The sequence below is a fragment of the Macaca fascicularis genome, chromosome 14 (assembly GCF_037993035.2).
Source record: "Macaca fascicularis isolate 582-1 chromosome 14, T2T-MFA8v1.1".
NCBI lineage: Eukaryota > Metazoa > Chordata > Mammalia > Primates > Cercopithecidae > Macaca > Macaca fascicularis.
Window position 1 is genome coordinate 117406579 of NC_088388.1, and position 205922 is coordinate 117612500.

At 48.3% G+C, this 205922-nt stretch overlaps 6 protein-coding genes, 1 long non-coding RNA gene, 1 other non-coding gene and 1 pseudogene across 64 annotated transcripts in view; 5 read left to right on the forward strand and 4 right to left on the reverse strand.

The window, feature by feature from the left end:
* Positions 1 to 9630: 9630 nt before the first annotated feature.
* On the reverse strand, positions 9631 to 29498 carry IFT46 (intraflagellar transport 46). Of its 4 annotated transcripts, none has more exons than XM_065529054.1 (13): positions 29290 to 29498; positions 28487 to 28583; positions 21820 to 21899; positions 18620 to 18683; positions 18061 to 18200; positions 16395 to 16469; positions 16138 to 16231; positions 15609 to 15737; positions 13364 to 13485; positions 12938 to 13004; positions 11037 to 11097; positions 10652 to 10737; positions 9631 to 10254 (listed from the first exon to the last, which is right to left on the reverse strand). In XM_065529054.1, exons 4-13 carry the CDS (start codon positions 18626 to 18628, stop codon positions 10159 to 10161), a joined length of 879 nt encoding a protein of 292 aa, XP_065385126.1. In that variant the 5' UTR covers positions 18629 to 18683; positions 21820 to 21899; positions 28487 to 28583; positions 29290 to 29498; the 3' UTR covers positions 9631 to 10158. The 4 variants fall into 4 exon arrangements, with proteins under 4 accessions (XP_065385126.1, XP_005579877.1, XP_073871459.1 ...); XM_005579820.4 differs by lacking the exon at positions 18620 to 18683 and adding an exon at positions 18897 to 19049; XM_074015358.1 differs by lacking the exon at positions 18620 to 18683 and adding an exon at positions 18897 to 19754.
* On the forward strand, positions 23390 to 24371 carry LOC102140940 (large ribosomal subunit protein uL18-like; annotated as a pseudogene).
* A 4695-nt stretch (positions 29499 to 34193) lies between the features above and the next one.
* ARCN1 (archain 1) lies at positions 34194 to 70682 on the forward strand. 2 transcript variants are annotated; one of them, XM_065529076.1, is made up of 11 exons: positions 34194 to 34354; positions 37501 to 37596; positions 47346 to 47609; positions 50167 to 50346; positions 50796 to 51001; positions 51467 to 51631; positions 57614 to 57779; positions 60591 to 60738; positions 61465 to 61573; positions 65554 to 65758; positions 68373 to 70682. In XM_065529076.1, the coding sequence occupies exons 3-11, from the start codon at positions 47412 to 47414 to the stop codon at positions 68460 to 68462; spliced, it is 1467 nt and encodes a 488-aa protein (XP_065385148.1). In that variant the 5' UTR covers positions 34194 to 34354; positions 37501 to 37596; positions 47346 to 47411; the 3' UTR covers positions 68463 to 70682. The 2 variants fall into 2 exon arrangements, with proteins under 2 accessions (XP_065385148.1, XP_005579881.2); XM_005579824.4 differs by lacking the exon at positions 37501 to 37596.
* Positions 61867 to 61969, forward strand: LOC123568880 (U6 spliceosomal RNA). Its single transcript, XR_006692440.1, has one exon. It is a non-coding gene; the product is annotated as a U6 spliceosomal RNA (small nuclear RNA).
* A 4424-nt stretch (positions 70683 to 75106) lies between the features above and the next one.
* Positions 75107 to 127541, forward strand: PHLDB1 (pleckstrin homology like domain family B member 1). Of its 50 annotated transcripts, none has more exons than XM_074015373.1 (25): positions 75107 to 75219; positions 80979 to 81134; positions 81511 to 81591; positions 82254 to 82377; positions 83708 to 83878; positions 91894 to 92019; positions 94583 to 95928; positions 98779 to 99051; positions 99486 to 99626; positions 99732 to 99869; positions 102971 to 103126; positions 107096 to 107206; positions 107369 to 107458; positions 109791 to 109961; positions 110430 to 110570; positions 111964 to 112104; positions 112249 to 112351; positions 113535 to 113829; positions 113914 to 114004; positions 116172 to 116318; positions 118285 to 118401; positions 118653 to 118755; positions 125106 to 125191; positions 125361 to 125393; positions 126200 to 127541. In XM_074015373.1, the coding sequence occupies exons 3-25, from the start codon at positions 81532 to 81534 to the stop codon at positions 126338 to 126340; spliced, it is 4305 nt and encodes a 1434-aa protein (XP_073871474.1). In that variant the 5' UTR covers positions 75107 to 75219; positions 80979 to 81134; positions 81511 to 81531; the 3' UTR covers positions 126341 to 127541. The 50 variants fall into 50 exon arrangements, 47 of the variants coding, with proteins under 47 accessions (XP_073871474.1, XP_073871479.1, XP_073871476.1 ...); XM_074015365.1 differs by lacking the exons at positions 75107 to 75219; positions 80979 to 81134; positions 109791 to 109961 and adding exons at positions 78077 to 78195; positions 102500 to 102628; positions 108059 to 108202; XM_074015364.1 differs by lacking the exons at positions 75107 to 75219; positions 80979 to 81134 and adding exons at positions 78077 to 78195; positions 102500 to 102628.
* Positions 127542 to 127815: 274 nt separating this feature from the next.
* On the reverse strand, positions 127816 to 150086 carry TREH (trehalase). Of its 2 annotated transcripts, none has more exons than XM_005579825.5 (15): positions 149932 to 150086; positions 132997 to 133097; positions 132710 to 132854; positions 132539 to 132626; positions 131561 to 131661; positions 131308 to 131400; positions 131063 to 131179; positions 130829 to 130951; positions 130534 to 130583; positions 130207 to 130401; positions 129401 to 129618; positions 129026 to 129137; positions 128560 to 128672; positions 128268 to 128321; positions 127816 to 128024 (listed from the first exon to the last, which is right to left on the reverse strand). In XM_005579825.5, the coding sequence occupies exons 1-15, from the start codon at positions 150018 to 150020 to the stop codon at positions 127872 to 127874; spliced, it is 1752 nt and encodes a 583-aa protein (XP_005579882.2). In that variant the 5' UTR covers positions 150021 to 150086; the 3' UTR covers positions 127816 to 127871. The 2 variants fall into 2 exon arrangements, with proteins under 2 accessions (XP_005579882.2, XP_065385147.1); XM_065529075.2 differs by having other exon boundaries at positions 129401 to 129660.
* On the forward strand, positions 129258 to 153942 carry LOC107127450 (uncharacterized). Its single transcript, XR_012423761.1, has 6 exons — positions 129258 to 129406; positions 130253 to 130484; positions 130575 to 130792; positions 133885 to 133947; positions 147198 to 147326; positions 152614 to 153942. It is a non-coding gene; the product is annotated as an uncharacterized lncRNA (long non-coding RNA).
* A 5538-nt stretch (positions 153943 to 159480) lies between these two features.
* LOC102115032 (uncharacterized) lies at positions 159481 to 161611 on the reverse strand. The gene is made up of 4 exons (XM_045372501.3): positions 161483 to 161611; positions 160262 to 160986; positions 159949 to 160002; positions 159481 to 159705 (listed from the first exon to the last, which is right to left on the reverse strand). The coding sequence occupies exons 1-4, from the start codon at positions 161609 to 161611 to the stop codon at positions 159672 to 159674; spliced, it is 942 nt and encodes a 313-aa protein (XP_045228436.2). The 3' UTR covers positions 159481 to 159671.
* Positions 161612 to 203590: 41979 nt separating this feature from the next.
* DDX6 (DEAD-box helicase 6) overlaps positions 203591 to 205922 on the reverse strand; it is a 47191-nt gene continuing 44859 nt past the window's right edge. For all 3 annotated transcript variants that reach the window (XM_045370951.2, XM_005579852.4, XM_074015406.1), the window contains exon 14: positions 203591 to 205922. This exon is cut by the window's right edge and continues 2042 nt beyond it. The gene's annotated coding sequence lies outside the window, so the exon portion shown is untranslated.

Genomic DNA, 205922 nt, shown 5'->3' on the forward strand with positions numbered 1-205922 from the left:
GTTATAATATTCTGGTTTTTTCTGTGTACTTACTATTACCAGTAAATTTTGTACCTTCAGATGATTTCTTTTTTTTTTTTTTTTTTTGAGACGGAGTCTCGCTCTGTCACCCAGGCTGGAGTGCAGTGGCCGGATCTCAGCTCACTGCAAGCCCCGCCTCCCAGGTTCACGCCATTCTCCTGCCTCAGCCTCCCGAGTAGCTGGGACTACAGGCGCCCGCCACCTCGCCCGGCTAGTTTTTTGTATTTCTTAATAGAGACGAGGTTTCACCGTGTTAGCCAGGATGGTCTCGATCTCCTGACCTTGTGATCCGCCCGTCTCGGCCTCCCAAAGTGCTGGGATTACAGGCTTGAGCCACCGCGCCCGGCCTCAGATGATTTCTTATTGCTCATTAATGTCCTTTTCTTGTGTCCAGTAAATTTTGTGCCTTCAGATGATTTCTTTTTTTTTTTTTTTTTTTTTTGAGACAGAGTCTCTCTCTGTCGCCCAGGCTGGAGTGCACTGGCCGGATCTCAGCTCACTGCAAGCTCCGCCTCCCGGGTTTACGCCATTCTCCTGCCTCAGCCTCCCAAGTAGCTGGGACTACAGGCGCCCGTCACCTCGCCCGGCTAGTTTTTTGTATTTTTAGTAGAGACGGGGTTTCACCATGTTAGCCAGGATGGTCTCGATCTCCTGACCTTGTGATCCGCCCGTCTCGGCCTCCCAAAGTGCTGGGATTACAGGCTTGAGCCACCGCGCCCGGCCCAGATGATTTCTTATTGCTCATTAATGTCCTTTAGCATTTCTTGTAGGACAGGTCTGGTGTTGGTGAAATCCTTCACCTTTTGTCTGGAAAAGTCTTTATTTCTCCTTCATGTCTGAAGGATATTTTCACCAGATATGCTACTCTAGGGTAAAAGTTTTTTTCCTTCAGCACTTTAAATATGTCAAGCCATTCTCTCCTGGCTTGTAAGGCTTCCACTGAGAGGTCTGCTGCCAGATGTATTGGACTTCTTTGTATGTTTCATTTCTCTTGCTGCTTTTAGGATCCTTTCCTTATCCTTGACCTTTAGGTGTTTGATTATTAAATGCCTTGAGGTAGTCTTTGGGTTAAATCTGCTTGGTATTCTTTAACCTTCTTGTACTTGGATATTGATACCTTTCTCTAGGCTTGGGAAATTCTGTTATCCCTTTGAATAAACTTACTACCCCATTTTTTTCTCTACCATCTCTTTAAGGCCAGTAACTCTTAGATTTGCCCTTTTGAATGGCCGGGCACGGTGGCTCAAGCCTGTAATCCCAGCACTTTGGGAGGCCGAGATGGGCGGATCACGAGGTCAGGAGATCGAGACCATCCTAGCTAACACCGTGAAACCCCGTCTCTACTAAAAATACAAAAAAAAATAAGCCGGGCGAGGTGGCGGGCGCCTGTAGTCCCAGCTGCTCGGGAGGCTGAGGCAGGAGAATGGCGCGAACCCGGGAGGTGGAGCTTGCAGTGAGCGGAGATCTGGCCACTGCACTCCAGCCTGGGCGACAGAGCCAGACTCCGTCTCAAAAAAAAAAAAAAAAAAAGATTTGCCCTTTTGAGGCAATTTTCTAGATCTTGTAGGCATGCCTCATTCTTTTTTATTCTATTTTCTTTCATCTCCTCTATTTTGTTTTGTTTTGTTTTGTTTTGTTTTTTGAGACAGAGTCTCACTCTGTCACCCAGGCTGGTGTGCAATGGTGTGATCTCAGCTCACTGCAACCTCCACTTCCTGGGATCTAACAATTCTCCTGCATCAACCGCCCAAGTAGCTGGGACTACAGGTGTCCGCCACCATGCTCAGCTAATTTTTGTATTTTTAGTAGAGATGGGGTTTCACCATGTTGGCCAGGCTGGTCTCAAACTCCTGAACTCAAGTGATACACCTGTCTTGGCCTCCTAAAGTGCTGGGATTACAGGCGTGAGCCACCATGCCCAGCCCAGACTGTGTATTTTCAAATAGCCTGTCTTCAGTTCACTAATTCTTCTGCTTGATCAATTCTGCTATTAAAAGACTCTTATGCATGGGCCACATATGGTAGCTCATGCCTGTAATTCCGACACTTTAGGAGGCCAAGGCAGGTAGATCACTTGAGGCCAGGAGTTCCAGACCAGCTTGGCAAACATGGCAAAACGGTCTCTACTAAAAACACAGAAAATTAGCCAAGTGTGGTGGCACATGCCTGTAATCCCAGCTCCCTGGGACGCTGAGGCACGAGAATTGCTTGAACACAGGAGGTGGAGGTTGCAGTGAGTCGTGGGATCACACCATTGCACTCCAACCTGGGCAACAGAGTGAGACTCTGTCTCAAAAAAAAACTCCGATGTGTTCTTCAATATGTCAATTGCATTTTTCAACTCTAGAATTTCTGCTTGATTCTTTTAAATTATTTCAATCTCTTGGTTCAATTTATCTGATAGAATTCTGGATTCCTTCTTTGTGTTATCTTGATTTGAGTTTCCTCAAAACAGCTATTTTGACTTCTCTGTCTGAAAGGTCACATACCTCTCTCTCTCCAAGATTGGTCTCTGGTGCCTTATTTAGTTTGTTTGGTGACGTCATGTCTTCCTGAATGGTGTTGATGCTTGTAGATATTCGTCAGTGTCTGGGCATTCAAGAGGCAGGTATTTATCATAGTCTTCACAGTCTAGGCTTATTTGTACCCATCCTTCTTGGAAAGACTTTCCAGGTATTCAAAAGGACTTTGATGTTGTGATCTAAGCAGTCTCTGCGTTAGGGATCACCCCAAGCTCAGTAACACTCTGGTTATTGCAGACTCATAGAGGTACTGCCTTGGTGGTGTTGGATAAAATCCAGAATTATCTGTATTACCAAAGACTCTTGTTCTCTTCTCTTACTTTCTCCCAAACAAATGGAGTCTCTCTCTCTGTGTGGTGGGCCACCTGGAGCCGGGGGTGGGGTGACATAAGAACCCCTCTGGCCACCGCCACTGGTACTTCACTGGGTGAGACCTGAAGCCAGCACAGCACTGAGTCTCGCCTAAGGCCCTTGTATCTACTATGTGACTACCGCTTATGTTCACTCAAGGGCCTGGGGGCTATACAGTCAGCAGATGGCGAAGGCAGACAGGCCTGTGACCTTCCCTGTAGGGTGGCAAGTTCCCCATGGCCCCAGTGGGTCCAGAAATGCCATCCAAATGCCAGGGACTGGCGTCAAAAACCTCTACCTGTTCTATTGTTCTGCTGCTGAGCCGGCTTTCAAACCATGAGACTCTGCTTTAATCTTTATTTCCTTTCTTCTGTTAGCTTTGGGTTTTTGTGGTTTTTTTGTTTGTTTGTTTGTTTTCAGTTTTACTCTTCTTTTCCTAGTTCCTTAAGTTGTAGATTATTTGAAATCTTCTTTTTTTTTTTTGAGACAGAGTCTCACTCTGTTACCAGGCTAGAGTACAGTGCTCTAATCTCAGCTCACTACAACCTCCACTTCCTGGGTTCAAGCAATTCTCCTGTCTCAGCCTCCCAAGTAGCTGGGACTACCGGCATGTGCTACCACACCCAGCTAATTTTTGTATTTTTAGTAGAGACAGGGTTTCACCATGTTGGCCAGGATAATCTCGATCTCCTGACCTTGTGATCCACCCGCCTTGGCCTCCCAAAGTGCAGGGATTACAGGCGTGAACCACCATGCCCGGCGAGATCTTTCTTAATATAAACATTTACACATAAATTTCCCTCTTGGCACTGCTTTAGCTGTATCCCGTTAGTTTTGGTATGTTGTGCTTTCATTTTTTGTTTCTTTTTTTTTTTTTTTTTTAGATGGAGTCTTATTCTGTCACTCAGGCTAGAGTGCAGTGGCATGATCTTAGCTCACTGCAACCTCTGCCTCTCTGGTTCAAGTGATTCTCCTGCCTCAGCCTCCTGAGTAGCTGGGATTACAGGTGCCCATTACCACACCCGGCTAATTTTTATATTTTTAGTAGAGACAGGGTTTCACCATGTTGGCCAGGCTGGTCTCCACCTCCTTATCTCAAGTAATCTGCCCACCTCGGCCTCCCAAAGAGCTGGGATTACAGACGTGAGCCACCACGCCCAGCTTGTTTGTTTCTAATTTTCTAATTTCTCTTGTGACTTCTTCTTTGACCTATTGGTTAAGAGTATATTGCTTAATTTCCACAAATTTGTGAATTTTCCTGTTTTCCTTCTGTTACTGATTTCTAACTTCATCCTGGTATAGTCAGAGAAACTACTTTGTATGTCTGTCTCTTAAATCTATTGGCACTTGTAGCCCAACATATGGTCTATCCTAAACAATGTCCCATGTGCACTTGAGAAGCATCTGTATGCTGTTGTTAGATAGAGTGTTTTGTATTTCTTTTTTTTTTTTTTTTTTTGAGACGGAGTCTTGCTCTGTCACCCAGGCTGGAGTGCAGTGGCGCGATCTCGGCTCACTGTAAGCTCCGTCTCCCAGGCCCACACCATTCTCCTGCCTCAGCTTCCTGAGTAGCTGGGACCACAGGAGCCCGCCACCGCGCCCGGCTAACTTTTTGTATTTTTAGTAGAGGCGGGGTTTCATCATGTTAGCCAGGATGGTCTTGATCTCCTGACCTTGTGATCCGCTCGCCTCAGCCTCCCAAAGTGCTGGGATTACAGGCGTGAGCCACCGCACCCGGCCAAGTGTTTTGTATTTCTATTAGCTCTGATTGATTTATTAAGTTTCCTATTTCTGGCTGGGCATAGTGGCTCACACCTGTAATCCTAGCACTTTGGGAAGCCAAGGTGGGTGGATCACTTGAAACCAGGAGTTCAAGACCAGCCTGACCAACATGGTGAAACCCTGTCTCTACTAAAAATACAAAAAAAATTAAAAAGTAAAAAAAATAATAAACAAAAAACCAGAAAAACCAGGCATGGTGGTGCATGCCTATAATCCCAGCTACTCAGGAGGCTGAGGTGGGAGGATCACCTGAGCCCAGGAAGGGAAGTTTGTAGTGAGCCGAGATCTCGTCACTGTACTCCAGCCTGGGCAACAGAATGAGACTCTCTTTTTTTTTTTTTTTTTTTTTTTTTGAGACGGAGTCTTGCTCTGTAGCCCGGGCTGGAGTGCAGTGGCCGGATCTCAGCTCACTGCAAGCTCTGCCTCCCGGGTTTACGCCATTCTCCTGCCTCAGCCTCCGGAGTAGCTGGGACTACAGGCGCCCGCCACCTCGCCCGGCTAGTTTTTTGTATTTTTAGTAGAGACGGGGTTTCACTGTGTTAGCCAGGATGGTCTCGATCTCCTGACCTCGTGATCCACCCGTCTCGGCCTCCCAAAGTGCTGGGATTACAGGCTTGAGCCACCGCGCCCGGCCTGAGACTCTCTTAAAAAATAAATAAAAAAATAAAAAAAAGAAGTCCTCTATTTCCTTCTTATCTTCTGTATGGTAGTTTGTGGTTTGTGTGTGCACACACGATTAAGACAAAAAATCTGGAAGTTGAGGTATAGGTAGGATCTGGACATTTGCTTAAAGAATCCTAATTGTCAGTATCTGTAGGTCTTTCGTCTTTGCCTGATCAATTTCCTGGAAGTAGACTCTTTCAGTATCCTGCCTTGGAGGTATAAGCTTGACACAGGGCTGGATGCAAACTCATTCCTTTATTTAATCCTTTTATTTAAACATTGCCCCTTACTTCTGTCCTCATAGTTGCTGGGTATTCTCATGTCCGAGCCTACCTGGTTCAAAGGTGCCCATTTTCTATTAAGATAAGGAGGTGGGTGCACAGTGGGGGAAGGTTGTGGGGATCTGCTTCCCGTATAAACCTTCAACCAACCTCCTGTTTTCAGCCCCACCCTATACACTTGCTATCAGAATTATCTGGCACTTTCTGTTCCCGATCCTTTCCAGGGTTCCACAGTGTGAAGTGGCTTACTTCTCACTGACTCTCAGACCCTGTCCTCCACATGGAGTTAGATTTCAGGTTTTTTATCTTTCTCCTACTAAATCAGTTAACCCTTCATCTTCTACAATTGTTGCCCTCTAGTCTCCCATCATTTTCTTTCCTATTATCTATCCTTGCTGGTTTACATCTATTTAGTTTCCTATACTGACATTTTAGTAGGATTAAAGGAGGGAGTGAAGATGTAAATACTTGAGTTTGATTTTTGTTTACTTGGAAGTGCCAAGAGCCTAGGATCAGCAGAGAAGGCGAGGGACACTTTCAGCAAGGAAAATCGCCTACCTAAAAGTTTAGTTGGAACAGAGAACTCATGAGTCACCTGCAGAGCATGACAAGCAAATTGGTTTTGCAGTTTACATCAGACAATTGTAGAAAGTGAGGATCTTGGGGTAGGGAGAGAGTAGCCAAATGGAAAGTCTAAAAGGCCAGAGTTGAAAATTTATACTTAGTAACAAAATTATTATATTTTACATTTTATGGCACTGGCACTTATTTTTTGGAGACGGGGTCTCACTCTGTCACCTAGGCTTCAGTGCAGTGGTGCAATTGTAGCTCACTGTAACCTTCACCTCCTGGGCTCAAACGATCCTCCTGCTTCAACGTCCCAAGCAGCTGGGACTGTAGGAATGCGCAACCATACCCAGCTATTTTATTTTTTATAGAGACATGGTCTTGCTTTGTTCCCCGGGTTGGTCTCTTAACTCCTGGGCTTAATTGATCCTCCTTACTCAGCCTCCCAAAGTGCTGGAATTACAGGTGTGAACCACTGTGCCCAGCCCACTTAATCTTTTCACATTATTTTTATCCACAGGACAAAGTTAGCGTTTATTGTAACTGTTTCATGGCTGGGTTAAGCAAGCATAGACGTTAATTGACTTTTCCTAGGGTTACAGAGCAAGTAGCCAAAAGGGAGTAACTTGAGACTGTTGGAGAGAGAAGCCTGGTGAAAGCCATCTGAAGATGATCCCTGAAGAGGTGTGGTGGATGTGCTGGAGGAGACAGAGAAGCTGAAAGGCCCACGCACCAACCAGGAACTTAGGCAGGGAGTCAAGCTGATTCTCAGTAGTTGCAGATTCTGTATTTGTGAATTCACCTACTTGCTAAAATCTATTTGCAACCCCAAATTACTACTTGTTTCCATGGTCATTTTTGGACATGCTCAGAACACTGAAAAATTCTGGTTTCCTGATGCCCACATTCCCAGCTGAGGTTGAAGGCGGCACTCTGCCTCATTTCAACTCATATTAGAAACAAGTGTCCTTTTTGCAGTCTATGTAGTGCTACATTTTGATGGTAATTTTTGATGGTAATTTCGCTGTTTAAAATGGTTTCCAAGAGTAGTGCTGAAGCGCTATCTTGTGTTCTTAGGTGCAAGAAGGCTATGATGTGCCCCATGGAGAAAATATGTGTTAGCAGTATAGCTCATTCAGGCATGAGTTATAGTGCTGTTGGCTACGAGTTCAATGAATTAGTGGTCAGCTGATAAGATGTTATGATCAGAGCTACACAGGAACGTAACCCTGTATTTCCTCTAGCAACAATGGTTCTATAGTTCAATATTTGCTAAATAAGTGTTCACAGTGACTTTACAGAATAACCACCATGAATGAGAATCAACTGTATTTATTAGTGTTATCTTTCAGCTCAGAAGGCCATCTGATTGCTTCCTGAAAACCTAATGGAGCAAACCTAATGGAATCCTATCCAATTTTGTCTCCCATCATTCCCTATGAGTTGAATGTGAGCATTAATGGTACCCATCTGAGAGCAAAGCATGTGGGCCTGATATAATGTCAAACTTAGGCCAGCCATGGTGGTGCACCTGCAGTTCCAGCTAGTTGGTAGGCTGAGGCAGGAGGATGGCTTGAGCCCAAGAGTAGGGGCCTATGAAATGCCACTGCACTCCAGCCTAGACAATACAGCAAGACCCTGTCTCTTAAAAAACAACAAAACAGAACTGAGGCTTCAAGCATGATGATCATAGTTAAAGGGTTTATAAGAAACAGTTCCTCTCCTATGTGTTTATTGTGTATCTGTTAGGCTGATGGTATCGATTTTTTGTTTTGTTTAGACAGCAGTGTCTTGCTATGTTGCATGATCATGGCTCACTGCAGCCTTGACCTCCTGGGCTCAAGGGATCCTCCCACCTCGGCCTCCCATGCCCAATTAATTATTTTTTGTAGAGACAGGGTCTCCCTATGCTGCCCAGGCTGGTCTCAAATTCTTGCGCTCAAATGATCCTCCCATCTTGGCCTCCCAAAGTGCTGGGATCACAGGCGTGAGCCAAAGCAACTGGCCTGGTATAGCATTTTAATGTAATCTTTCCCTTCAAACAATTTCTGTCCTGTATCAGTATTTGGCTTCATTATCCATTCAGCTGCTCAAGCCAAAAAAAAAGCTGGGAGTCATCCTTGATTTCTTTCCTTCCATCCCCCACGCTGACTCAATCAGCAAGTTCTCTTGGTTCTATGTCTACTGGATATTTCTTTGTCGTCTCTCAGTCCTATCCTTCCCTTCTACACTCTGCTTTCTACTGCCAGATTCCCTGGCAAACTATTAACCTCTGCCAGTGGCAGGCACCAGCAGGGGACGAGACAGTGGGAGAAGGAAGCAGCAGCCACTGCTCTAGTCACTGTAGTGGTGGGAGTACACACCTGTGGTGGTCAGCAGTGCCCGAGTGTGGCACCTCCTCGGCTACTGAAGACCTGGCCCCAGCCGAGCACCTCTGCTACCAGCGCCGGCAATGGCTACCACCCCCTTAACTTTTATGTTCCTCAGTACCCTCCATTCTCCCTTTTGCTCCTTCAGCCTCTACAACACTTTTGTAACCAATTTATCATATTATTACATATATTTTTTTGAGAAAGAGTTTTGCTCTGTTGCCCAGGCTGAAGTGCCGTGGCACGATCTTGGCTCACTGTAACTGCCACCTCCTGGGTTCAAGTGATTCTCCTGTCTGAGCCTCCTGGTAAGCTGAGGTTACAGGTGCCCACCACCACATCCAGCTAATTTTTTGTATTTTTAGTAGAGACAGGGTTTCACCATGTTGGCCAGGCCAGTCTTGAACTCCTGTCCTCAAGTGATCCACCCACCTCAGCCTCCCAAAGTGCTAGGATTACAGGCATGAGCCACTGCACCTGGCCAATTCCCCATATTAAACACCCTTTTTTTTTTTTTTTTGAGACGGAGTCTTGCTTTGTTTCCCAGGCTGGAGTGCAGTGCCACGATTTTGGCTCACTGCAACCTCCACCTCCCAGGTTCAAGTGATTCTTCTGCCTCAGTCTCCTGAGTAGTTGGGACTATACGCATGTACCACCATGCCCAGCTAATTTTTGTATTATTACTAGAGATGGGGTTTCACCATATTATTGGCCAGGCTGGTCTCGAACTCCTGACCACATGGTCTGCCCACCTCAGCCTCCCAAAGTTCTGGGATTACAGGCATGAGCCACCGTGCCTGGCTAAACACCCTTTGTTAGAAATAACTAGCATGGTTTCAGACTTCCTGACTGGAGCTTGGCTGACAGAACTCCAAAATATTTCCTGAATCTGTCCATCTCTACTACTGCCACCCCAATCACCTCTCACCCAGATTACTGCCATAGCTACGCTCCCCGAGACCACAACCAGACAGGTCTGGAGCCAGACAGCCTCAGGAAGGCAGCATTAACTGAAGAGAGACCCTTAGAAAAATTAAATTCCAGCAGAAAAATGATTCCCCTCGACTGCCAATCTTGGAGGATTGGGGTTTCATTTTATTTCACAAAATGTGTTTGCTTTAACTACTCTTCATTTAATGCCCGTTACTAAGCAAAGTTCCTGTGTCTCTGCCGCCAGCCTTTTCTCTGTCACATTAAATAGCAGAATAATCTGACAATATAATAGAGCATTTGATTTATAAAATTTTTACCCACTAACTTTACGAAGGAAAGAAAACAATTCCATCCCTCCCACAAAAAGGAAATCTTTTAAGCTTTCCTCCCAATCCAAACTCCATGGGATCTCAGAAATTCCAATTCTTCTAACTCAAATCCCCACAGTGGTACAGATGCATTAACTCGCCAGGGACAGCAATCTGAGGCAGGCAGGTTCATTAAACAAACATGTTCTGTGCCCTCTGGCAGAGAGGGCAGCAGGGCATGCACTGGCCCTGACCCAAGCTGTGGCATAGGCAAGGACATCAAGTAGCTGACAACGATCTGTCCATCTCAGCTGGGGCAGAGGGGCCAGCTCGGCCTTGAAACAGCAGCTTGGGAGCTGTCTCAGCTGAAGGTTAATGTCTCCATGTCTCCTGCTTGGGAGGTGGAGTTGGATGAAGGAGTGAACGCTTTCTTGCCTTCCGCGAGGGCTTTAAAATGCTGCAAGGAAAGAGGAGAGGGAACATTGAGTATTAGGGATATGCTAGTTGCTATATTTTAGCAAGAATTAATTTCTTTAAAATGACCCCCCTTTATTTCCTTCCTGCTTCCATTCATGAGGCCATTGGTTCTCCTGAAAGAATGAGTATCCTCTGCAGATCCTCGGCTAATTTCACCTAAGGCCCACATCTCTTACTTCCCCCCACCCTTTTTTTCCTCCACTTTCCCCTTGAAAACCCCATCCCTGCCTCCTTTGTTCTCCTAATTATGGGAAAGGGCAAAGGTAACTGGGCAGAGACAACCTACATCGCTATAGGATGCAATCACAGCAGGTTCAGAACAGTAGAAACTAGTGATCCTCTCTGCAGCTTAAGTCAACCCCTGATGCTTGGCTCACCTGGGAGTTCTTGAATTCTGAGTAGAGGGAAAACAGCAGATGGAGGGACTGAATCCGACTCTTGTAGACAGGGATGTCTAGAATGGCTGAAATGAAGAAGAACTTCCAGGAACAGAACCAAACAAACTCTGGGAATCAGGGGCACTTCTGTTTAGGATAGCCAAACCCCTGGCAGATGGGGTGTCACTATGACTTTGGGGGTTAAATACCCAGCAGGTAGTCACATAAGCCCAAACACCACCTTCGAGTGCTGCCAAAGAGCACAACGGGCTTAACGTGAAAGCTGAAACTCAAGATGCTATCTTCCCAGAGTAAACAAGCCTGTCCAAAAGCCTAGAGCGCCTCTGACCAGAGATGGGGACGAGGAAAGGAAGGAGGAACTCACCGCAGATCACGTCAATGTACTCTGCCAGGCTGCAGTCAATCTCTGCTGTGGGCAGGCTCACCTGGAAGAGGCATGGGAAGGACCAAAGTCAAAAGGCTGGTGTCAGTGGTCCCAGAACCACTCTCTCTCTGAAGGAAAAGAGCTTCTAGCATAAGACACATGTTATGGGCTGAAATGTGTTCCCCTAAAATTCAGATATTAAGTTCCTAACTCCCTGGACTTCAGAATGTGACTATATTTGGAGATAACATCTTTAAAGAGATAATTAGCCGGGCGTGGTGGCGGGCGCCTGTAGTCCCAGCTACTCGGGAGACTGAGGCAGGAGAATGGCGTGAACCCGGGAGGCGGAGCTTGCAGTGAGCCAAGATCGCGCCACTGCACTCCAGCCTGGGTGACAGAGCGAGACTCCGTCTCAAAAAAAAAAAATAAATAAAAAAAAAAAATAAATAAAGAGATAATTACGTTAAAACAAGGTCATTAGGGTGGGCCTTAATCCAACATGACTGGTGTCCTTATAGGAAGAGGAAATCAGGACAGAGACACATAACAAAGGGAAGACCATGTGAAGACATAGACAGAAGATGGCCAAGGAGAGACCCCTCAGAAGAAATCACCCTTGGTGGGGCATGGCAGCTTCACACCTGTAATACCAGCACTGTAGGAGGCTGAGGTGGGCAGATCACCCGAGCCCAGGAGTTTGAGACCAGCTTGGGCAACATGGCGAAATTCCATCTCTACAAAAAAATTAGCCAGGTGTGGTGCTGAGTATCTGTAGCTCCAGCTATTTGGGAGGCTGGGGTGGGAGGATCGCTTGAGTCCAGCAGATTGAGGCTGCAGTGAGCTGAGATTGAGCTACTGCACTCCAGCCTGGGCACAGAGTAACACCCCCCCCCAAAAAAAAAAGGAAGGAAGGAAGGGATGAAGGAAGAAAGGAAGGAAAGAAGGAGGGAGGGCGGGAGGGAGGAAAGGAAGTAAGGAAGGAAAATCAACCATGCCAACAAATTGATCTTAGACAGTATACTACTGGACTACTAGCCTCCAGAACTATGAAATAATACATTTCTGATGTCTAAGCCACTCAGTCTGTGGTACTTTGTTATGGCAGCCTAGCAAAATAATACAAAATGCTACTTTTTCCCCCCGATCAGTATGGAATTGGTCATACATTTTATAGGTAAAATACACTGCCATACTCTTTTCCTGTGGGAATCTGTGAAAAAGAAACCGATACCAAGTTATGGGCAAGTATTAACAGTGATATATGCATTACTTGGTGTTATAATGCCTAATGATCCCAGGACACCATATGAACAGAGAAAATGGGCATGACTTCTAATTCAGGTAACAGGCTCTGAATCTAAGCAGAGAAACTAAAAAGTCACAGTGTGAACTTTTTAAACTACTGGTTTCTTAAAACTTCTTTTCTCTTTTTACAAAAAATGGAGTACATATAGTTCTGCAACTTGCTATGATTTGCTTTTTTCATTTAACAACATATCACTTGGCCGGGCGCGGTGGCTCAAGCCTGTAATCCCAGCACTTTGGGAGGCCGAGACGGGCGGATCACGAGGTCAGGAGATCGAGACCATCCTGGCTAACACGGTGAAACCCCGTCTCTACTAAAAAATACAAAAAACTAGCCGGGTGAGGTGGCGGCGCCTGTAGTCCCAGCTACTCGGGAGGCTGAGGCAGGAGAATGGTGTGAACCCGGGAGGCGGAGCTTGCAGTGAGCTGAGATCCGGCCACTGCACTCCAGCCTGGGCGACAGAGCGAGACTCCGTCTCAAAAAAAAAAAAAAAAGAAAAAGTTGCCAATAATAATAATGAGGGAAGAGAAAAAACACTGGGACCTAGAGCGAATACCATATTTTCTTATCTTACCTCCGGCTACCTTCCACTCACCTTGCCCAAAAGCTCTTCAAACTCTGGGGACCATTCCTGCATCAGTGTGTCAATGTCGGGCATGGGCCTAAAAGTATAAAGGTAAATATGAACAAGAAACATGAAATGATAACATCAGCAACCTCTGGATCAGCATATTCTAGGATGAAGGAGAAGTCTTCAATCTGCACATCAGGAAGCCTTCAGAAGAACCTAGACTGGGCATACCAAAGTTACTCAGGCCTGGGGTTTGAAGGAGCTAGCTAAGTAATACTAGAGAAATTACAATCTTTATGTCTACAATCTCAGCTAGCAGTTGCCAGGATCCACAGGACCTCAGGTTGATCAAATATGTTCCCAGCCTCTGGGCCTCTTCTCAGGAGCAATAGTTCACAGGTGGTGAAGGTTACTATGTGTTACTGTTGTAAAGAATGTGGTATTTCTTACCTGGTGTAGTGCACAGTCGCAGGGGGCTTAGAACGGTGTAATTCAGAGATGCTCTCAATCCACGTGTCAATGGCTTTGGGATTCTTTTCTGCATCTTCCAGGCTTTTTACTTTCATATGTTGCTAGGAAAATAAGGAGAAAGCCTAGCTGATGGCACTGAAGTAGCTCTCTTGTTTTTACAGTGTCCTCATTATATCCACTGTTGTTTCATATTCAGGCTTGCTGATGGCAGCCGCTGCCACATGAAACAGCAGTCAAATGAAGGGGATAGGAAACCCTGATAAAATCTGCTGAAGCCAGGCCAGGCATGGCGGCTCACACTTGTAATCCTAGCACTTTGGCTGTCTGAGGTGGGAGGATCACTTGAGACTAGGAGTTCAAGACCAGCCTGGACAACACAGTGAGACCTTGTCTGTACTAAAAATTAAAAAATTAGCTAGACGTGGTGGTGTATGCCTGTGGTCTCCGTTACTTTAGAGGCTGAGATGGGAGGATTGCTTGAGCCCAGGCGTTTGAGGTTGCAGTGAGCTATGATTGTGCCACTACACTCCAGCCTGGGCAAGAGCGAGATCCTGTCTCAAAAAAAAAAAAAGAAAAAAAGCCGGGCGCGGTGGCTCAGGCCTGTAATCCCAGCACTTTGGGAGGCCAAGGCGGGCGGATCACAAGGTCAGGAAATCGAGACCATAATGGCTAACACGGTGAAACCCCGTCTCTACTAAAAATACAAAAAATTAGCCGGGTATGGTGGTGCGCGCCTGTAGTCCCAGCTACTTGGAGGCTGAGGCAGGAGAATGGCATGAACCCTGGAGGCGGAGCCTGCAGTGAGCCGAGATCGTGCCACTGCACTTAAGCCTAGGCGACAAAGCGAGACTCCGTCTCAAAAAAAAAAAAAAGTCAAGTGCAGTGGCTCACATCTGCAGTCCTAGCACTTTGGGAGGCTGAGGCAGGAGGATCACTTGAGATCAGCCTAGGCAACATAGGGAGAACTTTGCCTCTACAAAATAAAAATTGAAAAAAAAAACAACAAAAAAAACCTAGCCAGGCATGGTGGCACACACCTGTGGTCTGTCCCAGCTACTTGGGAGGCTGAAGTAGCAGGATTGCTTGGGCACAGGAGATTGAGGCTACAGTGAGCCACAATCACACCACTGCACTCCAGCCTGGGTGACAGAGCGAGACCCTGTCTCAAAAAAAATAATAATTTGCTGGAGCCATGGAAAGGGGACAGGTCAAAATGGCAGGACTGACCATAATGAAATACTATTTAGGCGGGGCTTGGTGGCTCATGCCTATAATCCCAGCACTTTGGGAGGCTGAGGTGGGTGGATCACCTGAGGTCGGGAGTTCGAGACCAGCCTGACCAACATGGAGAAACCCTGTCCCTACTAAAAATACAAAATTAGCTGGGCATGGTGGTGCATGTCTGTAATCCCAGCTACTCAAGGCAGGAGAATTGCTTGAACCCGGGAGGTGGAGGTTATGGTGAGCCAAGATTGCACCACTGCACTCCAGCCTGGGCAACAAGAATGAAACTGTCTCAAAAAAATAAATAAATAAAATAAATACCATTTCACACCTACTAGGATGGTTAGAATAAAAAATACAAAAAGTATTGGTGAGGATGTAGAGAAACTGGAACTCTCATTCACTGCTGGTGGGAATGTAAAATGGTACAACCACTTTGGAAAACAGTTTGGTAGTTCTTCAAATGGCTAAACATAGAGTTTCCATATGGCCCAGCAATTCTACTCCTATGTATATACCCAACAGAATAACAATATATACCCACACAAAAACTTGTATACAAATATTCAAAGCACTATTATTAATAAGAGTGGAAAGAACTAGAGAATGAATAAAGAAAATCTGGTAAATCCACACAATGTATATTATTCAGCCGTAATAAAGGAATGAAGTCATTACCAGGGTCTAGGAGGAAGTGGGAGAATGAGGAGTGAATATTAATGAGTATGAAGTTTCTTTTTGAGGTGATGAAATATTCTAAATTAGGTAGTGGTGATGGCTATACAACTGTGATTATATTAAAATAAGTTGTACAATTTAATGGCTAAACTTGCTGGTATATAAATTATATATAAATAAAGCTGTCATTTAAAAAATAGGGCTGGCCAAAAGCGATTGCCATCTCTTTTGATAGGCAGTAAGTCAACTGTATGAGTGCCAGCAAGGCCTCCTCCGCTCTTGGCCCTCTCCAGCTGGGGCCTATACTAAGCTAGTATCTTACCGTGATGTTGTGCTGCTTAGAATTCTCTGTTAACCAGAGTGAGAGCACTGTAGGGTCTGACTGCTTTGTAGAAGGTTCATCCAATACCAACAGGCCAAGGTTGTCAGGCTTTCCATCAGGACGTGGGACCTGGTTAAGGAAAAGGTAAGAAAGCAGAAAGGAACATGTTTCCAGTAAGTTAAAGAGGAAGAACTCTTCTGGTTCATCATTATTACTAGTATTAAAAGCATGCTTATCCTGCTGTACTCAATACTATCCAGAAAAAAATATATGATCCATAGCAGCTTAAATATAAACCTGTTGTCCTAGATAATTAGGAAGCAAATACATGACAAACAATGTATAATGAGATATTAAGTATTACTTAAGAGCAATGAGTATAAACTGGAGTTGAGAGCAAGGTTAAGAACTCCAATGAAATGAACATGACTAGCCAACGCTAGTCAAAGAAATTAGGGAAACTGTTAAGAGTAACAGGGGCATCAGAAGAAACACTTAAGGAGTCATTTTCAGTATGTACTGACTGTACCTTTAAGAATGCATCAATATCCCCGACAGCTGGGATAAAATCAGGAATGAAAGGCTTCAGTTTGTGGTCCAGGTCAATCAACTGAGGTGTGTACCTAGGAGATATTGCCAAGGGAAGGTGGAGACAGTCAGAGAAAATTACTTTACTATTCAGGCTAAAAAAAATCTACCGAGAATGGCCCTGTTTCAGACTAGAGGTAGGAAAGGTTTGGGGCAAGGTAGGGATAGTGGGGTATGGTGGGAGGTCCTAGTACTCACCTACTGATGTACTGGAAGAGTTCCTTAATCTCAGCAGAAACTGGCAAATGCTCATAATCTGCAGGGTCATAGGCCCTGGAAAAAGGAAAATAGTTTGTTCGAGGTGGCCAGAGAAGAGCAGAGGTGGCAGGGTCCTAGGTACTGCTGTGTTACTGACTATAGGGACATGATCCTAAACCTAGCTTCTGCCTCTCCAATATCTGCCTTTCCTGGTGGCTTGCAAGGCAACTTTAAAGTTGATCATACTTAACTCTCAATTATCTCTGACTCTGAAGGACAGAGGTGCAGAAAATCCAAAATATAATATTTTTTGATGTTAAAATGTAGCATAAATGGTTCACCCTTTTTTAATGAAAGGATGACAAGAAAAGGTACAACAAGAGATTTTAGGGCTGGGCATGGTGGCTCACACCTGTAATCCCAGCACTTTGGGAGGCCAAGGCGGGCGGGATCACCTGAGGTCAGGAGTTCAAGACCAGCCTGGCCAACATGGTTGAAATCCTATCTACTGAAAATACAAAAATTAGCCAGGTGTGGTTGCACACACCTGCAGTCCCAGCTACTCAGGAGACTGAGGCAGGAGAATCGCTTGAACCTGGGAGACAGAGGTTGCAGTGAGTCAAGATAGTACCACTGCACTCCAGCCTGGATAACAGAGCAAGACTCTGTCTCAAAAAAAAAAAAAAGAGAGAGAGAGATTTAAATATCTGACATGAAAATAGTTTGCACCAAAAAAAAGAGAAATTTTTATACAAGTGTTTTTAGCAGTGTTATTTTTTTAAAATTTATTTTTGAGATAGGGTCTCACTCTGTTGACCAGGTTGGAGTGCAGAAGCCCAATCATAGCTTATTGCAGTCTCAAACTCCTGGGCTCAGGTGATTCTCCTGCCTCAGCCTCCTGAGCAGCTGGGACTATAGGCACACACCAGCACGCTAGGCTAATTTTTAAAAAATTTTTGGGCAGCCAGGCACGGTGGCTCATGCTTGTAATCCCAGCACTTTGGGAGGCTTAAGTGGGCAGATCACGAGGTCAGGAGATCGAGACCATCCTGGCTATCATGGTGAAACCCCGTCTCTACTAAAAATACAAAAAAATTAGCTAGACATGGTGGTGGTTGCCTGTAGTTCCAGCACTTGGGAGGCTGAGGCAGGAGAATGGCAGGAACCCGGGAGGTGGAGCTTGCAGTGAGCCAAGATCACACCACTGCACTCCAGCCTGCGCGACAGAGCAAGACTCCATCTCAAAAAAAAAAAAAAAAAAGAAAAAATTTGTAGAGACGAGGTCTTGCTATGTTGCCCAGGTTGGTCTTGAACTCCTGGCCTTAACCAAACCTCCCACCTCAGCCTCCCAAAGTACTGGGATTACAGGCTTGAGCCACCATGCCTGGCCACCACCTTTTAGATTTACTCAGCAAAATCTCATGTAATCCCCAAGCCCACAAATGTTTCAGATAGTACAAGTGATACTATAGGACTGGATGAGGTAGTGGAGTCAGAAAGGGAGGAAAACTCATTATTATGTTGGGTTTCTGAGACACCTGAAAATCCTAAATACAGGAGATCAAAAGAGATGCTGGAATTTCACTTCTAACTGACGTCCTCCTACTCCAGTGTTTTGAAGGAGGTATTCTGAAGAACACCCTTGGCTTGGGTGTTCTTTCCTCACCCTTCCAGAGGGGCTCCATGCTCTTCATCATCATCATCAGAATCAGAATCAGTTTCAGATGAATCATCATCATCATCATCGTCATCATCATTTTCACTAAAGCCCCGTTGAGGTGTCAACTGTGAGGTCTTCTTCTTCTCCTGAGATAGGGCAGGGCAGGCATAGAAAGCTTCAAGTAAAAAAATCAAACGTACCTATGCCCAGTTCTCTATTGCTCTAACCAATACCCCAACCACCTGGCACCTAATCACCAGAAAGAGAAGGGAGCACTTCCCAGAAGGGGCTTGAGAGCCTTCTTCTGCCCCTGCTCAGCTACAAATGGGGACTCCACTTGCTAGAACCATATTCCATTTCTCTACTTGAGGCTGGGGTATAAATTCCATCTAAGTTTATCTACTGTACATATTACTTAGATCTTCAGCGCTCTGCATACACTTTAGACAGCTTCGGCCCAAAAAGCTATGGACTTTCAAAGAAGAAGATGGCAACTCTAGTTATTTTGGAAGAAAATCGGGGAAGATGAAGTGGAAATAGAAACTTTAGGGGTCTTAATACTCACAAAGACCATAGAGAGGAAATCTAGTACTTAATTTGCAAGACTGCCCAGCGTAAGCTGCTTGAAACTATCAAAAGAAGAAAGTTCAAAATTAACCTTGTGCCCATCTAACCAGCAGTTCCAGAGACTATGGACTTTCCATTTTTGTTCAGTGATATTTATCTTCATGGAGTATCTGACCTATCCGTATTTCCCTTCCCTTACCCCATAAATTACATGCAATGACTACACATTCTCTCTCAAGATAAGCAGCTCTTCTGTCCTTGGCATTATAACCTACCTTTCTCTGCTTCTGGCTCTCTCTGTACCATCCCACCCTCTCAAGTCCATGAGAAGGGGTCTGGTGACACTTGAGACTTTCAGGGGCAGGTGGAACAGGGTCCATGTCTTTGCCTCTGTGGCCTGGAGCCTGTGGCATGCCCTCCCTTAGTACCTGAAGGATGACCAATTGGCCCCCTTTAAAAGTAGGTTTTCAAAACTTGGTTTCTATATACCACATATCTTATACTGAGGTTAACACGTTTGATTCCAGTTGTTTAAAATTAATTTGTTTTTATGGTAAAGCAGCTATTGGCATACAAAATTGTGACACGTTACAGGACACCAAAAACTGCTTTTGGTCACATTTTGCTCTAAGAATAACAAATTTATTATACATAGATAAAAGTATATTCTAACTAAGCTGTAATATGCATGGCAGATAATGAAACACAGTTGCAGAATTTATTCAGTGACTATGCCTTATTAGTATATCATTGATAAGAACTTTCTAGAGCATTCTTTCTCAATTCAAGATTAGCCAAAATTATTCTTAGTCACATAGGAAGCAGTTTTGGCACAGGGAACTTTTAAGAATATTGTCAGCCTGGGGCGGTGGCTCACGCCTATAATCCCAGCACTTTGGGAGGCCAAAGCGGGTGGATCACGTGGTCAGGAGTTCGAGACCAACATGGCCAACATGGTGAAACCCCGTCTCTACTAAAAATAAAAAAATTAGCCAGGCGAGTTGGTGCAGGCCTGTGGTCCCAGCTATTCAGGAGGCTGAGGCATGAGAATCGCTTGAACTGGGGAGGTGGAGGTTGCAGTGAGCTGAGATCGTGCCACTACACTCCAGCTTGGGCAACAGAGCGAGATGACTCTGTATCAAAACAAAACAAAAAAAACCATTAAAATGCAGCCATCAGGCCAGGTGCAGTGGCTCACACCTGTAGTCCCAGCACTTTGGGAGGCCGAGGAGGTTGCAGTGAGCCAAGATCATTGCACTCCAGCCTGGGTGAAAGAGCAAGACTCCATCTCAAAAAACAAAAAACAAACAAACAAACAAAAAAAACAGGCCGGGCACAGTGGCTCATGCCTGTAATCACAGCACTTTGGGAGGCGGAGGCGGGTGAATTGCCTGGGGTCAGGAGTTCAAGACCAGCCTAACCAACATGGTGAAATCCTGTCTCTACTAAAAATACAAAAATGAGTCAGGCGTGGTGAACCTGTAATCCCAGCCACTCAGGAGGTTGAGGCAGGAGAAACACTTGAACCTGGGAAGCAGAGATTGCAGTGAACCGAGCAACAAGAGTGAAACTCCGTCTCAAAACAAAACAAAACAAAAAAACATAACCTTTGGATAATGTGCTAAGGCTAAACATAAATGGTTGTTTTTTGTTTTTTTTTTTTCGAGACGGAGTTTCGCTCTTATCGTCCAGCCTGGAGTGCAGTGGCACGATCTTGGCTCACAGAAACCTCTGCCTCCCGAGTTCAAGTGATTCTCCCGCCTCAGCCTCCCGAGTAGCTAGGATTACAGGCACCCATCACCACGCCCAGCTAATTTTTTGTATTTTTAGCAGAGACGGGGTTTCGCCATGTTGGGCAGGCTGGTCTCAAACTCCTGACCTCAGGTGATCCGCCCGCCTCGGCCTCCCAAAGTGCTGGGATTACAGGAGTGAGCCACCGCGCCCGGCCAACACAAATGGTTTTTAAGAAATCACATGTGGCCGGGCGCGGTGGCTCACGCCTGTAATCCCAGCACTTTGGGAGGCCGAGGCGGGCGGATCACAAGGTCAGGAGATCGAGACCACAGTGAAACCCCGTCTCTACTAAAAATACAAAAAATTAGCCGGGCGCGGTGGCGGGCGCCTGTAGTCCCAGCTACTCAGGAGGCTGAGGCAGGAGAATGGCGTAAACCCAGGAGGCGGAGCTTGCAGTGAGCCGAGATCGCGCCACTGCACTCCAGCCTGGGCGACAGAGCGAGACTCCGTCTCAAAAAAAAAAAAAAAAAAAAAAAGAAATCACATGTACAACTCTAAGGTCCTACATGTTTCTAGAGAGATGGGCATCTTGCCATCTTTCTTACAGAAGTAGGGTGGTTCTCTAGGTTCACAGAATAACAGCAGCCAGTATCTGGGTCTTAAGACCTCAAAATTAAAATCTCTTTCACAAAATACTGACAGTATCACAAATATTGATAATGAAAAAATGCCTAGACTAATAATTTCAAACTCGCTTTAGCATAAAATTACCTGAACTGCTTCCTAAAAAATATAAATTCCCAGGCTTTTACTTTTGAGATTCTGGGGTGGGACCGGGAATCTGTATATTTTATTTATTTATTTTATTTATTTATTTTTTTTGAGACAGAGTTTCGCTCTTGTTGCGCAGGCTGGAGTGCAATAGCACGATCTCGGCTCACCACAACCTCCACCTCCTGGGTTCAGGTGATTCTACTGCCTCAGCCTCTGAAGCAGCTGGGATTACAGGCATGCGCCACCACATCTGGCTAATTTTGTATTTTTAGTAGAGACAGGGTTTCTCCACGTTGGTCAGGCTGGTCTCGAACTCCCGACCTCAGGTGATCCACCCACCTCCGCCTCCCAAAGTGCTGGGATTATATGTGTGAGCCACTGCACCCAGCCAGGAATCTGTATATTTAAAAATAAGTATCTCAGTTGAGCCTTATGATCAAGAAAGTTTGTGAAACACTGGCCTACATTACATGAAATTCCTCACCAAAGTCAATTGTAATAGTAGGCTTTATTCCTGAAGAAGGGTCAAAATCTCAAGGTTCTTTGTAACTGATTTTCCTCCATGAGCTCAAAAGTCCCTAACCACTGAAGGTGAGTGTTCAAGAAATGTTTAGCATTAAACTGGTGTAATCTCTAACTACTAAAAACCCAAAGCAGACATTCTACAAGAAGCTGTGAGTATTACTGTACCTTGTTATTTTCCTCTTCATACTCATCACTGCTGTTATCAGCCATAGCCTTGTTAGGAAAATGGGCAGAATGAGGAAGTCCTTAGAAAAAAAAAAGGTTTTCCTTTAGATTATTGTTAAAATGATTTTTAAAGACAAATATTTTTTAGTTTGTAACATTTTATGCTCTAACCATTTTATAAAACAAGGTTTATTGGAACATCTAGCTAAAAAGACAGGAGACTGAATTCTAGTCATGGCTCTGCCAATTCAATTCAAGATATATTTACTAAATATTACTATGCTTAAGGCATTGGGTTAGACATTATACTAATCAAATTATCGGCCATTACATAAATAATATAAACTGGCCAGAGGCAGTGGCTCATGCCTATAATCCCAACACTTTGGGAAGGGGAGGCAGGAGGATCACTTGAGCCCAAGAGTTTGAGCCTAGCCTGAAAAATATGGCAAGATCCCATCTACAAAAAAAGAAGAAGAGGCCGGGCGTGGTGGCTCAAGCCTGTAATCCCAGCACTTTGGGAGGCCGAGACGGGTGAATCACGAGGTCAGGAGATCGAGACCATCCTGGCAAACATGGTGAAACCCTGTCTCTACTAAAAAATACAAAAAACTAGCCGGGCGAGGTGGCGGGCGCCTGTAGTCCCAGCTACTCGGGAGGCTGAGGCAGAAGAATGGCGTGAACCCGGGAGGCAGAGCTTGCAGTGAGCTGAGATCCGGCCACTGCACTCCAGCCGGGGAGACAGAGCGAGACTCCGTCTCAAAAAAAAAAAAAAGAAGAAAAAATTAGCTGGGTGTGATGGTGTGTGCCTGTGGTCCCAGTTACTCGGGAGGCTAAAGCAGGAGGTCTGCTTTAACCCAGGAGTTTCAGAAGTTTGAGGCTGCGGTAAGCAGCATTCAGTGTTCATGCCACTGCACTCCAGCCCGGGCAACAGAGTGAGAGCCTGTCTCAAAAAAAAAAAAGGAAAGACAAAGAAAAAAATATACACTCTGCCCTTAGTTTACACTAGTAAAGCACAGAGTGCTGAATTTATACCAAGAGTGGGTTTGAAGACAAATTACTTAAAAAGATTTTGCCTTTCCACCCCCTAGCGCTGCTGTGCCTGCAGGTCTCTGTGGAGCCGCGGACACGGGTCTCTGTTCCGCAGGATGGGGTTTGCTAAAGTTGTTAAGAATAAGGCCTACTTTAAGAGCTATCAAGTGAAATTTAGAAGACGAGTGGGGCGGCCGGGCGCGGTGGCTCAAGCCTGTAATCCCAGCACTTTGGGAGGCCGAGTCGGGCGGATCACGAGGTCAGGAGATGGAGAACATCCTGGCTAACACGGTGAAACCCCGTCTCTACTAAAAATACAAAAAACTAGCTGGGCGAGGTGGCGGGCGCCTGTAGTCCCAGCTACTCGGGAGGCTGAGGCAGGAGAATGGCGTAAACCCGGGGGGCGGAGCTTGCAGTGAGCTGAGATCCGGCCACTGCACTCCAGCCTGGGCGACAGAGCGAGACTCCGTCTCAAAAAAAAAAAAAAAAAAAAAGAAGACGAGTGGGTAAAACTGATTACTATCCTCAGAAACACTTGGTGATACAGGATAAAAATAAATACAACACACCCAAATACAGGATGATAGTTCGTGGAACAAACAGAGATATCATTTGTCAGACTGCTTATGCCCATATAGAGGGGGATACAGTCTGTGCAGCATATGCACAAAAACTGCCAAAATATGGTGTGAAGGTTGGCCTGACAAATTATGCTGCAGCGTATTGTACTGGCCTGCTGCTGGCCCACAGGCTTCTCAATAGGTTTGGCATGAACAAGATCTATGAAGGCCAAGTGGAGGAGACTGCCAATAAATACAGTGTGGAAAGCATTGGTGGTCAGCCAGGTGCCTTTACCTGCTATTTGGATGCAGGCCTTGCCAGAACTATCACTGGGAATAAAGTTTTTGGCGCCCTGAAGGGAGCTGTGGATAGAGGCTTGTCTATCCCTCACAGTACCAAATGATTCCCTGGTTATGATTCTGAAAGCAAGGAATTTAATGCAGAAGTACACCAGAAGCCCATCATGGGACAGAATGTTGCAGATTATATGCGCTACTTAATGGAAGAAGATGATGATGCTTACAAGAACCAGTTCTCTCCATACAAAAAGAACAGCGTAACACCAGACATGATGGAGGAGATGTATAAGAAAGCTCATGGTGCTATACAAGAGAATCCAGTCTATGAAAATAAGCCCAAGGAAGAAGTTAAAAAGCAGAGGTGGAACTGTCCCAAAATGTCCATTGCTCAGAAAAAACATCAGGTAGCTCAAAAGAAGGCCAGCTTCCTCAGAGCTCAGGAGCGGGCTGCTGAGAGTGAAATCAAACAATTTTCTATAAAGATTTTTCAGATAAAGACAATAAACTTATGGACAGAAAAAAAAAAAAAGATTTAACCTCTTTCAGTCTCAGTATTCCCACCTCTAAATGGGTCACTAATATTTCTCACCCCGGTCTCTTATAAGGATCAAATGAAAAAATTTATGTGCAAGGAACTGACCCAGGGCCTGGCAAATAATAGTCACAAGTTTGAACCTGAATCAGTAAGCAAAGATAAGAGCAACTTTTAAATACTCTGAACAATTAAAAGTATAATTAATGCCAGGCGCGGTGACTCACACCTGTAATCCTGGCACTCTAAGAGGTGGAGGCAGGCAGATTGTTTGAGCCTAGGAGTTCAAGACCAGCCTGGGCAACATGGCGAAACCCTGTCTCTACAAAAAATACAAAAATTAGGCCAGGCACGGTGGCTCATGCCTGTAATCCCAGCACTTTGGGAGGCTGAGGCGAGTGGATCACCTGAGGTCAGGAGTTCCGAGACCAGCCTGGCCAACAGGGTGAAATCCCGTCTCTACTAAAATTACAAAAAAAATTAGCCGGGCATGGTGGCACACTCCTATAATCTCAGCTACTCAGGATGCTGAGGCAGAATTGCTTGACCCTGGGAGGTGGAGGTTGCAGTGAGCCGAGATCACGCCACTGCACTCCAGCCTAGGTGACAGAGCAAGACTCCATCTCAAAAAAAAAAAATTAGCTGGACATGGGGGCATGGGCTGGTAGTCCCAACTACTGGGGGGTCTGAGGCAGAAGGGCTGCATGAGCCCAGGAGGTCAAGGCTGCAGTGAGCCGTGATCGTGCTACTGCACTCCAGCCTGGGTGACAGAGCAAAACTCTGTCTCTATAAATAAAAAATTAAATTAAAATAAAAGTATAGGCCAGGCACGGTGGCTCACACCTGTAATCCCAGCACTTTGGGAGGCCGAGGCGGGTGGATCACGAGGTCAGGAGATCGAGACCATCCTGGCTAACACGGTGAAACCCCGTCTCTACTAAAAATACAAAAAATTAGCTGAGTGTGGTGGTAGGTGCCTGTAGTCCCAGCTACTCGGGAGGTTGAGGCAGGAGAATGGCGTGAACCTGGGAGGCGGAGCTTGCAGTGAGCCGAGATGGTGCCACTGCACTCCAGCCTGGGCGACAGAGCGAGACTCTGACTCAAAAAATAAATAAATAAATAAATAAAAGTGTAATTAGATGTAAGGCATTAACTGGAATGAAAACATGATAAATAATTTCTATATCAAAGAAATGCAAATTAAGCACTATTTTTTTTGTTTACTAAATTAGCCCAAACTAAAAACAAATTATAATATCTGCAGGTGTCAAGAGCACAAACATGCTCAAGTCAAAAACCTAGGTGGCTAGGTCCCAAAGAATTGAAAACAGGGACTCAAATGGACACTTGTACACCTCTGTTCATAGTAGTGCTATTCACAATAGCCAAAACATGAAAACAACCTGAGTGTCCATTAACAGATGAATGAATTTTAAAAATGTGGGCCGGGCGTGGTGGCTCACGCCTGTAATCCCAGCACTTTGGGAGGCCGAGGTGGGCGGATCACAAGGTCATGAGATCGAGACCATGGTGAAACCCCGTCTCTACTAAAAATAGAAAAAATTAGCCGGGTGCAGGGGCGGGCGCCTGTAGTCCCAGCTACTCGGGAGGCTGAGGCAGGAGAATGGCGTGAACCCGGGAGGCGGAGCTTGCAGTGAGCCGAGATTGCGCCACTGCACTCCAGCCTGGGCGACAGAGCGAGACTCCGTCTCAAAAAATAAAAATTAAAATTAAAAAAATAAATAAATAAAAAATGTGGCATAGGCCAGGCGCGGTGGCTCATGCCTGTAATCTCAGCACTTTGGGAGGCCAAGGCAGGTGGATCACAAGGTCAGGAGATCAAGACCATCCTGGCCAATCTGGTAAAACCCCATCTCTACTAAAAATACAAAAAAATTAGCTGGGTGTGGTGGTGTGCACCTGTAGTGCCAGCTACTCAGGAGGCCAAGGCAGGAGAATCGCTTGAACCCGGGAGGCGCAGGTTGCAGTGAGCCGAGATCATGCCACTGCACTCCAGCCTGGGTGACAGAGCGAGACTCAGTCTCAAAAAAAGAAAAAAAAAAAAAAACTTGCATATACATGCAATGGAATATTAGCTTTAAAAAAGAAAGTCTACATTCTATACAGGTGAACCTTAAAAACATCACAGTAAGTGAAGTAAGTCAGCCACAAAAGGATAAATACAGCATGACTTCACTTATGTGGTTCCCAGAACAAGCAAACTCATAGAGACAGTAGAATAATGGTTACCAGGGAAGAGTGGAAGCAAGCAATCAGGAGCTATTGTTTAAAGGGTATGGAGTTTAGGGCCGGGCGCGGTGGCTCAAGCCTATAATCCCAGCACTTTGGGAGGCCGAGACGGGCGGATCACAAGGTCAGAAGATCAAGACCATCCTGGCTAACACGGTGAAACCCCGTCTCTACTAAAAAATACAAAAAACTAGCCGGGCGAGGTGGCGGGCGCCTGTAGTCCCAGCTACTCCGGAGGCTGAGGCAGGAGAATGGCGTGAACCCGGGAGGCGGAGCTTGCAGTGAGCTGAGATCCGGCCACTGCACTCCAGCCTGGGCGACAGAGCGAGACTCCGTCTCAAAAAAAAAAAAAAAGGGTATGGAGTTTCTGTTCGGGATGATCTGGAAATAGTGGTGATGGTCATACAACATTGTGAATGTACTTAATGTTATTTAATTGCACACTTAAAAATTGTTAAAATGGCAAATTTTATGTTATGTATATTTTACCACAATAAACAAACAGAAACCCTGGATGTCATCCTTGATTCCTAACTCGAGTCAAATCGAATCCATCAGCAAGTATTAGTGATTCTACGACAATCTGTCTTGTACCATATTTGCCTCTTTTCTTTATTGTCAACTTCCTCACCAGAGGTCAAGCCACTATCATCTCAACTCAGCCATCGCAACAGTCCATTCCACACACGACAGCAACACAGCCTCCAAAGCTCTGCTTATTATGCTTCCTGCCCTACCTCTCTGATCTGACCATATCATACGGTAGAGTCCCCTCTACCGTAAACTGGTCTCTTTCAGGTCCTCAAACTAAGCCAAGTTCTTTCAGGCTTCAAGGTTTTTCACATCTCACATACTGTTTCCTCTTCCTGGTCTACTTTTCCTCAGTGTCTGGATCCCTGCCATCTACCAGTCTTACATGTCACCCCTTTAGATCTTCCCTGACCACCCTATCAAAAGTGGGTCTCTGGCCGGAAGTTGTGGCTCACGCCTGTAATCCCAGCACTTTGGGATGCTGAGGCAGGCAGATCGGTTGGGGTCAGGAGTTCAAGACCAGCCTGGCCAACATGGTGAAATCCTGTCTCTACTAAAAATACAAAAGTTAGCTGGGTGTGGTAATCTCAGCTACTCGGGAAGCTGAGGAAAGAGAATCGCTTGAACCCAGGAGGCGGAGGTTGCAGTGAGCCAAGATTGCACCACTGCACTCCAGCCTGGGTGACAGAGTGAGACTCCGTCTCAAAAAAATAAAAATAAAAATAAGTAGGTCTCCTTCCTCACTGTTACTCTCCTTAACAGAAACAATCTGCCTCCATCGGTGTGCACTTACCACATTTGGAATGTGTGTACTCATTTGTCATCTGCCTCCCATGATTACAAGCATCGGGATGGCAAGGACATTGTGTCATTTAACACTATTTACCCAAGTGCCGGGCATAAGGCTGGCACACAGTAGGCATTTTTAAATGCTTGTTGGCCAGGCACGATGGCTCACACCTGTAATCCCAGCACTTTGGGAGGCCAAAGTGGAAGGACTGCTTGAAGCTAGGAGTTCAAGATCAGCCTTGGTAACATAGTGAGACCTCGTCTCTATAAAATTAAGCAAAAAATAGTTTCTTGAATAAATAAATAGTGTTCAGCCCGTTAAAAACATTCCACTGTGATTTTGGTTGGGGTTGCAGTCTAAGGGGAGGTTATGAAGCATCTTCAAAGCCAGGAAAAACATGTTAAAAAAAAAAAAACAGTACAGTGAATTCCTGGCAGATAGTGAGCAAAGCAGTAATATGAAGTAAATGGTGACAGGGCTGAACTGGGGGAAGATCCTGTAATTTGGAAGGCTATGATTTCTCCACCTTAACTAGTTAGAAAACAAACAATGGCAAGTGAAGTAAATTGACTCTGAAAGTCAACATTTGCTATTATAAAATAGGAACTTCTTGAAGACAACTGTGAATCCATCCTGCTCTTTGAGTACCATTTCTCTTCTTTCCTCTCTTACCTTGGTGTCTTGGGGTTGGAGTATAAATACTTGCAACCTCTTCAGAGTCGTTAATCTCTAGACGTTCATCATATGTCTGGTTTTCAATAACCTTGGTCTAAGCAAAAGGAGACATGATTACATAGTTCCTATCATGGGACATCAAGCACTCTGCCAGGAGGTATATTCCAAACCAGCATTGGCTCCTCTTCCTTACTCAAGAAACTAGTTTTTCATAAAACCGTCACCCCATCCAAACTTTCCTTAAGGTTTCCTGGCCCTCGGTCAAGCAGTTAAGTCATTCTGTTGCAGCCCTTATTTAGGAACTGCTGGCAGGCTGGCTGAGGAACGAGGGAATCGTGGAGGGAAAGAAAGCCAACTTCTGCAGCTTCCCAAAGCTGTACCATCACGCGCGAGGGCAGAACACTATTCGTCGTATGTGGATGGCCAAGGCTGTTGAGGTTTCTCAGGGGAGGCTGTAGAGGTTCTAGAAAGAGTTCTGTCTCTGGAGCCACCTCTGGGGTGGGGTGGGATGGGGTGAGACGGGGTGGGGTGGGAGGGTCCCGGAAGAGAAGGGAAACTCCAGTCTCTCGGTCCCATCCAATAATCAGAAAAGCATCACCTCCAGTTTCACCCTTATCTTGCAGATAGGATCCCACCTAAGTTTCTTGGTGAATAAAGGAAGCAGGACGGTTGGTGGTGAGGTGACGAAGGAACAGTTACCACGGAGATGGGAAGAGGTAACCGGGAATGGGGTAAAGGGGAGTCCTCTTAAGCCTCTCTAGAAAAACAGTTCCCTTTTTGCTGGGGTGAGTACTAATTACCTGTAGCCCTTCTGAATCCGTCTCCTCTATAATGGAAAGAACCCCAGCCTAGGGCTGGGGTCTCACTCCAGTCTCAAAGCCAGGCCACTTTACCATTCCACGCCAAGCAACCAGCCTGTTGTCAGTCGCTAGGCAAAAAGATAAATTTTAAAATTCGCGAGACTTGCTTCCACTCTCGTGAGACCTCCTGCACGTTACGCCTCACCCGCAAAGGCTCTCTGCGCAGGAAGAAAATCAAGGGGCCACGGAAAGCCTCTCTGGGCGGCCAAGTCGCCTGTTTGTCTATGGTTTTAGTAAATGCGTCTGTTACGGCATCTAGCGGCTGCGGGTGGCAACGCCGGTTGATAAATTTCGGGCTGGTATAGAGTTAGCCCTCCAATCTGGAAACAGGGTGTGCGTTTGTTCCCCTAGGACAACAATCTCTGGGGTTGCAGTTCCTCCCAGATCAGTCTTACAGGAATGTAGACACACTCTCCAGGGGAAATTCCGCAGCACTCTGTACGTCCTTTTCTAGCACTATATTACATTGTAGTCTTTCCCCTCCACAGGGTGCCATGGCATGGGACATACTTACAGTAATAAATTATTCCTTGTGTATCTGAGGTTCAAAGTTTACTCTGTGTCCTGTCTTTCTTATTTGCTAAAGAAGACTGTGAACTTATTTAAAGCAGGATCTGTGTCTAAGTAATTTTTAAACTTTGTAACACCAGTACATTGCAGAAATTAGACACTAACAATGCTCATCGGGTGGATGAATCGAGGAATGAGTGAATGGAGACGTAAGGAACACATATTTTCAAACTGTGGACATAATTAATTTGGGAAGTCAGGGAGAGAGAAACATAAAATATTGGAGGCCGGGTGTGGTGGCTCATGCCTGTAATCCCAGCGCTTCAGGAGGCGGAGGCGGGAGGATTGCTTGAGTTCAGGAGTTTGAGACCAGCTAGAGCAACATAGCGAGAAACGCCCCTCTCCACTCTATTAAAAATAAAAATTAAAAATTAAAAAAAAATTAGCCAGGTGTGGTGGCAGACGCCTGTAGTGCTAGCCACTCGGGAGGCTGAAGCAGGAGGATTGCTTGAGCCAGGGAGGCAGAGGTTGCAGTGAACCGAGATTGGACCATTGCATTCACTCCAGCCTGGGCAACAGATCGAGACCCCATCTCAAATATAAATAATGAATCATAATAATAATTTTTTGGCTGGGCACGGTGGCTCACACCTGTAATCCCAGCACTTTGGGAGGCCAAGGTGGGTGGATCACAAGGTTAGGAGTTTGAGACCAGCCTGACCAACATGGTGAAACCCCCATCTCTACTAAAAACACAAAAATTAGCTGGGCATGGTGGTGCGCACCTGTCATCCCAGCTACTCGGGAGGCTGAGGCAGGAAAATTGCTTGAACCTGGGAGGCAAAGGTTGTGGTGAGCCAAGATCGCGCCACTGCACTCCAGCCTGGGTGACAGAGCGAGACTCCATCTCAAAATAATAATAATAAATTTTAAAAAGAAAATAATATTGGAAATTTGATCCTGAAAACCTGCCAGAGGAAAACAAGGAAAGTGGCTTTTAAAAATGAGAGACACCTTTTCTGGGATACTGATAGTTAAAAATGGAACTGCATTAAAAAAATTTTTGTGATGTATTTTGCTCGTAATAGTGGATATGTAATGTGGAATACTTACTATGTAGGAGCACTTAGATTTTTTGCAGGGGAGCACTTAGATTATATCATCTAATTTACTTCACAACCTTATGAGATAGATGTTACCGCCAATTTACAGATTAGGTAATTGAGGCTTAGACAGTTAAAGTAACTTGCCTGAAGTCACTCAGCTAATAAGTCCTGAAAACAGCAGCCAAACATAGGTCAGTCTGATTCCTAAGTCTCTGCTTTTAACCATTATAATATACTGCCACTATGGGACTCCTCGAGAAGAATGCTTACAAGGTTGATTTTTCTTCTGTGGTTTAATTCAGTTACAGTTATATTTCCGAAGAATCAGCATCAATTGGTCTTGCACAGCTTCTGAGATCCAAGTCAGAAGACCTGGAAGGTGCCGCAATAAGGCAATAGTTTCTAACAGGATTTTTACTTTTCTAAAAAAATAAGAATTTGTTTCCATCTTTCTTAAAACATGTCTGCTTAAGTAACAAAAATTAAAATTGCTCCAGGCGAGATGGCTCATGCCTGTAATACTAGCACTTTGGGAGGCCGAGGCGGGTGGATCACCTGAGGTCAGGAGTTCAAGACCAGTTGACCAACATGGGGAAACCCTCGTCTCTACTAAAAATACAAAAATTAGTCAGGTGTGGTGGTGCATGCCTGTAATCCTAGCTACTCGGGAGGCTGAGACAGGAGACTCGCTTGAACCCGGGAGGCACAGGTTACAGTGAGTTGAGATGGCACCACTGCACTCTAGCCTGGGCAACAGAACGAGATTCCATCTCAAAATAAATAAATAAATAATAAATAATAAATAAAAATTTACCCCATAAATGTGTACAGTTGTTATCTTTTTTAGGACATTTCATCATCCCCTAAAGAAAGCTTGTACCCATTGTCACTTTTTTTTTTTTTTGAGACAGGGTCTCACTCTGTTGCCCAGGCTGGAATACAGGGGTGAGACCTCAGCTCACTGTAATCTCTGCCTGCCGGGTTCAAGCGATTCTCCCGCCGAGTAGCTGGGACTATAGCCACACACCACCACGCCCAGCTAATTTTTTTTTTTTTTTGTACTCTTAGGAGAGATGAAGTTTCACCATGTTGGCCAGGATGGTCTTGATCTCTTGCACCCACCTCAGCCTCCCAAAGTGCTGGGATTACAGGCATAAGCCACCCTGCCCAGCCAGGAAAAAACTGACTTTGAACTTGGCTCTACCACTTACTAGTTGTGTGAGTTTGGACAAATGCTTAACTTTTTTGATCCTCAGTATCTTTATTTGGATTGTTGTAAAGGATTGGAAATAACATGTGTAAAGTACCTGACACAAATTAAACACTCAATTAAAAGTTGCTATTATACTTAATTGTGGACATACAGGTTTAATATGGGTGAGTGCTGTTGGGTTGAGCTAAGGATGTGGGATAAAATGATTTAAGGATGAACTACTGAATCAGCTATACTCTGAAAAATCTGAAATTTGGCATACAAGAAATAACATGAGAATCACAAGAACAGAGTTTGAGTCCTGGTTCCATCATATACTGGTTTAGAAACTTTGGGTAAGTCCCTTAAACTTTTCATCATTTTCTTCATATACAAAATGGACATAAGCACAACTGCCCTGCTTCCTGTGCATGTTTTTTTTTTAAAGATATAATTTACAAATCATAAAAATTCACCTTTTAAAAGTATACAATTTAGTGGTTTTTAGTATATTTGCCTCTATCTAGTTCCAGAACTACTATTTTTTGTTTGTTTGTTTTTGTTTTAAGAGTCTAAGTCTCACTATTTTGCACAGGCTGACCTTTAACCCCTGGTCTCAAGCCATCCTCCCAACTCAGCCCCCCAAGCAGCTGGGACTCTAGGATCATGCCACCATGCCTGGCTTAATTCCAGAATGTTTTAATTATTTCAGAAATAAATCTCACACTAATTAGCTCTCAGTCCCTATTCCTACCATTCCTGAGCCCCTGGAAACCACTAAGCTAGTTTCTGTCTCTGTGGGTTTTCTTCTGTTCTGGATCTTCCATATTAATTGAATCATATATGAGTGCCCCATTGTATCTGTCTTTTTTCACATAATATTTTCAAGGTTCATCCATATTGTAGCATGTCAGTACCTTATTCTATTTTGTGATTAAATAATATTCCATTCCATATATATGCCACATCTATTGATGAATGGATTTGTTTGGATTGTCTCCACTTTCTGGCTGCTATGAATAAAGTTGCTATGAACATTAGGGTACACATTTTTGTGTTGACATATATTCAGTTCTCCTGGGTATGTACCTATGAGTAGAATTGCTCAGTCATATGGCAATTTTGTTTAACTTTTTGAGGAACTGCCAAACTCTTTTCCAACGTGGCTGCACTATTTCACATTCATCCTCACCAACAATTATTATGATAGCCATCCTAGTGGGTGTGAAGTGGTATCTCACCATGGGTCTGATTTCCATTTCCCTAAGGATATTCAACATTTCTTAATGTGCATATTAGCCATTTACATATCTTCTTTGGACACATATCTATTCAGATCTTTTGCTCATTTTAATTTTTTGTTTTCTACTCTCTCCATTTTGCAGATGAAGCCCATTTTTAGACAGGAATACTGTATTTGTCTTCTTATTGCTGAGTTATAAGAGTTCTTAGGCTGGGCGCGGGGGCTCACGCCTGTAATCCCAGCACTTTGGGAGGCTGAGGCGGGTGGATCACTTGGGGTCAGGAGCTCGAGACCAGCCTGGCCGACATGGCAAAACCCCTTCTCCACTAAAACTACAAAAAACAGCCGAACGTAGTGGCCCGTGCCTGTAATTCCAGCTACTCGGGAGGCTGAGGCAGAAGAACCCCTTGAACGTGGGAAGCGGAGGTTGCAGTGAGCCGACATCGCCCTATTGCGACAGAGTGGGCGACAGAGTGAGACTCCATCTCAAAAAAAAAAAAAAATTTTTTATTTATATATATTCCGGATACTAGTCCTTTATGCACACGGGTTATCTTGTATATTTATTAAATAATAGTGGCTGTGCCAGCGGCTTAATAAACTGTAAGATGTGACGCAAAATAAATGAAGGCGATGACAGTGAAAGGGCAGAGATATAAGGTTCCACAGTCGGGGGGTGAACGCTCCCTACACCTCCTGGGCACAGTCTTAACCCGAGCAGGGTACCCTCAATTTCCCCAGCCCGCAGGCCCCGCCCCGCCCCGCCCTTTGACCTCCGCCGCTTCCGGTTGAAGACGTGGCTCGGGGCCGCCATCTTGGCAAGAGGCGAAGCGGCAGCGGCTCCTGTCAAGCGGGCAGCAGATCCAGAGCGGCCCGTGCTCCCCTTCCCCAGACCCTCCCCCTATCCCCAGTGGAGCCGGAGAGCGGGCGCGCCCCACCACCGCCCTCACCATGGTAAGATCCGAGCCAGGACCCGAACTCCTGGGGTCCGAACCTCACAGTCTCTCCCTGTCGGCGGGCCTGGGGCCGGGGCCGGAGGAGCCCCGCCCTGAGGGTCTAGGGCCGGGTGCTTTGCTCGGGGCTCTGGGAGCAATGTGGCCTCCTGTGCCCGGTCTCCTGGAGATCCGACGGAGCTGACTTCAGTCCATCTGTCGTCGTGCCCGCTTCCCCACCACCCCCCAACCAGCTGGACTCCCTCGTCTGCTGGGACCTGCCCCTGAGACGGCCCTGCGTTTTTGCCTGCGAAAACTTCGTGGTGGTGGTGCGGGTCCCAGGCTGCGGACCTCGGAACTGATGCTGTCCTGCCGGTTCCCTGGCGCTTAGGCTCAGCAAGCTGGGCCTGTCTCCGGAGGTTCTGGTCCTTCTTGTTAACCAGCTTGTCTCCCACCCCCGGTATTTGCTAGGCCGTTGATAACTCGAAATGCAAATCCACTGGTGTCCAGAAATTTTTCTTTTGTTTGTTCAGAAGGGAGAAATGGAGACACAGAGCGGAAAGGAGTAACTTCTAACATTAATTTATAGGACCCAAGTGTCCCTGAAACCTTCCACTACTTCCGTAGAACTCACTTGTGTCCATTTGTTAGTGTGACTCAGGGTACATACACTGTGTAGACCACTGGGAAAATGTGAGCAAGTTCCAGAGAACACAGGGTTTGCCTTCAAGCAACTTATTGTTCAGATGAAGTAAAATGTGTATGTGGCATGTCGTAGTCAGATGTCTCACAGGAGGAGGAGTAAGAGGGGTGAGTTATCCTCTGAGACCAGTTACTTGCCTTCACATGCGTTATGTTTGTATACTCATCTGTTACAAGGATGAGAAAGGTTAATGTGGTTGAGGATGGAGGAAATTAGAACTGCTGACATCACTCAATCTTCCTTTATCGCTGTGATTTGTAGATATTCATAAAGTAGTAGACATTCTTTGGTTTCAAAAAAGCTAGTAGTTTATTTTTCAGTGCACCTTATGTCCTTTAATCTTTTGAAGGATATTCTATTCTGTTCTTTTTTATTTTTTTGTCAATAGATAACTTGATTTAAAACATCGTCCAGTGTACCTGAGAGATGACAGAATGTAATTTGGTGCCAATCCTAATCAGTTCTATTGACAACCCTGTAGATAAGAACTTGGATAATGGGGGGAACTCATGCTTGAGCTTTAAGCCACTGAACAGCTTTTCTCAGCCTCAGGTATATAAATTGCATCAAACAGGTTTGCCTCCTAAAATTTTTGTGTTGGACGTAAAATTTACAGAAACTTGTATTTTCAGTTTCTCCAGGAGGTCCTGTATTTGGTTAGTGATTTTGAAACTCAGTTCCTGTTTACACCCTGGAATTAATAGTGCATTTTAGAGCATATTTTTATTTTTATTTTTTTTTTATTTTTTATTTATTTATTTTTTTTTTGAGGCGGAGTCTCGCTCTGTCGCCCGGGCTGGAGTGCAGTGGCCGGATCTCAGCTCACTGCAAGCTCCGCCTCCCGGGTTTACGCCATTCTCCTGCCTCAGCCTACCAAGTAACTGGGACTACAGGCGCCCGCCATCTCGCCCGGCTAGTTTTTTGTATTTTTTAGTAGAGACGGGGTTTCACCGTGTTCGCCAGGATGGTCTCGATCTCCTGACCTCGTGATCCACCCGTCTCGGCCTCCCAAAGTGCTGGGATTACAGGCTTGAGCCACCGCGCCCGGCCGCATATTTTTATTTTAATGGTAAAGTTAAGGTCTTGTATTATGTAAACCAGATATAGATAATCTTTATAAAAATCTTATTTGTTAAAAGGTTATTGGAATTTAGTATTTTTAATTCATTGATAACTGAGGGATGGTAAAGCCCTACATGATATATATAAAATATAACTTTTGCATGCTATTTTGACATGTGTACGTATACATAGAGTTGTGTCACATATTTCTGAATTATTTGGGACTTAGCATGATCCAGATACCCACAGATTTGTGTACTCTGGAGAATAATTTATCTCAGTACATTCTGCTCTGTAGAGTCTTAAGACATTGGTGTTATTTCTGTGTAATGTTTTTGGGTCCTGCTCCTTTACAAACATATCCCTGGACAGTAGAAATGTCCAGATAGGGTGAAATATTGATCTGAAAGTTGTATCAAAACTTCTAGCAATTTATTTTAGCTCAACATTTCATTATGAAATTTTCAAACATCTGGAAAAGTTGAAAGGACTTTGTAGTGAATACCCATGTAACCACCAGCTAGATTCTGTAACTAACATTTCACTATATTTCATCATGCATCTAACCATCCATCCATCCCTCTCTCCATTAAAAAAATATACATTTCAAAGTAAGTTGCAGATATCAGTACATAAACATTGATTTTTTAAAAATAAATTCCTTTTGGCTTTAGTTATTGAAGTGCACAATGTCCTAGACTGCAAAGTTCCAATAGATAAATAAGTGAACAAATGCAAAAACAAATGCCTTCTCATGACTTCATCATAAAGTAAAGTACAAAGAAAGGCATCTTTTGATTTACTTATATTTTTAAGAGACAGGGTCTCACTATGTTGCCCAGGCTGGAGGGCAGTGGCTATTCACAGGCACTATCACAGTGCACTGTGGCCTGAAACTCCTAGCCTCAAGCGATCCTCCCACCTCCATCTCCCGAGTAGCTGGGACTGTAGACATGCGGGCCTTGATTTGATCTTTTTCTTGTATTCTGCAAATTAATGAGAACATGTTCTGACCTTTTTTCTTGTTTGTTTGGTTTTCGAGACTGAGTCTCACTCTGTCTCCAGGCTGGAGTGCAGCGGCACAATCTCAGCTCACTGCAACCTCCACCTCCCGCATTCAAGCTATCCTCCTGCCTCAGCCTCCTGAGTAGCTGCGACTACAGTCGCATGCCGCCATGCCCAGCTAATTTTTTGTATTTTTAGTAGAGACAGGGTTTCACCATGTTGGCCAGGATGGTCTCTATCTCTTGATCTTGTAATCTGCCCTCGGCCTCCCAAGGTGTTGGGATTACAGGCGTAAACCACCGCGCCCAGCCCCTTTTTTTCATATATGATACAGCAGCAGCACAGCTATTGTATTCTTTTTTTTTTTTTTTTGAGACGGAATCTTACTCTGTCACCAGGGCTGGAGTGCAGTGGCGCGATCTTGGCTCCCTTCAATCTCTGCCCCCCAGGTTCAAGCTATTCTGCCTCAGCCTCCCAAGTAGCTGAGATTGCAGGTATGTGCCACCATCTCCAGCTAATTTTTCTATTTTTAGTAGAAATGTGGTTTCACCATGTTGGCCAGGCTGGTCTTGAACTTCTGACCTCAAGTGATCCTCCCACCTCAGCCTCCCAAAGTGTTGGAATTACAGATTGAGCCACCATGCCCAGCACTGTATTCTTTATGTATCTTTTTAATTGTGTTTTGAGAGGACAGCAGAGAATGAAAATGATTCTCTTGAGTTTCCATTGATTTGCCATCTATTTATGTCTTCATATAGAAGTTCACTGCAGAAACTGATAATGGGGGTGTGTGTGTGTGTGTGTTTTAATTCTCTACAAGCTTTTGTTTTAGAATAGAAATGTGATGGATTTAAAACCCTCACTGAGTGAATTACTTTTCAAGTTTTAGGTTTTGTATGTGGTCTACATTTTATTGTAATCTTCTTTCTGATTTTATCTATAATAGCTTCACGTAAATAGGAAAGACAGAACAGTCCTCCCTGACAATTATAGAAACTAGCCTTAGTATGGCCATGAATCGTGTGTGTGTGTGTGTGTGTGTGTGTGTGTGTGTGTGTGTGTGTGTGTGTATAAAATATTGCAGTGAATTACAAAGGAGAAGGTGACTATAATTCTGAAAGTAAGGAATCCTGAAGCATTTAGAGGTTCAAGAAAGAACTTGACTTTTTTTGAGAGAGAGTTGTGCATATTTATGCTGAATTATTATACCACCTGTTATTCTTGTACCTCTCTTGCACACACAATTTGTTATGGTTAGACAGTTTGCCGTCTTGCAGCCTAATACTAACATAAAATATTGTTCCAAAGTGGTTAGAACTGGAGCAGTGGGTATAAAATGGAAGTTTGTACGTTTTCTGTCACTGTGTTTTTTTTTTTTTTCTGTTACTGTAGTTTTCAAATGCTTAGACTTATAGAACTTTAAAGACACAGCACTTTGGATTTCATATAAACTAACGTCCTACTTTAGGGATATTTCAATAATCAATTAAGTGACTTATCCAAGGTCACATGATTAGTGGCAAAGGCAGAACAGAAACCTAATTCTCCAGGTTTCTTTTTTTTTTTTTTTTTTTTTGAGACGGAGTCTCGCTCTGTCGCCCAGGCTGGAGTGCAGTGGCCGGATCTCAGCTCACTGCAAGCTCCGCCTCCCGGGTTCACGCCATTCTCCTGCCTCAGCCTCCCGAGTAGCTGGGACTACAGGCGCCCGCCACCTCGCCCGGCTAGTTTTTTGTATTTTTTAGTAGAGACGGGGTTTCACCGTATCAGCCAGGATGGTCTCGATCTCCTGACCTCGTGATCCGCCCGTCTCGGCCTCCCAAAGTGCTGGGATTACAGGCTTGAGCCACCGCGCCCGGCCTTCTCCAGGTTTCTTAACTTGAGGCACTTAACAATTCATGTAGTTAAGTCTGTGTAGCAGAGAGTTGTTATTTAGTCCAAAGATAGTGTACTCAAACCATGTAAGAGTTATTAAAAGTTGTTTGGCAAAGCTTAATTTAATGGGGGAATATTTTTTTTTTAAGCAGTCCTGGAGAGATCATCTAACTTATGGGCCCTCAGTTTTCACATCTATAAGACAATCAAGCGCTCTTGCAAGTTCCTTTTAGATCTGGAATGTTTTTTTCCAAAAATGTTAAAAAAACAAAAACTTTGTAATCATGTTTATTAATTCTTCCTCAGAGAAAATCAGATCAAATTTCAATAGGGAAAATTGTTAACTTACCTTTTAGTATATGCTATATTTTAATAATTGTTAAACCAGTAAACATTGATATGAAGAGGTTTATTATTTCAAGAACTTTAAGAAGACAAATGTTAATTTAGGATAGGATAAATTTATCATGTTTAGAGGTGACCATACGTTCTAGCCGTGTTAGTAGCTGTAACAGAGAGACCTATGTCAACTGCCTAGAACCTGTGATTTGTGGTGTCCTGGATGTTTTGATATTTATGCTATACTTAGTATGGGGAACTTTGGTCCTACTTTGGAAGCCTTGTTTTGCTTGTATCTGGATAATGGAATGACTCAAAGAGAGACATATGATTTTACCCTACTGCTTTCTTCATCTTGACATACGAAATTCTGGAATTCTGACCAGGTGTGGTGGTTCATGCCTGTAATCCCAGCACTTTGAGAGGCTGAGGCAGGTGGATCACTTGAGGTTGGGAGTTTGAGACCAGCCTGGGCAACATGGCAAAACCCTGTCTCTACAGAAAAATATAAAAAGTAGCCAGGTGTGGTGGCATGTGCCTGTAGTCCCAGATACCTGGGAGGCTGAAGTGGGAGAATCACCTGAGCCCAGAATGTTGAGGCTGCACTGAGCTGAGATCACACCACTGCACTACAGCTTGGGCAGTAGAGCAAGACTCTGTCTCAAAACAATCCTGGAGGCCGGGCGCGGTGGCTCACGCCTGTAATCCCAGCACTTTGGGAGGCCAAGACGGGCGGATCATGAGGTCAGGAGATCAAGACCATCCTGGCTAACACGGCGAAACCCCATCTCTACTAAAAAAATACAAAAAACTAGCCGGGCGAGGTGGCGGGCACCTGTAGTCCCAGCTACTCGGGAGGCTGAGACAGGAGAATGGCATGAACCCGGGAGGCGGAGCTTGCAGTGAGCTGAGATCAAACCCACTGCACTCCAGCCTGGGTGACAGAGTGAGACTCCGTCTCAAAAAAAAAAAACAAAAAAAACAAAAAACAATCCTGGAATTCATTAAAGCATGATTTAAATGCTGTTTCCTTTTTTTTTTTGGAGGCAGAGTCTCACTTTGTAGCCCAGGCTGGAGTAAAGTGGTGTGATCTCGGCTTACTGCAACTTCCGCCTCCCAGGTTCAAGCAATCCTCCCACCTCACTCTCCCCAATAGCTGGGACTACAGGCGTGCACCACCACACTCGGCTAATTTTTTATATTTTTTGGTAGAGACAGGGTTTTACCTTTTTGACCAGGCTGGTCTCGAACTCCTGACCTCGGGTAATCCGCCCACCCTGGCTCCCAAAGTGCAGAGATTAAGGCATGAGCCACCGCTCCCTGTCTAAATGCTGTTTCTTCTATCAAGTCATCCCTGACCTTACCAGCTGGAAGTAATCTCTTCCTCTAAATTTCTACGCACTTTTATCAGTGACTCTCTTATGTTACTTAACACATTCTGCCATACATTACAGGGACTTGCATTTGTGTCTTATCCCTATTAAGCTTCTTGTAGGCAGAATGCTAGTCTGTGTCATCTTAATTCTCAGAAAGCATGTTGTATGCATAGTAGGTGTTCAATAAATAATTACTTAGTTATTCTTATAACATCACAAAAATGGAGATTACCAGTACCTATAATTAGTTTTTGAACGTGCTCAACAGTAAAGTGGATGGGCCGGGTGCAGTGGCTCACTCCTGTAATCCCAACACTTTGGAGGCCAAGGCGCACAGATGACTTGAGGCCAGGAGTTGGAGACCAGCCTGGCCAACATGACAAAACCCTGTCTCTATTAAAAATAGAAGGCCGGGCGCGGTGGCTCAAGCCTGTAATCCCAGCACTTTGGGAGGCCGAGACGGGCGGATCACGAGGTCAGGAGATCGAGACCATCCTGGCTAACACAGTGAAACCCCGTCTCTACTAAAAAATACAAAAAACTAGCCGGGCGAGGTGGCGGGCGCCTGTAGTCCCAGCTACTCGGGAGGCTGAGGCAGGAGAATGGCGTGAACCCGGGAGACGGAGCTTGCAGTGAGCCGAGATCCGGCCACTGCACTCCAGCCTGGGTGACAGAGCGAGACTCTGTCTCCAGAAAAAAAAATAAATAAATAAATAAAAATAGAAAAATTAGCCAGGCTTGGTGGTGCTGGCCTGCACCTGTAGTCCCAGCTGCTCGGGAGGCTGAGGCATGAGAATTTCTTGAACCCAGGAGGCAGAGCTTGCAGTGAGCTGAGATGGTACCACTACACTCCAGCCTGGACTACAGAGTGAGACACTCTCTCAAAAAATAAAGAAAGTGGATAGTAACATACACCTTTTTGTTCCTTTTTCCCTTTCAAGTTGCCTTTGATGTTTTTACCTAAATTTTACCTGTATGGTATAGAGGTGTTTTTAACTCTAGTTGGAAACCTAAGAACTACCCTTGAGCCTGTAAACATTGTTTCTAACAGTTTTATTATTAGATATGGGATTTCTATTAAATGCAGCATGTTTATATAGGTCTGAAGTTTTGGTCTGAGCTGTCCTTTCTTTAGATGTGCATTTGATTTGTCTTATTCCTTAAGAACCTCATAAAATTCTAACATAGAGGACCATAACTTCCTAGAGCTGTGATTCTCAAACTTTTAAGGATAGGAGGCCCTACAGGGATTACATTTACAATATGCTCCCGTTTATTAATAATATCTCTCATTGCATGAGGGGATTTTCTGTGGGCCATTGAGAATAACTTCTCTGGAGGATCAATGCATTCCCTGAAACTATATGTAAAATTTTGGGGGGAGAATCAATATTCATTATTTGAATATCAAAATATTGACAAAGACAAAAATCCATTGCCTTGGCCAGATGCTATGGCTCACACTTGTAATCCCAGCACTTTGGAAGGCTGAGGTGTGCAGATCACTTTAGCCCAGGAGTTTGAGAGCAGCCTGGACAACATGGCGAAACCCCGTCTCTACTTTTTTTTTTTTAAATAAAAAAAGAAAATCCATCACCTTGAAGTGACATAATTTTTTTTCATGAGATGCATGTTTGTTATTACTAATGGTGCTGTTTTACATCATGAATATATGTGCTACAAGTTGTATAGCACTTTTGAAGTACAGTTTCATTATAGTCATTTGGCCCTCATAATAGCTTATAAGGTCATTAGATAATGCTGCATTTTATAGGAAAAGAAACGAGGTTAAGAGAGGTTGAGTAACTGAAGGTCAGACAGATGGTAAATAGAAGAACAAAACTAGAATATAGATTTTCTCACTCCCAGTCATTTAGTTTTTCTGATATATCAGCTTGGTTCTTTGCAAATTTGGGACACTAATTCTAACTCAGTCTTTGGGAAGAGGAGAAACCAATGTGATATGATCCCAAATATAAGGGAATTCCCCACTTTTCTGATGAGACTATTAAGAAGAAAAGCTTTTTGCCAATTATATAAACTTTGAAGAATGTAACAAAAATAGTCCGGGCGCGGTGGCTCACACCTGTAATCTCAGCACTTTCGGAGGCTGAGCTGGTTGGATCCCCTGAGGTCGGGCATTCGAGACCAGCTTGGCCAACCAATATGGTGAAACCCCATCTCTACTAGAAATACAAAAAAAATTAGCTGGGCGTGGTGGTGGTGCCTGTAATGCCAGCTACTCGGGAGGCTGAGGCAGGAGAATCGCTTGAACCTAGGAGGCGGAAGTTGCAGTGAGCCAAGATCTTGCCATTGTACTCCAGCCTGGGCAATAAGAGCAAAACTCTGTCTTTTAAAAAAGAAAAAAAACGAAAAATAAAACCAAAAAACTCCTCTCTTCGGTCCGTGCCTCCAAGATGACAAAGAAAAGAAGGAACAACGGTCATGCCAAAACGGGCCGCGGCCACATGCGGCCTATTCGCTGCACTAACTGTGCTCGATGTGTGCCCAAGGACAAGGCCATTAAGAAATTCGTCATTCAGGCCGGGCGCGGTGGCTCAAGCCTGTAATCCCAGCACTTTGGGAGGCCGAGACGGGCGGATCACGAGGTCAGGAGTTCGAGACCATCCTGGCTAACACGGTGAAACCCCGTCTCTACTAAAAAATACAAAAAACTAGCCGGGCGAGGTGGTGGGTGCCTGTAGTCCCGGCTACTCGGGAGGCTGAGGCAGGAGAATGGCGTAAAAACCCTGGAGGCGGAGCTTGCAGTGAGCTGAGATCCGGCCACTGCACTCCACCCTGGGCGACATAGCGAGACTCTGTCTCAAAAAAAAAAAAAAAAAAAAAAAGAAAGAAATTCGTCATTCAAAACATAGTCCCACAGCAGCAGTCAGGGACATTTCTGAAGCAAGCATCTTCGATGCCTATGTGCTTCCCAAGCTGTATGTGAAGCTACATTACTGTGTGAGTTGTGCAGTTCACAGCAAAGTAGTCAGGAATCAATCTCGTGAAGCCCGCAAGAACCAAACACCCCCTCCCCAATTTAGACCTACAGATTGCTGCCCCACGTCCCCCACCAAAGCCCATGTAGGGAGCTGAGTCCTTAAAGACTGAAGACAGACTATTCTCTGGAGAAAAATAAAATGGAAATTGTTCTTTAAAAAAATATCAAAAATAGTCCAATATGTTCTTAAAATAGTTAATAATTTACATATATGTTTTAAATTACATAAATCTTAATTTAGAAATAATTTTTTCCATTTTTATATTCATAAAGCAATTTTGTCTAGATTCTTTATGAACATCATATCACTTGGGCCACTTTTTGAATCATCAGTTTGCTATTTAGCAGTTTTGAATCCATGTGTGATATATTGGCAGTTTGGGAAATTTTATCCCAAGTCATAAAAACCCATTTATATAATATTAGGACAGTTACTTTTAAAAGGAATATTTATAACTGATATTCAACACATGAAATTGTGAGTTCTGGCTAGGCGTGGTGACTCATACTTGTAATTCCAGCACTTCGGGAGGCCAGGGTGGGCTGATCACTTGAGTCCAGGAGTTCAAGACCAGCCTGGGCAACATGGTGAAACCCCACCTCTACTGAAAATACAAAAATTTGCCAAGCGTAGTGGCACCTGCCCATGGTCCCAGCTCCTTTCAAGGGGCTGAGGCAGGAGGATTGTTCAAGCCCAGAAGTTGAGGCTACGTGAGCCACGATCGCACCATTGCAGTCCAGCCTGTGTGACAAAGTGAGACCCTGTCTCCAAAAAAAAAAAAGAAATTGTGAATTCTGATCCTCAGGATAATTACTAAATCCAGTGACCTTTCGTTGCTACCACATGCAAAACTAGCATAGTTTGAAGATAAGGTGTATCCCAGACAACTCTTTTAGTTCAATATAGTCATTGAGGGAGCACCTTTAATATGACAGACTGTGGAAGGATTCAAAACTACATAACTCTTTTTAAAAAATATATAAGTATTCCTTCCATAAAAATATATTACTATGATAGCATATTTTCACACCTAAAAATTAGCATTAATTTTTTAGTATTATCAATTATTCAATCACTGTTCAAATTTGATTTGTACATTGTGATGGACTGACATGTCTAAGTCTCTTTTAATGTGTGTTTGTATTTTTAGTAGGGATGGGGTTTCTCCATGTTGGTCAGGCTGGTCTCGAACTCCCGGCCACCGGTGATCCACCCGCCTCTGCCTCCCAAAGTGCTGGGATTATAGGTGTGAGCCACTGTGCGTGGCCCAAGACTACTTTTTCAAAACTGTTTAGGGCCTATGCCCTAAAAAGGGCATAAGCACGTTGGCTTATGCCTGTAATCCCAGCACTTTGGGAGGCCGAGGCGGGTGGATCACTTTGACCTTAGGTGATCGAACTTAGGAGTACTAAGTTCTAAAAATACAAAATTAACTGGGTATGGTGGCATGCACCTGTAATCCCAGCTACTTGGGAGGCTGAGGCAGGAGAATTCCTTGAATCTGGGAGGTGGAGGTTGCCGTGAGCTACGATCACGCCATTGCACTCCAGCCTGGGCAAAAAGAGTGAAACTCCATCTTAAAAGGAAGTTAAAATAAGAAAAAAAAATTAACTGGGCGTAGTGGCAGGCGCCTGTAGTTCCAGCTATTCGGGACCACTTGCTGTTGAGAAATAAGCATGATGGTGATTGTCTCCCACATACCCTAATTACCTATTTTTAGTGGATAAGGATGTTATGTTCTCCTATAATATAAAACTATTGATGTATTGAAACTATAAGAATATTAGGCCGGGCACAGTGGCTCAAGCCCGTAATCCCAGCACTTTGGGAGGCTGAGACAAGCAGATCATGAGGTCAGGAGATTGAGACCATCCTGGCTAACACGGTGAAACCCCGTCTCTACTAAAAAATACAAAAAAAACAACTAGCTGGGCGAGGTAGCGGGTGCCTGTAGTCCCAGCTACTCGGGAGGCAGAGTCAGGAGAATGGCGTAAACCCGGGAGGCGGAGCTTGCAGTGAGCTGAGATCTGGCCACTGCATTCCGGCCTGGGCGACAGAGCGAGACTCCGTCTCAAAAAAAAAAAAAAGAAAGAAACTATAAGAATATTTATTTAAATTGGCTAACTTGTTGTTCTTCAAGCTACTCACCTGTAGAGCTTTCTATAAAGCTGAGAAGCCTGACCAGTAGGATTTTGATATTTCAGAGGTTATATCCTAGCATTGAGGCTTCCTAAATGTTTTAATAGTGTTTGTTACTTGTGCTTGTGAATGAGCTCTTGGGTTCCTGCACTGAGGGGACTGGACTTAATTTTCTTACTCCCCTGCTCATGGCATTTGAGGTCTCCGCTGCTTCCTTTGGTACTTTATTTGTTTTGTTTAGTGAAATGCCAGATGCTAAAATAGGGGCTATTAGGTCTTGATCATTGCCTAATATCAAAACCTATGTGAAACATTGAGCCATTTAGATTTTTATTTTGCAGATTGTTTGGATATCTGGGAGTAAGACAGTGTGAATGGGAAAGTTAGTCAAGGAGCAGAAGATAAATTTAGACTCAGTAGCTTGGGTTCATATTCTAGGTAAAAATAATAAATGTAAGGGGCTTCTTATGTCTTTAATATTTTTAATCTGCCTGATCACACTTCAGCATGGGCTTGGAAATATCTTGCTCTTTTTAGAAAAAGTTTTAAGCTGTTCTTTGTGGGTTTGCCAAAGCAGAGAGCAACCCAGTTCTGAGTCACAGGAGACTCATTAATATATGTATGGTCTTGGAAAAAGGTCATTTCATTACACAGTTTTTCTATAGGTATGTTATTGAAAAACAGGAATAATAGCGTTAGTTTCCTCTACCTTAGCTTTGTCTTATAAATTACGTATTACAATGAAAAGAACAATGGAGTAAAAGTTTGAAACTCAGCATTCTTTTTTTTTTTTTTTTTTTTAAAGACAGAGTATTGCTCTGTTGCCCAGGCTGGAGGGCAGTGGCTCGATCTCTGCCTCCCGGGTTCAAGTAATTCTCGTGCCTCAGCCTCCTGAGTAGCTAGGATTACAGGTGCATGCTACCATGCCTGGCTCATTTTTGTATTTTTAGTAGAGATGGGGTTTTGCCATGTTGGCCAGGCTGGTCTCGAACTCCTGACCTCAAGTAATCCATCCACCTTGGCCTCCCAAAGTGCTGGGTTTACAGGTGTGAGCCACTGTGCCCGTGAAAGTCAGTATTCTATTGCTCGTCATGTCAGCTGGTCGTGGTAGCTCACGCCTATAATCTCAGCACTTTGGGAGGCCAAGGCAGGAGGATTGCTTGAATCTAGGAGTTCAAGACCACCCTGGGAAACATAGTGGTCTCTACTAAACTTTTTTAGTAGACACTGTCTCTACTAAAAGCTTTTTAAAAATTAACGAGGCTTGGTGGCACGCACTTGTAGTCCTAGCTACTCAGGAGTTCTTGAGCCCAGTAGTTTGAGATTGCAGTGAGCTGTGATCTTGCCATTGCACTCCGGCATGGGTGACAGAGTGAGACTCTGTCTTAAAAATAATACTACTACTAGTTCTGTCACTAAATAAATATGTCATTTTATGGAACATTTCCTGGGATGTTGAGAAAACAGATGTGAAGAAATAATAGTACTTATTTATGCATATGTTCCTGGCAGGTGCTCTTGGCAGCAGCGGTCTGCACAAAAGCAGGAAAGGCTATTGTCTCTCGACAGTTTGTGGAAATGACCCGAACTCGGATTGAGGGCTTATTAGCAGCTTTTCCAAAGCTCATGAACACTGGAAAACAACATACGTTTGTTGAAACAGAGAGTGTAAGATATGTCTACCAGCCTATGGAGAAACTCTATATGGTACTGATCACTACCAAAAACAGCAACATTTTAGAAGATTTGGAGACCCTAAGGCTCTTCTCAAGAGTGGTAAGAGTACTGCTATAATACTGGGTTCCACTTTTTTTTTTACATTTTGTGCGAAACTAGTTTTTCCTCCAAAGCAGCTGATGCTCACCAGTTTGCAGGCTCCTGCTCCCCACCCCAGCGACTTACTGCTGCAGCTCCTTGTTTATTCAGCAGACATTTATTGGGTGTCCTCTTAGAATATAGGTGTCCCAAAAGAATACGGGAACTACTCTTTCATTTCCCAGTTCTTAAGCAGTTGTTCTAATCTGCCGTTCTAGTTCTGATACTTGTTTGGTTGTGCTTTTTAGATAATGTTTTTTAGGTAAGACTTACTGATCCAAACACACACACACACACACACACACACACACACACACTTCTCTTTAAGACTTTATGCCAAAGTCTTGCTTAAAATGAAGACTAAGGCCGGGCACGGTGGCTCACGCCTGTAATCCCAGCACTTTGGGAGGCCAAGGCAGGCGGATCACAAGGTCAGGAGATCGAGACCCTCCTGTCTAATACGGTGAAACCCCGTCTCTACTAAAAAATACAAAAAAAATTAGCCAGGCATGGTGGCAGGCACGTGTAGTCCCAGCTACTCGGGAGGCTGAGGCAAGAGAATGGTATGAACCCAGGGAACGGAGGTTGCAGTGAGCCAAGATCATACCACTGCACTCCAGCCTGGGCAACAGAGCAAAACTCTGTCTCAAAAAAAAAAAAGACTAAGGCCAGGTGCGGTAGCATGTGCCTGTAGTCCAAGCTACTCAAGAGGCTGAGGCAGAAGGATTGCTTGAGGCCAGGAGTTCAAGTGAATAGGCATTATACTTCAGTGTGGGCAACACAGCAAGACCCCAATTCCTTTTTTTTTTTTTTTTTTTTTTTTTTTTTTTTTTTTTTGAGACAGAGTCTTGCTCTGTCGCCCAGGCTGGGGTGCAGTGGCCGGATCTCAGCTCACTGCAAGCTCCGCCTCCCGGGTTTAGACCATTCTCCTGCCTCAGCCTCCCGAGTAGCTGGGACTACAGGCGCCCGCCACCTCGCCCGGCTAGTTTTTTGTATTTTTTTTTTTAGTAGAGACGGGGTTTCACCGTGTTAGCCAGGATGGTCTCAATCTCCTGACCTCGTGATCCGCCCGTCTCGGCCTCCCAAAGTGCTGGGATTACAGGCTTGAGCTACCGCGCCCGGCCTCCTTTTTTTTTTTTTGAGACAGAATCTCGCTTTTGCCCAGGCTGGAGTGCAGTGGCACAATCTCGGCTCACTGCAACCTCCGCCTCCCAGGTTCAAGCAATTCTCTGGCCTCAGCCTCCTGAGTAGGTGAAATTACGGATGTGCACCACCATGCCTGTCTAATTTTTGTATTTTTAGTAGAGACAGGGTTTCACCATGTTGGCCAGGCTAGTGTTGAACTCCTGACCTTGGGTGATCTGCCTTTCTTGGCCTCCCAAAGTGCTGGGATTACAGGCATGAGCCACTGCACCCGGCTGTAAGAATCAGGGTCTTGGGCGCAGTGGCTCACGCCTATAATTCCAGCACTTTGGGAGGCCGAGATGGGTGGATCACCTGAGGTCAGAAGTTTGAGACCAGCCTGACCAACATGGTGAAACCTCGTCTCTACTAAAAATACAAAAAAATTAGCTGGGTGTGGTGGTGGGCACCTGAAATCCTACTACTCAGCAAAAAATACAAAAAAATTAGCTGGGTGTGGTGGTGGGCACCTGAAATCCTATTACTCAGCAGACTGAGGCACAAGAATTGCTTGAACCTGGGAGGCGGGGGTTGCAGTGAGCCAAGATCGTGCCACTGCACTCCAGCCTGGGCAACAGAGTGAGACTTTGTCTTAAAAAAAAAAAAAATCAAGGTCTTAGGCTGGGTCCAGTGGCTCACACCTGTAATCCCAGCACTTTGGGAGGCCAAGGCAAGCAGATCACCTGAGGTCAGGAGTTCAACACTAGCCGAGCCAACATGGTGAAACCCTGTCTCTACTAAAAATACAAAGATTAGCTGGGCGTAGTGGCGTACACTTGTAGTCCCAGCTACTCCGGAGGCTGAGGCAGGAGAATGGCTTGAACCTGGGAGATGGAGGTTGCAGTGAGCCGAGATGGTGCCACTGCACTCCAGCCTGGGCAGCAGAGTGAGGCTCCATCTCAAAAAATAAAATAAAGACTAGAAGTAAGGCTGGGCGCGGTGGCTCAAGCCTGTAATCCCAGCACTTTGGGAGGCCGAGGCGGGCGGATCACAAGGTCAGGAGATCGAGACCACAGTGAAACCCTGTCTCTACTAAAAATACAAAAAATTAGCCGGGCGCGGTGGCGGGCGCCTGTAGTCCCAGCTACTCAGGAGGCTGAGGCAGGAGAATGGCGGGAACCCGGGAGGCGGAGCTTGCAGTGAGCCGAGATCGCGCCACTGCACTCCAGCCTGGGCAACAGCGTGAGACTCCGTCTCAAAAAAAAAAAAAAAAAAAAGACTAGAAGTAGCTAAGGGATTTGGGTTATTGAAATTTATGTAATTTAAAGGATAAGACTTGGAAATATAGCTGCTGATAAATTCTAAATCTTTCTTTTTTATTGGTGTCCACGATTAGATCCCTGAATATTGCCGAGCCTTAGAAGAGAATGAAATATCTGAGCACTGTTTTGATTTGATTTTTGCTTTTGATGAAATTGTTGCCCTGGGATACCGGGAGAATGTTAACTTGGCACAGATCAGAACCTTCACAGAAATGGATTCTCATGAGGAGAAGGTGTTTAGAGCCGTCAGAGAGGTAAATAGGATCTTCTGTGGGACTATCTGTTTGTGTATCTTCCTCTTAGGCTTCACTAATCTGATTTTCCAATTTTTACTTGCTCATGTATAGACTGTATTCAAAGCTACATCCAGGCTGGGCACAGTGGCTCATGCCTATAATCCCAGCACTTTGGGAGGCAGAGGTGGAAGGATCACTTGAGTCCAGGAGTTCAAGACCAGCCTGGACAGCATAGTGAGACCCTGTCTCTAGAAAAAAAAAAAAAATTAGTCAGGCATAGTAGCACTTGCCTGTGGGTCCCAGCTACTTGGGAGACTGACATGGGAGCATCACTTGAGGCCAGGAAGTTGAGGCTGCAGTGAGCCGTGATCGTGCCACTTGCACTCCAGCCTCGGTCACAGAGTGAGACCCGGTCTCAAAAAAAAAAAAAAAAAACCAGTTACATTCATGTATGTCTTTTTCTGTAGACTCAAGAACGTGAAGCTAAGGCTGAGATGCGTCGTAAAGCAAAGGAATTACAACAGGCCCGAAGAGATGCAGAGAGACAGGGCAAAAAAGCACCAGGATTTGGCGGATTTGGCAGCTCTGCAGTATCTGGAGGCAGCACAGCTGCCATGATCACAGAAACCATCATTGAAAGTGATAAACCAAAAGTGGCACCTGCACCAGCCAGGTATAATCCATTGTACTTTAGAATGCCAGATGACGGGTGTATATGTGTCTATCTTTGAAGTGATAATCTGATTTCTTGGAAAGCTGTAAATAATGAAGGACTTGATGAAGTAAGATATGATGTTAAATTTGGCCACATAAAATGTGAGGATAAAGAAGAAATCTGAATGTGATGTTTTTCCTTTTGTATAAAAGAGAGTTATAAATTATGTCATGACCTCAATTTCCTATGAGAGTTGCCTTATTGTGGGAGAGAAAGGGATATTTAATGCTTTATGGAATGTAGATTTTTAATCTTGATGTTCACAGATTGATTTTAGGGGTAATCTGTGAATTACGTGAAATTATATGCAAAATTTTGTGCACAGGTATGTTTCTCTGGATGGAAGATACAAAGTTTTCATCAGATCATGTGTGCTTGTAAAAATATACCTTTGGGTAATGAATTTCAAATTTTTCCACTTAGGCCTTCAGGCCCCAGCAAGGCTTTGAAACTTGGAGCCAAAGGAAAGGAAGTAGATAACTTTGTGGACAAATTGAAATCTGAAGGTGAAACCATCATGTCCTCCAGTATGGGCAAGCGTACTTCTGAAGCTACCAAAGTGCATGCTCCACCTATTAATATGGAAAGGTAAGTAGGAACTTTGAGTAAGAATTCAAGCTTTGAATACAGTCCACATAATTTTTAAAAAATCTTATTTCAGTGTGCTATGAATTCTTTTTCTGTCTTGTAATCTTTCCTGATTTAAAAGATTTATTCAGAGCATATTCTGTGTATTAACATAAGGTCGTTTTTGGTTTTGTTTTGTTTTATTTTTTTGAGACAGAATCTTACTATGTTGTCTAGGCTGGCCTCCAACTCCTGAGCTCAGTTAATCTTCCTGCCTCAGCTTCCCAAGTAACTGGGATACAGGCATGCGTTGCTGCACCTGATCTTTTTTTTTCCTTAAACCCTGATTGGTGGACCCTCAGCCACCTATTTTCTATGAAGTTTAGAACTTTCCTTTTACAGCTAAATTAAAGTTACTCATAGTCACACCTAGTGTGTAGCTTATCTCTTAGAATGGACCTGAATTAGGGGACTAGAGCTATAGTGACCCCAGACTGTATTTTGGCATGACTTTTTGTAATTAAAAACTCTTAAGTAGAGCTAATCTTTAATCCAAAACTTGTAGATATCTTTAATAGCAAATTAATATATTTTGCATTTTTATTTTATTTATTTATTTTTTTGAGATGGAGTTTCACTCTGTCACCCAGGCTGGAGTGCAGTGGTGCAATCTCGGCTTGCTGCAAGCTCTGCCTCCCAGGCTCAAGTGATTCTCCCACCTCAGCCTCCCAAGTAGCTGGGACTGCAGGCATGCACCACCATGCTGGGCTAATTTTTGTATTTTGGTAGAGATGGGGTTTCGCCTTGTTGCCCAGGCTGGTCTTGAACTCCTGGACTCAAGCAATCTGCCTGCCTCGGCCTCACAAAGTGCTGGGATTACAGGCCTGAGCCACCATGCCCAGCCATCTTTTGCAGTTCAAATATTTGAAGCTGGTATGGAATATTTTGATTCATCTCTATCTCAGGACTGTGGTACTGGCTGGTGACATTTTTAAGTGGTAGTTATCAAGTTCACATATTCATGACTCAGATTTCTCGTCTTGAAGTCAGACCTTCTACTGTTGCTGATGGTTTTGAGGTCAAGTGAAAGATAATACCAGGAGGATACCTCTATCAGGTGTGCATAAAAGAGGAGTATTTACTCTTTTTCTTTCTTGCCTTTTTTTTTTTTTGGAGACAGAGTCTTTCTCTGTCTCTCAGACTGAAGTGCAATGGCACGATCTTGACTTACTGCAACCTCTACCTCCTGGGGTCAAGCAATTCTCCTGCCTCAGCCTCCCAAGTGGCTGGGATTACAGGGGCACACCATCACGCCTGGCTGATTTTCTTATTTTTAGTAGAGATGGGGTTTTGCCGTGTTGGCTAGGCTGGTCTCGAACTCCTGACCTCAAGTGATCCGCCTGCCTCCACCTCCCAAAAGTGCTCGGATTATAGGCATGAGCCACCACGCTCAGCCAAGTATTTACTCTTTATATGCCCTGTTCTGTATGAAATGAACAGGGTTACACTGGGATAAATTTCTTGATTCACTAAAGCCGCTGTGCTCTTCCTAGTGGTTGCTTTGAGTGAGACAGGCTTCACACTTTTAAAAAGATGTTCCTGAGTGCAGTGGCCCACACCTGTAATCCTAGCACTTTGGGAGGCTGAGGTGGGCAGATTGCCTGAGCCCAGGAGTTCATGAGACTGCCCTGGGCATCATGGTGAAAACCCGTCTCCACTAAAATACAAAAAATTAACCCCTTCTCCATGAAAATACCAAAAATTAGGTGGGTGTGGTGGCGCATGCCTGTAGTCCCAGCTACTCAGGAGGCTGAGGCAAGAGAATTGCTTGAACCTGGGAAGCAGAGGTTGCAGTGAGCCAAGTGACTGCACTCCAGCCTGGGTGACAGAGTGAGACTCTGTCTCCAAAAAAAAAAAAAAAAGATGTTGGAGATCATCACATATTACAGAGAATTTGAGACACTCTTTTTTCTAAATGATAAAATGCCTCTTGAGCACAGAGCAAACTTTTTTGAAGGTAAAATGGTGCCATGCATTGTCTTAAGATACACTCCTTTATGATCGTGACTCTGATGCCTTTGTTTCTAGGAAGACCTAAGAGGTTGGAACAGGGAACAGGGTAGGATAACAAAATATTCTTTGTAGCCTCTGTAGTTCATCCAACCAAACATATTTCTATTACTGAATATGAATAGATTGTACTTAGTAATTGCCTGTAACAGCAGCACTTTTTAATCTTTTTAAAATTGGATTGTACTTTAATATAGTATAAAATTCAAAAGTTGTTAACGGTCAGAAGTCTTTCTCTCACACAGCCATGCCAGTTTCTCATTTTGGAGACAACTAGTGTTAACAGAGTTTTTTTTGTATCCTTCTGAGGGGGATGGTCTATGATATATAGATTAATAAAAAACGTGTATACAGTGTGTCTATTTTTCCCCCTTTTATGCAAAGCAGTAAAACTAGACACATCTTCCAATTGCATTTTTCACTTAATTATTTTGGAGATAAGAATTTCTTTATTTGAAACTAGGGTAAATGCAATACCTTACCTAGACTGGATCCTCTACTACTGTAGTGTAGAAAAAACAACTCAAACTGTTTCTTTTTTTCTATTTTCTCATTCAACAGCAACAATCAACACAGAAGACTTCTGTTATCCAGTGTGTTTAGGTTTTTCTGCACACATCAAGCAGTCACACCCAGCTGGTGTCCTCCCATTCAGTTCAATTCTGATGCTATCTACCTGGGAATAGCCTCAGATTCTACAGGTTGAGAGTTCAGTCCCCCAAGACTGATTCTTCCTTCCCACCAGTCATAAGTCCAGGCTTTCAGAACTTCTTACTGACCTCAAGTTTGGCCTCCCACGACCCCGTCTTTGGGTTCAATTAATTTGCTAGAGCACCCCACAGAACTCAGGGAAACTTACTTGACATTTATCAATTTGTTACAGAGGATATTTTAAAGGACACAAATAAGCAGCCAGATGAAGAGATATACATAGGGCAAGGTCTGGGAGGGTCTTGGGTACAGGAGCTTCTGTCCCCAGGGAGCAGGGGTACGCCACTCTCTTGGAAAATGGATGAGACCTTGTTCATCTTCCTGTAAGCCTCCATGTGTTCAGCCGTCCAGAAGCTTCCCAGACCCTGTCCTCTTGAGCCTTTTATGGAGACTTCATTGGATAGGCATGATTGACAGGTGTGCAGAAATGTGATTGGACAAAGGGTATGACCTAATACTGATAGGCTGAGTGGGGAAACCCAGCAAGGCCTGTCCAGATTCTTAGCCTCTCTGTGCAACATTAATCTTCCTCCAGGATATGGTGCAGGACCCTTTTTGGAGATTAGAGTCCTGCCTTGGGCGGGTGAAAGGAGGGCAGGAGAAGGTCAAAGAGAGATTCTGTTTTCTGAGGGCTGCTCCTGAGGCCTAAAGTGCCCCAACATTATGTATAATAAGGGTTATGGGAGTTATGAGCCACGAACCATGGATGAAAACCAGTACATATGGCCGGGCGCGGTGGCTCACGCCTGTAATCCCAGCACTTTGGGAGGCCGAGGCGGGCGGATCACAAGGTCAGGAGATCGAGACCACGGTGAAACCCCGTCTCTACTAAAAATACAGAAAATTAGCCGGGCGCGGTTGTGGGCGCCTGTAGTCCCAGCTACTCGGGAGGCTGAGGCAGGAGAATGGCGTGAACCCGGGAGGCGGAGCTTGCAGTGAGCCGAGATCGCGCCACTGCACTCCAGCCTGGGCGACAGAGCGAGACTCCGTCTCAAAAAAAAAAAAAAAAAAAAAAAAAAAAAGAAAACCAGTACATATGTATATCATAATATCACAACTACTATTAAAAATATTATTAGGTCGGCCGGGCGCGGTGGCTCAAGCCTGTAATCCCAGCACTTTGGGAGGCCGAGACGGGCGGATCACAAGGTCAGGAGATCGAGACCATCCTGGCTAACATGGTGAAACCCCGTCTCTACTAAAAATACAAAAAAACTAGCCGGGCGAGGTGGCGGGCGCCTGTAGTCCCAGCTACTCGGGAGGCTGAGGCAGGAGAATGGCGTAAACCCGGGAGGCGGAGCTTGCAGTGAGCTGAGATCCGGCCACTGCACTCCAGCCTGGGCGACAGAGCGAGACTCCGTCTCAAAAAAAAAAAAAAAAAAAAAAAAAAATATTATTAGGTCAACTGATGAAATTGACATATGATTGATAGATTGGATACAATTATTATATCAGTGTTAGCCGGGCATGATGGCATATGGCTATAGTCCTTGCTACTCAGGAGGCTGAGATAGGAGGATTGCTTGAGACCAGGAGTTCAAGGTTATAGTGAACTGTGATTGTGCCTCTGAATAGCCACTGCACTCCAGCCTGGGCAACATAGCAAGATCTATCTCTTAAACAACAACAGGCTGGGGGCGGTGGCTCACATCTGTAATCCCAGCACTTTGGGAGGCCCAGGCGGGCAGATCACCTGAGGTCAGGAGTTCAAGACCAGCCTGGCCAATATGGTAAAACCCTGACTCTACTAAAAATACAAAATTGAACCGGGTGTGGTGGCAGGCGCCTGAAATCCCAGCTATGCAGGAGACTGAGACAGGAGAATCACTTGAACCCGGGAGGCAGAGGTTGCAGTGAGCCGAGATTGCACCATTGCACTCCAGCCGTGCAACAAGAGTGAAACTCCATCTCAAAACAACAACAAAAAGCTAAAAAAAAAGTATCAGTGTAAATTTGTGTAGTTAATAATGGTACTGTGATTGATTATGTAACAGAATATCCCTAATCTTATAAAAATAAGCACTGAAGTATTTAGGGGCAAAGTGCTGTGATGTATATAATCTGCTTCTTAATGGTTCAGGGGAAAAAAATCAAATGTATAACATACATATATAATGTTTAGAGAGAGAGACACACATATGCAAATTATAAAACAAATGGGGTAAATGTTAACAATAGGTGAATCAGGAAAAGGGTATATATGTCTTCCTTGTATAATTTTAATTTTTTTAAGCTTGAAAATATTTTCAAATAGAACATTTTTTCAGTTGTTTTCTCACCATTGCCTACTATTCATTTGGGTGAATATTCCTTTATTTTTTATTTTCTATTTTTTTTGAGGTGGAGTCTTGCTCTGTTGCCCAGGTTGGAGTGCAGTGTCGTGATCTCAGCTCACTGCAAGCTCCACCTCCTGAGTTCACGTCATTCTCCTGCCTCAGCTTCCTGAGTTGCTGGGACTACAGGTGCCCGTCACCACACCCGGCTAATTTTGTTTTTGTATTTTTAGTAGAGATGGGGTTTCACCGTGTTAGCCAGGATGGTCTCGATCTCCTGACCTCATGATCCGCCCACCTTGGCCTCCCAAAGTGCTGGGATTACAGGTGTGTGCCACTGCGCCCGTGGATATGCCTTTATTTAAGCAGCCCCCAGTGGCAGACATTCGTTTCTAAACTTTTGCCATTAAAAACAATCCTTCAGTGAATAACTTAGCAGATTGTTTTGCACAGATGAGAATTTGTCTGTTGAATTGCTGTATCAAAGGGTATTGTCTTTTAAATGTTTATAGCTATAGCAGTAGCACCTTTAAAAAAACGTTGTTGATGGCTAATCATTAGACCTTGGAGAAAGGGATTTCTGGTTTCTACCTTTCTTTTTTCTTTTGTTTTGTTTTGTTTTTGAGATGGAGTTTCACTCTTGTTGCCCAGGCTGGAGTGCAATGGGACAATCTCGGCTCACTGCAACCCCTGCCTCCTGGTTCAAGGATTCTCCTGCCTCAGCCTCCCAAGTAGCTGGGGCTACAGGCATGCACCACCACGCCTGGCTAATTTTGTATTTTTAGTAGAGATGGGGTTTCTCCATGTTGGTCAGGCTAATCTCGAACTCCCGACCTCAGGTGATCTGCCCACCTCGGCCTCCCAAAGTGCTGGGATTATAGGCATGAGCCACCGTGCCCGGCCATGGGTTTCTACCTTTCTGAACAAATGTATTACTTTCTCTTTGTAGTGTACATATGAAGATTGAAGAAAAGATCACATTAACCTGTGGACGAGACGGAGGATTACAGAATATGGAGTTGCATGGCATGATCATGCTTAGGATCTCAGATGACAAATATGGCCGAATTCGTCTTCATGTGGAAAATGAAGATAAGAAAGGGGTGCAGCTACAGGTGTGTAGAAGCTTTTGATAGGGAGTGTTAACACTTTGTCTACCTATTATAGTCTTTGTCAACTAGAGTTCCCAATATGAACCACAGAAAATTATTTAAGTTATATAACTAGCATCACTCTAAATGCATAGGAAAGAAGTTGATTTATTGCATACAGTAGCTACCTGAGAGTGAGTAAAGCAGCTGTGTTAGGATGGCTTTTAAATATTGGAACTGAATAAAAGGTCATTTTGAAATCTAATAAATGACTTCATACTCACTAGCAAAAGGTACAAAGAGATGTTTATTTTTTGCTGTTATGAAAACAGTAAATTAATCACTTAGGATCTTGCTTGAAATATAGTTTTTAAAAAAACAAGGCTGGCCGGGCGCGGTGGCTCAAGCCTGTAATCCCAGCACTTTGGGAGGCCGAGATGGTCGAATCACGAGGTCAGGAGATCGAGACCATCCTGGCTAACACAGTGAAACCCCATCTCTACTAAAAAAAATACAAAAAACTAGCCGGGCGTGGTGGTGGGCGCCTGTAGTCCCAGCTACTCAGGAGGCTGAGGCAGGAGAATGGCGTAAACCCGGGAGGCAGAGCTTACAGTGAGCTGAGATCCGGCCACTGCACTCCAGCCTGGGTGACAGAGCCAGACTCTGTCTCAAAAAAATAAATAAATAAATAAATAAAAATAAATAAAAAAACAAGACTTTAAGACAAGTGTGGTGGCTCACGCCTATAATACCAACACTTTGAGAGGCTGAGGCCAAAGGATCGCTTGAGCCCAGGAGTTCAAGAACAGCCTGAGCAATGAGGGCTGAGCAACAAGACCCTGTCTCTACAAAAACTTAAAAAATTAGCCAGGCATGGTGGCACAATGCGAAATTTACTCATTCTGCTATTAAACTACCAGTGCTTGTTTTGTTAACTGAAGGGCAGTATCTAATGATGTATTTGAAAAGTACATAAAATCCTTTCAGTATAAGTGTGTGTGTTCCAACTATTGGATAGAGATATATATAAGCCCTTCTTTATATTACAGGTGTTGTTGTCACATTTCATTTAGCTTAACATCTTGTCACAAGAACAAAGCCTTTTTAGGGAAGAGTGTTTTTGTCTACTTTCCCTCCCGTAGTCAGCACAGAATTGTCTTTTGGAAGCAGTGCTTATATTATTTGACAACATTTTTGCTGGCTTGTAAAGTGCTATCCAAAAGTGATTTCTGTTTTTTTTTTGTTGTTGTTGTTGTTTTCTGAGATGGAGTCTCTCTCTGTCGCCCGGGTTGGAGTGCAGTGGTACAATCTTGGTTCACTGCAACCTCTGCCTCCTGGGTTCAAGCAGTTCTCCTGTCTCAGCCTCCTAAGTAGCTGGGATTACAGGCACCTGCCACCACGCCCAGCTAATTTTTTTTATTTTTAGTAGAGACGGGGTTTCACCATGTTGGCCAGGCTGGTCTCAAACTCTTGACCTCGTGATTCGCCCACGTCATCATCCCAAAGTGTTGGGATTATAGGCATGAGCCACCATGCCCAGCCCTTCTGGGTGTTTTTGTTTTTGTTTTTGTTTTGTTTTGTTTTGTTTTTTTGACACAGAGTCTCTCTCTGTGATGCAGACTGGAGTGCAGCGGCACAGCCTTGGCTCGCTGCAGCCTCAGCCTCCTGGGCTCAAGCAGTCCTTCCCTCCTCAGCCTCCATAGTAGCTGGGACTATAGGTGTGCACCACCACACCCAGCTATTTATTTATTTATTTATTTATTTATTTATGTATTTACTGAGACGGAGTTTCACTCTTCTTGCCCAGGCTGGAGTGCAATGGTGTGATCTCGGCTCATTGCAACCTCTGCCTCCCGGGTTCAAGCCATTCTTCTGCCTCAGCCTCTCAAATAGCTGGGATTACAGGCATGTGCCATCATGTCCAGCCCCAGCTAACTTTTGTATTTTTAGTAGAGATGGGGTTTTGCCATGTTGGCCAGGCTGATGTCAAACTCCTGACCTCCAATGCCCCGCCCACCTCAACCTCCCCAAAAACAATTTCTTTTAAAAAGATAAGACTATCTTAATTGGCTTGGATTTTAACAACTTTAAGTCTCTAGGCAAAATTGCAACTAGACTTTACACAGAGCTTGCCCTTTTCTGCTACTTTATATAAGGCCAAAAATGCTATTTGACCCAGGCAGCTGATCAGGGTCTTACTGGAACGTTCTGCTTGGCAAACCTGGCCCCACCATGAACCTGCTCCATGTGAAGTATTTTTGGAAAGGACTTGGTTAATGGTCTTTTAGCTTTTTCAGGTGCAAACTTGTTCTATAATGGCTTTTAGAGTTGAAATTATTTTTTTTTAAAAATTACTGGTTTTTAAATATCTTTTTTTTTTTTTTGAGACAGAGTCTCGCTCTGTCACCCAGGCTGGAGTGCAGTGGCCGGATCTCAGCTCACTGCAAGCTCTGCCTCCCGGGTTTACGCCATTCTCCTGCCTCAGCCTCCCAAGTAGCTGGGACTACAGGCGCCCGCCACCTCGCCCGGCTAGTTTTTTGTATTTTTTTTAGTAGAGACGGGGTTTCACCGTGTTAGCCAGGATGGTCTCGATCTCCTGACCTCGTGATCCGCCCGTCTCGGCCTCCCAAAGTGCTGGGATTACAGGCTTGATTAAATATCTTAAATTATTTTAAAAGTCTTTGAAGAAGGGAAATCTTTCTTCAAAATGAAAAAGAATTGGAATTTGTTAGGTACTCTATTTTAGATGTTTGGATTATGGGCCATATAAGCCTAGAGAGGGGTTGTTTCTTGTCTGTCTGAACCTCAGGAGTTTTCCTTTCCTTCTCATTCTAGACCCATCCAAATGTGGATAAAAAACTTTTCACTGCAGAGTCTCTAATTGGCCTGAAGAATCCAGAGAAGTCATTTCCAGTCAACAGTGACGTAGGGGTGCTAAAGTGGAGACTACAAACCACAGAGGAATCTTTTATTCCACTGACAAGTAAGTGCCTCTGGCCAGTCCCACTAAGCTAGTTTGCATTGAGAACTGGAAATAGCCCTTGCTTGTACACTTTTATTTTTATTGCCATAGCAAAGTTCTTTTTGACAAAATGACTTTCTTTTGAAATGGACCTGGTGCTGCATTTTGTATATTTTTATCATTAGTTTTCATTTTTACTAGCTTTTATTTTGAAACCATTGTGGTTTTGTTGTTGTTATTGTTTTAGAGACAAGGTCGTCTTCTGTTGCCCAGGCTAGAGTACAGTGGGGCGATCATAGCTCACTGCAGCATCTAACTCCTGGACTCAAGCCATCCTCCTGCCTCAGCCTCTTGAGTAGCTGGGACTAGGACTACAGGCACATGCCACCACATCCAGCTAATTTTTTTTTAAAAGACACAGACTCCCTCTGTCTGTCACCCAGGCTGGAATGCAGTGGTGTGATCATGGCTCATTACAACTCCTGGGCTCAGCTGATCTTCCACCTCAGCCTCCTGAGTAGCTAGGAGAACAGGGAAGTGCCACCACCCCTGGCTTTTTTTTTTTTTTTGGAGAGGTAGAGTCTCACTTTGTTGCCTAGGCTGGTCTTGAACTCATGGCCTCAACCAATCCTCCCACCTCGATACTACCACCTTGGTTGTCTGAAGCGCCAGGATTACAGGCATGAGCCACCACACCCAGCCATCTTTTTCTAATATTCTAGTATGACTGCTTTGCTTTCTTCTCAGTTAATTGCTGGCCCTCGGAGAGTGGAAATGGCTGTGATGTCAACATAGAATATGAGCTACAAGAAGATAATTTAGAACTGAATGACGTGATTATCACCATCCCACTCCCGTAAGTGCTGTGCCCGTGTCCCCTATGTTGGACTTACAGAAGTGGTCTTTTGGAACTCATTTTGGAGTCAGCACCTACCTGACCTGACGGTCCATTCAGAGATACTTGATTCTTAAAAAAGCTAGTTGTGAAAGAAGCCAGATACAAAAGGCTACATGTTATGTGATTCCAGTTCTTTGACTTTCTGGAAAAGGTAATACTATTGAATAAAAATGAGGAGGTAGAGAAGAAGGTACTTCACTTCAGAGGGGCACAAGGGAACTTTTGGGAATGATAGGAATGTTCTAGGACTTGTGTTTGCTTTGGCAGCACAGGTACTAAAATTGGAACCAGAGAAGATTAGCATGGCCCGTGTGCAAGGCTGACATACAACTTTATGAAACATTTCATATTTATAAATAAGTAAAGCAAAGAAATTTTTTTTGAGAGTCTCTCTGTCACTGGAGGTCACTGGCACGATCTCAGCTTACTGCACCCTCCACCTTCCAGGCTCAGGCTATCCTCCTGCCTCACCCTCCCAAGTAGCTGGGACTGCAGGCGCATACCACCACGCTTGGCTAATTTTTGTATTATTTGTAGAGATAGGGTTTTGCTGTGTTGTGCAGGCTGATCTCAAAACTCCTGAGCTCAAGTGATCTGCCCACGTTGGCCTCCCAAATGCTAGGATTATAAGCGTGAGCCACCACACGCAGCCAAGAATTGTTCTGTGACTTGATTGTGGTGGTGCTTACTGCACACACTTGTTGAAATACATTGAGCACTTTGAATGGATGGATTTTACTGACTTTAAAACCAAATTGAACAAACAAGCCAGTTGTAGATCCGGAGCTGTTTTTATTTTTTATTTTTATTGGAGACAGAGTTTTGCTCTTGTTGCCCAGGCTGGAGTGCAGTGGTGCCATCTCAGCTCGCTGCAACCACCACCACCTGGGTTCAAGTGATTCTTCTGCCTCAGCCTCCTGAGTAACTGGGATTGCAGGCATGTGCCACCCTGCCCAGATAATTTTTGTATTATTAGTAGAGACGGGGTTTCACCATGTTGGCCAGGCTGGTCTGAAACTCCTGACCTCAGGTGATCCACCAGCCTTGGCCTCCCAAAGTGCTGGGATTACGGGCGTGAGCCACCGTGCCTGGCTGTTTTTATTTTAATTTTTTTGAGACAGAGTCTCACTCTGTCGCCCAGGCTGCAGTGCAGTGGTGCAATCTTGGCTCACTGCAACCTCCACCTCCCAGGTTCAAGAGATTCTCATGCTTCAGCCTCCCAAGTAGCTGAGATTACGGGCATGTGCCACCACGCCCAGCTAATTTTATTTTATTTTATTTTATTTTTGAGATGGAGTCTCGCTCTGTTGCCGGCTGGAGTGCAGTGGCATGATCTCGGCTCACTGCAACCTCTGCCTCCTGGTTCAAGCAATTCCCCTGCCTTAGCCTCCCAAGTAGCTGGGACTACAGGCACGGGCCACCACACCCGGCTAATTTTTTTTGTATTTTAGTAGAGACGGGGTTTCACTATATTGGCCAGGATAGTCTCGATCTCCTGACCTTGTGATCCACCCGCCTCGGCCTCCCAATGTGCTGGGATTACAGGCATGAGCCACCACACCCAACCTAATTTTTGTATTTTTAATAGAGATGGGGTTTCACCATGTTGGCCAGGCTGGTCTCAAACTCCTGGCCTCAAAATGATCCACCTGCCTTAGCCTTCCAAAGTGCTGGGATTACAGGCTTGAGCCACTGCACCTGGCCTGGAGCCGGTTTTAGATGTTGGCCCTCAGCTTGTTTGTGTAGTAATGAAGGTTTCCAGAAGGAGGAGCCATTTCTCAGTCAAGCTTTCTGTTTTGCAACTTTCAAAGAAATTGAGTCTATCAGGCTGAATGTTTTATTTTCACGTGCTTTCTAAACTTTCACTAAAGATGAGAGTGTGTTCAAGGGAACTGTTGATTCTTGTTAAACAAGATGTCTATATTAGTTACAGTAAATTTCCTAACAGCCCTTTTGGAGCATAATTTATATACAACAAGCTACACATATTTTAATTGTGCAGTCTTGGCATGTTTACACCTGTGAAACCACCACCATAATCAAGATAACAAAAATGTCTTTCAACCCCAGAAGTTGAGTTCCAATAAGCTTTTGTTGTACACCCTAAGTGTCCCACTCTCTAGGATCATCTGGAAATGGTATCTACCTTATCTGTTTAGTAGCATTTCCAGTGAGCATGCAATTATTACTTCACCAGTAAATCCTAGCTCCTTTCACCTGCCCATCAGCCCTCATGATTAAGCACAGGGTCTAATTATGAGTACCAGTAAGTGTATCCTTAGTGTATCTTTACTGTTATATTGCTCAGTTATTGCTGCAGAGAAAATGGTACTAATTTAATTCATATTTTTCTTCCCTTTTTGATAATTCAGGCCTTTACATTATCAGGTCTGGTTTTAGTCATTCTTAGTTCCACTTTTTAAAACATGCTTTATTACTAGTATCCCCTTTAATGGGTAACCATCTTATCCTCTACAGTATGGTTATTGCTTCAGAACAGTAGATGGCTGCCTTGGACCGTTGTAGGACTTGGGCGTTGGTGACAGGTAGAGTTTTGTTTGTCAAGATTTCGTTTACTGGACTATTTATAGAATGCCACAATTTTGAGGCCTGTCTACCCTATAATTGTGGTTGTGGTGGTTTCCTGTATTCTAGTTCAGTTTTGCAATGGTCTCCAGAAGAGACCCTTATACAACATTTTACTCCCATTGTCTAGAACTGATCAAATTAGAAGAGATCAGAATCAGAATTAGAGCAAGTGCACAGAGAAAGAACATAAAAGAACCAGGACCCTGAAATTGATAGGGAAGAATTAATAGTCTTACGCCACTCGTAAAGTTTACTTTGTCTCTCTTATTTACCCTATCCCTAATATAAACATTGAGTGTCACTGGTGAATTAAAAGCCAGTAAATTTAGAATGTGTAGGAGTAGGTGACACTGCCTGTCAGCCGTGTGTAGGGGTGCAGAGTAAATCTTAACTAGCCCTGCTTCTCTTGCAGATTAAGGACAGCTATGTATCTGTTTCTCCCATCATGTTTCCATTTGCCCCAGGGGTAATTGTGCTTTCACTTATCAAATAAAAGTCCATTTACTGGATTGTAAATCAAATAAACCCATTGGTGTCAACTTCAGTAAGTTTGAAACATTCTGAAATCTTTAAAAACAAATTATCAGCCAAGTGCAGTGGCTCATACCTATAATCCCAGCACTTTGGGAGGCCGAGGCAAGCAGATCACAAGGTCAAGAGATTGAGACCATCCTGGCCGACATGTTGAAACCCTGCCTCTACTAAAAATACAGAAATTAGCTGGGCATAGTGGTGCACACCAGTAGTCCTAGCAACTTGGGAGGCTGAGGCAGGAGAATCACTGGAACTGGGGAGGCAGAGGTTGCAGTGAGCTGAGATTGCGCCACTGTACTCCAGCCTGGCGACAGAGCGAGACTCTGTCTCAAGAACAAAACAAAATAAATTCTCTCAGAGGCCTCCATTCATCTCCATTATTGATGTTTAGAGTTTCCCCCCAAATCAACCTGCTTGTTTCCCTATTGTCTCCTATAAAGAGTGCTACATTATGTTAAAATTCCTTATTTACAAGGCAGCAGGGTTTTTGGAAACATAGCCATCTTAACACATTTGTTGGTCGCAGTCCCCAGATCTAGTCCATAAATTGGAGCAGCCATAGACATATCTGCCAAATACCTATTTTTGCATATTAACTGTATCTACAGAGGGAATTGAGTGAAACTCTTAGCCAAGGCACTAGGACTTCATTGTTTGATCCTTGAAGTTATTAGGGAGCCTTTTTTTTTTTATTTTCCTGAAATTGTAGTCCTAGAAGGCAGAATTTGAGGATCGTAATCAAATTTGGGGTTGGTTTTCCTTGGTAGAGTTCCAGCTCTGAACAGCTACCTTGACCAGAATGTTTCTTACAACAGGTCTGGTGTCGGCGCGCCTGTTATCGGTGAGATCGATGGGGAGTATCGACATGACAGTCGACGAAATACCCTAGAGTGGTGCCTGCCTGTGATTGATGCCAAAAATAAGAGTGGCAGCCTGGAGTTTAGCATTGCTGGGCAGCCTAATGACTTCTTCCCTGTTCAAGTTTCCTTTGTCTCCAAGAAAAATTACTGTAACATACAGGTACTCCATTTTAGTTGAGAACATGTATAGGGAAAGTGGTAGGACAGTACGAACATGTATAGGATGCCAGACAGGTAGCATGGCTTTTTGTAGTCAGATAAAGCTCAGAAAAAAGCTGATGTCTTCTACAGGAATTCCCTTTCTAATTCATTGTGTGATCGTGGTCAAATTCTTTATCACTTTACCTCAGTTTTCCTCTCTAGATCAGACAAAGTAAAGAAATTGAATATTAATACGTAAAAAAGTACTTGTGGATTGTGCAGGGTTCATAAACACTTAGTTGCCTATTTTTTTTAACCTTATATATTTTAAAATTGATTTACCAAAACACCCAACACATGGTTTTTTAAGGCCTTGCTGTCACTTGATTTATAACCAAAGAATGAAAGTTTTTTTATTTGGAAGACAAAATTCCTGCAAAAAAAAAAAAAATTCATTCTATTACAAATGGAAATTATTTGGGGGTTATTTATGTCACAGCTCCCTTTATTAGTACAAATAATCATGAGCCAATTCTGTTGCAAACTCTGTCCTTTAGGTAGGCAAAGCAATAGAAATGTGTGAACTGTTCCTTCGGATTTTTTTTTTTTTTTTTTTTTTTTTTTTTTTGAGAATGAGTTTTGCTCGTTACCCAGGCTGGAGTGCAGTGATGCGATCTTGGCTCACCGCAGTTTTGGTTTCTCCATGTTGGTCAGGCTGGTCTTGAACTTCTGACGTCAGGTGATCCACCCGCCTCAGTCTCCAAAACTGCTGGGATTATAGGCGTGAGCCACTGTGCCCAGCGGAATTTTTTTTTTTTTTTTTTTTTTTTAAGAGTTTCACTCTTGTTGCCCAGGCTGGAGTGCAATGGCATGATGTTGGCTCACTGCAACCTCTGCCTTCCAGGTTCAAGTGATTCTCCTGCCTCAGCCTCCTGAGTAGCTGGGACTACAGGCACGTGCCACCATGCCCAGCTAATTTTGTATTTTTAGTAGAGACAGGGTTTCACCATGTTGGCCAAGCTGGTCTCCAACTCCTGACCTCGTGATCCACCCACCTCGGCCTCCCAAAGTGCTGGGATTACAGGCGTGAGCCACCGTGCTCAGCCCGGAACGTTATTTTTTAACTCATCATTCTTCCAGTTTTTGTTGTTGTTGTTTTGAGATGGAGTCTCGCTCTGTCACCCAAGCTGGAGTGCAGTGCGATCTCAGCTCACTGCAGCCTCTGCCTCCCGGGTTCAAGTGATTCTCCTGCCTCAGCCTCCTAAGTAGCTGGGTCTACAGGTGCGCACTACCACACCCAGCTAATTTTTTGTGTGTATTTTTAGTAGAGATGGGGTTTCACCACGTTGACCAGGCTGGTCTCTAACTCCTGACGGCTTCCCAAAGTGCTGGGATTATAGGAGTGAGCCACCGCGCCTGACCATTCTTCCAATTTTTGAATTTGAGTTACTAGAACCTAGTTTATATTGTTAATATTCCCCTCTTTTTGACTTGCTTGTTGTTCTGCCCCTACCTTAGCTTCCCGTATGGTCTCCATCTCCCCTGTAAGTGCTTAGAAAGTTGCAGCTTCCCCCCTTGGATGATTCCAAAGAGCAGTTCTCTCTCCCTAACCAGTTAGTGACATAACCCCATCAGTGTTGGAAGCTACTGTATTGAACTCAAGACATTAGATAGAAATGGGTAAATTTTCCTGTTGGGGCTCTTCAAAGATTAGGACAGTGTAGTTGCTCTCCCAAAACCTCATTAGAAAGTATGAATCAGTGGTTCAAGTGTTGTGTTGGTGCCATTATAGGTACCTTTGCTACAGGTAATTAATTAAACTGGACATTTATTTATTTAAAAAGGAGAAACCTCATTGGAAGGACCCAGCCATGCCTAAAAAATAAGTATGATAGAGCAGCTTACAGGGACTTTTAACACGGGACTTTGAGAGCAGAACAAATGAATAATGTGAAGAGCTAGAACATTGCGTTTTGGGTCAGAATGTTAATATATCATCCTGATAGAATGTCCATGAATTTCATAGGTTATATAGGGCAGGGCTGGGCTATGGCCACTCATTTTGGAGCTTTTACTTAATACTACTGTACATCTCATCCCAACAGTTGTCTTTTCTCTCTCTAGAAGGAGAGCAGCTTAATCATGTTGGTGGGGAAGAGTGATGCTGTGACTTTCGGTTATGAATTGAACATTTTTCTAGTATTTTACAGTTACTTTTTTTTTTTTTTTTTTTTGAGACGGAGTCTCGCTCTGTCACCCAGGCTGGAGTGCAGTGGCCAGATCTCAGCTCACTGCAAGCTCCGCCTCCCGGGTTTATGCCATTCTCCTGCCTCAGCCTCCCGAGTAGCTGGGACTACAGGTGCCCGCCACCTCGCCTGGCTAGTTTTTTGTATTTTTTAGTAGAGACGGGGTTTCATCGGGTTAGCCAGGATGGTCTCGATCTCCTGACCTTGTGATCCGCCCGTCTCGGCCTCCCAAAGTGCTGGGATTACAGGCTTGAGCCACCGCGCCCGGCCTACAGTTACTTTTAATACCACTTTTAGGGAAATTGATATGTTCTGTAGTGAGAATGTAGTCAACATCATGGAGACTCAAACCTCCTGCTTTACCTTACTCTTTGTTTATTTTCCTAGGTTACCAAAGTGACCCAGGTAGATGGAAACAGCCCTGTCAGGTTTTCCACAGAGACCACTTTCCTAGTGGATAAGTATGAAATCCTGTAATACCAAGAAGAGGGAGCTGAAAAGGAAAATTTTCAGATTAATAAAGAAGACGCCAACGATGGCTGACGAGTTTTTCCCAAATTTACAAGCCATTGGAGACCCCTTTTTTCTGATACAATGCACGATTCTCTGCGCGCAAGGACCCTCGACTCACCCCCATGTTTCAGTGTCACGGAGACATTCTTTGATAAAGAAATGGCACAAACATAAAGGGAAAGGCTGCTAATTTTCTTTGGCAGATTTTATTGGCCAGCAGGAAAGCGAACTCTCCAGAGAATGCCCCCAGTTAAATACCTCCTCTTCCTTTACCTAAGTTGCTCCTTTATTTTTATTTTATTATTATTTTTGGGTTTTTTTTTTTTGAGACGGAGTCTTGCTCTGTCACCCAGGCTGGAATGAAATGGCATGATCTTGGCTCACTGCAGCCTCTGACTCCTGGGTTCAAGCAGGTCTCCTGCCTCAGCCTCCCGAGTAGCTGGGACTATAGGTGCACACCACCACCCCTGGCTAATTTTTTGTATTTTAGTAAAGATGGGGTTTCACCATGTTGCCCAGGCTGGTCGTGAACTCCTGAGCTCAGGAAGTCCACCCAACTCGGCCTCCCAAAGTGCTGGGATTACAGGCATGAGCCACTGCACCTGGCTGCTCCTTTATTTTAATCCCTAAATATATAATCCCTAAATATAGTTATATTTCATACTTTGTTTTTAAAAAGTTTTCTCTGTAGAAGATTTTAATCTTTCATACCCTTTACCTTTAGGTTTTTCTTTCTATACATTCAGTCAGGCACTGGGATCATCTGTTTACAGGCATTGTATTTATTTGGCACTCCTGCAACAAGTATATCTAACCCATTCTTGATTTTTGGACTATTCAGGTGAACTGTTTGAGGGGTGTGGGGTCTAGAAGTTAAAAGATAAGGATGTCTTCTGTCCTTTTCCCATATCCATTCATTCCTTCATCTCTTTGCCAAGTTGTTTTCCTTTCAGGGCCTGTCCTTCCAGTTTAGAACAGTACCGTGAATCCCACTTGTGTCAATATTAAAGATAGCTGAGATGTACCTTTCAAATGGCACAGTCCCTCTTCAAGATGTCTAAAAGAATGGTTATGTCTGTCCAGTTAGGGATTTCACATCCACATGTAATCATGTCTGCTGCTATTGCTACCCAAATTTCCAGTTCTCCACATTTTGGGTACTTAAGCTAAAACGTAATAGCCTCAGTCTTTGTAATCCATTCACATTCCTCAATTTCACCACCTCCCACTTCTAGACTGCACTCTCCGTCATCAGTCCTCTCCTTTCGAACAGAAACAGGGTTATGATTTTGAAGGCTGTGGGTTCAGGGAGTCTTTGGGCCAATCCTGTTGGCCCTAAACTGTCAAGGAGGCTTCATTTCACCATTCGATTTTTTGCATTTTAGGAGGCAACTGATTGTTTTGGTATGTACAGATTACTCATGTATACCCCATTTCCTTCCAGTCAGCCCAACATTTTCCACCAGTCTATCTGTCCCCGTCTCTGAAATCCATCCTTCTCTTCCCTCTAAACCTTTTGAGTATCATCATGTACTGGTGGTTTCTCGGTTCCATCTCATCCATTTTGTTTTCAATGGAGACTACAGTGTCAGCCAGCTCAGCCTTGGCTTTTAACTCAGTATTCCAGTCCATAGGGTGGTGAAAAGTTGCTACAAGGCTGCAGGCACTGGCAGTGGGAAGAGGCAGATGACTAGATGGACTTCTGTGCTTTTAGCTGGTTGACAAGTACCACTCCCACTCTGAACAACATCTGGCCTTCCCTGCAAAGAGTGTACTGTACTTGAAGCAGAGCACTCGCACATAAATGGCTGTGTATGGAATTGCTTGCCAAAGAAGTTTCTAGCCTTTCCCTTTCCCCTAACTGCATCAGGGAAGAATTCTTATCTCTAGCTTAGTTTCCACATGAGGTTTTTCTGAGAAAGGGGCCTGGGACAAGAAGTCTGTCATGTAGTTAAGTAGGCAAGAAATCCTACTAATCCAGTTTTGTTTGAAAGTTGTTTGTCCATATGATTTTTTAAAAGTCAAGTTTAATTTCAAAAAACCTTTTTTTTCTGAGATTACTTTTGGGGTAATATTTAAAATGAGAGACATTTTGTAACCCTGTAAAATACATAGGGAATATAACATTCCAGTGTATACAAAGAAGGCAAATTCTTTAATCAAATAAAGAGCATTATAAAATGAGATGTTTATTGGATTCTTGACTCACTTTGGTGTCTGCTTGTTGATTCAGGATGCTGTAATGGGACCTAAGATTAAAAATTAATGACATGATTTTTTTAAGAGAAAATAATCTCTGAGAGTATTCATTGCCTTTTCTCCATATTATATGTATTGTGCTTCCTTGTGTATTTTTCTACATTTGATACATGCACTCCTGACAGTGTAGCTTTTGAATCTGATGCTACTTCTGGCCGTTTGGGGGATTGGAGTCTTAATTTTGTCAGATGGCAGTTGGAGAGTCAGAAAAGTCAGGCTTCATCTTTAATCCTGGAGTCTTCTCTTCCCCATTAGACCGTGATGAGAAGTGTTCCAGGGATGAGGGATAATGGGAACAATTTTTGGGAACTGTTGATAATTCCCTTGGGTAAAGCCACTTACTTTTTTTTTTGTTTTTTTTGTTTGTTTGTTTTTGGGTTTTTTTTTTGTTTTTTTTGAGACAGTCTCGCTCAGCTGCCCAGTCTGGAGTGCAGTGGCGCGATCTCGGCTCACTGCAACCACCACCATCGCCCAGCTTCAAGCGATTCTCCTGCGTCAGCCTCCCAAGTAGCTGGGATTACAGGCAACCGCCATCATGCCCGGCTAATTTTTTTTGTATTTTAGTAGAGACAGGGTTTCACCATGTTGGCCAGGCTGGTCTTGAACTCTCTGACCTTGTGATCTCCCCGCCTCGGCCTCCCAAAGTGCTGGGATTACAGGCGTGAGCCACCGCACCTGGCCAGAGCTGCTTACTTTCTTATGCTTTTTTAAAATTTAACTTGGAAAAACTATTGAGTGTCAAAACATTGGAAGGCAAATTATTCTCACTTATTAATAAGTATCTGGGATGAGAAATTTTTAATTTAACGTTGAAAGCTAAGATTCTGATTTTTCCTTGGTGAAAAAGTATCTGGTCTAATGTTGCTCAAGTGTGGCTTAGCTGTCTGAGTGAGACTGTAGCCTTACTCGAATGAAACGATTAAGGTCTGTCATTCCTTTACTCACTGTAGCTTCAAATTTGTCAACCCATGCATCTCTGATGGGAAACTTTGCCCTCCAATTAATTTTTAAATTGTGAACAGTTTTAAAGTTGTTCACACTGTAGGTAGGGTCTGAGATTTACAGGGTTGCTATAGAACAGCTTTTTATTAAACTTCACATCTGGCAGGGCTTATTGGAAGGAGACGGGAGAAAAATGGAAAAAGTCATCCTCAAGAAGATGAAAGTCTAACTAGAAGCAATGACTATCCTTGCTTGCAAAGCCTTTTTTTTTTTTTTTTTTTTTTCAAGTTAGACAAGTGTTAACTACAGCTAGTACTAAACATGGATCTATATGAGAGTAGCGAATATGGCTTCTGTCTTGTAGGCTTTAGAGAAATCACAAGCAAAATCTCACAAATGATTTTCTTTTGCTATGCACATCTGTCTTATTACAACCCCCTCACCCCAAATTCCCTCGTCTTAGAAGTTCCACAAGTAGGTTTGTTGCTGTGCATTGCTGTTACCCAAGGGCAGACAGCAACACTACAAACGTCTTAACGTCTTATCCTGGGGAGTTGGTGATTGATACGGAGGTAGGCCTTTAGGAAAATTAGACTATCTTTCCAAACCAGGCTGTTTTCCCTCACAATCACAAGTCAAGCTATTAGAGTTTTCAGAAGCTTAGGCCACTTCTCCCACCCCCCACCAAAGTTATTTGACCTGCTGTTCTTAGGGAAGGGGCTAAGTGGTTATTTAGGGTCTAAACCAATTCTGGAAAGCTGCCCTAGGTGTACTCTGTGATCAGATTGATTACCAAACCAGGACAGGGGCTGTTTGAAAGAAGTATTAGAAATTCAAGACAATGAGAGAAATCAAAATAGGTCTTGTTTCCCATTCTTTTGCCCAAATGAATGCTTGTTCTTTTCAGCTCATTAGGAAAGCCCTTAGCCTTGGAGGTACACAAGACCAGTTTTCTGTCCTCCCCAAATTTCCCACTCAGCTTGAATGCGTGTTAGCTTTGGGTAGAAGCAGACTGCAATTTCTAAGACAAGCTGAAAAGACAGCTTTGAGCTTTTCCCCAAGTTGTTGCAGGGTCATTGCTACCACCATGCCTACACCAATGATGGTGACTTCAGGATCCAGAGGCCAGAAAGGGATAGCTTTCTGGAAGAGGGTGTGTATCTACAAGGATTGCATGCTGTATGAGCAATAATCACCTCTCTGGGGCTAGAGGGAGTACAATTTGAGAGGTGGGACAAAGTGGGGAATGTGCCAAGGCAAAAGCAGGAGTATGGAAATCCACTCCTGACATTCATAGCCAATGCAGAGGGCCTTAGAAAAATCCACCCTTCCTTCCACACCCAGGCTTTGCCCTCTCCCCCTGCTTCCACTTCGGAAAGTCTGAAGCAAGCCTGGAAAGCTGTTTTCTGCTTTATTTCCCTCTCCTCCTCCTCCTTTCCTGAGCTCCCAGCTGCTCGACCTCTTGCGTAACTATGAGAGAGCACTGAGTTTTTTGATGGGCTCCAGATGTGGAGCGGGGCGGGGATGAAGAGTGGGGGCGGTAGGTCTTTAGTCCCCTGAGTGCTCTAACTGTGGGAACATAGAGGCCTGACACAGCAGGAGAGAGGACACATTGCACAGCACCTTTATCATGGGGTCAGCTGGTCACTGTGTTGGGAGGACAGTGAGAGAAGTTGGGTGCTGTTTCGACCCTCTGCCTCAGCATCTGCTGCCTCCATGGCAGGCTTGATTATTCCCTGAAACTCCTCCTGCCCAGTACAGTGAAGAGGAGCTGGGGGTGGTGAAACAGAATGAAGTGAAAAGCCTCTGAGGTACCGCAGTCTGGACCCCTCCCCTCAGTGCTGGGTCTTGGCACATGGGATACAACAGTTTGGGTTTTTTCTTTCTTCGTTTTTTTACATACCCGAATGGGCTATTACCTTTGTGATCTGCCTCATGAAGGTTCACCACAATTACTTTCATGACTTCAAACAATATGAAGAAAGGAAAAATTAAGAGTCTCGCTCCTCACATCCTAGGACTTCCTGGTACCCACAGCATATTCTGGAGCTTGAGTGTTCCACCTCCATTAGCTATAGCAGGTGGCAGCAAAGGGAGGCCTCTCCCCTCCCCCTCCTTGTCTGCTGCTTGGCCCCGGTCAGCTTCAGTCTCCAGCCGTGGGGGGCCCCCTGCTAAGGCCAGCCCTGTCAATGAGTGACCAGAGATTCCTGTAGTTCAGCCTCCTGCTGTTCCTGGGTTAGGGAGAGACAGCACTAACTAAACTCATTGAATCAGAACAGCACTTGTCCATCTCAAAGAGGAAAAATTATTTTTTGCTATCCACCCCAGCTGGAATTTAGACCAGACTTACAGGCTTTCTGCTCCTTCCTTCAGTGGAGAAGAGTCTCCAGGGTCCCTCTAGTGCAGGTCAGAGAAGACCAGAAGTCTAGCTGAGTTCAGCTCCCTAGGGTTTCCCCAGCCAGTCTCCTGGGCCAAGAGCTGGCTTTGCAAGGTTAGGATCCACTGTCAGCATTGGATTTCGGGGTGGAGGTTGAGATGGAGAATGACTTCAACCTAGCTCAATTTGGGGTCGCTTTTAAGTGTTTAGTGCTTCCTTCTCTTCCTTATTAACTCCCACTCCTACTACAGGTTGGTGTGCTCAACTGTAAGTCTACAGCCTGCCTCCATATCCCAATCTGTAACCAGCAGGTTTGTCGGCGTGGATGGGTGTGGAGCTCCATGGGTGCAAGATGATAATTCCATTCCGCTTTCCTGTGCTTTGGAGTTTGCATGGTACTTTAACGTGTCTTCTTGTGCCTATCCTTAAGAAAGTCTGTGAAGCCTGATGTGCGTGGTTATCAATCCCATTTACAGCTCTTCATGGTGGAGCTTAGAATGGGGCGAATGGGGCGAGGGGAGGGGGTGACAGGGAGAAGACCTGCGTACCCTCAGTAGATGTTCTGGAGATATTGAGAGCATGTTGTAGGGGCTTCGATTTAGGAGGTTCACTAGGAGCCTGTGGAGGTTTCCAGCATCAAAGGCAAAAAGAAAGAGGGGAGAGTTTGGGGGCGGGGAAACGGATTGTCAAAAACACCCTCTCAGAAGTGCGTTAATGCCTAGGAGTGGAGGGTGGTCTAGGAGAGTCGGGAGGGCAGGGTGGGAGGAGAGGGGGGTGTGTGGTCTTGGTGGTGGCCGTGGTGGCGGTGGTGGTGGTGGTGGTGGTGGTGGTGGTGGTGGAGAGCCCAGCTGCAAAGATGAACAAAGCGGGCGCTGTGCAGGCTGGGGGAGGTGCTGCTGTGGGAAAGGGTGGGTGGGGGGACCTTGGGCTCCAGCCCCACAAGGGCGTCTTCTTTGGCTGGCCAGGCGGACGGGATGGGGGACGGGGGCGGGGACTGGCGGGAGCGGGGCGGGACAGGCTCGCTCTCCTCCTACTCAGCGGGCTCCCGGGGAAAGGCAACAGTGTCCTCCTAAGCCTGAGGCCACCGCGACCGAGCCGAGCCGGGCTAAGGGACCAGTGTCTCCCTGTCCCCCCCACCTCTAGGTAAGAGTGCCCCCTCCCACTACACTTGCGGGTCCCATTCACTGCGGTGCTAGGACTGGATAAGGGGAAGTCCCTGGGGCCTGGCGAGAGCCCTGAGATCAGCTCTCGGCTAGGGAGCTCGGCAGAAACCCGTGGGGGAGTGAGGGCACCCCAGGTGAGTGCGTAGAGGCGAAAGGGGCGTTGTGGGGAGTTTTCCTGTGAGCCGCTTACTTTTGCCTTCCTCGGCCGCTGCCAACGCCACCGCCAGAGGGGGCCGTGGCGCTCTCCCCCGCTTGGAGAAACGCTGATCCTGGCCCCATCCAGACTCTCTCCCGCGGGCACCTAGGCGGCCGGGCGGACACTCGCGGGGTGTTGGGTGGCGAGCGCGCGCGCGGGTTTTCGTCCTCCAGCGCCCCACACCTCCCCCTGTCCGCCCACAGTAGGACCTTGGGGAGTGGGGGTATCTCCTGTGACGTCTTCCCCCTGTCCCCAGGCCGGCCGCCTTGATGGACCAGGAAGGGATTCGGAGTCCGGCTCAGAGTCTTGGGCGTCTAGGAGGGATGCCTGGGGGTGTCCAGGAGATGGGAAGCCCGCCTGGGGCCTCCCAGGCACTCCCCAAGGCCCCACGTCCTCGGGGGCCGGGGAGGCAGCCTGGGGCGCCTTGCCACGCCGCGCCGTCCAGACTAGAATCTCTAGAGTTCCCCCGAGCGGAGGCTGACCCAAGTCATCTGGGCTCCCCCGGGATAGGAAAGTGCGGGCGGGCGGCTGGGTGGGGGCGCCGGCGCAGGGTGGCCGAGTCGCCCGCGGGCGCTTCCGCCGAGGCAGGCTCGAGTGGGGACTTGGCCCGGCGACCGCACAGCCCGGCCGGGGACCCACGGCTCCGGGGCGGGGCTGCATTCTGGGCCGTTAGCTCAGCGGTCCTGGAGCCTCTGGAGGCTGACTCATTGGACGGCGGGTTCACCCCACAGCCGCCACACGCAAACGCAGGCGCCCCACCAAGCCGAGCTCCCACCCGGCACACACGCAAGCCTCCGCGACACTTCGCATACCTACGTCCCTGCGTCACGCCACCCTGACACACCCGGACCCGCCCACACGCCGAGGCCTGCCCACACACTCCATGTGCTGCGCCTCCCAGGAAACCGCCCCGCCCTCATGCAGCCCCTCACACCCGCAACCCCGCTTACACGCACCCCAGCTCACACATGCACCCCAGTCACACATGCACCCCAGCTCACACATGCACCCCAGTCACACAGCCCAGCTCACACACGCACCCCAGTCACACACACAACCCAGCTCACACACGAAGCCCAGCTTACACACACAGCCCCAGTTACACACAGCCCAGCTCACACACCCAGCCCCAGTCACACAGCCCAGCTCACACAAACAGCCCGTCACACACACACAGCCCATCTCACACAAGCACTTCGTCACACACACACAGTGCAGCTCACACAAGCAGCCCGTCACACACACAGCCCAGCTTTCACACACAGCCCAGCTCACACACACAGCCCAGCTCACACACACAGCCCATCACACACACAGCTCAGCTCAATACACAGCCCATCACACACGCAGCCCAGCTCACACACACAGCCCAGCTCACACACACAGCCCATCACACACACAGCTCAGCTCAATACACAGCCCATCACACACGCAGCCCAGCTCACACATACACCCCAGCTCACACACACAGCCCATCACACACAGTCCAGCTCACACACACAGCCCATCACACACACAGCCCCTCACACACGCAGCCCCTCACACACGCAGCCCCCTCACACATGCAGCCCCCTCACACATGCAGCCCCCTCACACACGCAGCCCAAGTCACACACAGCCCAACTCACACACGCAGCCCAGCTCACACATGCAGCCCCCTCACACATGCAGCCCCAGTCACACACACAGCCCATCACACACACAGCCCCTCACACACGCAGCCCAGCTCACACATGCAGCCCCCTCACACATGCAGCCCCAGTCACACACACAGCCCAGCTCACACCACAGCCCCAGCTCACACACGCGGCCCCTCACACACATTCAGCCGCCCTTCCCGCAGCTGCCAGGCTGGGAACGGGAGATGTCTGTGGGGCCGCCCCGTTTCCCGGCCGCGCAAACAAGCGGCTCCTTCTCCTTGCCCCGCCAAAGAAAGGCCTCTTGTCAGGGGCGGGCGGGCGGCCACGGCAGGCGCCCAACACTGCGGCCTTGTCCCACGCGGGCGGCCTGGGCAGGAGCAGGCCGAGGGGTGCAAGGGGCCGCTCCCTTGCGGAAACCTCCCTCCCTCGGCCCTGCGGACCGCGGAGAGGCACCTTTCCACCACCGGACACCCACTCAACAGCCCCGGCTCCATCCGCGCTCTCCCAGCTCCCCCTCTCCTCGGGCCGCCCATCTCTCCTCTCTCCCGCCTTTGGGGTCCCGGTCGGCCCCAGCCTCCCTCTCCTTCGCCCCATCTCCCCGCCCGTCAGTCTCCCCTCCGCTGCCCTCAATACCTCCTCGCGCATCCCCAGTCCTCCCGTCTGTTGTCCCTTCCACTTGAGGACCCGCCTGTCCTGTCTCCCCCGACCCCTCCACCTCTGTGTTCCTCAGTCTCCCCGCCGCATCCTCTGCCCTCGGTCTTCCCCTCCCCAACTTGGTTTTTTCGCATCCCTTAGTCGGCCTTTCATTTTCCCCTTCACATCCCGGTGGCTCCCCTTCCCCGCCCCGTCCCTCTGCACACCCCCATTCATCTCTGCCAGGTTTTTCTCATCCTTAAGTTCTCTCGTCCCCCTCCCCACTCGGGCGTGCCCCGCTGGGCTCCCCGCCTCAGTTTCCTTCCCTTCCTGACTCCTTCCTCTGCCGGCGGCCCTTTCTCGAAGGCGGATGTGCGCCTGGAGGGCGAAGGCGGCGGCCGAGAGGACCCCAGCTCGGCCTGGCGGGTCTCTGGCCACAGCCACGCACCGCTCGGGCCGAGGCCGAGGCCGACCCCCAGGGACACAGGTGAGGCCGAACGACCCGCGGGGCTCCCGGGAGCGCCCGAGCAGTGGCCTCGCGAAGGGCCGGGTCTGGTGCTCTGGGGCTGGCTTTGGACCTTGTCCTAGGAGCCCGTGGGAGCCCGGGAGCTGTGTCAGTGCCCGTTGGTGCCGGAGCCGGTCGGTCCTTCCCCGGCCTCCTTCAGGCGCGGGCCGAGACCCCCGAGAGTTGACTCTGGGTGCTCCCCTCGGCGGAGAGGGCTTCGGACTGGTGTCCCGCGTGGCTGGGGTGTCGGCGCGTTCCCGCGGGGGAGGAGGCCGAGGTGCCGGGCGGCCTCGCGCACAGAGGGCCTTGCCCGTCGCTCGTCAAATCCAGACACCTGGGCCTCCGCCACTCGGCTCCCGGGGCGGCGCTGGGGCGTCCGTACCCAGCGTGCGCGAGGACACCCAGGGCCGGACGCGCACCGCAGGGGCCTTTTTTTGGCTGCGGGGCCGGGCGGGCGGGTAATGACAGCCGGGGTGCTGGGGAGCCGCGGGCCGGGGGAAGCGGGGCCGCAGGTGAAGGGCGTCCCTAGCGCAGCGCCACTCCGCCGCCCCGGCCAGGGCGGGGGTCAAGATGAGGGCGCCCCCAGGTGGCCGCTCTCGGCTGCGGCGATCGCCCTTTGGGGAAAGCACCGCCTGAGTGCAGGGCAGGTTGGCCTGGTGTCTCTTTCCACTTCTCTTGGATCAGGTTACTGTGCTGAGGCCACAGCCTCGTACCTCCCAATCTCTCCATCTTTTCTTATCTTCTCCCTACACCTCTCTCCTTATCTCTCTCTCTACTTTCGCCTCCTTATTCTCTTCTCTTCTCTCCTCTAATCACTCTGGTTCTCCTTCGGACTTACTCCTTTACAATCTTGATTTCCACTTGAAATTCTTCGGTGTAAATAAATGAGCACACCACAGCTGCCCCACATGGCGATAGTGACAAATACTCCAATCTGACAGATGAATTAAACTAAGGCCCAGACAGGTGAAGTGCCTTGCTCCAGGTTACACAGCTCATAACAATAAACGGGGCCAGCTGCGGTGGCTTACGTCTGTAATCCCAGCACTTTGGAAGGCCGAGGCGGGCGGATCACCTGAGGTCGGGAGTTCGAGACCAGCCTGACCAACATGAAGAAACCCCGTCTCTACTAAAAATACAAAATTAGCTGGGCGTGGTGACGTGCGCCTGTAATCCCAGCTACTCAGAGGCTGAGGCAGGAGAATCGCTTGAACCTGGGAGGTGGAGGTTGTGGTGAGCCGAGATAGCGCCACTGCACTCCAGCCTGGGCAACAAGAGTGAAAGTCCATCTAATAATAATAATAATAAACGGCATTTTTATTGTGCTTTGCTTTCCTAGAATGCCATTTAATGTAATACCTGAATGTTCAGACAGTCCTTTTTAAAAAACTGACAGCTTTATTGAGGTATAATTTATATACTATAACATCCACCCAATTTAAGTATGCAATTCAAAGACTTTTAGTATATTTACAGAGCCATGCAATCATCATCACAATTTAATTTGAAAACATTCCCCCCGCCCCACCCCCACCAAACTTGTGCCCTTTTACAGTCACTTCTCATTCCACCCCTAGTCCCAGGCAAGCACTGATCCAGACAGTCTTTTTTTTTTTTTTTCGTTACTCTAGTTTTATAGAAGAATGACTCGACAATCAGGGAAGTTAAATAACTTGTCTAGGATCTTATAACTAATAAATAAATAAATAAAGTCAGGGTAGAATTTAAGGCTTTATATATCCCAGTCTAAAGTTCTTTCTACCAAAGGATGATATTTCTCCTTCACCATTATTTATTATTCTGTTTTTCTTAACCCCTCTTTTACATAAACTCCCCATTCCTAACCCACTCTCTTGCCCCTCCTCACTCAGAAAATGCTGAGGGATTTCCCTGAGTCTAAGGAAGCAGTACAGCAATCTTTGTCCTTGGAAATTCTTCTCCATGGCAAGGAATTCTGGGAAGGTGCCAGACCAGCTTGGGGCTTTGCATAGGTTAATGGCGTTTTCCTCCTCTCTTCCCTGGCAGTCTTGGGGTGGGCCCCAGCCTGGGTTCCGGCCTCTCTTCCGCCAGCTTGGGTGGAAATGGTGACGGAGATGATGCAGTCCAGGTCCGGAAGGGTGGAAGCTGGGAGGGTAAATTTAGTAACACCATAGCTAAGGTCCTCGGGACCCACTGCCAGGGTCAGACACTCCTTGGAATGCTGGCTGCTGCCCCTACTTCCTTTCCAAGTCCCCTGGTAGATGGCTTGAAGAGAGAGTGGAGGGAAACCCTGCTTCCCTGGGTCTGCTTCCTTACCCCTCAGTCACACTCTTAGCTTTCCCCAGTAACATTTCAGCAGCAAGTGGGAAGTTTCTCAGCTTAGCTAGTTGGCCAAGGGATGGGCATGGGGGCACACATTAGTACACAAATGTCCTCACATCCCAGATACCAAAAACATGAGCCAGGGAGAGAGGGATGGGTGGTGGGTGAGAGGCAGTGGGGTGGTGGTGGGGAGGATTCAAGTTCTGGCTCTGGAATCTGTCTTACTCCTGGTTCTAATGGTCTAAGCTTCCTATAGCACCTAGCCAATTAAGAACCCAAGAGTTAAGAGCCCAATATTCCCAGTATTAGTTATCACTAAAGTTTTTTGTTTTTAATTTAAAAAAAAATTTTTTTTAACTGATTGTGTTGGGTTGAGGTTGCTTTCTGGGGAAGAAAAGGTGTAGGAGTTGAGACATCTGGAGATAGCAGGAATGGCTGAGTTTTTCTTTTGTGTCTCCTTTAAGAAAACATCCTACTAAAGCCCTGGGAAAAGAGACAAACGGTGAAGAGGAGAATGAAAGATTTCAGGAGGGAGCTCCTGTTTTAGCCCTGCCACCTACCTGGGGGCCCTCTGGCTACCAGTGTCCTTGGAGGGCCTCCTTGCTGCTTCTCCCACTAAGGTAGATTTTCCCCACCCTGCTTAAGGCTCCACAATGGCCAAGGGTCTTCAGCTGTCAAAATCTGGGTTCTGAGTAGCATAGGGCAAGAAAGCACAGAGGTATAGATTGAGCCCTATAGGACTGTTTGTGCTTACAGTGGCAAGACGCAGGACTGGTATGGTGTAGTATCCATGCTGTGGCTGGCTGGAGACTTGGCACTGCTCCCAGACAACTCCCACCCAAGCTCTTTAGCTGCCTCTACTTCCCTTCAGCATGAGCATTTGGGGAATGTTGGTGACTGGTGCTACCTCTGCCCTGAGAACTCTGCCACGGAACCTACTTCTTTCCCTCTTCTGCCCTGGCCTCCCCACTCACCAGCTTTCTGCTGTGTCCCTAGGAGCTCTGGAGCCTTAGGACCATGGACACTCTCAACAGGAACCAAATAGGCCCTGGATGCAAGACCCAGACCATGGTGCAGGTGAGTGGGATCAGGGCTGTGAGGCAAGAGAGATATGGTGGGGATGGGATCAGCTCTTCTACCCCCTTGTGGTCCCAGCCCAAGGATGAAAGGAGCAATTCTGTTCCTCTCTGCCCTTCCCCAGGTCCCAAGCCTATTAACAGCTCAGTCTTTATCTGAATCAGGTTAATTGGTTCACCCAGAAAGTACCCGTCGAAAGTCAGAAAGCAGTTTACAGATTGACCCTAGGCTGTATCACTCTCCTTGATCCATGCCTCTACCTTCCCTGTACTTGAGATTAGCAGGGGCAAGCAATGGCCAAGTGGATAGCCATGGACAAGTCTGCAGGGAGCTTGACTGGCCTTCCTCTACAGTACCCCTGCTGCTTATCCAATGCCACCCCCACCCCCCACCGCTTTTTCCTTGCTTCTGTTTTAATAGACAAAAGGGACAGTTAAGCCAAGACTTGAGATAAATCCAGTGGGACGAGTTAGTGGCCTAGATTCAGATCTAATTACAATGTAGTGGAATAATGCTCTGTGTAAGATTTTGTGCTAAGCCTTTCAGCACCCTCAGAGCCCTTTGGAGAGGGGCAAGGGCTGGAGAGAGTACTGGTGTGACTGGTTTAGGGTGGTAAGGTGCTGAGTCTAATGATGCTTGTCCTCCACCCCTACTACCTACAGAAAGGACCCTTGGACCTGATCGAGACAGGCAAAGGGCTGAAAGTGCAAACGGACAAACCCCACCTGGTGAGCCTGGGCAGTGGGCGACTCAGCACAGCCATCACCCTCCTGCCGCTGGAGGAAGGTAAGTGTGAACAGGGCATCTCACTCATCACCCCTCTATCCTTGTAGGCATTCCTACCCTGGAGGCCCAGCTCCTGCATGTGTTGGGGCCCTTCTACTGTCTGCTGGTAATGCTTGCCTCCCCACCCCACCAGCTTGCTTCCCTTCTCTCTGCCTCCCCAGACTGCCTGCCTTCCTTGGTACATAATCTGGTTCCATGAGTGGGCTTAAAGATCAGCTTAGAAACAAGGAGGAGAGGCCGGGTGTGGTGGCTCACGCCTGTTATCCCAGCACTTTGGGAGGCTGAGGTGGGCAGATCACGAGGTCAGGAGTTCTAGACCAGCCTGGCCAAAATGGTGAAATCCCGTCTCTACTAAAAATACAAAAATTAGCTGGTGGTGGCACGAGCCTGTAGTCCCAGCTACTTAGCAGGCTGAGGCAGAAGAATCACTTGAAGCCAGGAGACGGAGGTTGCAGTGAGCCGAGATCGTGCCACTGCACTCCAGCCTGGGCAACAGAGCGAGACTCCATCACAAAAAAAAAAAAAAAAAAAAAAAGAAGAAGAAAAGAAACCATGAAGAGAGCACTGAGAGAAACAGGAGAACACATTGCTCTTAGCAACCAATGTGGCCAAGAAGAAAAAGGGCCCCACTCCAGGGCATTGGCTTGCACAGGAGGCTATACCGTAGGTAGAGAATGGAGAGATGGGAGTTGGGGGCAAGATCTCCCAAGATAAGGCCCTGGCACGGCCCCCTTCACCTTTCAGCTTCTGCCCGCCCTCTCTCCTCTCCTGGCTGCACTTGTTGCCTGGGTGATACTACATTCTCCACATTCTCCAAATACCAGTCCCAGGGGCTCTGTCAGTGGGAGGGGCTGTTCTTGCTGCAGTTAGGGGAGAGCCTGCACTGAAGAGAGGTTGCACTGAACAGAGAGGTTAGCGAGGGAGATGAAGTGCTGCAGGTAGCAGAAGTGGGGGAGAGAAGAAGGAGAGAAAGGGAGATTTAGAAGAAAGGAGGAGTAGGCTGAAGGGGAAAAAGAAAAAAGGACAACAGGGAGAGGCAGTTGGGGGAATAAGGGAGGATCTGCAGAAAAGCAATCTTCCTTCTCCATCTGTGGAGTCTGGGTCTTCCCATCTCTGGGCCTCCCATTCTCAGGCAGAGTTTTCTCTGAGAAGAGCTTCTATCACTTACTGTATAGACCAGGCTCAGGGGCCCAGTAGGGGTGGCCAATGGTGGGCAGAGATTCTCCCTGGAGTAGGAGGTGGAATATGTTTCCACTGTGGCCCTCCTTGCCCTGTCACTGCCTCCTCAGCCTGGACAACCCTTCTGATTCAGTTTGCCTCTTGTCTCCAGGGAGGACGGTGATTGGCTCTGCAGCCAGAGACATCTCACTACAGGGCCCAGGCCTGGCTCCAGAGCACTGCTACATCGAGAACCTGCGGGGCACCCTCACCCTCTACCCCTGTGGCAATGCCTGCACTATTGATGGTCTCCCTGTCCGGCAGCCTACCCGGCTCACTCAGGGTAAGGCTGGACACCTCCAGATGGAGGGGGCCTCTGTTTAAAGGCTTGTATGTGTTAGGCACAGGGGAGACTGGCTGTAGTGGTTGCCATGGCAACTGCCTGAGTGCCCATACTGGGAATGGAGTACTCAGGTGCATCTGGATGTGCCTAAACAACATACTAAACCGTCTCAGCATCCAGACATGTTTTCAACCTGCTTTTCTTCTCTGGTTACCCCCAACCTGCCTCCACATACTATAGGGAGAGAAGAGGTTCTGATTCCCGCCATCAGAGGGCCTGGGGCATGATGGGATTGTTAGTGGTTGTTGGGGAAGAGCAATTGGAGCAGCAGTGAGAGGGTATCAATGGCATTGTTCCATGATGCCAAGAGGAAGTTGTTTTGAGAAGCTGAAGAGGAGGACAATACTTCCTGATGGGGATGGGGCAAGGGTGAAATCTGAGGACATGCCTGCTCCTGTTATGAGACTGCTGACAGTAGCTTTTGGGTCACGAATATAACCCAAAGCAATAGGCCATTCTGTTGTGTGAGGTGGCTCTAAAAACTAGGCCCCTGGCTGGGCATGGTGGCTCACGCCTATAATCCCAGCAATTTGGGAGGCCAAGGCGGGTGGATCACTTGAGGACAGGAGTTCAAGATCAGCCTGGCCAACATGGTGAAACCCTGTCTCTACCCAAAATACAAAAATTAGACACGTGTGGTGGTGCGCACCTATAGTCCTAGCTACTCAGGAAGCTGAGATAGGAGAATCGCTTGAACCTGGGAGGTAGAGGTTGTAGTGAGATGAGATGGCGCCACTGCACCCCAGCCTGGGCAACAGAGCAAGACTCCGTCTCAATAAATAAATAAATAAATAAATAAAATCTAGGCCCCTGATTACTATGGTTAGCAGGCAGGTAAGCGGTTGGCCCAGGTGGCACTTCGACAGACCAGGTATGCTCACCCTGGAAACAGGGTTCTGGGCATCAGTTCATACAGTGAGTTGTCAGATTAGGAGAATGAGAAAAACAGATTTGGGTGGAGGATAGAGGTGAGGTTAAAGGCTAACAGGAGGACAGGAACTTTGGGCTAAGCCTGGCTCTGAGCAGGTTCTGATGGCCTAGCATTGTTTTCTGGGGGCTCTTACTGCCTAGAAGCCCCTTGGAAGTGGCCATCCTACTCACTCCACTGTCTCCTTCTCTCCTCTTCATCCTCCTTAAGGCCTTTCAATGTCACTTCCTTCACAGCTGATTCAGGAGACCTGACCTTTCCCCGATCTTTTTTTTTTTTTTTTTTTTGATACGGAGTCTCGCACTGTTGCCCAGGCTGGAGTGCAGTGGCACGATCTCGGCTAACTACAACCTCCACCTCCTAGGCTCAAGTGATTCTCCTGCCTCAGCCTCCCAAGTAGCTGGGATTAGGCATCTGCCACCACACCCGGCTAATTTTTTTTTTTTTTTTTTGAACCCCAGTCTTTTCTTCCTGCCCTCGGGTAGGGGGCAGGGCATGCAAAAATTGACTTCAGGGAGGCAGGTCCACCAGTAGCAGCACGCAGGCCCTTGCCTTCTCCAGGACTTCACGGTCTCTGACTTTGGATGAGAGAAGGAATCCCCCAAAATTGGAGCTTGGCTACGATGGCAGCAGGTTCCTAACAGTCCTGTTCAGTCTCAGAGACAGCATCTTCTCTAAGATTTGGGAGCATGGAGATGAGACAGTAGAGCAGCAAGGAGAGGCAGGACAAAATTCAAAGAAGGCTCAGAACTTACTACCCCCGCCCCAAACCCATCACATTCATCGGTAAGAACGTTGTTCCCCTGCATGTTGCGAGCAGGGTATGCTTGTGTTGTTCATTCTTTCCGGTGCATCATTTAGCTCACTGAGAAGAGGGAGAGCCTGGGGCCAAGATGGAATTCTGAGGCATTTCCTGTGGCCCCAGTGACCCCTCCCGACTCTTCTCCAGCCAGAAGCCTACCCAGCCAAGTATGTACCCTCCCACTCTCTTCTGACCCTAAACCCCTTCCCATTTTCTCTCCCCATCCCCCATAGCCTTCTTGTCTGGGCTTGCCTGTCTCCAAAGCTTGGCAGCCTATGGAGGGGTAGGCAGAGGCACAAAGGAATGGGTGTTCTTCTCCCCAGTCCTCCCCCTCCCCTGGGCTCCAGGAGCTGAGGGTTTCCTTGTCTCATCTCTGGAGCAAGGCACCAAGCCCAGCCCTGCCTGGCCCCACTCCGGACATTCCTCGGAGTGTGTTTCCCTGGAAACTGGGTGGTTCGGGGGTGCATGTGCTATCTCTGTGTGTCTGTGTAACTGGAGTGTGTTTATGTAGCTCCGGATGTGTTTGTGACTCTGGGCTTACGAATCTCTGTGTTTGTGTCTTTCTTTGTATTTATGGATCAGTGTGTTCAAGTGGGCGGTAGGGGTGAACTCAGGACTGATGGTACCAAAATGTCTGTGTATGTACTCCTATGTGTATATGAGACCTCACTGGTCATATGCCTATCTGTTGGCATATATACAAGAGGATCATTTTCCCTTCCTTGTTCCCCTAATCTGGCCTTGTAGAGGCGACCCTCCTCTTTGAAAAACAAGGGCTACCCTGGGAATAACAAGGAGCCTACTTTGGCCTTAGATGCATCATTCTGGGCACTGTGCCCAGCCATAGGCAACTTGGAGAGACACACTTCATGACAAGCAGAGATGGCAGTGACAGGCTCTTCCAGCAGGAATATGCTTGGGCCAGGGAAAGGGGGAGGCGGGCAGAAAACAGATGCCAACCTTTAGCACAGAGCTGTGAACATAGGAGCATGAAGTGAGGGAGCCAGGAAGGTCCTGATTCCACCCCCTGTACCCAGGCATCTTGGCACATCCCACATTGCCCTCTTCTCTACAGAGCAAGGGGTGGAGCTCGGAATAGGACCAAGGGAATGAGGAGGAATCTCAATCTGGGTCTAGGCTGCCCCACCCTGAGACCACAGCGCCAGACCACATGAAAGATCTGGGAGGGAACCAAGCAGGGGAGGACCCAGAAAGCCACCAGCTCAGGGCCCAGGCTGTCTAGACAGTAGGTCCCCATCTACTCCTAGCATTTCCTCCGAGCACTGGTCTCCAGTCTCCTTCATTCCCTAAGTCTCTCATTGGTGGGTAGGGGCTTATGTGGGGGCTGGCAGAGGAGTGTGGCTGGGGAGCCGGATCTCTGGGTTATCCAGCTGCCTCTCTCTGGGATCCAGGATATTGAACCTCTTTTTTTCCCACCCAGTTATTCCATCTGTAAATTGGGAGTGAAGCCTTCAACCTTTTTCTGTTATGAGACTGATAACAATCTTGACTAATAAAGCTCAAAGGAAGGAGGGCAGAGCGAAGGCTCCCAGCTTCCCACTTCTTTGTGTCTGCCTCCTGCCCTATTTCTCATTGGCGGGCATCCTCTGTGTCTGCCTAGGTCTATCCAGCTGGCCATCACAGTTTCCAGACCGATGAATCACTCTTCCTGAGGAGATTTTTTTTAAGCCTCCCTTCATTTTGCATTTGACCCTATATGGTTCTTCCTTTTTCCTCAGAAGGGAATAAGATACGTGTGCACACGTGAGCGTGTGCATGTGTATGCACATAGTTGGCAGCATGGGTGAGTGAGCTAGTGGGCTGTTCAGCAAGAATGGAAAACTTGCCTGATTATTCATCTAAGAGGTTGATTTTATTTCAGAGTTTCTCCAGGGACTGAGTGAAAGGAAAGCTATGCCTGGGTGAGTGTGTAACTAAAAGGAGTTGTCTGGGGGATGTGTGCATGAGAATAAAGGTGTGTGAGAGACAGTGTGTTTAATGAGGGTGTCTGTGTGACTCAGAGCATGCAGAGATGTAGTGTCAGCGTGACTGAGCAAGTGTTGGTGTGTATCTGAGGGACACTGTGTCAGGCTGTGTGAGCTGCCTGCTGAGAGCATACAACATTGTGTCCCGTAAGGCTCTGGTGTGCAGGGGCCAGGTCCCTGGAACAAGAGGAACTGGGGGACCTGGCTGGATAGTAGGTATTAATACCTGCCTGGGCTGGGTGCGGTGGCTCATGCCTGTAATCCCAACACTTTGGGAGGCTGAGGCGGGCGGATCACCTGAGATCGGGAGTTCGAGACCAGCCTGACCAACATGGAGAAACCCCATCTCTACTAAAAATACAAAATTTGCTAGGTGTGGTGGCGCATGCCTGTAGTCCCAGCTATGGGAGGCTGAGGCAGGAGAAATCGCTCGAACCCGGGAGGTGGAGGTTGCCGTGAGCCGAGATTGCGCCATTGCACTCCAGCCTGGGCAACAAGAACAAAACTCCGTCTCAAAAAAACAGAACAAAACAAAACAAAACAAAACAAAACACCTGCCTGACTCAGAATCTCAGCCTGACTTTGGGGGCTCCAGATATCTGTTTCCCAAGTAGGATGGGTACCTTATTGGGGTCGGAGGGCTCTTTGCTGGGTCTAGCACAACTGGAGGCTGTGGCTGGGGTGCGGGCTGGCTTCCAAGGGCCCAGGAAGTTGGCTGGCTGGAAAGGGCAGTGCCTTGGTCCACTCTGGGTCATGGGTTGGGCTACGGGGAGTGGGGCCGGAAGAGGAGGTGTTTAGGGTGGAGACAGGAGGTGGGCTGAGTGCTTGCATTGTACAGAGCACTGCTTTGGCCTGAACTCCTAGGGTGACCTTGTTACAGTGACAGCCTAAGGGCCAGAGCAGGACCTAGTGACCTAGCTGGACCTGTAGAGCCCCTGCTCTTTTCCTCTCCTTCTCTCCCTCAGATGTGGACATGGAATGTCAGAGCTGACTTTCTGTAGATAAGGAAGCCAAGGCCTGAGGGTGTGACTGGCCCAAGGTACTACAGCCAGTTAGAGCCGGCCAGCCTGGCTACCACTGACCTCTTACCACAGGGGGCTGGGAATGAGACCCTGTCCTTTGCTTGGCCTCACTCCTGGCCCCTGGCTCTTCACTCTCTGGCCTCTGTACTTACCTCTCACCTTTCCTTCACTCAGTCACCTCCCTTGAACCTTTCCTTCCCGCCCACTTTTTTCCTGCCACGGGTCCAGGATCCCAAGCCGGCTGCCTTTCTGCATCCTCCCGCCCCGCCCTCTCCATCCAGCTCTCCACTCGTCTCCTCCATCACTTCCTCTTCCCCTCCTCCTCTCCTTTGTCCCTCCCTCCCTGGCTCCCTTCCCCCGCCGCTGGTGGCCGGCCCGCCCCTCCCCGGGCATTGGCGGCTGCTCGCTGCCTCGCTGCTCGCTCCGATCCTGGAGCCGGCGGCTCGGGAGGTCGGCCCGCCCCCTCAAAGGCCCCGGGCGGGCCCGGGACCTGGAGGACCCGAGCTAGCGGGGACGAGCGGTCCGGAGGTCCGGTTTCGGCGGTGAGTCCTCAGCCCCGGGCCAGCCACAGCCCCCAAGCCGCCAAGCTTGGAGAAGCTCAGGCTGGGAGGGGCGTCTTGAGGAGGGTGGGCGGGAGGAGGGGCATGGGGTCCTCTGACCTTCTTTGGGAGCTTGAGGCGGAGAGACTCGATTGTGTGTGTTCCCTGAACATTTCTAAATGGGGATTCTGGGCTTGGGGGCACTTCTCAGTCGGTAGACCTTATCTTCCCCAGCGCTCCGGCAGTCCCCTCCTTAGGACTCACCTCCCTCAGATGAGGTTAAAGGGTCCTGGTCAGAATGAGGGGAGTCTACCTTATGGCCAAGGAGGGTCTCTGATAGGAAGGACCAAGGCCCTTCCTCCCATATTCCCTTCACTCGGTCTCCCTTTGGCCAGTCCACTCTATTTGTGTGACCAGGGGGGCAGTGACAGTAGCTCTGAGAGTGTGTGAGCATGTACGCCCATGAGTCTGTTGTGTTACTATGAGTGTGTATGAGTGTGAGCCTGTTTGTGTTGGTGTTTCTCCTCTGCATCTCTCACAGATAGGATTCACCCTCTCCTTCGCCTAGTTTTTCCCCTCCAGATGTGCAGCTCCTCCACCCACCTGCACACAGCTGGACCCTGATCCCCTCTGGGCATGGGGGACACTGACCATGACTTTGGCAGGATGGGCAGGGGTTCCTGGGCTCCCTGAAAGGGCTGGCCTTTGGGGGTGTGGGGTGGGAGTGGGCAGAGAGGAGGCTTCTTCCCAGAAACAGGCCGGCCAGACCCCTAGGGGCTGTAGGGGCCAGCACTGGGGCAATGCCTGAAGCTTCTGCATGCAAATAGAAAGTTAATTTGGGCAGGAGCTGGGTTGCTCTCAGTCCTGCTGCCCTCCTGCCTGCTCTATTAATACGGATCCAGCTCTGGTGCCTGGCATCACTATTTATAGCCCAGAGGCAGCATGGCCACACCCCCTTATGTGGGGGAGAGTGAAGGGCTGAGGAGGGGGCAGAAAACACACAGCTATAGGGGCCCAACCGAAGGATCCCTAGATGCCTACATCCTACTTGGGTGTGGGCCTGGCACTGCTGGACTGGAATCCACTCAGACTCCCCACCTCCTTCCCGGCCTGGATTGTGTGGTCAGGCTCTTGATCCCCACCACCCATGACCCTGGGTTGAGTGGGTCTGTCTAGACCCTGTGAACTCATCACTAATAAGCTTGTTAAATGGCTAAAAGGAGGGGGAGGGGCTTGACAGGGCTCTTTCTGAAACAGCTGTGGTTGTAATTATGTGGACAGTGTGGTTGGCTATCATTTATTCCAGTTATGAATACTGTGGGATCCTCTTCTCTGACTGGTGACTTGGCAGGGAAGGCTCCCTCTCTATCCTTTAGAATTGTTGGTGTCTGGCTACCTGGGAGGGCCTTTGTGTATGCCAGGATAGTGAGTGGCTTTATCCACTATGGTTATCTGCCATGGGCTTCTCAGCCTACTAAACCCCCAACCCAAGCAATGCCCAGGATCCCAGGAACAGGCTCCTGAGCTTCTTAGTTAGGGACCTGCCAAGGTACCCACGTGGCCTGGGATGCCCCTTGCCCTTGTGGCCTGCCTGAGCTGAACTGTCTCAGCGTCCAGGAATGTAGACTCCTCTGCCAGTCTTAGACTGACGTGAAGCTTGGGGTGCCAAGTGGCACCAGATTGGGTAGACACAAGGCTGAGACCGGGGGCCAGGGGTGTGGACAAATTGGAAGGATTGGTGGTAGAGAGCAACAGGGCTCTGGCTTCTCCCAATATAGTATCTTCTGCGGGAGCCCGCCAGCACCTGGTGTGGCTGGGAGGTGGAGTTCTGCCAGCTACACTTAGATGCCTGTGGGCACACCTGCCACTGTGCACACTCCTGGTGCCCCTGGCTACATTTTCCAGCTCCCACATGCCCTCCCCCTCCAGGTGCTCACACTTCCTGGGCAGGACTGGGCTTGTGTCTACTGCCCGGGAATGTGCTTGGCTGAGGCCGGGCCCAGTGGCCTAGTCTTGGCCTGATGCCAGGGGAGACCAGGGAGCATGCAGAAGGTGCTTAGTCAGAAAGAAAGGTGGTGATCGCTCCCTAGACTTGCAGCACACAGCTCTCCTAAGGTCACAAAACAATAAAGAGTGGGAGCAAATTCAGGACCCCCCCAGGTCATCGGACTGATCTATGGTTTCTCCCCTTGTTCCCTATCTCAGAGCTTTTTTGTGTGACCCTGGAAGTTGCTGCCTCTCAGACTGACTCTTCTACCCTTCTCCCCAAGGGGCAGATAGATGGATCATGCATACAGGTTGGGGTTGGGGGACAGGGGTGTCGGTGTTTGCTGAACATTTTTGTGTGTGTGTGTGTGTCTGTGTGTGACGGAGTTTTGCTCTGTCACCCAGGCTGGAGTGCAGTGGCGTGATCTCAGCTCACTGCAGCCTCTGCCTCCTGGGTTCAAGCAATTCTCTGGCCTCAGCCTCCTGAGTAGCTGAGACTACAGGCACCCACCACCACACCTGGCTAATTTTTGTATTTTTTGTATCTTTAGTAGAGATGGGATTTCACCACATTGGCCAGGCTGGTCTCGAACTCCTGACCTCAGGTGATCCACTTGCCTCTGCCTCTGAAAGTGTTGGGATTACAGGTGTGAGCCACCACACCCGGTATTCAAGTGTTTGCTTTCTCTGCAGGCTGCATGTTGTGCCTGGGTCAGTCCACCTTCCTTCGCTTTAACCACCCGGCTGAAGCCAAGTGGATGAAAAGCATGATTCCAGCAGGGGGCCGAGCCCCTGGGCCCCCCTACAGCCCTGTTCCTGGTAGGTACCAGAGTGGGGGGGGGGGCACAGGGGGCTGGGTTGGTGGTGTTCCTTCAGCAGTCCTCCTTGCTCATTTCAGCCACACTTGGAGTGTTAGGGCAAGACAATACCTAAGGTCTGGGCTCACTGCCACCGGCCATGGGCTGGTGGAGAATGCCAGGCAGTGGGACCACCGAGAGCTAACCAAGGCAGTGCTGCTTAGGTAAAACTGGGAAATTATGTGTCTTAAGGGATGGCGGGCTCTGCCAGCTTGTACCCCACTGCCCTGGAGGTTGCCACTCAGTGTCTGGAACTCTGGCCCACTTGTGTCACCACAGGGAGCCTCACCCTCTAGGGTGTCCTGAGGGGCAGAAGGAAGCATTAGGTTGAACTCCCTGTAAGCTGTGGTGGGGATCATGTCCTTGGGCCTCGCCCAACCCTCACTCTATGCCTTGCCCGCTGATGACTCAGTGGAGCAGCTGTATTTTGTGTGTGAATTATTGATCCCCAGAAAAGAATTGGTGATTGTTCTGGGGAACCAACACAGGCCCCCTCAGCCCAGCTGCATAGGGGATGGGGTGCAGACCAGGAGGCTATTATTGGGTCTACCATCTCAGACTTTGTGCTGGCATTTAGATGGCTATGGGGTGACAGGTGACAGATGGACATGGATGTCAGGTACACCTAGGGGGGTGGTAGCAGCAGCCTAAGTGGATAGCCTGGGGACCTGAAGAAAGGTGAATGGTCACTGGGATTACCAGTATCCATGGCAACCCCTCTGACTATATCCCACACAGTCCCCATAATTTTGGACCCAGACTCAGTCTTGCAAAGTCTTTCTCTTCTCTTCTCCCCACCCTCAATCTTTTCCAGTCCTCTGGGGGCTCAGAAGCCTGGTTTCCCAGTCTACTCCCTAGTTAATTTTACCCTGCCCTCACCCCAGCCTTGTCATGTCACTCCCTTAGCTGTTTGGGGCAGTGGTTCCAGGGACTCTTGTATGGTTGACTAGGGCTGAGGCATGGCAAAAGCAGGCTCTTGCTGGCATGGCTTAATGGGATAATTGGAGGCACTGAGCTTCACCTCCTTGCTGGCAGCCTGGCTTCCAGGAACCAGCCATTAGCACCAGCTCCCTCCCCTACCTCTGATTGGATGAAGACACACCCTTTGCCCAGCCCTGGAGGCTTTTTCTTTTTCTTTTTTTTTTTTTTTTTAATCCTGGGCCTCTGGTTCCTATGGTGGGAGGCCCTGACGTACTATTAGACTAGGAGCCCCTGGAACTTCTGGCCAGCTCTGCAGCAGGTGCCCATCTTCTTTTTATAACGCCCTTCTTTTTTCTTTTCTTTTTTTTTTTTTTTTTTTGAGACGGAGTCTCGCTTTGTCACCCAGGCTAGAGTGCAGTGGCCGGATCTCAGCTCACTGCACGCTCTGCCTCCCAGGTTCACGCCATTCTCCTGCCTCAGCCTCCCGCGTAGCTGGGACTACAGGCGCCCGCCACCTCGCCCGGCTAGTTTTTTGTATGTTTTAGTAGAGACGGCGTTTCACTGTGTTAGCCAGGATGGTCTCGATCTCCTGACCTCGTGATCCGCCCGTCTCGGCCTCCCAAAGTGCTGGGATTACAGGCTTGAGCCACCGCACCCAGCCTTTTCTTTTTTTTTGTTTTGAGATGGAGCCTCACTCTGTCGCCCAGGCTAGAGTGCAGTGATGCGATCTCGGCTCACTGCAACCTCCACCTCCTGGGTTCAAGTGATTCTCCTGCCTCAGCCTCCCAAGTAGCTGGGACTACAGGTGCGTTTCACCACACCTGGCTAATTTTTTATTTTTAGTAGAGATGGGGTTTCACCATATTGGCAAGGCTGGTCTCGAACTCCTGACCTCAGGTGATACATCCACTTCAGCCTCACAAAGTGCTGTGATTACAGGTGTGAGCCACCATGCCTGGCCTCTTCTTTTTTTTTTTTTTTTTTTTTTGAGACAGTTTGCTGTGTCACCCAGGAGGCAGGAGTGATCTCAGCTCAATGCAACCTCCTGGGTTCAAGTGATTCTCGTACCTCAGCCTCCTGAGTAGTTGGAATTACAGACGTGTGCTACCATACCCAGCTAATTTTTTGTATTTTTAGTAGAGGTGGGGTTTCACCATGTTGGCCAGGCTGGTCTTGAACTCCTGTCCTCAAGTGATCTGCCCACCTCGGCCTCCCCAAATGTTGGGATTACAGGTGTGAGCCACTGTGCCTGGCTTACCTGCCCTTCTTGAGGAGGGATATAGGATATAGATTGGAGGAGTCTAGTCTTGGGGTGAATTGACAACAATAGGCTTAGAGTGCCTATCACTGTTAACTGTTTTAAGTCACAGGCAGGAAGGCCCTGCCAATTCCCTTCCTTTACAGAAGGAGAAACTGAGGACAAGTGACTTGGCTAAGGTTGCATAGCAGGTCAGTGGCAGAGCTAGGTGGTACCAGAACCAGATCTCCTGGCTTCTTCTCCAGAGCTCTGTTAGTCTCACTGTGCTAGGAGGAAGTAGGCTAGTGCCCTGGCTCTTATGCATATGCAGCTCCCCAAAGTCAAAGACCTTTGCATTTCCCTCCAGCAGAATCAGAAAGTCTGGTAAATGGGAACCACACCCCACAGCCTGCAACACGGGGACCCTCGGCCTGTGCCAGCCACAGTTCCCTGGTGAGCTCTATTGAGAAGGACCTGCAAGAGATCATGGACTCACTGGTGCTAGAGGAGCCTGGAGCTGCTGGCAAGAAGCCTGCCACAACCTCTCCACTGTCGCCGATGGCTAATGGTGGGCGCTACCTGCTGTCTCCCCCAACCAGCCCTGGTGCCATGTCTGTGGGCTCCAGCTATGAGAACACCTCTCCAGCCTTCTCTCCACTCTCCTCACCAGCCAGCAGTGGAAGCTGTGCCAGTCACTCACCCAGTGGGCAAGAGCCAGGACCTTCTGTGCCCCCGCTGGTACCTGCCCGTTCCTCCAGCTACCATCTGGCCCTGCAGCCCCCACAGTCCCGCCCAAGTGGTGCTCGCTCTGAGAGTCCTCGGCTGAGCAGGAAAGGGGGCCATGAGAGGCCTCCCAGCCCTGGCCTCCGGGGTCTGCTAACAGACAGCCCTGCAGCTACTGTGTTGGCGGAGGCCCGGAGAGCCACTGAGAGCCCCCGGCTGGGTGGGCAGCTGCCTGTGGTGGCCATCAGCCTGAGTGAATACCCAGCTTCTGGTGCTCTCAGTCAACCCACCAGCATCCCTGGCAGCCCTAAGTTCCAGCCTCCAGTCCCTGCTCCCCGAAACAAGATTGGCACACTCCAGGACCGCCCTCCCAGCCCTTTCCGTGAGCCTCCAGGCAATGAGCGGGTGCTAACAACTAGCCCCTCACGCCAACTGGTGGGCCGAACATTTTCAGATGGGTTAGCCACCCGTACCCTGCAGCCTCCTGAGAGTCCCCGCCTGGGCCGGCGGGGCCTGGACAGTATGCGAGAACTACCCCCCTTAAGTCCATCTCTGTCCCGGCGAGCCCTCTCCCCACTGCCCACCCGGACCACCCCAGATCCCAAGCTAAGCAGGGAAGTGGCAGAGAGTCCTCGGCCCCGGCGCTGGGCAGCCCATGGGGCTTCACCAGAGGACTTCTCCCTGACGCTGGGGGCACGAGGCCGTAGGACACGGAGCCCCTCACCCACACTGGGTGAGTCTCTGGCACCCCGCAAGGGCAGCTTCAGTGGCAGGCTGAGCCCAGCCTACAGTCTGGGCTCTCTTACTGGGGCTTCACCCTGCCAAAGTCCCTGTGTCCAGAGGAAGCTCTCCAGCGGGGACTTGCGGGTGCCTGTCACAAGGGAGCGGAAAAATAGCATCACAGAGATCAGTGACAATGAGGACGACCTCCTGGAGTACCACCGGCGACAGCGCCAAGAGCGGCTCCGGGAGCAGGAGATGGAGAGGCTGGTGAGCAGGTGCCAGGGAGGCTTGCCACTGTCCATGGCAGAGTCTCTGCCAGGGCTCGAGCAGGCCAGCTGGCAGAGCGGGAGGGGCCCTCAAACAGGGCTTGGGCTTCTCAAGGTTCCCCACCTCCAGGATACACTTTAGTGATCAATATCTTATGGTTCTGGTGCCCTGAAGAAGAAATTCTTTTGAAATTTCTAAGGCTTTATTTTAAATTCATGCTAATTTTGCATTTATTCAACATAGCATTTGTTTTAATGTATAAATTAAATTTCACATTGTTTACTCAAGCACAGTGAAGCTCTAGGAAAACATACCACAGGTATGGTAAGACCTTGAACCTCCCAGTTTGAGAAGCAAGTTGAAGTAGGTTGAGTAGGCTGAAGCTCAGAGAGGGGAATGGCTTTGTCCAAGGTCACACAGCAAGTTCTGGCAGAGCTGGAATTGGAACCCAAGTCTCCTGACTCTAAGACTTTTTTTTAGAAAAGTACCTTGTCCTTTTTTGCTTCTCTTTGGCGTCTACAAGTGGGTGGGAGCTGCTCACCCTGGCCCAGGCAGTATCATCTAGGAGTGTGGGTGGCAGGGAAGAAGGACAGAGCAGGATAGGCAACCCTGGCCTGACCATTAGCCAGCCTCTGTAATTGTGACTGTGTGCGTCCGTGTGCATGCGTGTGGGTGTGTGCAGGGGCCGGGTGTGGCTCTAGGCAGCTGTCCTGGAGATGGCATCTGAGCTGGGTCGGGGCCAGGATTCCCCAGATAACTCAGGGAGCTTAAGGGGCTCTGGCTGGTGTGTACACAGTCGAGCCCATGTACAGAAGAATGGATTCTGCCCTCTGTCCTTGCAAGCAGAACAGGGTTCTTTGGGAGGTGAGCAGGAACCCTGGGACTGGTTTGAGGAGGAGAATCAGAACTGATGAGAACCAGAACTGAAGCATCTGGAGATGCTTTTGGAAGAGGTTGGGACAGTTTTGGATGAGGGTATAGGATTGTGTGTTTGTGTTGGATGGGGGTGAGATGAGGCAGATTCCGTCTTTTCCTTTGCTGCATCTTCTCTTTTTTTTTTTGAGACGGAGTCTCGCTCTGTCACCCAGGCTGGAGTGCAGTGGCCAGATCTCAGCTCACTGCAAGCTCCGCCTCCCGGGTTTACGCCATTCTCCTGCCTCAGCCTCCTGAGTAGCTGGGACTGCAGGCGCCCGCCACCACGCCTGGCTAGTCTTTTTGTATTTTTTTAGTAGAGACGGGGTTTCACCGTGTTAGCCAGGATGGTCTCAATCTCCTGACCTCGTGATCCGCCCGTCTCGGCCTCCCAAAGTGCTGGGATTACAGGCTTGAGCCACCGCGCCCGGCCTGCTGCATCTTCTCTTCACTGTTTTTGCATTGGTCTAGATGGGAATGCATGGCCATTCTAAGCTGGGGTCTCATCCTGGAGAGGGGGCAGTAAGCCTGGCACAGGCAGAGTGGCAGGCACAGTCTCCCCCAACTCCTCCATCAGTCTCCCCAACCCTATTCCCACACATAAGCACACATCTTACCACTAGTCCTGACCTGCCTCACCTGCCACTTTAAGTCTTGGAGGCTGCCCGCCCTGCCCCTCCCACTGCAACCAGGCTGCTTATCTGGGTCCTAGGGCAGGGGCGGAGGCACTGGCCCAGCCTCCCAGGTGCCGAGGCTCTGTTCCTTTTTTTTTTTTTTTTTTTTTTGCCATGGAACTGGGCAAGCAACAGGAGGGAAGCTGGGTAAGTGTATGAGAACGCCTCTCCAGCCTTCTCTCCACTTCCTGCGGTTTGGGTTCATGGCCAAAATGTAAGTGGTGAGAGACACTTGAGGAGATCTAGGGACCCTAGAGAGCCATGGGAGCCTCACAAGCCAGGCTTCAGGCCTATAGATAGGCCTGCAGGAGAAGGCGACAAAGACCAGGAATGCGATTGTATCATCCCTCCTTTACTTCCTAGGCCCCTGAGAGGTGACTGTATCTGGGTGGGTGTGTATGTGGAGAGGGGTGGATGAAGTGGTAGGGCCATGGGAGTACTCACTCATGGGCCTGGGCATTCAAGGACTGGTAGCAGCCCATCCTGCTGATAAACAGCCAAGGGCTGCCTGAAGGTAACTTGGAGCTGAGGTGGGGACAGAGGGCCATGTCCTTGGTTTACCTCTTCTCCATGTGTGTCTGTGGTTGGGTGTCTGGTCCCTGTGGGCTTGTGGGTCTGTTTTCCAGCCCTGTCTGTCTGCATACGTGCCCACCTGTCTGTATGCTAGACTGTGTTTATCTGTGAGTGTGCATCAGTGTGCATTTGTGCATGTCAGGGCTGGTGTCTTTGTACCTGCTTATTAATGCAAGTCCAGGGCACATATTGTGTCCTTGTGTGCCTGTGCATCAATGCTGGTGTGTCAGTGTGTGTCCTCATGTCTGTAGTTCTGTGTGTACCTGCGTTAGGACGAGCACCCGAGTTTATCTGTGTCTCATTGTGGTCTGTAGTCTACTTAACAATATGTTTCTGTATGTGTTTGGTGTGTTCCTTTGTGTCCATGAGGAAGCCCTGTCCTGGGGTAGATTGAAAAAAGAAAGGAACAGGAAGACGGAAGGGGCTGCCCCAGAAGTGGGCAGGAAGAACCAGGCTGTTGTGCCAATGTGGACAGGTGGCACAACAGCCTGGTTCTTCCTGCCCACGTCTGGGGCACCCTATTTCCCTCTGCCTCCCCCAGGTCTTGGAGTCAGGCATCTCCTGACTTGACACTGATGACCTAGCCACCAGTAACCTTGCTCTCCCTCCTGACAGGATACTGAACCTGGCGCTATCCCCACCAGGGCTCAGCTTCCTCCCCTTCATGTCCTGCTCTGTCCATCCTCCCCAGGAACGCCAGCGCCTGGAGACCATCCTGAACCTGTGTGCCGAATACAGCCGGGCTGATGGGGGATCTGAGGCCGGGGAGCTCCCCAGCATTGGGGAGGCCACCGTAGCATTGGCACTGGCAGGCCGGAGGCCCTCACGAGGCCTTGCAGGGGCCTCTGGGCGGAGCATCGAGGAGCCTGGAATTGCCACCCAACGCCTGTGGGAGAGTATGGAGCGCTCAGATGAGGAAAATCTCAAGGAGGAGTGCAGCAGCACTGAGAGCACCCAGCAGGAGGTGAGATGGAGGGGTAGGCAAGACAAAGAGGCTGAGGTTGGACCTGCTGGGGGCAGAAGAGGCTAGTGTATTGAATGCCAAGGTCCAGTGAGGAGAAGGATCAAGTTTGGGAAGAGATTCGAGAGCAGAGGTGCAGAAATGAGACAAGGAAGAGAAGGGAGGTGTTGATGAGCTTCCCAAGCTATAAATATGCTTTATGACCTGCCTTTCCATGGGGCTCCACCCAGGCCTGGCACTCAGTGGTAAATCTTTATTATCTTCAGCAGAGCCCTTATTGCTCCCTCAAAGGTAGGGGTGGGGGGGGCAGGGAATTAGCCTCCTGTCTCAGTCCAGCTATTCCTCAGCAAGTGCGTGGAGGAACAGGTGATCCATTTTCTTGGTCTGACTCCAAAAAGCTCTAGGCTTCCTCAGTTGATAGCTTCCCTCCCCTACAGCACGAAGACACACCTAGCACCAAGCTCCAGGGAGAGGTGCTAGCCCTGGAAGAGGAGCGGGCTCAGGTGCTGGGGCGCGTGGAACAGCTCAAGGTCCGTGTGAAGGAGCTAGAGCAGCAGCTGCAGGAGTCAGCCCGAGAGGTGAGCCATGAAGGCCCTAGCTAGACTCTTCCGTAGGCCAACTGAAGGCCCCAGAGAGGGGCCACAGTCATCTGCTTTGATGGGGACCCTGGTGTCTGCCCCCAGGCCGAAATGGAGCGAGCACTGCTGCAGGGAGAGAGGGAGGCAGAGCGGGCACTGCTGCAGAAGGAGCAGAAGGCAGTGGATCAACTGCAGGAGAAGCTGGTGGCCTTGGAGACAGGCATCCAGAAGGAGAGGGACAAGGTAACCCACACCTGGCCCGGCTTAGTGCTGGGTACCAGTGGCCTGGGAGAGGAGAAACGTCTTCTCTGGGGCCCTGCACCCCTCACCTCATCATCCATTCTGCAGTACAAGTGGTCTCTGTGGCCTTCCAGGGACAGGGTGACTTGTCCTCCTCTGTGGAAGGTACCAGCTTGGAGGGCACTGCCAGGGGCTGGGCTGGTGTCTGGGGTCTCTGTTTGGGTCTGTGTGCTACCTCTGGGTGCCTGCCATCCTAGGCCCTTTAAGGCCCTTCTAGGAAGTGCCAAAGCCCCTTCTTGGGCAGTGAGCACAGCCCGAGGGACTGACACTGGGGAGTGATTCAAGTTTGGGTCCCACCATCTGGAGAACATCTCCCTCCAAGCATGCCACAAGTGCTTACATTGTGATCTTTGGGAGATGACCCTCGGGCCTCTGCTTCCCTTGAGCCTTCAGGATCTGCAGCCTCCTGTCCCAGGTGACCCTAGCTCCTGCCCCTGCCCCTTTCAGATTTCGTGCCAGCCTGCAGGGGCCACTCCCGGATGGCCAACACCGTGCCAAAAGCTCTGAAGTGGAGAGGGGTCATCTATTTCTGGATCTGACAGTATTTTTCCAATAATTTAATTTTCCTTCTGGATTTTTTGAGTTTCTTCCTCTTGCCCTCAATTTTGAGGATCTTAAAAATTCTTTGACCCGTTGGTTTTTTTTTGTTTTTTTTTGGAGCTTTGGCTCTGGCCCCCAAAACCACACTCCCAAATTCTGTGCCAAATTAACTTCATGCTTGCCAACTAGGCCTACACTAACGCCCCTTCTAATCACTGACCTGGGCTTTCCGCATGCCCCCTAACTGCCAGTGCCACCCAGGTAGGGCTGAGCCATGCCCGCTTTTGCACTAACTCAATGGGTGCCTCCGTGCCCCTGGCCTCTCCCCTCTAATGCTGCCTCCTTCTTTTCTTGGTGTGGGACCCCAGAGTTTTGATATGAAAGGAATTGGCAGGAGGACTGGTAGCTCAACTTTACTCAAGGGGGCATTGGCAGGAGGGGTATAAGGGTGGGGGAAATGCTTGGCTGTGGCGCTGCTCAGACTGAAGTTCTTCCCATTGGAAATGCCTAGGCTGCTGTCTTAGGCTACTGTCTGAGGACAGCATAAGATAACTCAAGGAAGCTTCCTGGCAGCTTCCTGTACAGCAGACCAGGCTGTCTTCCACCTATTCCCTTGCCTGCCTTCTGGAGCCAAGGAGCAAGGAGGCCCAGTTGTGGGCATGGTCTTGGAGGGCTTGAACAGGACTTCTCTGCCAACACAGTGGCTACCCTTCCTAGCTTTCCCCTGGGGCTTCCTAAATTCAGATACCCATCAGAGGTTGGTAATGGGTAGCCCCTACTCTTCCCCTCACCCCGAGCCACCTATAACACAGGGTATTTTATAGCCTGAGTCCAAGGCTGAGGAAGCACCTAAACCTCAGCAACTGGCCTGATCAGGTCCTCCTCTCTGGGGATGGGTAGATGAGTTGGGTAGAGGGGTGGGAGTGACTGGGTTCAGCACAGGGCCTCACTCCCAGGGATAAAGCTCAGCATTTCAGAAGGAACCTGCCTAATCTCGTTTCCCGCTGACCTGGAGTGTTTTGGAGGCCTGGATTTCACTTTCTCTGTGGGGAAGAAAGAAGTTATTTGAGGCTGTGGTAGTGACGGTGGTGGTGGTGATGGTGGTAGTGATGGCAGTGGTGTGGAGGGTTCACTCGGCTTCCCTCCCCTGCCCCCAGCCCATGGCTCCACTCTGACTTTGGAATCAGTAATCACAGTTTCTCCTCTGCCTGTCCTTTGAGGGGTGACTCACCAAACCCTCCCCTCATCCCCCTTCCCGCCCTCAGAGGTGTCATCTCACCCCAGACAGAACAGTCCACCCCCTCTGTACCCACTCCTGGGAGTCTTACTACCATGACAACAGCCCAAACTAATTGCAACCCTTATCCCTGAAGTTCAGCCTGCAGGGCCAACACCCCACCCTGACCCTGGGCAGGAGGGGAGGGAGGCCAAGGGTGTTGGGCTGGGGTCCACTCTGCCACACTGCTTTAACATCCTCAGCTCCTGATTCACGCCCAACCCTGGATTTAACCTTCACCATCACTTTTTACCCTGGGTTAAATTTTGGTCTCTGGGCTGTGGTAGAAGGGGAGGGATGAGAACTGGAGGCTCCGATTCTGTGATGCGGAACCAGCCTTGACTGGTTTGGAGAGAAAACAGAGGGCCTTTTCTCAGGACCTACCCAACAATTTCAGTTTAAGGGACCCCAGGAGACCAAAATCTGTGCCCTGCCCCCACACCTCTGCCTGTGTTACCCCACCCCCTGCACCTCTGACTGCTGTGTTACCCTTCAGCTCCTGGCCTCGGGCCCTCTGCCTCTTCACCTCTTTCCCTCCTCACTTTCCCTTTCTACTCTTTTCTTCTCCTCACCTGGTTATTCTCCTCTTTGATTCCAGCCTTTTTTCTTCTCTCAACCCCCATTGCCGACCCCCATTCTGTCCCGCCCTGGCCTCCCTCCCGCGCTCCCCTCCCGCCGCTGCCGGGCCGGAGTTGAGGAGTGTGTGTTCTGTTTCTCCCCTGTGCCCCGCCCTCTCCCTCGCCCTCCCGCCGACCAGGAGAGGGCGGAGCTGGCCGCGGGACGGAGGCACCTGGAGGCCCGCCAGGCGCTCTACGCCGAGCTCCAGACGCAGCTCGATAACTGCCCCGAGTCAGTGCGGGAACAGTTACAGGAGCAGCTGAGAAGGGTCAGTTCCACCGCCCCCCCTCCCCCGGCCCCCGCGGGCCACGCCCCAGAAGGAAGAGAGGAGAGCGGTGGGACGGGACCACCTGGCCCCTGCAGTACCTGCCGGACACCAGGGTCGGTGCTGTGGCTTGGAGGGAACCGGGAAGGTTGGGGGGTCAGCGCTCCAGGCCATGATGCCCGCGAAAGGGCAAGGCCAAGTACAGCGGGAGCTGGGTGAAGGCAGGTTTCCTACCCAATTTCCCCGGGTCCAGCCCCATACAACGCATGTCCCTGTGGCCTGGCCTTCCAGGTGCAGAGTGGCATTGCAAGCACCACCCAACCCCCTTTGTCACTGTCGTTGAAGGAGGCAGAGGCCCTGGAGACTGAGACAAAGGTCTTTGAGGACTTGGAGTTCCAGCAGTTGGAGCGGGAGAGCCGCGTGGAGGAGGAGCGTGAGCTGGCCGGTCAGGGGCTGCTCCGGAGCAAGGCTGAGCTGCTCCGCAGCATCACCAAGAGGAAGGTGTGCCCCACCCCGTTCCCTGCTGCGTGCTGTTGGAGGCCTGTGACCTGGGTTTGAATACCAATGACTTAACAAAAGTTAACTTCGCCTGTTGTGCCTGGGTTTCCTTGTCTATAAAATGAGAATTATAACAGGTTGTTATGAGAATTAAGATGTAAAGACAGAATAAGATGTGATTGTAGTAAGCACTCGGTGAAGAATAGCTATTATTATTAAGCTCTGACTCCCCTCGGTCTTCCAGTGGAAAGTGGATTCTGCTCCCATTCAGAGCTTGGCACTGGCCTGTCAGGAAGGTGAAAGATGGAGGAGGAGGAGGTTTGCCCCGTGCATGCAGAGCTCTTGTCTGGTGGAAGTGCTGGGACACACAGAAAGATTTGAGATCTGGATATTAGAGCCAGCTAGGGGCCCTAGAAAGGGCATTCATGGCCAGGCGCGGTGGCTCAAGCCTGTAATCCCAGCACTTTGGGAGGCCGAGACTGGTGGATCACGAGGTCGGGAGATCGAGACCATCCTGGCTAACACGGTGAAACCCCGTCTCTACTAAAAAAAAAAAAAAATACAAAAAACTAGCCGGGTGAGTTGGCGGGCACCTGTAGTCCCAGCTACTCGGGAGGCTGAGGCAGGAGAATGGCGTAAACCCGGGAGGCGGAGCTTGCAGTGAGCTGAGATCCAGCCACTGCACTCCAGCCCGGACGACAGAGCGAGACTCCGTCTCAAAAAAAAAAAAAAAAGAAAAAAAAAGAAAGGGCATTCATTTGGGTTCCAGCCATGGCTCCGTCCTGCCTTGGCCGAGCTGTAAAACAAGGGTTATTGCGTATTGTGGCCTGGTTGGCTCTGACACGCTAGCTAGATACTGTGATTGTCTGCTCCTGATCTCAGCCAGACCGCAGGATGGTGGCGCAGGTGCCTGTGTGTGAGGGTGGGGAGTAAAGCTGGGAGGAGGTATGTGTTAGTAAGGGTTGGGAAGAGGTGAGAGAGGGACTGGAGAGGATGGCTCAAGCAGCTTCCACCCTTATGGCTGAAGCTTGTGGCCAGGCACATGCACACATGCATGTACATTATGCCTGACTGGAGTTAGTATGGAGGAAGTGAGCATGGTGAGATTGGGGAGGGGTGTCTAAAATTGGCGACTTAGAAGATTTGCTGGCTAGCCTGGGGTTGGTGGTAAGTGGGGAGCTGCTGGACTTTCCTTGAGTCCAGATCCCATGCTTCTCTCCCTGAGCTGCTGTCTTACAAATGCACTGACTGATGAATGGAAGGAAGAAAATTGACACACCTAAGCACATGAGTGTGTGTCAGGCACCTTGCTGGGAGCCTTCCTTGGATTACCTCATGCTGTCCTTAGGATGGTATCACAAGACAAGTGCTATTATCCCCATTTTATAGACAAGGAAACTAGGAGTAAGAGAAGCTACACATTTTGCCCAAAGCCTCCCATAATATAAGCTTCAGAGTCAGAATTGGAACCCAGGCCTGTTGGCCCAAATCCCATGTTCCTTCTACTGTACTGCACTGAGGCTAGGGGTGGGCACTTCTCTAGCCTCTTCCTCCTTCTTCCTGGAGGTAGGGAGCTATAGATCAGCTAATCTCATCCCTTTGGGATTCTGGTGAGTATAAGCTCCAGGGAGGTTGGGAGGGCTTGGCAGTAGTGGATTCCTCTTCCCACACCCACGCTGGCTCCTGGGAAACCGGAGCTAAACCCCTGGGACCTGGGGTATCACATTCTTCCCCATGCTCCTCCTTAGGAACCTTATCCAGCTTTCATTCTCAGACCCTAGTGTCCCACCTAGGCTTTGTCTACCCTGGTGCCCTGTGCTCCCCTGCCCTTTCCACTCTGATTCAGAGTGGCTCAGAGTACTGGCCTGGGAGTTCAATAGATGATTCTAGTCCTTGCTCTACCACTTAGCTGGCTAAGAGATCTTAGCTTCTAAATATGTTGGTGTTCTCACCTATAAAATGGATATAAATGCAGCTGCCTCATAAGGGAGCTTATTAAATGACATAACAAATGCAAAACATTTAGCAGAGTTCCTGGCTCCTAATGGGTTCTTAGTAGATGGCGGCTCTTGCAGTGAGGATTACTGCCTAGCCTACTTTGTTGTTGTTGTTGATTTTGAGACAGAGTCTCGCTGTTGTCACCCAGGCCAGAGTGCAATGGTATCTCAGCTTACTGCAACCTCCACCTCCCAGGTTCAAGCAATTCTCCTGCCTCAGCCTCTCAAGTAGCCAGGATTACAGGTGCCCCCAACCACACCTGGCTAATTTTTGTATTTTTGGTAGCGATGGGATTTCACCATGTTGGCCAGGCTGGTCTCAAACTCCTAACCTCAGGTGATCCAGCCTCCTCAGCTTCCCAAAGTGCTAAGATTACAGGCGTGAGCCACAACACCCGGCCAGCCTACTTTGGTCTTCTTTTGGACTGACCCCAGATTTAGGACATCATCCTTCTTTAACTCTTCCTTTCCCATGATTTGCTCCTAAGGGTGGTGGTTTAAGGCTGCCTTCTTCAGGAAGCCCTCCTGGGATTAACCCAGCCCGTTTTTCCTATCCCTCGTCCTTCCCCCTTATTATCTTTTCATTTCCTTTTAGCACATGATTGTTGAGCCAGGTACTGTTCTAAAAGCCCTATTGAGGGTATAAAGACAGAAAAGACAATGTGGATCTTATGTTTGGGGCAGGGTGGTGGTAGTGGTAACAGATATATTCACAAATAACAATAATAGAGGCAGATGGTGATACAGAAGAATGTGAGCACAGAGGAAGGAGCAAAGAAATTGAGTGGCAATCAAGGGAGGCTTTGGAGAGGAGGTAGCATTTGGTCTAATCTTAGATGATAAGTAAGCTCTTGATAGGTAGAGAAGATTGGGACAGCTCTTCTGGCCTAAGGAAGTGACATAAGAAAGGCCTGAGAGTGGCCGGGCGCGGTGGCTCAAGCCTGTAATCCCAGCACTTTGGGAGGCCGAGACGGGCGGATCACGAGGTCAGGAGATCGAGACCATCCTGGCTAACATGGTGAAACCCCGTCTCTACTAAAAAATAACAAAAAAAACTAGCCGGGCGATGTGGCGGACGCCTGTAGTCCCAGCTACTCGGGAGGCTGAGGCAGGAGAATGGCGTGAACCCGGGAGGCGGAGCTTGCAGTGAGCTGAGATCCGGCCACTGCACTCCAGCCTGGGCGACAGAGCAAGACTCTGTCTCAAAAAAAAAAAAAAAAGAAAGGCCTGAGAGTTTACAGCTACACAGCTGAGTGTACAGTGTGGCTGAGCTGAGAGGACATGGAGGCGGTAGGAGGGAGGGGAGCTGCAAAGGGTTTGGGAGCCCCGAATGCCTGGTAAGGAGTCTGTGCTTTATTCTGTGTGTAATGAGGAGCCACTGAAAGATTTTGAGGAGAGGCATGATCTGATCTTATTTGTGGATTTTTAAAAAATTATTCAAGTAATATTCAAGTAATATTCCTTTTTAGAAAGTAATTTTTCTTTTTAGAAAGATTAGAAAATTCAGATAAGCAAACAAACCTCAAAGTCATCTTAGGAAGACATTTGTGACAGTGTGGAGTGAATCAGGAAGTTGAGAGAGTGGAAGCAGAGGCTGGTGAGAAGGTCCAGACCAGGGAAGCAGAGGGCCTGGATTTGAGTGGTGGCAAGTGGGGTTGGGACAGGGAGAATGAGGCAGATGGAGTGTCTCTAGGCTTTGGGACCCATTGGTTGTGGGGTAAGGGAAGGGAGGTTAGAGGATCTGAGTGGTGTGCCTAATGGCACAGGGATCGTTGGTCTAGGGAGGGAGGAAGGCCTGAGGGAAGGAGCCCACATGGCAGCCTGTGTTTTCTTAGGGTGAGTTGAGGCCAAGCAGAAGAGCTGGTTGATCCCCTTCACCTGAGCCTTGAGTCTCTGGGCAGGAGAGCCAGCTAGTTCTCACCTTGAGCTCAGCCCTGTCTCCCCAGGGCCTGATCAACCACCCCATCTCCTTTAGGAGCGCCTGGCCGTCCTGGACAGTCAGGCTGGGCAGATCCGGGCTCAGGCCGTGCAAGAGTCAGAACGCCTGGCCCGGGACAAGAATGCCTCCTTACAGCTGCTGCAAAAGGTAGGGTCCCTCAGGTTGGGCTGGGAGATTTTGAGTAGGGTAAATGGGAGGGGAGTGCAGAAGGGCTGGGGTGCAAACGTGCTGGGGTGGAGCACAGGGCTCCTGTCACACAATCTCCTGGCTCCCACTCCTCTTTGACTCTCTGCCATTCTGGGCTTGCAGGAGAAGGAGAAACTGACTGTGCTGGAAAGGAGATACCACTCACTCACGGGGGGCAGGCCTTTCCCGAAGACTACATCGACCCTCAAAGAGGTATCATGATTGGGTTAGCCCCAGCTTCAGGCCCAGGGGGTGTCCTGGGAGGCTCTGAGTAACACACAGCACTTTCACCCAAGTGGCTGAGGTTGTATGGGGGCATCTCCCTGAATGGGAGAGATTTGAGGAGGAATGGCCCCAAGCTCTGGGATTTGATCTTCCATGGCCACCAGCTGCCTCTGTTTAGTTGCCTTTGGAGTTCCCAGGAGCCCACTGATTTCCCTGTTTTTGGTGGCTGAATATATGTGGGGGGACTCAGGGGCCTGGGTTGGGTGGGTAGACAGCTCAGAGGCTTAGTAGGGGCTGGGCTGGATGGACTCACCTTGAAGGGGAGCATGTGGATATAGGAGTGCTGATCCTGGGGCTCCTGGGCTTCAGTCCTGAGTTAGGCGTTTGTCTCAGAAGAGGATATTGAGGCCCCTTAAGTGGTTCTTCCCAAGTCTGTATGTCTGGTGTGTGAGTTCCAAATAGAACATATCTGGTTTACCAACTTCATTCCCTCCCTCCCTGCCTCACTACACAAACAATTTAGGCCTGGGGTGGGGAACTGGGCCAAGTGTGAGGGATGCAGCCCCTCACCGTGTCCCCTTTCTGTAGGCCGAGCTGCTCATCTCCGAGTCCTCAGAGATGGGGCTGGGGACTAAGGCTCTGGGCCTTTTCCCAGGGTCTTCTCAGGCTGGGGCCTCCTCTGTCTCTTTAACCCCACCTGCTTCCACTCTTCTCTGCCCCAAAGCACAAGAGGTAATCACAGCTAACTGTGTGCTCTGCTTTGCCCACTGCCTGCCTGCCTGCCCACTGAGCCCCTGCCTACAGCTCCTCCCAGGGCTTAGCTGAAGGGCATGTGGTGATAGTTTCTTGGCTGGCCAGAGTTTGGGAGAGTGTGTGTGAGTGTGCCATGCCGCCATTCCATAGAGTGCCTGGGCAGCCCATTGCATATTAATTTGCCTATATTCTGCTTGCCATTCATCAGTTCTCACAACATGCTGGACCCTCTGGCTCATTTTTCTTTTCCATGACCCCAGAGGACAACCTGGTTCTAGAGCTAGGCCTGGGTGGGCCTTGGGTAGGGCAGGCTTATGATCCTGCGCTTTGATTCAGCATGCATTGTGGAAGTCTACCATGCTCCCAGCACCCAGATAAGCTCAGTTTCTAAGGACAGGTGATGAATACGACAGTCCCTGTTCTGCCAACCCACAGTTGAATGTGTTGGCATCTTTCCAAGGACTCACCTTGGGCAGTAGGCGCATTTTTCTGCTAGGCTTTTAGCTGTTCCTTGCTAAGGCCTCTTTCTCACAGCCCATCTTGCTCAGGCCCTGGTGATGTCTCTACCTTTCCCCACCTGTTTCTAGCTCCTGCCCGGGCTGATGGGGTGTGAGGGGACCCTGGGGAATGGTGTGACTGGTGCCCAATGCTGCATGTGTGTGCTCCACTGGGGACTGCCAGGTTGTTGGGGATGGGGGTTCTCTGGGAGCTGGGTTCTGATCCTCAGTGTACTCTTAAAAGGCCTTCTGTGGGCTTCTTTGCCTGTCCCCAGCCCAGGGCGAATTCAGGTATGGGCCTTCAGGGTCTGCTTGGGGCAGGACTGGATGCCAAGGTGGCTCCAAGAGTGGAGGGGCAGGAGGAGCCTTCAGACTGTTGGTTCTACTGCCCTTTTCTGGTCTCTGTCACTCCTTGCAGCCATCTATGGGCATAGCAGGCACCCTACCCCTGCCTTGGAGTTTGTATTGACCTAGAGTGATGGCCCTGTGGCCTGGCATGGAGTTTGGGGTGTTGGGCACCTTGTTGAACCCTGTTAACCCCTTTCTTTGCCCACCCCTACCCCTTCCACTGGGCACCCCAGGAATATGTGACCCTGGCAGAAGTTTTCCAGCTGTGTTCCCGCTTGGACCCCTATGCTTCTGCCACCCCCCCCAGTGTGCTCGCCCAGTCCCTGCCTGACAGTGAGGTACCAGCCACTGAGGGTGCCCACCAATGCCCAAGGACCTCTTTATGGATGGCCTAGATTCCCCCTTGGGCCTGGGTGGAGCTGGGGGGACAGAAGGATCTGTGTTCGACAGAGAGGGAGAAGGGCAGCCTGTATAAGGGGAGGTTGGGAGTGGTTTCTTTTCTTCCCTGGGGCCTTGGGAGCTTTCTTCAGCTCCTATGGCCTGGGAAGGGGCAGGCTTTCTGCTCTAGGATGAGGGCATCGAGTTGAGAGGACTGGTTTTCCTAGGCTGCAGGCTCTGTACTTCCTGTCCTTTCCCTCTCTTCCCCTGTGGGTAGGGCCATCTTATGTATTCTAGCTCCATTAACCTCTTATATTCCCTCCTGCATCTGGCCTTGCCCCAAGTACGTGATGCTTGAGCAGCTAAAGGTGATGCGGGACACCTCGCCCATGCCCCCAGCCCCTGTGCCAGGCCTTTCTCCCTGGGCCTCCGCCTCCCGGGACCTGGTTCCCACCACCTGCCTTCCTCCCATGCTGCCCTCCTCCTCGTTTGCTTCCATCACGCCTTCACCCAAGGTTGGTGGTCTGTGAGTTCTTGCTACCCCCACCCACGACTGGTGTGCTCCGTGTGTGTTTTGCTCCTGCTCACCTGGCCTCCTGGCTCTTGGCCAGCCCAAGGGGAGTGCCCAGTGCCTGCAGGCTCTGTCTGGTGGCTGGTTTCATGGCTGGTGTAGCACATGTCTGTGGTCTGGAAGTTGTACCCTGACTGTTTCTCTTTGCCCTTAGTACATTCAGGGCAACTGTTGTCTCACTGTTTTTCTCTTCTTTTTCTTGATGCTCTCCTTTCTCCCTTCCTTCCTCCCCTTCTTCCTTCACCTTCCTGTCCATTTCCCTGATATGGCCTTCCTTTAACCTTTCCCCTCCTTCTTCCTCTTCTTTCTTCTTTCTCCCTTCTCCTGCCTTTTCCTTTCCCTTTATTTCCTGGCCTTTCCTCTCCATCCTTCCCCTCCTGTCCCCTTTTCCCCTCCCCATTCCCACCTCCAGATGGAGAAGCTGCTGCTCCCTGCTGTAGACTTAGAGCAGTGGTACCAGGAGCTGATGGCCGGGCTGGGGACTGGCCCCACTGCAGCCTCCCCTCACTCTTCTCCCCCGCCTCTGCCCGCCAAAGCTTCCCGTCAGCTGCAGGTAACCCCTCCTTCACTGCCCATCCTCCCCAGCCTTTGCACCTGTCCACTCTGATTCCTCCTGCCAATCCATCATCCACACAGTACCACCTTGAGTGGAGGTGTCAGCCCAGTCAGGGCAATGAGGGCACCTCTGGGCCCTGAGAAGGTCACTCCTTGGGCAGCTATCCTAGCATTTGGGCAACCAGAGGGCCAGCCTCCATAGCCTAAAACTGTCTGATTGAGTGTCTGGTGGAAGGGGATTCTGGAGCTGTGGTCAGGTTGGGATCTGTTCAGTGCCCTGTGCTGAGCTAGGCTGTGGGTCTGGCCTATGCTTGGCAGCTCCCAACACCCAGAGCTTCTCACCCAGTCTGGTGGCCTGACAGGCTCTTGGGCCTGTGGCAACTGGAATTAGTGTGTCCTGGGAGAACTGCTGTTCTCCTGGTTTCTCTGCTTGTTCTCCTGGTTTCTCCAGCAGTGACACTTGGAAGCAGAAAACAAGGGGCAAAGACTCTGAAGTGAGAGCCCAAGCCTCCTCAGAGTTGCCATGGAGGGCGTGGGCCTACCTGAACCTGCAGCAAGCAACTGACCATGGGGTGGGAAAGGGAGCTGGGCTAGTCTTCTCCTTAGGTTTCCTCCACTGACCTGCTGCAGTGCCTGACATTGACCATTTAAGATCATCCGTTGAGTGAAGGCACTGTATCTGTAAGACTGTGACCTCAGCTAAAATTTCATGTTTCCTTGGGGAGGAGTTTGATCATATAAGACTTCTACTGTGTACCCAGCTGGTTAGAGACTTTAACATGTTTTGATTCTCTTAATCATCACCATAGGCCTTTGAGGTAGATGAAGTTAACTCATTTTATAGGTGAAACACTGGAGCATGGAGAAGATAAGTAATCTTTCCAAGGCCACACAGCTAAGAAGTAGCAGAGCTTATGCCAAGTCAGGGTTTGTGACGCTAAGGGCCATATTTACCACATGCTAGTGCTGTAGGGGAGCTTGGCCATTATTTAGTCTAGTCCTACCCCCTTCTTTTGCAGAGAAGGAAGCCAAGGCCCAGAGTAGGGAGGTGTGTGACTGAGCTAGGACCAGAGGGAACCCAGTTTCTAGTTGGTCTCCTGCACAACCCTGCCTGACTGACATTAAATCCTTGCATGGGTCTGTTTACAGGTCTTTTCTTAGACCCAGGGTTGGGCTAGGGATTGGCCCAGGGAGGAACAGCATGGAAAGGAGAATTGGCAGCTGCCAATAGCATCTGGCCATTGGGCTGGCTCAGGAGGCTTGTTGTCAGAACCAGAAGGCCTGAGGCCTAGTGCCAGAGTGATACATCAGATCACAGCCAGACTAGGTGACATGGGGGAGGTGGCCAATGGGGGAGCCAGAAGTCACTGGGCACTATCTTTTCTTTCCAGGTTTACCGCTCCAAGATGGATGGCGAGGCCACTAGCCCCCTTCCCCGGACCCGCAGCGGCCCCCTTCCCTCCTCCTCTGGCTCTTCCTCCTCCTCCTCCCAGCTCAGCTTGGCTACCCTGGGGCGTAGCCCCTCCCCAAAGGTCTGAGGACAGTGGGTGGGGCTGCACATGTGGCAAGGGATGGAGACTGCCATGCTGGGGAGAGGCCAAGACCACCCATAAAAGCCTTGGGAATGGGGGTGAGGGCCTTCTGAGCCCAGGTCCAAACTCTCCATTCCTCTGCAGAGCACTCTACTCACCCAGAATGGCACGGGCAGCCTTCCTCGAAACCTGGCAGCCACGCTGCAGGACATCGAGACCAAGCGCCAACTAGCTCTGCAACAGAAGGGTGAGTGACTGCCCCGCCAGCCCACCTGCTCTTCTGAGGGGACCCTGGATAGTTGCCATGCTTCCTCTATGTTCATACCTTTCACAGGATGTTTTTCCTTTCATTGGGATCTAGGCCAGAGCAGAAAGGATTTAGAGGAGTGGGTACCTAAAGAAGAGCTTCCTGGATATTTATCTAAAGCTTTCAGGGCTGGAGACTAAGGGCCTAGGGGACTGTGACATCTTTCCTAGAGAGCCTAGCCAATAAGGGAACTGCTTGTTGACCTGAGTCGGGTTAGACATTGCCCTCTCTGGAGGCAGGGGATGGATTTGATTACTTCTAGAAATGGTTGCCTGAGATATTGGCTCTGGGGACCCAGGAGTCCTTGTTGCTTGTGTGCAATTTGGTTGTTTTGAAAGCCCATGTCTGTGCCTCTCTCTCCTCTTACCACTCTGTGTCTCTACCGTACCCTCTGCCCGGGGTCCCCCACGCCAGTCGAGTCGCTTCCCGCCGAGCCCCTCCCAACCGACGACCCAGCAGGTAGAACGTTGGTCACAGAGGGCATTGCTTTGGCCAGGCAGCCCCTGCCCTGGCATCAGCATGATGTGTCCTGCCCAGGTCCCCACTGCCTGCAGGCAGGGTCCCAGGCTGAGCTGGGTTGGGGTGTCTGCTGGCCTCACCCCTCCAGCTGACCTCTCTTCTGCCCTCAGCTGTGCTCTACCATGTCTCCCCTGCCTTCTTTCCCGTGTTTGTTGTTTTTGCTTCTGCATCGCAGGGGGGTCTGCATTGGCATTCTGGGTGCTCATGGGGTTTCCGCCATCTCTTCTTTCTCCCTTCTCCAGCAGGCAGGGTGGGTGCATGCATCCTGCCTAGACCTACTTAGGCCTTGGTTGTGAGCTGGAGCCAGCTGGCTGTCATGCTGCCCGGGCACTATTTGGGTAGGTTTGGTGTCCTATGTGGACTCAGGATGCGAAAGAGCACTGAAGCCAGACTCTGCATCTGTGGCCGGTTGTGCAGGCGACTGAAGCATTGGCAGAGCAGCCAGGCCTGGAGCTGCAGGGGCCTTAGGGAAGCTGCGGGGAGAGGGGGCTGCTCTGTGTTAACCTCTCCCTGCTTGCCCCTCCTTCTGTGTGTGGTGCTGCCACTGGCCTGCTCCTTAGCTGGGTGGGGAGCCCACTGTGACTCCCATCTGTCTCTCCTGCAGGACAACAGGTGATTGAAGAGCAACGGCGGCGACTGGCTGAGCTGAAGCAGAAAGCGGCAGCTGAGGCACAGTGCCAGTGGGATGCCCTGCACGGGGCAGCCCCCTTCCCAGCGGGCCCCTCGGGCTTCCCCACTCTCATGCACCACTCTATCCTACACCACCTGCCTGTGGGGCGGGAGCGTGGGGAGGAGGGTGAGCACGCCTACGATACGCTGAGTCTGGAGAGCTCTGACAGCATGGAGACCAGCATCTCCACTGGGGGCAACTCGGCCTGCTCCCCTGACAACATGTCCAGGTACCCCCCATGCCTGGGCCCACAGCCTCCTTCAGCCACCGCCTCAGCTCCTTGATGCACCTCCTCTTCCCCTTCTCTCCCCAGTGCGAGTGGTCTGGACATGGGGAAGATCGAGGAGATGGAGAAGATGCTGAAAGAGGCTCACGCAGAGAAGAACCGGCTCATGGAGTCGAGGGTGAGTCTGACCTGGATCAGGGAGGCAGAAGGTGATGGGGCACAGAGCTACCTGCTGCCTGTCAAGGGCCTGTGCTCCACCTCAAGCCCTTCCACCCATATTAGCCTTGCCACATTCCCTTGGGGTAGAAAATGTTTTAAAAGGTTGTATTCCTCAAACAGGTTTAGGGAACCTTGGTGAGATTACAACTTCATGGCTCTTAGGAACAGAGAAGGCAGCACAGTAACCATTCTCCCACCAATAATTTCTTGTATGGAAACTTCCAGTTTTTGCATGTTTACTTCTGTAGACTTTTTGGCAACTACAGGAATTTTGATTCCTGTCTACCTGCATGGCAGGCCATTCCTCTTGGGACTGGTTAGGAAAGGCAGGAACTGTGGGTGAAGTATAGACCAGAGGAGGAGGCAGATGTCCAAGTCAGAGTAGAGGTGTTGGTTGGGGAGCCTTGGGAGCAGAGAGGGCTGACAGCTCCTTCACATGGGCATGGAGCTGGGATTCAGCAAAGAGGGACCCGTGGTTTATCCTGGGCATAGGCAGGCTGATGAAATGTGTGCCTAGGAAGGAGAATAAATAAAGGATCTGCAGAAGCTGTTCTGTGTCCACCATTCGAGGCACTGTGCATGTTTGAGATGAGAGTGGGACACAGAGAGTAAGGTCAGCAGTTTAAGGGATTTAATAAAAAACAGATACGGACAGTTTGAATGGAGGACCAGCCAGAAAAGAATGCCTCCTATCTTATTTATGTCTAAGTATGGCAAATGTGTAAGCATCTCCTGGCAAATGTGGGGAAAGGAGATTCTGCGAGTTTTGAGCTGGGAAGAAATAGTAAATGGGAGTTAATGGTATAGGAGGTCTTTATTAGTAATTAAGACATATAAAGCATCACTGACATGCTCTGTATTTAATTATTTGTTTTAATGACTTCTAAAATCCTTTTATAGTGGCTTTTATAAGTTCAGTTCTGACCTTAGTCTGTAGTCACTTTGTGCCCATAAAGTTTGAAGTTCGATAGCAGATGTTTCTAATTTGGAGTTTCAAAAGGCCTTCAGTTAGTGATTGGGAAAGGACTATATATTAGCTGTCAAAAAAAGTTATCTAGATAACCCATGTTCCGAGAATTCAGATACAATTGTCAGAGCCCCATTTATTTTTCGAGTGCTTTCCTACTGGAATCAGTAATGAGCATTTATATACATGATCTAATTTCATTTTCACTATAATTCCAGGAATGGGTATTCTTTTTTCTTTTTTTTTCTTTTTTTTTTTTTTGAGACAGAGTCTCGCTCAGTGCCCAGGCTGGAGTGCAGTGGTGCGATCTCGGCTCACTGCAAGCTCCGCCTCCCGGGTTCACGCCATTCTCCTGCCTCAGCCTCCCAAGTAGCTGGGACTACAGGCGCCCGCCGCCACGCCCGGCTAATTTTTTGCATTTTTAGTAGAGACGGCGTTTCACCGTGTTAGCCAGAATGGTCTCAATCTCCTAACCTCGTGATCCTCCCACCTCGGCCTCCCAAAGTGCTGGGATTACAGGCGTGAGCCACCGCGCCCGGCTGAATGAGTAGTCTTAACTTCATTTCACAAATGAGGCAATTGAGGCTTAAAAAGTTTAAATGTCTGGGTGCGGTGGCTCACACCTGTAATTCCAGCACTTTGGGAGGCCAAGGCAGGCGGATCACCTGAGGTCAGGAGTTCGAGACTAGCCTGGCCAACCTGGTGAAACTCTGTCTACTAAAAATACAAAAAAGTTAGCCAGGCGTGGTGGCAGGTGCCTGTAATCCCAGCTACTTGGGAGGCTGAGGCAGGAGAATCACTTGAACCTGGGAGGCGGAGGTTGCAGTGAGCCGAGATCATGCCATTGCACTCCAGCCTGGGCAACAGAGTGAGACTCAGTCTCCAACAACAAAAAAAACAAACAAAGTTTAAATGATTTTATCAGGATCACAGAGCCCATAGTGGTAGCAGGGCCAGGGTTTGAAGTCAGGACAGTCATGCTTAAAGCATTTCTCTTTAACCAGCCAGGGCTCTTGGAGAGGGTGGGCTTTGAAGATGATGCCTCCTCATGCCAGACTACCCTGAGGTGGATGCCTCCTGCAGCCCTGCCCAGGTGTGACGAGGGCCAGTGGGGGAAAGAGGATGGCCATAGGTGCTGACCCCTTGGCTTTGGGGGCAGGAGCGGGAGATGGAGCTGCGGCGGCAGGCCCTGGAGGAGGAGCGGCGGAGGCGTGAGCAGGTAGAACGGAGGCTACAGAGTGAGAGTGCCCGGAGGCAGCAGCTGGTGGAGAAGGAGGTCAAGATGCGGGAGAAACAATTTTCCCAGGTGAATGGGCGGTGGAGCACAGTGGTGGTTGGCTTGACAGTGAGGGCTGTAGAGAAGTGGGGAGACCCCAGGGTTTCTGTGTTGGGCTGTAAGACCTGTTCTACTCCAGAAAAGATTGCTGTTGGCTTAACACAAGCAGAATTCTACCTGGGACTCATTGACCCCTAAACATAGACCTACCAGGACTGTTCAAATGTGTGTGTGTGTGCTGGGGTAGTGGGTTGTAAGGATGTGACAGGCCACCTTGCAGACATCCAGGATCAGAGAAGAGGGTCTGGATAGGTGTCCCAGAGATGGGAGCTGGTAGTCAAGAATCAGAGTGGCTCCCCTTGGCCTCTCCAGGGCTTCAGATCTGCTTCATGAGCTTGCATTGCACCTTCCCTTCTGCTTCCCCTGCTGCCCTTCCTGCATGTGGAACTTCAGGGTGTGCTGCCCCACACCCTACAGGACCTTTCATCTCCAGTCCCCATCATCAGTGGATGACCTCACTCTGACTTTTGTTTTACGTCTCCAAGACAGAACTGTACTAGTTTCTCTTCGGGACAGAAATCCCTCCTTGCCCAAAAGCCAGCCCTACCCTTTCTCCTTAAACAGGAGACTTGAGCAGAACAATTGAAAGCAGAAGGAGAAATTGGTTTGGGCTGGGAAATCTGCCCATGTCTCTGGTCCCAAATCCTGACTCCTACAACCCCCCATGAGAATCTGTAGGACTTAGATAGGCTGTCCCTTCTGATTAGGTCTCTGTAGGCTTCCCCAGGTTGGGAGTCCTGTGGAATCTTTCCCAAGCAGTGATCACAGCTCCCTCATTTCCTACAATGCAACAAAATAAATTCTAAGGGATAGGTCAACTGGATTGGGTTTGGGAAATAATGAGAAGGGGCTGGGCACAGTGGCTCACACCTGTAATCCCAGCACTTTGGGAGGCCAAGGTACACAGATCACTTGAGGCCAGGAGTTCAGAGACCAGCCTGGCCAACATGGCGAAACCCCATCACTACAAAAAATACAAAAATTAGCTGGACATGGTATCACACACCTGTAATCCCAGCTTACTCTGATGGCTGAGGCATGAGAATTGCTTGAATCCAGGAGATGAAGGTTGCAGTGAGCTGAGATCGTGCCACTGCACTCCAGCCTGGATGACGGAGTGAAATTCTGTCTCAGGAAAAAAAAACAAACAACAACAAAAAAAAATGAAGCTCTGTGAATTTTACCCCTGTGGTTGGAATATTTGTAAAATGCCTGGTTTCCCTTTCCTGCTTCAGTCAGTGACTGCTCTGGGAGTCTGTCTTCTAGCCCGTCCTGGGGCTCAGGCATTGCAGCAGTGGCCACTGGTGTCTGGTGTGGGAGATGGGTAGAATCAGCTATCTATGGGGTTGTGTGTTTTGTTTTTTCTTTAAATAATGTGTGATGTTTCCTGGCCATTTTAATGTTCTTCTAGGAAAGGAAGAGTAGAAAAATATTCCAGCTGACTGAAAATTCTAGTTAGTATCAGAGGTAGAGTAAACCTTAGTAATTACCTAGTTCAAAGCCCGTGTTTTACATGGAAGGAAACTGAGGCCCAGAGAAGGGATGTGACCCAAACAAGGTCCCATGGGAAGTCAGAGACTAGATTTCTTATTGGGCTTTTCTTCCCAGAGCATGTTCTTATCTGGCCTCTTGCTTTATTCTGTTTGGCTCAGGAGGGAAAGGAGGGACAGGGCAAGACAAAGATGCTGTGTCTTGGTCATAGGTGGGAAAACTGAGGCACAGAGTGACTTCGCAGTTTGCCTGGCCCTAGATAGAGTCAACGTAGGCATGGTAGGTCCCCACTTTTGCCATAAGCCCTATGGAGCCAGAGTGACCACCATGGGCTGGGGATGGGTGATGTCAGGCTGTTGGGGTTTAGAAGTGAAGCCAAGGGGCCTGGACAGGGAAATAATGAGGGAAGAGAGGAGACTCTCCTGACCCTCCCTCTTGCTCCCAGGCACGACCCCTGACCCGCTACCTGCCAATCCGGAAGGAGGACTTTGACCTGAAGACACATATTGAGTCATCAGGCCATGGTGTTGATACCTGCCTGCACGTGGTGCTCAGCAGCAAGGTACAAGGCGTGTGTGGCCCTGGGGTGCTGGGGAGAGGGAGGACCCCATGGTGAGAGGCACCTCCTGGGTCGTTGGAATAGTGGCGTCAGTCTCTACCCTTATCTAACCAGATCTCTGTCCCAGGACCTGGTGTGCTGGCCTGAAGAGATGTTGGGGACAGTCCCCCATGAATACAGGCACAGGCGATGGCACACACTTAAGGCTTAAGGGCTGCACATTTGGGTCCTTCCTTACTCCTGCTTCCCACCAGGTCTGCCGTGGCTACTTAGTCAAGATGGGCGGCAAGATTAAATCATGGAAGAAGCGCTGGTTTGTCTTCGACCGGCTCAAGCGCACCCTTTCCTATTATGTGGGTGAGTTCCAACAAGGCCGTCCCGGGGGCCAGCCAGGACCCCTGGGCTCTGTTACCCAGGATGGCTGGCCTTCTAGAAGGAGGCCAAGCTTCCAAGTAGGGGACCAGAGGCTTGGACTGGGCCTTGCCCTCCTTCCCTGAAATGTACACAATGTACCTGGTTCACCTCCATTTAGTGTTCATTCATTCATTCCTTCATTCAGCAATGTTACTAAGCATCTAATAAGTTCCAGGCACTGTTCTAGGCTCTGGTGATAAGTAAGATGGCCACAGCTCTCTCATGAAGCTTATAGTCAGGGAAGCAGACAAGAATTATAACAATGCACAATGGGTATGCTGATAGGAGACATCCAGGCTCTGCAGGAGCATGGGGTCTTATGGTCGGAGTTGGGCTGGGAACTCCCCCTTGGACAGATTCCATCAAAGACTCCAAGACAAGCAGTTGAACAGTGCCAAGGAGTGCTCAAGATAGCCCAGGAACAGGCCGACTAGACCCTCTTGCTCCGTCACCTCTCTCCGTTCGAGCCTCTAGCCTAGTTTCCCATCCCTGGAACTCCCTTTGTACTTTTCCCACTTGGAGCGTGGGATGCTGTGTTATACCCTAGTCATGAGAAGGTAAGGTATGCCGCAGTAACAAGAAGTCATAAAATCCCAGTGGCTGTACAGGTGCAGTGGCTCACACCTGTGATCCCAGCATTTTGGGAGACCAAGGCGGGCAAAGAGCTTGAAGCTAGGATATTGAGACCAGCCTGGGCAACATGGTGAAACCTTGTCTCTACTAAAAGTACAAAAATTAGCTGGGCATGGTGGCATGCGCCTGTAGTCCCAGCTACTCAGGAGGCTGAGCACGAGAATTGCTTGAACCCAAGAGACAGAGGTTGCAGTAAGCCGAGATTGCACCACTGCACTCCAGCCTGGACAACAGAGTGAGACTCTGTCTCAAAAAAATTAATTAAAAGGCCGGGCATGGTGGCTTATGCCTGTAATCCCAGCACTTTTGAGAGGCCGAAGTGGGCAGATCACATGCTCAAGAGATCGAGACCATCCTGGCCAACATGGTGAAACCCCGTCTCTACTAAAAATACAAAAATTAGCTGAGCATGGTGGCACATGCCTGTAGTCCCAGCTACTCAGGAGGCTGAGGCAGGAGAATCACTTAAACCCGGGAGGTAGAGGTTGCAGTGAGCTGAGATCATGCCACTGCACTCTAGCCTGGCGATAGAGCAAGACGCCATCTCAAAAAAAAAAAAAAAAAAGAAATATTAAAAAGGAAAATCCTAGTGGCTTACAAGTACTAGGTTTCCTTATGCCCGATACATGTGGACTGCACATCGTGAGTTGGTGGGGGCTCTGCCCTGCATCAGTGTTGTCTTTACTTCAGCATGCCTTTTGGGAACATTTCTGGCCACAGTGGCAGAGGGAAAGAGAGGCTTAAGTGAGCCTGGCCTTGGTATTAAATGTCTCAGCTGGGAAGTGACACACATCATTTTTGTCCACAATTCATAGGTGGGGCTGTCTGCCAGTCACACAGCCTCACCCAGCCACAGAGCTGGGAAGAGCAATCCTGCTAGGAGCTCAGAAGAGGGGAAAGGGCTGCAGAGTTTGGTGCCAGAGATACTCAGGTCTGGAGTGCCCATTTCCCCCCTAACCTGGTCCCTGATCACCTGCTGGCTCCTCTAAGAAGCCTTCCCTGACCAGCCTGGGTCCTGGGTGTTTTGAGGAGGCAGGAGAGACAGAAGCACAGGTGTCCCATGTTTCTCTCTGCGCCAGGAAGGTAGAGGGACTAGGGACTTTGGAGAGGAAGAAACAGGCCTGGGGAAAAGAGTTCCATTTGAGGCATGTTGAGATTGAGGTGCCTCTGGGACATCTAGGTTTAGGAGGATGGTCAGGATTAGAGGTGGAGTAATAGTTGAATCAGGTGGAATAATAGTAATAGCAGATAACCTTTATCAAGCACTTGAATGAGCCAGGTGCTATGCTAAGCACTCTGAATGCATCATCTCATTAATCTTTGAAATAATCCTATAGGGAAACACTATTTTTATGCCATTTTACAGATGAGGAAAATGATGCTCAGAGAGGTTAAGTAAATTGCCCAAGGTCCCACAGCTCCTAAGAGACACAGATAAGTCTGAACCTGGGCAGTCAGACTTCAGAGCAGAGAAGAGGGGAGGGAGAGGGCCGAACCCTGGGGCAGGCCTACCTGTGTGGGGAAGGAGAAAGAGGAGAGACCAGCAGAGGGAGAAGGGGCAGGAGACAGGAAGCCAGCACTAACCACATGCCAGGTGCTGGGCTGGTGCTTGGCATATGTGGCCTTAGCGTCTGTGAAACAAAAGGAGACCAAGTTCAGATGGCAGGAATAGAAATGGGAGCAGAAACAGGGAAGGAAGCCAGCCAAAGGAGCAGACATTCACAAGCAGGAGGTGTCACCAGCGATGATGGATGCTGCAGAAAGGCCAAGAAAGATGTGGCCCAAAGGCTGTTAGACTCAGGGATGGGAGCTTGTCAAGAGAAGGCTTTCTGCTGTGCATGCGGCCAGGAGCCAGATTGCACAAGATTGAGGATAGGTGGGTGGTAAGGAAGCGGAGGCAGGAGTGTGTTACTATTTCCTGTGAAGGAAGGGATGAAAGAGAACAGGGGCTGGAGGGCTGAGCAGGCCCAGAGCCAGGCAGGGCTGGTCCTTTTCCAAGGAGGAAATGTCAGAAATGGGCCTGGATAAGGGCCCTGGGTGCCGTGCCTGTTCCGCTTGGACCCTCTTCCTGCCAACTCGATAGAAACCCCCTCATTGCATGGAGTCCAGATTACATATTATCTCTAGGAAGCCTTTCCTGACCCCACCTTACTAGGAGTGATTCCCATCCTCCTCTGAACCCCTGCAATATCCAGCATCTGTTTTTCCATGTGACATCAATCCAGGAGTGTAATGATACAATAACAGTGTCATGTTATGTGCCACACACTGTGCTGAATACCTTAAATGTGTTCTTTCATTTAATACTCATGAAAACCTGTGATGCGTAGGTGGTCTCATGGAGTTCCTAGCCATGCCTTTACTAGCTATTTACATAGCTGAGTGTCTGTATTTTCCTCCCTGTGAGATTGTAGTTTCCTAAGAGAAGGGTCTCTGACTTCTCTCTGAATCCCGGTGTCTAGGATTCATTCATTCAGCATTGAGTACCTACTGTGTGCCAGGCACATAGTTGTTTGTGTTGGGGGAGGTAGACCATGAATGGATAAAGGAGGATTCCGATGCAGCATCAGTTCTATACAGAGGGGCATCTGTGCTGTGGGAACACAGGAGAGCACAACTGTGCACTGTCATGGTGACATTTTGCGATGGGTCTTGAAGATTGTTTAGGAGTTTGCCAAGGAAATGGGCTGGAGGAGACAGTTCCAGCATACAAAGTGTATTACTAAGGGAACAGTGAGAAGCTCAGATAGGACTTGGGACTCATGCAGGGGAAGGTTGTGATACAAGGCTGGAGGGACATGTTGGCACCAGTCTGTAAGTTGCCTTTACCAAGCCACGGAGGTTGGGGAGAGGAGGAGGACTCGGGGAGGAGCTTACTTCCAGCCGGCACCATTGAGTTTAGTGATTGGCGTGACCTCTCCTGTAGGACTCAGGCTCACTGTTAAGGATATCAGCTGTAGCATCTGAGCAGTGCCACAGACAAGGTGGCCCAGGCCCTGTGCTTTCCCTTGACAGGAATCCTGCCCCTTCTCACTGAATGGTCACCTCTGCTCAGGTAGTTGGCCCCTTTCCTGCCACCTCTGAATTCCAGAGGCTATATGCTATATGTATATGCTAAATGCTCTGTACACATCAGGGGAGTGTGCTTCCTTTCTTTTTATTTTATTTAATTTATTTATTTATTTATTTATTATTTTATTATTTTGAGACGGAGTTTTGTTCTTGTTGCCCAGGCTGTAGTGCAGTGGCGCGATCTCGGCTCACCACAACCTCCGCCTCCCAGGTTCAAGTGATTCTCCTGCCTCAGCCTTCCGAGTAGCTGGGATTACAGGCATGCGCCACCATGCCTGGCTAATTTTGTATTTTTAGTAGAGATGGGGTTTCTCCATGTTGGTCAGGCTTGTCTCAAACTCCTGACCTCAGGTGATCCACCTGCCTCGGCCTCCCAAAGTGCTGGGATTACAGGCCTGAGCCACTGCGCCCGGCTACTTCCTTTCTTTTTTTAAAAAAAATAGGTAGCCGGGCGCGGTGGCTCACGCCTGTAATCCCAGCACTTTGGGAGGCGGGTGGATCACGAGGTCAGGAGTTCAAGACCAGCCTGGCCAAGATGGTGAAACCCCGTCTCTACTAAAAATACAAAAAAATTAGCCAGGCATGGTGGCGGGCGCCTGTAATCCCAGGTACTCAGGAGGCTGAGTCAGAGAACTGCTTGAACCTGGAAGGCGGAGGTTACGGTGAGCCGAGATCGTGCCACTGCACTCCAGTCTGGGCAACAGAGTGAAACTCCGTCTCAAAAAAAAAAAAAAAAAAAAAAAGGCCGGGTGCGGTGGCTCAAGCCTGTAATCCCAGCATTTGGGAGGCCGAGACGGGCGGATCACGAGCTCAGGAGATCGAGACCATCCTGGCCTACACAGTGAAACCCCGTCTCTACTAAAAAATACAAAAAACTAGCCGGGCGAGGAGGCGGGCGCCTGTAGTCCCAGCTACTCGGGAGGCTGAGGCAGGAGAATGGCGTCAACTCGGGAGGCGGAGCTTGCAGTGAGCTGAGATCCGGCCACTGCGCTCCAGCCTGGGTGACAGAGCGAGACTCCGTCTCAAAAAAAAAAAAAAAAAAAAAAAAAGGTAAAAGTATTCATATAGTTCAAAAATAAAAAATATATAAAAAGGTTTAAATTGAGAATTATGCCCTACCCAGTACAGGTAACTACTTTCATTAATCTCTTGTGTATCCTTGTAGAGGTTCTTTTTTTTTTTTTTTTTTTTTTTTTTTTTTTTTTTTTTTTTTTGAGACAGAGTCTTGCTCTGTGCCCTAGGCTGGAGTGCAGTGGTGCGATCTTGGCTCACTGCAAGCTCCGCCCCCCCGGGTTGATGCCATTCTCCTGCCTCAGCCTCCTGAGTAGCTGGGACTACAGGCGCCCGCCACCTCGCCCAGCTAATTGTCTTGTATTTTTAGTAGAGACTGGGTTTCACCGTGTTAGCCAGTGTCTCGATCTCCTGACCTCGTGATCCGCCCACCTCGGCCTCCCAAAGTGCTGGGATTATAGGCTTGAGCCACCGCACCCGGCCCCTTGTAGAGTTTCTGTAGGAGAATATAAACAAATACTTTTTCTTGCACAAAAGGTGGCATACAGTACATTCCTTTTTCACCTCCTAATGTGTCTTAGAGATCATTCTATATCAAATTTATCTATATCTAGATATTATATCTGGGTATATACTATAGGCTTATTTCTGAGTCTGTATCTGTATCAGATATTTCTTTCTTTCTTTCTTTCTTTCTTTTTTTTTTGAGACAGAGTTTTGCTCTTTTTGCCCAGGCTGGAGTGCAGTGGTGTGATCTCGATTCACTGCAACCTACGCCTCCCGGGTTCAAGTGATTCTCCTGCCTCAGCCTCCCGAATAGCTGGGATTATAGGCATGCACCACCACACTTGGCTTATTTTTGCATTTTGAGTAGAGACGGGGGTTTCACCATGTTGGCCAGGCTGGTCTCGAACTCCTGACCTCAGGTGATCCACCCTCCTCAGCCTTCCAAAATGCTAAGATTACAGGCGTTAGCCACCATACCTGGCCTATATCATTTTACTTAACAGCTATATTTAGTCTTCCGTGATGTGGCACACACTAACTTATTAACCAGTCTCCACTTGATTGATATTTTGCTTGTTTCCAATCTTCTGTGACTATAGGCAATACTATACTTAATAATCTTGTATATGTTACTTTGTATATGTGAAAGAGAAATTCTCCTAAATGTAAGCATTGGATCAAAAGATAAATGCCTTTCTCATTTTGATAGACATGGCCAAATCGTTCATAAGGGTTTTACCAATTTATACTCCCACCTGTCGTTAGACTACCTCCTTCACCATAGACTTGCCAAAAGCGTGCTGTATATTTATTGTATGTTTTCATCATTGGGTTAGGCGAGAAGTGGTCTCTCAGTGAAGCTCTGATTTGTATTTCTCTGTGATTATGAATGAGGCTGAGCATTATCCATATCTTTAGGATTCTGTATTGGGTTCTGTTTGGGGGTCTTGGGAGACTGGGATCTTCACCCCATTTCCCAGATTTGGAAGCTCAGGCCGTGGAACTCCACATAAATGGAGCTAGACCTGAAGTGTGACTGGCTCCATAGCCCACCCTTACTTGCTTTGCAGACAAGCATGAGACGAAGCTGAAGGGAGTCATCTATTTCCAGGCCATTGAGGAAGTGTACTACGACCACCTGCGCAGTGCAGCCAAGGTCAGGGGTGGAGGGCACCAGAGGGGGGCCAGAGGGACAGCCATGGGGAAGGGGTGGCCTGGTGGGGCTCTGGGAGCAAAGGCCTCCAGCCTGCTCTCTACAGAGGCTCCAACCCAGTCCTTGTTCTCTTTGTCAACTTTCTCTTCCTTTCTCCCTCTCCCCTTCCCAGAAGAGGTTTTTCCGCTTCACTATGGTGACTGAGGTACCCCTCCCCACTTAGCTGTAACCAGCACATTAACACCTCCTGTACCTCACTCATCCCTGACCCTTGACTCTCCCCTTCATCCCCCCTCACTTCCCCCAGGCCCAAGAGAGGAGCAGAAAGCAGGTTGCAAAGAGCAAGAAGCTCCTCTGGGCTTGGGTGCCTCCCTCTCCTTGCTGCCTCCCTCCTCTCCTGGAAATGACAGCAGGATACCTCCCCATGGGGGGCTGATACAGAAGGGATGGCTGGAAGGGGTGGAGGGGACCCTCAGAGACTAGATTTGATAGGGAGAAATTGATACACAGGAGATATCTGAGGCTGGGGCCTGCTTCCCTAATGCAAGTCAGCCTCCCTGCCACCAACCCTCTGATGCCCACCCCAGTCCTGGTCTCTGCTCCTCTGGGGTCCCGGGGCCTAGTACCCTACTTATAGCTTTTTCTGTCTGCCCGTGTTTTGCTGAGAGGAAACTCTGGTCCTCACTGGAATAGCCCTTTGTGTCTGATCCTCTTGATACTCACTTTTGAACTTGGGGTGTCAAAGACCAGAGCCCCCCTTGTCAGGGTATAGCTCTGTCAGGGTCCAGGGAGTTTAGAGAGCCCAGGACTGCTGTGGTGTGAGAAGGGAACATTTCAGCCTGGGGCTCACATGGACTGGTGGGGACTAGGCTCTGGGCCTATTTAGGACTCAGTCCTAAGCTCCAGGGCTTTCTGGGGGCTGGGAGGGGAAAAGGCAGATAGGGAGGCAGGTGAGACTATTCCTGGGCATGGGTGAGCCCCATCTTAGACCTTCCTCTCTTCCCTTGGCAGAGCCCAAACCCAGCCCTCACATTCTGCGTGAAGACCCATGACCGGCTGTACTACATGGTGGCCCCATCTGCAGAGGCCATGCGCATCTGGATGGATGTCATCGTCACAGGGGCTGAGGGCTACACTCAGTTCATGAACTAACTGCTGTGGGCCTCCTGGCAGAGCACAACTGAGGCTTTTGTATAAGAAGACTTTAATATTCTGTAAAGAGCTTGGTCCTGTGAGTTTCTGGGCTCTGGCCTCCTGAAGAACCAGCCAGAAGAAGAAAAGTGGAGGTGGCTTTGCTGCCTCCTGGGAGCCCAGAACTTGCAGTAACCCTTTAGGGTCCTGCCCCGGGCCCAGCCAGGGCTGAGGAGCTGTTACAGAGAGGGCCTCAGCTCCGACCTGACACCTGCTCTCCCCAGCCTGTTTTCTCTTTTCTAAAAGACAAATTATGGTACCATAAGCTGCCAAAGATCCCCTCCTGCCTCAGACCCCTTTGCCAGGGGCTTTGGGGGCTGAGCAGAACCACATCCAGAGTGGGGTAATAGCTCAGGCAGCCCACTTCCCACTTCTCAAACCCCACTCTGCCCCATTGTTCTCCTTTCCCATATCCTTTGTATCACCTTGCTCAAGGGCCAGAGATCTCAAGTGTCATCCTTGAGGTCCCAGCTCCATCCCCTAGTTGCAGACCCATCACCATGGTTACCATAGCGACTGCTTCATTGCCATGGTTACATACTAATTGCTGCAGCTCTGTGGCCCAGCCCACTGCTTCAGCTATGGGCCATCTGAGGGTACGTGCCATCATCTCTCCAGCCCAGGCCCCTGGGCATCTCATGCTGGGGGAAAGGGACTGAACACCTCTTCCCTGCCCCATGCCTGTGTCTTCAGCCCTTATGCACAGCCTGCCAGCCCCCCAGTCCAGCCCTCTCCCTTCCACTGGTGCCTTGCTTAGAGCCAGAAGGGATGAAGCCGGGGGATCTAGGGAACAGAGGAGGAGCAATGCGGTTGGGAGGGGAAGCTAGAAAGGTTATAGTTGAGTTCTGTACAGGGTCGAGTTTCCGACAGGGAAAGAGGATTCCTCCGATGCTCCTAGAGGGAAAGCCTGAGCAGGAGATGATGCAGCAGAGGGGAAGGGCCCTGTGGTGCCACTGCCCTTCCTTCAGCCTCCGAAGGGCGATGGAAATGGAGAGTGGAGGACCAGGCCTCCAGCTGTCCGGCCTCGCCCTTCACGCCTTAACACAAAGCCCACCTCCCCTTCTCTCCTTCCCAGCATTAAGCCCTTGGTTGCGTGGGCCCAGGCTGGGGGTTTTCAGTATTTGTAAGCATTTCAGCAGAACAATAAAGCCTTTGGACTACGGAAGTGAGTGGAAGGCCGGAGGTGTGGGACTTGGCACTGGGGCACTTGGGGTAGGAGGGATAGGTCTTCCCCCTAGAGCAGGATTTCCACCCTGTTCAAGGTTCCAGGAGGGAGCTAGGCCCTAACCCATGACCTCCAGGTCATGAACCTGCCCCCCACTTCACTCTGAGGACAGGCTGGGAGGTAGGAGGGCATGAAGAGGCAGGGGAAGATGGGAACTGGTGCAGAGGTTTAATGGGACAGGAGCTGGCGCAGAGGTTTAATGGGACAGGAGCTGGCGCAGAGGTTTAATGGGACAGGAGCTGGGGCCAGGTGAAGAGGGGAGGGCTGTCACCACGGCAGGAGGCTGAACAGGAGGCTGGGCAGAAGGGCGGCCACCAGGCAGTGGGGCTCCAGGAAAGCCAGCTGGGACCCTGAGGTCAGCCGGTCACCATAGCGGTCCAGCAGCATCAGGACCACGCCATTCGTCCAGCCAAAGCCCTCCTGGGAGAGGCAGGGCAGTGGGGCCCGGTTTCTGGGGAAGCCCCAGACCCTTGGTGGGGGCTGTGGGCTCTCTCCCCAGGGGCACTGGCCCTGCCTAACCCCAGCAGTACAGGAAGCACCAGTCAGCTCGTCCCCTGGGCCGACATGCAGGTGAGCACACTGAGGCCTGGGGTGGGGGTCGTGGGCAGCAGAGCCCAGGAGTTCCCTGTAGGGCATTGGCCAGCCCACCCCTGGCCTGCTCACCTGAACTTCATACTCTCCTCCCCCACCAGGCTGTCCACCGTTGCTGATGTCATACTGGGGACAAGCGGATGGGGTGTAGGTCAGGCACTGCCCCCAGCTCCAGGAACAACAAACAACCGGAGCCCTTAGGGAGAAGCTGCTCTGCCTGCCCAGCAGCCCCTGCAGTGCCCAGGAGCGGCCACTGGGTGCCGCCACCATCCCAGCTGTGCTGGCCCTGGGCCCTGCTGCCAAGCCTGACCCACCTCAACACTGGGACGCCCTGGGGGTGGCGGGAGGGCTCAGGCCAGCTCACCTTCTCATACATGGCTGACTTTTGCGAGTAGACATCAAAGTTGGTTCGGATCCAATTCTGAGCCAGCTGGAAAGCCACTTCCTGGGCCCGAGGTAAAGGTGCCTTGGCCAGGCCTAGACCCCATCGGAGGCAGGACTCAACCTCCAGGTTTCCCATCCCAGACAGAGCAGAGGCTGCACCCTACTCTCCCCAAGGAGGGAAAGAGGCCTGGGTCCTAAGACTTCCTTTCTGAGACCACGGGCCAAACTGCCCTTAATCGAGGGCGATGGTTTGAAGGGCAAACAGGACTGATTGCACTGGACAGGTCGGGTGGACATAAATGTTTGCCGAGTGGAGGCCAGGAGAGCAGAGGAGTGAAAGAAAGGACACGGGGACTGCATCTTTTGTTAACACCTCCCCAGCACCAGGGAGGCCCACCTCTACACCCTGGGGAGGGCCCTTGGCTGTGCCAGCCCTGCCTCCTTACCTCTGATGACCAGGTCCTGCAGGGGGGCCCAGGCATTGGGGGAATCCCACTGCTGTCCTGTCTTCTGGAGAGAGGTCGGGATTCCATACTGGTAAGTCAGGATCCGGCTGTCCTAGAAGGTCCCAGACATTCCCATGACTGTGAGTGGGGCTGGACTGGGAGCCAGGACAGATACTGGGCCCCACAGGAAGCCAGATGTCCCCTTCTTGACTCTTTTCTTCTTGGCTCACAGCTGCCCCCCGGTAGCTCCGCAGGACCCGCAGGCTGGGACAAGAGGCACAGCCGGAGGAAGCGGCCTCCCCTGCAGGTCCTGCTCAGGGTCGGGAGGGGGCGGTGCTGCCTGCAGTGGACCCGAGCCACCTGCTGTGTCCTCACCTCCAGGTATTTCAGAGCCTTGTCCGCCACGCCAGGGTCAGAGAAACACCCAGCCCAGAGTGGAGTGAGGTTGGATGGGTAAAACTCTTGGTTCTTCTTCTTGTTCTCAAGGTCGTAGTCGAACCAGGCACCGGTCTCCTCATCCCACAGGACTGCATTCAGGGCGGCCAAGCGCTGCGCCCGCAGGGTTCTGTACTTTGTGGCCTGGGAGTCGTTGCCTGGGGTAGTGCTGCCTTTAGACCCAGTAGCCAGCGCCCTGCCTGCGGGCCCCAAGCCCTTCATGGCTCTACTTTGGCCTCCACCCTTTGTGTTTCTCTGCAAGGGCTAAGACACCCTGATGACCAAGGGGATGTGCCGACCTGGAACCGACCACACTTCTGGTCTCTAGGTCCTGGAATTTCCTGAGCATATGGCCCCACACTGCTCCCAGGGAACCACTGGAGCTGATCTGTCCCAGGGTCTATCCTCCCAAGGGTATTGGCTGAGTGGATTCCCCTAGCTCTCAGGGGGTCAAGAACAGCTGTCTGAGGAGAGGGAGTGGATGGATTTTGGATGTGTGGACTAGGGTTCCCCTCACAGACCCTAGAGACCCTCACAGTAAGAAAGGGAGGAAGAGGGGATTAGGGTGGCCTCCGTTTGTCCTCTTGTCTGGTACACAAATGTGAGTGCAGGCGTCCACTAGGGCGGGGCTCAACAGGCTGGGTTGCTGAAGGCCTGTCACCCCAGGGTCCTACTTCCAGTTCTATTGCCAAGTCTGAGGCAGGAAACCAGACTCCCTGCTTACCCTTCCCTCCTGGGGTGCTCACCCAGCCTGGAATAGAATTTGCTCATCAGCTCCTCTGCTTGGCATAGGAAGGCATTCAGGTCAACAGGCACCAGTTTGCTGGTTCGGATGCCACTAAGCGAGTTGGGGTTTGGGCCTCCGATGAGCCAGCGTGAAGAGAAGTCCCAGCCAGACTCGGCCCCAGCCTTGAGCTCAGCCCACAGAGCCTCCCGGTCTCCTGTGAGGACACAGCAGGGAACCCAGCCAGTCCCGCCTGCAGGATAGGCAGCCAATGACAGGAGACCAGAGCCTGACACAGAGGTGCTCAGCCACCCTGCCCCCAGCCCTCCCTCACCCTGCTGCTGCTCACCTTCCGGCAAGGTGTCAGCCAACTCTGTGTCTTTGCTGTAGGACTCAGGCCTGGCAAAGAGGAGAGGTGGGCAGCCCGGCACTAGTAGCTACTAAGCCCCTCTGTGGTCAAGAGGAGGCTGAGCCATCTTGATCCAACTGCCCTTGGGCCCCCACAGCCCAGGATTGCAGAGGGCTCTCGGTGTCACCATCTGAGAGGTCAGGCTAAGTCACTCCTCCTCCTGCCCGGGACATTGTGATGCTCTAACCAGAGTGAGCAGGTAAGAGATTGAGGGGTGGGCTGTGCAGTTCCTCACCTGGGTCCCCCGTAAGGGACATAATAGCGATTCAGGAGGTAGTTCTTTCCCTCTAAGCTCACAGAGACAGTCCTGTTCTTGGTCCAAAAGTCCAATTCCAAGGCTAGCGTCTCAATGTTCTCCCTGGAGTGAAGCAGACAACACCTCAGCCCAGGTGCGCTGCCCATCCCCAGCCCTGAGAGGTCTGAGGTGGGGGGTGGGTCTGCAGAGCAGCACAAGAAGGGTGGTACCCACTGTAGGAAGGTGGTGTCGTTGGTGTGAGTCAGGTAGCAATCCATCATGAGGGTCAAGAGTGGGGGCTGGCTCCGCTGCAGGTAGTACACGCGCCCGCCATTGGGGACATGCCCATAGCTGCCAAGAGGAAGGCCTGCTGAGATGCCTTCTCCCCAGCAACTGGCACCAAGGCAATCCAGCTCCAGGCCTATGGCACACCTGCCAATCCTCCCCACCTAGGCTGGAAGTGCCTGGCCCCCTCTCACGTTTTCACCAGGTCCAAGAAGTTCTGCAGCATGCCCTTCACCGTCTCAGCCATCTCCGAGAGGAGCAGACCCTCCATGACCCAGTAGGAGTCCCTGGGGAAGGGGCAGCTTAGGCACCACCCTGCTGTCTCCCTCTGCCCTGCACACCAGCCAGTGGGGCACTCTGCCCTGCTCAAGACACCTTGCTGGCCCTGGGTTTCTGTACCACTGCCAGTCCTGCAGGCCCCCTGGTCTCTCAGGCCTGGGCGCTCACCAGTAGTAGAACTCCACAAAGCGACCGCCAGGCACAATGAAGGGGTGTTCTGAGTAGATGAGAGAGAACCGTTCAGGGTGGCTGAGAACCTCTGGCTTCATCTGGAATCAGGAGAGAGGGCAAGGGGAGCCTAGAATCCCCATGGAAGCAGAGGCCGCAGGCAGCTGGGGAATCTGAGGCCCTGGGAGTCACAGGCTTTGGAGCCAGGCAGTTGGGTTCAGCTCTGGCTCCACTGCTGCTCAGCCATGTGATAAAGGCCTGGCCGCTGGGAGCCCTGGGGTCCTCATCTGTCACCTTCTGGCCTTGGGAGTCCTGGCTCAACTTGGTGCCAGGTAGAAGACCCGACCACTCAGCCAGGCACCGGGCAGGTATCCACCAAGCAGCAGCCATTACAAAGACCCAGGGTGGGCTGGGTGGGTAAGGGGGTGCCAGCCCCCCATTTCCCCTCTACTCCCCATCCTTGCTGCCACGACCCAACCAGGCTCAGAAGATTGGCCCATCACCCCCATTCTCTGAGCCAGGTAGGGGTAAAACCCCAAACCCTTTCCCCAGGTGAGGGGATATAGATGAGCAAAGTAGCTCAGGACAGGGCTGAGCACAGGGCCTGGCCCCAAGCAGCAGTAGCACTGACTCTTCCTGAGACGGAGGCCTCCTGAGAAGGAGCTCAGGGAAGGAGACAGCCCAGCAGGCAGTGAACATCTACCCAGTACTGGGCAGCCTAGAGGTGGCAGGGCAGGCTGGGGTTTCCTGGGGAGGCTGGGGAGCCTTCCTGGAGGAGGCGAGGCATTAGAAGTAGATGCTGCGCTTCTGATCTCAAAAGTTCTTTCTAGAGGGCTTCTATTTGGGGACCCAGGGGTCAGGAACTGGTTTCTCAGAAAAAGAAGCCCGATCTGTGCTCCGGAGACACTGTGGGCCCCAGGCACATTCCTCTCTCCAGTTCCCTTGGCCAGGCCTTGGGCAGGCCCAGGACGCTGATACCTTCTTCCCCAGCTTCTTCCAGAGCTGGTGCAGCTGCCCTGCCCAGACACGTAGTTTGGCATCTGAAATCTTCTGCAGGAACTGGGGGCTGGAAGAACACAGGCCCCCCAGGGTTCAGGGAGGCAGCTCGGTTGGAAGGGACCCTCTCTTGTTCCCCGTCCAGAGTCATACCTGTCTTTCCAGTCTGCAGGGGTCCAGGGCTGCAGCTCCTGCCCCTTGGCCTGGAAGTGTTCCTGGACAAACGCCTGCAGCTGCTCCCTGGGGATGCTGTGATTGTGGTCCCTGGACAGCTCAGTGAAGGTCTGCAGGACTTGTTCTGGAGAGCAGGCAGCAGGGAGGGGTCAGCAGGGTGTCACAAGCCACTCCCTGATCACAGGGGCCTCTCTGCTTGTTCTTGCCCCCTGCCTTCTTTGGAGAGAAGGTTCTTTGGAGAGGAGGTTCAGCCCTAGGTGCTTCACCTGGAGCTATAGACAGTGGCATGTCCACAAACTGCTTGTCATCCTGGTAGAACTTGGCCATTTGAACTTGGTGTAAGAGCTCCCCGTGGCAGTAAATCTCGCTGCAGAGACAGGGATAGGAGCAGGTCAGGTCACCACCAGCACCCCATTGGGACAGAAGAGAAGGCTAGAGTCTGTGGCAGACTGGTCAAGGCATGTTCCCTGGGACTGGACAAGGGCTCTGTGTGTGTGTGTGTGTTAGGAGTTTGTGGGTTGGAGTGACATACAGGGCTGAAGGAACAAGTAGGGTCTTTGGGCAATAAAGTGCCTGTCTGACTGCCTGAGCCCACACTGGTGGCTAATTTGAGATGATGTAGAATAGCTGGTAGACAAAGGGAGGTTAGCACTTTAATCATACTGGTGTGGCCAATTCTCTGTACAATAGCCCTGTGTAGACTCAATCGGAAGGGCTTATGGCAGAAACCTGGGAGGTGCACTCAGTGGTGATCGCTGAGATTGGGCCAGAACATTTCCAGGCGCAGTGTATGTGTAGGTCATTTGAGAGATAATTACTAGCTGGCTCTTGAGTGTTTCCAGAAACTGCTTCCATGACGGCAGGATACAAAATAATCCTGAAACCTGAAATAGCCATAATGTCTTGGGTGATGTCACAGGAACACTCCGTAATGAAGGCAGTGCCCAGAAGAGTTTCTGAATAAAATGGAAACGGTTTATTCAGGAGCGTGCTGCTCAGGGAATGCAAGGAGGTGCTCATGGTATTCAGGAGCAGGAAGCCTCTTTCCCCCTAGGGTCAACTCTGGAAGCACCAAGGAGCTAATGGATCCTAGTGCCACATAGGGGCCCTTTGAACAGCTCTTGGTTGAATGACAAAAGCTGCTTGGTTTATAGGTAGAAAGACCTTGTTTGGAAGGCCTTTGCACTCTGACTGAGGATGGAAAATCTTTGAAGAAGGTAAGAACAAATCATCTCAGTGGATTGAATTGCGTGCTGTTTTCCTTGCAGTGATAGAAGAATCAAATGATAAAAGCCCCTGTGTTTGGGTTTTTACTGACTCATGGGCCGTGGCCAATGGCCTGGCAGATGGGCAGTGAAAAACTGAACTACTAAAGTGTTGCCCACCTGGGGCATAACCCTATGGAAATGTAAAGGGCACATTAAAGTAGCTTTGCATATCAGGTTGTAGATGCAAATGTGCAAAATACTACAAGATGCTATATTAGAACAGAAGATGCTGTACCAGTGTGGACCACCAAGTTATATTTCTTCAGATCAAAGAACACAATTGACAGCATCTAGCGTTCAGCAACGGGGCAAGCAATACCACAGCAAATGGACATATGGTGTTGCATACCATCCTCAGAGTAGCGCTTTGATAGAAAATTGGAACAGATAGTTGAAACGTTTGCTGTCTATAGTGGGGGGAGGGAGATAAAAGCATGAAGGGGTGACTTACATAGCACGGTGGCTCACACCTGTAATCCCAGCACTTTGGGAGGCCAAGGCCGGTGGATCAGTTGAGATCAGGAGTTCAAGACCAGCCTGGGCAATATGGTGAAACCCCATCTCTACCAAAAATACAAAAAGTAGCCAGGTGTGGTGGCAGGCGCCTGTGATCCCAGCTACTTGGGAGGCTGAGGCAGGAGAGTCACTTGAACCTGGGAGGTGGAGGTTGCAATGAGCCAAGATCACACCACTGCACTCCAGCCTGGCCAACAAGAGCAAGACTCTGTCTTTAAAAAAAAAAAAAAAAAAAAAAAGTGTGTGCTCACATTCAACTTGAGAGGAGCAAAGGGAGGTCTCCATTAGATTGATTCCCCTAATTTTTCTGGGGGATCTGGGACAAGGGAGGGCGGAGTTGTTGGTATAACTATATGATTTGTTCCCAAATCATCTCAACTACATTTTCCTGCCCAATACAGTGGCCCCAGGACTGGAACTGCAAATGTGGGTGTCAGAAGAAGGGACGATTCTCAAGGAAAAAACTGCAACTGTACCTTTAAACCTTTATGCCAGATTTACTAAGGGTCTGATGGGATGTGTTGTGCCTTCACAGTATCTGGCTAAATTTGGCTTCTTAGTGAATGCAGCCATGTTGCCTAGTGGTCAAGATAGCCCACTAGTTCCGCACCTTTGTAACTTCCTTACATGACTGGCAGCGGACTGAGGGCAAGGCACCTGCAACAGTACTGTTAGTGCTGGCAATGTGGATCAGCACAGTGGCCAAGCCTAATGTCCCTTCCAGAAGTGGAAAAACTTGTTAAAAATCAATGATAGGCTGGGTGTGGTGGCTCATGCCTGTAGTCCTAGCACTTTGGAAGTCCGAGGCAGGTGGATCAGGAGGTCAGGAGATCGAGACCATCCTGGCCAACATGGCAACACCCCCGTCTCCACTAAAAATACAAAAATTAGCTGGGCATGGTGATGCCTGTAATTCTAGCTACTTGGGAGTCTGAGGCAGGAGAGTTGCTTGAACCTGGGAGGTGGAGGTTGCAGTGGGCCAATATTGCATCACTGCACTCCAGCCTGGGCAATAGAGTAAGACTCTACCTCAAAACAAAAACAAACAAAAAAAAAATCAATGACAGATGGTGAGGAAGAGACGCAGTAGCTGAGGGTAAAGGAATGAGTAAATGGGTTATGCAATGAGGGGAATGCAATATCATGTAGGTGCCTGGAGAGACTCAAAACAAGAGAGTAAGATTGTGTCTTAGCATGATTATACCAGATGCCTGAAAGGGGGAAGCCATGCATTTGCCAAGACGACTCCTGCTTTTGGGCCCTGACAAGGTCAAATGGCAGCCTGCAAACCTGAGTGGCACTGCTCTGAGACTTGGTCATATGATATGAGGATGAGCTGCTCCAGTTGCTGACAACAGAATGTAACTCTAGCAATGTGCCAGAGATTTTTGACTCTTAATTTTCAGGTTACATCTACTACGAAGGATACCATTTGGGAAGGAATTTCCAGGAACTACTCTTTTTGGGGCCTTTGGATTATGTGGTTTACAACTCCTGGCAGAGTAATCACTGTGTAACTGTAAACCTTGATCACTGAATGCTTAGAAAGGTCTCCGGTTAAAACGAACGAAATATAGCAGCAGCATGGCCAGCCTATTCCAATGAGCTCCATGCACAAATGCAGATCACCCTTGTTTTTGTGGATGAAAAGCTGTTAAACAGAATAGAAAAAAATTTTATTTTATTTTTTATTTTTTTATTTTTTTTGAGACGGAGTTTTGCTCTTGTTGCCCAGGCTGGAGTGCAATGGCGCGATCTCAGCTCACTGCAACCTCTGCCTCCCGGGTTCAAGTGATTCTCCTGTCTCAGCCTCCCGAGTAGCAGTAGCTGGGATTACAGGCATGCGCCGCCACACCCGGCTAATTTTGTATTTTTAGTAGAGATGGGATTTCTCTATTTGGTCAGGCTGGTCTCAAACTCCCGGCTTCAGGTGATCCACCCGTCTCAGCCTCCCAAAGTGCTGGGATTACAGGTGTGAGCCACTGAACCTGGCCTAGTTTTTATTTTTTTAGATAAGGGCTCACTCTGTTACCCAGGCTGGAATGTAGTGGTGCAATCACAGCTCATTGCAACCTCAATCTCCCAGGCCCAAGTGATCCTCCCATGTCAGCCTCCTGAGTAGCTGGGACTACAGGCATATGCCAGCGTATCCACCTAATTTTTTCTATGTTTTTTTGTAGAGACCGGGTCTTAATATGTTGCCCAGGCTGGTCTTGAACTCCTGGCTTCAAGTGATCCTCCTGGCTTGGCATCCCAAAGTGTTGAGATTACAGGCATGGGCCAGGATGCCCAGCCCAAATGGGTTTCTTATAGTAGTAAAGCAGTAGGCATCCCATGATATGTCCAAATTCTCCTGGGGAACAGCCCCATGCTGAGACAAGGAAGGCTATGGGAGGCTTTATGGCATACTCAAACTAATTACACCCAGGTGTGATGACCACTCATCTAACCCTAGTATGGGGAACTCACAAATTCTGGGTACAAAACATGTATCCTAAAGGCACTCAGGCCTTTAATGCAAAATGGCAACAGCATACATGGTGGAACAAATATTGTCCATGAGATAGAAAAAACTCTAAGGGAGATAGGTTCCCCCATCATGGAACATGCTGAATTTATTAATCCTATTTTTTCACCTTAAAGTCTTTTATCCCTAACACATTTACTTTTTTTTTTTTGAGACCGAGTCTCACTCTGTCACTCAGGCTGGAGTGCAGTGGCACCATCTCGGCTCACTGCAACCTCTACCTCCCTTGTTCAAGCAATTCTCATGCCTCAGCCTCCCAAGTTGCTAGGATTACAGGCATGTGCCACCACACCCGGCTAATTTTTGTATTTTAGTAGAGACAGGGTTTCACCATATTGGTCAGGCTGGTCTTGAACCTTCTGACCTCAGACGATCCAGCTGCCTCGGCCTCCCAAAGTGTTGGGATTATAGGCATGAGCCATGGCACCTGGCCTACAAATTTACTTTTAACAAGGAGAAGCATTTAGAGAAAAAGACGTATTAGAGGAGGAGGGAATACTTCCAAACTCATTCTGCAAAGCCAGTATTACCCTGGTCCCAAAACCAGATGAAGACACATCAAAAAAAAATAAAATAAAACTACAGGCCAGTATCACTAATGAATATTGATGCAAAAATCCTCAACAAAACACTGGTAAACCTTGGCCGGGCGTGGTGGCAAAACCCTGTCTCTACAAAAAAACAAAAATATTAGCTGGGTGTGGTGGCATGTACTCGTAGTCCCAGTTGCTTGGGAGGCTAAGGTGGCAGGATCGCTTACGCCAGGAGGCAGAGGTTGCAGTGAGCTGTGATTGTGCTGCTGTACTCCAGCCTGGGCGGCAACAGAGCAAGACTATGTCTCAAAAAAAGAAAAGAAAGAAAGATTTTCCATGTTCATTGTTTATGGATTGGAAGAATCAATATTGTTAAAATGTTCATATGGGCTGGGTGCAGTGGCTCATGCCTGTAATTCCAGCACTTTGGGAGGCCAAGGCAGGCCAATCACTTGAGGTCAGGAGTTCGAGACCAGCCTGACCAACATGGTGAAACCCCGTCTCTACTAAAAATACAAAAATTAGCCAGGTGTGGTGGTGCATGCCTCTAATCCCAGCTACTTGAGAGGCTGAGGTAGGAGAATTGCTTGAACCTAGGAGGCAGAGGTTGCACCACTGCGCTCCAGCCTGGGTGACACAGCAAGACTCCATCTCGGAAAAAATAAAAAATAAAAATAAATAAATAAATAAATAAGGAACTCATACAACTCTATTAAAAAAGCTAATAATCCAATTTAAAATGGGCAAAAGACCTGAATAGACATTACTGAAAAGCAGACATACATTTCCTTAAGAAAATAAATTTTAAAAAAAGACATACAAATGGCAAACAAGCATATGAAAAGGTGCTCAACATAATTAATTGATCATCAGAGAAATGCAAATCAAAACTACAATGAGATAGCATTTCATCCTTATTAAAATGGCTTTTATCCAAAAGCCAGGCAATAACAAATGCTGGTAAGGATGTGGAGAAAAGGAAATTCTCATACACTGTTGGTGGGAATGTAAATTAGTACAACCACTATGGAGAACAGTTTGAAGGTTCCTCAAAAAACTAAAAATAGAGCTACCATATGATCCAGCAATCCCATTGCTAGATATATGACCGAAAGAAAAGAATCAATATATTGAAGCACTATTGACAATAGCCAAGATTTGGAAGCAACCTAAGTGTCCATCGACTGATGAATGGATAAAGAAAATGTGGTATATATCCACAATGGAGTACTATTCAGCCATATAAAAGAATGAGATCCTGCCATTTGCAAGAACATAGATGGAACTGGAGGTCATTATATTAAGTGAAATAAGCCAGGGGCAGAAAGACAAACTTCATATGTTCTCACTTATTTGTGGGAGCTTAAAATTAAAATAATTGAACTCATGGAGATAGAGAGTAGAATGACAATTAGGAGAGGCTGGAAAGGGTAGTGGCAGGCATCGGGGGGAGGTGGGGATGGTTAATGGTACACAGAAACAGAAATAATGAATAAGATCTAGTATTTGCTAGCACGACAGGTGACTGTAGCCAAAAATAATTTAATTGTACATTTAAAAATAACTAAAAGAGGCTGGGCGCGGTGGCTCAAGCCTGTAATCCCAGCACTTTGGGAGGCCGAGGCGGGCGGATCACAAGGTCAGGAGATCGAGACCACAGTGAAACCCCGTCTCTACTAAAAATACAAAAAATTAGCCGGGCGCGGTGGCGGGCGCCTGTAGTCCCAGCTACTCAGGAGGCTGAGGCAGGAGAATGGCGTGAACCCGGGAGGCGGAGCTTGCAGTGAGCCGAGATCGCGCCACTGCACTCCAGCCTGGGCAACAGCGTGAGACTCCGTCTCAAAAAAATAATAATAAAATAAAAATAAAAATAAAAATAACTAAAAGAGTATAATCAGATTGTTTGTAACACAAAGGATAAATGCTTGAGGTGGTGGACACCTCATGTACCCTGATGTGATTATTACCCATTGCATGCCTGTATCAAAATATCTCATGTAATTAATAAATATATTCACCTACTATGTACCTCCAAAATTTAAAAATTAAAAAAAAGAACAAAACAAAACAAAAGATTAAGTGAGGGGCTTCAAGTGTCTTAAATATTAAATAAATGTAAGGTTTTTTTATTAAAAAAAAAATCAATTTCCAGTTCCACTCCCCTACTCAGAGATTGGGAGGTCAGGCTGATATCAGTTGGATCAAAGCCCCACCTCTGCAAACACACAGGTTGGTCTTTCTGGCATGTCCAGTCCTCATCCTGAGTCAGCTAATTAGTATAATCCATCTACAGCCTCATCATGAATACTGAAGACACACCTATCATTTGGGAAATTGCAAGAGCTTAGAAGTTCTTCCTAGCAACTTGGGTCAAAGAACGGACAAACTCTGTTATACAACAGTCCAGTCCCTAGCCTTTACCCATAGATCCCTTGTAGCAAAACAGTCATACTTTCCTGAGCAACTGCATTTGGAATAGCATTTTTGTAACGACAAAGAGATAGTATCAACATGAACATATTGAAAATTTAGAGGAGCTAGTGTGGAAGTAGAGATGGGAAGCTTTTAGCTCAATTTCCCAATACATGTGACCCTCAATATTAGTATTATAATCTTGCCAACAACGCCAGTGCTTTATCATATTGCACTATGGTAGATGTAACCTGAAAATTAAGAGTCAAAAGATGTTCACACATTACTAGAGTCCCATTGTCATTAATAATTAGTCCTGTTCATCACCAGATCATATGACAAAATGTCTCCCAGGATAAGGCCACTCAGGCTGGCAGGCTCCCCTTTGATCTTGTCAGTTTCCAGAGCAGGAGTGGTCTTGGCAAAATATGGCTTTACCCTTTCAGGCATCAAGTATAGTTGAATGAAGAGGCGATAGCATCTTTTTCTCTGATCTTCTTTCTAAGCATTAATGTAATAGTGGACTTCCCTCATTGCATTTCTTATTAATGCATGGATTTACTCATTTATTCCCAGCTACTACACCTCTTGTTCTCCATTTATACCCAAACTTTTCCACCTTTGGAAAGAACATTGGGTTAGGCCACTGTGTTTATCCAGATTGTAGGTAGAAACACTTGTCTTGTAAATGCTTCTCCTTCGGTCCACTCCCATTCATACAGGGCAGGCTTACATAGGTACAGAACTAGTAAGCTATCTTGAGCAGTAGGCAATATATTTGTATTTATTGTTAGCCCCATTTTTGCTAGATAAGGTGAAGGCACAACCTGCCCCATCAGACCCTTAGGAATTCTCACATTGGCCGGGCGTGTTGGCTCACGCCTGTAATCCCAGCACTTTGGGAGGCCGAGGCGGGCGGATCACAAGGTCAGGAGATCGAGACCACGGTGAAACCCCGTCTCTACTAAAAATACAAAAAATTAGCCGGGCGCGGTTGTGGGCGCCTGTAGTCCCAGCTACTCGGGAGGCTGAGGCAGGAGAATGGCGTGAACCCGGGAGGCGGAGCTTGCAGTGAGCCGAGATCGCGCCACTGCACTCCAGCCTGGGCGACAGAGCGAGACTCCGTCTCAAAAAAAAAAAAAAAAAAAAGGAATTCTCACATAAAAGTTGAAGAATATAGTTATACTTTCTTGCTTAGGAGTAATTCCTGCCTCTTGCATTTGTATCTGCAGTCCTAATTCAAAATTCTAGCAGATAAATGTAACAAAGAGATTAAAATAATTGAAAAGAAAAGAATCAAGCAGAAACCCTAGAGCTGAAAAATGCAATTGGCATACTGAAGAATGCATCAGAGTCCTTTAATAGCAGAATTTATCAAGCAGAAGAAAGAATTAGTGAGCTTGAAGACAGGCTATTTGAAAATACACTATCAGAGGAGACAAGAGAAAAAAGAATAAAGAAGCACGCCTACAGGATCTAGAAAATACAATCAAAATGCCTCAAAATGGCAAATCTAAGAGTTATTGGACTTAAAGAGGAGGTAGAGAAAGAGATAGGGACAGAAAATTTATTCAAAGGGGTAATAACAGAGAACTTCCCAAACCTAGAGAAAGATATCAATATCCAAGAACAAGAAGGTTATAGAACACCAAGCAGATTTAACCCAAAGGCTACCTCAGGGCATTTAATAATCAAACTAAAGGTCAAGGACAAAGTAAGGATACTAAAAGCAGCAAGAGAAACGAAACAAATAATATACAATGGAGCTCCAATATGTCTGGCAGCAGACTTCTCAGTGGAAAGCTTACAATCCAGGAGAGAATGTCATGACATATTTAAAGTGCTGAAGGAAAAAAAAAAAACTTTTACCCTTGAATAGTATATCTGGTGAAAATGTCCTTCAACCATGAAGGAGAAATAAAGACTTTCCCAGACAAGCAAAAGCTGAAGGATTTCATCAATACCAGACCTGTCCTACAAGAAATGCTGAAGAGTGTACTTTGGTCAGAAAGAATAGGATGTTAACACGCAGTAAGAAATCACCTGGGCCAGGCGCGGTGGCTCAAGCCTGTAATCCCAGCACTTTGGGAGGCCGAGATGGGCGGATCACGAGGTCAGGAGATCGAGACCATCCTGGCTAACACGGTGAAACCCCGTCTCTACTAAGAAATACAAAAAATAGCCGGGTGAGGTGGCAGCGCCTGTAGTCCCAGCTACTCGGGAGGCTGAGGCCGGAGAATGGCGTGAACCCGGGAGGCGGAGCTTGCAGTGAGCTGAGATCCGGCCACTGCACTCCAGCCTGGGCTACAGAGCGAGACTCCGTCTCAAAAAAAAAAAAAAAAAAAAAAGAAATCACCTGGGCAGGGCACAATGGCTCATGCCTGTAATCCCAGCATTTTGGGAGGCCGACGTAGAAAGATCACTTGAGGAGTCTGAGACCAGCCTGACCAACATGGTGAAATCCTGTCTCTACCACAAAATACAAAAAAATTAGCCAGGTGTGGTGGCACACACCTGTAGTCCCAGGTACTCAGGAGGCTGAAGTGGGAGAATCGCTTGAACCAGGGAGGTGGAGGTTGCAGTGAGCTGAGATCTCACCACTGCACTCCAGCCTGGGCAACAGAGTGAGACACTGTCTCAGGAAAAAAAAAAAAAAAAAAAGTTAATGATCGCTGGGTTCAGTGGCTCAGGCCTGTAATCCCAGCACTTTGGGAGGCTGAGGCAGGTCACTTGAGGTCAGGTGTTCGAGACCAGCGTGGCCAACATGGTGAAACCCCATCTCTACTAAAAATACAAAAAATTAGCTGGGCATGGTGGCGCATGCCTGTAATCCCAGCTACTTGGGAGACTGAGGCATGAGAATTGCTTGAACCCAGGAAATAGATGTTGCAGTAAGCTGAGATCGCACCACTGCACTCCAGCCTGGGTGACAGAGTGAGATTCCATCTCAAAAAAAAAAAAAGAAATCACCTGAAGGTACAAAACTCACTGTTAATAGTAAGCACACAGAAAAAACACAGAATATCATAACACTAGAACTGTGGTGTGTAAACTACTCTTATCCTATGTATCTGCAGTCCTGGGACCACTGGGATTTACGGGAACCACTGAATCATCTGGAAAAAGAAAGTTTAGTTAATGTGGGGAAGAAAGAAAACGGTATAGTCATACCACATGGGAAGAATTGCTAGTCATCGTCCCCCAGTCCCTCTTCCCTTTAACTTCCAGAAAAGCAGAAGAATCTAATAGGGACAAACCCTTGAGCCCCCTTATGCTGAGTGTGAGCACATACTTGTGAAGGCACGTAAGCCAGCCTTTCATACCCTTATTCCCTGCTGTTTTAGATAGCACATGCTTCAACTGCCCATCCCAATTCTCTATGGAACCACTCCTCTGAAGATGAAAATGTTTCTTGATCTGAAGAAATATAACTCAATGGTTCAAATTGGTGGAGTATCTTTTGTTCTGACCCTTTTGCAGTGTCAGTATTTTGAGCATTTGCATCTACCACTGGCCATGCAAACTCCAGTCCAGAATCAGTGTCTACTCTTGTCAGGACCCATTTGTAGCCCTCCAGGCCTACCAGAATCAGTCCATCTTGCCAGGTATGTGCAGGGCCTTCCCTCCAAGGTCATCTTCCCACAGCCGTGTGCAGTCTTTCTCTTTTTGGCAGACAGAAAAGTACTTACTGGCATTTTGTGCCTCGGCGGGAACAAGAGGACTAAGTCTAAATTCAGCCCTTCTCTGCATGGCTGCTGCCCTGCAATGTCCATTTATTTCATGAACACAGGTGGCCACCTCAAGCGAGCACACAGGGATGCCTGCTTGTTGCCCCAGTTCCCTTTTGATCCTGGAAAGGGGTTCTTTGATGGACATCAACATAACCTGCTTTAATGCACTCCTAAAATTCCTGTTGTGATTTCCATATAGACAAGGTTCCCATTGTCCTTCTGCCTGACCATATGGCCAGGCCATTGGCCACTGTCCAAGAGTTAGTAAAAACCTAAACAGTATGCAATTCAGCCCACAGAGCTGATTTGTTCTTGCCTTCTTTGATCAGAGTGACAACCTTCCAAACAGTAGGCTGTTCATTCACCTTGGGACTGCCATCCATAAGCCAAATAGCTCTTTGTTGGTCAATTGAGAGCTGTCAATAGGGCACTGTCCAATTGGCAATAGAATCTAATGAGTGGGTCCAAAGTCAGTCCTAGGGGAAGAGAATCTCTCTGCTCTTGAATACACTGAATAACTCTGCATTCCCCCATGAGCTTATTCCTGATCCAGTCATTTCCACTTCATTATGGAACTCTTCTGGGCCCTGCCCACTCTCTGAGAGCATTTCTCCAACGTCACCTAAGATATTATAGGTATTTCAGGTTTCAAGATTATCTTACATCCTTCAGTCATAGGGGCAATTTCAAATAATGTCTGATAGCGAGCCAATAATTACCTCTCACACGGAAATTCTCTAGTCCAAAGTCCCAGCACTCGTGCCAGGAGGTGCTCTAAGACCTTTGCTATAAAGTCCAGTCTATGCTCCAGAGAAGGCTAACAATCTCTGTGGAGCTGGGCAATGTTATTGGTTCCCATTTGGAATGTCTAATCAATATTGCTTGATGAGTGGATGTCCATGCCTTCTGTTTTACAATACTAGGTAGTCGAAATGTTTCCTGGTCAGATACAATATCCATCCCTGTAATACATTCAGGTAGAAGAGATGCAACACTCCACATAAAACCTGTTCAAGCGCATACCAGTTTTTTGTTTTGTTTGGTTTTGGTTTTGGTTTGTTTTTTGTTTTTTTTTTTTTGAGACGGAGTCTCGGTCTGTCGCCCAGGCTAGAGTGCAGTGGCCGGATCTCAGCTCACTGCAAGCTCTGCCTCCCGGGTTCACGCCATTCTCCTGCCTCAGCCTCCCGAGTAGCTGGGACTACAGGCGCCCGCCACCTCGCCCGGCTAGTTTTTTGTATTTTTTAGTAGAGATGGGGTTTCACTGGGTTAGCCAGGATGGTCTCGATCTCCTGACCTCGTGATCCGCCGGTCTCGGCCTCCCAAAGTGCTGGGATTACAGGCTTGAGCCACCGCTCCCGGCCTTGTTTTGGTTTTGAAATGGAGTTTCACTCTTGTTGCCCAAGCTGGAGTGTAATGGTGCGATCTCAGCTCACTGCAACCTCCTCCTCCTGGGTTCAAGTGATTCTCCTGCCTCAGCCTCCCGAGTAGCTGGGATTACAGGTGCACACCACCATGCCTGGCTAATTTTGTATTTTTAGTAGAGACAGGATTTCTCCATGTTGGTCAGGCTGGTCTTGAACTCCTGATCTCAGATGATCTGCCCACCTCTGCCTCCGAAAGTGCTGGGATTATAGGTGTGAGCCACTGCACCTGGCCACATTTTTATATTCTCTCAATCTCACTGCAGTGCCCATCAGGGCTTCAGCAGGTGCTTTTGGTACCACAGTGCAGGACTGGAGGTTGTAATTCCACCAACCAGAATCTAAGCATGGCCCATCTTTTACTTTCAGTTTGACTATTACAGATAAAAATCTATAGGGATTGTATATTTGCTTTTCTTCTTAGTGGTATACATTTTCCTATGCACATGGGCCAACTCCCCAAAAGTTAGAGATCAATCATCTCTAAGTTCCATTGGTAACTTTTACCTCCAGTAACTGATTGCAGCATGACTGTTCTTCACACCATGAGTGACCATGTAGCCACTCAAGAATGAAAGATTTCTCATCCCCTGCCCTTTCATCTTTTCTTTTCCCAACCCACATGTTTCAGTGAGTCAGGGTCATTCTAGTGAATCCACATTTTCTGACACCAACTGCAATACTGCAATTTAATCCTGGTGCTAACCATCGGGAGTTAGTGTGGAATCCACACTCAGGTTAAGGGCACAGTCCTGAGTGAGACGGCCTCACGTCTGACACCAGCCACAAGTTCAGGGGTCCCCAGGCCACCTGCACTTCTTACCAAAAGGCTACAAATGTAGGGGTTCCCATAACCCTTTCAGATTTGATAATTTGGTAGAACTCACAGGACTCAGAAAAGCTTACGGTTATGCTTAGGGCTGTAGTTTTATTACAAGAATATAAGCCAGGATCAGCCAAATGAAGAGACACATGGGGCAAGGTCTAGGGGGGCCCTGAATGAACAGCTTCTGTGTCCTTTCCCCATGGAACCAGGACGTTTCCCCTCCTGGCTCATCAATGTGTTCACCAACCAGGACTTGGTACTTTTTTTGTTTTATTTTTTTGTTTGTTGAGACAGGCAAAAAATCAGGCCAGGTGCAGTGGCTCATGCCTGTAATCCCAGCACTTTGGGAGGCTGAGGTGGGTGGATCGCTTGAGGTCAGGAGTTTAAGACCAGCCTGGTCAACATGGTGAAACCCAGTCTCTACTAAAAATACAAAAATTAGCCAGGCATAGTGGTGAATGCCTATAGTCCCAGCTACTTGGGAGGCTGAGGCAGGAGAATCGCTTGAACCCTGAGGGCAGAGATTGCAGTGAGCCAACATCTTGCCACTGCACTCCAGCCTGGGCAACAGAGCTAGATTCCATCTCAAAACAAAACAAAAAACAGTAATCAGGGACCACTAGGAATAACAGATATTCCTATCACTTGGGAGATTCCAAGAGCTTAGAAGTGACCTTGGAGGAACCCAAGACAAAGACGAAACAGGCCGGGCGCGGTGGCTCAAGCCTGTAATCCTAGCACTTTGGGAGGCCGAGACGGGCGGATCACGAGGTCAGGAGATCGAGACCATCCTGGCTAAAACGGTGAAACCCCTTCTCTACTAAAAAATACAAAAAACTAGCCGGGCGAGGTGGCGGGCGCCTGTAGTCCCAGCTACTTGGGAGGCTGAGGCAGGAGAATGGCGTGAACCCGGGAGGCGGAGCTTGCAGTGAGCTGAGATCCGGCCACTGCACTCCAGCCTGGGCAACAGAGCAAGACTCCGTCTCAAAAAAAAAAAAAAAAAAAAAGACGAAACAAATTCTTCATTATGCAAGAAGTGGCTTGTGCATGAAAGGATTGACTCAGCAGGTCTGCTGTGTTCAAACCCTGCACGTTTCAGAGAAAGTTCTGGCCTGTGACCAGCCCTGAGAGATAAGATTTAAATTACTGAAATATGCTGCCTGATAAGTCTTTGTTTTTCTGGGACCTTGGGCCATGCCAGATATATGATACTAATAATGTGATTTCTGGCAGGGGCCTTTGGCCACCCAGTATCAGTTTGACCTCTGAAGACCTGGAGAGTGAGTAACTGAGGTCAGCCACACAAGTAGTCCATGCTTTCATCACTGACCTCCAATAAAAACACTGGACACCAAGACTCAGGTGAGATTTTGTGGTTGGCAATACTTCATGCGTGCTGTCCCATGTTATTGCTGGAAAAATCAAGTACTGTCCATATAAATCCATTGGGAGAGGAAAAACTGGAAGATTGAGCTTATTTTCTCCTGGACTCGGCCCTAGAATATTTCACCTCCGATGGCTTTTAACATGTATCCTTTCACTGTAAGAAACCATAATCAAGGCCGGGCACAGTGGCTCACTCCTGTAATCCCAGCACTTTGGGAGGCTGAGGCAGGCAGATCACGCCAACATGGCAACACCCCTGTCTCTACTAAAAATACAAAAATTAGCCAGGCCTGGTGGCAGGCACCTGTAATCCCAGCGACTGGGGAGGCTGAGGCAGGAGAATTGCTTGAACCCAGAAGGTGGAGATTGCAGTGAGCCGAGATTGTGCCACTGCACTCCAACCTGGAGACAGAGCGAGAGTCCATCTCAAAAAAAGAAAAAAGAACGAAACCATAATCATGGTATAACCGTTTGGAAGTATTAGTGAATCACCAGCCTGAGGTTGGTCTTAGGGAACACCAATAAAGTCATCTTCCCCTACGTTTGGCAAACAGCCTAATGCTTGACAAAACACTGGACCACCCAGTCTCTCTGAAGTCATCATTACAATCGCACAGGACAAAACCTATTAACTCTCCCAGGTACACTTTTCCCCTTTATACTCCACAATTGTCATGGGCAAGCACCGTCAACTCGCCCTTAACACGCACCCCCTGTTGAATCCCTTGTCTCTGACTGTAGTCCTACCACTGGAGCCCAAGCCCAAACTTTGTTGCCTGGAGCCCCGCTCTCCCCAGACCTGTTCCCACTCTGCCCCAATCACACAGGCCTTCTTCCCAATCCCTGAACAGCACCTCAGGGCCTCTGCACGGCCCTTTCCACGCCTAGACTGTCTTCTCCCAGGTCAGCTCAACGATGGTTCTTACCACAGTTCTGCTCACACATCACCTCCTCAGAGACACCTTTCCTCCCCGTCCTCTCTAACACACCCTCCGCTCACCCGCACCAGCGGGTCCTAACTTCGCTCTACTTCAAACTGTGCTTCTGTTACTGTTTTGCTTTTATTATTATTATTATTATTATTATTAGAGACAGAGTTTCACTCTCGTTGCCCAGACTGGAGTATAATGGCACGATCTTGGCTCACTGCAACCTCCACTTTCCAAGTTCAAGTGATTCTCCTGCCTCAGCCTCCTGAGTAGCTGGGATTACAGGTGTGTGCCACCACGCCTGGCTAATTTTGTATTTTTAGTAGAGATGGGGTTTCACCATGTTGGTCAGGCTGGTCTCGAACTCCTGACCTCAGATGATCCCCCCGCTACCTCAGCCTCCCAAAGTGCTGGGATTACAGGCGTGAGTCAGCATGCCCAGCTGTTTTGCTTCTATTATTATTGTTCTTGCAGGAGCTGGTAAAGTGGTTGATGTGGCCACAGCTCCATAAATCCATGAGTAATGAAGGGTAGACTTTGCCTGAGTCCAGGAGGCAGGACAGGGTCACTCATCTCTGTCCCTGGTGATGGAAACTCAGGGTTAGGAAAGAGCTTTGACCTGCCCTGGGTCACAAGGAGAGTATTAGGGTCAGGGCTTAAGCCCGGGTGCTGTGGTCAGGCCCTTAGGCCGCCTCTCACACCCAGGCTAGGAAGCTGGAGCAGAAAGTTTGCTAGAACAATCCTGGGAAGAGGCCTGCACAGTTCAAGGGGCAGCTTGCAGGAGGAGAGGGAGGGAGGGTGGGTCAGGCCAACAGGGTGTTAGACCTCAGGCCAGGCTCTGGCAGCTGCATCTGGTATCAGGACTGCAGGTCCTGGCAGGGGGCAGTGGCTCACGCTTGTATTCCCAGCACAGTCACCAAGACTAATTCCCTTCCAAAGGTGGAAAATTTTGGTAAAAGTCAATGACAGGCCGGACGTGGTGGTGCATGCCTGTGATCCCAGCTACTCAGGAGGCTGAGGCACAAGAATCTCAAACCTGGCCGGGCGCGGTGGCTCAAGCCTGTAATCCCAGCACTTTGGGAGGCCGAGATGGGCGGATCACGAGGTCAGGAGATCGAGACCATCCTGGCTAACACGGTGAAACCCCGTCTCTACTAAAAAAAAAAATACAAAAACTAGCCGGGCGAGGTGGCGGGTGCCTGTAGTCCCAGCTACTTGGGAGGCTGAGGCAGGAGAATGGCGTAAACCCGGGAGGCGGAGCTTGCAGTGAGCTGAGATCCGGCCACTGCACTCCAGCCTGGGCGACAGAGCCAGACTCTGTCTCAACAAAAAAAAAAAAAAAAAAAAAAAAGAATCTCAAACCTGGGAGGTCTAGGCTGCAGTGAGTGGAATGGTGCCACTGTACTTCACCTGGACGACAGAGCAAGACTCTAACAAAAAACCCAAACAAACAAAAACAAAAAAAAGGACTGCAGGTGCAGTGCCCAGCATAGAGCCTGCTACACAGGAATCCTGATTTTCTTCTCTTCCCTACTCTTTCCTTCCTTTATAATCTCTTCTTTTCCTTCTGAAGTACTGACCCCAGAGCTTGAGATCTCATCCCAGCCTCCCTCTTATTGCCATCCTCTCCCGCTGCCTTCCCCACACCCTACCTCTCACAGGGTGGGGGTAGGGCCTCCTGGGACCCCAGTCCCAGCCCCAGCAGCAGTAGCAGGCACAGCTTCCAGGTCCTCCCTGGCATGGTGGCTGTGACTGTGATGAATGAGCAAGCCCAGGCACCCTCGGCTTGCTGGGCACAGCCTGACTCGCCTGCCTGTCCAAGTCGGCCAAAGTCCAGCCTTCGAGGCGTGGCCACCTGAGGGACGTGTGCTTGGTCTGTGTGCAGCCTGCTCGCCCCTCCTGCTCTCAGGGCACAGTGGTCACCTCCCCTGCTTCTACTTTGCTTCTTCTATTTAACTGTCTCAGCTGCTGCCAATGGCTCAGGCCCTTCCCTCAGAGTATGGGGATGGCGGTGGGGAATGGGCACCCGAAGGCCAGAGACACAGTCGAGGCCACACACCTGTAACCTGGATGCAAGTTCCTTGGGTGGCCCCAAGACCACCCACTTCAGAGAGTTACCATTTCCCTTAACATTTCAAATGGAATGGCTCAAGATCCTGTCCCTGGTGTGGTATGAAATTCAAGGACTCTCACTGTTGTCTACAAGAGATATGGCAGGAGCACAGGACAGTAGAGCCATTCTGTCTGGGGAGAACTAAGGGAGACCCACCATAGTGTGACTTTGTAATGAGTCTTTTTTTTTTTTTTTTTTTTTTTTTGAGACTGAGTCTCACTCTGTCGTCAGGCTGGAGTACAGTGGCATGATCTCGGCTCACTGCCACCTCTGCCTGCCGGGTTCGAGCGATTCTCCTGCCTCAGCCTCCCAAATAGCTGGGACTACAGGCTCATGCCATCACGTCCATTTAATTTTTGTATTTTTAGTAGAGACAGGGTTTCACCGTGTTGGCCAGCATTGTCTCAATCTCTTGACCTCATGATCCACTCGCCTTGTCCTCCCAAAGTGCTGGGATTACAGGCCTGAGCTACCACGCCTGTCCTAATGAGTCTTGATGATCACATAGGAGTTTGCCAAGGGAATGGGCTGGAGACCACTACAATGTACGCAGAGCATACAAAGAGAACAGCAAACCCCTCAGCCTAGCTGCAGAGAACTTGGTGCTCATGCAGGGAAGGGTTTTGAGATAGGCTGCAGGAACATGTTGGCACCAGTCTGGAAATGTCTTTGCCAAGCCAAGGAATGTAATTCCTTGTAATTCCCCAAAGTGGAGCTAGCAGAGAAGTTTGTGAGCTTAAGAAGCAGATTCTCACCGGGAGGGAGCAGTGGCTCACGCCTGTAATCCCAGCACTTTGGGAGGCTGAGGTGGGCAGATCACCTGAGGTCAACATGGTGAAATCCCGTCTCTACAAAAATACAAAAGTACAAAAATTAGCTGGGCTTGTTGGCGGGCACCTGTAATCCCAGCTCCTCAGGAGGCTGAGGCGGGAGAATCGCTTGAACCCAGGAGGTGGAGGTTGTAGTGAGCTAAGATTGTGCCACTGCACTCCAGCCTGGGTGACAGAGAAAGACTCTGTCAAAAAAAAAAAAAAAAAAAAAAGCAGATTCGGTTGCTTTAGAGGCTCATCCCCTCAACATATGGAAGGTGAGCTGAAGGGACAGGGGACAGGGGGTGGGCAAGGCACATGGAGTTTAGTGATTGGTGTGACCTCTCCTGAAGGACTTAGGTTTGCTGTTAAGGATGTCAGTTGTGGCACCTGAGCAGTGTTTGCCACTGTTAAAAAGAAAAACCTTAGACAAATTAAATTTAACCATTTATTCAAGCAAAGAAATGACTCATGAATCAGGCACCGCTCTGAACTAGTAAAGGTTCAGATAGCTCCACCCAGTAATGTGGGCAGCTGGCATTGGTTTTTTGTTTGTTTTGTTTTTTGAGACAGGGTCTCGCTCTGTCGCCCAGGCTGGAGTGCAGTGGTTCCATCACAGCTCACTGCAGCCTTGATCTCTCAGGTTCAAGGGATTCTCCCACCTCAGCCTCCTGAGTAGCTGGGACCACAGGCACATGTCACCACACCCAACTAATTTTTTAATTAAAAATACTTTTTTTTTTGTAGAAATTGGGTCTCCCTATGTTGTCCAGGCTAGTCTGGAACTCCTGAGCCAGAGCAATCCTCCTGCCTCATCCTCCCAATGTATTGGGATTATAGATGTGAGCCACCATGCCTGGTCAACAATTTTTTTTTTTTTTTCCTGAGATGGAGTCTCGCTCTGTCACCCAGGCTGGAGTGCAGTGGTGCAAGCTCTGCTCACTGCAAGCTCCGCCTCCCGGGTTCACGCCATTCTTCTGCCTCAGCCTCCCGGGCATCTGACTACAGGCGCCCGCCACCATGCCCAGCTTTTTTTTTTTTTTTTTTTTTTGTATTTTTAGTAAAGACAGGGTTTCACCATGTTAGCCAGGATGGTCTCAAGCTCCTGACCTCGTGATCCGCCTGCCTTGGCCTCCCAAAGTGCTGGGATTACAGGCGTGAACCACCGCACCCAGCCAACAATTTTTAAGTGTACAATTCAATTTCCTTTTATTACATTCACAACGCTGTGCAACCACCACCCTTGGATTCTTTGGATAAATCTCACTTGGTCATGATGTCTAATCCTTTTAATAAACTGTTGGTTTTGGTTTGAGAGTATTTTTTTGAGGAATTTTGCATCAATATGTATATAGGATAATTGACTGTAATTTTCTTTTCTTGTGATTTTTTCTTTTTTTTTGGACACACAGTCTTGCTCCATCACCCAGGCTGGAAGACAGTGGCATGAACACAGCTCACCGCAACCTCGACCTCCTGGGGCTCAAGTGATCATCTGGCCTCAACCTTCTGCGTGGCCAGGACTACAGGTGCACGCCACCGCGCCTGCGTAACTTTTAAATGTTTTCTTAGAGACCACATCTGACTGCGTCGCCCAGGCTGGTCTTGAACTCCTGGCCTCAACTGATCCTCCCGCCTTGGCCTCCCCAAGTGTTCCTCCCCAAGTGTGAGCCACCATGCCCAGCCCTCTTGTGTTGTCTTTATCTGGCTTTGATATCAGGGTAATGTTAGCCTCATAGCATGAGTTAGGAAGTATACCCCTCTTCTATTTGTAGAAGTGTTTGAGAAAGATTAATGTTAATTCTTCTTTAAATGTTTGGTAGAATGTACCAATGAAGCCATCTGGTCCTGGACCATATTAGGCAGAAACAATATATATGTGGGGGATGGGAGCAGAGAGAGAGAGTTTGAGAGGTAGCTGGCAAGTCCAAAATCTCTAGGGTAGGCCGGCAGGCTGGAGAAACAGGGAAGAAGCTGCAGTTCAAGTCCGAAGGCAGCATGCTGGGAGAATTCCCTCTTCTTCTGGGGAGGTCAGTCTTTTTCAAATTAGTCTTCAACTGATTGGATAACGCCCATCCACGTTAGGGAGGGTAGTCTGCTTTACTCAGAGTCTACAGATTTAAATGTTATTTTCATCTAAAACATATCTTCACAGAAACATCTAGAATAATGCTTGCTCAACTATCTGGATACCTTTGCCTAGCCATGTTGACACATAAAATTAAACTTTTTTTTTTTTTTTTGAGATGGAGCCTCACTCTGTTGCCCAGGCTGGGGTGCAGTGGCATGATTCCAGCTCACTGCAACCTCTGCCTCCCAGGTTCAAGCGATTCTCCTGCCTCAGCCTCCTAAGTAGCTGGGATTATAGGTGCCCACCACCACACCCAGTTACTTTTTGTATTTTTAGTAGAGACGGGGTTTCACCATGTTGGCCAGGCTAGTCTTGAACTCCTGGCCTCAGGTGATCCACCTGCCTTGGTCTTCCTAAAGTGCTAGGATTACAGGCGGGAGTCACTGCGCCTGGCCTAAACATCTTTTTTTATTGCAAGGTTTTTTATTGCCATCTCTTTACTTGTTACGCCTATTGAGACTTTCTACTTCTTGCATCAGTTTGTATAATTTCTGTTTCTAGGAATTTTTCTGTTTCATCTAGGTTATCTAATTTATTGGTATATACTTGTTTATAGTATTCTATTTCCAATTTTGTAAGGTCAATAGTAATGCCTCTGCACTCATTCTGATTTTTTGTGTGTCTTCTCTGTCAATTTTAATGATCTTTTCATAGGACCAACTTTTTGGTCACTCAGCTCACTGCAACCTTTGCCTCCTGAGTAGCTGGGCTTACACGTGCCTGCCATCACACCAGGCTAATTTTTCATATTTTAGTAGAGACGGGGTTTCACCATGTTACCCAGGGTGGTCTTGAACTCCTGAGCTCAGGCAATCCACCCACCTTGTCCTCCCAAAGTGCTAGGATTACAGGCATGAGCCAACGTGCCCAGCCAATGTTCTTTTTAAAAAAACACACAACTTTACAGTGATTGTACTAATTTACATTCTCACCAACAGTATATGAGGGTTCCTTTTCTCCACATCCTCACCAGTATTTGTTATTGCCTGTCTTTTGGATAAAAGCCATTTTAACTGGAATGAGATAATATCTCATTGTAGTTTTGATCTGCATGTCTCTGATGATCGGTTATGTAGCCCACCTTTTCATATACCTGTTTGCCATTTGTATGTCTTCCTTTCAGCAATGTTTATAGTGATTCACATCTTCTGCCCAATATGCAAACTGGCTTTGTTCTGGGGGAACTCCTCACTGTGTTGCCCAGGCTGGTCTCAAACTCCTGGGCTCAATTAATCTTCCCGCCTAAGCCTCCCAAAGCACTGGGATTACAGGTGTGAGCCACCATGCCTGGCCAGTAGTGTTTTTTGTTTTGTTTTGTTTTGAGACGAAATCTCACTCTGTCACACCAGGAGTGCAGTGGCATGATTCCAGCTCACTGCAACCTCTGCCTCCTGGGTTCAAGTGATTCTCCTGCCTCAGCCCCCTGAGTAGCTGGGACTACAGGCGCATGCCACCACACCCAGCTCATTTTTGTATTTTTAGTAGAGATGGGGTTTCACCATATTAGCCAGGCTGTTCTCAAACTCCTGACCTCGTGATCCACCCACCTCGGCCTCCCAAAGCGCTGGGATTACAGGTGTGAGCCACCGCACCCGGCCTCCAGCAGTTCTTTCTTTAGTATACATTTACAACTAACCAAGTCTACTCAAATAACACTGTTTCACGGTAGTGCGAGTACCTTATGACAACAAAGTAGTCTTTTTTTTTTTTTTTTTTTTTTTTTTGAGATGGAGTCTGGCTCTGTCGCCCAGGCTGGAGTGCAGTGGCCAGATCTCAGCTCACTGCAAGCTCCGCCTCCCGGGTTTATGCCATTCTCCTGCCTCAGTCTCCCGAGTAGCTGGGACTACAGGCGCCCGCCACCTCGCCCGACTAGTTTTTTTGTATTTTTTAGTAGAGACGGGGTTTCACCGTGTTCACCAGGATGGTCTCGATCTCCTGACCTCGTGATCCGCCTGTCTCGGCCTCCCAAAGTGCTGGGATTACAGGCTTGAGCCACCGCGCCCGGCCAACAAAGTAGTCTTAACTTCCTCCTCCTGTCCCTTTTATCATTGCTGTCATTCAGTTCCCTTATCCATAAACTATAATTATTGAATACACAGTTGCTATTACAGATTGAGCACCCAAAATCTGATAGCCCAAGATCTGAAATGCTCCAAAATCCAAAACTTTTTGAGTACAGACATAATGATCAAAGGAAATGCTCACTGAAGCATTTCAGATTTTGGATGATCAGATTTGGGATTTTGAACCAGTAAGTATATTGCAAATATTTCAAAATTTTTTTAAAAAAAATCCGAAATCCAAAATACTTCTGGTATCAAGCATTTTGGATAAATGCCCTGTTTTATTTTGAACAAACCATTATCTGTTAGATTAACTAAGGATAAGAAAAGTAGAAGCTTTTATTTTACCTTTACTTATTCCTTCTCTAAAACTCTTCCCTTGTTTATGTAGTTCAAAGTTTCTAACATGTCATCTTTCTTTTTTCTGAAGAAGTTTTTTTTTTTTGGATACTTCTTGCGTCTTCAGGACTACAGATTCTCTCAATTTTTGTTGGCTTGTGAAAGTTCTCGTTTCTCCATTTTTTTTTTCTTTTTTCTTTTTCTTTTCTTTTCTTTCTTTCTTTCTTTTTTTTTTTAAGACAGAGTCTTGCTCTGTCACCCAGGCTGGAGTGCAGTGGTGCGATCTCGGCTCACTGCAATCTCTGCCTCTCAGGTTCCAGTGATCCTCCAGCCTCAGCCCCCCAAGTAGCTGGGACCACAGGTGTGTGCCACCACTAAAGTTTGTATTTTTTTGTAGAGACGAGGTTTCACTATGTTGCCTAGGCTGGTCTCAAATTCCTGAGCTCAAAGCAAACTGCCTGCCTCAGCCTCCCAAAGTGCTGGAATTACAAGCATAAGCCACTGTGCTGGCCTCTCCATCACTTTTGAAGGATGGTTTTGCAGGATACAGATTCTGGGGATTATGGGTTGGTGGGATCTTTTTCTCTGTCAATGCTTTAAATATCTCACAAGGTTCTCTTCTTCTTTGCATGGTTTCTAAGAAGTCTGATGTCATTTTTATCCTTGGTCCTCTATAGGTAAGGTTTTTTTTACTCCTCTGGCCTCTTTCAAGACTTTTTATCTTTGAATTTCTGCAATTTGAATATAATATGCCTAGGTGTTGATTTTTTCTTCTTTTTGGGGGGCATCTGTCTTAGTATTTTCTGAGCTTCCTGGGTCTGTGGTTTGGTGTCTGACATAAATTTGGGGAAATTCTCCATCATTATTGTTTCAAATATCTCTTTGGTTCCGTCTTTCTTCCTCTGTATTCCCATTAATGCATATGTGATGCCTTTTGTCATGGTCCCACAGTTTTGGATATTCTCTTCTGCCTGTTTCAGTCTTGTCTCTTTTTGCTTTTGAGTTTTCGAAGTTTCTACTGACATATCCTGAAGTTCATGGATTCTTTCCTCAGCTGCGTCCAGTCTACTAAAGAGCTGATCAAAGGCATTTCGTTGGTGTTTTTTTCTTGTTGTAATTCCTCTTTGTTTTTTCTTAGAATTTTCATCACTCTGCTTAAATTACTTATCTGCTCTTGCATGTATGTTGTCTACTTTTTCCGTGAGCACCCTTGGCATGTTAATCATAGTTGTTTCAAATTTCTGGCCTGGAAATCCAACATCCCCACTATAGTTGAGTCTGGTTCTGATACTTGCTCTATCTCTTCAAATGGTATTTTCTGCCTTTTAGTATGAATTCTAGTTTTTTCTTGAAACCAAACCAGTATTGGGTAAAAGAAACCCAGTGTGGAGGTGTCTACTCTGTTAAGTTGTGACTCTCTGTATCTGCCTGTCTGTCTCCAGTTTTGGGGGCAGCTCTGTGACCTTAATTCTCTGACATATCTAAGAAGAGTTGTTGGTGTTGTTTATTCAGCTTTTTACTTGTTGTTAAGATGGAGTGGCAATTGCCACACTCCTTACACCCTAGGCCAGAAACAAGAAACCCCATTTAGTTCTTTTTGTTTGTTTGTTTTTGAGACTGAGTCTCAGTCTGTCGCCCAGGCTGGAGTGCAATGGCACAGTCTTGGCTCACTGCAACCTCTGCCTCCTGGATTCAAGCGATTCTCCTGCCTCAGCCTCCCCAGTAGCTAGGATTACAGGCATGCCCCACCATGCCCGGCTAATTTTTGTATTTTTAGTACAGATAGGGTTTCGCCATGTTGGTCAGACTGGTCTCGAACTCCTGACTTCAGGTCATCCTCCCACTTTGGCCTCCCAAAGTGCTGAGATTATAGGCACAAGCCACCGTGCCTGGCTGGTTCTCTTTGTATTTTCTTTTCATTTCATTTTCTAGAGACAGAGTTTTCCTCTGTCACCCATGCAGGAGTGCAGTAGCTCAATGACAGCTGTTGTAACCTTGAACTTCTGGGCTCAAACAATCCTTCCACCTTGTCCTCCCAGATAGCTGGGACTACAGGCATGTGCCATAATGCCTGGCTAATTTTAAAAATCACAGCTCACCATGTTGCCCAGGCTGGCCCTGAAATCCTGTCCTCAAGTGATCCTCTTGCCTTGGCCTCTCAACGCACTGGGATTGCAGGTGTGAGACATCACACCCAGCCCTTTCTTAATTTTTATTTTTTTATTATTACCATTTTTGAGACAGGGTCTTGCTCTGTTGCCCAGGCTGGAATGCAGTGGCACAATCATGGCTCACTGCAGCCTCCACCTCCTGGGCTTAAGCAATCTCACCTCAGGATCCTGAGTAGCTGGGACTATAGGTGTGCACCACCACATCTGGCTAATTTTTTTATTTTTGTAGAGATGGGTTCTTACCATGTTGCCTTGGTTGGTTTTGAACTCCTGGGCTCAAGTGATTCTCCCGCCTCAGCCTAACAAATGTTGGGACCACAGGGGTGAGCCACTACACCCCCTGGCCCTTTTTAATATTTTCCATCTGTTTATTGATATTCTTTTTTTAGTATATAGTGGTCACTTTTTTTTTTTTTTTTGAGATGGCGTATCGCTCTGTTGCCCAGGCTGGAGTGCAGTGTTGTAATCTCAGGTCACTGCAACCTCCGCCTCCTGGGTTCAAGCGATTCTCCTGCCTTAGCCTCCCAAGTAGCTGGGATTACAGGCGCCCACCACCACACCCGCCTAATTTCTGTATTTTTAGTAGAAGACAGGGTTTCACCATGTTGGCCAGGCTGGTCTCGAACTCCTGACCTCAGGTGATCCAGCCACTTCAGCCTCCCAAAGTGCTGGGATTACAGGTGTGAGCCACCGTGCCCAGCCTAATGGTCACTCCTAAGACAATTTCTCTTGCCTGCTTGTGTGTGTGTGTCTGTGTGTGTGTGTCATACTTTCCTGTTTGTGTGTGTGTGTGTCGTAACTTTTTGTAGGAAAACAAACATTTTAGATAACATATTGTGGCAATGCTGGCTACTGGCTACCTCACCCCACTCTACCCAGAGCGTGCTATTATTGTTCATTTGTGTATTTGGGGAGCGACTGGCTGAATTATGTTCCCGGTCTATTTCCCACCCTCTCTGTCAAGCCCATGAGGTTGCTCCTCAGGGAAGACACAGCTTTTGGGATGACTACAGCCACTCTGGGGTGACAGTGGTCTTGGCAGGGCTCCCTTCCTCTCTTTCCCTGAGCACATCCAGCAGTTAAAAGCCACTAATTGCCAGCTGATTTTACAATTGTTTTAACGATGCCCTGGGGGATAAATAGATCTAGAGACAATCCATTCAAATTCAGACTCTTTTGAAGGAATAATATCAGGGGCAGAAATAAATTATATGTATTTATTTGGGCCCCACCTCCCCTGCTCTCCTTCCTAGCATTGAGCCCTTGGTTGCGTAGGCCCAGGCTGGGGGTTTTCAGTATTTGTAAGCATTTCAGCAGAACAATAAAGCCTTTGGAATACAAAAGTGAGTGGAAGGCCGCAGGTGTGGGACTTGGCGCTGGGGTACTTGAGGTAGGAGGGATAGGTCTTCCCCCCGGGGCAGGATTTCCACCCTATTCAAGGTTCCAGAAGGGAGCTAGGCCCCAACCCATGACCTCCAGGTCATGAACCTGCCCCCCACTTCACTCTGATCAGAGGACAGGCTGGGAGGTAGGAGGGCATGAAGAGGCAGGGGAAGACAGGAACTGGTGCAGAGATTTAAAGGGACAGGAGCTGGCGCAGAGGTTTAATGGGACAGGAGCTGGGGCCAGGTGAGGAGGGGAGGGCTGTCACCACGGCAGGAGGCTGAACAGGAGGCTGGGCAGAAGGGCGGCCACCAGGCAGTGGGGCTCCAGGAAAGCCAGCTGGGCCCCTGAGGTCAGCCGGTCACCATAGCGTTCCAGCAGCATCAGCACCACGCGATTCGTCCAGCCAAAGCCCTCCTGGGAGAGGCGGGGCAGTGGGGCCCGGTTTCTGGGGAAGCCCCAGACCCTTGGTGGGGGCTGTGGGCTCTCTCCCCAGGGGCACTGGCCCTGCCTAACCCCAGCAGTACAGGAAGCACCAGTCAGCTCGTCCCCTGGGCCGACATGCAGGTGAGCACACTGAGGCCTGGGGTGGGGGTCGTGGGCAGCAGAGCCCAGGAGTTCCCTGTAGGGCGACGGCCAGCCCGCCCCTGGCCTGCTCACCTGAACTTCATACTCCCCTCTGCCACTGGGCTGTCCACCATTGCTAATGTCATACTGGGAATAAGAGGGCGGGCCGTAGGTCAGGCACTGCCCTACCCCACCCCACCCCACCCCCAGCCACAGGGACAACAAACAATGGGATCCTTGTGGGGAGAAGTCGCTCTGCCTGCCCAGCAGCCCCTGCAGTGCCCAGGAGTGGCCACTGGGCGCCGCCACCATCCCAGCTGCGCTGGCCCTGGGCCCTGCCAAGCCTGACCCTCCTGCCTCACCACGGGGACGCCCTGGGGTGCGGGGAGGGCTCAGGCCAGCTCACTTTCTCATACATGGCTGACTTTTGCGAGTAGACATCAAAGTTGGTTCGGATTCAATTCTGGGGCATATTGGTAGATCAGGATCCGGCTGCCCTAGAAGGTTCCAGACATTCCCGTGACTGTGGGTGGGGCTGGACTGGAAGCCAGGACGCTGGGCCCGGCGGGAAGCCAGATGTCCCCTTCCTGGCCCTTCTCTTCTCGGCTCACAGCTGCCCCCCGGTGGCTCCGCGGGACCCGCAGGCTGAGACAAGGGGCACAGCCGGAGGAAGCGGCCTTCCCTGCAGGTCCTGCTCAGGGTCGGGAGGGGGCGGTGCTGCCTGCAGTGGACCCGAACCACCTGCTGTGCCCTCACCTCCAGGTATTTCAGAGCCTTGTCCGCCACGCCAGGGTCAGAGAAACACCCGGCCCAGAGTGGAGTGAGGTTGGATGGGTAAAACTCCCAGTTCTTCTTGTTCTCAAGGTCGTAGTCAAACCAGGCACCGGTCTCATCCCACAGGACTGCGTTCAGGGCGGCCAAGCGCTGCGCCTGCAGGATTCTGTACTTCGTGGCCTGGGAGTCGTTCCCTGGGGCAGTGCTGCCTTTGGGCCCTACCGGAGGGAGCCCTCTAGAAAGAACTTCTGAGGTCAGAAGGGCAGCATCTACTTCTAACGCCTGGCCTCCTCCAGGAAGGCTCCCCAGCCTCCCCAGGAAACCCCAGGCTGTCCTGTCTCCCCTGGGCTGCCTGCACTACCTCTGGCACCATCGGGTAGATGTTCACTGCCTGCTGGGCTCTCTCTTTCCCTGAGCTCCTGAGCCAGGCCTCCGTCTCAGGAGGAATCAGTGCTACTGCTTGCTCAGCCCGGTCCTGAGCCACTTTGTTCATCCACATCCCCTCACCTGGGGAAAGGGTTTGGGGTTTTATCCTGTCCCTAGTCCTACCACTGGAGCCCAAGCCCAGACCCTCTTGCTTGGAGCCCCGCTCTCCCTGGACCTGTTCCCACTTTGCCCCAATCACACAGGCCTTCTTCCCAATCCCTGAACAGTGCCTCAGGGCCTCTGCACGGTCCTTTTTGTGCCTGGACTGTCCTCTCCCAGGTCAGCTCAGCGATGGTTCCTGGCACAATTCTGCTCACACATCACCTCCTCAGAGACACCTTTCCTCCCCGTCCTCTCTAACACACCCTCTGCTCACCCACACCAGCGGGTCCTAACTTCACTCTACTTCAAACTGTGCTTCTGTTACTGTTTTGCTTCTATTATTATTGTTCTTGCAGGAGCTGGTAAAGTGGCTGATGTGGCCACTGCTCCATAAATCCATGAGGAATGAAGGGTGGATATTGCCTGAGTCCAGGAGGCAGGACAGGTCGCTCATCTCTGTCCCTGGTGATGGAAACTCAGGGTCAGGAAAGAGCCTTGACCTGGCCTGGGTCACAAAGAGAGTATTAGGGTCAGCCCTTGAGCCTGGGTGCTGTGGTCACGCCCTTAGGCCGCCTCTCACACCCAGGCTAGGAAGCTGGAGCAGAAAGTTTGCTAGAACTATCCTGGGAAGAAGTCTGCATAGTTCAAGGGGCAGCTTAGAAGAGGAGACGGAGGGAGGTGGGCTCTGGCCAGAAGGCTCTTAGACTTCAGGCCAGGCTCAGGCAGCCGCATCTAGTATCAGGCCTGCAGGTCCAGTGCCTATTATGGGGCCTATTATGCCTGGATGAGGGGCCTCAAGTTCATTTAGGCCGAGCCCCTCATTCTACGGAGAACCACACGATGGTTGCAGGGGAGATTTGCCCGACGGTGGTGGGTTGATCGTGGGGGCAGGTCTGAACTCATCTCTGTTTGCATTCTGGCTCTCCTGACATTCCAGACCCATCTCTTGGTCATCCCTGGACAGGAGAGATCCCACAGGGTAAATAGGACATGAGCCTGCAGTGAGGGGAGACAGAGGAGGAGAGAACTCCCTGAAACAAGAGGAGAGGAGGAGCCGGTGGGGAGGACACAGGTAGGGCAGCGGGCAGACCACCAAGGGTCAGGCTTGCTGCTTTGCCGCCTGGCCACCAGCCTGTGTGCCTCATTGCCGCCCCCTCCTCCCAGGGCAGGGCCTATGTCTCAACCAAAGCCTGGAGCAAGACAAGGAAGGCTCCATTTCCCTCCTCCTACTCCTCTACTCAAACCACAGCCATCTGTGCATCAATAACTTTTTTTTTTTTAACCCTCAGCTGCCTGATGTCCATGGTTGGGGTTTGGGTTGGGTCTCCGAGGGCCGCCCGCACACACCAGGGAGGGCTCCTGAGCACCCACTCTCAGGCTTTGCACGTTTCCGAAATTCTGCACATGGCAGCAATGTTTGCAGAAAGGGTGTGGAGGGTGCCTGTGGGCCAGGCACCAGCCTGCTGCAGCTGCCCGTGGTTGCTTCTGTCTGCCAGGGCTGCACAACCTCTGGTTTTCACCTCAACCACTGTGGCTTCCTCTCTCCCCGTGGGAACAGGGCATGGGGTGAGGGGGCCACCATGCCGAGACAACTAGGCATCTCCCTGCCAGGCCAGGAGTTCCACTGCTACAGCCCAATACCAGCAAATTCAGATGCAACCAAGTGACCCCAACTCAAGTTACATCCCCTTTCTCCCCCAGGCTCTGCAGTCCCTGGGATCTGCAGTGTTAGTTCATCTCCAGGAGAGACTAGGTCCGAGGAGACCCACTAAAGGCCTGGCTGTACCATCATAGGCTGTGTGCCCTTGGGCAAGAACCTCTACCATTCCCCGTTGCCTGTATATAAATGGAAGGCTTTGCTCTAGATCAGTGTTGCAAACTCAAATTCCAGGAACAGGAACGTGCAAAATATGTTGGGGATAAGAGAGCCAACAGTGCAAGGGGGAAGTGAGTGTTGGGGACCTAGTCTTGGGGTGATGGGAACTGGGCTGAACTGGAAGCGTATTCCTGTGTAAGGGAGGCTGTTGCTGCAGAGGGCAGCTGCTGTGGGACTGGGGGATCCTGATTTGTTGAAGGAAGGTGGAAATTTATATTTCAACTGACACGCTCCTGTTTTTAAAATGTCTCAACGTCTCTAATTCTGACTGTAAATCTAAGAGTGATTCCTATGTGTGTGTGGTTAGGAGGAGTCTGGCCTCCACCAGAGGGGCTTTTGGGCTGGGACTTCGTCCTCCTGCAGAGCACAGGACCCCACCCCTGAATGAAACCTCAACCTGGAATGTTGACACAATCATTTGGTGCCCCTTTCAGTTGCTATACTAGGTACATATTGATATCTGTAATATGTAGAGATCTCTTACAAGTCTAAAAGGAAGATAGGGCCAGGCACACTGGCTCACGCCTGCAATCCCAGCACTTTGGGAGGCCAAGGCAGGCGGATCACCTGAGGTCAGCAATTTAAGACCAGCCTGACCAATATGGTGAAGCCCTAGCCCATAAGGACACAGCTCTGGGCTGCCCTCAGGGTTGTGTGCACCTGAGTCCCCACCAACATCTCACCACTTAGCTTGTCTGCCCAGCCTTTCTTAACATATTTACAAGCAGATACATCATTGGTGGGAAAAACAGAACACTTTAAAATATGGGTTCAGCTTTGATTTCAAGGAGAAGCTGCAAGCTGTGTGAAGGGCTGGGAAGGGCACCACAGGAGACGCAGCTCAGCCTCTTCTTAGTCCTCAGCAACTCAGCTCTGACCCCAAGTTTCACCCCATGCAGCAAGGGCTCTGAACCCTCCTGGGCCCACCATCCTTAGAAAGCAGCTTGGGGGAGGGATGTCTCATTGTCCCCACTGCAAATTATTTCTTTGAGGAAAAGCTACTAGTTTCCTTCTCAATGTCTGTTCTCAGGGTATTGGTGTGACCAGCTTTGTTTAAGGTGATTTTCCAGGCTCCCCTACAGTGCAGGGTGGCCAGGGACCGAGTTCTGGCAAATGAGACATAAGTGGACATCACTGCAAGAGGATCCAAGGCAGGCTCCTAAAAGGGGAGAGACTCAACCCAACCGGCTCTGCGTTGAGTCCTTTGCCCTCCCTCTTCCTGCCTTGATGCAGATGAAAGGCTGGCACTGCAGCAACCACCTTGCATCCACAAGGCAGTAAACCTCGGCCGACAGCCACCTGCTTCAGACAGCAGCCCAGGAAGGCAGAAAGAGACTGGGTTCTCGATGGCAACTTTGAGTCACAACAGGCGTAGACTTCTGTGACATGAAAAAACAACCCTCTTAGTTGTTGAAGGCACTGGTTTTCAGATTTCTGTCACAGCTGAAGGGAAACTCAAGCAGATCCTTCCTCTGAGCATCTGCTCTCTTCTCCAGGGGCCTTCCGGTCACACACTTTCCTTCATTCCCATTACATTTCCATCCAGGTTCTAATGTCCTTACAAGGTATATTGTAGCACGCCTCTGCCTGGCCTAACTTCAACCTCCCTCTGGATGTGAGAGGTAGACCTCACTGTAGGAAGAGGGTGAAGGAAGGGTGTCGGTTAATGCATAAGGAACCAAGGACTAATATCCATATATATGGACCCAAATATCAGGTGACACTGAGCATGTGCACCCACAGCTTCTCACACCTGCCTTGTCTTGCAGACACCAGCTCTGGATCCCCAGACCTCTCACCTGAGCTCTGGGGCAAATGCTCCCTGACATCCTCAGTGGTGGGCAGCGAGGCCGGGATGGTGTGGAACTGCACACTTCCGGCTTCTGGGATGTTGGCAAGGCCCTGTCACCACTCGATTTCCAGGTGTCTGCTTCACAGTGATCTGTTAAACTGCCATATGTGTTGTATGCCCCTTCCTGGGTTGTGCTACAGCTGATAATAAATTCATTTGATAATTTTTTTTGTTGTTTTTTGAAGCAGAGTCTTCCCCTGTTGCCCAGGCTAGAGTGCAGTGGCGTGATCTCGGCTCACTGCAACCTCTGCCTCCCTGGTTCAAGCGATTCTCCTGCCTCAGCCTCCCAAGTAGCTGGGACTATAGGCATGTGCCATGACACCCAGCTAATTTCTGTATTTTTAGTAAAGACGGGGTTTCACCATGTTGGCCTGGCTGGTCTTGAACTCCTGACCACAGGTGATTCACCCACCTCGGCCTCCCAAAGTGCTGGGATTACGGGTGTGAGCCACCATGCCCAGACATTTTTGAGAATTTTAAAAAAGAGTCTATCAGAGCCGGGCTCGATGGCTCATACCTTTAATCCCAGCACTTTGGGAGGCCCAGGTGGGTGGATCATCTGAGGTCAGGAGTTTGAGACCAGCTTGGCCAACATGGTGAAACCCCATCTCTACTAAAAATATGAAAATTAGCCAGGTGTGGTGGTGGGTGCCTGTAGTTTCAGCTACTGGGGAGGTTGAGGCAACAGAGCGAGACTCTGTCTTTTAAAAAAAAAAAAAAGTGCACCACCTGCTTGGTTTGGCCCCATTTGGACAGGAAGGGAAAGGGCCCTGGAAGGCCATAGGTTGGCCTTGGGGGGGCCAGGCCGGGAGGGCTCTGACTGATCCTCGGAGCTCTAATAGGAAGCTGCACACCCATTCACTCTCTTAGAATAGCTGTGCACCTGCAGATAACCAGTTTCTGTTGTGGTGAGTGGTAGTTAAATAAATAAATAAATAAGCAGGCAAGGAACAAGCTTTTCCTTACCGTGACAGTCATTTGCTGCTGTGAAACTACTATGGTCTATTACCTCCCACTCACTTTCCTCAATCAGTGCTGCCTGCAACGGCAAGAACTTGGGGCCAAAAGAGCACCTGCCCTAGCACAGAGCTCGGGCCTGCCCACCCCCACCCCCCGGGACCACCTGCCTTTGAGTTCTGAAACCACATTTAGCTTGCATGCAGGCAAGTCATATGACTTCTCTGAGCCTCAGTTTCTTCTTTGGCAAAGTGGGGATAATAACAGCTCTCTTCAAAAGCCATTGTAAGAGTTGGAAATGATAAGCCGGGTGGGGTGCCTAATACCTGTAATCCCAGCAGTTTGGGAGGCCGAGGCGGGTGGATCACCTGACCTCAGGAGTTTCGAGACCAGCCTGACCAGCATGGTGAAACCCCGTCTCTACTAAAAATACAAAATTAGCTGGGCGTGGTGGAGCGTGCTTGTAATCCCAGCTATTTGGGAGGCTGAGGCAGGAGAATTGCTTGGACCTGGGAGGCAGAGGTTGTAGTGAGCTGAGACTGTGCCATTGCACTCCAGCCTGGGGAATAAGAGGGAAACTCCATCTCAAAAAAAAAAAAAGTTGGAAATGATGTATTTTAGCCGCGCAGATAGTCAGCCATGCACCTGTTTCGCTTATGGGTAGAAACACCACAGTTGACTCCATTTCAGCAGCTGAGGGGCCCAGAGGACCGTGCCCTCCGCCGCACTGTGTAGGCCTCAGTCATGTTGCTGGCAAATATTCCAGAAGGCTCAGAGGAGGCATGTTGAGAGTATTGTCAGCCAATCACCACAAAGCTGCTCCTTCAGGACCCTTCTCACTCTGAGCCTCACATAACACAAGTCTGTGGCTGGAGGGAGGGTAGCACGGACCCACCTGGACATTACTTCCACACTTGCAGCCTCAGGGTAACCCTGGTGGTCAAATAAGCAAAGATCAGCCTCAAAGCAGCAAATAGGACTGTGTCCTCTAGGGCCTTACCATGGTCCACGTGCAGTCCAGGCTTGGCTTCACCATTTGCATGAGAGCTCAGAGGACACCCATGGCCACAGAGGCTCAGCACAGCCAGGGGAATGGAGACCTTGTCAGTAACATGGAGGTGAGATCATAGCAAACACCTTCATCTCAGGTTCAAGGGGGAAGGGGTCACCTGCTGGGGAAGGAGGAGGCTGTGGCAGGTGACGCTGTGCTGGAATGCCGACCACCTTCCTCACAGTCTTGGAAGTGAATTCCAGACACCCAGACCTCTGCAGACAACTTCCAGCAAGTGCAGCAAGGCCAGCAGGGCACCTACTGTAGACTCAAAAAGACCCTTCCAGGTTTCCCCAGAAAAGGCAGCCTTCGCTGCTGCAGTCCCTGTGGATGACAGCTTGTTTAATAGCTCAGATTCCCCAGGCAGTTTCTCCACCCTCCACTGCTGGGATTCTTGCAATGACGATGTGGTGGGTCGGCCTGGAGAGGGTGGGTCAGGAAGGATCTTCTGACTTGGAGACTACCAGGGGAGACAACACCACACACGAGCCCCTGCTCCAGACTTGGCAAGGATGATGCCAAATACGCTGAGGCGGCTGCAGGGACCCAGGGAACAGAGGAGTTTGTTCCCAGGATAAAGAGGGGGTCAGCCGGCCAGGTACAGTGGCTCACGCCTGTAATCCCAGCACTTTGGGAGGCTGAGGTGGGCAAATCACCTAAGGTCGGGAGTTTGAGACCAGCCTGCCCAACATGGAGAAATCCCATCTCTACTAAAAATACAAAAAAATTAGCTGGGCATAGTGGCAGGCGCCTGTAATCCCAGCTACTCAGGAGGCTGAGGCAGGAGAATCACTTGAATCCAGGAGGTGGAGGTTGCAGTGACCCGATATGGTGCCACTGCACTCCAGCCTGGGCAATGAGAGTGAAACTCCGTCTCAAAAAAAAAAAAAAGAAAGAAAGAAAAGAAAAAAGAGCCAGGCACCATGGCTCACACCTGTAATCCCAGCACTTTGGGAGGCCAACGCGGGCAGATCATCTGAGGTCGGGAGTTCAAGACCAGCCTGACCAACATGGAGAAACCCTGTCTCTACTAAAAATACAAAATTAGCTGGGCATGGTGGCGCATGCCTGTAATCCCAGCTACTCGGGAGGCTGAGGCAGGAGAATTGCTTGAACCCAGGAGGTGGAGCTTGCGGTGAGCAGAGGTTGCGCCATTGCACTCCAGCCTGGGGAACAAGAGCGAAACTCCATCTCAAAAAAAAAAGAAAAAGAAAAGAAAAAGAAAAAAGAAAAGTTTAGAATATAATGGTAAGAAATGTAAGGGTGTTAGATTCTGTTTTTAGAACGGAAGCAAAACAGATCCACCAAAAGCATCCTGTGTTTTGTGTTCTCTTTCCTACCTGGGTTCCTCACCCACCCAGGCATGACTGCTCTCCTGTCATGTATGGTGTATCAGTCCCCTGCATGCTTTTATACCTCTGCTGTTCATGCGTGGATCTGCTAGGGTTGCTTGGCATGTTTTTTGTTGAGGTAAAATATACATGGCATAAAATTTTCTATCTTAACCACTTTTAAGTGTACATTTCAGGGACATTAAGAACGTTCACTTGGCCGGGCGTGGTGGCTCACACCTGTAATCCCAGCCCTTTGGGAGGCCAAGGCGGCAGAAATTAATTCTGAAAAAGTCTCAACATGTGTCTCTTTCTTTTATCTTTTTTTTTTAAGACAGAGTCTTGCTCCGTAGCCCAGGCTGGAGTGCAGTGACATGATCTCGGCTCACTGCAAGCTCCGCCTCCTGGGTTCATGCCATTCTCCTGCCTCAGCCTACCGAATAGCTGGAACTACAGGCGTCCACCACCACGCCTGGCTAATTTTTTGTATTTTTAGTAGAGACAGGGTTTCACCGTGTTAGCCAGGATGGTCTTGAGCTCCTGACCTCGCGATCCACCCGCCTTGGCCTCCCAAAGTGCTGGGATTACAGGCATGAGCCACCGCGCCCGGCACCTCTTTTTTTTTTTTTTTTTTTTTTTTTTTCCTGAGCCAGAATCTCGCTGTCACCCAGGCTGGAGTGCAGTGGCGCCACCTCAGCTCACTGCAAGCTCCGCCTCCTGGGTTCTTACCATTCTCCTGCCTCAGCCTCCGGAGTTGCTGAGACTACAGGCGCCCGCCACCACGCCCGGCTAATTTTTTGTATTTTTAGTAGAGACGGGGTTTCACCGTGTTAGCCAGGATGGTCTCAATCTCCTGAACTCATGATCTGCCTGCCTCAGCCTCCCAGAGTGCTAGGATTACAGGTGTGAGCCACCACGCCCGGCCAAGGCTGGGAAGTCTTAAGGGCTAGACCCCACATCTGATGATGTCTTATTGTGGGTGGGGACTCTCTACAGAGTCCCAAGGCAGCAAGGGCATCACATGGAGAGGAATTTATGAGAGATGGCCAAACTGGCTTCTTTTTTTTTGAGACAAGGTCTCCGTCTGTCGCCCAGGCTAGAGTGCAGTGGCACAACCACAGCTCACCACAGCCTCAACCTCCCAGGCTCAATTGATCCTCCCACCTCAGCCTCTTGAGTAGCTGGGCCAGAGGTGTGTGCCACCATGCCCAGCTAATTTCTTTTTATTATTTGTAGAAACAGAGTTTCCCTGTGTTGCCCAGATTGGTCTCAAACTCATGGGCACAAGTGATCCTCATTCCTCAGCCTCCCAGAGTGCTGGGATTACAGGTGTGAGCCACCACACCCAGCCAAACTGGCTTCTTATAAGAGAATCACTCTGATGATAACTAACTCATTCCCATGATAACCCATTAATCCATGAACTGATTGATCCATTCATGAGGGAAGAGCCCTCATGACCCAATGACCCAATCCCCTCTTAAAGGACCCCCCACCTTTTTATTTTATTTTATTTATTTTATTGAGACGGAGTCTCACTCTGTCACCAGGTTGGAGTGCAGTGGCACAATCTCAACTCACTGCAATCCCCACCTCCTGGGTTCAAGTGATTCTCCTGCATCAGCCTCCCAAATAGCTGGGACTACAGGTACCCACCACCACCCTCAGCTAATTTTTGTATTTTTAGTAGAGATGTGGTTGTGGTTTCACCATGTTGGCCAGGTCGGTCTCGATCTCTTGACCTCGTGATCCACCCACCTCAGCCTCCCAAAGTGCTGGGATTACAGGCGTGAACCCACTGTGCCCAGCCAGGCCTCACATCTTAATACTGACACAGTGGGAATGAAGTTTCAACATAAATTGCAGAGGGGACAACATTCAAACCATGGTACCCAGTCATAGTGTTTTATTCTTTTCTTATGCTTTTAATTCCTGACATGCATCTAGACATTTTAATCATATCTATTTTATAATACCTTTGTAGTCCTTATATAACATCTGTGTTTTGGCACTTGTTTCAGGTTTTTTTCTAAGTATGTGTCAAGACCCCATTTTCTAAGTCAAAAATGGGATTGTGCTACACATTATTTCTTTTTTCTTTTTTTCTTTTTTTTTTTTGAGGCAGAGTCTCGCTCTGTGGCCCAGGCTGGAGTGCAGTGGCTGGATCTCAGCTCACTGCAAGCTCCGCCTCCTGGGTTTACACCATTCTCCTACCTCAGTCTCCTGAGTAGCTGGGACTACAGGCGCCCGCCACCTCGCCCGGCTAGTTTTTTTTTGTATTTTTTAGTAGAGACAGGGTTTCACCGGGTTAGCCAGGATGGTCTCGATCTCCTGACCTCGTGATCCACCCGTCTCGGCCTCCCGAAGTGCTGGGATTACAGGCTTGAGCCACCGTGCCTGGCCTGCACATTATTTCATAACCTGCCTTTCTTTTTTTTCCCCCCACAAAATAAGGAACTTAAAACAACACACATCTTTTTCTGAGGACAGAAATTTGGGCCCAGCTCACCTAGGTTCTCTGCTTCAGAGCTTTACCAGGCTGCTGTCCAGGTGTCGGCTGGGGCTGTGGTCTTATCGGAGGCTCAACTGGTCTCATCTAAGGCTTAACATTGGCCCGCAAGCTCCTCAGACTGTTGGCAGAATTCTTCCCCTCGTGGTTGTAGGACTAGAACTGTGGTTCCTGTTTTCTTGTTGGCTGTCAGCCAGGGATAGTCCTTAGCAACTAGAGACTACAGTAGTTCCTTGCCAAGTGACCCTATCACCACATAGAAGCTTCCTTCTTCAAAGCCAGCAATAGACGGAGAGTCTCTGAGGGACCCTCTGAGAGGGCCCAGATACTCTTTCAAAGACTTCCACCTGATTTAGTCAGGCCCACCCATGAAAATGCCCCCTTGACTTCAAAATCAACTGACTTAGGACCTTAATTAAGTCTGCAAAACTCCCTCACCTTTTTCAGTCTATTAGCTGGAAGAAAGTTGCAGGTCCTACCGGCACTCCAGGGGAGGAAGTTACACTGGGTGTGAACACCAGGGAGTGAGACCACAGGGCCCACCCCCAGGTCTGTTCATACCATGTTTATCTTTCCATGTCATTATCTTTTCTTTTCTTTCTTTTTTTTTCAGATGGAGTCTCGCTCTGCTGGCCAGGCTGGAGTGTCGTGGCCTGACCTTGGCTCACTGCAACCTCTGCCTCCCAGGTTCAAGTGATTTTCCTACCTCAGCCTCCTGAGTAGCTGGGACTACAGGCACGTGCCACCACACCTGGCTACTTTTTGTATTTTTAATAGAGATGGAGTTTCGCCACGTTGGCTAGGCTGGTCTTGAACTCCTGACCTCAGGTGATCCGCCCACCTAGGCCTCCCAAAGTGCTGGGATTACAGGCACGAGCCACTGTGCGCAGCCATCATTATGTTTTCTACCACCTTCTAATGTTAATGGCCTCACAACATTCTACTATGTGGATGTGCCAACATTTATTTAATTAATTATTTATCACTAAACACTGAATAAACATAAATATTTCAGTTTATTCCTTTTTTTCTTACAAACAGTACTGGGGAGAATAAACGCCTGAGTACTCACGTCTTTATGCACTGTAGTATTATTTCCTTACAACAGACTCCTAGACATGGAACGACAGGGTCAAAGGATTCGCAAAATGTTGGACTTCTGATGCAAATCAGATGGCACCTTTTTTTTGACTAATTAAGAGTCTTTACCCCTGGCATGAGGAGCTGAGGACAACTCCCACTCCACCATGTGAAGCCACAGGGTTTCGAGGTAGTGGTTAATGGTGGTTGTGATTCTTTTTGTTTTTGTTTTTGAGACGGAATCTCTGTCACCCAGGCTGGGAGTGCAGTGGCACAATCTTGGCTCACCGCAACCTCTGCCTCCCAGGTTCAAGCGATTCTCCTGCCTCAGCCTCCCGAGTAGCTGGGACAGGCGCCCGCCACCACGCCTGGCTAATTTTTGTATTTTTAGTAGAGACGAGGTTTCACCATGTTGGCCAGACTTGTCTCGAACTTCTGACCTCAGGTGATCCACCTGCCTTGGCCTCCCAAAGTGCTGGGATTACAGGCGTGAGACACCATGCCCAGCCAGTTGTGATGTTCTAATTTGGATTTGGAAGTCAAATGATCGCCAAATGCCCTGTGGTTGCTGTGGTTGCACGCCCTGCCCCAGTGGAAGCTGGGGAAGTGTTTCCTGTCTATCGTCCCACCCATTCACGTGTCCTCATTACAGGGGAAGCCCAGAGAGTGAGAGCTCTCCTTGTGGCCAAGGCTGCAGCCTTGCTGCTGTCACGGAGCACAGCACACATCTCCTCCCAGCCGTTATTTTGTTTGTATTAATCCAGAATGCATGTAAATTCTGATGGGTAAGTTGGCAGACAAAAAGGTCGCTGATGTCTCTCAAACAGAATCTCATTGTGTCTTGGAGAGGAGGCAAAATAATCACTTGCCAGAGGGCGGAGCTTGGTTTTGTGAGGCCTGAAGCTTAAATAATTTGCCGGGGCCTCTTTAAGAAAAAGAATCAAATTATGAATACAAAATTAGGATGAGAGTGTTTGAAGGGCCTCAGGCAAGTGCAGTGCCTGGGACTTCAGCTTCATTAACTTTGTAGTCAGTCTGCGCCTGCTTGCCAGTGGACTGGGTTTGTCCTGCTTGGAGTCTGGTTTTGTTTGTTTCCAAACTTACTAAATTAGATGTCTTTTCTTCTTTCCTTTTGCAAGTGTATTAACATTTAAGAATTGAGCAGGCCTTCAATAACATAGCTTGTCTCTCTCTCTCTCTCTTTTTTTTTTTTTTTTTTTTTGCCAAAATTACTCTAACCCCTCCCTACTTCAGAACCCAAACTTACTTTATAGGCACACAAAGGATGCCGACTCCCTCCAGCAGCTTCCTTTGCAGTACGGAGCCTGGGGCCCTAAACGGGGTAACAGGGAAGTGGGGAGTTGGAAGGAATAGTCCAGCAGTTGAATCTGCCCCAGGCACCATGTTAGGTGATTACATTGTGTTCCTTAGCCCTTTTGCCTTTTGTCAGTGTTACGGGCAGGCACTCCCAGGCTCTCCTCAAAACAGCTCTGATTTTAAGAGGAAATGCCAGGACACAAGTTGCAGTTCAAATACGAAACTGTTAGCAGAGTCATTTTGGCATTAAACCCACTGTATTAGTTGGTCTCCCACCAGGAACCAGATGGCACATTCAAAATAGGATCATTGGAGGAGAGTTTATTTGCAAAGTGTGGGTGTCGGGGAACCACAAAGGATGGTGCAGTAACCCAGAGTTTAGCAGCAGCCAGGTGGTGCCCCCACGAAGCTTGAAGGGAGAAAGGGGAGAACAGTTCCTGGCATCCACAGGGAGAGAGTTGAGCTGCGAGGCCCCAGGAAGAGAAGATGTCATTGTCCCTTGAGGGATACAGCCAGCCAGGGAAATAAACACCCTGACCTCCGTCTCTTCTCTCCCTGTGGCCACCTCCCACGGGAGTTTGTGGATGTGGACCACACACGTCAGCCTCAGAGGGCGGGGTGGAGACGGCGAGGGGGTGCATACAGAGGGGCAAACAAAAGGTAAATAGCCCAGCCCAGGCCTTTGGCCCCTCAGCACCCACTCTAGACTTTTTTCCAGGTGAAGAGCTTGTTCGCCTAACACAGGGGATCTATAAGTCATAGTAACTACCATATCATTGTGGACTGATGTCAACCGGTCATACTCCCAGCTGAAATTGCCGGTATTCCTCAGTTAAGGTAATGAGTAAAAGGGAGTGAAACAGAGTGAGGTTTTTTTCTTTTTTTCTTTTTTTTTTTTGAGATGGAGTCTTGCTTTGTCCCCTAGGCTGGAGTGCATTGGCATGATCTCTGCTCACTGCAACCTCTGCCTCTCAAGCTCAAGTGACTCTCCTGCCTCAGCCTCCCAAGTATCTGTGATTACAGGTGCACACCACCACACCTGGCTAATGTTTGTATTTTTAGCAGAGACGGTGTTTTGCCATGTTGGCCAGGCTAGTCTTGAACTCCTGATCTCAAGTGATCTGCCCACCTTGGCCTCTGAAAGTATTGGGATTACAAGTGTGAGCCACTGTGCCCGGCCCAACAGAGTGAATGTTTACGTCTCCTCGCAATCCCTGCATTGAAATCCTGACCCTCAAGGGGATGTTGTGAGATGGGACCTTTGGTAGGTGATTAGGGCACAAGGATGGGGCCCTCATGAGTGGGATTAAGTTTATAAGCCACGAAGCAAGCCTTCACCAGACACCAAATCCGCTGGCCCCTCGATCTGAGGCTTCCCAGCCTCCAGATCTGTGGGAAATAAATCTCTGTGATTTATACTACACCCAGTCTATAGTATTCTGTTACAGCAGCCCAAATGGATTAAGATGGGGAATCAATTGAGATGGGAAAGAAAAAAAGCCCCAAGTTCATGAAAAGTAGCTGCTACAGTCCCCACCTCCTTAGCTGGCCCCCAAACCTAAGCAGCTAATCATAACTTCCATTCTGTGCTCACCTTAGCTCTGCTGGCACATTTTTGGACAGGGTCCTCTACCTGGCGAGGTGACCCAAATCTTCATTCCTGCAGGCTCTGAGTCCTCGGCTGCTGCAATTGTTTGAACATTGTTTGTCCCCGCCGAAACTCATCTTGAGGCTTGGTCCCCAGTGTAATGTTGAGAGGTGGTGGGACATTTAAGGGGTGTTTGAATCGTAAGGGATCCAGCTTCATGAAGGGATTAGCGCAGGAGTATGGGAGTTCTTCTTGTGGGACTCAATTAATTACTGCAGGCGCCAGTTGTTACAAAGCAAGGCTGCCTCTGGCCTCGTGCCCTCTTCTCCTTCCTCTTTTCTGCCATGCTTGAAGCAGCACAAGGCCCTCACCAAATGTGACCATCCATTTTGGACTCCTCAGCCTCCAGAACCATGGGCTAAATAAGCCTCTTTCCTTTATAATTTACCCAGTTAGACTAAGACAGGTGTTTTGTTATAGCAATGGGAAATAGACTAAGACAGGTGCATTGTGTTTGGAGGTCACCACAGTTTTCCATTGACTAGGATTGTTGGACTAGGAGTGCTCCAGTGATGTCTCTGATTTCAGACACTGTCTTCCTCGCACCTTTTCAACAGCAGCAATCCAGTTTCATCCTGTGATCAGGATCCGTCCTCTACCCACTACCATAACCCCTCCTTTGCTTCTTGGTCTATGGCATGCAGAACCCCAAATGAGCAGGGAGTAGCTTCAACTTCCGATTCATCAGAAACATGACTGTTTCCTGTAACAGCATTTCTTTTCTAAGCCCCAGGACCTCCAGTGTCAATGTTGTGGGATGATGGGTGACAGAGCCGGAGCATCGCCATCTTGGACAAGCGCTGTCATCCTCAAGTTCCCCTTGATCAAAAACTGTCTAAACCCAAAGGGCATTAGCCTGATGGTTAAGGTCAGCATGACCATAAACCACAAATAACATCTCTGACCAGGAACATTCCAAACCCCTCCCCGACGAGAGACATGCCAGCCCAGAGTTAACTTCCCCACCAGCCGGAAAGATGCCAGCCCCGAGATAACTTCCCCTCCAACCAGAGACATCCCAACCCCGCCATAAACTTCTCCCCGACACAGAAACATTCCGAGCTTGTAATAAGCCCCTTCTCCTAAAACCAATATGTACTCTTAGTCTGTAAGAGAAAGTGCTCCTTACCAAAATTGGCCAGAAGCCCCTCTCAGGCTTATTTTCTCTAAAATCTGTCATTAAGTTGAGCCACAGTTCGTGTTTCTTCCCTCTTTCTTTAACTCTTACGATGAAGCAAACTTTTTTAGTGGGTTATTAGGAATAATAGTGAAAAGCATACTTCTATTCTCCAGGCCTTTCTTCTTGGACCCACACATCTCGCCTGTGGGGAAGACGGAACCATATATATATTGGCCACTGGTTTAATGTACAAGATGTCTCTCCAGTCCCAGTGGTAGACATCCTATAGCCAAAACTCCATCCATTGCCTGACCTCCACATGTCCCTGCTCTGACTGGGAACCTTGTGGGTAGTTTAGGTCTCTGAGGATCAGTCAAGCTTAGAGCAAGATTGAATAACTCCTGGAAGGTATGAATATTTCTATTTCCCCAGGGTCAGAAGCATATTTACCATAAAGCTAATGATGCTTAAGCTTCAAGGCTGCTCATTTACTAAGGTCCTGGTGTTAACATGCTTATATGCTTTTATAAAATTCGCAAACATAAGATATATTTTTTTTAGTTGGACTTTTTTATTTTTTATTTTTCAAGATGGAGTTTTGCTCTCGTTGCCCAGGCTGGAATGCAGTGGCGTGATCTTGGCTCACTACAACCTCTGCCTCCTGGGTTCAAGTGATTCTCCTGCCTCAGCCTCCCAAGTAGCTGAGATTAGAGGCATGCACCACCATGCCTGGCTAATTTTGTATTTTTAGTAGAGATGGGGTTTCTCCGTGTTGGTCAGGCTGGTCTTGGACTCCTAACCTCAGGTGATCTGCCCACCTCGGCCTCCCAAAGTGCTGGGATTACAGGTGTAAACCACCGGACCCAGCCCCCCGACTTTATTTATTTTTGAGACAGGGTCTCACTCTGTAGCCCAGGCTGGAGTGCAGTGGGGTGATCTTGGCTCACTACAACCTCCACCTCCCATTTCAAGCAATTCTTCTGCCTCAGCCTCCCGAGTAGCTGGGACTACCATGCCGGGCTAATTTTTTTGTATTTTTTGGCAGAGACAGGGTTTCCCTGTGTTGGCTAGGTTGGCCTCAAACTCCTGGCCTCAAGTGATCCACCTGTCTCAGCCTCCCAAAGTGCTGGGATTATAGGTGTGAGACACAGCATCTGACCAGACTTTATTTTTCAATTTTTTTTTTTTTAGAGATGGTGTCTCACCTAGTTGTCCAGGCTAGAATGCAGTGGCATGATCGTAGTTCACTGTGGCCTCGACTTCCTGGGCTCACATGATTCTTTCATCTCAGCCTCCTGAGTAGCCGGGGGTACAGATGCACACCACCATATCCTGCTAATTAAAAAGAAATCTTTTTTTTTAGCAACAGAGTCTCACTATGTTGCTCAGGCAGGCTGGTCTCCAACTCCTGGCCTCAAGTGATCCTTCTGCTTCAGCCTCCCATGTTGCTGGGATCATAGGCATGAACTACTATGCTGGGTTAGTTGGACTTTATTTAAATATAATGTTACACAAAATAAATTGCACAAGATTGAGGTATATTAATGGCAATCCCTGCCTCTTTCCACTCTCTATTACCTTCTCTCTCATCTTCCCTTAAGGCACTAGAATGGTTGTAGTTGTTTTGGGGGACCATCTAAAGGAAAACTGAGGTGGAGATACATCTGTTTGGGTTTATTGAGTTTTGTTTGTTTGTTTCTTTGTTTGGAGATGGAATCGCCCAGGCTGGAGTGCAATGGTGTGATCTCGGCTCACTGCAACGTCTGCCTCCTGGATTCAAGCAATTCTCCTGCCTCAGTGTCCCATGTAGTACATTTTTCGTATTTCAGTAGAGACGGGGTTTCACCATGTTGCCTAGGCTTGTCTCAAACTCTGACCTCAGGCAATTCGCCCACCTCAGCCTCCCAAAGTGCTAGGATTACAGGCTTGAGCCACTGCACCCGGCCGAGATATTTTTATGTAGATATTTGTATGAAGTTCACAGTCATTGGCCGGGCGCGGTGGTTCAAGCCTGTAATCCCAGCACTTTGGGAGGCCGAGACGGGAGGATCACGAGGTCAGGAGATCGAGACCATCCTGGCTAACACGGTGAAACCCCGTCTCTACTAAAAATACAAAAAACTAGCCGGGCGAGGTGGCGGGCACCTGTAGTCCCAGCTACTCCGGAGGCTGAGGCAGGAGAATGGCGTAAACCCGGGAGGCGGAGCTTGCAGTGAGCTGAGATCCGGCCATTGCACTCCAGCCCGGGCTACAGAGCAAGACTCCGTCTCAAAAAAAAAAAAAAAAAGAAGAAGTTCACAGTCACTGCTGTGTGTAGTTAAGTAATTGGTAACAATTCTGGTATAGAAATGGCTTCCAAAAATACTCTACCACCTACTGTGCCTCTCATCCAGTACTGCAGCATGAATGCAGGTTTTAAGTAGTCTTCAAATGTGAACCTGGCTTACAGTCCCCGGCACTGGAAGTACAGGTAATGGAAAGGAATCAAGCTTTGAAACGTATGGAGCCATAAATTAAACTATAGAAGATGCTTCCGAATATTATGGGGTTCACACCTGTAATCCCAGCACTTTGGGAGGCTGAGACAGGAGGATCACTTGAGCCCAGCGTTCAAGACCAGCTTGAGCAACATGGCAAGAACCTGTCTCTATATTAAAAAAATACATTTAAAGCTGGGCATGGTGGCTTATGCCCATAATCCCAGCACTTTGGGAGGTCAAGGCGGGTGGATCGCCTGAGGTCAGGAGTTTGAGACCAGCCTGACCAGCATGGAGAAACCTTGTCTCTACTAAAAATACACAATTAGCCAGGCGTGGAGCTGTATGCCTGTAATCCCAGCTATTTGGGAGGCTGAGGCAGGAGAATCACTTGAACCCAGGAGGCAGAGGTTGCTGTGAGCCAAGATTGCACCGTTGCACTCCAGCCTGGGCAATAAGAGCGAAACTCCATCTCTAATTAAATAAATAAATAAATTTAAAAATTAAAACAAAACAAAACAAAAATCTTACAGCTCATATGTGAAAAAAACCTGATCAAGATTTCCCCAACATTGACAACAACCCTAAAATTGCACTTTTCCAATAATGTGTTAGAAGCTGAAACTTTTTTAAACTGTAAGTTTAAAACAACAGCAATTTTTTTTAATAAAAAAAATTTTTTTGAAACAAGGCCTCACTCTGTCACCCAGGATGGAGTGCAATGGTGCGATTACACCTCACTGCAGCCTAGCCCTCCCTGGCTCAAGGGATCCTCCCACCTCAGCCTCCCCAGCAGGTGTACACCACCACACCCAGCCAATAGAGACGGGGTTTCACAATGTTGCTCAGGCTGGTCTCCAACTCCTGAGCAATCTTCCTGCCTCAGCCACCCAAAGTGAGCCACTAAGCCCAGAAATTTTTCTTTCTTTCTTTTCTTTTCTTTTTTTTTTTTTTTTTGAGACAGGGTCTCTCTCTGTTTCGCAGGCTAGAATGTAGTGGTGTGATCTCGGCTCACTGCAACCTCCAACTCCCAGGCTCAAGTGATCCTGTTACCAAAAAGGGGTCCTGATCCAGACCCCAAGAGAGGGTCCTTGGATCATGAGCAAGAAAGAATTCAAGGCAAATCCATAGAGTAAATTGAGAGCAAGTTTATTAAGAAAGTAAAGGAATAAAAAACGGCTATTCCATAGGCAGAGCAGCAAGCAGCATGAACTTATTACTTCTTGATTATATGCTAGACAAGGAATGGATTATTCATGAGTTTTCTGGGAAAGGGGTGGGCAATTCCCGGAACTGAGGGTTCCTCTCTCTTTTTAAACCATATAGGGTAAATTCCTCACATTGCTATGGCGTTTGTAAACTGTCATGGCGCTGGTGGGAGTGTCTTTTGGCATGCTAATATAATCAGCATATAATGAGCATGAGGATGACCAAAGGTCAGTTCCATCGCCATCTTGGTTTTGGTGGGTTTTGGCTGGCTTCTTTACTGCAAACTGTTTTATTAGCAAGGTCTTTGTGGTCTGTATGTTGTCTGACCTCCTATTTTATCCTGTAACTAAGAATGCCTGGGGCCGGATGCGGTGGCTCATGCCTGTAATCCCAGTACTCTGGGAGGTTGAGGCAGGTGGATCACGAGGTCAGGAGTTCAAGACCAGCCTGGTCAACATGATGAAACTCCATCTCTACTAAAAATACAAAAATTAGCCAGGTGTGGTGGCAAGCACCTGTAATCCCAGCTACTCAGAAGGCTGAGGCAGGAGAATCACTTGAACCTGGGAGGTGGAGGCTGCAGTGAGCTGAGATCATGCCACTGCACTCCAGCCTGGGCAACAAGAGCAAGACTGTCTCAAAAAAAAAAGAAAAAGAATGCCTGAACCTCCTGAGAACGAAGCCCAGTAGGTTTCAGCCTCATTTTACCCAGCCCCTATTCAAAATGGAGTCTAGGCCAGGCACGGTGGCTCACGCCTGTAATCCCAGCACTTTGGGAGTCTGAGACGGGCAGATCATGAGGTAAGGAGTTCGAGACCAGCCTGGCCTATATGGTGAAACCCTGTCTCTACTAAAAAATACAAAAATTAGCCGGGCGTGGTGGCGCATGCCTGTATTCCCAGCTACTCAGGAGGCTGAGGCAGGAGAATCGCTGGAACCCAGGAGGCAGAGGTTGCAGTGAGCTGAGATCACACCACTGGACTCCAGCCTGGGCGACAGAGTGAGACTCTGTCTCAAAAACAAAATAACGGCCGGGCGCGGTGGCTCAAGCCTGTAATCCCAGCACTTTGGGAGGCCGAGATGGGCGGATCACGAGGTCAGGAGATCGAAACCATCCTGGCTAACACGGTGAAACCCCGTCTCTATTAAGAAATACAAAACACTAGCCGGGCGAGGTGGCGGGCGCCTGTAGTCCCAGCTACTTGGGAGGCTGAGGCAGGAGAATGGCGTGAACCCGGGAGGCGGAGCTTGCAGTGAGCTGAGATGCGGCCACTGCACTCCAGCCTGGGTGACAGAGCGAGACTCCGTCTCAAAAAAAAAAAAAAAAAAAAAAAAAAAAACAGCCACAAAAAAACCCAAATGGAGTCTAAAGTTCAAATGCCTCTGACACCTTAGGAAGCTGAAGCAGGAGGATCACTTGAGCCCAGGAGTTATTTGAGAAAAGCCTGGGCAACATAGTGAGACTCTGTCTCTACAAAAAACTTAAAACTGGCCAGACGTGGTGTTGCACACTGGTAATCCCAGCTACTCAGCAGGCTGAGGTGGGAGGACCACTTGATCCCAGCAGGTTGAGGCTGCAGTGAGCTATGACTGCACCACTGCACTCTAGCCTAGGTGACAGAGCAAGACCTCATCTCTCTAAAAAAGATAAAATAAATAAATATTATTTGTTTTATTTACAACTGTTTATTTGTCATTTTGGGTTATTTTATTTAAAAATTGTATATCAAATTGTATTAATCTCCGGGCCTTGTGAACTCAAAAGCATCTGAGATCGGTCTCAGTCGATTTTGAAAGTTTATTTTGCTGCTGGGCGTGGTGGCTCATGCCTGTAATCCCAGTATTTTGGGAGGCTAAGGTGGGCAGATCGTGAGGTCAAGAGATCGAGACCATCCTGGCTAACATGGTGAGACCCCGTCTCTACTAAAAATACAAAAATTAACTGGGTGTGGTGGCACGCGCCTGTAGTCCCAGTTTCTCAGGAGGCTGAGGCAGGAGAATTGCTTGAACCCAGGAGGCAGAGGTTGCAATGAGCTGAGATCACACCACTGCACTTCAGCCTGGTGACAGAGCAAGACTCCGTCTAAAACAAAAAAAAGAGTTTATTTTGCAAAGGTTAAACAGGGCCCATGGCACAGTCTCAGGAGGTCCTGATGACATGTGCCCAGGGTGGTCAGAATACAGCTTGCTTTTATAGATTTTAGGGAGACATAATACATCAATCAATACATGCAGGATTTACATTAGTTTGATTTGGAAGGGTGGGACAACTCAAAATTGGGGGTTTGGAGAGCTGCTTCCAAGTCATAGGTAGATATAAAATTTTTCTGATTGGCAATTGGTTGAAAGAGTTATTAGTTGCCAGGCGCAGTAGCTCACGCCTGTAATCCCAGCACTTTGGGAGGCCGAGGTGGGTGGATCACCTGAGGTCAGGAGTTCAAGACCAGCCTGACCAACATGGAGAAATCCTGTCTCTACTAAAAATACAATATTAGCCAGGCGTGGTGATGCATGCCTGTAATCCCAGCTACTCGGGGGGCTGAGGCAGGAGAATCGCTTGAACCTGGGAGGTGGAGGTTGCGGTGAGTCAAGATCATGCCATTGCACTCCAGCCTGGGCAACAAGAGCAAAACTCCGTCTCAAAAAAAAGAAAAAAAGAAGAAAAAAAGAAAAAAAGTTATCAGTAAAAAGGAATGTCTGGGTTATGAATAGTGGATGTAGAGACCAAGGTTTTATCATGTAAATGAAGCCTCCATGTAGCAGGCTTCAGAGAGAATAGATTGTAAATATTTCTTATCAGAGGTAAGGTCTATATTGATGTTGATGCTGGAGGGATAATGAGGCATGTCCAACCTCCTTTTCTATCATAGCCTGAACTAGTTTTTCAGGTTAACTTTGGAATGCCCTTGACCAGGAGGAGGGGTCCATTCAGATGATTGGGGGGGCCTTAGAATTTTATTTTTATTTTCATTATTTTATTTTATTTTATTTTATTTTATTTTATTTTTGAGACGGAGTCTTGCTCAGCCCAACCTGGAGTGCAGTGGCCGGATCTCAGCTCACTGCAAGCTCCGCCTCCCGGGTTTACGCCATTCTCCTGCCTCAGCCTCCCTAGTAGCTGGGACTACAGGCGCCCGCCACCACGCCCGGCTAGTTTTTTGTATTTTTTAGTAGAGACGGGGTTTCACCGTGTTAGCCAGGATGGTCTCGATCTCCTGACCTTGTGATCCGCCCGTCTCGGCCTCCCAAAGTGCTGGGATTACAGGCTTGAGCCACCGCACCCGGCAGAATTTTATTTTTTATTTACAGCCCCCAAACCCGCATCTTCCCCTGCACACAGTGACTGTCCCCGTCACCCTGGGGAATGGCTGCAGATCCCTCTGTGCACATGGGGCGGGAGGGTGAGGGCGTGGGGAAGAGTCACAGGTTGGCCGGGCGCGGTGGCTCAAGCCTGTAATCCCAGCACTTTGGGAGGCCGAGGCGGGCGGATCACAAGGTCAGGAGATCGAGACCACAGTGAAACCCCGTCTCTACTAAAAATACAAAAAAATTAGCCGGGCGCGGTGGCGGGCGCCTGTGGTCCCAGCTACTCAGGAGGCTGAGGCAGGAGAATGGCGGGAACCCGGGAGGCGGAGCTTGCAGTGAGCCGAGATCGCGCCACTGCACTCCAGCCTGGGCAACAGAGTGAGACTCCGTCTCAAAAAAAAAAAAAAAAAAAAAAAAAAAAAGAGTCACAGGTTACCTGTGGCACATTGCAGGGTCCTTCCCTAAGGGCCTGGCCTGTCTCAGTCCACAGGCCCTGGGCCCTGCACTGGTTTAGCTCCGAGGCCTGGGTAAAAGGATGTGAAACCCACTGCAGTGACTTGATTTTCAGAGTTGCCCAATCTTTTGGCTTCCCTGGGCTGCATTGGAAGAAGAACTGTCTTGGGCTACACATAAAATACACTAACACTCATTGCCAGGCCTCTGAGCCCAAGCTAAGCTGTCATATCCCCAGTGACCTGCAGGGACACATCCAGACGGCCTGAAGCACTGAAAATCACAGAAGTGAAAACGGCCTTAACTGATGCCATTTCCACCATTGTGATTTGTTTCTGCCCCATCCTAACTGATCAACGCATTTTGTAATCTCCCCCACCCTAAATAAGGTTCTTTATTCTCCCCAGCCTTGAGAATGTACTTTGTGAGATCCACCCCCTGCCCCCAAAACATTGCTCTTAACTCCACCGCCTATCCCAAAATCTGTAAGAACTAATGATAATCCACCACCCTTTGCTGACTCTCTTTTCGGACTTAGCCCGCCTGCACCCAGGTGAAATAAACAGCCTTGTTGCTCACACAAAGCCTGTTTGGTGGTCTCTTCACACGGACACGTGAAACACTAATGATAGCTGATGAGCTAAAAAAAAAAGAAATCTCAAAAAAATCTCATAATGTGTTAAGAAAGTTTGAGAATTTGCGGTGGGCCGCATTCAAGGCCTTCTCGGGCCACATGCGCCCTGCGGGCTGTGGGTTGGACACGCTTGATTTAGGTTTTGCTCCATCAGACTGGAGTGTTTCATCCTGCCTATGTCTAGCAGCATGTTAGAAGGCTGCATTATCTTAGCAGAGACCCTGTGGTTGAGACAGAGCAGAATTTCTCCTTAGAGGCCTGTGGCCACTCCCCCGACCACCCCAGCATGGAAATAAAAAAAAAGCCTTGAGTTCCTTCCTTCAAGGGAAATTCCAGGCACTTAGCTGACCTTGAGAAGTAAATGAGCAACTTGATAAGCAAGAAAGTGTGAAAGGAAAAATAAAACCTTGGGCACCCAAATTCACTATGCCAAAAGGGAAAAGTTAAGTTTGGAAGCTGAGTCACGGGAGGGGGCGGGAACAAGTGCTTTTCTTCTTGTTTCTAAACTGATAGCTGCAGCTAGAAGGCCACAGGTGGCCTCCCTCACCCTGACAACGTAAATTAACTGCTTGTCTTTGCAGGCGGGGGATGAGGGTGGGTAAGGGACAAGAGGAGACTAGAAGTCATCGTCCCCACCCACTCCAAGGTAAATGCATACTTGACTGTTTCCTGTACTCTGTTTATTTTGTCTTATGTAAAGCGCCAATTTACCACATGAGATGAATACAGAATTGACTGTTCCTTCTACCCACCCACCCTTTTTTTTTTTTTTTTTTTGAGACAGAGTCTTGCTCTGTCACCCAGGCTGGGGTGCAGTGGTACGATCTTGGCTCACTGCAACCTCTGCCTCCCAGGTTCAAGCAATTCTACTGCCTTAGCCTCCCCAGTAGCTGGGATTACAGGCATTCATCACCACGCCCAGATAATTTTTGTATTTTTAGTATAGATGGGGTTTCGCCTTGTTGGCCAGGCTGGTTTCAAACTCCTGACCTCAGGTGATCCTTCTGCCTCGGCCTTCCAAAGTGCTAGTATTACAGGCATGAGCCACCACGGCCCGCCTTCTACCCCCTTTTTATCCTGCGCAACATGTGGATTCAGTGAGCCTAATCAAAGCCGCAAAAGAAAGTGACCATATCCTCCCTCTCTTTTTTTCAAGTTTTCCCTTTCCCCTCCTGCCTGCTTTTTCCCCTTTATTTTTTATTTTTATTTTTTGATATGGAGTCTCGCTATGTCGCCCAGGCTGGAATGCAATAGCGTGATCTCAGCTTACTGCAACCTCCGCCTCCCAGGTTCAAGCAATTCGCCTGCCTCAGCCTCCTGAGTAGCTGGGATTACAGGTGCCCACCACCACACCCAGCTAATTTTCGTATTTTTTTTTTTTTTTTTTTTTTTTTTTTTTTTTTTTTTTTTTTTTTTTTTTGAGACGGAGTCTCGCTCTGTCGCCCTGGCTGGAGTGCAGTGGCCGGATCTCGGCTCACTGCAAGCTCCGCCTCCCGGGTTCACGCCATTCTCCTGCCTCAGCCTCCCGAGTAGCTGGGACTACAGGCGCCCGCCACCTCGCCCGGCTAGTTTTTTGTACTTTTTAGTAGAGACGGGGTTTCACCGTGTTAGCCAGGATGGTCTCGATCTCCTGACCTCGTGATCCGCCCGTCTCGGCCTCCCAAAGTGCTGGGATTACAGGCGTGAGCCACCGCGCCCGGTCTAATTTTCGTATTTTTAATAGAGATGGAGTTTCACCATGTTGGTCAGGCTGGTCTCAAACTCCTGACCTTGTGATCCACCTGCCTCGGCCTCCCAAGGTGCTGGGATTACAGGCCTGAGTCACAGTGCCCGGCTGCTTTTTCCGCTTTAAATACTAAAGCCCTCAAAGTTCTTTCTGGAAAAAGTAGGAGCCACAGATTCTACTGTGGCTTGTGTCTTTTTTTCCCATGTGCATCCTCAACCTTGGCAAAATAAACCTCTAAATTGATTGAGAATTGCCTCAGTCATTTTCTTTGTTTGTTTGTTTTTTTGTTTGTTTTTTTGTTTGTTTTTTTGAGACGGAGTTTTGTTCTTGTTGCCCAGGCTGGAGTGCACGATCTCAGCTCACCACAACCTCTGCCTCTCTGGTTCAAACTATTCTCCTGCCTCAGCCTCCCGAGTAGCAGGGATTACAGGCATGCGCCACCACACCTGGCTAATTTTGTGTTTTTAATAGAGACGGGGTTTCTCCATATTTGTCAGGTTGGTCTTGAACTCCCAACCTCAGGTGATCTGCCCGCCTCGGCCTCCCAAAGTGCTGGGACTGTAGGCATGAGCCACTGCGCCTGGACCATTTTCTTTGGTTTTATAAAAGTAATAGTAACTTAAAATAATAGCTAAGGAAATTATGGTCAGGAAATGTTTTGTTCCCTACAGAAACTAAAGATAATATCTTAACGTACGTCTCTGAGTTGTTTTTTAGAAACCCGGACCAAACAGAAACCCACCAAGCAGATCCCACTGGCTTGTAAGCCTCATATAAGGGGAAACTAAGGGCTGAACTCTGACCACAGTTCTTCGTTCTACATTTCTTCCTGAGGGGCCTGGAGGAGGTCATTCCCACATGCCAGGGCTAACTTTCCTTTTTTTTTTTTTTTTTTTTTTTTTTGAGACAGAGTCTTGCTCTGTAGCCCAGGCTGGAGTACAGTGGCACAATCTCAGCTCACTGCAGGCTCGACCTTCTAGGCTCAGGTGATCTTCCTACCTCAGGCTTCCAAGTAGCTGGAACCACAGGCACAAGCCACCATACCCTACTAATTAATTTTTTTTTTTTTTGTAGAGATGGGGTCTCACAATGAACACCAATGTATAGCCGTCATACATTGGTTTATGGCTTTGCCTGCAACCTCTGCCTCTCTGTCTTTGAAAACCCTTGCCTGGGCCGTGCGTGATGGTTCAGGCCTGTAATTCCAGCAGTTTGGGAGGCCAAGGCGGGTGGATCACCTGAGGTCGGGAGTTCGAGACCAGCCTGACCAACATGGAGAAACCCCGTCTCTACTAAACATACAAAATTAGCCAGGTGTGGTGGTACACACCTATAATCTCAGCTACTAGGGAGGCTGAGGCAGGAGAATCGCTTGAACCCGGGAGGCAGAGGTTGCAGGGAGCTGAGACCATGCCACTGCACTCCAGCCTGGGCAACAAGAGCAATACTCTATCTCAAAAACAAACAAAGAAACAAACAAAAACCCTTACCTGTAAGCCATCCAGGAGTTTGGATCTTTAGCATGAGCTGCCGGATTCTCCTTGCTTGGTGCCCTGCAACAAATGCCTCACTTTCTCTCACTGTTATCCCAATGCCACTGTTTGGCTCCCCTACTGTGGGTGAGCAGAACACAGTTTGGTTCAAGAACATGATCAACTGCCTCAATCATAGATCCATGTGGTTCAAAACACTTAAAACTGAAGCACTGTGCTTGTTGTGATCATTGCATTCACCTTGTTTACTCTGGGTAAAATGAGGCTGAGACCTACTGGGCTGCATTCCTGGGAATTTCGGGCGTGGTGACGTGCACCTGTAGTCCCAGCTACTTGGGAGGCTGAGGCAAGAGAATTGCTTGAACATGGGAGGCAGAGGTTGCAGTGAGCCGAGATCGCACCACTGCACTCCAGCCTAGGCAACAGAGCAAGATTCCGTCTCAAAGCAAAAAAACAAAAACAAACAAACAAAAAAGAACAAAAAACAAACAAACAAAAAACACATTTGCAAGATGTGTATAAGAAAAAAGATGGGCTGGGTATGGTGGCTTACGCCTGTAATCCTTCTTTACTGCAACCTGTTTTATCAGCAAGGTCTTTGTGACCTGCATCTTGTGCCCACCTCCCATCCCATCCTGTGATTTAGAATGCCTGAACTTCCTGGGAATGCAGCCCAGTAGGTCTCAGCCTCATTTTACCCAGACCCATTCAAGATGGGGTCACTCTGGTTCAAATGCCTCTGACACCTGTACTTTCTGGAGGGCTAAAAAAAATAAAAATGAAAAACCCTTCCCTGAGGCACTAAGAAGCCACTGGTGAGGCCAGCACCAGCATCCTAAAAGAGATCTGTGATAGCCAGGGTAGTCGTTGGAGATGACAACAGGGATGTCGGAACTGGGTTCTCTAATTTCAGCAGGAATCATGGAGATGCTGAGTGGCAAAGGCCAGGAGCTTCGCCATCAGAAACAGGTTTCAGTAAAGAAGCTGGCCAAGGCCGGGCGCGGTGGCTCAAGCCTGTAATCCCAGCACTTTGGGAGGCCGAGGCGGGCGGATCACGAGGTCAGGAGATCGAGACCATCCTGGCTAACACGGTGAAACCCCGTCTCTACTAAAAATACAAAAAGAAATTAGCCGGGCTTGGTGGTGGGCGCCTGTAGTCCCAGCTACTCCGGAGGCGGAGGCAGGAGAATGGCGTGAACCCGGGAGGCGGAGCTTGCAGTGAGCCGAGATCGCGCCACTGCACTCCAGTCTGGGCGACAGAGCGAGACTCCGTCTCAAAAAAAAAAAAAAAAAAAAAAAAAGAAGCTGGCCAAAACCCACCCAAACCAAGAAGGTGATGGTCGTCCTCACTGCTAATTATATGCTAATTATAATGCATTAGCATTATAATTAGTGTTCTAAAAGACACTCTCACTAGCACCTTGACAGTTTACAAACGCCATGGCAACATCAGGAAGTTACCCTATATGGTCTAAAAGGGGAAAAATCCTCAGTTTTGGGAATTGCCCACCCCTTTCCCAGAAAACTCATGAATAATGGACTCCTTGTTTAGCATATAATGAAGAAGTAACAATAAGTATAAAGAGCTGAGCAGCCCATGCCACTGATCTGCCTGTGGCGTAGCTATTCATTTATTCCTTTACTTTCTTAATAAACTTGCTTTCACTTTATGAATTCACCTTGAATTCTTTTCTTTTCTTTTTTTTTTTTTTTTGAGATGGAGTCTCGCTGTGTCACCCAGGCTGGAGTGCAGTGCCACGATCTTGGCTCACCACAACCTCCGCCTCGCAGGTTGAAGCAATTCTCCTGCCTCAGCCTCCTGAGTAGCTGGGATTACAAGCGTGTGCCACCACGCCCGGCTAATTTTTTTGTATTTTTAGTAGGGACGGGGTTTCACCATATTGGCCAGGCTAGTCTCGAACTCCTGACCTTGTGATCCGCCTGCCTCGGCCTCCCAGAGTGCTGGGATTGCAGGTGCGAGCCACTGCGCCCGGAAAACCTTTAATTCTTTCTTGTGCAAAATCAGAGGACCTTCTCTTGGGGCCTGGATTGGGACCCCTTTCCGGTAACAGCAGGTAGAGTATAATGAAGCCATCACACCAAACCCATTTTCTGGGGCCTTAGGAATCCTTTCCTGACAATCTTATACCAGGGAAGATCTGGCATTTCTTTTTGAGCCAGGCTTTTGCTCTGTCACCCAGGCTGGAGTGCAGTGGCGCAATCATGGCTCACTGTAGTCTTGACTTCCAGGCTTAAGCAATCGTCTCACCTCAGCCTCCTGAGTAGCTAGGACTACAGGCATGCACCACCATGCCCAGTTAATTCTTTTTTTTTTTTTTTTGAATAAAAAATCGCGGCTCACCAAAACCTCCCTCCACCTCCCAGGTTTCAAGTGATTCTCTTGCCTCAGCCTCCCGAGTAGCTGGGACTACAGGTGCCTGCCACCACGCCTGGCTAAGTTTTTGTGTTTTCAGTAGAGACACGGTTTCACCATGTTGGGCAGTATGGTCTCGATCTCTTGACCTCATGATCCACCCACCTCGCCCTCCCAAAGTGCTGGGATTACAGGCGTGAGCCACCATGCCTGGCCTTTTATTTTGAGATGAAGTCTTGCTCTGTCGCCTAGGCTGGAGTGCAGTGACGCGATCTCTACTCAATGCAACCTCCGCCTCCTGGGTTCAAGCAATTCTCTTCCCTCAGCCTCCTGAGTAGCCCAGGCACACACCACCACGCCTGGCTAATTTTTGTATTTTTAGTAGAGACGGGTTTTCAGCATGTTGGCCTGGCTGGTCTCGAACTCCTGACCTAGTGATCCACCCACCTTGGCCTCCCAACGTGCTGGGATTACAGGCGTGAGCCACCACGCCTGACCCTTTTTTTTTTTCTTTTTTTTTCTTTTTTTTTTTTTTTTTGAGACGGAGTCTCACGCTGTTGCCCAGGCTGGAGTGCAGTGGCGCGATCTCGGCTCACTGCAAGCTCCGCCTCCTGGGTTCACGCCATTCTCCTGCCTCAGCCTCCTGAGTAGCTGGGACTACAGGCGCCCGCCACCGCGCCTGGCTAATTTTTTGTATTTTTAGTAGAGACGGGGTTTCACTGTGGTCTCGATCTCCTGACCTTGTGATCCGCCCGCCTCGGCCTCCCAAAGTCCTGGGATTACAGGCTTGAGCCACCGCGCCCGGCCCCCTTTTTTTTTTTTCTTTCTTTCTTTTTTGTATGGTTTATACACCAAAGAGGTAGAAGGTTTTGCTAATCTGGGAGTGAAACATGTGGGAGTGAATTCTCAGTGTGTTAGATGAAAGGTGATGGAATATAAGACTTGATGGGGCCAAATTCAATAACATGAGTGCAGTCGCCTGCGATTCAGAATTTAATGTTTTGTTTTTTGCTTGTTTTTGTTGTTGTTGTTGTTGAGACAAAGTTTCACTCTTGTCGTCCAGGCTGGAGTGCAATGGTGTTATCAGGGCTCACTGCAACCTCTGCCTCCTGGGTTTAAGCTATTCTCCTGCCTCAGCCTCACGAGTAGCTGGGATTACAGGCGCCCACCACCACACCTGGCTAACTTTTGTATTTTTAGTAGAGACAGGGTTTCACTGTGTTGGCCAGCTGGTCTTGAACTCCTGACCTCAGGTGATCCACCTGCCTCAGCCTCCCAAAGTGCTGGGATTACAGGTGTGAGCCACCGCGCCTGGCCAGAATTTAATGTTTTGACTGAAGCACCCGAGGCTGATCTCTTTTTATTTTATGTTATTTTATTATTATTATTTTAAGATGGAGTCTTACTCTTTCACCCATGCTGGAGTGCACTGGTTCAATCTTGCCTTACTCCAACCTCTACCTCCTGGGTTCAAGCGATTCTCCGGCCTCAGCCTCCTGAGTAGCTGGGATTACAGGTGCCTGCCACCAGGCTCAGCTAATTTTTTGTATTTTTAGTGGAGACAGGGTTTCCCTATGTTAGCCAGGATGGTCTCGATCTCCTGACCTCATGATCCGCCCGCCTCTGCCTCCCAAAGTGTTGGGATTACAGGCGTGAGCCACCGTGTCAGGCCTGATTTTTGTATTTTTAGTAGAGATGGGGTTTCGCCATGTTGCTCAGGCTGGTCTCAAACTCCTGGCCTCAGGAGATCTGTCCGATTCGGCCTCCCAAAGTAATGGGATCACAGGCGTGAGCCACTGTGCCCAGCCGGATCTGGCATTTCGACTGTGTCAATTGTAGGCCACTGGTTCTCAAATTCTAGTGTGCATAACATCACCTGAAAATACAAAATTAGCCAGGTGTGGTGGTGCATGCCTGTAATGGTAGCTACTCAGGAGGCTGAGGCAGGAGAATCGCTTGAACCCGGGAGGCGGAGGTTGCAGTGAGCCGAGATCGCACCATTGCACTCCAGCCTGGGTGACAGAGTGACTCCATCTAAAAAAATTAATTAATTAATTAAAAAATAAAATAAAATTTACCTTCACTTATTCCTTCTTCAATACTCTTCCTTTTTTTTTTTTTTTTTTTTTTGAGACTGAGTCTCGCTCTGTCACCTAGGCTGGAGTACAGTGGCACAGTCTTGGCCCACTGCAGACTCTGCCTCCTGGTTTTGAGCGATTCTCCTGCCTCAGCCTCCCGAGTAGCTGGGATTGCAGGCGCACACCACCACACCCAGCTAATTTTTGTATTTTTAGTAGAGACGGGGTTTTACCATGTTGCTCAGGCTGGTCTTGAACTTCTGACCTAGTGATCTGCCCACCTCGGCCTCCCAAAGTGCTGGGATTACAAGCGTGAACCAGCACGCCCAGCCCATTTCTTTATGTAGATACAAATTTTTGACCTATATTATTTTCCTTCTCTCTAAAGAACTTTTTAAAACACTTCTTTCAAGGCAGGTCTATTGGCAATAAATTCCCTCAAGTTCTCTTTGAAAAAGTCTACTTTTGAAGGGTAATTGCACAAGGTACAGAATTCTAGTTTGGTGCTTTTTCTCTCTGAACACATTGAATATTTCACTTAGCGCTCTTCTTGCTTGATTGGTGATATGGTTTGGCTGTGTGTTCCCATCCAAATCTCAGCTTGAATTGTAATAATCCCCACGTGTCAGGGGCGAGACCAGGTGGAGATAATTGAATCATGGGCTGGTTTCCCTCATGCTGTTCTCGTAATAGTGAGTGAGTTCTCAAGAGGTCTGATAGTTTTATAAGGGGCTTTCCCGTTCACTTGGCACTTATTCTCTCTCCTGCTGCCCTGTGAAGAGGTGCCTTCTGCCATGATTGTAGGTTTCCTGAGGCCTCCCCAGCCATGTGGAACTGTAAGTCAATTAAACCTCTTTTCTTTATAAATTACCCAGTCTCAGGTAATTCTTCAAAGCAGCATGAGAACAGACTAATACAATAAATTGGTACTGGAAGTGGGTGCTGCTATAAAGATACCCAAAAATATGGAAGCAACTTTGGAACTGGGTATCAGGCAGAGGTTGGAACAGTTTGGAGGGGTCAGAAGAAGGCAGGAAGATGTGGGAAAGTTTGGAACTTCCTAGAGACTTGTTGAATGGCTTTGACCAAAATGCTAATAGTGATGTGGACAATGAAGTCCAGGCTGAGATGGTCTCAGATGGAGATGAGGAACTTGTTGGGAAGTAGAATAAAGGTGACTCTTACTTTCCTTTAGCAAAGAGACTGATGGCATTCTGTCCCTGCCCTAGACATCTGTGGAACTTTGAACTTGAGAGAGATGATTTAGGGTATCTGGTGGAAGAAATTTCTAAGCAGCAGAGTGTTGAAGAGGTGACATGTGTGCTCTTAAAAGCATTCAGTTAGGCTGGGTGCGGTGAGGATCGAGACCATCCTGGGCAACATGGTGAAACCATCTCTACTAAAAATGCAAAAATTAGCTGGGCGTGGTGGTGCACACCTGTAATCCCAGCTACTTGGGAGGCTGAGGCAGGAGAATTGCTTGAACCTGGGAGGTGGAGGTTGCAGTGAGCCAAGGTAGAACCACTGCACTCCCGCCTGGTGGTGCACACCTGTAATCCCAGCTACTCGGGAGGCTGAGGCAGGAGAATTGCTTGAACCTGGGAGGTGGAGGTTGCAGTGAGCCAAGGTAGAACCACTGCACTCCCGCCTGGTGACAGAGTGAGACTCCATCTCAAAAAAAAAAAAAAAAAAAAAGCATTGAGTTGAGGCGGGTTGCAGTGGCTCATGCCTGTAATCCCAGCACTTTGGGAGGCTGAGGTGGGCAGATCACCTGAGGTCAGGAGTTCTAGACCAGCCTGGCCAACATGGTGAAACCTCATCTCTACTAAAAATACAGAGAAATTAGCCGGGCGTGGTGGTGCGCACCTGTAGTCCCAGCTACTTGGGAGGCTGAGGCAAGATAATCATTTGAACCTGGGAGGTGGAGGTTGCAGTGGGTTGAGATCTTACCACTGTACTCTGGCCTGAGTGACAGAGCGAGAACCCTGTCTCAAACAAAACAAAACAAAACAAAATACCTGTAAAGGCTGGGCAAGGTAGCTCACGTCTGTAGTTAGTCCCAGCACTTTAGGAGGCTGAGGCAGGTGGATCACCTACAATCAGGAGTTCGAGACAAGCCTGGCCAACACATAGTGAAACCCCATCTCTACTAAAAAAATACAAAGATTAGCTGGGCATTGTGGCACACGCCTGTAGTCCTGGCTACTTGGGAAGCTGAGGCAGGAGAATCCCTTGAACCCAGGAGGTAGAAGTTGCAGTGAGCCAAGATTGCACCACTGCACTCAAGCCTGGGTGACAGAGAAAGACTCCGTCTCTCAAAAAAAAAAAAAAAAAAAAAGATTATCCAGTTGTGGGGGGGAGTGGAGAGAAAGACTTCTGCCTTCCACTTCCTGCCAAGATGAAATAACTAATGGAAGACAGCCTGGAGAAGTCATGGCCCAATGAGGATGCTAGGAAGCCAAGGGAAAATCACGAACTGGCTCTCGTGAAACAGTGGCTTGGGTGCACAAGTTAATGCTTTCAGGGAAATCTGCAAGTGGGACACATCCAGCTGCTGTGTTGGGATCACACAGGGTACTGGGGCAGAAGACCATGAGAGCTTGTCTCTTTATATCTACAGTCTCTGTGAATTCACAGCCAAATGTCTGGCAGTAGGTCTGGTGTTGCAAAAAGGGGCAAGAGCTGGACACAAAGCAAGTATGAGGACATGGAGCAGGGAAAAGAGCAAGGAGAAACCAGAACCTTCTGCCACATCTACATCTGTCGCTCATCACCACTAACGATGATGAGCTTCAGATTGTGGTGCCTGCTGCTTCACTTCGTAGGGGAGACAAAATCTTCTTTTTCCTTTACCTGTCTTAGGTTCATTGGCTAGGGCGTAGCAAATTAGACTGACAAAAACAGATTAACAAGAGAAAAACAGTTTGTCAATGCATGCAGCGCACGTCGCAAGGCAGAAAACTCAGTGGTGAACAACCCAAAGGGATGGTTAGAACTTGGACTTGTATCACATCTTAGCAAAGAACAATACATTTATAGATAAGAGTTAAGACAAAGAAAAAGGGCTTTAGGCTTGAACGGGCAGAAAACTATGGGAAGATAAATGTATGGGGGAAACTAATGGAAGATAAGGATTATTTATACAGGTCCAACTCAACTGACTTTCCCTCTTCTTCATGATTATGAAACTTCCATGGGTGAGGGAATTTCCCAGAAGTTTCTGCTTTAAGTTGAAGAGGGAAGCTCCAGGGGAAGGCTTTTTTTTTTCCTGCCCCTTTTCATTCCCATTTGCCTCCAGCTTAAGATAATCCTTTTTCTTTTTCTTTTTTTTTTCTTTTTTGAGACAGAGTCTTACTCTGTCACCCAGGCTGGAGTGCAGTGGTGCAATCTTGGCTCACTGCAACCTCCACCTTCCAGGTTCAAGCAATTCTCTTGCCTCAGCCTCCCAAATAGCTGGGACTGCAGGTGCACGCCACTACACCTGCCTAATTTTTGTATTTTTAGTAGAGATGGGGTTTTGTCATGTTGGCCAGGCTGGTCTCGAACTCCTGACCTCAAGTGATGCACCCGCCTTGGCCTCCCAAAATGCTGGGATTTCAGGTGTGAGCCACTGTGCCTGGCCGCAGTTAAACTTTGCTAATACATCTTATCTTAGATAGTAGGAGAATTGGAGGGGAGGTAAAGGAAAGAATTGGTTCATATACACTTACAAGATTTATAATAAAATAAGGAAGAAATACTCATAAGTATAATAATCCTCATTTCTGCAAGTGGTCATGTGGCCATAAATGGTATTTATAACTGCCTTCTTCCACCACCCATTCTGCATTTCCTTTGCTTTCTGCAAATATCTTGGCTAGTCCTGATTCCTTGCCTGGTGATAAGATCCGAAACTTCATTCCTGAAGGATCTGTTAGTAGTACAGCCTACCTAGTTGTTGTCATTTTCCATCAACATTTATCACATTTATGGTAGCCCTGAGGGATCTACTGCATTCCAGATATATTCTTCCTTATTTTCTTTATGTGGTCATGACACAATTTCACCTTCCAAATCAGCATCAATCATCATAACAGTGCTTTGCTTGTTGGTTCATTAGCATCAAAAGCCCAAAATAGGCACATGGCTGTCTCAATTTTCAGTGTAATGGAACCACTGTTGAGTTCCCTGACAAAGGTATTCCTCCTTTAGGAGCTCAGACCTCTGGATCAGCAGAACCCAAAGTTGCCCTATAACCTGATGGGCCAAGCAACATCCAGTTCATGATGGGCAGCTCCAGTTATATGGTAACTTGGTAACTCTCAGTCAAGAGTCCAGGCTCTAATAAGGCCTGATAGCCAACCAGAAGTTGCTTCTCAAAAGGCTGGGTGCAGTGGCCCATGCCTGTAATCCCAGCACTTTGGGAGGCTGAGACGGGAGGATCGCTTGAGCCCAGGAGTTCAAGACCAACCTGAGCAACATAGCAAGCCCCCATCACTGTTAAAGAATAATTATATATTTAAAAGGGGGGAAAAAAAGGAGAATGTTACCTGTAGAAGGTGGCATAGCTTTTCTTTTTTTTTTTTTTTTTTTTTTTTTTTTTTTTTTTGAGACGGAGTCTCGCTGTGTCTCCCAGGCTGGAGTGCAGTGGCGTGATCTTGGCTCACTGCAAGCTCCGCCTCCCGGGTTCACGCCATTCTCCCGCCTCAGCCTCCCAAGTAGCTGAGACTACAGGCGCCCGCCACCACGCCCGGCTAGTTTTTTGTATTTTTAGTAGAGACGGGGTTTCACCGTGTTAGCCAGGATGGTCTCGATCTCCCGACCTTGTGATCCGCCCGTCTCGGCCTCCCAAAGTGCTGGGATTATAGGCTTGAGCCACCGCGCCCGGCCGGCATAGCTTTTCTTGGCCGGGCGCGGTGGCTCAAGCCTGTAATCCCAGCACTTTGGGAGGCCGAGACGGGCGGATCACGAGGTCGGGAGATCGAGACCATCCTGGCTAACACGGTGAAACCTCGTCTCTACAAAAAAAATACAAAAAACTAGCCGGGCGAGGTGGCGGGCGCCTGTAGTCTCAGCTACTTGGGAGGCTGAGGCGGGAGAATGGCGTGAACCCGGGAGGCGGAGCTTGCAGTGAGCTGAGATCCATCCGGCCACTGCACTCCAGCCTGGGCAACAGAGCGAGACTCCGTCTCAAAAAAAAAAAAAAAAAAAAAAAAAAAAGAAGGTGGCATAGCTTTTCTTTAAATTCCTAAAGGTCTGTGCTACCATGCATCTAAAAAAGCCTTTCAAAGGCTCCATATAAGCATTTCTATCTCCATAGACACTTCGGCCAGACCATAAGACACAAGTGGCAGAGCCCCCTGTAATGCAGCCTGGACCTGTTTCAGAGCCTTCTCTTGTTCTGGGCCACCCTTAAAAATGGCAGCAATTCAGATTTCTCAATAGATAGGTTGAAGTACCACAGCCAAATAAAGTACATATTGCCTCCAGAATCCAAAGGGGCCTACTAAGCATTGTGCCTCTTTCTGAGTGGCAGGAGGGGCCAATTCAGCAATTTGTCCTTTACCTAGAAAGGAATTATTGCAACATGACCCAGCCCATTGGATCGCCAGAGATTTCACTGAGGAGGCAGGTCCATGATTTTTTGTTAGATTTATTTTCTATCCTCTGGCAGGCTTGAGTTTCACTAAAGTATCCAGGGTAGATGCTACGTCCTGCTCACCACGTCCATGATATTGTGGATCAGCATGATACCCCATAGAATTTAGAGGTGATGAAGGTCTCTGCACACTACGTAGAGGGATAATAGAGCCCCGACATAGGACAACGAAGTTGTATTGCTGGTCCTGCTAGCTGAAGGACAATGGCTTTTGGCAGTGTTTACTATCAGGTCCGGAAAAAAAAAAAAAAAAGCATGTTCACTATATCGATAGCTACATACCAGGTGGCAGGGGGTGTTGATTTGCTTCAGTAAAAAGACAAACAAAACACAGTATCTGGGACAGCAGATTGCATTGAAGTCACCACATGATTAAGTTTACAATAATCCACTGTCATTCTCGATGATCCCTTTATCTTCTGAACAAACAAAATATGTGCGTTGAATGGAGCAATGGTAGGAACCACCAGCCGGCACTTTCTAAGTCTTTGTTGATGGTACTAAGCGCTTCAGTCTTTTCAGGAACGTGGTATTGTTTTTGGTTTACTATTTTGATAGAGGCAGTTCTGCTGTCTTCCATTTAACCTTTTCTATCATAGTATTCCTTATTTCATGGGTCAGGGAAATAATTGGGGATTCTGTTAGTTGCTGAGGCTGTCAATTCCCACAATGCTGTGTGGACCTGGGTTCAGGGACCCACTAGGCCAACCGTGAGATGGACCCAAGCCAAAACTCCATGGATCACTTGACCAGCATAGTCTTTACTCTGAGTCATATTATTTTGGGTCTACAGTAGTCCTCAAACGTCTATTTATTTCCTCTTCCCTTGTCACCCTGGTAAATAGTCACAAGCCCTTTTGAGAAAGGCTAGAAGGCCGGGCGCGGTGGCTCATGCCTGTAATCCCAGCACTTTGAGAGGCCGAGGAGGGTGGATCACGAGGTCTGGAGTTCGAGACCATCCTGGCCAAAGTGGTGAAACCCCGTCTCTACTGAAAATACAAAAAATGAGCCAGGCGTGGTGGCACGCGCCTGTGGTCCCAGCTACTTGGGAGGCTGAGGCAGGAGAATCCCTTGAACCCAGGAGGCGGAGATTGCAGTGAGCCCAGATGGCACCATTGCACTCCAGCCTGGCGACAGAGCAAGACTCCGTCTAAAAAAAGAAAGGCTAAAAGGGGGACCCAGATTCAGATTCCCTTTTATTCAAGGAGCTCTGTGTCAAGGAACTGGCTCAAGCCTTATTGAGGGGAGTTCAACAGACTAGCTCAAGTCAGAATTCTGTTCACCAGATCTAGAGCTTTTCTGTTTATACAAATCAAGTAAAACTTTCAAAGGCTGCCATCTATTTCAGTTCTAGGGACACTGGAATCAATTAGCTAACACCAAAAATATCTACAGATAAGGGCCTTTCACCAAAATTTCCAAGGAGGCCTTCTCTTTCTCTTTGAATGTTAATTGCATGTTCTTTTTTAAAAAAATTTATTATTTTTTTATGACAGAGTCTTGCTCTTGTTGCCCAGGCTAGAGTGCAATGGTGCGATTTTGGCTTACTGTAACCTCCATCTCCTGGGTTCAGGCAATTCTCCTGCCTCAGCCTCCAGAGTAGCTGGGATTACAGGCACCCATCACCACACCCAGCTAATTTTTGTCTTTTTAGTAGAGACAGGGGTTTCACCATGTTGGCCAGGTTGCTCTTGAACTCCTGACCTCAGGTGATCCACCTGCCTCGGCCTCCCAAAATGTTGGGATTACAGGCGTGAGCCACCACACCCAGCTGGCATGTCCCTAATTTTTATTTCTCTTATTCTTCTGTATGCACTCGAGGGCCTATTGTTGCTATAATTGTCACAGGTTCCTTTCCTCATGCCTTGCCCTTTTTTTTTTTTTTTTTTTTTTTTGAGATGGAGTCTCGCTCTGTCGCCCAGGCTGGAGTGCAGTGGCTGGATCTCAGCTCACTGCAAGCTCCGCCTCCCAGGCTTATGCCATTCTCCTGCCTCAGCCTCCCGAGTAGCTGGGACTACAGGCGCCCGCTACCTCGCCCGGCTAGTTTTTTGTATTTTTTAGTAGAGACGGGGTTTCACCGTGTTAGCCAGGATGGCCTCGATCTCCTGACCTCGTGATCCGCCCGTTTCGGCCTCCCAAAGTGCTGGGATTACAGGCTTGAGCCACCGCGCCCGGCCCATGCCTTGCCCTTTACCTCACTTCATCCCATGGTACTACCAGTAAAAATTTGAATTGTGACATCATGGCATGCCATGGATCACTCACGTCCCACTCCCAGCCTCTCCTCCACCACCTCCCTTAAGGTGGTGATTGAGCTCTTCAAGTATGACCAACCCAATCCCAGAATCTAATTTTAAGAGTCTGTTTCCCAGGGCCACTTCTGGTACCAATTACTCTATCAGTCTGGATCCCAAAAAGGAACAGATGGTACACTTGTAATAGCATAATTTAAAGAGGACTTATGTAGCATAACTTAACAAAGGGAGGAAACAGTTACCAGAAAATGAGGACAGAGCCACGTAGATTCAGATTCAGTAAGAGACCTCAGGTGGAGGGACAAAGCAGCTAGAAACAATCTTGCAGGGAGGGAATTAGAGGCAGACAAACTCTAACTAGGGAATCAGAGGACCTTACTGTCTTCCCTCTCACTGATTTCCTGGGGGGGATCCCTGGTGAGCAAACCCAAAGGGAAGCCAGGGACCAGAGGGAATGTTAGTGTGGTTCATGCAGGCCAATCTGTGGAGAACAGACCTGAAGATGTAGGCACCTGCTACACTCTCTATTCCATAATTAGATTAATGAGATAATGGAAAGGCAACCGGGGATCTAAGAATCAATACTTTCCCACAGAGTCTACAAAGAAGTCTGACCTTAGACCAGACTGTACAGTACTGTTAAGTGATTTTCTTTTTTTTTTTTTTTTTTTTGAGACGGAGTCTCGCTCTGTTGCCCAGGCTGGAGTGCAGTGGCCGGATCTCAGCTCACTGCAAGCTCCGCCTCCCGGCCCCATTCTCCGGCCTCAGCCTCCCGAGTAGCTGGGACTACAGGCGCTGCCACCTCGCCCGGCTATTTTTTGTATTTCTTAGTAGAGACGGGGTTTCACCGTGTTAGCCAGGATGGTCTCGATCTCCTGACCTCGTGATCCGCCCATCTCGGCCTCCCAAAGTGCTGGGATTACAGGCTTGAGCCACCGCGCCCGGCCTGTTAAGTGATTTTCATATCCGTTCTCTTTGCTCCTCTGATTGAAGACATGTCCCCCCACATTCTTTTATAGACGGGGTAGTGCATTGAAAGAACTGAATATGGAGACAGGTTACCTGATTTTTTTTCTTGAGACAGCGTCTCACTCTGCCCAGGCTGGAGTGCAGTGGCACAATCTTGGCTCAATACAACCTCCGCCTCCTGGGTTCAAATGATTCTCCTGCCTCAGCCTCCTGAACAGCTGAAATTACAGGTGCACGCCACCACACCTGGCTAATTTTTTCTTTTTTCTTTTTTCTTTTTTTTTTTTTTGAGATGGAGTCTCGCTCTGTCACCTAGGCTGGAGTGCAGTGGTGTGATCTTGGCTCACTGTAACCTCCGCCTCCCGGGTTCAAGCAATTCTCTGCCTCAGTCTCCCGAGTAGCTGGGATTACAGGTGCCCACCACCATGCCCGGCTTATTATTATTATTTTTTTTTGAGACAGTCTCATCCTGTTGCCCAGGCTGGAGTGCAGTGGCGCCATCTCGGCTCACCACAACCTCCGCCTCCTGGGTTCAAGTGATTCTCCTTCCTCAGCCTCCTGAGCAGCTGGGACTACAGGCATGTGCCACCATGCCCGGCTAATTTTTGTATTTTTAGTAGAGATGGGGTTTCACTATGTTGGCCAGGCTCATCTCGAACTCCTGACCTCGTGATCTGCCTGCCTTGGACTTCCAAAGTGCTGGGATTATAGGTGTGAGCCCAAAGTGCTGGGATTATAGGTGTGAGCCACTGCATCCGGCCAATTTTTGCATTTTTGTAGAGACAGGGTGTCACCATGTTGGCCAGGCTGGTCTCAAATCCCTGACCTCAAGTAATACCCCCACCTTGGCCTCCCAAAATGTTGGGATTACAGGTGTGAGCCACTGCAACTGGCCAATGTACTTTTCTAATGTACAATCTGTAAATCTTTGAAGTCTCCTTAACAATTTTTTTTTTTTTTTTTTTTTGAGAGAGAGAGAGAGGAGAGACAGAGAGGAGAGAGAGAGAGAGACAGACACATACAGGGTCTCACTACGTTGCCCAAACTGGATTTGAACTCCAGGGACTCAAGTGATCCCCCAGACTTAACGTCCCGAGTAGCTGGGACTACAGGTGTGTGCCACTGGGCCCAGCTTTCTCCTTAACTTCTGAATTTACTTGAATTAAATTCTAATTTCTATTATTCTAAGTTACTACTTTTTCTATATCCTCCACAGCTCACGTAATTGGTAAGAAGGTTTTAACAACTGCTCATCAATCTTCTCCATAACAGCATGTTCAGCTTTCTGCCAAACCCAACCAGGTCACAGATTCTTCTCCTTCTAGAAATTTTGGTTTCATGTTCTACTTTTAGGTCTACGATCCATTTCTTTTTCTTGATACAGGGTCTTGCTCTGTCACTCAGGCTGGAGTGTAGTGGCGCAATCTTGGCTCGCTGCAACCGCCCTCTCCCGGGTTCAAGCGATTCTTGTGCCTCAGCCTCCTAAGTACCTGGGACTACAGGCGCGCACCACCACACCCAGCTAATTTTTATATTTTCAGTAGAGGTGGGTTTTGCAATGTTCGGCAGGTTGGTCTTGAACTCCTGGCCTCAAGTGATCTGCTCGCCTTGGCCTCCCAAAGTATTGGGATTACAGGCGTGAGCCACCGTGCCTGGCAGTATGATCCATTTTGAGTTAATTTTTATAGAAGGCACAAGGAATGGATGAAAGATTTTTGTTTTTGCAACATATTCAGTATCACTTATTGAAGACTATCTTTTCTTCATTGAATGGCCTTGCACTGTCAAAAATCAATTAGATTTGTGTAGGTATATTTTTGGGCTATTCTGTTCGCACATGTCTATCCTTTTGCCAACAATGTTACTGCATCTATAATTGAGTCCAAACCAGGTAGCGACTCCTCCAATTTCTTCCTATTACAAAATTGTTATGGCATAATTTGTCTTCCCACATAAATTTTACTAGAGAGGTCTCACTATGTTGCCCGGGCTGGCCTGGAACCCCTGGGCTCCAGTGATCCTCCTATCTTATCCTCCTGAGTAGCTGGGACTATAGGTGAACGCCACCACACCCAGCTTTCCACATGTATTTTATAGAAGCAGCTTGTGGGTATTTACAAAAAAGCCTATTGGGATTGACTGGAAATGCATTGACCCTCTAGACCAAATTGGTGAAACTCAGATTTATTCTTCCAGTCCATGAACCATGGCATCTCCATTTACCTAGGTCTTATTTTTTCTGTCAGTTTATTTTGTAGCTTCAGCATATATGTATTGCACATAGTTGTTTGTCCCTTGGTATCCATGGGGGTTGGTTCCAGGATTCCACCCTCCCTTGCAAATACGCAAACCCTCAGATGCTCAAATCCCTAAAGTGATGTAGGGTTTGCATATAATCTCTGGACATCATCTTGTATACGCTGTCATCTCGATTACTCGTATCTAGTACAGTAAGTGCTATGTAGATAGTTGTTACACTGTAGTTTAGGGAACAAGAAAAATCTGTACATACCCAGTACAGACCCAACCATGTTAAGCCTAACACTTTTGGTCTGCAGTTGACTGAATGCACAGATGTGAAAACCCAGATACAGGGGACTGACTATTTTCTCAGTTATACTTAAGCATTTCTTTGGGTAGAGAGCTGGTGAGTGGTGTGCGCAGCTTCAAGTGTCTGCTTTTCCCAAGTTAGATCTTTTATTTCATCAGTGGTTTGTAGTTCCCAGCGTGAAGAATTCCGTTCATACTTAGATGTAGTATTGGGGTATGTTCAGTTTTGGGGGTATGTTCAGTTTTACATCTGAGAACAATTGTAGGAGGTGATAATTACTGATATATTTGGACATATTAAGGACCACATCTCCCCTCTTCCCAACTGATTATCTTGCTTCTCCATTTAGGCTGTGAAATCTGACAGCATGGTGGAACAGTAGCTAAAACAGATGAAGGGGCTCTGAATTAACCTGGGCTTCACAGCAATGATGTGTTGGGAAATGTCTGACTGCTTCATAGTATGAATTACGTCAGCAAAATGCTCAGATTCCTATGCGCACAGTTGCTAAGGACATACCATACACACATTTGGAGTTCCAGTGGGTTTTTATTGAGATAAATTAACAAAAACCAAGATTTTACCATATTTTTTGAACCTTATAAACTCAGCAGACTCTGGTCCATATATGTGTACATACAACATAACACATCCCAACAAAAACAGAGCCCCACTGGAACATCTGCCAATTAAGAGAAAGCCAATTTTCCCTTCCCCCGATGTTTCAGAAATTTTGAGTTCCCACTGTTCACTTCTCAGTGGAACTGGTCCCTTGTGGCTAGGGACATCGGAATTCTCTACCATTTTTACTGAACAAAAAGTAATTTTTTTCCTTTGTTTCAAAAAAGGGAACAGTGACTTTGTTTTCTCCAGGCACCCCTTTCCCCACAACCAATGGTTAAAACACAGCAGCCTGTATCTTAATAACCCAGCCCTACCCCCTCCCTTGCCCAGCATTGTCTACTGGAGAATTTAAATACACTTCTGTTGGAATCTGTCAGCTGTGGAGGGGCAGAGTCCAGGTGCCAGGCTAGCTCCCTCTGACCTCATGAACTGTGACAACCTTTGGACACTTAACTCTTTACTCCAAAGATGAGTTTTTAGATCAGAAAGGAGAGTAGATTTTCTTTGGGAGTTTTAAAAAACTATCTTTAGAGATATAATGTACAACTACAATCTCACAGAAGTCCACTCAAGTTCACCAAAAAGCTGACTTACTTCAGCTCTCATGAAGCCAATAATTTTGATAAAGGTATTTGGCAAGAAAATGATTCCACAATAACAAATTTAAAGATACCAAGAACGCTGAAAAAATAGCAAATCAAAATAACATGGCTTAATTCCCAAGAACTTATTTCATTTTTTGTTACTCATCTAGAAGGTCAGGAGTGTGGCTAAAGGCAGTTTCTGATGAGGTTATGAGCTTCCAAAGTGTTTCTAAATCCTTAGTGCAGACACCCTCCCTTTTGGGGCAAAGTACCCTCCCTCCCACCCCATTAAAAAAAAATTAAAAAACTAAAAAATTAAACGTCATCAGAATGAGATGTTTTGATTCCAACAATTTACACTCAAGGCTTTGTGCTGAGTTGTCGTTTGAACCAAGCATGATGGTATCAAGCACAAAGCACGTGGCAAAGGAAAGATGCTCCCATCTCATTCTGAAAACAAATACTGATAACCAAGCCCACCCTCCAACCCTTTGGGGCCAACCCATTTTATGCTGCTGGGACCAACTTGAAACAATTTAGAGGTATATTTAGGTTTCCCTCTCCCTTACTTCTGTGAAAGATCATTTTACAATAAATGTATTCCATTCCTATGGGAAAGGCAAAACAGTATTTATCCCCATCGAGAATATATGGGGAAAGAAAAAACATAGGCCTAGAGGTGGCAAGGTGTGTAACAGTCCATAGCCCATTACACAACTATACAACCAAAGGCTAAACCATGAGTTGGATGTAGTTTTAACATTAAAAATAGGGGGTAGTTCTCATCCAAATGAGCTACTGGAAAATATTGTTACTTTAAAAAAAATACATATCCAACATTGGAAAGAATGTGAAAACAACTTCCAACAGTAACAATGCTCCTTATTATGAGGGCCCAAAAAAGAAAACAAACAAAAATAATAAAATAAAAAAAAAAAAGACCAGGCTTTGACCTAGTCCTTAGAGCATCTTTCCATTGAACAATTCCTATTCAAGAGTCAAGCACCAAAACTGGACAGCTGCCTCTACAAGACCTTGTCCAGTAGTGGTGTCCCAGATAGTTTAAGTGCCACTCCTCATTAGAGGCTATACTTCAGTAATACTTTCAATTTTAAGTCTGTGCTTTAAGAGGGACCCACAGGCATGTGGCACCAGGCAGTCTCAAGGTGGCAAAGGAGACTGCACTTTTTGTTTAGTCACCCACATATTCTCTAGCGAGATACAGAATTGCATTTATACTCTTTTCTTCTATATGAATGATCCCTCTTATCTCGCAAGAGGTGGGGGAGAAAGAGAGCTGCATCGGTACAAGGGCAAAATTTTTTTGGTCAAAAGTTGACACCTTTTAAATTCCCTCTCCCACCCCTCCCTGGAAAAAAAGTTACTTCCTTAATTAGGTTTTCTATTTAGTAACCAACATTAACTGGACAGAATATATGAGGCTTGGGTTCCAAATAGATGAGCTTACTCTTTTTTAAGTGTTTGTACCGTGCAGCTCTTGCTACAGTTGTTACGGAGTTAGGGCTATGTCCCATCAGGAGGCATCTGTAGGATTTTGATCTCCAAGGAATTGTGGGTGAGTCACAAATCGTTTGCTCACAAGTAGGCAGAGTCAAAAAAGCAACTTCAAGTAATTGATTTCTTTGTCCAAGA

What these genes read in the sequence shown, in the direction of transcription:
- IFT46 (XM_005579820.4), bottom strand. Translation starts at nt 21,864, where the DNA reads ATGGCTGATAACAGCAGTGATGAGTATGAAGAGGAAAATAACAAG. An exon ending in ATGAAGAGGAAAATAACAAG is followed by an intron (nt 19,050 to 21,819) that starts GTACAGTAATAC and finishes GTCATCCTTCAG; the next exon opens with GTACTAAGGGAGGGCATGCC. An exon ending in TTGAAGAGCTTTTGGGCAAG is followed by an intron (nt 11,098 to 12,937) that starts GTGAGTGGAAGG and finishes TGCCTCTTCCAG; the next exon opens with GTGAGCCTGCCCACAGCAGA.
- ARCN1 (XM_005579824.4), top strand. An exon ending in TAAGGCTCTTCTCAAGAGTG is followed by an intron (nt 47,610 to 50,166) that starts GTAAGAGTACTG and finishes GTCCACGATTAG; the next exon opens with ATCCCTGAATATTGCCGAGC. An exon ending in ATTATCACCATCCCACTCCC is followed by an intron (nt 61,574 to 65,553) that starts GTAAGTGCTGTG and finishes TTCTTACAACAG; the next exon opens with GTCTGGTGTCGGCGCGCCTG.
- PHLDB1 (XM_074015364.1), top strand. Translation starts at nt 78,079, where the DNA reads ATGTGCGCCTGGAGGGCGAAGGCGGCGGCCGAGAGGACCCCAGCTCGG. An exon ending in TACAGGAGCAGCTGAGAAGG is followed by an intron (nt 102,629 to 102,970) that starts GTCAGTTCCACC and finishes CTGTCGTTGAAG; the next exon opens with GAGGCAGAGGCCCTGGAGAC. An exon ending in TCCCCTGACAACATGTCCAG is followed by an intron (nt 113,830 to 113,913) that starts GTACCCCCCATG and finishes TTCTCTCCCCAG; the next exon opens with TGCGAGTGGTCTGGACATGG.
- TREH (XM_065529075.2), bottom strand. Translation starts at nt 150,020, where the DNA reads ATGCCAGGGAGGACCTGGAAGCTGTGCCTGCTACTGCTGCTGGGGCTG. An exon ending in GCCACTGTCTATAGCTCCAG is followed by an intron (nt 132,855 to 132,996) that starts GTGAAGCACCTA and finishes CCTGCTCTCCAG; the next exon opens with AACAAGTCCTGCAGACCTTC. An exon ending in AGTCAGCCATGTATGAGAAG is followed by an intron (nt 128,322 to 128,559) that starts GTGAGCTGGCCT and finishes GCTTGTCCCCAG; the next exon opens with TATGACATCAGCAACGGTGG.
- LOC102115032 (XM_045372501.3), bottom strand. Translation starts at nt 161,611, where the DNA reads ATGAGCGACCTGTCCTGCCTCCTGGACTCAGGCAATATCCACCCTTCA. An exon ending in ATAATAATAGAAGCAAAACA is followed by an intron (nt 160,987 to 161,482) that starts GTAACAGAAGCA and finishes TGCCAGAGGTAG; the next exon opens with TGCAGGCAGCCCAGGGGAGA. An exon ending in GAGGGGAGTATGAAGTTCAG is followed by an intron (nt 159,706 to 159,948) that starts GTGAGCAGGCCA and finishes CGCCTCTCCCAG; the next exon opens with GAGGGCTTTGGCTGGACGAA.